Genomic DNA, 219,895 nt, shown 5'->3' on the forward strand with positions numbered 1-219,895 from the left:
TCATGATGAGCGCCGATTGGAGCCTAAGCATAGAAGATGGGTGACTCCCCCAGTGAGATCCAGCAATTCGCCGAAGCACATTTAAGCGGGGAACCATGGAGTTGACAAGAGAATCCACGGCCTGCCTCCAGAATAATTTATAGTCGATGGTGCCGCCGAGAAACTTCACACGAGTAGCTTGCCGGATTGGCAAGCCACCTAGAGTTAACTTGAGGCGCGTCGCTTTCCGTTTCTTTCCGGGAAACAAAATAAAGCAAGACTTTTCCGCGGAGACTGTTAGTCCCACCGACGAGAGATATGCTTGTACCGTACGAATCACTCCTTGAGCAATCACAGCCAACCGCTTGTGTTTATAACCTGAGATCCAGATGCATATGTCGTCGGCATATATTGATAAGTGCACTGACTTGCAGTCCTTTTTTACGGCTGGAGGGAGGCCCACCATAGCCACATTGAAAAGTGTAGGAGACAGAACACTTCCCTGTGGCACACCTCGCGATACACTTCTAGTGCTACTTAAAACGTCCCCTAATCGCACCTGCATAGAGCGACCTGTGATGAAAGCGTGCACGAAGCGGAGGAGATTTCCTGTCACGCCCATTTGTGACAGCTTTGTGATGATGCCGCTTTGTACGACATTGTCGTAGGCTTTGGACACGTCAGAAAATAGCGCCAGTGTTGATAGTCTATAGGATCGCTAATGTTCCACATGACTAACAAGATCGAGGACGCTGTCTTGTGCGCATAATCGTTGCCTGAAGCCAGTCATGCATGCCGGAAGCTTTCTCTTCTTTCAAGCCACCACATCAGCCTAGCATTCACCAGCTTTTCCATAAGTTTAGCGACACACGACGTGAGTGAAACGGGCCGATAAGAGGCGATGTCTGCCTGGTCTTTGCTGGGCTTTAGAAGCGGTGCTACCCATGCATGCTTCCACAAAGCGGGAATATTTCCTGTATCCCATACCTCTTTAAAGTGCAGCAGCAAGTCTTTTTTGCGCTCTAAAGGCAAATTGACAAGCATTTGATTGCTTATCCTATCAGGACCCGCTGCGCACCGTCGGCGCAAACTCTGCATGGCGGTCAGTAGCTCCCGGAAGGTGAAGGGAACATCCATGACAGACGAACGCAGAGGCGGCAATGGGCAGGCCGGGCTGTTTGAATCCCCAGAAAAGCTGTCCGCAAAATCATCAGCCAAGACTTCAAGGGTCATGTTATTTCGTAGGGCTACAGCGATGAACGGCTTGTGCGACCGCTGGTTTCGGGAAAGCCCATTGACAACGCTCCAAATGCGTGTTGCCGGGGTGAAGACGCTTAGAGATTCGCAAAATGCAGCCCATTGCGACATCCATAACTTCTTTGTGTACCACCTAATGGCCGAATTTAACCTATTGAAACATGTCTTAAGAGAAGCGTCATTTTTATGTCGTGTTAGCTGACGTTCAGCCCTCCGCCGTGCGGCACACAAGTTCCTGAGCTTGAGGTCTGGTGCTGGGAAGTGGGCCGGTAGCTTGAGCGTAGTAGTTGCTGCTGCCTTTCCAGCGAGCATGGAGTGGAAGATATCGCCGCCCGAAGTGCTCACTTTTTCTCTATAGCAGTCCAAGTTGACGACACTGCCGACCCTGCGCTCGTTTGGTTGAAACCCGGCCGCCCCAATAAAAATGGGGAACTGATCGCTGCCCATTCGGTCTGGAGCAGTGTTCCAGGTGATATGTATATCACTAGTACGTAGTGATAAATCTATAGCGCTGGCAGAAGAGGGAGGCCGGAAGAAGGTGGGTGACCCATCGTTTGCAATGCACAACTCCAGTCGGTCGACAGCTTCAACAATGTGCTTCCCACAAATATCTATTTTCTTGTCACCCCACAGCGGATGGTGCGCATTAAAGTCCCCACAGATGATTCGCGGAGCTGGGCAATGGGCACACAACTTTTCCAAGAAATACCTCAAATTCACATGTGATCGTGGGGACACGTACACAGAGGCGATGCTTACTTTCCGGTTTCCCAGCTGGAGTCCCACAGCTACAACTTCGATGGATTCAGTGCACAGGTCGCTCACAGACAAAGATACGTGGGGGTCGCTCACAGACAAAGATACGCGCCGAACGTATAAAGCAGCACTCCCGTCCGGAAAAGTTGGAATGCTAACGTTCTTATGACCAACGTATCCGGGTAGCGACCTTTTCATGGGTAATCCTGCTTCTGACAAAGCCAATACCGGTATATGGGATTCCTTCAAAAACAAGTTTAGCTCCGATACACGGCAATATAGACCGGCACAGTTCCACTGTAAAATCAAGGGCACTTTTGAGGAGCGAGTTTTGTTCTCAGAAGGCATTTGGCTGCATCGAGGGATGCTCTGAGCTACTTAATACCACAAATTCTAGGGCGAGTGTCGCTTCAAGCACAGTCTTGCTTACGCTTGGAGGCATAGTTGCAACGTGGGACCGCAGGGCAGCAAAAAGGACTCGAAGGATCTCCTTGCAGTCATCCACCTTGTCCTGCCGGACATCATTGGTTTCCTTGTTTCGTGTGCTTTGGGCCTTCACTGCACCGGCGTAGGGTTCTCGCTGACGTTGCACCGGTGCCGATGGAAGCTGTTCAGCAGAAGAACAATTGCCCTTGAAGACAGCTCGTTGGTCTGGTATCCGAGGACTCTTGGGAGTTTGGGCGTCGTCTGCCTGATTAACAGGCGCCTGATCATTTAATGGTGGAAAGTCCTTGTTACAAGGGGGCCGAACATCGGTAGATGGTGGTGTTTTAGGTCCCGTGATAAACTGCATACGTCGATGTAGGGCACTGATCCGGAAGGGACAGCGACTGAAGCTTGCAGGGTGGTCACCATGGCAATTAGCGCATACGATGTCTCCTTTGCACTCCTTAAAGTCATGGGGACCTGCACATCGCTTGCAACGCTGTTCACTTTTGCAAACCCTTGCGACGTGGCCGAAACGTTGGCACTTGAAGCAGCGAGAAGGCGATTCGGTATACTCAACAACTTCATGCCTCGTAAACCCAAGATTTATCTTGTCGGGTCGTTCACAGTTTGGCGCAAATGACAGAACCACGCGGTCTGTGGGCTTTGTTTTCCACTCCTTAGACTCCCGGTCGATACGATGGAAGACTCTTCTTACATGAAGAACCTCTTGCTGCTTCAGGTATGCAAGTAGCTCCTCCTCAGTATGCCAAGTCGGGACTCCTTTGATTATGCAAGTGTTCTGCAGGTACGAGTGAGGTAAATGGGCAACCACAGCAATACCTACGATTCGATTGCATTTTAAAAGAGTATTCACCTCTTCTTCGGTTCCCACGTCGAGAAGCAAAACTCCCTGTGCTGTGAAACGGCTGCGTAGTGGCGCCTTGCCCAGTAAAGTCTCGAGTGCCGAATAAAAAGCAATGGGGTTTGCTTTCCTCAAGTCCTGATCGCCGTCAACAGCAGAGATAATGACAGGAATGCCAACAGTTCGCTTTTTGCGGTGACTCACTACCTTGAAGCCCTGGTCTTCAAGATCAGTCATCTCTGCCACAACTTCGCCGTCTCCAACAAAGGTAGATTCTCCGTCCTCAGACGTAACGCCGTCCGATATACGCTTGGTGCCGTCCTTAACTGCTTGTCACCCTCTGTAGTCATCCACGGTGAGAGCCACCCGTTTCTCGCTCTGAGCGGCCATGTCGGGGTCTAAGGTGGTACCATCGCTTGATTTCCGATGCCCTCTCGTCAAATTGGCCGCTGATTGCGACCCATGGGGCGCATACGGAGGAAACATTCCTGAGTGCGTTGCCGTCTTTGTCGAAAAAGTCGTCGGTAGCACTAGAAAAACCAAAACTGAAGAGCCCAAAGTGATAGCAGCTATTCAGGGCTGATCTTCGTCTTCCTCTTCAGCAATTAAACCAGTATTTACAAATTCGAATACAAAAAACACCGCAGTCATGATACATTCCCATGTGTAACAAAAGCATTGGTCAAGTGCAAAAAGTACGCACACAAACAGCGCAGTTTCACTTTGAAGCACTAAAAGCGCTTAATTATTCATCAGTAACTTGAAGAGAGAACGTGATGACCAGTGCTGACTTCGATGCCCAGCAACTCCTGGTCACATGACCGTGCTGTGAGAGCATAGTCATTTGATTAGGGGGGTACCCACCCCCCCACTGATCCCCTGCTTGAGCACACTTATCCTCCTACTGGCTTTCTTTTCATCCATGTAGGAAACGCAGATCTAAAAGTGAAAAAAGCACAACGGACATTTACCTACATCTCTATGTAACTTGGAATACCGCCAAAGCCGTGGCGTGCATCCTAAAAGCTCAGAAAGTGAGGACTATAACAAACTGTTCCTGAACTCAACACTTCACAGCAGTTCTAATGAGAGAGAGAGAGATAGAAGGCTCTTTATTTTAAAAAGCAGAGAGTTGCCATCGTTTGCAAACGCCTACATGATTCTCGGCTAGGTGTCGAGGATGTAGGGAAAACAGGCCCTAGAGAGAGGTGGGCAGAAAAAAAATAAAAACAAACAAATGGTAGTGATGATGGGGAATAGCATTAGCATGTGGCTGCACGCGCCCGCACTAGCGTAAGGCGGTTTGTATAACGTTGCCTGTCGCATCAGCCGAAAATGGCAGAACAGCCACTTTCCCGTTCCTCTATCCTGGCCTTTCCCTCGTGCTAGCGTTCGCGTGTGCTCACTTCATGAGCAGCGTCCGGGTTGGCAGCGCCGTTTTTCGGAAGTAAGAAATAATTAACCAGGTGTGTCCAGCCTTTGCGGGTGCCGCGTCTCCGCTTCCATATTTTCTCGGTATCGGACTGCCAGTGTCTATCAAGCTCGAGTGGTGATGTAGAGCGGGAGGCCCGTTTTCAGCCCCACATCTCGAATGGGCGGCCGAACTAGGCATCCTTATTTTTCCAATTGGAAAGCGAACACCGCTACAGGCATTATTATACAGGCAGCGTGGCCCACGCCACCGCCCACACATGCTGATGTCATGCATGTCGGTGTTTCGTCGTGTTGGTGTTCTACGGTAAGCTATGTCTGTACGTGAAACCCCAACGTGACGATTTTCTTTGTTACTAAGATCTGGCTATACAGGGATTCTTGATCTACGAGTACGCAGAAAGTCGGGTACGGGTAATTATGGTAATTACGGTGACGGCGGAAGTGCCATGGCGCAGTATATTCGTACTTGTCAATACAAACCGATTAACTTTTCCTCGGAGCAATCATAATTTAGGAGGAAATAGTCACAGTAAATTTTTCGGAGCCTGCAGTCATTACTGCTTGGTCAATCGTCTGCAAAAAATGTCTGAATTGAAAACAAAGCTATCCGTGCTCTGCCTCAGACTGATTGTGGCCCCTGCGCTACACTTACTAAAATGGTCAGAAGCAACGTTGATCAGACCACGACTGGCCACTGTAGCTTCAAGCCAAACTTAAGCTCGCTGCGAGTCCTGCCTGTTCCAGCCCGTGGAAGGGGCAAAAGTTTTCAATGGCTGACTATGTGTCCGTATAGACACGTACAACTAACGTAACAATGTGGCCTAGAATCGTACCTTTATGGAGGCTCAAAGCACATTTACTTGCTTGAAGAAGATTGCTCACAGTGTACAAGCAAAAGACGATCCCAGTGGGCTCGTGCACATGTGTTCTGTAAAACGGATTGATTATGAGGTTTAGCACGCCGACGCTACACAGGCGATGAGGAGCGCCGTAGTGAAGGGCTCCGGATTAATTTTCACCCCTTGGGGTTCTTTGACGAGCGCCGAAAACTTGAACACAAAGGTGCGTGCGCTTTCCACCTCCATTAAAAAAGCGGCTGCCGCGGTAGTGAACTGCTGTGCTGTATTTTTATGCGGGCTTTATGCTTCTGAAAACTATAAAAAAAACAATGAAATTTATTAGCATCATATAGAGATTACACGGTGCCGGAAACCTGGAAAGAGTTGCCTCAAAGGACATCTTGAAAGAGCTGCGGGCCCCTAGATCTTTTGGCGCCAGCACAGCACGACTTACAACGTCCAATTTTGGAAAAGCATAAGCAAGAAGACACAAATTGGCGCAGCGTGCACTAGTGGTGCAAGGCTGGAGAAACAGCAGAACTGTGAGTCTTCCTAGCTTCTCCCCAAACTGACAGCGGATCCCAGGAGAGAGGGAGCAGCCGGACTCCAGCAGTTCCAAGCCGTTTTGGACGGCACTCTAAATCAAAGACCATTGAAGCATGTGCTATTAAGCAGCAATCATCGTCATCCCTTTCGTCATCGTCTTTCGATGGCAGAACCGCGTAGGGCAAATCCTCTTATAGCGCGTCCTCGTCACGGTAGACCTCCACTTCGTCAGCTGGTACGGTCGCCGCTTCCACGTGTGGATGGTGAAGGTCGGCCAGTCGGTTAGGCTTAACAACGTTCGGCCTAACGTTCTGCAGCTAACAGCTTTACAGCAGGTAGAGCAACGTCCCTCTCATCATACATAGAACAGTGCGTAACGGTTGCCGAAATTAACTTCAGAACATGACGTTAGGTCTATCTAGGCCGCGCCGTTTCACGCCTGCGTCACCTCCGCTCTCTGTTGCACCTCAAATTTTCGCGGAGGGGGCCTAAAAAAGCCGTCGCGAAGCTTCGCAAGGAAGCGTTTTAAAATTCACCCACGATCATCATTATCGTCTGAGAAAGTTGGCTATCCTGCAGGTGGTTTTTGCGTAGGGACAGTGAGAGGCTCGTCGCTTAAAACAAGACACACGCCTGACAAGAAAGCCGCACTAAAATACAGCGCAGGCGACGTCTATCATGCGACGAAGGCACAGGTCACCTCTATTAAAAATAATCCTTGTACGCAATGCAATAAATTAAAGGGACCCTGCAACACTTTTCTCAACTTTTTTTAAATCATAAATTCATGTACGACGTAGCCACCCAACACACCCAGTACTTAGATTGCGGGTCGCACTATACCTCAGCCAAAAACTACTGTTGCATGCCCATCAGACAACTTGGAAACTCGCTCAAAAGATTTTTCTGTTTCCCGGCCTTTGCGTTCTTCGACGGCCCGAATTACGTCACTCAGGCCATGTAGAGGAGGTTGGCCGGTTTCCCTTCAGTTGCAGTAATGAACGCGTTTCGATATTAACATTAAAAATAAAGCCACAAAAGCAAAACAGAAACGGAAGGCGTATCTGGTGCGACAAGCAAATCACGCAGTGCCGCTCCGTGCTGGCAATAACTGTAGCATTCGCAGTGTTTCCATTCGCGAAGGAAACATTGAAAGCGTTTGTCGAAAGTGTTGCAGGGTCCCTTTAACAGTGATCGCCCTCACGACTGCAGTTTTCGCCGATTGGCTGCGTTAAGGTAACTGGCATGAAGTATCGCATTTTTAACACAAAAGGCAAAACGCTTTCAACGATAGCAGACAATTCCCTATTCATTGCTCACTGTACAACGGAATACAAAAAGACGTATTGAACAAAACAAAGTGGATTATTCTTGCCATCCTAATTAGCGTGATAATGCAAAACTGCGAAGATTTGAGAGCTTCAAACTATTGAGCCGTATCAAGCAGGCATGCACACACAACGCAAAAAGCTCTGTCGGGCCCAGCATAAATTGCTAAACAGACATACTCCGATTCCGAATGCAAGCATTCTCCCAAGACGCGACGTATTTCGGTCACTGATTCCGGGACTCCGGTGAATAACGTTTTACCAGTGCGGCGAACGTAACCATTGCGGTGCGAATTCCGTCTTGACTATATACAGCCGTTGAAGGAAAAGCGGAGACACGTTAGTTAACTTTTACACACAATTGCGGAGTGGGTATTTAACCTTTTACTCACAGACGAGCTTTGTACTTTGTATTAAGAGCCTTGTTTATTGAGGCTTTCGATGAGTAATTTTTACATGAGCAATCAGGTTCTGCCAGTAAACCGCTTAAAAATGTACGAGCGAGCTCCCGCCTGCAGTCCTTGAAGCCTCAGGCGACAATAATAAACGCCGTTGCGCGCCCGCGCTTCCATCGTCGAAGCCAAACTATAGCGCTTCCGTTCCCATTTTTTCAAGTCCCATTGCCAAGTACCTTTCGTCGTAAACCAAAATGGTTTCGGTGAAGGTTTCCTTGTCGGCAACGTCAGCCATTGAGGCGGCGAGACGTGAACAGAATGGAGAAAATTTAGGGCAAGGAAACAAAACGAGGGAGAGGCGGGAGGGAGGTGGAGAGACGAAGGATTAAGCGGCGGTCCCAGAACGAGCTGCAGTCCGAATCAGAAGACGAATGGCAGCAGGCGGTACTCGACTATCTCGGTGTACCGAGTCCAGAGGTGGCCGTAACGCTCTTCGCACCTCCCCTCCACTTCTATCGTCCGTGCGACGAGGAACACCGTCGACGTTATCACGCTGTAGTACGGCAGCAGATGGTGGTGTCCTGGAGGGAAGATAACGCGCATATTTTTATCTTCCCAATTCATCGACGACGTGGCAATTTAACAAAGTAGCCAGTAAACCACGCAGTATGCTTTACATAGTCATATTACGAGCCGCATGCAATTCAAATAAATAGTGGAAGCTCAATGTTGCCACCGCGTTGCTGATACTTCGGGGGTATAAAAATTGCAGTGCGACCACCCAGAAAATGTGACGTGGAGGAATTATTCGAGCAGAAAAATGTTAATTTTGGAGCAGTGAGCATTTAAATACAGATTACCGAGCTCTTCATAGCAGCTTAATACCAACTTCTGAGTTCTGAGTTCATGATTTTTGAGTTCATGTACAACATGTACTGTATATGCATTGTATTTGCCTATTTTTACATTATTTTTTTAGGTGTACTTTTTATGTAAAGAACCGCAAAGCTGATTTGTTTAATATGTTCTGAATGTATGTATCGAATCGTGTAAGAGCACCTAGGCTCCGTCAGGCATTCTTTGCCTTTAGCCTCGATGCCCTCTTAGGCACTGTCTGAGAAAAATAAATGAAAAAAAAAAAAATCTGCTGGAGATGTCCAAGGCCGTCTTAATGCGTGAAATTGGCTAACGTAGTTTCAGAAAGCATTCGTTTTCTGTACAAGTACTCTCGTGTACCTCCAAACATACACGCGGCATATCGACCCACCATGCATTTAAATAGACAACAAATTTTAGAGCGCGAAGAGCTGTAAAGTTTATTCCAAAGTAAGTAGAGCGGCGTAGGCGATCCCCTCCTGTTATTCTACTTGTTATTCTTTTTCTCCCGTCTTCTTGTCTCTGTGGGTGGCTCCACTCGCACCTACTATGCAATGCTTAGAAACCTTTGCGTAAAGTCTTCAGGGGGATTCACCTGTTAACATTCCTATGGTCTTGACTACTTCATGGCCCACGGACTTAAAAATCATCGTGCACCAATTCTAAAAGCTTTACAAATACATATCAATGTTCACAACAGCCTAGTTTGCTTATGTTAGAGATATGTCACTTCTGTACTGAAATAAGAACATAAATCTCTTGCTTGCTAGAAAGCTAGCGCCATCCAGTAAAGAGTGAAGAAACCAAAATGCGTTTCTTGTTTTTTTATCTCATTAAACAAGTGATATATTTCTAAACGAAGCAAACTCGGCCGTTAGGAATATTAATATAAATTTTTGAAGCCTTTTGTATCGGTACACGATGCTCTTTAAGCCCGTGGGCCCTGAATTGCGATGTCCCATAGGAATGGGAGCAGGAGAGTCCCTCTTAACCATATCTCGCCTGCGAGCGCGGTAAGATGTGTTCGCGTAATAAATGTCCCCCCTTGCTCTGTCGTTGACGTTGGTCATCTTAATTTCGAAACTTTTACTCCTCTACTGCTCAACAAACGTGTCAACCTCTTTGAGCAAGAAAATGCAACTAGGACAAAAACAATGGTGGAACCTACAATAGAATGTTTCTTTTTGTGACGTTAGTACACTCAATAGCTGGCCGTGCGACTTAGTTGAATGACCAAGCCCCAATGCGTTAAAAATGCAAGGTGCATATCACAGAGCAAAAGATAAAAATGGGCATTGGGACGGGAATGCACCATCCACATGCCACATTTTTAGAATGTGAATTGCAATGGGGTAAGGGTGGCCAATTCCACAGGGCGCCAAAGTAAGTTAGTTGTGGTATTGACAGGTCCATACTGCTGAAGTAAAATATTCGTGGCATGGCCGTGGTGGTGCTAAATTGGTTAACACACGAGCGTATAGGGCCTACAATCTAAAACGAGACGATGGACGTGATGTAACGTTACGATTAATGTTTTAAAACGTAAAAACGGTTAGCGCATTTTCACAGAAAACAGAACCGCCTTAGCCACCACTACGCGGGAATGGTAAATACGTCGTAAATTTGCTAATACTGAAATTTTGATGAAAGAGCGTATCGAAGAACGTGTTATTTTCAATCGAACGTTGAAAGATAGAAAGGAGAATACCTGCATCTGCATACGGCCAACCTTTAACTCGTCAAAGGCCGCACGCGAGTATTTGAAAACAAATAACCCCAAGGCGCGTTAAGGGCCACGTTTGGCACATAACAAAATTCGTTTACTGTACTGAACTATATATTCACTGTGAAAGCTAAACAGATATTGGAGTTTTCAAATGAATAAGGGAATGTCGCAGACGCCGGCGGCTGGACAGTCCAGCATGAGAAGTGAGAAAACAGGATTCTGTTTTCGAACCCTTTTAAAATGCATGTTCTCGAAATTCACAATAAGGAAAACAGTTGCCTAAGTGTAACCAAAATAGTGTAACCAACTGAGAAGATGCAAGTAAAGAAAACAAGTGCATTTTCTGTGAAAGGAAAATTTTAGTTTGACTTTTATGCGCCGAAGTTACACCGGGGCTATGGGGCACGCCGTAGTGATGGACACCGAATTACTGTCGACCCACTGCGGATCTTTAACTTGTGCCAAGATGTCGACCCTTGAGAGTTTCTATTTCTCGTATCCGTAAAAAATGGCCGCCGTGGCCCGGATAGGCAGCGATGAGGGTTCATTTTTGTAATACTAGTGCTTGTGTTTTTAAGTATATTATATGACTATTTTACTGACTGCCATGGCAGTGACATACCCAGGGGTGGGGTGTTTCGGTGTGAAAACACCCAGAGAAATTTTATAAGTGGCGCATCCCGCTACCCCTATTTTCGCCCTTTTTTCCGCTCATAATTCTTAAGCACTTTTGTTAAAAATTTAAATGTAAAAACGAGAGTAAGATAACAGAACGAAAATAAGACATTGGTTGGGCGCATCCAATTCTTTTCTATATTTTTTTGTCGCCGGGTATAACACCTCCTGAAAAACATTTCTGGCTACGCCACTGGACAGTGGGGTTTAGTATCACCGAGATTTTTCTTTTACGCTATTTGGGGTGAACTTTTGTTGATAGTCGACTTCTGTGATTTGTGTGTGATGGTAAATGTTTACACATCTGTGCAGCAAAGCGAATGTACCTTCTTACTGCGGCTACTCCGATTCGACAAATACGCAGTGGTATGGTTTTTTCTCAAAAATTATAAAAAATACTTTAAATAATTCTGGGCACTCGAAAACTCCACCCGGTCATCCTCAAACTATGCAGGAAAAGTTGTTTTTTTTTTAAATGCTCCTCCTCAGGGCCTAACATCCTGTTCAAGGCACAACAAAATGGAAAAACCAGCTTGCGTCAAATGTTACGCACTACAACTGTTGTCGCGATGTGGCATTAATTTGCTCCATATTTAACAGCCCGTTTGGAGGGTAAATTCAATAAAGAAATAACAGGACGCACATTCGTGTGCATTCTCAAACAGTTCTATTAGCACACAGGTGCTCAAACTGTTCCTCTCTCAGAAGACGGGCAAAGGGGCCCCCGCAAGAGAGGGAGAACACTGACCACAGGGCAGGGCAAAGGCCAGGTGGCAGAGCAGGTCGGCCAGGTAGTTCGGGTGCCGCACTAGGCCCCAGAGGCCGGACATCATCAGCCGGTTGCCGTAGGCGTCGGCGAGGTAGTCCACACCTGGAAACCGGTAGTAGCACTTAGGGACCGTACTCACACCAGACCACCGGTAGGCACACTTTTCTATCATTTACGTTGCGGTTTGTCCCGTTCTCTACAACGTGCACAAAAACGGCCGAGACAAAAGTTGCCGATTTTAGATGGGATGCCCTACCATGAACTCGCAGCGACCAAAAAAGTTTTTATCACCAGTCTTTCTGCCACGTCTTAAGGGATTCCAGCAGTAATGGGCCAGTGACTACGCGAATTTCGAACTGTTTTGTGCTGCCACTGTAATGCGTGTTCGGTCTCCACGGGAACTTCAGTGTGAAGAAATATCTTCCGTTTTGTGTGACATTTATCCTGGCCTTCCGGCAGATAAAACAAGTAAAATCAATTATCAAGGGCACACAAGGGTGTTTACATGCTTTTAAAGCGAACGCCCAAGGATACTGATCAACGTCTTCTCAACTACCTAGTACTTGAGCCTCTTCGCTTTCGTTTCTTCGTTTTTTTTGGTATGAATTACTCCAACAGGCCCCCTGATTACGCACGCCTCCGCCTTCCCAGAAAACAAGTCATGCGAGGCTGAGGTGAGCCTGTTCTACTCACGCGCCGTCACGTTCCCCTCTTACGCGGCAAGAAGTTATTTAAACTTCCCTTCCTGTCGGGAAAGCGTGTGGAGGCAGCGCAGCGATAACGCACTCGTATTGTAACTTCGAGACCTGGGTTCAAATCTCATGTGAGCTCAATTCCGCCATTTATTTACTTTTTGCAGTCTTTGACCAGGGGACTGCAACAACAACGACACTTTTTCACGCAAAGCTTCCGCTGGAGGAAAAAAGAATTTTCGGTGGAAGGGAAAAGAGAAGGAAAGAAGGATACTCACCTACCCCCCTGCAATTGGGGTCAGGCCAGTCGCGCCGGAACCGGTACTTGCGCTTGTGGGCGAGGTGCATCCCAATCAGGCCAAGCACTGTTCCGAGTAGAGTGCGGCGCATGAGAAGACGCGATGGAATTCTGACAAAAATGTACTCACGGAAGATCCCTGCGATGAAAGCGAGGCAGTAGAGGGGAAGTGTTGGAGGCCGCTGTTCATGCAAGAATTTGGGCGGCAGCACTCCGAGGAACGGCACCAGGACCAGCTTGCTCACCACCGACACGTAGCCCATGCCCTCATCCGTCACAAAGGCCGAGCTCAGGAAGTACTCCTGCAAAAGCACACATGCCCACACACAAAATTACACAAGGAGGTCATCGGGGAGGAACAGAACGAGGTTTCAAAAAATGGCTGCGAAATGAGTCCTTCTCACAGAAGACGAATTTCCTATGCTCCATTCGCAAAAGAGCAGTGGGTTGGATTGCCTTTCAATTTCCGAAGGCACACTTGGGTAGCGTTGAAAAGAAAACTGAGAATCAGAAAAACGCAGCTAGGTCATGCACCATTGCAGGCCATCCCTTGCAGGTTCAGTTTAGTCAGCTCACTTTTCTTGTGTTCGTCAAGATGCCCTATGAAGGCTCTAATGCCGCGATGACGACCACCCTTCAGAGAGCTACGCGCAACGATCTGTCAAGTACTATATACACGAAAAGGTCTCTAGAAAGAAGCGAATAAGCTCAATACTTTCCGACCCCAACGATACACTGGCTGATGATTACAAACACAAAAAAGAAGCTTGATACTACACTTCTGCTAAGAAACGTATATTTTCTGTGCCATATTTTCCCTCCCGCTGATAGGGGAATCCGAAGTAACAGGGGCAACGGCACGAAGCGGTGTTAGCGTACGCTAGCCTTTGAGGATTACAAAACTACGTGCGTTTATGAAAAGCCGCTCGCCTGCACGCCTAATGGCGCAATTTCTTCTGTCGACTTATGGGCAGAGCATTACAGGGCAAACGATTGGCCGCGTATCTGCTCCTTTCTTTGCAAATGTCGAAGATAGTCTTTCCTCGGTGAAAGACAATAGTGTTTCGTCAACATTTGCCAATTAAATGCCTCCCTTCACTTTCCCCCTCATCTCTCATGCTGCTCCCCAACCGTCGCGCTCCTCCCAAGGTAAACACGCTAAAGGTTTGCTCAAGTCAATTTTAATTTACCGCGTTCCACCGCAACAGGCAGGGTGCCTCGTTGCCAGCGCGGCCGTACGGCGGAGACGCGCGTGAATCGAGGCGCCCTACTTCGTTTACAGATCCACGTTGCCCTTCTACACGTCCGTCCAAGCAAAACGTAGAACATATCTAGTGGAACCTTCCGTAGCTCTTGCCGTTTATATCTTAAAATGCCGCCAGAAGCTATTGTGGCCCGGGCGGCCGCAGGCGACGGAGTGATTTTTTTTTCTCCAGTGGGTGTAGAAGTTGCTATCGCATAAATTAAGCATCCATAATTTTTTTATAAAGGAACGCAGCAAATATCACTTATGTATTAATTTTGGCCTCATATTTGCATAATGTATTCTTCTTGTTCAACAATGTTGACTAGTATGAACATTGCCACCGGATTTAGAGGTTTATATATGGCTGTAGGTATATAAACCTATTGTGCAGCTTCTGTTTCACTTTGGCCGGCTGGCTGAATCGGGTTACAGGCAGTCCGAAATTTATGCGTTGAAGTACCCAAGAAAGACCATTGTCTTTAAAACAAGATCACGAAAAAGAGCTCTCCGCCGCCTCGAATAGAAAGTACGCAAAGTTACATTTACGTTCTGGAAACAGCCTTCGTGATGGAAGTATGAGCGTGCGGAAGCCCTCCTTTCTTGCTCGGCATGAACAAATTTCCTTTAGCACAATTTACGGCGAGTATTGACGGATGAAAAAAAAATCTTGAATTCGCCAAAAGAAATTCAGAAGGATTTATATCATTTTTTTTATAATTACAACGACCGACCAGCTCACTGCTCATATAGAAAACCTCCACGGAGAACCGATATCAGACCCATTTGGATTTATGTTATCTAAGCTGCAGTCAGAAAAGAGTGCGTAGATTGCACGGCATAAGAAAGATTCTGTGAGAAAACCGCCAAACTGTTACAGTAGCCTGCTCTTGAAACTTGCTATTTTGTCGCCATGTTGGGTCGTCGCTGTGCACTCTTATCGCACGCTGTTTTTACGTTTCGCTGTATTGAGGCCGTGTTCATTTGAAGAGTGCTCTTTTGTCCCTGTGTTCTTTTGCGTGTGCTGTTTTGACACCGTGCTACAGTATGTATTGTTGCTTGCTCTTTTGTCGCGTCTTTTGTCACGGTACCTCGTAAGTGGCACACAAAGAATGGGGGGGAAAGGGGGCTCATTCAGAAAATCGTTTCACTGACCTCGTCGAAGAAGAACATGCAGATGTAGAGGAGCTGACATCCGGCACTAAGGGCAAAGCCGGGGTCGAAGGAACCAGGCGCGCTGTACTCATCCCACGCCATAGAACCAAGCAGGACAACCTGCGCACAAGAGACAGGCAACAGGCCCCGCTGGTTTGAATCCATGAAGAAACCCCGCCAACTGCTTTATCTGTTTTCACAAACAACGTTGAAGCGCAGTTCCGCAATGAAGAGGCTAGAGAAGACCAACCCAGGTGAGAAGCCCACAGCGGAGGCACAATGTTGCCAGATCGTAGCCCTTGCCAATGCGCGGCGACAGCTCTCGTCCCTCCACAAAGTCGTTCAGGCGGTTGCCTGCACAAGATCGAGAATTGGAAGGTCAGGGAGAGGGAAGTCGCAAGTCAAGTGGAAATGTTTTACTCCACTGTTGAAGGCACCCAGAGTTGTAGACAAGCAAAAATACAGAAGAGGTTATGCAAAAAAAAATAATGAAGGAATAATGCATACCTACCTACCTTAAAGGCAAAAACATTGTGAAATATGGAATTGGGAATCGGCAATGCTGAGGTGATAAGAGCTGTAATATTGACGGCCAATCCATTTCAGTGGATTTGTGTCCATTGTGGGCCGGCATGTTGTCGTCGCAGGCGAATGGAAGCTGGTGAATAGGCATTATAACCTTGTGACGGCAGTTGTCATTGTCAATGACCAATTTCAACTGGTGGGTACGGGACTTACCCCATGACAATTGGGAACTCCGCAGGCAGAAACTAAAAATTGTTAAAGGGACACGAAAGTGATTTGTAAACATTGTGGGATTGTTAGCGCAAAATGTAGTCCGGAGTGCCTAGGCCATGTTTCGACCACGCTGGGTGCGTTTACGCGAATTCAGTGGAAAAATCAATTCGAAAATGCTGTCCTCCTCTCTGCATCCTCGCCCATTTTCTGCGGCGTTTTCAATGACTTGGCTTGACTACGCTACTGTACTGCTCGCCGACCTTCCGACAGAGTCAGCCGGCCCAGCGTTTAGTCCGCCGGCCCCCGACGGGTCAACGCAATTCATTCGCTGAGTTGAAACTAAGCTACGACACGTTTCTGAATGGAAGAATGTGTCTTTCTTTAGTTTATTAGTTTGTACACTGCATTAAGCTCGAAGTGCAGGTCGCTCACCACAAGTGCTGCACAAGCGCACATGCGACGCTTCGCTGACTGGTACGCTAGTAGGAAAATCTACGGCCAATTTATGGTGGGAGAATGATGGCAGCACGTCAACGAGGTTAATATAGGTACTAAGGAAATAAAATGAACTGAAACTTTTACCGTATAGCGTAAAATTATAGTGCAGGAAGCACTTTTTTGCGCTGGGTCAACAAGAACAGTGTCAGCAGCATGACCCCACATCTGAGAACGCTATTAGGTCTAAGAAATGCAATGGTTAGACGTGAGATATTGCGGAAGTTTGTGGACGCTTAGCGCACGAGCGCTATACAACAAATAGTCATCTAAGCTGCTTAAAATGCTGAAAATAAATCAAAATGTAATGTGGTTATACATTATATACCTATTTCAAGCGGCCCCAGCGCAGGCCTGTGGCCGACTGGTCTGGAGCGCACGGTATGTTCTATTGCAAGTCGCGCGTTCAAATCCCCGAGGGTGCATACTTTCTTTTGTAAGTTGATTTCTTCGTTTTCGGTCGATGTTTTCTAAACTGAAATCATTTTTGGGCCTTACCGTCCAGAGCTCAACGAGCGAATTCGCAGAACGCGCGCAGACTGAAATTGATGCGCTAGAGAGTTCTCGTTGGCGTACTGTTGCCATAAACACCGACTGCTTGCGGCCAGTGGGCACAGGAAGAATCAGCAGACCCTTGGCCTTGTGCGAACATGCTTTTTAAGATACAGGCATGAGTGAGGCAAGCTCCAAAGATGGGGGAAAAGCGCATGGAATTTGAGCGCCTGGGGTGACGCGGAGGGCGTTCATTCACTGCATTGACCTCGGCTAGTTATTGCTACGATTCCAAGCCGTTTTGGTAGGCTTACCTAAGGCATTGTACAGCCCACAACATAACAGAAGCGCGGTATGGCGATTATTGAGATATCGAGAATGCCAATCCAACGATAACATCGGATGTCAAGCATGTTTCATAGAACGGAAACCTAAACTTGGTTGAATGCTAATCTTGGACATCGTCCAATCACGTAGCACCTTTACCTGACGTCAGTGCGGTTAGTTGGTGCCGCAGCCGCAAACTGCGCATGATATTTTTTCTTCTTTCAGGCTTTATAAAATAAATACCGCCTTCTCGTCCGGAATAAACGATGAAAGTTTGCTCAGTTGAGCTAGTCTATGCAGTGCAAGCAAAAAAGGAAGCTTGACAAATTCGCTTCAGCGTCCCTTTAATGCGGTAACCCCATGAAACCATCATGAAACGCGTGCTATACCGCCCAAAAGCATTGCCAGGGGAAGTCAATGTTTTCGCATACAAATTATCCACGCTAGTAGACTTCTGCGCACTTCGAAAGCCGTGTTTCGTGTGGCCTATATGGCGGCGGCCAAGTTGCTTGCCCGCCACTGAGTATCCCTTGTTTCGATTCCCGTCCCTGCCACGGCTGTTAATGCGTAAGTATTCTTCCTGGTTCAAGGATGAAAACCTGGATCCTTCTGTAACGCTTCATGTGTCACCCTTTGACTACACGAGTAAATGTTGTGTGGTAAACCCCGTGAGTTAAGACGCTAGAACAATTGCTAGCCATTGGCAGATTTTCTCATACGCTGCTGCGTTCAGTATATTCCTGGGGGTGACGTGATAGCTCGTGTGAAAATGTGAAAGGCGTAGGATCTTCACGCACGCTAGTATATGCATGTCTTGTGCCCCGCGCATGCTGGTGAATGTCCACAATGAGCGCGTTATGAACATGGGAATGGGAAGTGCGCGTGGAGGAGTGAAACACAGCACCTGTGTAAAAGGACCCATTGGCGCGTAAAAGCAGCTCTCCTTAAAGCAGCCAGGAGGTTGTGCATGGCGGGACGCAGCAGCTGCAGCACAAAGATGTCTCAGTGGCAATGTCCACTACCAGGACGTCCGGACAGGGAGAAGTTATGAGCCTCCCCACGAGCGCTAACCACACAGCTTCGGCCCAAGGAACTGGGGCGGTATTCCCGTGTTTTGTCCCTTTTGTGTCCCTTTCAAAAATGTCCCTTTTGAGCGAGCCCTGATTGGCTAAAAGCGAACACCCGGATGTGACGCCATGCAAGCACGGTGGAGCTAGGAGCCGTGGCTACACGGAGCAGTCGATTTGGAGCAGACGATTTTTTGTCGCCTTATTGTTGGTTCGCTTGCGGAACAATAAACACATAAAAGGTACTCTGATACGGTTTCAGTTGTTTAAATTGCGTTTGCAAGAACAGTTACGGTATTTGAATCAAAGGCCCACTGCTTAACCGGAAGTACGTCACGATGAAAGGGACGCAAAAGGGACGTTTTCAAAAGGGACAGTTACGAGAATACCGCCCCTGGAGGCACCATTGAAAGTGGATACCGATATATGCTGGACAGGCAGTGCAGGTAACAGCAGAGCTGTTTAGGCCGACACAAACCCGCCCGACGTTGAAAAAACCCCAAGCGCACGTGTCCACGTGCCTCGCGGCGACCGCCCGGCGTCGCCCAGGCTAGCGTGTGGGTCTACGATCCATGAGATACCGCCTTCGTCGCCGTAGTCGTAAAGCGACCGGCGCGCCGCGGGTCCTGCGCGCCGAAGACGCCCAAGACGAATCTGTCAAGCCATCCCTTCGCAATTCAGATTGTTGAGACAGCCACCAGACCAGCCGACGCGCAACAAGGGAATTTGCCCTACGTGGCTGTGCTGTCGGAAGACGACGACAAATGGGATGACGACGATTGCTACTGAATATACTTTATTGTTTTTTTACAGTGTCGCCAAAAACTGCTTTGCACTGCTGGGGTGCGGCTGCTCCCTCTCCCCAGAAATTCGCTGTCATTGTGAGGAGGAGCTAAGTCGACCCCAGGCTCTGCTGTTTCTTCACCTTTGCACCACTAGTGCAACCTTCGCGAATTTCTTTTACCTCAGTGTTGGCGCTACAATCACCGTCGTCTTACAGTTTTTCACGAATAAACAGGTTATATCGGTTTACATAGGGTCGGCTGTATTTCGACGGGCGGGTTCGTCCTCGGGAACATTTCCCAGATACGGGAGTTCTTTCAGACGTGATATTATGTGCCTTTGTAAAACCCCATGTATCTCACTGGAGTTATACATGGGAATACACGAGGGTGCGCCGAACCAGTTTAAATCCGGATTCACAAAACAAATGTAATGCGGGGGTGACGTTTTCCACGACCATATAGGCCGTCGTTTGAGAATATCAAATCAAGAGGGCCTTTCACCGTTACGCTTTTGGTACGCTGCGAAAGTGTGGCACATAAAGCGTTACAGGCAATTAACTCATTCATTCAATATTGCACATGTTAGAGCATTACAAAAAATTAGAGCTCTTCCATTCTGTGAAGATGGATGGTTTGCGAAGTTGTACGCATTCGACGTTGTGCACGAACAAACCACGTCTGTTTGTACTTTGTGATTGAGCGTAATTCCTCACCATTAAAATGAATGAAACTTGGAATGACTCGAACCTTATTCTGGGGAACAAACATGCGGCTGTGTATTTCCCTCCCACGTGGTAGGCGTCGTACTGTCAGTTTAACAAATCAAGGCAATCCGCTCCACCACTGATGACACCGGACAGGTCTTATTCGGCAGTTTCATGTCCACGTGTAAGCCTCCCGCCAGCACAACGAACATGTCATCAATGAAAACATGAAACCTACAGCTCCGCGTGCACGCCCGCCTTCTTCCCTCCACTCCCCGCATGCGCACGGATAATCCGGCAACCGTTACGTGCGCTTGCTTAACCCTGGAAGGCACCGGCAAATAACAGTTGTGAAAGAAAGATCATCGGTGACGAAAAAGAACGCCGGAGTGGCGCCGAGAAAAGCGGCTCCTCCGGAATGAATACTGGGACGGGGGTAGAGGAGGTTAGACATATACCGCTTCGCAGTAAAAACCCCACCGATGTTGCCCGGTGGGTAGACGTGCTCCCACGGTGCCCAGCGGCCCTTGACGTAGAGCAGCAGGGACATAACGTTGGCGAATGCCAGGATCGTCAGCAGCAGCTGGAGGTTGTACCGGTACGGTATAGTCACGGGGAAGCCGTAGTACGTGAGCACCCCGAACGCTCCCACCGTCACCAGCAGGTTCGCCCAGCCTGCGCACAGGAACGAAAAGAAGCAGGAGGGAGGGGAGACCAAAGGTAAGACGTCACGGTTTCCGAGTGATACGTCACCACCATGTGAAGCAGCACGGTTCAGCAGAAACTTTCTCTTGTTGGTACTCCAGCACACAACCGCACCAGCAACAAAGCTACCTACCTTTGGTAATGTGGTACGGAAAACTCCTGCACTCAAAAAACAGCAGCGAAAACCGAGCACTACCCCCTAGACCGTTAGAGACAACAGTGTTGCTTCCGAAGCGCATGCATCTCGCTGCCTGTCATGACTCGGTCTCTTGCAAGCAGCCCGAATTGTTCTCGCGCCATGCCATACATCCCTAGATCATTTGTTTCACGCAATTCTGTTTGGAGTAAGACGGCTTGACACGTCTCGTTATTGGTCACCCTTACGAAGCAGGTAAGGCTGGTAGCGTATTGACGCACGCAACACATGATAAGTAATTTCAAGACGTCTTGAACTGCCAAAAAATTATGATATTTTGATTGATTAGGAGGTTTAACGAGCCGATGCTTCGCAGGCGATCAGGTGCGCCTTAGTGGAGGGCTCCGGATTAATTGGACCACCTGGGGATCTTTAACGTGCGCCGAAATAGCGAACACATGGCCGTTTTCGCTTTTCGCCTATCAGAAAAACGGACGTCGCGAACGGGAATCGAACCCGCGAGCTGGGTCTTAGCAGCACAACGCCCTAGCCACAGCGCCACGGAGGTGAGTCTAAAAAAGTATTTATAGATTTCCCCTGCAAAAATGCCTGATGAGCTCAAAGTTGCAGAAGCGCCCGGGCCTCAGAACCGGATTAAAGTGCCAGTATGAGGGTGGGGCAGAGTAAATCACGACGTATTACCCCAAATTAGCAGGTTTGCTTCCGGATCACGGCGACCGCTTTTCTGATGAAGGAGATGGAGGCGAAAAGCAAAAACGCCCGTGGGCACCAGATTTCCGCGCCCGTTGAAGATCCCCACGTGGTTAAAATTAATCCGGAGCCCTGCACTACGACGCGCATCCCTGCCTGCGTGGCCTGGGCTCGTTAAAACCTCAACTTAAATCAAATCAATCAAATTACGAGTTATTACGCTGTATGATGGAGGATGGGGAGTGCAGCTGTAGAAATGCCTTTAGCACATGGTTACGAAGTGTGCAAGTATTCCTTGTTATTTATGCAATTGTAGTGACTACGAAATGGTGACTATTTAATAAAACCTTGAAGGACAAGATATTTACACTAGTCGCCAAACAAGGGGCTGTCCGTTTCCTCTTGCAGAAGCCCACTTATTCGCAGCAGACGGGCATTCGGTTACTATTACAGCTTCACAGAAAAATACCCAGTAATGACCAACAAATAAAACTAAACGTTATGACGGAGCTACGTTAATGCGAAATTTTCATGCATTTTTTTTCGGAAACATTATGACACAACAAGAGTTACACTCGTTTCTTGAGATCATGCTTATGCTGCAAATGCCCGTTCATTAACAGCATACGGGGATTCTGCAATGGTAATACCTCATTCGAACTGATTATGTGAAGTAAAACAAAGTCATAGTAATGATACAGTCGTCTTAGCGGAGAATTTTCATACAATTCATTTATGCAAGTTTTCATGAAACAACAGGTACGGCCATTTTTGATAAGCATGTGCCACGAAGTTGGCTCTGCCGCAAGGCCTTTCCCCGCCGCAGGTTTCTTGACACATACGAAAACTTCCCGGAGCCCTAGTCATCAGCAGTATAGCTGTAAAAAAGCCCGTATATTTTAATAATATGTAAATAGAATACGATGATTTATTGATGAAATCCTAAGAAAGCAAGCACGCGAAGTGGGCTACACATGGCGCTGGGCATTCTTAAATCACCAGGGACTGTTTGCCCGTGCGCGTAAGTTCCCGCTTAAGTTGCCACCTACCAATCAGAGGCCAATATGTCGAAGTCGGCCTGGGCAATTAAGCCGATTGCCGGAAAACCCTACGGAAACTCCACCTTACCCGAGCGTTTGCTTCGGTTTCAGGCAAACGACTTATTACCTAGACACCACTTAAAGGGGCACTGACACAAAAATTTTGCATCTCGTTTTTTTTGTTGCGATAAGTAGGTAGTGACCTACTTATAACCTGTAGAAACCTCATTTGCTTCAGCGTGCGACGGTTGTTTAATTAGAGGCATTTTCAATGCGGCCAGTCGCAGCTTCGGTTTCAGCGAGTGCCGCGAAACGATGGATTTTGTGGATTTTGTGTGAACAAAGCTGACCACGTGACCGTCGGAGGGATATCACAGAGCACAGCCGCCGTAGCACTGTCGAATCCGCATCTACGGCAGTTTCTGCAAATGCCCCCACGTACTGATCTCGTGAGGCGCTTAATTAAAAAGCGACCGTGGATGTGACGCAGGCGCTGCGAGTGAAAATGCTACCGCGGCTAAAGAACGACGCGCGACGCTCGAGACGGTGGGTGGCAAGACGCGCGCTGGGAGCAGCCGGCCGGTCTGCCTAGCCTACAGGTCCGCCTACAGATGTGTTCGGCTTAGCACTGCGGCGGATATTCGAGTGCCGCTCTCGTAAGCGGTGCAGATGACAATTTTTAATGCAACCCGCTATCGCATCATTAACTCCTTTCTCATGTAAGCCACCATGGTCGGGACTTGGGGACAATTTCGTGCAGCGGTAACAAGCTATCACTCGAGCTACCTGCGCCGGCCTGGGCCACTTCGCGGCCGTGGCCGCCGCCTGCACAGCGACCGTGCGGCTAGCTCAGTGGGCTTTTCGTGCCTCCGGCGCGTTTTCGCATCCAATGGTAATAAACAGTAGTAGAAACAGAGTGCCTGGAATCGCTGTAGAACTTTGGTCGCGGCCAGCTGCCCGATGAGCTGACGAAATCACGGCGCCTCCGCCGCCAACAATCGGGTCGTTCGTTCTCGAGAGCAGAAGCTCCGCCCTCCGGCCCTCCGATTGGAGCGGCGAGCCGGGCGAGCCGGCGCAAAACGCCGGCAGTGCGGAAGCGGCAAGCACAAACTCGTGACGTGTTTAGATGTTGTTTATTTACACAATCTCCTCGGGATGTCGATTGCGCGTGGTCCTCTGCTGGCTGCTCGGTTGCGTTTCGCACACTTTAAAATTGATTTTAAATATGTTCTAGGCTGTATTCGCCGCTGATATTTTGCAGATGATGTATATGTGTTCCCACCAATCTATCTCCGAAGTTATCTCGCCTTCAAAATTTTGTGTCAGTGCCCCTTTAAGTCGTAGTTGGGAACTTATTCCCACACTTATCGTGTTCGGGAAGGCATGTTAGCTGCATTATCCAAATAGTGGCCATTCTAAGACTTCTCTTTCGGCGTTTTCGAACATTTTCAATCAACGATGTCCAAAGATGATAATGATGATTATGCTTAGCGGCTTCCCCTTTGTAACGGGGTGGCGTTGCACAGCGACCTTAGTCGTAACACCCCTGTGAGATCACCTCACCAACAAATAAAAAAGAAAAAGAACAAACATGTATGAAATTTTTGTGCTAGCCTGACTTCTTTGTTCGTATCTCTTCCCAGATTCTCCTCGATCGATCGATTGTGGGGTGTAACGCGCCGACGCAACGCAGGCGATGAGGCGCGCCGTAGTGGAGGGCTCCGGATTAATTTTGACCACCTGGGGATCTTTAACGTGCGCCGAAATCTCGTTTTTTCGCAAAAAGCAAAAACGGGCGTTTTTGCTTTTCGCCTTCATCAGAAATGCGGAGGCCGCGGCCGGGAATCGAACCCGCGACCTCGTGCTCAGCAGCGCAACGCCTTGGCCACTGAGCCACCGCAGCGGGTTCTAATCTTTTCCGACCAACATTCTAATCTTCTTTTACGAACCTCTACTGCTGTCATATTCACTTTTCCTTTAACCTTCAAGCCAAAGGCTTCCAGAAACCATAGGTCTTCCTCCCAGTGGACTTGTAGTCGCTTGGTTTCTGGCTCATTTCCGGCACCTGCGCCCAGTTGTTCCTGTACCGGCTCGCGGACAAGCGTTTTTGTCCGCAAGTTAGCAACCCGACCGGGCTTCAATAAGCAATGCATTCCCTTTCGTATTATCAAAGAACGTTTCCCTCGTGATCTCAAGCTTCCTAATTATGTATATACCTGGGGATTTATTTGCGTCTGTCCTCTTTTTCCAGGTCGTGCTCTGATTCTTTCACTTCATTTTTTACTGAATCGGTCGTTTCCCCTGCGCTTCCAGGATTCATATACTTTGGCCTGAGCCTTGTGGTTCTTTTCCTCCTCTGTCCCTCCGCTTTTTATGTAAAGTTACCGTAACACTCTAACCGCCCATCCCTGGTCATCAATAGTTCTAAGTCGTTCTTCAAACCATATTTTGCTGTGTGCTTCTTCAACTTCAAAGGAGGCCCATCCCGAATGTCTCCCTGCACTGCCTCATTTGTCATTTTAATGTGTGCTCCTATTGCCAATCGACCTACCGCCCTCCAATTTACCTCAAGCCCTGATTGGATCTCTGATTTGACACACACTACTGCGTTTGAAAATGGTGATTGCCGGTACCATTACACCCGTCCAGATTCCTCTCACTACTTCATGTTTGTTGTATCCCCATAGTGTTCTGCGCTTCATGATACAGGCGTTGCGTTTTCCTTTCATTGTTAAATACTCCTCATGAGTTTTTAGACAGGCGACCTTCGTTTATCCAATACCGCCGGGCGAAGCGGTTCCAATGAGCCTACCACCAAGCCTACCCGAAGCACAGGGGAAGCTGGAGACGAAATGGACGAGGAGGTACATCCAGCTCACCGTTGAGGGAATATTCGTAGGCGGTGTGGTGCATGAGCATCTTGGAGGGGAAGCCTTGCACCTTGCGTCCCAGGGGAAGCGCGTAAACCAGGGCCTGAAGGAGCAGGAACCCCGCGTAGCCCGGGAACAGCTTCCAGCGGAAGTATGAAGCCACGTCCTTCGGCACCGCGGGGGCCTCCATCACGGTGCACTGCTCCTGCGCGCACCAACATACAGGGGGAGAGAAGAACGTTTCATAAAAGGCGGATGGTGCTGCCGCTTTGATCCCGGCTTTCTTTTCCTCTATGCAAATAAATAACGCGCAGATCTAGGCAGACCGTTTGAGTTGGAAGGGTGTGAATACCGTCAAGAGGTTCTCTGTTTTAGGTCAGTTACAGTAGACGCTCAGTGACCGTTCCTCCCACCAAGAAAGGCTGTCAGTATGAAGGAGAAGTTATCTTTTCATCTAATCATGACGGAGCAGCAGTGGCCAATGAGTCACACCGTGTGAGCGGCGATTTGAACTGGTATTGTCTTGACCATAACCCTCTCTCTATAGTATACTTAATGCGCAACCCAGGCTCATGTTCACTGTGGTGCGTGGATACTATCAAACAATAGCAATTGTTTGATAGCGACACTGCGCCCACGCATAACACCGCGCGAACAGCAATTAACTGCGCGGGAGAGTTAGCTTCGCAGAAAGGCGAGGTTATGCGGCCCTAAGCAAGTTAGTAACGGGATGTCCCGCCAGAAGAGGGGCATGCCAAGTAAATAAAATCTGCAGTGCCTATCAATTTTTGAAATTTCTCGTGGTACTTCGACGATAAAACAACTGACGCTCAGTTTAGCTGCAATGGGTGCCTAATAGAATTATTTCGGGCAATCCTAGATTCAGTTAGATGTCTATATCGCTAGTAATAAACCGCCGCTTTCGCCCTATCAGCAATGCGTTAATCTCACGCCCTACCATCAAGCTCACGTTAGGCGCCATTCCAGTGGAGCTTGTTAAAGTCCGCCCACCCCTTTTTCTCCGAAGGGTAGACTTTATATCGTAGATGTAAACAGGGTTGAGTTATGTTCGCTTTAACATAGTGGCGAATCTACCTGATTTTGGAGTTTTGTGACTATTAGCTTTGCAGCATTTCTGTATGCGTACGTCGTGAACTTTCAGAAAGACAGGGGATGCGTCCAAGTTGGTGCCTTGACACCGGTCCAAAGCTTCGTCAATAGAAGGCGTCCGCTTGCTGGCGGGGGTGGCAAACAGTGTCCTTATTACAATTTGTTACCCGTGGGGTTGCGTTAGAAAAATTCTATCTCTGAAAATCATTGTAAATGTTTTGTTTTGCATTCCTGTAGCGTGGACACTGAATCGCACTTGTTAGGAATACACCCGTGGTTTAAGTGGGCTGGGATTATTGATCAACGCTGAATGCACCGCAAGGACCGTAGCAAAACGGAACAAAATAAGTATGTGGCCAAACACACTTGGCTGTTGATAGGAATAGGTAGGCAAGAAATTTCCAGGCTACTCGTGCACCGTGACAGACACCACCCAGACAGGATTAAGAAGGAGCGTAAGGCGGGCATGGGAAGTGAAGCCGATGAATCAGCCGACTTAGCTCCTGTGTCCACCACCATTGAAACTTAACCAAGTTGGGTTACAGACAACTGATTTTTAAAAAATGGGCAGATTGCAGGGCTAACCCTTAATAGCGGCAGCCCTTATGGTATGGAAGACCTATTATGCACTACCCCCCCCCCCCCCCCCAAGGTCACGACGGTGCCGGACGCGCACATCCGCACACTGGCCGCTCATGCACCCATAGATGATTTTTTCGCGTCCTTTTAGCCAAGCAGCAGCTTTCATTCTGATCCCCACTACTCCAGCGTTTCACTTTTGCCATACTTAAGATGAGGAGGAAAAAAATGGCAGCATCTCCACTCCGTGGATGATGGCGAGGGTGCGGAGTACGAGGACTCGAAATGACATCCAAGTTGCGCCCCGAGTGGCATCCGATTTGCGCCCCGACTGTCATTCGATTTGAGCCGTGAGTTGCACCTTGGTTATTCCCTAAATGAAACTGCAGCTCACGGCTCAAATGGGATTTCGCTTGATTTTCGCTTGATGGTGGTGTGCGCACGGATGTACGCGGACGGACCAATATTGGGAGGTCCTAAGCTATTCCGAACTGTTAGAGACGAGGGAGTAAGCCGTTTGACTCTCGAGTAACTCACGGTGGTAGCCCAATGGGTAAGACGACTGACACTAACTCTGTGTGGTCCACCAGACGAAGGTTCGAATCCTGCCGGTGCCTGTGTAATTTCTTGCGATTGTAAATGATATGCACATGGACGCGGACGGCTATTGTGCAGTCCTAAGGTGCTCCGCACCTAAGAAAATTCCTCTGCACCCCATACTTTCAAACGCAGCCAAATTAAGGTGATTGTTATGAGAACTACCCCAAATGCGCAGAAACTCAAATAAATATCTACATATGTGCAGCATCCTTACGCCGCATTTCTTTATTGGGATTTTTTTGTAACCAGTTATGGTTATGACAGTTATCTGAATGTTTTGTCGCCTTTTTGTTGTTTACGGTAATACTGAATATTTACGCTATTATAGCAACTGGGCCCCTTAATACTTGCAATTATAATTTTTTCTGCAGCAGATTGTTAGACTGTTGATTCCTTCACACGAGTTTTTCGTCCCGGTTGTTGTCATTTTTTCCGGTATTTTTTTTTTTATTTTCTGCTTCATTTTTTTTTTTCCTTGGGGAGGGGTGTGTGTAAGATCTATATTTTCGACTTCGTAAGTTCGCTTTTAACATTATTCTACTTTTTTATATTTTGGTTTTGAAACATTTAGTTCAACCAATTGTTTTCATTTGCGCTATTATAATTATTAGATGTGTTACTCCGCCAATTGTGCATTTGAGAAAATGCAGGTCGTTACACCGTTTGGGCTAAGAGGGGGGGGGGGTGTACTCGGCAAGAAATGCAGCATATCCAAATCCTTGGTGATGATGATGACAAATCGAAGCAGTACAATTTTCACTCAGTGCTAAAAAGGCCCGCGCCTCGCATACAATGGCAAAAAAGAGAAGAACCCGGGGGCGCGCACCATTCGGCAGAGCATGTACAACAGGACAACCGCGGACGGCAGGAAGGCGAGCCAGAAGAGGGCCCTGATGGTTGCCAGCACATTGGGAGGCACGCGCACCGACACCCGCACGCGGCCGAAGCCCAGCATGGACACTCCCGGAACGCCGCCATTGGTGCGCAGCTTCAGGTGCTGCTTCTTGGACTTCGATGGGTCTCCCATTCCGCGCTCCCCTTCCAGCTGCGAGGAGGGAGGGATAGGGGTGGCATCCTTGGCACAATCCTTGGGAGCACGCAAAGAATTTCGGACGCCGGGAATGAAGGAAAAATCCGTAGCGCACGTTACGAAATCTAGCCGGCGGAACAGCAGCGACAGCTTCGTGCCATACATTGCGTGCCGGAGCCACAAGGTTTTGCTTTGCATTGCGTTAAGCCTCTCGCGCACAGCAATGTCGCTCGAATTGGGCCTACTCTTGTTATTTGCGTTTTTACCTTACGGTTTTCACGTAACATTGCATAATTAGGTTTTATTTGTACTTAATATTGCCTATAATGTTGGTCATTGTCATTTTTGTTATTGTCTTACTCGCCCCGTAATGCTTAGAGCACTAAGGGAAAAATAAAGAAAGAAATAAAACAAATCTTCATAGCCTCAGTGAATCGACGTACGGAGAAATGCGTACGCACTTTGAGGCGATGCCCTGCATAAATCAGTAAGCTCGTACGTAATGCATGTCATATTACCCATCATCATCATCATCATCACCCTGTCTACGCCCACTGCAGCGTAAAAGCCTCTCCCATAGATCTCCAATCATCCCGGTCCTGTTCTAACTGCGACCAACTTATCCCCGCAAACTTCTTCGTCTCATCTACCCACCTAACCTTCTGACGCCCCCTGCCACGCTTTCCTTCACTAGGGATCCACTCTGTTTCCCTTAATAACCAACGGTTTTCTTGCCTTCGCATTACATGCTCTGCCCACGCCCATTTCTTCTTCTTAATTTCTGCTAATATGTCCTAAACACGCGTTTGTTCCCTGACCCACACTAACCTCTTTTTGTCCCTCAACGTTGCACCTGTCATATTCCGTTCCATTGTTCGCTGAGTCGTCCTCAACTCCAGTTGAACCCTTCTAGTGAACCTCCAAGTTTCTTCCCCGTACGTGAGTACCGATAACATGCAGCTGTTAAACACTTTCATCTTCAGGGAGAACGATAGGCTGTCTTTGATTATATGAGAATGCCTGCCTAATGCACTCCACCCCATTTTTATCCTTCTAATTGTCTCTGCATCATGGTTGAGATAGGGGTCACTACTTGGGCTAGCTAGATATAATAGCTTACCCCTTCCACGGTCTCGCCACCTATCCCAAACCACTGTGCTCTCCCTAGGCTATTGAGCATTACTTCAGTTTTCTGCATATTACTTTTCAGGACGACATTTCTACTCTGCTTGTCAAGTGCGGTAATCATGCTTGGAAATTAGTCCCCCTAGTTACTTAGCAACGCAACGTCATCAGCAAATCTGAGGCTACTCAGGTATTCTCCATTAACCCTTACGCCCACCTGTTCCCAATCCAATGTTCTAAATACCACTTGTAACCATGCTGTGAGTAACATTGGAGAGGTTGTGTCTCCTTGCTTGATGCCCTTCCTCGTAGGTTTTTAGAGCCCTCCTTATGGAGTACTATGGTAGCTGTGGACTGATTGTAGATATCCTTCAGTATTCTTACGTAATGCTCGTCTACACCCCGATTCCGCAATGCCTGAATGACTGCTTATGTGTCGACCGAGTCAAATGCTTTCTCATAATATATAAAGGCTATAAATATGTGTTGACTATACTCCGCGCATTTCTCTATCACCTGAATGATCGTACGAATATGATGGTCCATTGTTGAATAGCATTTACTAAACCCTGCTTGTTATTTAGGTAGACTGAAATCTAAGGCGGCAGAAATTCTGTTAGTGATCACCTATTACCTTTTAGGCGACTAACAGAACGCTGATCGGCCTGTAATTCTTCAATTCTTTCGTGTCACCTTTCTTATGGATTAGGATGACGATCGCAAGACTCCGGTACACTCGCGGTCATTAGGCATTGCGTGTACAGGTTTGCCAGTTTTTCTAGTAAGACCTTTACGAGATTTGAATATTGAATGCCCTTTATTTAGTAAAAGACCGTAGGCTCCCGGGCGTGACGCAAGCATGCATAGAGGGCATGTGCAGACATCAGCCCCTCATAAGTGTGTTTAAGCTCTGATAATTCCCGATAATCAGTTCCTACGACATTTCTTTAGTTTAACACAGGTATGGCTTTTTAACAAATGTTTATTGATTGGATATCCAGGTCGACAAAAGGCTAACAACAATTGCGTTTCCCCTAACCAAGCAATTTCATCCTGATGAGGTCAGAGGGCGCAGTCAACAGCAAATTTTGATGTCTCCAAGTCTGCAGCGATTGGAGAAAAAAAGGCAGACTAAAATTACTATAGAGTACTTACCATTTTTCAATCAGTTAGAGCCATGCATAGGGGCTTAACAAATGGTGTTCAAGATAACAAGGTTCTGTCTCTACTGACCCCACCAACCCCACCTAGTCTAACTGCGTGTTCGTGGCGGGGCCGCTATATAGCACTCATATATAGAGGAGTGCACTTGACGGTCTTCTCCCGAATGTTCGCAAAATGGTTGATGTCACGCCCTCTCCGGTTTGGCGTGCCCTCTGCTGGTTTAAGGAGCTCTAGGAAGCTTAGCTTTGCGATTAGGGAACGCCGGCAACTCCGCTGTTAACATCAAATGTCACGGTGTAAGGTCGCTGAATCTGGGCTCTTTTGTTGCCCACTAGTATCAGTTCTTCGTCGCCGCCGTACCTGTTTCTTCCTCTTTTGCAGCCCGCACCGGCAGTCTCGATTCTGCAACGCCTATAAGTGGTCGTCATGTTCACAAGACCAATAGAGGCCGCAGCAGCTAGCAGTCCTTGGTTACAATTGCCCTCTACATAGCAACGGGGCAAGATTGGTGAAGGCAGTTCTCTTCACTTCTGAATGCCCTTCGCTCTACGCGCTATCTCCACGGTGGCGTTATCTGCTCTTCTGTCATAGGCAGTATTGACAGAATGACGCCAAAGTGAACAGAGCACTGCCGAAATTTTGCTGGCAAGCCCATCTTGCTCATCAGTGGTTAATGCACAAAATATATACTGCTCCGAAAAATAGACGACTTACACTACGCAGGGCCAAATTAAAAAGCGCAAATGGACAAAAATGAGTTGGCCTAAAGAAGAAAAGCAGCGAGGTTTAAAATCTCCCAGGAGCCTTCTACTCGCGAAGCAACAAAAAAAGAATATGCGAGTTCAACTTACGCTGCTTTCGCTGTCCTGAAAAAGAAGGAGAAATGTGAGCATACAGGGTAACTATGAATTGAAAAGGAGTCGTAGAATAACATTCACAGAAGGCGTAATGCAGCACTGTACCTAAACTTACAAGTATTCAGACGGCGTCTGTGCATTACATGAGAAAGAACTGGGCTTGGGCGCTAACCGTACTACCGCGATGACATTTTGCTATTGGCTCGTTTCAGTGGGAAATATGCTTAGCTTGTGGCCTGCAATTATCCTAGACGTGCTAAACCTCAGCGTATGAAGATGTGACCAGATCTTTTAAAGCCAGCTAGATCTTTTCGGCTTGCATGACATATCAGACAGGAAGAAAGAAAGGAACTGTGGTGTGCACTTGTGTACTTACACTGAATTTTGCCGCAGTCAAGTGCTGGATAGAGGGAAGTGCCTGCGAAAAAATAGCACTGGCCTGTGAACTGGGCCAAGACAACTTACGGTCAATATTGTTCTCACTATTTTTCATTCTGAAAGACCTCAAACTACAAATATGCAAGTCTTAGTGCCTCCTGTCTGCTATTGAAAACAGCGGTCCTGGAGCGGACGGCAGCATTCGAAGGTTTGATCAAGTTGGCGTGCGTGTTGCACGCGAGCGCCTTGGCAATTCAGAAGCTCAATTATAGCAATGCACAAAAATTACCTCTATACTTCATTTCTGAGCTTCCCAGCCCGATAGGTGTCTACGATGATGAGGATGGAAAAACGCTGAGCCATGCACTCGCATCGGTCCTGTGAGAAGCATTATAAGCAATTTTATCCTTTTTTATATGCTGTACTGGGTCTACCAACAATTTACCCCTATTTCAGTTTCTAAGGTTGAAATAATAACCGAACATTAAAGGCGGCTCCTGTCGTAGAATAAACTAGAGAGCTTTTGCCTTGACATTTTTAAAATTCCTATTGGTATTAGCCTGAAGGCTGGCACGGTGCTCATTGGAGTGCTATGCGGTACTTACGTTGATGCTGCCTCCCAGGAAAGACTGTGGAAAGAGAGAAAGAGAGATAAATGAGAGATCGGGTTTACAGTAGTGTGTACGCTTCCGCTGTACAAACCCTTTGCTTGTGCCTAAGTAAGCGAAAACACATATCTCTGAGAAAATTTCACCAAGACAATGCAGTTGTTACGGTAGTTACGACCAAAATATTGAGGCATGCGCAACATTTGCTCTAAGGCCGCCTTCCCAGCTCTTCAGCATAACTTCTGGTGCCTTCTTGCACGCATAGCTTCTCACATTCACCAGGACATGTATTTCCATAGGGAATATCCCTGTTTGTGATCAGCGGCGTTTTTTATTTGGTCTTGTTCAACTGGACTTGCCTCAAATTCGACTCGGAATGCTCAAGTGTTCGACGAAGGTTTGTCGGCTACTAATTTGCACAGATATCGATTTATTTATGCGCGAGTTTATAGTCGAAGAACCTTCAGCAAATCACACTTCCAAGATTTTAAACAGAAAACTTTGTTTAACCTATACTTTTTGGTACAATACACAGTAATGTGTCCAGTTATCCATATAGTGCGCACGCAACAAAAAGTTTGGTGAAATAAAACTGGCACACTTACTGTAACATTCCTGCGGGCGACTACGAAACCAGCGGATACAACCAGAGACTACGAAACGAGCGGCTGCGCCCGCCACTGCAACGACTTTCGGGCCCAGCGCGAACGAGGGAGAGCGATCTTTTAGAAGTAATAAACCGTCCCCGATTTCTGGCGGGCAGCCAATTATCTCAACGCCGAGTGAGCTCCCCTGTCTCAGGGCTGCGCGCTGCCGCCATGCCCGGGAGACTAACCACCTTCGTTGCGGCGTCTCCCCGAATCAATCATTATACTTCCTTCAAAACTGGTTTGTTAGGGGTGGTGAAATATTGTCTGATCCGTTCATAAGGTTCAATAATGCTTGGATGACTGAGAACAACACTGAATATCATTATCTCCCCTCACACTCATGTATTTTTACGTCCTCACAGTTCAAGTTTGTGAAGTGCATGCACGGCTACTTTCCTTGAGTAGTTCCTTGCAACGATCTTGCCCGTATATAATTATTCTTGAAGTCTTTCTATTTCTGGCTGAGTGGTTGAATCGGCTGTCAGACAGACAGGCGGACTGACACAGGTGTACAGACCAACATCTTCGCGTTTGGATAGCAGAAAAGGGACTATCGCATTTAAAAATCAGTATTTTACTTACATTCGACTGCATAGTGGCGATGCCCTGGGACGAATGCTGGGGCAGTCCCAGGGAGCTGCTGCAGCAGGCCTGGGCGTTGAGTGATGTTGCTGTGCTCCTTCGGGTCAGCGTGTTGCCCAGGATCACGGCAGGCAAATGCTGGGGCAGTCCCAGGGAGCTGCTGCAGGCGGCCTGGGCGTTGAGTGATGTTGCTGTGCTCCTTCGGGTCAGCGTGTTGCCCAGGGTCACGGCAGGCAGGGACGCCGCCAGGGAGGTCGTCGAGAGAGGGTTGGAGCGACTCGACGCCGCCGACCTTTCGGAAGGGACCTTGGACGGGCTAGGAGTCTTCGCAGGATGGTCTGCGCAAGGCAGCGGATTTTGCGATGGTAACCATCGCACCTCATGGCGCTGTCATATCCCCGGCTCTATGTAACATCGTCATGTCACTACTCCCATCCAGGCTGGCGTAAACGGCCAGTCTTAATTATGACTCGTATGCAGACGACATAACGCTGTGAACCAATTCGGGTTCCCCCTGGGAGCAAGAACTTGTCCTGCAGACAGGCACCAATGTCGTTCATTAATACACGCACAAATATTGCATCAAAACCTCTCCGACAAGAAACCGAGTACGTAGCTGTCATCAATGGTTTGAAACTCCGAGCTGACTCCTAACGCAACCCTACCTCCCTTCGTTCAGGGTACTTGTCATTTGCCGGAAACGAGCAATTCCTATACTCCGCATGCTTATTGACAAAATGGGGGAGCTAAAAGCTGGCTTTATAGCATGCTGCACAATTGCCAGCAGGCCTTGCATTTTATGCGTCGCGTCTGCGCCCGGAGATGGGGGAATCAAAGAGTTTGGGCTTCGTCTGATAGCCCTAGTTCCTAATATCAGATGGTCCCTTATATCATCAAAAATTCTCCACGGATATTCATCTATCACTTAACGCGACTCAACGCCTTCAGCTTGAGGGAATGAATCGCAAAGCGGTGCGCTCGGTTACTGGTTTACCGCAGCACTGCTCAGTAGCGTACGTACACGCGTAGAGAAAAATCATTGCCCTGCTGGATGTGGCCGAGCAGCAATCGCAAGCTCAGCGTGTCCATCTCTCCACAACGCTGGCTGGCCCTCATTCTGCGGACTGTGGACTTCGACGTCAACAACCTACAGCCGCTCTCGTCTCTGGCCCTACCATGGCAATTTATCGACTTAGCAGATGGCATGCCATTACCAAAAGGCACAACTCCAGCTTATCCCCAAAGGCGCAAAGCTGCCACTAGACGTCACAGAAAGCTCTCATACTTGTAGACTGCATAGAAGGTGTAGTCTATTCAGTTCCGCTGTACTGTGGTAAACAATATATAGGGCAAACAGGAAGGTGCTTAAATGAAAGACTGAAAGAGCACCACTGCAATGTAACCAAGGCAATCAGTGGCCACCTGGGCCTCCACTGTAGGGACTGTAGTGTTAGCGGATGCAGCCCTATTTTTTCTGAAACAAAGGTCATAGCAAAAAATAAGCACAAAACCACCAGAGAAATAATTGAAGCTGCCGAAATCTCCCGCCTAAAAGATAAATGCGCAAGCATGCCCTCTCTGACCCTCTCCCAAGAAGAATTAGATTTTTTGACCCCAGGTTAGTGCAGCACGTGTTATTGTGGCGCAGAGCGAGTGGTGATGTGTGACGAGCAATGGTGATAAGAGACACTATCGTGTTAGTCTTGCTTTTCCTTGTATTTTTAACCGTGGTGGTATATATGTGCCCGAGCGGTAAGGAATAAACTGTTGCAAGTCAGCGCTGTGCGTGTCGTCTCCTTCCTCTCGTGTCTGTCAAATTTGCGCTGTTCCCCTCCTTCAACTCTCATACAAGCTATCCCAAGAAGGGATCATCCAGCTGTGCGCAAAGGACGCTCAGTTTCAACAAGGCGCCGCCTTAGCTTTCCATCACCCTAATTCAACGACTTTCCGAGGACCACGCAGTCGCTAACCTAGAGCTAATTGCCATACGCGTTGCCATCAGTCGGATAGCAGAAAGACGAGATCCGCCTTGCACCTACTAAGTTTAAACCGGCTCATAAGCGTCGCACACCGCTTGCCCTGCTTGGGGAGTGGTCTGCCCCATTCTTAGCAACGTTAGAAAAAAAGGCCGTCGTCTGCGAGAAGAGGGCTATAAAGCCGTGAAAAAATGTATTCCTGCACATGATGGAATTACTGGAAACAAAAAGGCACACCAGGCAGGGCGCCCAGCAGCTCTCTCCGCACGTTTCCCTGGACGCACGTCGTTTTTACTTTTTGGGACCCTGCCAACGTTTCACATGCGGCGTCGTTTCCTATGGATAGGGCCGAGACGAGGCATCGCGCACATAGATATCGCCGTAGTGTTCTTCGGCACTTGGCCAACCTTGAGGAACTATATCGCCGTCCACCTAGTACACTCCGGAGGGAGAAGTGGTACTTCGTCCCGAACAGACTGGTGAACCTCTCTCACAACCACTTTGCACCTCAGTAACCCGCGCTCATTCATTACCCCACAATGCTCATCATGCCCTGCAAGAGGTACAACAGAGCATCTCCTGTGGAGTTGCCCTTCTTTTACAGTGCTCCGGGAAAGAGCACTTCAGTGCCTCGGCGGACATCGACCTCTAACCTTGCAAGAGTGGATCGATCCGCCATCGCTCATTGGCTCATCGTACGCACATCGGCGCTGTCAGGCTTTTATTCAATACTGTACGGAAAAAAGAACCCGGTTCTTTTTAGATGGGACTGCATCTCATTCACTCGCCTTGTCCCTCCATACGGCGTTGTTGTTGTCCCTCCACACCCATCCCCCATTCTCCTCGCCGCGCGAGCTGCGCTCTCCGCCGCTCACCCCCTCTCCTCTCCGATAGCGAACACTCTCTCGCGAAGGGCATTGGATTGGCTTCGATTGGATTGATTTGGCTTGGCTTGGCTTGGATTGGATTTGGATTGGATTAAAGTGGATTGTGTTGGATTGTGTTGCGTCATAGCCGCGCCACGTTGCGTCATAGCCGCGGCAGGGGGTCATAGCCGCGGCAGGGGAACGACGAAATAAGAAAATTCAGGGGCAAAGGAATGGACTCGAGCGGCGCAGGGACCGGGGTGGTCGGATGTCGATGGGCGAGGCCTTCGTCCTGCAGTGGGGCTGAGTAGGCTGTTGATAATAATGATGTGATAAACATGTTTACGCTCGTAACGTAGAGGTAACCAGGAATTGACCAAGTCTCTTAGTCAAACGAGTGGGCAGGTATGCTGACTTCACAGCGAACGGCAATTGATGAATGTTCCCTGACCCTATGAAGGCACCTAAAATAGTAACGGGCGAGTCCCCCAGAAAGGGTATGTGAGAATTGTGGGTAGGTTTGTTGGCGGGGGAACCGAAAGTATATTCTTTTTTCGGTCGTGAGCTTCTGACGGTAGGTCTAATCGTGCTTGCCCGATTCTCTTGAGTACGTATTAGGCGAGGATGTCCTTAGGCGTATTGTCTGCCTTCACGTTAGGTAACTAATATTGAGACTATCATGCCAAGCAATGTCGAACTGATGGAACGCCCACCGGCAGAATTCAGTTGACGAGGTTACAGTTTACAGTGTAGCTCTAGGCTTAACACAGGGCCGTCGAGTGGCCAACGCAGACGTCAGGCCTCTGACTACACGCATTCAGGGCTTTACGACGCAACGTATGAAACGGGTCTATTTCGCAGCATGAATTTCCGATACCACATCGTTATTTCGCCACAAACGCATTCTCGCTGAACAGGCTATAAGAGCTTTTCCACTAAAATGAAATATTCATACGGGTGCCTCACCACCAAAAATAGAGTTCCGCACATTCATTTCATTGCCTATTCAAAGTGCGCTTCAGTGCTAAAATTTTTAATACTCCAAAAGCAAGCATTATAGGGAATGCACAAGGCCTGGGAATTTGCAGGATGTCTTGCTCAAGCGCAATATTTTCAACTCGTTCGACGTCATTTCAATCGATAACCTTTCTGATATTGCACGCAGCGGTGTCTCAGGCCTTCAAAACAAAGCTTACAACGACACGTAAGTCAGGCTGCCCAGCATCAAATACTTTTTTGCTCTTAATCCCGGAACACTCGCAGCCTCACATGCAAGTTGGTACGACCTTTTGTCGCATTGAGCACTGCTCAGTTCATCACGGAGAATATGCGAAGGTGGGAGCACGTTGCCAATAATTTGCGGAGATAAATTTACAATACTGCACGCGTTGCGATTAAGGTGAGTAAGAAAATAAAAGCCATTCCACTCAACGTGAAAGCTGCAGTCGGAAGTGCCGAGCACTGATTCGCCATAATGGGCCGTGGCGCCGTTATCCGATAGCTGCTACGCTGTTCGCTTCCTTGTCTCAGTCCTCTCTTGATGGAGGGGGCGCTGCAAGCGCGGAAGCGTTCGGCCACACCTCGTGTGAGCACCGCGCCTTTGCAAGTCTCATCGCCGAAAGAATGCCTGCATCACCGTGAAAAGGGCTGTAGCGGACATTTTAAAGTGCCAGGAATCGCTGGGTATAGTTTTTATCCTGGTGAGTGCCCAACTTTTTGCAATATAGGGCTCTGAACTTTTCGCGGTAGAGCTAGGCCTATATAGGCCTAGCACGACCACAGTGACGGCATCTCACAGCGTCGCCAGTTCGGCGGGTCATTCGGGCGTAGTGCCAGGCCTAACCCCACCACAGACGTTCGGATTGCCCCAGAACAAGATGGAACCTTCTGGAATTGCCTTGACAAGGGGATACGACCCGGCGGCGATGGAATATAGCTACAAGGACGCCACACAGCAGCGCCCGCCGACACACAACCATGGCGGCGCCGAGGAAGACCCGGAACGGAGCACAAAGCTCCGCCGACGACAAGCAGCACTCAAGTCTTACCAATCAAAGAAACAAACAGAACCCGTGCAAACACATGTGGGTGAAAAACCGAAGTCTCCTAGAATGCCCAGTCTATGCAACTTTGCGTACAAGATTGTCATCAAGCCCAAGACCACGATAAGCCTCAGAAGCTCTGAAAGGGAAATCGCGAGAAGCATTAGGGAAGCCCTAAGCGCACCACTACGTGAAGGGCCACTAATAAGAATACATGAACAACAGAATATAATCATCGCATGTGCCTGTAACGAAGAGGACGCAGTCCAACTCTCGAAAATACAACTCATCCGCCTAGCTGGAAAGGAGGTACAAGTCGCCGCATACCCCACGCTACCGACCGACGTGTGCAGGGGAATTATCCACTGCGTCAGTCCCGAGGCTAGCAACGGCGAGATTGAAAGAGAAATTCAAGCTCCGGGATTCCACATCTTACGCGCCAGGAGACTGGGAAAAACTAATTCCGCCATGATCGTCTTCGCCGGGAAAAAGGTCCCGTACACATTGACATACGAATGGCTAGAAAAGAGATGCTACATCTACAGGAAAACCCGCCCTGCGTGCCTCAATTGTGGGGAACCGGGGCACAGGGCAGATGTATGCCCAAAACCAAAAGGTTATGCCTGCGCCATTTGTGGGCGGCCCAATCCCACGGAGGAACACCCCTGTACTCCCGTATGTGTGCTATGCAAGGGGTCCCATCAAACCTACGCAAAGGAATGCCGACTCAAATTCTTCCGCCCAGACAAGCCATCGAAGATTGCGGACGGGGAACACAAGAAGGAAAACAATGGCGAAGGAAGAAGCCAATCGAGGGGAAGGCAACAGGTGCGGTTGAGGACTTCCACATCGACGTCAACGACGCGCGGACGCTCATCATCACGTGACCGCTCTACATCCCGCCGCCGGCAATCCACCCGAAAGCAAGGAACACAAGCTCCAACCGGGAAGGTCACGCCTGGAGCGACAAACCATGGAGCCACCCTACGGCCAGGCAAACCAGCGCAACGAAGCAGACGTCATCGGGCCGCCTGCTGCCAGGGGTGGAAAAGACTTCGAGTAAGGTGAGCTGTGCAGATTGGCCTCCCCTTCCCACACACGCACAACACACTCAACAAAATGACGAGTTGCAGGCACTCCGAAAAGAGAACAATACTCTTAAGGCGCGCTTAGCAGTCATGGAAGCACGCATTGAGGAACTCACAAAGAAGAACACTCAGCAGCACGGTATGATTGAGAACAACACGAACTCTTCTCCCCTGCAAGCGCAGCCGCAGCAACATGGGCAAGTGCAACCACACCCGCCACCTTCTCTGGGGGACATCTACCAGCAAATAATACAAGAGTTTCGAGCCTTCCGAGAACAAACACAAGCTCAGCTCCAGAAGGCACAGGAAAAATTCGCAGAAATGGAAGAACAAATTGCAGGAAACAGAAGATACATCCAAACGGCCAACAGCGCGACACGCAGAGAAATGCAGGAGAGGAAAAAAAGACGCAAGGAGCCAAGATCTATGCAAGGATACTGGTATTCTGATACAGACTCCACATGCCACACCCCTCTAAGTTAAGCGTATGGCAGTGGAACTGCCAGGGATACGGGCGTAAACAATCTGCCCTAAGCCTCTTTATCTCTCAACAAGACCGACCCCCGGCAGCCATTCTCCTACAAGAACTCTATGTGACGCCTATCAAGTTAAAGGATTACATAACGTACCAACAAGACCAGTACACGGCCACACTAGTACACAAACACTACACGGCCGTGTAGTGGAATACACATCCTTAACGTGTACAGCCCTCCTAAAGACCGTAACTGGCTCAACTCATCAGAGCCTTCTTGGGGCGAGCTAAGAGGGAACCGGTCATTATAGGGGGCGACTTCAACGCCCCGCATCCCTCATGGGGATACCCTAGTACTACCCCCAAAGGGAGGAAATTGGAAGAGGCGATCAACCAGGAGGGCCTGACTCTCCTGACAGACATTGAATTTCCCACCAGGATGGGCAATAGTGTAAGTAGAGATACATGCCCAGACCTAAGAATGGTAAGAAACGTCAGAAGCCCAAACTGGAAAAACCTCGACCAACATCTAGGCAGGGATCACTATATCTTGATGACCGAATTCGATTGTATTAGATGCAAAAGAAAAATTGGAGAAGCCAGAATTACTGAATGGGACAAATGGAGAGAAAGTAGTGTTAATAAGGCGATCTCTATACGAAGCATCGAGGAATGGACGAGAAATGTAGTTGAAGAGATCACGTCATACACTAAAATCGTAAATACTAGGGGGATACCCCGGCTGTAGATTCCCGTCTCCTGCACATATGGGATGCTATAAGAGCCCTCACAAGGCGGTGGAAACGACAGAAACATAATAAGAAGTTGAAGAGGAGAATAGAAGCGCTCAATCGAGAAGCGGAGAGCTACGCCGTCAGTCTAACAAAACAAAACTGGAATGCACTGTGCGATCGAATTCGAGGACAATTAAGCGTGTCAAAAACTTGGAAACTGTTAAGGGCCTTGATAGACCCGAACGGGACGAGGGCGGCCTCGCAAGAACGCCTAAACAAACTTATGGCGAATTCCATTGGGCGAACAGGAGCAAGTGCAGCGAGCAGCCAGAGCAGCACACGGGAGTAACGGGGACGTGTGCTTTCGTTCCGCGAATGAAACATTCGCGCTGCTCCAGGAGCAGTGAAAAGAGGGAGAGGGAGAGATGTCAAGAGTCATGTGACCAAACGTTTCCCGCGCTCGCTTCCCGGAGCATTTCGCGCGCTCGTGATGTCCGCACACAGTTATTCCTCGCCAGTTTTGCCAGATACGTGCCGGTGGTTTTGTCTGCCTTCCGCATGGCGACGAATGAAGAAGCCGAGCTGATGTTCATGTTCATGATAAAGGGGTCACCATCGTGTCTCCCAAAAATTAGCTGCGAACGATAACAGCGTCCACCGTCTTTTCCAGATACGACTCTACCTTCGGTCGCTGCTCCGGCGGGGTTAACAGGTGCTCGAACATAAACTCATGCAATGTCAAATCGTCGTCGTCGTCGTCGCTGCTGCTGCTGCCCGATGATGAGCTTGCGCTGTGGTGCTTTCATCATCTAAAAGTAGCAGCAATTCCTTGTCGAGACGGCCGCGCTTAGCTGCTGCCGTACGCACTGAGCGACTACCGCGGCTGCTGGATTCCGCCATTTTTCCTCCGCCACCCGGGGATAAAACCAGAAGTGACGCAAAAGAGGTCATGTGACTTCCTCGGCGTTCCCTGCTACTCCGCCGCTGGCGACGGAGCACCGAGAACTGCTCTCGGCTGCTCTCGGCGCCAAAAACGTGCTCCGCATCGACCAATGAAACACAACGCCCCTGCTCCTGCCCGACCACTGAAAGACGCCAGAACTCGCGAGAGCACTTTGGGTGCAGTTAGAAGTGCTCCTGTACGCCCAATGGAAAGCCCTATTATACATCTAACAGAAGGGTCAGATGAAGAGGTTATAAAGCGCTTAGCAGACAAATACCTCTGTCCCGATCCCCCAGAAGATCAGCCCGAATACGCAGGTCAACCGAACGAGAAACTAGACAGACCGATAACTACTGAAGAATTTAGAGCGGAACTAACACTCATGAAAAAAAGGCACCTCCTGGACCAGACTCTATTACAGCTCGACAACTATTCAACCTGGACGACGACACGATCGCCCAACTCGTGGAACACTTTAATCTGGAACATTGGGATCGTGGAATCACACCACCAGGCTGGCTGAAAGCTGAAATCAGATTTATCCCGAAAACCAACAAGGCGCTAAAACTAGAAAACCTGAGACCAATATCACTTACCTCGTGTCTACGGAAGGTATTCGAAAGGGTAATAAACACGAGGCTCACTAAATTTATTGAGAAGAACTCGCTATTGCCAAACACATGTAATTCGGATTTCGACCACACACGTCCACCCAAGACATACTGCTATGGTTGTGCAAGGATCTCCTGGAGAAGCCAACCAGGGCCCAGACTAGGTGCATACTAGCTCTCGATTTAATGGGAGCGTTTGATAATGTGCTTCACAGCAGTATACTCAAGGGATTAACGGACATTGGATGCGGGCAGAAGACTTACCGGTACATCAGAAGCTTTCTTACAACGCGACAAGCTACTATATCCCTGGAGAACATCAAATCGGAGCCGATAACTCTTGGTTCCAGGGGTACTCCGCAAGGAGCGGTTCTCTCGCCCCTTCTCTTCAACTTGGCGATGAGAGACCTCCCCACTGCACTGGACAGCATTCCCGGGATTCGTCACGCCATATATGCAGACGATATCCCGGTATGGTGCAGAACAGGGAGCGACGCAGAAGTGGAGGAGAGCTTGCAGAGGGCCGCCGATGTAGTTGATGCCTATGCTAAAAGCAGAGGTCTGCAATGCGCTCCGGAGAAGTCTGCTCTACTGATCTTGAACTCAAGAAGAGGACCAAGCGATAACATAGAAATTCACATCAATGGCGAGCTGGTCCTTCGACCCAACTGTATCAAAATACTGGGACAACACATTCCACAAGGCATGGGAAATGGGGCTACACTAAAAAAACTCGGGGCAGCAACAGAAAAAGTCCTCAGGATGATAAAAAGAATTAGGAATAAACGCCACGGACTTGGTGAACGGGAGGCTACACGGCTAGTACAAGCTTTTATTGTATCGCGTATCATCTACGGGACGGCGTACCTCCGACTCACCAAGGGCGAGGTAGAAAAACTAAACATTCAAATTAGGAAAGCATACAAGACAGCCCTGGGGATTCCAAACTGGACATCTACCATCAGACTTCTAGAGCTCGGGGTTCATAACACGGTGGAGGAACTGTGGGAAGCTCAGAAGATAGACCAAATTAAGCGGTTAAACCAAACATCCAATGGAAAGTGGCTATTGGAGCAGTTACGTATCACCACGCCCGGCGGGAATCCAGAGCCGCTAGAAGATCTTGCTCCAGACATGAGAGCCAAAATTACCATCAGTCGAATACCTAGGTATATGCATCCCATACATAACGCCGAGGGAAGGAGAGCCAGGGCCGAGTACCTGGGGCGACTATGGGACAGCAACCAGAACACTTTGTACGGTGACGCCACCGGACCTCAAAAGGGCAAGATGGTAGCAGCAGTTACGACGCCGGATGGAAGAGTTGTAAATTCGGTTACCCTAAAGACAAAAATCGAGCCACCTTCTTTCCTCCCTCTTTTTTCTTTTCTTTTGAATAAGGATATTTTCAATCCATCAATCAATCAATCTCTTGATGAATTGAATGGAGGCTGTCCAGTGCAATGCAAATTTCCCGCCTTCGCAGTTCTCGCGCGCACCCTGTTTGGAACAGCGCGGGCGGTACTTCTGTTCTTTTGGTGCTTGCTTTCGTCTCGCACGTGCCGGAGCCTCACTGCGCAGTTTGGAACGCCTCGTTTTTGGCGGCCACTTTTTTCGCTTACGATTGTAAAACCCAACCCGACAGGCAGGAGTTCCTAACTGAACGAATTCGGGGGCTGCCGGTTATTTGCACAGATTTTGCCCGAAATGTACAGTCGGGATCACTTTGAAGGTGATCGCGGCAGCATCGATAAGCGGGCCTTTTGAACCCACACAGCGGCCGTTTTCAGAACTGCGGAGATGCAGGTAGCAGTGCTTTCTGCCCCTCGTTGTCTCTTGCATGATAGAACCCTCATACAACCCGCAACATAGTGCTGCTGCTTGTTTGTTTGCCGCCCGAGTGATCGCCTTCAAATTAATCAAGACTGTACCTGCAGTTTTCTTTTCGCTAAACAACGGGGAGATGTGTGACAAGCACCAGCGGTTCAGTAGTTTCGAACGGTTATGACTACGTAAACCGCTTGTTTTTCGAAGCCTCTGTTTGAGTCCATCAGGCCGCTACGCCGTGGGGCTCTGTTTCGGTCCCCGCTACGACGCCTCCTTGCGCCGATGGCTAGACAGCGGGACACCGAACGAGCTACGAGGCGGGACGCTAAAGTGCTCTGCACTTAAGAATAGCAATGTTACAAATCTCCGTTCACCTTTCTTCCCTCGCGCTGGGGTGACGGACATCGTGCGCTGAGTGGTGCGTGCCGGCGACTTCGACGCGGCCCTCGCCGTCTTGGCCGGAGTCTTCTTGGCCGGACTCTTGGAGGCCACCGACTTGCGGCCGGGACTCTTGGACACCGGTGACTTGCGGCCAGTCGACTTCCGCGCTGGGCTCTTGGACGGCGCCGCTTTCGCCGGACTGCTGGTGCGAGTAGTGGCGCGTGCAGGGCTCTTCCTGGCCGGGCTCTTCCGAGCCGGAGCTTTCCTTGTGGAGCTCTCCTTGGCTGGACTCTTCCGAGCCGGGCTCTTCCGGGCTGGGCTCTTGGCGGTGGCCTTCTTGGCTTGGCTGCTGCTAGCCTGGCCCTGTGCTTGTTCCTTTTGGGGAGAACGAGGGGCCCGCCCGGGCGACTTGCCCGATGTGGTGGCCCGTGAGCCGTTCTGGCTTCGGCCGCGATCCGTGCTGCCTTTGGCCGTCTTGGCGGCGGGAGACTTGGCTGTCCTGCCGCTGCCTTTCGTCGGGGCAGCCTCTGTTCGGCTACTACGGCTGCTTATGGTCAGCGACGTCTCAGACTGCACGAGAAGGATGCGGCAGGTGTCGATTCGTTGCGGTTGCAAAACACACTGCCAGATGTTGTGGCAACACTTAAAGTTCAGTTGCTGCCAGCTAAAAAGTGGCGCGCGGCGTCGAGCACTTCCTCATAACTTTACGCAGTTTATAACTTCATAACATTGCTCCAAATCCAAACGGACCTGTTTATGGTAAACACGCATGTTCAGGCTGTTTTTCTACTGTTTTGTTTTCCCACCCTATGCCACAGAGAGGATAAAGACACCTAAGGCATGCTGGATGTGCAACTACGAAATGTTCAAAACGTCTCTGTAAAATTATAGGTGGCAGGGTGACAAATGGGGCCCTGCATAATTGAAAAGCTTCAGGCTACCATTGTTTGCTCAAGACGACCGCTAATGTTCTTCATCACATTCAAACTTTACGTATAAATCTAGATCATTTCTTGAGACTTGACTCTAACGATTGGGATGATAGTTAAAAAGTGATCGGGAATTCCTACTCACGGGGAATAGTAAATGTCAACAGGGAGGGAATAACCCGCCTTTTTCATGCAAACTCCTTTAGCTTCCTGACATCATGCGACAGAAAAGTTAAAACTCGTTTCACACACAAAGTTCAGGTCCTAATATACCTTCCCAATTCCTTTGGTATGCGGCTAAAATGCATTCCTCTTTCCCTTCTCACACTCCACTGCATCAACCACACGAATAAATCCCGGGCCACTCGTGCGAAATCCGCATTTTGCGCCACAATGCATCTCCCCAGGACCGCGCTAAAGAATAGCCACAAGGGCCTTGGAAGGATGAAAAAGGCGGACCAGCATATACCGCGCAGTGGAAAGCCTAGGAGACTTGTAAGGGAACCATATGGTGTTCTACAAAGCAGGTCCCTTTCAGTTTTCTGACAGTACGATGGAAAAGAAACGGACGCTGGGAAAGGAATAAATCGGTGATTTGGCGTTGTAAAATGGCATGCACTAGCTTTGGAGGTATACCTGCTCATTGCAGTGTGCAGCATGCAGTGTGTAAGTGTTTTTTTGGCGCCTTGGCATTTTTCCATTCGGGGGTAGAGGTATACAGCTTTGCTGCAAAAGTCTTATGTCTTTGAAGCACGAAGCTCTCTAGCGTAAGGCGTAAGCGAGTGTTTTTTTTTTTTTTTTTTTTTTCAGGGCGCGTTGCGTTCTAGCGTGCGGTGTCAACGAGTTTTCTGGTGTTTTAGTACCGCGACTACATGAGACGACTATTAGGACTACGCCAGGAGACGCTAACAGCTTTAGCCCCTAAGGAGGCTTCGCATCTAAAACTTGCTCCCATTTGTCCCACTGGGAATGCCAGCTGTCCCCTCGGTAACAGACAACAGTTTACTTCTGTTAGAACGAAATGTACGATTTACTCTTGCGAAGAGTGAAGTGGTCCCTGCGGCATGTCATTGTGATCACTTTCCTCTGAAGTTAGTCGAGAGCGAATGGGTGACCGGTAAAAAGCGCAAAGGCTCATGGGTACATTGTTTGCTCCCGCGGAGCCCAGCCACTTCCGGTTCGAGAGCTCTCCTGGCCTCCCGTAGGCCGGGCGCTTTCACGCGCGCGTGTGCTTGTTGTTTGTCTGTTTCCACCGGTAAAAAAAATGCTCATGCATCGCACATTCAATGAATAACAACGATGAATCCTACTAGGGACTCCTCTGAAGGTTAAGCACCCTGTAACAAATAAGCAACACGCACACACGCGCGTGAAAGCCGCCGGCGTACGGGAGGTCAGGCGAGATCTCGAACCGGAAGGAGCTGGAGCAGGCGACGTATCCATGAGCCTTTGCGCTTTTTACCGGTCACCCATACGAGGGGCGTGTTTTTGCCTGAATGGACACAAATGCCGCCGTGATATCCTTATATGGTTTTTACAAATTTCCCCGAATGAGGAATTACCCCTGAATATCTTTCTGGGCACCTCTTTTAGTCATGTGCCTCCGCCCTTCCCTGTGACGCGTGTGTAGGTGCCTCGAGCGAAGCGGGCGCATTACCTGCATGACGGACGAGAGGTGCACGACGGCGACCGTGCCGTCGACAAACTGAATTTCGCACGAGTGGCCCCGGATGTGGATCACCCTGGCAGGCAACGGACGCTGGCTCACAAACACCTCGGCACCTACCTCGACAGCGACGCTCTTTTTCGGGGGCGCCATCCTCGCAGGCGGCGCCTCCTGCAAACGGGAGGAAACAAAGTCGGCCGGGTAGCAGAAACACGGGTCACGCAATGCCAAAACAATTTAGGAGAACGGGATTAGGGAAACTGCTGCAAACTTTGGGCAATGTTGAACACACCGTGAAGCCTCCATTTATGCTTACACTTTCAAGACGGAGAAGAAAGAGCATATACTTTTCAGGATCATAGTTGCCTGCTACCAAGAACTCGTTGCGATCTAAGTGATCCTCAAGTAGACCACTGATGACAAGCGCATTTTATGGTCAGTTGACGCTTACAAAAGGTTTTGATTGATACATCCGACCCTTTACGTTTTAGTGAATGTAGAAACAAAAGTAGCAGACAACGTGATGAACGCAAATGGCGCGTAATATATATATATATATATATATATATATATATATATATATATATATATATATATATATATATATATATATATGGGGCCTCTTCCTAACACAAATGCACGCGCAGGCGAGCGCGCACACACAGCACAACACACGCACACGCACGCCCATGCACACACACACAAGCACACACGCACACACACACACGCCCATGCACACACACGCGCACACGCTCAAACACACACACACACGCACATGCACACTCACACCGCACGCGCACACACGCACGCACGCACACGATCACACACACGCACGTACACACACACACACACACACACACACACACACACACACACACAAGCCACGGCTTCCATTTCGCCTATTACTGCACTGATAGCCGTACAGTGAAGCAAAACCAGAACATTGGGCTAATTCGGTATGTATTCCAGGCCCGTACGTAGAATGTAGTTGTAAAAAATTATCGGTTTGGGGGGGGGGGGGGGGGTCCAATATTTTACGTGTACGTGTTTTTTTCCTCGCTGCATTATGACAAACATATCCATGCAGTTTTAACAGCGAAGCTGTTAAAGCTTGAGGTAGGTCTGGTGGCGAATGCAAAACAAAAAGACAATAAATAAAGACGCGCGAAGTACGAATTGGCGAGGAGTACGAACTGCCGATCATATTTGAAGTGATGAAACAACAAGTGGCTGTTGGTAGCTGCAAATGGTGGTGTTTTGCTCTGTCCAACGCACTATTAAGGAAAGGGCACTGGAATATGATGGAATTGCGAGTGAAACGCGCCGTTATACTATGTTAACGTCTCAGTTGTGCGAGTGGAAAGGTAGGTATAATGCCTATGGGCGACATAAAATCAAACCCGACCAAATGTTAAAGTTACAATTTCACCGCTGCGGTACGGCTACACCCAGCGCCAAAGCCGCTGGGACAGCTGCCGTCTGCACTAAAAAACTAGAAACTGCGATTAGTTGTAGTGATAGAATGCCGCCGCCGCCCCTTCATATGGTGCAATGCGAAGCCAAACGACACTATGGCGGTATGCATTTATCCGCCTTCACCCTTCACCACATGCCAATGCGGGAGGTTCAGGCAGCAGAGCACGTAACGCCATGAAGAACGCAGTGGATTGAAACCGGTGTCATGTAGCCGTTGATTTGATTGATTGTAGGGTTTAACGCGCCGACGCAACGCAGGCGATGAGGCGCGCCGTAGTGGAGGGCTCCGGATTAATTTTGACCACCTGGGGATCTTTATCGTGCGCCGAAATCTCGCACACACGGGCGTTTTTGCTTTTCGCCTCCATCAGAAAAGCGACCGCCGCGGCCGGGAATCGAACCCGCGACCTCGTGCTCAGCAGCGCAACGCTCTAGCCACTGAGCCACCGCGGCGGGTATCATGTAGCCGTTGATGGGCAAAGAAAACCAATCGGCATTCCGAGAAAATTAGACCGAAGTAACTCGAAACCCGCTGAACCAAATGCGAAATTTCGGTAGTATACAAATACATATGCTGGCATGTATAAATGCAGAGCTATGCGGTTCCGCATACGGAATTGCATTGCTCTGTATTTATTAAGCGGTGTAAAAGTTTACTGCGAGTGAATCTCTGCTATGTCAGCTATTGTTCAACGGTCGTATAACAAAGCATAATCGCTAAAACAGAAATTCCCACAATAAAACCCTCCATTCACATGTATTCCAAGAGCATATTCAACCGCATGTAATTACGTCGAATAGTTTTCTGTAATAATGGCAAATGCCGACGCAAGCGAAGCAATAGTGCGATCTTTCGCGCTTGAAATTTGGCTTCTTACCAAGCTAAATCAGCTGCAAAACACTCGTTAGCGATATGGGAAACTTTCTATTAATACATTAGTTACGTCTGTGGCGTTAATAGAAGCGCAGCAGCGGCTGCACAAACAATCACTCAAAGAAAAATTTATATTTAAATGCGTAGTAAAGGCAGCACCCGCGTTCATTTAGTTAGGAACGCTCGTTGGGTTGGTTCTTACGAAAGTAAGCGAAACATCAAACCACCACGCCGGAACGCACGCCGATCAACGAACGCCCGCACAGCTCCCCTGCCGTGGTTCAGAGCCTTCTATACAATAGTTGTATAGAAGGCTCTGCCGTGGTTTGAACCGTGGCGACACCGACCGGAGCGGACGGGAACTATAATGGCAAACTGTTCGCATGGCGACGCAGTGAAACATCCCCCTCGCGAGGGGCACGATCAAATTCAGAGCATTTCCGGGGGCGCACGACGTTAAGTAGTTTGCGTTACGTTAATGTTGTTGCACTTGTGGCAACTGCTGACGACAGAGAGCTCGTTAGCCGTAATTTGAATGAGTCAAGGATATAAGGCGCGTTCGTAGCCTCCCATTCTGTGTCGGCTTTGTGGCGCAGTGGGTAGAGCACCATGTACATTGCGTTCCGCCCGCAGGGTCGAGGAATCGAAACCAGGCGCCGGATAGTATTTTTTTTATATATAGTGTAGGGGGAGGGGTGCGGACTACGACTACGGACGTCAACGCGGGTGACATCGTGAGTTACTGAAATGCTCTGCATTTAAAATTCGCAGCGCAGGCCAAGGGAGTGGGAGCGCCGCCCTTCTTGCATGCGGCGAAAGTTGCCTGGATGCACAGATATTCGCGTGAGGAGAACGCGAACGCCGAACATACCGTTCAGGGCGCTGCAGCCGGCCTATTAGAGGCGAGGTAGGCAGCTACGCCAGGGACGTAGTGCAGGGAGACGGCGTTCGGTTCCAGCGGGCCGGTCCGATGCAATGCGACCGTGCATGCGACGGACGTGCGCGTTGGGCTGCACTAAGGCGCGCTGCTTCGACGAAAGGCCTGATTTTGCCGCAGTTCACACATCGAGCGCCCGTCTCCAGCTGAAGATCGCCCACCGCCGGCTCGTGCTCGGCGGGATCACGAGAATGCCCGCCGCGCGCAGCTCTCGCGCCTCTCGAAGTTGACTGCCCATCGCTCGCGACGTGAGGGGCTTAATACTGGAACGCAAACACTGAATAATGCTGCAGAAAACATTCGTGGTGACAAATACAAATGCATCTGTAATTGTAACCATAATTAGCGACTTTATATATATATATATATTGGAGAGTGGACATACCCGTTTCAAACAGATTGTATCAACTAACTCGATGTCCACGACAAAGTTACCGCCCCAAGCCGGCCATTGGACAGAGTTGTCTTATTTTCTCTACTCTTCAGTTGCCAAAACTATCTTGAAAATTTACGAAGACCTCTGAGCAGCACTCATAATTATTCCGAGTTGCGAAAGCACTAGCGTCCAATTACCGAATGTGTCCCCGCATTATTATCGTCATCATTATTCTTCTGCCTATTTTCTTTATTATAAAACTCAGCCCATACTTGCGTCTGCATCCCTAGGTGGACGGGAAATGTAAGGAAAATGTACTCTCAAATCCTCTCATTTAGTCTTCTGACATCAGCACACTAAAATTCCTCCTGTAGACTTCAGTACATCTATCTATCGCTAAGTCGAAAGCCCCAACGCTATTACTAGGTCGCCGTAAGCTTTAATGGATGCGGATATTTCTTCTTATTCTCGCGCTCCTCCGACTGGGTCCGCTTTCGCATCACCAAACAACGAGGACATTCCCAGGTAGCACAAAATGTCATTAAAATGGTGATTTGGGCGCTACAATTTGTTTTAGGAGTTTCATTCACGGAGCACACTGTAGCTGACGCGGCGAATTTACCCAGGGTTCCCCGCGCGGAGGTGCCTGCTCGTCGGCGGGTGCGTCGGTGGTACGGCTTTGTCGTCGGCTTTAGCGACGGTTGTTTTGGGTCTGTTTTCGTAATTTCAGCAATGACGTCAGAGAGGCGTGTATTCAAGCGAACTTCCACTGCGTCATTCCGGTTTGCGGCCTTGCTGTCCGTCAGCCCTCCCAGATGGCGCTGCTATAGTCATCCACAAACCGTTGTCCGCCGTTGTTGTTTTTGAGCGTATTTACACCTGGCTTGTTTTTGTTACTGTAAATAAAAAGTGATCGTCTCGTGAAACTTGGGGTATCCTCGACAAACAGCTAGGGTCACGTAAGCCAACGCCGCTTGCGCCAATCGGCCAGTGTCCTGTAAAACAACTTCAAAGCGGCGGAGTGCTGTGCAGCTAAAACAAGCATAGTGCGCCCAGTACCAACAGCAGTGTGCATCGGTACTTTTATGCTTACGTGCGTTTTCGTAACTTTCATTGTTTACCGCTCCAACAACAACAACAACAAAACAACAGCAAAACAACAACAACAACAAAACAACGACAAAACAACAATAACAACAACAACAAAACAACAACAACAAAACAAAACAACAACAGCAAAACATCAACAACAGCAAAACAACAACAAAACAACAACAACAACAACAAGAACAAGAAGAAGAAGAACAAGAAGAACAAGAACAAGAAAGGGGACGGGGCGCGTATTTACAAACGCTTCGCTGCACAGAGCACCCACGTGACATGTCTGCTCGCGCGAAGGAGAACGGTAATTCAACGTGGTCATTCCCTGAGTCCCAAGCCTAAAGCGACCTAAAGCATACCAAATCACCATTATTAACAAAAACGACGCGTAGATTTGAGTTTAGAAAAAATTAATTTAGGAAAAAGATAAGCAATTATAAAAAAAAACTAAGAGATAAACCTGCCGGGGCTCGAACCCAAGCCGCCGGCGCCAGTACTCAGCGCTCTACGTGAAGGCTACAGAGCGAGAACGGTGGGCTCGTTTTAGCAGGCGCTGAAAAGAAAAGCGCGCGCAGTGACATCACACATGTCACGTGCTTGCTCTGTGCAGCGAAGCGTTTGTAAACACGCGGACGGCGTATGCCATCCTTCGTGCCTCTTACTGAGGCGCAGCCATCTTACTGTGGGATGGTTGAAAGGGGGCGGGGCATGCCATCCTTCGTGCCTCTTACTGCGGCGCAGCCATCTTACTGTACGGGGCGGGGCATGCCATCCTTCTCATGCATGTATGTAGGCATCATGCATGTAGGCATCATGCATGTAGGCATCTCAAGCCGTTAAACGAAGCATAATCGGTTGGCGCTTCATGAGCTGCTCTTTTTTTTTAATTTTTCTCGACTATTGTGTTTCTGTTTGCTTTCGTGTTTGTGTTCGTATTCTTGCCACTGTTAAGCCAGGTTTCCCGTGGTAAATTTGATGTGCATAATAAACAAACTACACAGAGGGACCCGGTGAGTTGTTTCTCAATTGTTTTGCAAGTCCCGTAATTGCTTCGCAAAGTTGATGCAGTTTGTTTATTGTGCCTCGTGTTCCGATTTCTGTTTTATAGATGCCACTGTACAGGAAATTATTTAACGAGTGCGCATTAAATAAATAAGTAACGTTAAATAAATTCCTGTATAATGGCATGTATAAAGCAGAAATCGAGCAGCGAGGCATCCCATAACATAGGCATTGGTCATAAAGATTGGCCACAAAGCCAAAAATGTGCGTGAGAATTCACGGGGTGCACCTATAGGCATTATCATGGCAACATACTTTGCCAAGCGTTGTCCAATATTGGCCTTCCAGAGCTTGGCCAATATTGTTGGCTTGTCACCTTTCCCAAGCGCCAGCCAATATTGGCGGCCGAGGTATTGCCAAGCTCGGACACATTGGCCACTGATGGTTTGCCGTGCTTGGGCTTGGTAATTTTTGCTGCTTGGGAACGTCTTGTACACATTGAGGTTCGTGTGTCTCCTAGTCATCTTAGTAAAGATGACTTATCAACATTTCACGGAGCTCTAGATGTCGGAAATCTTGCACAGGTGTCCTGTAGATATCTCTTTTAAGACATCTTTGAGACATAAAAAATACACGTCTTATAGCTAACTCGCATAGCGCAAGATGTCTCAGACCTCTCAAGACCACGGTAGACATCTATAAGACGTTTTGTGTTCAGTGGGAGGGCTGTTGGCTTTGGCAGAAGGCATTACGTAGACTTCTTATTTTTCCAGGGGGGGCAGACCCGGAGTGCGCCTCGAAGCGGCGAAGAGAGGGGGGAGGAAACGGTGGGGGGTCCCTATGAGATGACGCGTCATCACCCCGCTACAAAGAGGCTACCACTAATCATCATCATCATCATCATAAGGGGCACCTGCAGCAGTGAGGGCCTTTTACATAGTGTCGGCTAACTACGAGGTGTCCCCAAATAAGACGTCCCGCAAATCTATGAACCGTGAACTTCAGCGGTTTTACGTGTTTTACTGGTCACATTTATTCAAAAATATTGCATGCCTGAACATCAGCACAAAAAAACGAGTCGATTTGTTTTTCTTTTACTGGGCAGTTCATGAGAAAAAGAAACGGACACGAGAAAGGGACACGACAGGGGCGCTACGCGCTTCTATGTTCCTTTCCGTTAAGAGCCCCCGAAACGGGGCTGACTTTGACCACTCATTTTTGTATCCGTGTGTGTGTTGTGCCAGAGCGCCCGACACAAATTCGCTGCACTTGGCGACGTGCCGATGGCGGGGTTGATTCGCGCTTAGGTCAAACCACCCGCGTCAGACGTGCTGTGACTTGGCGGGAAAGGCGCCGCAGAGTCTGCTCTCCCTTTCCCGTCGCGACGGCTGGACCAAATCATCCCTGGGACAAACTAATCCCCGCAGACACGCAGCAAGTAGCGCCTGGAGACGCCGCCGCAGAATCGCCTTCCCTTTCCCGGTCGTGGCGGCTCGGCTGACGCAATCGCTTCGCCTCCATTTTCCATATTCATAATGCGGCCAGTGATAGCTCCGACTGGAGGCATTGGAACTGCACGCGGCTGTAACGGAACCCTGGGGGTATAAAACCAGCCCGGAAGCAGCGGTGGTGCGGCGGCACCTCATCGAAGGCCCTAAGTTGAGGAGTGCTATCGCGCTTGTCTTAGCCATGTAACGCTCTTGCTACCTTTGTATATATTGTATATAAATGCTGCTTCAAATAACCGTCAGCTCGGGTTCTTCGTCGCTATGGTCTGCGCAGCATCGATAGCGGACTGGGCAGGGCAACGTCGCAACAGTAGTGACTGAGCTGTGATGGCCAAGTCCCAACAGTGTATGTGTATGTGTTTGGAGGCTTGGAGCGGGTATCGCTCGCAGTCGACGGCCGCAGTGCACCCAGTTGCTGCCGGTGGTTGGCAGCCGCTACAGCACTGTCCAACTGATCTGGCGTGCTTTGTGACCTCGAAAACAAAGTTTGCAGACAGGCTTTTCGGAGGCGTGATAGCTTGCACTGACGTCAATGTATTCCCGTGTTGGTGCGTTGGTTGCACAGTGGAAATCTGCAGCTCTTGGTTCGAGAAGCGCTGATGAAGCTGAGAGCTATCGATAAAAAAGTGCGGTGGCGTCGTTATGGGCAAGCAACTTATTTTACGAGACGTTCCAAGGCGCGAGCTTAAGGTAAAAACCCAACGTCTGGCGTTGGCGCTCATCATATAAAACGGCCCTTTCACGAGGCCATCCACACTGCGAGCTTAAACTGGGCACAAGTTGCTAGCGAGGAGTGGTCGCCCCGCCAGTAAACAGTAGATGGAGGTAGGAGAAGAACAACCACCCCGACATAGCATTTCCTCGAATAAACAATATAAGATTCTGTTTATTACCCCCTCTTTATTTTTATTAATTAATTCATCTTTATGTTCAGTATTGAACGTAAAATTGCATAGGCGAAGAGAAAATATCATTCTGGTTGAATATGAGGTGGTGTAATTATGGGATTTGCTATATTAAAGTTTGCTGTCACCGTCGTCGTCAGCTTCATCATTACACGGTGGCATAAACGAGAAGCCGCGCATCGGGTTGCCATTCGAAAGCAAAACGCTCCTCCAGCAACAAGATGCCAGCGCTGTTCGACAAAATATAGGAGGCGAAACAAGGCGTCACACGCGTTCGACTGGGCATTATGATGTCCGATTAACAACCCACGACCTGCACGGTGGGTCCATATGCTCACTTGTAAATGGACAGCACGAGCACATAGTCCTACCAAACCTGAGCAAAAAGTTTCAAAACGGGAGCCTAATAAAACCATGTGGTTGACACAAACCATGCAGTCAATTGGACGCGAATGACGTAAACTAACTGTGACTGTTTAAATGAGCGGTTCCGCTCACGAAACGACTCCAGAGCATGACATGCATCTATGGAAACTGCTGAAGACCGGAAAAGAGCGACTTCGGTGCGCGCAGTGCATGCATTGTGAGCAGCCCCCCCCCCCCCCCCCGCTTCCCCAAAACAATTTGAATGAAGCAAGCGTAACGAAGCAGCTACGCGTTCCCAGGCAGCGCATTTGTGAACAAAAATAACTGCTCCAATCAACAGGTTCCGTAGAAACAGAGCAACTGTGGCCGCGCTTCCCACCGGGACCTCACCCCCTCGTTTTTCCCTTTTCACCGCGGCCCCTTAGCGAGCGACCGCCGAAAAACGCTAACAGCGCCAAACAAGGACAGGCAAAGAAGGGAGGTGCAGTTTTCGTTGCCTGATTTTACCATCCTTGAGAGTTAAGCAGCACAGCGCCACCGCTAATTGTCTGAAACCCGTACACGTGCGTCCAGACTTGAGTTTGTGATAGAACTTGTTTGCACTGCTGTACTCACGAGTGCAAGCACTCGAAAATACAGTATTCATGAGTACTGTAATCATGAGTACTGTGTACTCATGAGTACCATACTCACCAGTACTCATACACGTGAGTACTCATGCTCATGAGTATTGTACTCATGAGAACTAATACTCATGAGTAGTGTACACATGAGTAGTGGACTTACCCCTGTACTCAATCGTCATCATACTCACTTTTTAATCTGGGTGTGTACTCACTCATCATCGTACTCACTCGCGAGTTAGAGTACAAATGAGTACAAATGAATGTACTCACAAGTGAATGCGCTGACCTATGCTCCCGACAAAATGTCGCTTTGCTGGCGTGCTGCTGAAACCAAGCTGGTGGCTAGAAGGGCCACCTTTCTAGCCACCATAGCCAAGCGCAGCGCTACATTGTTGTCAACAATCCGCACACTGAGCACGTCTAACTCAGCGTGAAGAAAAGCGACACAGCCCTGCGTTTCCCCCTGCCCATCGGGAGGACGGAACTGTCTTTCAAGATCCCAACCCCTATTGTAAACAATAGTTGGCTGACAGGACGGCCAACAGTCCGATGTCGACGGGCGCAGAGCCGAGCCAAGCCCTTAAAAAAAATCCTCAGCCGGGGCTAGAGGGGGCTCTGCCCCCCCATAAAGCCGTCCGGGGGGGGCACGAGCCCCATTGCCCCCCCGTAGTTGGCGCTTCTGTTCCCGGTAATCACATGTGAGGTAAAACAGTTTTTGCAACCTTGCCGAACGCTCGAACGTATTGTGCCACATCACTCTACGGTGTCAAGGCATGAAGGTTTGCCGACATGCACTATGGGCCGCAAGAACTGTAGGTTGAGTTCCAAATAACCCACTGAGTATATATAGGCGCGTTCTGATTTTATACCAGGCATTTAACCAGTTTATTGAGCAAAACGAGTCTCGTCTACGTTAAAGATACAGTAACACTGTTTGTTCAGACCTGGAGGGATATTTCGGTACGTTTTCCACAGCCATATCTTCCCGATATTCGGATATGCGTTATTGGAAAACTGCACTCTAGATGAGGAAGAGGAGTAGGGGGAGGGCGTGCGCAGAGTTTTCGATTAGGGGGGGCAAAGTCTTACCGCTGCGCCCCCCCCCCTTACAGCAACTCCCGACCTCTTCCCACTGAAGGCCTATAGGGACCGGGCAGCTGGACGGGTGGCGCCACCACTTGGCGCTCCCCTCGTCAGTGGAATGAACCGGTGCATTGGACTACACAGCCTCCCGTTGTTGTTGTCGTGTTTGCTTCGGTGCTTTGTATGTTTTGGTGGCGTTGTGAGCAGACATGTGAGATGAAACGAAGTCTAAACAGATGTGTTGGGTTATTAGATGCAGTGATGACTACGTAAACTTGTCGGACGCGTCTAAAGTTGGGTATCGGCTGCAACGGCATGAGCGCTTTTTGCAGCGATCTGCGCTTGGCTCCACCCGTTCTGAGTACGAATAAAACTACTATTATTAGTATTATTTTCTTCTTAAATGCACTAACGGCTACGCAAACTTATTAGATGCTTGTAAGGTTTGAGAAGGGCTACATTGACACGAGCGCTTTTTGCAGCCCTCTGCGCCTGGCTCCGCGCGATCTAAGTAGGAATAAAACTATTAGCAATATTAGAATTCATTTCTACCACTTAAATTATCTTCACTGGTTTCAATGACTACGGTTTCCACGCCAGCCTTAGCGCTGGGATACCTCGGTACGTGTGCTTTAAATAGAAAGGTACCTGCATACGAGATGGATTACCGTGTAGCCGTAGAAATGTTGCGGTAGTTTACACTTTCTGTAACCGTGAGCTTTGTACCTTCGGTTTTGGTGAGCGACACTGTGACAGCATGGGAGCCTGAAAGCCGAAGTGGAAATCCCACATTTGTGGTGGTCATTTTATCAAGAGCCAAAGTTATTCACCAACTCAACAGCCCAAGCTACAAACCATCCCTCCTCCCCTTCCCGTTTTACCACCTGCGTAGAATAAAGGCTGGCGCCGATAGTTAAAAAATGTGGCAGTGTTACCGCCAGCTGGTGTTCTTTAATGCTTAAGTATTCTTTACAGAGTACCTAAAAAATCGTGTAATGCCTGGTGAAGACACCAAAAACGCGTGATTACTAGTTGCCTCAAATATGGGTGCATGAGCCCGAGTCCTCCACCACAGACACATTTCCGACACGCTGGAAAAGTTTAGATTTGGAGAGGGGGCATGGAAGTTGAAAATTAAACAGCAAAATCATTTAGCCCTCCGTCTAATGATTATGATGGTTGAACACAAAGTTTTCTTCGTGCGAAATCGAATGGGAAATGGTCAAAGTCAAAGGCGCTGCGATCAAAAGACCAAACTGCGCGCTGGTCAAATTCGACGCTTAATTAGTCAAAGTTTAAATACAGAAGGCAACCAAGGAAACCCATACGATAGAGCTTTGCGATAAACCATCATCGTCGTGCATGATTTTTCAAGCGTCGGTGGCAGCTTGTAAACCGACCGCAGCGTTCAGTTGTAAAGCTGAGTACTGGTTTCGGGCACCCTCCTGTCTTGCGTCCTTCAGCCACGCAGGAATTGGTTTTTGAAAAACCATTTACCAACTAGCCAGCAACCATTGCAATTCTTGTAAAGCAATGCTTCTCCACGACAAGCAATAACATTCTACTATCATGCGGTATTTATTCTATCAAGGATTCCCGATGACTGTAGTAAGAGCATTTCTGTGAAATTAAACACGTTTCAGCCGTAGGTAATGAAGTTACGGAAGCGTCGTCCGCCACAATTTCTGTTTTGAGGTAAATCTTCGAAGACACCCTCCAACTTTGTCTTTCGCTTGTGCACGACGTCGATGCCGTTTCGTCATCAACTGCCAAAGGCCAGCGCCGCAGCATTCCTGGATCGGTTGCACACACCGGCTTTGTGGGAGCATTTAGCGGCAATATACTCCTCGATTCGCGAAACTGCATGCAGGCATGAAACAATTGCATGAAGCAACGAACTTTCACTTCCAGCTTTACTTCCAGCTTGGCGCATTGAGCGTCGTCTGCTATTTGTAAATACTGAGTATGGGTGTAAATAAGTAAATAACACACATGACATGCCTCGTAAGCGTCACATCCACACTCAAGATTTACCGATCTGAAAAATGCACGAGGGGTTACGTACGCTTTGCAAGCCGCACCGCAGAAAAAACGACAGAAAGACATGCACAACTACGCTGCGCTGACCGCCACCGGCATTCCACTGACGAGCGGTTCGCCACGGGCGGCGCTGTTCGCTGAAACGACGGTGGTGCCATACAACGGCCGCCCGGTCCCTATAGCGGTCCGAACGCAGTGCAAAGAGGGATAGTTATAAAATTTTTATTTCAATGCGATGGAATATATACACATACAAAATGTTTGGCTACAAAACAAAATAGATGGAACACATATATTTCTGAGCAGAAATTTTTACATACATGTATTACATCGGCAAGGTATGGGGCAAATTTGGTGCCCCCCTTCAGATGATTAGGGGGGGCGGCCGCCCCCCCTGCCTCCCCTGTGCGCACGCCTATGGGGGGAGGAGGAGAAAACTTTATTTAAAATTGAATCGAGCTGGTTAGTGGACCGGGCCCTCAGTCCAGGACAAGAGAGTAAAAGTAATTTTTAGCAATTCACAGAACGCCATCCCGAGTAGAATAGGATTTGTTCTTTGCGCCTGGAAGGGTTGGAAAACAATAAAGAGCGGCTTGGATATATTCATCGGTTTCGATTCTTGTAATATATGCGGGTATACTATTTATTGCGTTAGTTAGCGAGTATATCTTGCCTTCAATCCCGTAATCATGTCATAATTGTTCGGGTTGAGAGTCAGTTCGTTATGATAACGATGGTTACAATAGAAATTCGGAGCACAAAAGCCGCCTTCGAGTACTGTGGACAACGTTGTTTAGGGCGCGATCGTTTGTCGTAGCACAAACCTTCTCATTGTATTTGCATGTGAATAAACAAAGCACGCTGCCGATATGCACCAATTCTTGCACGTAGCCGTAATGAAAGCCAATTTGTGAAGAAGGGAATGTATGCCATACAACATGAAGGAAATATTCACACGATCTTTGTGAGCCTCCCAAACATCTCCAAACTTCCTAATAAGACGTTTGTGACGGTGCAGAAAAATTAATGCGTCGGGCAGAAAAAAAAGCAAGAAACATTCATCTGATACAAGACAATTAACAACAACGAAATAAATAGAAGACAGCCGATTTATTTCCTGCTGTGCGATGCGCGTGTGCTTTCTTTATAAGAGCATCTCAAAAATACTGCAGGGAAGCCTACGCATTTTGAATACTCATCGAGAAGCTCTGATCGCTGATCCTCGCAAATAAGCTAGAAAAGACGAGTTACACACGATCTTCTGACCGATGCCCTGAAGAAAGTTGTTCTCCATCTCCTCGTGTGTTGCAAACTTGGGGAAGATACAGCTTCAAATTATTCGGATGCGTCAGAAGCTGGCAAAATAACTGAATAACTAGAAATACGCTTTTTAACGCACTACAGCAACAAAGCGGGTGATTTCTGGCGCAGACTCTGCTGCTCTCACAAGCAGAGTGTAGCAGACGACAGCGGCGCGAGTCCCTAAGCCGACTTCAGAGCCAGGGGGCGCCACTCAAACATCTCACCGCCAATAGGCCATGTTGCGAGAATTTTAGGTGCGTTTACGTGAATCTATTTAATAGAAAATTCAATTCGGAAGTGCTGTTCTCCTTTCTGAATCCCCCTTGGTGACAGTCGGCGGTCGGTACAGGCAGCGTTTATAAACGTTGGGTACAGGTCCCTAGATGGTCTGTGGCCCACGTAACTCTAACTGCTCTAACTGCGGTAGAGTGAACTAGAATTCTAGTTCACTCTAACTGCGGCACGCCTGACTGGTGAGGTCTTTGGGATCGCATTCTAGCCAGACAGTTCCTTGATGAAATTGTGCGACGTAAAAGCTACGTGACGTGAGAATTAGCTCAGCGCTATTTTCAGGGAAGCACAAAAACGAATCCAATCCAGTAATCTGCTACGGGCCTACGGCTGCTACGGCCACGGCTTTTGTCCATCGCCCATTCGCGCACGTGAGGCGAACTTCGATTCATTTACATCACGCTGTTATGTCAACAGGTGAAAGTAATTGGAAATAGGAAGCGGTAGCACTGTTCTGTGGCGGTAGGTCACAGTGGCGTCTTCGTGCTTATCGGTCGCGAAAGCCACAACTCGCAAAAGTTGAAAGCACGGCAAACAAAGAGAGCGCATCATGCGCTTGCTTTGTTCAAGTACTGCAATGTTGCGATTCATGTGTGCGCGACGGCGCTGCATTTCAATACAGCCAGCTAGCAAACGACACATTCACTCCCACGCGAGCTCGTTGTACGTACACGTAAGTGCACAACCACCTTCTGTTTGTTGTCTCTGAGCACCGCACTTTTATCAATCTGGAGGCTTTTCCCGTCTTGCACGCAGTGGCCGTTCTGTGAAAAGCGATGCACGTACTGCAACTTCAACAAGTACATCAGGTCAGCCCAGTTCCGCAGATTTTGCGTGTGTTTCTGAAGTCCTCATGGGCGGTTCTTTGCAGCCGAGATGTCGATTACGACGCTATGACCAACTGTCTCGTCAGAGAGCTCGCGAGCGTCGTCCGCAGCAGCTGCATTTCGGAGATCACAACCGTGTTCTTCGGAGGAGGTAAGGCCGTTTCTCGAACGTCAAGCAGTCGTCGCGAGCTGGGTGCCTATTCTGCCTTTGTCGTCCAGGTACCCCGAGCCTGATGCGACCTCGAGACGTGGAGACAGTCTTGGAAGCCGTCGCCGCCCTGACAAAGACGCCGGTTCTCGAAGTCACGTTGGAATGCAACCCGACGCCCGCTGCCAAGGAACAACTCAAGTAGGCAATGCCGTCGGGACAAAAATGTCTTTAAGATGCTTTGTATTCGACGAAAATTGTGCTTAGGAAACAACTGCGTTATGATTAACTCTCCTCAAAGACAGCCGTTTTTCAAATTGCCTTATTCGCAGCACCTTATCTTTAATTACAGTACCATGAACTTGAAGCTGCTGAATAGCTGTTCCTAAGTAAACACATTGCCTCATGGCGTCCGGGCCTAATATGAGAACATGAAACGATAGGGAACGTTTCTGCTTGTTTCGAGCATTACCAGTATTGTACAGTCGTCCAAATCTTGAACTAGTGTGCTCGCGCAGCCCCTTTTCATGCGTCAGCGCCGTATGACGGAAGCCAAGTTTCAAACAGGTCGAGAAAAAGTGCATGCTCAGATACTGCACTCAGCTGGGCCCATCATCTGCGAGGCTGTTCCTTAAGAGCGCCATAAGATAAAAAAATCGCTGTTCGTGCACACCAGTTAAAAGATTGGTCTGACTGTACAGGTGCCGTCAGAAGTAATTGGAGCAAGGGACCTGTGGCCGAACTGTATTGGAGCGCCGTGTAGCTGCACTGGTGGTAAACGAAATGATAAAAACACGCATGCGCGCATGCCGACCGACACCGGTAGCCCATTTATACCTCACAAACTGCTTCTTTTAACCGAGGTTCGAACATCGTTTGCAACATACTGGTCTCGGCTTGGCGCTGCACAAACCTAAAAATACTTGGAAGAAAAACTGTCACTGCAGATTTCGTGATAGCGTGCCGTTTTTCCGGCAGCTCGCATGCGCTGGAAGTGCGCCAGAGACCGGAGATGCGACTCCGCTATCAGTGCCATCGCCAAGACCAGTATGCTGCGAACAATGTTTGAAGCTAGGTTAAAAGAAGTGGTCTGCGAGGTATAGATGGGCTATCGCCGTCGGCAGGCATGCATGCGTGTTCTGGACATTCGTTTACCGCTGATGCAGCTAAACGGCGCTCCGATACCGTTCGGCCACAGCTCCCGTGCTCCAGTTACTTCTGAAGGCACTTGTACATGCTGACCTGCTCACGCAGCCACTGCTAGTGGGAGTTAGCGGCCCCAGAAATTGCGGGGTTGGGATGCCAAAGCTGTCACATGGTGCTGAATCTGACGTCTCTAGATCGCATCGCTTTTAGTGTGATCTGTGTCCAGTGTCTCAATCTGTACCTCAAATGTACTCAGCAGTCTTGACCTGATTTATACCTATGCAGACACGAATGGGTGCAAATAAACCACAGTGGGGCCACATCTGTCGGTTGACAAGCACATTTTATTTTTGAGCATTTCCTTTCAATGAAACCTCGAAAACCTTTGTTGTCTTTAGCTTTGCAATGGGAAGCTTTCCTTTTGTGTGAAGCCCCATCAGTCTATTTGAAAAACCTGCCACGTAGGCCCTTGTCAACTTGTATACAAGTATCTTAAATACTATGTCCATTTTCAACAGGTCTAGAGCAAACTTTTGCCTTAGAACAACAGGAACTGGGAAGTACTGTGCGCATTGTAGGTTGATGTGTGTCTATGCGTGTATCATAAGACTTGGCAAGAAGTATTTACTAAACATGCTGATTGGCGGGTTTCATGCTTTCCGTCTTTTGCAGTGATTTCAAGAAGGCAGGCGTCTCGCGAGTCTCCATTGGGATACAGGTGTGTGGGGGTTGTGAGCATCTTCCGTCACCGGCAGCGTTTAGCAGTAAAGCCAACCTCTACAATATGTCCGTGTTTCTCATCACCAGTGAAAATAGGCAGCAACGTAACGTATAAAGTAGAGCATAGGTCGAGCTGCTGCATACGAGAACCTGTTGCTTTGAGGCGTCTGAAGCAAACGAGAAAAGAGTTTCCAGAAAGGTACAACTCAAGTGCATGGTTGTTTATAACACAGTCCCTTCCCCTCCTAGCGATCAGTTGATTAGCCGGGGCATGTGTTCAGTATAACTGCAGCAGTTGTGGGCACAGCGCCACCGACAGTTTGCAACCTTGTTTTCAACTTGTGAAATCCAGTGCAGTACGAAGGGCGAAACAAAACAAAAAAACGAAACACACACAAAAAAAAGCGAGTGCCGCCTAGAAAATCGTATCACAAAGAAACATGCAAGGGCGATGTTCACACAGACATGCAAGGGCGATAGTGGCAGTGGGATGCTCGAACTCTCCTTTTTGCCAATCTGCAATTTACATTGTGTGAACGCCTACTGTGTAAGAACAAAGGTCGGCTTTTGTAATTCATTTTTCGGGGGAAAAAATAGCCGTGGCATATTTACCAGGGTATATATGTGCCTATAATAGTGTGCTGACTGTGAGTGCGTGTTGAGGGTTTTTTTCTAACGTTGCAGCCTCAGACATGAATTCCATGACCATCTGTGGGGCGGGGGGGAGGTGGAGGGTTGCAGAAGGGGTCAACGAAGCACTCTTGCATAATCCTTCCTCGAAACAGCAGTTGTTGTTTTCCTTCGTCATTGCAAGGTCAGCGTGCTGTTTGAAATGGGCATTCGAAGTGGTTCCTTGTTGCCACTGGTGCCGCCAAAGTTTAATGAGCTGTAAAATTAGTTCCAAATGGTGCATCAAGAAGCCGATTCTCTTATTGCACTCACCAGAGTTCATAGTATTGGGAAATATAAACATTGTAGTTTTATGACTAGCACTGTTTTGTCAATTGTTCCTCCAAAAATGACTAATTATCTCTAATTACCTTGGTAACTAATTGACTTTCTCAAAAACTAATGCCATATTCAGGGGTGAGACAGCTGCGCATATTGCGCCTTTTTGATACAATTCCATTTTCCTGCGCCAAGCTGCTCCAAAAGCGTGAAAATTGCGAAAATAGCGCCAGACTGCTCCGGAAGAGCCTGAAAGGCACGGATTTTGATGTTCATGTCAGTTCCGGCGGGGACGAAAGCCTCCCGCATCCCGGTGACCGCTTTTATTGTCGGTCAACAGAAATGGCAAAAATAGAAATACTGAAATGAAGCAAACGATAGCTTCTAAAACACGATTGGCTTTCTGTCCGGGTTCGCTGAAACGACCTTCCCGATTAGGCATCGCTGTGGCTACAAACATGGCCGCCGCCTTATCTGCCTGCTACTGCCTACTTCACGCGCTCACTACGCATCGCCGATATTTTCCCTGGTTTATTTTACGCTATCAGCTGGGTTCCAGTCTATTCATTCTATCAATTGTGGCTCTGAACAGTGACGTTAACGCGGGGATATGGTTTGAGATTGGTGCGAGATTACGAGAAGTTGCGCGGCTCGTAAAAAAGTTTTGAAATGTGGGGCCTACAACCTCGGCGTGGTTTGTCCTTGAGTGCGAAACGCTGTGCGTGCGCCTATAATCGGGTTTGTGAATTGAACTTTTTGGGTCGTTGTGGTGTTCTAAAATGCTGAGGTGTTGCTGTGCTTCGAAGCGCGATCGCGAGCCTCGGCCCGGGAGGGAACGGTCGGCACGAAAGTTGCGGGCTGCGCTGCGGCGCCGCAACCTGTCCAGGCAGCGCCCAATAGCTGCAGGACTGCATGGTTGCCATAGCACGCGACTAATAACACTGGATGTATGCGAAGTGAAATTTAATGCCCAAATCTAGGTGGCTAAACAGTAACGCTACTCAAATGATCACCGGGTGGACGTGCGCCCCACGGACTGCAACGGGTAGGCTGATTGGGCTATGCGACCGTTATCTCGAAGTTGCTCAACTGTTGCCGTGACTACACTCGTTCGTACAACGCAACCTGGGATTACAAAAATTATAATTTTAGCATTAAAACGGCAAGAAAACACGCCACAATTGCAGAGCCCTTAAATTTGATAATGTTAACGGCAGTTTTGTTGTCAGTGTTGCGTACATCCGCAACACAATATCACTAGTTAGGAAAAAGGTAGTGCAGTTAGAACTTTGTGATACTCTTAAATTCTTTCGCGTCAGGCTGTTCCAGTGTTCTGGGTATTCAAAACTGATTGGAATGTGTACTTGACCCTTCAAATTGCTGAAATTATGATTTTTTAAGCTGACAAGACGGTGTATTAAATGTCCCTACCTGCTCCAAATCAAGATTCTTCTGCTCCAAAATCGAAATTTTGCTGCTCCGAAAACTGCTCCCAAATCTCTTTGGGCTGTCTCACCCCTGCATATTTGAAATCAGCAGGAAAAAAAGCAGCAAGGCTGACAAGTTTCACAGAGTTGACTTAACAATTAAAAAAAGCTGTTTTATGAGCAGTGTCCCTCCTTGAGCATGGAGCAAGAATTTATATAGGAGGCGAGATGGCTCATTGTGGTCGGCACGGGTGAGCAACCAGATACTGTCACAATGAAAACGAACACGGACTTGGAAGCTTTGTAGCTGCAAGAGTGATGGAGAAGGTTGCGGCACCTCATGGACTGAATGATTGCGGTCACAATTCATTCCAGAGCTGCGCAGGCGAAAACTGATCACGGCGGTTGGTCAATTTCATCTCCCATCACAGATATCGCTAGCTTAGCTTAGGCCAAGCACTTGTGACATCTGGTCGCCTTGGGAAGCGCCGTTTCCTCTCCTTCCTTGTTCTTATCATTGGCATAAATGGCATGACAGATATCCATACCTGCCAACCTGGGAACTATGAAAATCGGGAGGTTCACAGCGGGGGAGGTGAAAGGGAAGGGGGGGGGGGGGCGGGTATTTCTTTTTTTATGCAGCACGTGCGATGTCTAGTCTAGTCTAGAAGTGGGCCAACGTGATCACTCATGCTGAGCAGCAAATTGTGCTCGATAAGAGAATAGAACGATCCACAGCTATGAGAACACCCCCACCAAAACTTTTACCTTTTGTACAGTCCCGGTCACTGCGGTAAACATTGAAATTTTCGGTAAAATAGTCCCTGGAGGCAATATCTGGTTCAAGCCAGGTTTCCGTAAGAATAATAATATGAAAATCGGATGAAGATACAGAATAAAGAACAGTCAGCTGCTGATAACCGACTACAGCGAACAGAGCACCGTGAGGGGACGGGACACGTGGTCGACTGGAACAAGGCGAAATTACTGACAACCCGGACAAACATTACAAAGAAAGACATCCCCCTCGCGAGGGGCACGATCAAATGCACAGCATTTCCGAGGGGGTGCACTGGCAAGTCGTCTCTCTCGATCGCGGGACCCGTGTCGCCATCTTTCGGAGGCGCGGGACAACTTGTGGCGCTTTCGAAACAAACCAGAAATGAGTGAAGGATATAAGGCGCGTTCGGTGCATTGAAATCTGTGTCGGTTTCGTGGCTCAGTCGGTAGTGCGCCGGGCACCTTGCGTTCTGCCCGCGGCGTCATGGGTTCGAAACCGGGCGCCGGAAACTGTTATTTCTTTTATAGTGTAGTGGCCTGGCTACGGACTACGACAAGGCACGCCAACGCCGCGTGACATTGTGAGTTTACTAAAATGCTATGCATTTAAAAGGCACTCCACACGCACAACACTGTCTTCATTGCTGTTGCCAAATAAGCTGCTCACAGTCCTCTGCTTCTCAGCAGCACGAAGGAAGCTTTAGTGCTTAGTAGTCACCCAATGCAGTTTTAAGTCTCCTTTACCGCCGTGGGCCACGCTCACGTCGCATGCACAAGTCTAGCAAAATCCGAACTGTTCGCCTTTCGTGGACGGCACAAAACATGGGAATTGTGAAGTATATGGCTTCAAGAAACATTATAAATACTTCTTCTTGGGTTTCGACGAATGTCAAGAGAGCTGTGAAAAGCGGAATGTTACTACGTTCAGTCCTCAACGCATTGTTCCGACCATATGTGAACAAAGTTAGGCTCGTACACTCCGTGCACGCAAACGACTTGGATTCGCATCTGACTTCGGTTAGCGATCCAGCTTGTGACGGCAATCGCAATGCGGCTGTGCTGCATAACGCAGTCCTTTTTCTTTTTTTTTTTCTGAGATGGGGTTGGGGCCATTTATCGGGAGATTTATGGCCGTGTCCATACAATCGGGAAAATAGGTAAGGAATCGGGAGTCTCCCGGGTAAATCGGGAGAGTTGGCAGGTATGGATAGAGGGCAGGTTTTCCATAGTTGGATTAAACAGAATGGGTGGTAGGTTGAAGCCTTGAGGCATACCACGGCATATGGAGAAGGGGGCTGACAGTTGGTTGTCGGGTCCAGTGATGCAGACGGTGCGATTGGATAGAAAGTCTCTTAGTTCATGCATGTGAGCGAGCTTTGTAAGTAAGCCTTGTGGAATTCTTGCGTGTCGCCCTGAACAGCCTGACCTTCCCGATGACTGCAGAGCTTGAGCAGCGATGCGGAGCTATCTGCTCTGGGCCGGACCCATTTGGTGGAAGACAGCCTCCGCTGCCTCGACCGGGCCAAGCAGCTGTTCCCAGGACAAGTGTCCCTGGATGTGCTGTATGGCCGGCCAGGGCAGACTCTGGACGGATGGCTGTGGGAGCTGCAGCAGGTGGGGGCACAGCTCATTCCTTCTCACTAGACCTGCGTTTGAATTTCTGGACAGCCCAGGAAGCAGTCGACGGAAACCCTCTTTGCTGTCATAACAGACTCATTGGTAGGAGTGATAAAGTTATCTTATAAGTGGTGTTATAAGCAGCGGTGCCGTGAGGACAGTTAAAGCTGAGTTTTCCTTAATTTTTGCAGCGAAATTTTGAGTTTTTTCTAGAGGAGTGCGAATATCAAATTTTAGACGGAATAATTACAAATGGTAAAACACTGTGTAAAAATGAGTTTTTTCGAATTCAAGTTGTTAAAAATTCGCAGAAAATTGAATAATTTTGGATACAAATATTATTGCGTGCGTGTAGAGCTTCTAAAGCATAGCTACAAAGAGAAAACTAATTTTTTTGTGGCTTAAGGGGACGTGCTCCTCCAAACAACTTTTTTTTTAATAATGAAGTTAGGAGGCTGAAATTTTCACAGCTTGTAGAGATTGAGCTCCTCTGGTCATATATGTAATCAGAGTTTGAATAGCTGCTCCGGATAAAATGTTACACAGCATGACTTTCAGAAAAATGGCTTTTTTGTGCACACTTTTTTTTATAGTAAATTTTTTCTGAAACTTTTAAAATAGCCTAGGTGGTTCCTTATGAACTGCAGAGTGCACAAATCTACCTGAAAAAGCCTCATCATCATTTTCCTCACCACGAAAAAAAAATGACTGGTAGTGTGCCTTTTTTTGTTCTGTATATTTTTGTTTTATGACCGTCAGAAATATCTAAGGACACAAATTGCATAATGAACAAGATTTGTGCACTCTACGTGGTATAATGAACATCTGTGCAAAATTTCATCCTGATACGACAACTTTAAGTGGGAAAATAAGTGTGCACAAACTCAGAAAACGGACAAAAACAACAAGCTGAGAAAAACGCAATTGAAAGTTTATTTCTTCGGCAGATTCAGAAATTCTTGCTCGAACAACATGAAATTTGGTGGGGATACAGTCTGAAATGTCCACATTGAGGTACTAAAACTAGAATGCTCCTGCTGCATAAGTTGCACCCTCACGGTTTTTGCTGGGGTAGTCCTTGGTATGGGACCGTTTCACCAGGCTGCAGCAATGGGGCTAGCCTTAGCAGTCAGCTTGGCACACATCTGCCTGATCCTCCGCTGGTCACTTGCATTGCTTAGTCTGACCAGTTCTTCTGAAGGGAAGATTCCCAGTTCTTGGACAACTTGCTCAAAGCTAGTGTGGCCCCTGTTGAACCACAACCCTGCTAGGGCAGTGGCAGTCTCCACTACAGTGAACTGCAGGTTGTACGATAGCGTCCTGTGCCAGATGCGCAGTGCTGCTTCCGTCTCCATGGCATGGGATGAGCAGTCGACATTTTTTTCACACACAAGAGGCATGAAAGGCTTGCCACACTTCCTCTTGCTCATCAAGCTTTTGGTGGCGGCTGCAAGTACAAGTAGTTTGACAGCACCTCAAATCCAGGCAGAGACCAGTGTCAAGAGAAATGGCAGTGCCAACACTGTTGTGGCTCATGTCTTTGCTTCTGCCAAGTACCATCAAAAATCACACTGAGGTCAGTCTGACCAGCTTGCAACGCAGTTACTTGCCTTGCTTCAGCAAGTTTGTCAGAGACGCCTTTTGTGGCCGCAACATGAACTTTCTTGGCAGTGTTGTAGAACGTCTTTTGATGCTGTGGTTTTGGTAGACCAAGAATGCCACAAAACCTGCACAGCTGATCGTGTCCGATGCCAACCGCGCGTGCACCGAGCACCGCTTTCACATTGACGGCGAAATTATCACGGGGACTTCCCCTGCAGAGTTCCGGTTTGCGGCCTCCGCGACCGACGGCGGCAGCGCGCTGCGACGAGTAAACAGAAGAAATCACTCCCGCAGGGCACTTCTCGTTTTTGCACTTCAGTTCCAGTACCGATGTGAGGCCCTTCCGCTTGTTCGCAACCTCAACTACGACGAGTTCGCACTTCCCGCACGTTGCGCACACGGCGCCACTCAAGGTCAGTCAGAGCGCCGACTTCACAGATAACTGCACCGCTCCCGTGGCTGGCTGTCTCCTCACCTTGGAAGGCCGCCGACTTCTTCTCCGATGCGCTTATAAAGCCGATATCTTCGCTGATAAAATCAGCCCCGCCTAGTAGAGCCGCGCTTGCAACGCTTGAAGGCCCGGCGCCGTTAGGCCTCACGGTGCCGGTCGTGCCGGCATTGGCCGTGGTCGTCAAAATGCTGCGCCGCTTGCGCTTTTCTTTGTACCGGCATGAAGTACGCTGCTTCCGGCGACAAAAGTCACGCTTCTCCTCACCGTTCACAATTAAAAACACACGATAAGGAAATAGAAAAGATAGCGCGAAGTAGCGAACGGAACGATGCGGGCGATGGCGGCATGGCGGCTCACAAGCGGCAAGAGCCAATGGCGGTCCCGCTTTCGCGTCACGTGATTTAAATGCCCAGTGGGAGCTCGCAAAACAAGCGGGAAGAAACATTTTTTTTTATTTTTTTACGCGGAGATACGAAACTAGCGAGCGGCTCAATCGAGAGAAGGAGGCTTGATCTACCTCTCTCAAGTGACCGAAATGGCGGCGAGCCACGCTGCCGTGCGGAATAAATTCTCAAACCTGGCCGAAATTTGGCTTGATTGCGCGGTTTCTTGGGTCACCGCGAGTCATTCAGACACATTTTTCACCAAGTTCTCGTTCGTATTTCGTTTTCATGTTTTTACCCATGAAAGAAGGATAGTCAAAGATGCTAATGCAAGGGAAAACAAAAAATCGGTATATTTCGAAAAAATCGCGTTTTTTCGACCCGCGTGTCCCCTTAAATGTGAAAGCGTTCTGAATTCCTCTGGCGTTGTATGCCTCTTGCACTTTGGCCTTCCTTGCGTACTGCTGCGGTTGTCTGTGCACATTTGAAGCAGAACCTAGCGGCATAGTCACGTGGACGCACGTCGCTCTGACAGCTCCGATGAACACCAGGGAGACTGACCACTCTGTTGGCCCACTATGGCACCACGAGTTGCATGCGCTTATGACACCACAAGGGGCTCACGCTTGTTTCATTTCTGAATGTGAACATCTTCAATAGAACTCTGTCTAACAGCAGATTGTTTGTTACTGGCCATAAGTTCGGTGTTGCAAAAAACTACCCGAGAGGAATGCTATCGTGCAGCTGTTGCTATACCCGCTAGACAATGAAAGACATGATATAGGCTGCTGCAGCACTCGAGAGGAGCATTTCACTGCAATCGTCGCAACACCTGCTTGAACGATTAGTCACATCATAGCGTGCGCCTCTTGGTTTGTTGGTATAAAAGCCAGCCTTCGTGTCGTCGTGCGCATGCACTCAGTATCGTAGAAGAGCCCTTCACAGGGCAGCGTCTGTGCAGTGACTTTGCACCCACCACTCGCGAAGACGACGTCTTCTTTGATGCCAGCGATGGCGATGATTAGCATTGTAGAATGAACAATAAAACTTAATTTTATGTCCAAAGTTATCTATGCTCACCTATGGCTTCGCCATTCAAGTCTTGTGGGTGAGTGCACGGTTCGCCAAATTTTTTTGCTGCTACGAGGCTGTCTTTCTTCCTTGAGGTACTTTTTGTTCTGCCACAAAGTCGCAGTTCGCCGCTCTGAAGCAGATTTTTTGCTGCTGCAAGCTAACCAGGGCTAGTTACATCACTGCATCCCATAAATGGGTAGCTGTGGAAGTGATAGAAGGTACGGTATATTGCCGCGTATTAGTCGACTCCGGAAATAAGTCGACCCCCCTAGTTTTCATTTCCGCCAACGCAAAAAAAAAAATGACAAACAATTTCTGAAGGACCAAAAATACTGACTTTTATTCCCGCTGTGGATGCTGCGGGCGTAGCCCCGGCCGCCACTGCCGTCGCCGAGCGAACGAAACAAAGCAAAAATATCAACAAGCGATTGTTGACAACCAAACAGCGACCAGTTCCAGAGTGGCTCGAAGCCTAAGCCTACTCGTCGCGGTCGTCGTCGCTCTCGTCGTTGTCGAAGGTGGCCGGCTCAAGCGGGGCCGAAATCGAACACTTCACAAAGGCGTCCCGCACCATGTCGTCGGGTAGGCCGTACCAGGCGTCGTTCACCCACCGGGCTACCGTGCTCAGGGTCGGGCGCTTAACACGGCCGGTGGGTGTTGTGGGTTTGTCCGCCTGTTTCATCCAGTTGTTGTACAGAGCCCCGACGCGGTCCTTGAAGGGCTTGTTGAGGGATACGTTGATCGGCTGAAGCATCGACATCATCCCCCCCGGTATTGCGACAAGGTCGCACTCGGCGTTGGCCACAGCCTTCTTGACCCGGTCCGTCATGTGGCCGCGGAAAGAGTCTAGCAAAAGCATGCTCCGGGGCTTCAGCAGAGCTCCGGGACGCCTGCACCACACCATCCGAAACCATTCCAGCACGGTTTCTTCATTGAAGAAACCCTTCTCGTTCACCCGCACAATGACCTTGGGCGGGAACGTCTCCTTCGGCAGGGTTTTACGTTTAAAAACAATGAAGGGTGGCAACTTGTGGCTGTCAGCCGTGCAGCACAACATGACGGTGAAGCGGTTGTGCTCATTCCCTGTTGTTACGAGGCGGACCTGACGCTCTCCCTTTTCGGCGACGGTTCTCCTGCTCGGCATATCGAACCAGACCGGTGTTTGGTCGGTGTTGCCGATCTGGCCGAGCAGGAACCCTCGCCGCCTCCTCAGGTCCTCGACGTACCGCCGAAACTCGAGCCGCTTTTCATCGTACGACTCCGGCAGCTTTTGCGCAACCGTTGTGTGACGCCGGAGACTCAGCCCGTTACGCTTCATGAAGTTCGTTATCCATTTTTTGGATACTTTGAACTCCTCGCGGTGGATGTTTAGCTCAGTTGCGACGTCCCGCGACTTCATTTCAATGTCCTCGTAGGACACGCTGAGGCTTTCTTTCCTCTGCAGCTGTACCCACTCGAGTACCTTCTCTTCAACGACGGGGTAACGTCCCGGCTTCGGCCCGCGAAACGACCGACGCGTACCAGCGCACGCTAAGATGCGGTCTTTTTGCTGCCGCCATCCCCAAACACACTTTTCGGAGACGCCGAACTCTCGTTCTGCCGCGACGTTGTTGTCTTCGGCAAACAAAATCACTTTGCGCTTGAATGCCGCGCTGTACTGGCGCCGAGCTTGCGGAGGCATTGCTGCGGCCGGTCAGGAAAGGTAATGCCTCAGCCGTGCCACAGAACAGGGAGGATTTTTGGCCGTGCCGCCCGCAACACAACACAAAAAGCGCTTCCCAAAATGGCGAGCGACTCATGTGACTGGCTAGTCTTGGCTAGATAAGGCTTCGTAGTGGCTCTAGTCGGCTCCAGAAACAACTTTTGAGCGGCGGCAAATTTGAATTTTTAGTGGATGGCAGCCCATGTATAGGTCGACTCCGCGTATAAGTCGACCCCCCTAATTTTCGAAGGTCATTTTTAAAAAAAAAGGTCGACTTATACGCGGCAATATACGGTAGTAGTACAGTGTAGACCATTTATAACGTAACCGCTTATACCGCGGGACCTGATATAACACGGGCTTTCCTGGCCACCGGTAGGCCTCCCTCAGAACTCAATGCATAAACGTACCGCTTTTAATGCGGTTGCCAGAAGGACAATACCGTTTATAGTTTGCTTTTTTTGACGGGTCTGCTGATCGAATAATGCAGCTGGGGCATCGTTTTAGGGCTGCAGAAAAGAAAGAGAAAAGATTCAGCTATCCGACGCAGCTCTTGCTCCCTCTTCTCCTCTAACGTAGACAAAGAAAATTTTAAATATAGGCACCTTTAGTTTGCGTGTTTTTATTTGCACTCTCGTGACAGCCACAACTGCTCTTACACCCGGCACACCTCAGAAGATAGTGAGCCCCCCCTCCCTCCCGGAGTGGTAATTTGTTGCGATCAGAACCATGCGCAGATAAACGACAACCCTTTTCCTTTTGTGAACATCTGGAGATAGCAAGCCGAGCCACAAACCCGGAGGTTCCCGCTACCTGTATGTTGTGCTGATAAGCAATCGTTTTTGGCATTGCGACTGCATGATGCGGATGAAAAAAAAAAAAAAAAAATCCCGCTTGCGTTCTTATCACGCTGTCTTGCCCGCACAAGCCAGGCTGCTTCCCTCCCTGCGGCATCCATTCTTCTAGTGCTAAGAAACACATCCCTCAAAGCATGAACACAAAGTATAAGTTCAAGCTGCACTCGTGATTTGTATGTCCGTGCAGCAGCGTCGGATGGGGGAAAGAAATACAAAATAAAGACCTTGCTTCCTTTCAAGAAGTGATGATAAGCAAAGAGTGGTTGAAAGGTAGCTTGTGATATGGTTGGATTCACGCACGTTTTGTTCGTAGTGCCGATTTTCATGGCTTCCGCGACAGACGGTCTACACGGTATTTTGATGTTGGTTGTTGACCAAATAGATGAACAGGGCATGGGTGGTGTTATGAAGGCACTGTGTTATCAATGTATTCGATTAAACCTCATTTCGTCGCAGTAGCGTATGACCCGCGGACCACTCCTTAAAGGAGCCATGAAGAGAAAATACAACTTCGTTTAGTTTGTAAGAACTAGGATTCAGTATCTCACTCAGCTCCATTACAGCCACAAAAGATGTTTTTTAACGCGAAAAAAGCAAGTATTACAGTCGACGCTCGTTACAGCGGATCCGGCAACAACGGACTTTCGGTTACAACAGACCATTTCTGTTGGTTTGTCTGGTACCCATGCATTTTAAATGGAGTCCACTCCGCTCACAACGGACCCGGCTAGAGCAGACTATCGGCTACAACAGACTAAATTTTAGGCGAAAATTGTTTCGACTGAACGTTTATAGCGGACTTCCGCGGGGCCGGCGCCCGGTGTGCTTTTTCGTTTATTTTGGCAAGAAAACTATTATGTCTGGCAACATGCTGGCAGCCGGGTCGTTGGCGCAGCCAAGCCAAGCCAGTGGCTTTTTTTTTGTGCGACCAGCGGCATGAGCGGCAGGGTAGCTGATTTCACTGTCGGATAAATTAAGCGTAATTAACGCTGTTGAACACGAGGAAAAACAGGCTGACATCGCCAGAAGTACAGGCCTTTCTAAGCACAGTGTCCGCTGTACCATCAAGAACAAGGCCGCTGCCGATAAACGCGACTCCGGTGAGATTGAAAACAGGGCAATCGAATACTCGAAGTGGTGCACTCGGAGGCGAGTCTGCCCTCGTCAGTTTTTTTATGTAGTAAAAAACTCGGGTTCAGTGAAGTTCGGCTTTTATTATTCCCACGCATGCATCGTTCCCGTTCCGTTCGGTGAAAAAGGTTAGAAATGCCTCAAGTAGGGGTTGTTCCCCATCCATTGTGTGCAATCTGCCGGTAACCGTGCGCAGTCCAACTGGTCTAACTTTCGATTTTACAGCTGACCGTCATCAGATTATTTCATTACATCTGTTTCAATGACCAGAATAAATTCGCTAAAAATGTGGAATCTGCCTTGAGGGAACGTCAGGCAGCGATCCGATTTGTTTGACAAACGGTTTCGGGAAAACCTGCCTCGTCGTGAGGGGATTTAAAAGAGCCTAGCTAATGCTGATGGGCACGACTGATGTTTTATAGCTGGTTTATAATTGCGCCTAGTTACGGTATATTCTTGCGTTATTTGCTCAGCTTATCTTGCGTCTTTACACGCTTGACCACATGCGCTAGGCCTTTTCGAAGTGCCGGTGCTAAGTTTTGGAAACGGTGTTTACGCGATTCTTTGCCCTTGCGCGAACACTGTGCAGAGGTGCTGCAGGCGTGTAGAAAGAACAAAGTGTATATACTATGCATGCAATATCGGTCAAAGTACTCACTGTAGAGCTCATAGCCCCCCCCCCCCACCCCCCCGTCGGATACTGCATACTTCGGCTACAGCGGACGTTTTTTTCCGGATTCAGAGGGTCCGTTGTAACGGGCGTAGACTGTATTTAAAAACTTTCAAATTTGGCGTCACAGTGACGTGTTATGAGCAAGAATGACGTCGTACGGGCCAACAATAAAACATAATTTTCAGTGCGTTAACTTCACGTTAGCATTGAAGTAATGCGGTCAAATGGAACTAGAGGCCCCATTACAGGCGTCCAGTCATGTGCCGTCGCAACAGGTCAGTTAGGCGGCCGCCAATCGCACAAACAAGGTTCCGTGACGTCATAGAAAAGTTGCGGGAAATTGACTAGGGGGTCGCGACTGCTTCACACGTTTTCTTTAATATCTCCGTTATTTGTTCGAAGCTTGCGATGATATTGGTATCATTGTTATCGGGACTAAGCAGTCTTTCTAATAAACCCAACTTGTATTTTGTCTTCATGGCTCCTTTAAGTAAAAGAAGACGTTCTACTAGCACCCTTTCCCCAGCCTTCTTCAGTCTTGCTTCACCTTTTATCGAAGAATCCTCCAAGTCTCAACTGATATTTGGACAACTAAGAGGCGATAAAAATTAACTATCGTAGCCGCCCACCACACTTCTTGCAAGCCGGGCAAGTTTGCTTCGAAGTCATTAATCATAGGAGCTCTGCTTGAGTACAGTGGAACGATCACGGTGGAGATTACGCGTGGGCTTTCTTTGTGCAGATTGGAGGTTGCAAAACGGTGGACCACTTAACAAGCAATCGTATTTCAGTAACTTGGAACTCTCACATTTGCACATCCCTAGTAAATCGTAGCTACGACGACAGCGGAACCTCTTTCGCTTGATTCCAGAGTAATGAGTAAGGTCTCGATCTGTGTTGTCCACCCCCTACTCTTGTGCAGGTGTTGCAGCTGGGTACGTCACATGTGTCGCTGTACGAGCTCACCCTCGAAAGGGGCACCCAGCTCTTCAAGGATGTCCAGGCTGGCTCTCAGGTGGGCGGGTTTCTTGACTGGTGCTTCTTGCTCATGCAGTCCAAGGGAGGCGACAATCTTCTCCCGAAGTCTGGGAGCAACTCATCACTGTTGCCGCTTCTGATTGAGCATATTGAAGGCTGCTTGAGCCAAGCGGGACGTTCTTTTATTCATGTTTCTTAGAAACTATATTATTGTCAGGTTGTTGCAGTAGCCTGGAGTTATCGAGATTGATAAGACATCAAACCCCGGAAGGCAAAAGAGAAAAAAGAAAACAATTTGGTAATCATCCTTTTCTCTGGCCTCCTTGACCAGCTGGAAGGGAATAATTAAGGCCAGACAATATTCACTCATAATTTGGGGCATTGTACTACAGTGGAACCCCGATAATGCGACTGTATGTTATATGACCGTCGTAAAGCGTTGTATGTCCGTGGTGTCGTTTGATCGGGGTGCGGGTAAATGCTGCCCTAGTAGACAGTCTCATGTGACATGTGGGTTTAGAACTTATTTGAATCACTATATTTAATTTACTGCGTTTTTGCACCATTTGCGAACCGCTGAAGTTAAGCCCCAAGCTTCTATAAAAATAAAAAACGCCTATTTGGAGTCCCCCTCCCCACCGCGGTGTCTGTGCTAAGCCACCACCTGGGAAGGCCGACGTGGCCGAGCAAAGGGAAGGGGGGAAAGGTGAGAGTGAAACTGCCAAGGCCGCAACCTGTGAAAGGTGTTAACGGAAGGGAACGTGAAACGAGTGAAATGAGTACGAGGCGGCGATGGAAGAAAAGGCAAGACAGAAAGGAATGAAGCGACATTGCGGCTCTGAAAGACACTGACAAGCAGAGATCAGGTCGAAAGAGCGGTAAGGGCTGGGATACGGTGGGGAGATGCGGAGGTTGAAACACCAAAGAGGGAAAGAGGGAGCGTCTTTGAAGGAAGAAACTTGGATCGAGCGGGCGAGGAATGCGGGAGTTCGGTCATTGCCGTGGGGTATTGCGTATGTGTTTCCATGTTTGTTGGCTCGATGGGTGTTCCAAAGTGGCGGATCACCAACCACCTGGACTTCTCGTAGTTGGTGCGTTGCCGCGTGGGGTCATCAGAGGTTAAGTTCTCGCCCCCCAGTACCCGCCTGCTTCCTTGAGTCTCTTCAGCAAGTGGTCGGGCCCGCCGTGGGCTTTTACCTTTGCACATCAAGCAGTGTCAAACAGGGCTTCAGAAATAAAAGTCTGGGCGAGGCGGGAAAAACGCCACTCTGTTCCCTTTAGTGTCCGTCGTATGAAGCAGACCACATGCACCCGAGTGTTGTGTAATCAAGGTTTTTAATGCATCGTTTCTATAAGGAGTTTTCCAGGACCACGGGGATCTGTTGTAAGAAGCAGGTTGTCGTAAAACCGGGGGTCGTATAACTGCAAGTTCCAGAATACGGTGTTGTCCATCCACAGTTAATACAATTTCGGGGTACTGTTATCAGACTGTACCGGCGGGTGCTAATTAGGAGAGCATCAGACTCGGCAAACTCGCTAAACTAATGACCTTGTTGGGGCAAGGGATGGGAATTAGCGTAGGTCTAATATGTTCACTTTTTTCGCCGTGCTACCAAGGACTTAATTAGCTGATTTTTCATTTGGTGTGGTCTAACAGTCAACTTCAGTAATCCTTAAGACTAAACAGTTTTACCGTTCATTCGAACCCTCGCCATTTTATTTTGTCGCTAGTGTGTGTGCCCTTCCAAAGGTTAGATCCTGTCATGCTGTGCCGAAAAGTATGAAATTAAAGGCCTGCACAAGCCAGAGGGGGGCCCCTGTTAAGCTAGCGGCTATCTGCCAGTAATCAGCCCCCTTGATGTGCCTTGTCATACAGCAGTAGGCTTTTTTTTATTATTATTATTTTTTTTTTCATGCGTACCCCCCTCCCTCTGGTAAGCTCGCTGTTTAGATTCGGAAAAAAAAAGAATAAACACTGGTACGTGTGTTATCTGGATCAGCATGGGCAGGTTGCAGGGTATTTTTTTTTTTCTAGAAGCATGTATTACTTGGTCGGTAGTGCTGGTGATACACTAGGATATTTCTTTCTCGTGTTCTGTGAACATGAACATGTATTTTTAATTTCTGTGGAGTCCAGCCAGTTTTCATTAAAATTATCTCTTGCTTCCTTGTAGTCTTTTTCTTTTCCTCCTCTTTCAAATTCTGTTAGTTTTCTTTTAATTTATTTATTGTCTCATTACCTGTAGAATGAAGTTAAACCTCCCGTCTCAGGCACAAGAGAGACCATTTTGCCCATCTCTGGTTCTCCTCAGGTTGTTTTTTAGGTTGGTAATGGTGGTTATTTTTGAGTTGGTTGAAGGGGGCAGAAATTCAGGCATCGCTTACCTCACCTTTTTTTTCTTGGATATGGCTGTCAGCTATGATATTTAAATTATGGACTCTAGAAATCTGCTCCAAAACAGAGTTGTACTGCTCCAAAACTCCCCTTTTATTGCTCCGAAGCTTCTCCAAAACCACATTATTCCTGCTCGCTGAGCTGCTCCGAAAGGCTCCAGCCCACTTTCACTCGGTTGAGGGAACATACCATAGCAGTGTGCCTATTTATTGAAAGCTTTCACTGTCTGTGGGGATTTGTACTGTGTGGCTTGCTTTGGCACACACTCATTTGATTAGCGGCGTGCGAGAACAGCTCATGGTGTCCTTGCTGCAGCTAGGTTTAATGCGTTAAGTGCAGTGCAAGTGCGAGCTAGGCTCTCACTCGTGCAGTCTAATTAACTGTTTAACCACTTGTGCACTGATGAGCCGACCCTAAATTCGGCTTTCTTCTTCACAGGCATTACCAGACCGTGAGATCACCTCGCAGATGTACCTGGCAGCTGTGGAGGTGAGAGCAACTCACTGATTTTGTGTCACCTCGGGGTTCACCTATGGTTGATTGATTTGGGAGGTTTAATGCACTAAAGCTACACTTGGGTTTTAGACAAGCTACAGTTGAACCTCGATATAACGAACCTCGATTTAACGAAATTCGCGATATAACGAATTTTTTCCAGTTTTCTACCAAAATTTTGCTAAATCCATGTATTTTTATCTCGATTTTACGAAGTAATTTTGTGCGGCGCTTTCGATTTAACGAAGTCACGGCGAGAAAGGAAGAACGAAATTCCGGTCGAGGCACGTTTATTTTGCCTCTCAGAGCCTACATTGAAAACATTAAGTACTCACATTTACTGATAAAAGGCTAAAATGAAAGAAAAGCGGTGAATTATGCGGTTGACAACAATTAAAAGCGATAAAAGCTGCTGCTCAAAAACCGCTAGCGGTCATGGACGGTTTAATAGTGCCGCCACCATTTTGACGTCTCCATCGTTGCCTACGCCAGCGCCCTCTATGCTTAGGCTGCCGAAGCCTACTTCAAGTGTTTTTTTTTTTTTCTACGCGTCTTGCTCACGGTGCTGCTGCTCTAGGTTGTGCTCGCTGATAACCACATTAATATTTTGTTCGTCCATCATAGATGAGTCTTATAAGCAGCATGAGCACTCCAAGGGAAAGAAAAGTGTTCCGAACAAGAGCCTGTAGAAGTGTCAGTGAAACCGACGGTAGACCGACGGCCACCGAAGTGATGGATGCCATCGACATTCTGGGAGGCACGCAGGCGCACGCGAATGTTTAAAAGCAAGCCTTTTTAGCGCTGTCAGCATACGAGCGTCACGTAAAGCCCACCCTGGTCAAGAAACGCCAAGCACTGCTTACGGACTTCTTCACTACGGCTTGAACATCGAGTGCTGGTGGCAATAAATTGCTCTCCGAACGTGGTCAAAACGTGTTCATTAGACAGCTGCGATGCGGAGAAATCGTTTTCTTTAGGGCTCAGCGGGCATACAAGTAATTGCTTAATCAAATTTGGCCAGAAGATATTTAATGTAAGCTTTCCACTCTAGCGGGAGCACGTAAGCGCTGCTCCACAAAGTGAAGTGGTCCGTGTGTACTCCGCTCAATTCTCAATCATGGCTTTATCTCGAGTGTCGTGGTTGCATCACGCGCCCATACTGCAGAGCCTTTGTGCATGAAAAAAGTCTTTAGAAAGCTTTATAGCACCCTTCCGCTGTTGGCCCGCCGCACCCCTCAACGCCGCGGCTAAGCCTACTACTGAACGGACGAAAAGAGGCGTAACTTTGAACCAGCACCTCGCCGGGGTGAAGTTCACGGGGCACGGACGCGGGTTCAATGGACTAACAGCGGCGTTTAGTAGTGACCGAAATGAAAAAAAGAAAAAGTGAAAACCTAGTCTGCTATCATATTTAATGAGGCGTTGCGGAAAAAGCGCCGGTTTTACGACGACACGAACTACGGTCGGCTATCCGAATTCCATTGCCTAAGTGTTGAGGCTCTTAATTCACACAATTTTCGCGGCCAGTTTTAGTACAAATTTCGCTTTAAGTGGAGAGGTAACTACATAGCAGTTGTTTCTGAGCGATGGGCAAGGTTTTGAAACCTCAATAACTGGTTAAATTAACTGTAAAATCGAAACCTCGATTTTACGAAATTCTCGATTTAAGGAAATTTTCGCCCGCAAGTACGACTTCGTTATATCGAGGTTTAACTGTATAGTGAAGGGCTCTGGATTAATTTTGACAACCTGGGGATCTTTAACCTGCGCCGAAATATCGACTCACTGGCGTTTTTGCTTTTCGCCTCTGTCAGAAAAGTAGCCACTGGGACTGGGATTGAAACCGTGTCCCTGTGTTCAGCAGCACAATACCTAGGCCACTGAGCCATCATGGCGGGTCGCCTATGGTGACTCACTGAAGCACCGAAGGTTGCTGTTGCCCCATTGATAAAAATTTTTTTCATTATGAAATTATTCATACTACTAAAACGGGGAGTATAGCTTCTTTGTTGGTTTCGTGCTGTACGAAAAATTTTGCTAATACTTTTAGGTGAATTTTTTCGTCTGTGAGATAGTAAAGCGTGGTCATGAAATTTTAGATTTTTGTTTTTGCATTGAAAATTTCTAAATATTTGGTTTGACTGAAGGCTTCTTGAACCAAATAATTTTCATTTCATATGTCCTTTGGATGCAATTTCACTGTACACCAACACTAAAAGTAAGGCATGAAATGCCTAACTGCCCTTGGAAACACACTAAAATTTCTTGGAGTGAAGTGTTTGATGTGGAAGCTTGGGTTGGAAATATGAGGTTCAGATTACTGCTGTTAGCAAACCTTGTCATCATATTTTCACGCAGCATGGAAGTGATGGTGAAATTTACAACGTTCGCACTTTTATGCATTTTCAGTTGTAATTGTTACGGTGGCAAAGGTTGCAAAGGGAGAAGTTGTGCTACCGTGCCAATAGGCAGGATTTCAAGAAGGGACTGGGAAAATTTTGATGCCTTGCCCAATTTTGTGTGCCTTTGTATGTACCACACACAGTTAGCTTCCTAGAATTAAAGTAAAATGTCTTGATAGTGACACTTTTTGCCAGAATAGCAAGACTAATTTTGTTGCAAAATTAGAACTGAAATAGCGTAGAATAGTGGTGAAAATAGTAACAATGTAATCGTAATTCTAGTGAGATTTGTAATACACAGCAGCGTGTCTTTGTGAACTCTCACTGATTCCTGGTAGCTCAGAGATTGAATTTAGCTTTAAAGTCAGCTTAGCAGAGAGTCTAGTTATGCCAGTTGCTATGTTTATTTTATGCTATAAAAAAGCTCTGAGCTCGCTTAAAATTTTTTTTTTTTTCGTCTACGAGTTACTGATGTTTACCCGAGTAGTTTGAGATATCAGGTGTCATATTGGCATAGTGTACATAGTTGGGTGAGTTTGCAAGTGCAGCAAATATCAGGGATTGCTAAGTGTTTGCTACGATATGAAATTATTGAAACAAAAACCATTGTTCTGTTTGTAGTAACATGGAAAGCAGGAACAACTAATCACACGGGCCATATAAAAACCAAGTTTTGTCCTATGGGGCAGCACATATGATAGGCAGAAAAGGCAGGCTGACAAAAACGCCCGTCCAGTGGACGAGGTCCTCGACAGGCAGGCAAGTTTAAGCCTGGCGTTCCAGTACCTATGTACAAGGCAAGAAGGATGATCGTGTGTACATGTGGGCAGTGAATCTACCCACGCTGCATCAGGATGTCATCACATGCACTGTACAGAGTTTGGATTATATCTTTTCTGGTGGTGCAGGGTTCGCACAGGTCCTTGAAAACCTTGAGAACCCTTGAATTTAGAAGTGTCAATTTCAAGGCCTGGAAAGTCTTGGAATTTTTAAATGGTTCTTGAAAACCCTTGATTTTTCTGGGCCCTATCTTTTCACAAGAATTTTTTAAAGTGTTCGTCGTGAATTTTAGGCGTTACAAATGTAAAGAAATATTGTAACAATCAAGTTTCAGTGTATTGCGTGAAATTACGAGTTGTGGATTCTCATTATTACGAGACAACATTGGGAGCAGCACTCCTAAATAGAATCCATGTCACGATACAACCCAGTGAAAGGCGGGTTCTGTTCTTTATCTTGCATGTTCCATCTAGTCTGTGGACGGCCGCTCATTGCATGTTTGCTGTGCCTCATACGCTCCATCTGCGTTTGCTTTTACGTGCAAATGGTGGACGTGTACATAGTTCATCCTGCCTTGCAGCAACACTTGCTGAGTTAATTTCAGCTGATACTCTTGCTGACAAAGCACGAGATGCAGGCAACATTAATGAATGAAGTTTTGAAATCAAAAAGCCTCAGCAAAACACCAAGAAAAAACAAAAATCTCTAAATACCAACTGTGAAATAAAAAATAAAGCTGGGGGAGCATTGCCTAATACCTAAGCACTATACCCAATACCTAAGCACTAATGTGCTTAGGTATTGGGCAATAACGAAATTTTGCATTGTGTTGAAAAAGTTATAAATAATCCCAGATAAAACATAAGATAGGGACCTTGAAAATGTGTTTTCTGGTCCTTGAAAGTCCTTGAAAACCCTTGAATTTTTGCTTTTGAAGCCCGTATGAACCCTGTGGTGTTATGCAGTGGTTCTTACTGCTTCTCAATGCATTATGGTGGGTGCAGTCAAGTGCCCTCGCAGGTGTTTTAAGTTGGTGGGCTTGAATTGGTTCATTCAGGTGCCGCTGTTGCGCTCTGCCAGTTCCTTTGTGGGCAGTAGGGTTAAAGGACAAACTCTAGCTGTTGCACATGTATGATAAACCCTGTCTTTTGTGCAGGCCCTGGAAGGGAATGGCCTGTTGCGCTACGAAGTGTCCAACTTTGCTCGCCAGGTGAGTTCTGAGTGTTTCGAGTGTTTCAAAAGGGCGGTGTGTTGATTCTGCGAGTCCGGTATGGTAATCGTACTGTTTTTTTGTATTGAGAACTGTTACGAGCATAACCATGTCATGATTCTGTGCGTCCAGCATGTTAATCATATTGCTTTTCATATTGAGAACTGTTGCGAGCTTGGCATGCTCGCTGAGGGGTTCAGTAACGGGTAATTCATCCAGGACAGGTGAAGGCGAACACGTTTTTTGTTCATTATGTGTCTGCTCCTTTATCTACCAGGCCCATACAGCGTTATTAGCCTGCCAGTTGTAGATTCAGAGAGTGATATCAGAATGTCGACAGCCCTTATAGGCACATTGTGCCATCATGTTGTAGTAACCACATCTCCGGCCATCTCTTTGTAAACTCTTCATCATGGTGCCGATCGACATTTTTATCGCATTTCTTGGTGAACTCCTTTTTGACCTTCTGATTGTACGCCCAGTTGCCATCCCTTGTTATCACTTGTCATTTGATTTTCCTGTAACAGACATTGCTGAATTTCTAGCTGTACTTTTCGCTGAATGCTTTCCTGTTTATATTCTTGATCTAAAACAACGAACTCCTCTCAGGTGTCCTTGTTGCATGCCTTGATTATAGAAATGCAAGTCTCCTCTTTGTAAATCTTCGTGCACGCCTTCCCTACTCGGTTGATTTATTAATTCGAACACGGTCGCACTAACTGCGTTGACATCGCAAAGAATGTATGATTTTTTCCTTTTCAATCAAGAATAATGTCGGCATAGCAGTGAGAAGCCTCTTTCTGTACAGCCAGCCCACTCTGGGGGTCATCTCATCTAATAAATGTCATGAGTGTGTCGAAGTTTTCGCAATTTTAGTTTTGAAAAGAGCAACAATCACGTTCACTTACGTCAAGCCTTAGCATCGCTGTAGGCATGTCCGTACGAAGGTTTGTAGGCTGGGTTTTAGTCCTTTAATGCTCTTGTCCGGTCAGCAAGGTCCACTTGGGACTTGAAGACAGCAGTGATTCGTGGACATTGTCCGTCCCCAACTCCATCGGCATACATCTTTGTTGTACCCAGCGCTATGGCTCAATGGCTAAGGCATTGCGCTGCTGAGCACGAGGCCGCGGGTTCGATTTTCAGCCGTGGCGGCCGCTTTTCTGGTGGAGGCGAAAAGCAAAAACGCCCGTGTGTGCAAGATTTGGGCGCACGTTAAAGAACCCCGGGTGGTCAAAATTAATCCGGAGTCCTCCACTACGGCGCACCGAATCGCCAACGTTGCGTCGGCTCGTTAAATCCTACAATCAATCAATTATCGTTTAAAGGAGATCGCGGTATTTACCTCATATCACTACTTGTCGTCACCTATGCATCAGAAATATACTGCACGCAGTCAGTGGTTAAAAATTACTGACAAGTCATAAGGCAGGCTTTCTATCTGCTTGCTGAGATGAAATGCACACCTGTATTGTGTGCTCGAATGTGGGGAAGAAACTAGTGCCGGGCTGCCTGATTTTTTTTTTTTCCCTTGGGCAGCAGGGGGTTCTTGTTAAAGATGGTTGGTTGATTAGCTTGCATTAAGCACCCTGCCACAAAGTGCCACCACTTTGTCTCCGATATGGTCGGGCATGGTATTGTGCGGTATTTTCTCGGTGGTTTGCAGCTTTGGAAGCTACAGTCCCCCCCCTCCCCCCCCACCTCCGGGAAAGGTTCTTGCTCTGTGATACTGGGCTTGCTGCACCACAGCAGTAAATGCTTCTGCTTGACGGCGGAAACTACGTAATGTTGTAGAGAAGTATAAACCACTTGGAACAAAGGTTGGTGCATAGGTCATGGGTCAAGGAGACAGTAGCCTATTCTGCTCTGGCTGCCACTACCAGATATCTTGAAAATTAGCAAAGGAAAGGTTGTAGCATTGGAATATTGCAACTGGCATATTGGGGGGGGGGGAGGAGGAGCGGGGTGGTAAGGAAGGGTAATCTCCTTACACAATGTTGAAGGTAGCCTCAGTGAGCTCAACGCCTATTTTGTTTTCTTAAACAATGTGTGTTTAAATTATACGAAAATAATCTAAAAAGCTGATGCTTTCCTATGGTGACGCAATATCTACTGCTTGGTATTAGTGGGCAGTTGGGAGCCACGTGCTCACTTTTGTTTTCGCAGGTTTAGCCGCGGGGTGAAATAAATTGGGAGGGGTGCGTATTTTAGATCAGCAATGTGACCCAACTTTCCTTGGTGTGATCGTCTTTTGTTACTTGACCCACACAGGGGCACGAGTGCCAGCACAATCAGGCATGCTGGAGAGGGTTGCAGTACCTGGGCATAGGGCCAGGTCAGTGCTGTCTCCGTCACTTTTATTTACAGACTGCCACTTGTTGACCCAGAGCCTTTAGTGACTTTTGTAGTAGGCATTGGAGGAGATGTTGTAGAAACTTTCGGTGAAGACAAAGATGAAGCTCTCACCGAGCTCAGCAGACGCATAGATGAAGACGACGAAGACGACAAGGCGAGGCGACAAGATGGCTGTGCATTGAACGGTTCTCTGTAAATAGTGTGAATATATTGCCTTTTCCCAGACGACGGCCTCCTCCCTTGCCTCCCTGGACATTTTCCACATGGTGCCGAAACCCGGGACGTCAAGGGACACGACGAGGTGAGCCATGACGTCGATGAGACACAAGACGTCGATGAAATTATCTGCGAAGTTAGCGGGCCCAAGAAACTATGCAGGGAAATACGACTGCGGTTCATCGCCTGGCATCACAATCATGAAAAGACATAAGCCAGTAGTCCGAAGAAAGGCGAAGTCCAGAAGAAAGAGAAGGCCAAAGATAAGGAAAAAAAGAAAGTCAGACACCGGCTGGAGCTGAAGGGCAAACTGACTAAGACCACCGCTCGTACGAACCCTTGTGGGCCGGGAAGCTGTTGGAACTTTCGACGACGATGAGGAGGACGCAAGCAGAGCGCGCAACAGACCCATAGACGAAGATGAAGACGACCAGGCGAGGCATCAAGATGGCTGCTCACAGTACCGTTCTATGTAAATAGTGTAAATATATCTGCTTTTTATAGACGGCCTCCTCCCTTGCCTCCCTGGACATTTTCCACATGGTGCCGAAACCCGGGACGTCAAGGGACACGACGAGGTGAGCCATGGAGCGGAATTTATTTCTTCGACCGCATTGCTCACCCCGAAGCGAGGAGGAGGTGTCGAGGCAGACGAACCGCCTAAAGAATGCACAGAAAAGCCTTTTTGAATTTAACGAGCAGCTTATTTCCGAAATAACGCCCACTCTAAACGAAACTAGGGACGTCGACGCCGCTGTTTCATTGGCCAGGCTCCAGCATAGTGCAGACCGACTTGCTGGAATCAGCGAGAAGCTGGAAGCCCTTGTTTGCGGAACCGCGTTTGACGGCCAGCATTACGACGCTTTAGAGTCGGTTAAAAAAGCGTACCGAATCGCCCTCTCACTAGAACGAAGGCTTCACGAACGAAACGACAACGCACCACCGAAGCCAGTTGTCACGAGAGAAGAGAAACAGACACCCCAACCAGATGGTGGGTCGACCAGTTCAAGCCAGAGTAAACGACATGGGGAGCAGACAGAGGGCTACCGCGAACAAACTACTTCAACAACATTGATAGGCGTTTCGGCAATCGGTCATCCACCTCAACGATCTTCAACCGTGATTGTTCCGCCAGAGCCAACGACATCGTGTGCCTCTATATGTGACCACTCGACTGAGACGGCCCTGGAGGTACGCCGGGCAACTGGCCATCTATCGCTCAGAACGGAAAACGCCATGATGCTGGAAATGCCACATCAAGAACAGAACGCAGGCTATAAAGCATTCTTGCAATCTACATTGGCCACATCAGAAACAGAAGAATGCGCCCTGGACGAGGAGCTAGCTTCAGAAGGAGACACCGTCGGAGTCTATACGACTGAAGTGCCTGAACCCTCTTCTTCGTATGCAGCCATGCCATGTACAGATCGTTGTGTGCAGAACAGCTACCACAAGAGAGAATACGTAACTCAAGGTGATGAACAACCCCGCAGTAGAGTGAGGAACTCTGTGCAGAAATGTATAGAGTCTTCACTGCAGGAAGAGCGGACCGATGTTCGGGAGGTGCGTAGCTGCGACAGGAGTGCGTACGGAATAAGAACGACGACCAAGACAGCAGAAGTGAAACAGCCAGGCCACCACGATGGCAGGGCCACGAGATGCGGACTGCGTGAGCGCACTTTTCGTAAAAACTCGGACCACCCAATGGCGATCAAGCAACTTCGCATCGGTTTAAGGGCTACGGCGAAAAGCTGCACATCTCCAGGAAAGAGATCAAAGAAGGACGCTGAGGCGATCATGATGACGTCAACGATTAACCAGGCCACTAAAGGGACTCGGAAATTGAAAAAACCCGGAGGTCATCGTGTCAGGCGCAAACACAAGACGTCGATGAAATTATCTGCGAAGTTAGCGGGCCCAAGAAACTATGCAGGGAAATACGACTGCGGTTCATCGCCTGGCATCACCATCATGAAAAGACATAAGCCAGTAGTCCGAAGAAAGGCGAAGTCCAGAATAAAGAGAAGGCCAAAGATAAGAAAGAAAAGGATAGAACTCGGACACCTGATGGACACGAACGGCAAACTGCATGACTGGACACCATCACCGCTCGTACGAACTCTTCTGGGGCGGGAAGATGTAGAAACTTTCGGTGAAGACAAAGAGAAGCTCTCACCGAGCTCAGCAGACGCATAAATGAAGACGACGAAGACGACAAGGCGAGGCGACAAGATGGCTGTGCATTGAACGGTTCTCTGTAAATAGTGTGAATATATTGCCTTTTCCCAGACGACGGCCTCCTCCCTTGCCTCCCTGGACATTTTCCACAGATGTGAATTAAAAACTGTGCCTTATTTCGGGGAATTCAGAGGTAGCAGGGCAAAGGAAAGAGGGGGGCAAACTCAAAATGGGCCACGACTGCACTCTTCTTGTTGTCTTGCCTCCATCCCTGTCTTCTTTAGCGCTGCTGTCTGTGGACCGTGTACGAACATGCTCAATTCTCCTAGTTAACCCGTTAGGTGAAGTTAATGCCAGGCACTGCGTAGCTAGGTTGTAGGAATCGTTCGAGATTTTTTATACGTCTGCACGTGGAAATCGATGTGTAGCAAATCTGTCAGCATTGGCTGCGGCAGTGTTTCACGTCATGGGTGTTTTCAGAGATGTTTTGCTGGTGATGTTCTTTTTCTGCTGTGGATTTCCATCCTGTGCCACAGCGAATGTCCTCACCGTGTGTGACAATTTTCCGAAAACTACCTTTTGCCAGAGTCTGAATTTTTTCAGTACCCGCCGCGGTGGCTCATTGGCTAAGGCATTGTTGAGCCAAACCCAAGGATGCGGGTTCAGTCCTTGCTGTGGTGGATGCTTTTTTTGATGGATGCGCAAAGCAAAGACACCCACGTGTCAACATTTTTGCGCACGTTAGGTCCCCAGGTGGTTGAAATTAATCAGCTGGGTCCCTTTACTACGTTCTGCCTCATTGCCAAGGTGCAGCTTCAGCACACTGTTAAACACCACAATAAGTCAGTCTAAAGCTCTTCAAGTGACATTGGTTTGAGGTAGGTCTTATATTCCACTTGGCTGCTTGGGCCTCTCATCTTGTTTCGTTCATTTTTCGATGCCACCTCGCAGGGGCCCACAGCCGGGTCTGGGTGGATGGCGAGGAGGGCGAATGGGAGGCGAGGGTTCAGACTCTGGAGCCCAGTCCGTGGATGCGCGAGGTCGCAAGTCGAGGCCACGCCACGCGCCTCACCAGGAAGCTCGCAAGGCACGAACGGTGGGTGTCCGAATGTCAGTCTCTTGGTGCTGCTGTGTCAATCTAGGCCTGGAAAGCATGGTTGAAGGCGCTGTTAAGACCAAATACAACTTTGGACAGTTTGGAAGGACTAGCATTTCATGACTCACTCAGCTATGTTTCAGACACGGAAAATACTTTCGTAAACCGGAAAACGGCAAGAAATGTGGAAAATGTTTCAAGTTTTGTGCAACAGTGGTGTAATATGGGCAGGAGTGACGTATTTTAAGGGGGGGGACGCGGCTTTCAATTCGCTAAAAATGACCAAAAAATCGTTTTTTTTTTTTTTTTTTAAAGTAAGAAATTCGGCTTTTTCATTTCTTATTCTGTTTGTGTGTGAAGTTATTCTACCGAAAACCATCGTGAAGTGCCCCCCCAAAAATACTTTTATGAGATGAGGTGGCTAAATATCTGCGTGTGTTCACGAAAAAAAACGACATTTTTTGAAGCGCCGTAGCTCCCGAATGGCTGTACCGAGCGCCGCCATCTTGGTACCGGGGAAACGCTCCGCTCCTTGCGTTCAAAGTTACCGCGTCGGCCGAAGCCTCCGACGCAAAATAACTGCACAAAAAGCAAAAGCGCAAGGCCGCAGCAACAAGAATGAGCGCCTCCGATTGGTTTCCCGGGCCCCGTTATCCCAGCGCGCTTCGCTATTGGTCCGTTACATTGCTGCGCGCCCGGCGTGCCCGGTCTCCGTGGCCTCTTCGCCGTTCACCCGCTCGCTGTATTCATTGTTTTCGCTCTCGTGATATCGGCAACTTGTCGTTTGTGTTTTTTTTTTTTTTTTTTTTTCGGCAATCATGAATCGGCGGACATTCCAGAAAAAGCACAACACCGTCCACAGCTTCGGCAGCCGCAAGTGGAAGTTTCTGATGCACAAAAAAAGAAAGAAGACCCCACCGGCCGCACCAGAAAGTGAGCTCTTTGTTGGAAGTGAGCGCGGTACGGACGACATCGACGCTTGCCCAGCATTTCGGGGGCCGTTCGCAGTGCTCAAGAGATGCCATCTGAGAGCACAGGCCATACAGGTCAGGTGCATTTTGAACCGCAGTTTGTGCCGACGAACGAGTGCCGCGAGCGCAGTCCGAACGACATCGACGCGCTGCCCAGCACTTCGGGGGCCGTTCGGAGTGATGAAGAGATGCCGTCTTCAAGTATGGGCCATACAGTTCAGGTACATCTGGAACCACAATTCGTGTCGACGAATGAGTGCCATGAGTGTGCTGCGTCAGTGCAAGCGTCGCTAAGTTCGATGTCTGCGACGGGGCGCAAAATGAAACTGCTTGGTGATGAAGGTGAAAACTCGACCACCGCGGAAAACACTGACGAGTTTTTAGTGATTCAGGTTGCGGCAATAAATGCATTGCTGAGCAAAGCACTATGTCAGCAGTGCTTGCAGCCGGGACTTACAGTCGTGCCGGGAACAAGGCATGGGTTAGCGGTCAGGATGTTTCTGACTCGCGCGACTTGCGGGGCTGTCGCTAACGAGTGGACGTCGCTGCGGCAAGAAGGCAGCAAGATTTTTGATGTCAATTTGAGATCAATGCAAGCTCTGAAGAGCATCGGAAAAGGTGCAACCGCACTGAATGATTTCTGGTCGGTAATGAATGTATCTCACCGAGGTTTACACCAGAAAACTTTTCAAAAGCATCTGAAGAGAGTGTTTAGGCCCGCTGTTGACGCAGCCGCAGCAAACGTGTTTTCCGATGCTGTTACGGCAGTACGCGATGTGTACACAGAGATGGAGGTGCCATTCACCAAAGATGTGACGGTTGTGTACGATGGCACCTGGATGACTCGGGGCCATACATCCCACATTGGTGTGGGAACGGTGATAGAATTTTACACTGGTTTAGTTCTAGACGCCATTGTGCTGTCTAACCGTTGCCACGGGTGTGCCCTAGGTCCCAAGAAAGGCGACCCTGGCTACGACGACTGGGAAAAATCCCACGTGTGTCAAAAGAACACTGGTGCTCCCTCGGGTAGGATGGAAGTTGAAGCGGCTTTGGTGCTCTTCAGACGGTCACTCGCAAAAAATGACTTGCGCTACACCAACATCATGTGTGACGGTGACTGCTGCACATATCTGACTCTTTGCGAGGACAGGACACATGGTTTCATACTGTTACAAAAGAGGATTGCATAAACCATGTAACGAAAAGCATGGGGTCAGGGCTCCGTGGTTCCATAACGAAGGGCAAGAAGGGCCAACCCCTTGGCGGCAGAGGGGGTCTAACGCAGGGCTTACCAATTACTATGGTATGGCCTTGCGAGCCCACCCAGACGTTGTAGGCATGCAGAAGGCTGTGATGGCGATGTTCTATCATGTGACGTCAACGGACACAGAACCCCATCATAAGCTCTGTCCGCCAGGACCCACAAGCTGGTGCAAGCACAGAGGGATAGAAGCCAAAGGTGAGCCTCAGCCACCTCACAAATACAACCTGCAAAGGCATGTTGCGGAGGTGCTTCTGCCCTTGTACATATGACTGTTCGAGCCTCAGCTGCTTGAACGGTGCACGGAGAAGAAAACGCAAAATTCTGCCGAAAGTCTTCATTCTGTGATATGGTCAATTCTTCCCAAGGACGAAAATGCTTCGTTGATAGCAGCAGAGACGGCTGTCAGCGAGGCAGTCCTGAAGTACAATGCGGGCACCCTTCGTGCATACACAGAGTTGTGCACGTCCCTCGGTGTGAAGCCCGGACAGCACGTGCTTCAGAGGGCCGAGGAAAAGGATATAATCAAAAAAAAAAAAAAAGCGACAAAGGCTCTCCAAACACAAGGCCAGATGGCCAAGCGACGCCACATCCAAAAGGACGCCAAGAGCTACAGCCCAGGTGCCTTTTAGTGCATTCAAAACGATGTGAAACTTAGAACTCATTTTTCTCAGCACAGTTTTTCAAGCGTCCTGCCCATCTCGTGAAGCTGATTGCTCGGCAACGGCTATGTGTATTTTCGTCCTGTTTGTTTTGTAATAAACCTTGTACTGCAGCGCAGGTGATGACATTCTTGTTTTTTCAAGTTTCTCATTTCTGAATATGTGATTTGAGCGTTACTCATCTCTATACTGAACGTCTATTTGGCAGACATGTGAAAAAATGAAAAACTAAGATTTATGCTAAAAAAAAATAATTGAAGAATGTCTTCACCTGTGGTAGACATCTGAGAGTGCATAGAAAATTAAACCAACGTTCTATCATAATTTACAAATTCTGCATGCTCTCCACGAGTTTTACAAATGAAAAACATTATTAATAAAGTAGTTTTGAATGTAGCTGGCTGATATTTTCACGGCATAATGTGATGTATATGGGCAACATGTCCACAAAGTTTTATCAAAATCCTTCAAGAATTAAAAAAGTTTGCGTTGAAGGCCACGTCCCCCCCTTAAGTCGGTACTAAGAACATAGTTATCAGCGCTTTAATGCACATTCACATTAAAGTGACACGATTAAATGGAAATAGAGGCTCTACTACAAGCACTCAATCGTGTTTTTTGTGGTGGCTTAGGTCGGAGCCACCAATCGCATAAACGACGTCATTCTGCGACATCATGAGAAGTTGCCGCTGCATTGTCTGCTTTCTTTAAAATCATGAATATTTATTTGAAGCTTGCGATGAAATTTGTTGCATTGTTATCAGGAGAAAGTAGTCTTCTCAGCGAAGCAGACTTGTATTTATTGATATAGCTTGCGCACTGTTGCGACGCTTGCCTCACTGATCCGTACTAGGCGGTGTGTACATTGCTATGCATCGTTTTTGCGGGCATGCCACTCAGGCGTATGAATGGGTTGCTGGGCAGTGCTGCTGCACCACCACATGTGCCCCATTAGCACACTGGTAGACCCGCCGTGGTGGCTCAGTGGCTAAGGCGTTGCGCTGCTGAGCACGAGGTCGCGGGTTCGATTCCCGGCCGCGGCGGCCGCTTTTCTGACGGAGGCGAAAAGCAAAAACGCCCGTGTGTATGAGATTTCGGCGCACGTTAAAGATCCCCAGGTGGTCTAAATTAATCCGGAGCCCTCCACTACGGCGCGCCTCATCGCCTGCGTTGCGTCGGCGCGTAAAACCCTACAATCAGAATCAGAATCAGCACACTGGTAGTACAATGTTCCACTCATGGCTCCGATAGCAGTGTTATTAGGAGCTCATGTAGAGCGAGGTGTCACTGCAACAGCAACAATGTCCAATTTTTCAGTCTGGAAGAACTCCTGCTGATGGGTCTACGCACTGCTCGGGGAATTTCTCACCAGGTGAGCTGTTGCGCGAAGCTCCGCTTGCGAGGAAAGTCAGTTTGCTAAGCAGCTACCGTATATTGCCGCATAGGAGTCGACTCCGAATACCGGATTAATTGTGTAATGAACCTGTCTTTTTTTTTTCTTTCTTCTGTTTTTTCAGGAAATACGGCGTGAATTTGGGGAGAGGGTCAATTACGTGAGAAAAAGTTCCACCAGGTTTTTTTAAAAGTTAAATTTTATGCCATAAAGATGGCAAGAGAAGCGCTGTCAAAACCTTACCCTTTCAGTAAAAGCACGCACGAAATTATGCAACCAAATTTTTTTTTTATTTATAACAATATAGTATGTCCCCCTCCCCCCTCCTTTAGGCAAATAGGTTCATCCCTGTACTTGCTATCAGAGCTGTCATCACTGAGGTCGCTTGCAGCTCAGCATCGGCCCACAGCGCATTGTCCTCCTATACTATGCATTCTGAGCATGTGGGTAAAAAAAAAAAATCGGGTTTGTGGTCTTACCCATCCGCGGTGGCTGAGTGGGTAAGGCGTTGTGCTGCTGAGCACGAGGATGCGAGTTCGATTCCCAGCCGCGGCGGCCGCATTTCTGATGGAGGCGAAAAGCAAAAATGACCGTGTGTATGAAAATTCAGCACACGTTATAAAACGCCAGATGGTCAAAATTACTCCGGACCCCTCCACTACGCCGCGCCTCATCGCCTGCATTGCGTCGGCGCGTGGAACCCTACAATCAACCGAGTTTGTACACTTCGGGCGTTCGTTGCCCGAGTTCGTGCAATGTGCTTGCGTGGTACTCCATTGCATGACGATTTAACTGCCATTTTACAGAGCCATTTGTGCTAAAAGTCTGTGTGGAGTATTTTTTTCTTCGCTGTGGGCGCAGAATGATAGTGCAGGTTAAATGTCGAACCCCGCAATAACGAATCCTCCGACGAAAGCCAAAAAGTTTGCTTTTGCGGGAATTTCGTTGCCGCAAGAGTGAAACAAAGAGTAGGAAAACCGCCCGCTAACCGAAAATTTATTTCTGAAAGTCGGTGATGTTACTTGGCGAGCCATACCTTGCAGTAACTTCACAGCTCAGCCTGGCCACTGTGGTATAGCCGGGAACGAAGCAGCGGACCGAATGGCTGCTGCTGCTACACTTGAATACAGTAGACATAACCACATTACCCTACATTGACGTGAAACCACACATCAGACAACAACTTCGCAAAACATGGCAAACACACTGGAGTGAACAAACAGACAACAAGTTACACGTAATAAAACCTCACTTGGGACCATACACCACCGACACACGCAATAGATACTCTGAAGTCGCCTTGGCCAGATTACGGATAGGTCACACACATGCAACGCACTCGCACCTTCTCACTGCATCTCCAAGACCTCTGTGCAGCAGGTGCGGAGAGGCCCTATCCATAGTGCACATACTAATCACATGCAAGGCACTTCACACAACACGACACTAACACTTCAGAGAACTCTACAGACAACATATCCCACTACATCCATCGCTGTTTCTAGGTGACGATGCCAGTGTTTCTGTGAAACGTGTGTTTGAGTATTTGTCAGACGTCAAGTTTTTAAACCTCATTTCCTATCACGCATAATCAAATCTGGCCCTATACACCAGCCATCACCATTATCTTTAACTGATTTTACTATGTTCGGTTGACACTTTTTTTTTTTTTAACCTACCTTTTTGTGGTAACCACTTCACTTCATTAAATAAACTTTTCTCTGGCGCTCTTTGCCCTTAGTCGGCCTTGCGCCATAAAAACCCAACCATCATCATCAACTTCACAGCTCAGAGCTCTCGCACTACAAGAAGTGGTTCATTGCCAGTCGTGCGTGCCTTAGAACGACCGCATCGTGTCAAACGCCTCCAAAACATCCCGCGGGTTGGCCTTCTCTGCACATTTTTCTCCCTGGTCCTCGGCACCGAGTATGCCCGACGAGCGTGGACGCAAAGTCCAGCTCCTTTTGTTGACGAACGTTGCCACACAGTGGCACCTCGTTGTTCCAGTGCTGTCCGCAAAACTAAGTGAGCACCGCTTTGTTGACGCCCAGAAAGGCCACAGTCGTCACTGTTTTGTTTTGCACATGTGCGCCATTAAAGAGTGGCGTCTTTTCTTTTCAAAATGGTGGGGAGAGTTGCAGGTGGTTTCAAACTTGTCAGCGCCTTCCTGCCTTCTTCCACTTGGGCCACTGACTTGGGCAATGATGGCTGCCTTATGTTGTAGCGATAAAAACATCTGTTTTTGATTTAGAGGAACCATGCCGATTGCCGCACACACGACGAACGCCCGTGTGCTGTTCAGCGGTCGCCGGCTAGCGTAGCTGGTGTAGCCTAAGCCAAAGACGTGCTGTGACTCGTGAGTCACCATGTGTCGCCCCCTGGTGGTGTCACTGCGAGGCTGCCTCCACGGTGCCTGTTGATTGATTGTACGGTTTAACGCGCCGACGCAATGCAGGCGATGAGGCGCGCCGTAGTGGAGGGCTCCGGATTAATTTTGTCCACCTGGGGATCTTTAACGTGCGCCGAAATCTCGTACACACGGGCGTATTTGCTTTTCGCCTCCATCAGAAAAGCGGCCGCCGCGGCCGGGAATCGAACCCGCGACCTCGTGCTCAGCAGCGCAACGACTTAGCCACTGGGCCACCGCGGCGGGTCCACGGCGCCTGTTGCGCGGTCTTTAATGTACAGTGGAATCTCGGTCATACGAATCTCAAGGGGCGGCAAAAATATTCGTATCACCCGAAAATTCGTATCATCAGAAAACGAGAAAAAATGGAATAGTGCCGCGCATGTGACAGGCGGCGGCAACATGGCGTCGGCTGTTGCCGTGAAGAGGTGCAAGTAGCTTCAGCGGCCGCTTCTAAGCTTTCGTTAAAACGCAGCTCAAGGTGTAAACTAAATTGCTCATGCGGGAAAGGGCTCACAAAGTGGGAGAAAACTGCTCTATAAAATATCATCCGCGCCAAATATGCGCCGCGGAGGTGGCCCAGCTAGCTGCTGCGAGCGCTTCGAAATTGCCGCCATGAGGCACGCGTCTCCCCATTGGCGCAAGTCATGATGCTCCTCCCACTGCCGTTCGCGGCAACGTTGGCGGCAACCGAGGCTGAGCACGGGCGGGCTAGGGCGGCGGCGCGCGCTGTGTCGATACCGAAGTGCGCACGTGCGCCGCCGCTCTAGCCCGGCCGTGGGCTGGCGCCGGGGTGCCGGCCCGAATCGTCAACGCGGGAGTCAAAAGAACGCATGCTCACCTTCGACGCGACGTGCGCACGCGAACCGCATGCGATTCGTGCGCGTCGGCGTTGCGCGCGTATTATTTTCACGCCCGCGTTGACGATTTTGCCCCCGGGACAGATGCTACCTCGCTCGGAAAATGACGCCCGACGCGCGCGGCAGTGGGAGGAGCCTGCCGACTTGCGCCAATGGCGAGGTGCGCTCTTCATGGCGGCAGTTTGAAAACACTCCGGACAGCCCGGTGGCCCCGCCGGAGATGTTTAGGCCTAACACCCAGCAGATATTGAATGGGCGCTTTTCACTAGCGGCGCGGAGGATGTTTTATAGTACCGTTTTCACCTACATTATAAGCTCCTTTACCGCTCAAGCAACTTCGTGCGTGCCTTGAGCGATATTTTAGAGAGCGCTTGGAAGCGGTCGCTCGAGCTCCCGACACCACTTCGCGGCCGACATCGATGCCATGTTGCCGCCGCCGGGCGCGGCGCGTGCAGGTGGTTACGCGGCAGGGTCAGCGCGCCTGTGGCGTGCGCGGCGCGTTTTCGCGAACAGAAAACGCTCCATGCGGTTCACGCGCAATGCTTTTGTGCCCGCGTGCAACCAAGGCCGTATGGCCGCACCAACACTCCCGCCTCCCGTCCACGCCGCAGTCGTCTGCTCGCGGCTCGCGTGTTCGTATCACCCGCACCTGAGTGGTAAATGTGTACGGATCATCCAAATTTTTTTACATTGCATACAATGCATTTTCGCCGGGGAATTTTAAAAATTCGTATCACAACGAAATTCGTATCAACCGAATTCGTATCACCGAGATTCCACTGTAAACAAATATGGCGGTGGCCATTGAAGCGCGCTGTGGCAGAAGTTTATGCACTTGGATCCAGAAAAATGCATTTGAGCACTTTTCGGACACTGTTAGCCTCAAATGGGTAGATGAAATGTCGGAAGGACTTGCGGCGAATTTTGTTAATGTGGGATTGCTTTCCAAAAAAACACTTCGTTGCCGCGAGATATGAAATACATGGACTTCTACGGACGTTTGCCGGGGATCCGAAAATATTTCGTTGCCGCGGGAATTTCGTACTCGCGGGATTTTGTTATTGCGGGGTTTGACTGTACTTGCGAAGATATGGGAGATCAAGAATGGTCTTCTCTGCATCAGGACTGGTGCCTGGTGTCCGGAGGTGTGAGCCTGGCTGACACTTTTGGTGGGTGCAGTGATACGGGCCGCCTGCTTGACTCTGGACTTTTGGTGCTGGACAACAGGTGGGTGGTAATAGTTGCGGTACCTTGTAGCAGTTTTGAACAGAGGGCGTTGTTCGTAGGGCATATGTGCTCCTGTGTATGCACTGTGTTCTGTTGTGCCTGGCTCTTGGTCAAGGATGACCTGGTTCATCTTGTTCTCATGGCTATTTGACTTTTGCGAAAGCTTCGATTTAGTGATGCATTCGATACTTTTTGTGCCAAAGCAGCTCCCAACATCCATTGAAGGATTTAAGGTCTGCGTAATTCAACTTAATTAAAATCAGCGTGCTGCTGAGCACGAGGACGCGGGTTCGATTCCCGGCCCCGGTCGTCGCTTTTCTGATGGAGGTTAAAAGCAAAAACGCCTGTGTGTACGAGATTTCGGCGCACATTAAAGATCCCCAGGTGGTCAAAATTAATCCGGAGCCCTCCACTACGGCGCGCCTTATCGCCTGCGTTGCGTCGACGCGTTAAACACTACAATCAGTCAAATCAATCGTAATTCTATACCTTGATTTAATGTGTTTGTGAAACTGCTGCTTTTATGTAGGGTTCTCAGAAGCAGCAAATGCAGTCATCTTTGGACATTATATAAACCCTATATTAAGCAGAGATGTGTGCGAAAATTCAGTTTCAAAATACCTTGCTGGTAAGGTTCGCTGGGTATTTGATGCACTGCACACTTTTACTGTTGTGTCCGTTCTAGCTTTCCAAATGTCTATTGCAGAACTCTTGCCTTTGTTCTGTATCTGGAGCGATTGAAACCAATCTGAGGGCCTTTCTGTAATTAAAATAAATGTTCAGAAACTATCCCTTATTCTTTTGTTTTACAGTTGTCATAATTTTTCTTTTCTGTGCAATTCTTCTTGCATAGGTACATGCTGGTGGAAGCACAGGCACAGCCATTAATACCAAAATTTTGTGCCTAAATGCCTAAAATCAGCTTTGATTACTAGGTACAGTGCTATGAAGATAGCGCTTGAAGTTTGGACCACATTCAGAATAACCCTTATTCATCTGATTTCCATCTTTTTCTTTAAGATCACTATGTTGTTTTTATTGTTTCGGTGACTTGACTCTCTTCTTCAGCTGCCCTCAAGCTGCATCACTAAGTCAAAATGGCCAAGTCAGTGTAATATTAGGGTTTATAGTATTCCTGGGTGGTGATTGCTACAAAAACATGAAATAAATGAAATGACGGGATGCTCTGATGGAGATTTGTTTTAAGTGCAGGCATGCCTGATTTGGTTCATTTTTGTGCCACCGAGCAGGCCCAAACGGTTCTTGTTTGTCCTCTTTCATATGGACTGTTTTCTGTCTGTGACCCTTGCCCTTTGCTCCAAACGTGTGGCACCTATTCTTCTCATGCTCTGTTCTCTTTCCCTCTCTATTTCTCTGTCATGTACACACACTTACACACACACAGACAGACAGAGGGAGAGAGAGAGGTAGAAGTGCTTACATCCTGCACGTCCTCTCCTCAGCGCGCTGGCGTTCGTCGTCATATTCGTTCGCTTTTGTGGTGGCTGCAGAGTCTGCACACAGGTTTCTTGTGGCCAGCCCTCTTGGTGCTCGCGCAATAAGAGACCGTATGGTCTGTTGTGTGCTACACGAGCAGTTTGTGCATTTCAAAATTATCGATTTACGAGTCCAACATAACACTACAGGTTGCACTTGCTCGCTACGATGGGCCTCATGGTCTATAAAACTGTTGAAAGGGCTGGATTTCCGTTACGGAATAAAGATATCCAGTTGGGGTTTTAATCGTCCCAGCAGCGCCTTTATAGATGCTCTTTCCCTTCTGCAGTGGCCTGCGTGCCAGCAAGGCTGGGATGAACGTTGCCGACAGCTTGACCACCATGCTGCTCCCTCACCTCAAGGGGCTGCGCACGTGCGACAAGGCTGCTGCGTGACCGGCTTCCTGTTCTCCAAGTAATCGTCATCACAGGCTATGCATGGCCACCTCGAATATTTTTTTTAAACTAGCGGCTGGATTCAAGACGGCCCTGAGGCTGTTGCTCGTTTAAGTAGAGGTTCTGTTGAAAAAAGCATGGTTCATTTAACAACAGTCACTGCGCGTTGCATGCTTGGGAAAAAAGTGGCATTCTTGAGAGAATGATAGAAGACGCGAGGCTTTCTTCCGTGCGACCCATGTCAAAGTAAAGTCCTAAATTTAAACTGCTTCGACCGTGTCGTGATGGTGCAGTCGGGCAGACGTTGGCTTCAAATCGCGAGGGACCCAGGTTTGATTCCGATTATGGGAAGTGTTTTCCATTTTGAGGCGCTTGAAAAGCTTCTCCTCGAAGTCAGCAAGCAGCTGCTGACACACGGAGGTCCGTCGCCTCGGGCTGAAACTGAACCGTTTCATAAAGCGCGTTGCCCAGCCCCTGCTTGCTTTAGGAATGGCTAGTGCAACACACTTCACATTGGCAACTTCCCTGGCCTTCGCCTGGATAATCTCTGTCGGTCGTCACGTGTTCCATACCTGCCAACCTAGCAACATAAAAATTCGGGAGACCGCAGCGGGGGAAGGGAGAAAAGGAGGGAGGGAGGGGAGAGAGAAAGGGAGGGGGGAGGGAGGGAGAGAGAGGGAGGGAGGGAGAGTTGTTTTGTTTTTTTTGCAAATTACTGACTGGATACTGACATCAGAAAGGGGTAAGGATGTTTGTTTTGAGCTGCTTTGTTCTTTCGTCATGAGAAACTCTACTCCTCGTTCTTCTAGTGGAGGGAACCAAGTGTCTTTGCTTCTGAAAGGACCTGGCAGTTGCGGACTTCGCAAGCTTCAAAAAGTTGTCGGAATACAGCTGGTCAAAACAGTGTCCAGTTTGGTGACCCTTCACCATGAGGAGGTCACCTAGAGCCTTGTTGGAAAGCGAAGACCGAAACTCGGTTCTCGTCTTCCTAACCGTGCTACAGCTGCAGCATCACCTTTGCCACTCTACCAAACTTCACTTTCCTATCAATGCTAGCAATTTTTCCCACTTCTGACCACTGAACATCAATCCTCTCTACATTTAAAATGTCCCCAGAAATATCGTGTGCCTACAGTTCCGCAAATTCCACTTCAAGGGCGTCCAAGGCTTTTTCTCTAGACTCATTCTTCTCCTGGGGCAGAACCTGTGGGAAGGACTCAATGAAGAAGCGAAGGTTATTGAAAGATGCATCGCTCAAGAACTTCAAATTGGCTACTTCCACTTTTGTCAAGGTTTCATCCTCCAGTGGAAATTTGTGCCGTACGTAGTCGCATGTGACAGTAAAGTACTCCCGAAGAGTAGAAAAGAACTGCTGCTTCTCCCTGGCACACAGCCCCTCCACAACAGACAATGTGCAGCTCCCGAGGACAAGATCTTTATTTGCTTTTTGGTTCTTTAGGTCTTGGTAGGGAACCTCCAGTGGCGAAGAACAGGCCTTAAGGGGGCACACTGGTCTTAGAAACTTTTTTTTTGCTTTCCAACCAATTTTAATGAAACTCCATGGGCTTGTTCAGTTTTTTTAGCTGATTTCAAATATCCAATTAGTTTTGATGTAAGCTAATTAGTTCCCGAGATAATTAAAAATCTTTCGTGATTGTTCTTGAGAACAATAGAAAAAAAACTAGTCAACAAAAAATTACCAGCATGGCATGAATAGATACTAGAAGTTGTGGAGAATGAAATGACGGAAGCAGTTTTTTTGTCTGGCAATCACACATGCAAGTTTACATCAATTCTAATTTCTCGGTTTAAAGTATGCCTGCTAACCAGTTATAAACAATGCTAATTAAACAATTATTTAAACGTGAAATGCAAAATCTGTTTCCCTTACTTCAAGGTTTAAACATTCAGCTTGACAATGCAAAAGAAATTATCTTTCTAGCTGCACCGCATGCCGAGATGTACCTCTCAAGAATTTCCTAAACGTCAAAAATATGCATTTTGAGAAAATGGCAAAAAACACAACGGTGCCATGTTTAATGTAAACGGTAAAACATTCTGTACATTTTTGGAGCGAAATGACTAGTAGGCCCCAGAAGCATAGTCCCCTTGACTGCTGGCATCCAGGTGCCGCTTCTTGAGCGTCCGCTGCACATTTTCTGCAGACGCACGCCTGAGGGTAGAGTCCCTGGTTCGGCGGCGGTCTTTTTCAGCCATGCGTTTGCTACTCAGTAGGCCGGGGTTCAAGCACAGCTCTTTGAGGATCTTGGATGATGTTACTTGACTTCCGGCATTAAACCTCATCACTGCCTCGGCGACCGCAGCTTCTACACTGTGCAGTGATGCATGGCGCTCCTTCGGGGCCAGCGACCAAATCACAGAGTGGAGACTTTCATTACTGTTCTGAGTCTTGCCTCGCTGGCAGCGCTCCAGCAGCTTCTTGTCCGCCAAGCGTTCGTACACTGGAAGCAAGGCCTCACAGACATGCGGCGGCAGGTTGTAGCGGTGTTTGGGGGCCGGCTCACCCCTGGCCTTGGCAGCGTTCTGGCGGCACCACGAGTCAGGACCTGTAGGGCACAGGCTGTGGTTGGACACGGCATCGTTGGACGTCACATGGTGGTATGTGGCCATCACAGCATTGTGCATGGCTGGCACGTCCCCTTTGTGAGATTTGATGGCCCAGCCATAGTAAGAGGTCAATTTGTTAACCAGGTCACCAGTCAGCCGCCCCCTACCACTGAGGCTCTCAGAGCCAGCTGGCCTCTGCTTGGGGAGATTGCGCAGTTGCGTGCCCATCCTCTTCTGGACGTGGTTCACACATTCCTCTTTGGTTACCTTTATAAAACCATACACATCTGCTTCCTTCAAAGCAGGGTAGGTGCGGCAGTCGCCATCAGAAAGAACTGTAGTGTATCTCAGCTTATGACGCTCCCACGACCTCTGAAACAGAATGAGGGCAGCTTCCACTTCCATCTCTCCAGCTTTTTTTGTGCTGTTTTTCTGGCAGTGGTGGTTCGCTTTCCACTCGTCGTAGGACGGGTCACTTTCTTTAGGCGCCCGCTCGCAGCCGGCACAAAAATTGCAGAGCACGACATAATCGAGCACAAGCCCCGTAAACAACTCAATAACTGTGCCGACTCCGATGTGCGACGAGTGTCCCCTCGTCATCCAGGAACCGTCGTACGACACAGCGATGTTGCCCGGGTTGCCGAGGTCCAGTTCCGCGTACAGTTCCCGAACCGATCGCGCGCACTCCGCGGTCAGCTTTTCCGACGCACGAACAGCTGCGGGCGTCAGTTTCGTCTTCACGTAGCTCTGCCACGTTTTGTTGTGCAGGCCGCGCGAAGAAATGTTCATCGATGAAAAAACGTCGTTGAATGCCGTTTGCTGATTGCCAGTAGACTGCATAGCGCGCGCGCCCAAAACATTGATGGCAAACGGCTTTGCCTTGCTCTCGCCGTCAACGCGCGGCGAGCTCCATGCCACCGACACATCGCCGCAGGTCGCGCACGTAAGCACTAGCTTTACGGCAAGGCCGTACTCCCTGTCCTCTTTGCCGATGTTTACATCACCGGAGCACAATTTGCACTTCACTGCACGCATCAGTTCGTTCACCTGGTCCAAACTCACGATCAAAAACCGTGTTTCGTCCAGCGGCGTGGCTGCGGCATCGTCGATATTGGCTAACAGACCGCACTTGCGTTGTGTTGCTCCAGTTGAAGCGAGCTCTTGCAGCTTGTTTTCGGCGTTGCGACGCACCTCTGCCACTTCTAACGGGTGCAGCACTGCTGTGTCAAGACGAACGCGGCCGCTGCCGGATGCGTTATCTTGAGCGGGCGGCGGCGGAGGTGCTAGGCCTATGTTATCAGGGGCCTCGCCGCTGGCCACGGAAGGTGGGTCGCTTGCTCGTTCAGCGCTCCTCGCTGACGCGGAACGGCCTTTGAAGTTCTCGAGGAGCGACTTCTTTCTTTTTTTGCCGTACTGATTCCTTGTGTGGACTTTCCTTCCGGCTTTCCACATCGCGCGCGATCCTTGGCTAATCCGTCGTTCTCAGTCCGAGCAATATGGCGCCTGACTGCGCCGCCGACGGCGCGAAGCAGACGACACACGCCGCTTGCGGCCAATCGCGTTGCGCTGTTTAGTCACGTGCGCTCGCCGGCGAATAGGAACGCGTATTTTTGCTTTTTTTGGCGCGTGTTTTCTACTCTACCAATGAGCGGACAGGAGCCAGAGTGGCGGGAAATTGAAGACCGAAGACCGCGCTTTCAAATGAGACCTAGATCACTGCGATACTGCCCGTGGCGCAGCTGCGGGGAATTATTGAAAAATTGCCATTTTGGCGTCAGAATCTCGCCAAATCGGGCCCGTACGGCTTTTATAAGTAGCTGTTACTGTTCAAGTACCAACTTTTCGGAGGAAAAACTGAGCAAACTAATAGAAAAATACCTGTAGATTTCAAAAATGACATCTAAAAAAAAATGCGTTTTTGGGCAATTTTTCGGCCCCAAAGACCCGTGTGCCCCCTTAATGGCAGAGGGATTGACAAACCTAGCCAAAAGGTCCCTTAGGAGCTGCATCAAGAGGGACTGGAGCAGATGAATGTGAGGTGCCTGAGACTGAAGTTGGACGTTGACTTTCTCAAACACAGGGATGACACCCTTCAAGAAAAGGCCGTAAGGCAAGTTTACATCAGAGGTCAGGAAGTACAAAAGGCGTTCCTCACGGGTCACGCTAGCATGTCCGGTACTCTCGGATGAAGGCTTCACTTTCTTTGCCGGGGTCGCATCCACCTTGCCTCTTGGCTCCTTCCGTATTTGGCGATCACGTTGGACTTCGTCCCGCCGATCTCCCAAAGCTGCATCTGTCTTGGGGATCTGGTACGACCCCAGAAAGTCTGGGCGCTGCTGGTTTTTTGGCTGTGTCTTGTTCAAAAAGTAGCTGACCAAGGGGTGCCACTGCTCCAGCAATCTGGTCAGACAGTTTTCCAGTGATAGCCACCGCGTTGGTACGTGTTTCAAAGTCTTCCGCGTTTCTGTTTCTTTTCAAACACACGAGACGCCGCCGACCAGTCAAAATTTTTTTTGACTGGTCGGCGTCTCGTGTGTTTAAAATGTATTCTCCCGGCCAGACGAGATTCCGTCACTGTCTCGACTTCATTACCTCTGTGTTGTGCATCGCTTGAAACTCAACAAGCCTGTCTTTTCGCTTGGCGCTAGTAAAGATTCGTTTCCCCGGCTGTCCGGTGTCGATCAGGAACCCAATCGCCCGGGCTCCGGTTGATTTGGCAGGAGGCTGGCAGGGCGATGGTGTTGAAGTTCTTGGAGGCGGCGGTCCAATTGACGAACTCAAGGCATTGGGGTTGATTAAATGAGACGAATGGTTTATATGCTTCTATTTACAGTACGAAAACTGGGTACAGGAATAATAAAAGAAAAACTGCAAACTTCAGCTAGACGCTAGCTCCGAGTGCGCACAAATCACTCGAGCCCCTCAACTTCGTCTAACTCTTCCTATTCTCGGAGCGTACACAAACCGCTCGAGAAACGACGGCCGAGACTCTGTCTCGCCGCAAGATCCGTCTAGTTGCCCGGTGCGGCGCTGCACCCTGAACCTCCGACGCGATCTTAACCTCGACTAGGGGGCTCCTAAATCCCAACCTAGCGTTAACGGTCGAGACTCCTTGTCTCGCCGGGAACTGCCAGCTCAGCGCTCAGACGAGAACGATTTCCAACGGCCAAGTTCGGCCTTATATAACCTCGAGATCACACTCTCTCGGGAACGCCCCTGTAGCGTTCGTACACGCGTATGGGCGTGCCCAAATACACGTAGACAGCTGTCACTCAGCACGCCACGGAATATTCATTGAGGCGCCGTCACCTCCTGGTCAACGGCAAGCCCGCAGATGAGCAGGTTCGAGCGACCCCGTGGGGTCAAAACGAAAGACGGCGACAGTGCGTCATGCTGACCAGGGCGCGACAACAATGGAGACGCCGGTAATCCCTCCACCTCCTCGACGTTCGTGGAATTCGGCGGCGCCGTCGGCTTTCTCAATGGGGGATTATCCTTGAGGAATGTGGCGGGCCAGACAATCCGTCTCCCGTGCGCGCCGCGACGAATTAGCGGTGGTTGCAGCGCAGTGTCGGCAGTGCTACGTCGCCAGACAGAGCGGCGGGTTCTCACGCGCAGCCCGGGCGCCCGGCTGCTAAACTCATAAGTGGACCTTACAACTCCCCCCTTTAAAGGAGCCATGAAGAGAAAACACAAGTTTGATTCATTCGAAAGATTGCCTCGTTAGAACCATAACGACACCACTTATAACGCAAACTTCGCTCAAATAAGCTACATAATTAGGAAAAACGGGAATGGTCATGCGACCCACCAGCTCATTTCCCGCAACAGAACCTATGCCGTCACATGGGCTAAGCTCTGCGATTGGCGGAGGCCGGCAAAAGCAAACGCATGTTAGGCAGGGCTTACAGTTTGCATAGCGAGCTAAATGCCCGTGAAACATACTGCACATTCTTCTTATGACAAAGAACGGTGGAGTAAACGGTTGAACGTCCGAACGAACACGCAAGCGTGTGCGCCAATACGAAACTAGGCGCCGGCCGAGCTCGACATCTCGCCGTCGCGCAGACGAATTTTCGGGTTCGAGGCTCTTCGGGGCCAACGAACCGTTCCAGCACGCACAGCCGCGACCTTGCTTCGTATCGTAATCCCTTCACAGGAGGTTGGCCGTCATATCGCCAACCAGCAAAGGTAAAAATAGAAACGAGGGGAGTAAGGAACAGCAAGAAGCGACGAGATAGTGCCAGTCGTCGCGTAAGTTTCGAATGGTGTTGGCTTGCTGCTGTCGTTACGAGCTCGTTTCCAGTTTACAACCACTGAAAACTTCAGTTTGTTCGAGTACTTTACAATGAAATTTCGTTGCTGCGTTTTGAAATGCCCATGTAGTACGGGCAAATCGTCAAGGGAGTGCGACATCCCCGCCGGTGAGGAGATCTCCTTTCATGTGGTGCCCAACGACGAACCTAGGCGAAGCAAGTGGCTACGTTTTGTGAACTTTGCAAACGGAGGAGAAAGAGAGCTAAAGGAAGTACGAGTGTGCTCGCTTCATTTCCGAGGAAGTGATTACGGCAGGGACCCTTACGTTAGCTCACTCCTGGGACATTCTGGCGCTCGTCGCCGACTTCGTCAAATCGCTCTGACCTTGGGGAAACAAATGCCGTAAACACCGCGCATTGACGCTCGTATCTTTCTGGTCGAAGCAGAGAGCTCGCGCGAACGGCTTTCCATACACGACACCGGCTTACTGGCATAAGTGATACTGCTACTGAAATTGAACTATTATTAACCGTAATCAAAATACGGCTCATACGTACCAGTCTATATTCGTCCGTCGCGACGGGGCTGACGAGGCAGCGGTGCCGACGGCTGGGCGTTCGTCTGTTGTGGCTATCGCGGAATGGTCGCTTTCCCGTCCACCGCATATCCCACAACTCTTGCCGCTCGTGCACTTGGAAGCATTGAGCGTTTTAGTGGTGTGAGGTTGTTAAATGCAAGCCCGAGCTCCTCGGCGAGAGTTTTGTTCTCCGGATCAGGCGATACTATGACTAGGGCTGCGGGTGCACTAGGTTTTACTAGTATTTTTAAAATGGCCGCCGTCTCGATCGACTCCCGCGTGTGGGTGCTATATGGAGTCGACATACTAAGTATCTGTTTCATGGACCGGCGCTATGACGCCATTGTACACGTCACGGAATGTTCAATTATAGCGGGAGATTTAAAATTTTGCCTTAAATTGCCTTATTTCTCAGTGAATAAAGCATCATTTGCTTCCGGGAAAGCACTTGGGGTACTATGAAACACCTAATCTTTCGAATAAAACAAACTTTTGTTTTCTCTTCATGGCTCCTTTAAGAGGGTTACTGGACCTCTTGGTTCAGTCAATCCGAAAAGAATTTAAAAGGGCCACTCGTTTCGTCTCTCCTTCCGCAATAACAGCGGAACAAACAAACAAACAAACAAAAAAAAACACGTGGAAGGAGCTAGGTATAACCACAAATGAGCCCCCTTCTATTTCTGCAGTTCAGCTGATCCGAACTCTGTCTCACCTAAGCTACAAACACAACCTATTCACAAGCCGTCAACAGGGACGGAATACCACCATAGGTAGTTAACCACCATAGGTAGTTAACACCCTATCACCACCATAGGTAGTTAACACCCTAGCGAACAAATATAAACCAGCCAGAACATGTTTAGAGCACACATACCTACTCCAGAGCCAATTCAAACCGAAACCAACACTGTTGGGAAATGAGCATCCCCCGCTGGTACCACTGTTGGGAATGACTATCCCAGGGCGGTCGCCAAGGTTGTGACTCGCCTTCCTGCTCGTCACCGAAGTTGGGAATCAGCCATCCCACCGCTGTCACCGCTGTTGCGACTGGCCATCCGAGCGCAGTCACCGGTGTAGCGACGTTGCCTCGCTCCGTCCGCTATCGACGCGGCGCAGAGCAGAGCGAAGAAGTTCTCGAGCCGTCGAAAACTTAAAGTAACATTTATATGCAGTATGTACAGGGTAAGCAAAAGTTACATAACTCGCACAAAGGCGACAGCACCCTTTCACTCGGTGCTTCCGAAGAGACTGGTGCCGGAGAGAAGCCGCCGAGGAAAGCCGACGATGAGAGCCTCCGCGCTTCTTTTATAGCCCGGGAAGTTCGTTGTGGCCCCAAGAAGTTCGAAATGCTCCAATCAGGGCTCTCGCTGCCTGAAGTTTGAATTCCGACGAATTGTAGCGAAGCGGTGAGTCAGCTGCGCCGCCAATGGGGAAAGGGAGAGCGATGCCGCCGCCGTCTCCGTGACCTCGCCTCCGGGCGTAGCGACATGCCCTTGTTTGGGTCGTTCTCCCCTGAGGGATTCAGCCGCGCCGCAGCGTTTCGAGATGCAGGAGTCGGCCGCGCCGCAGCGACAAAGGGAGAGGCGTGACTCAGCCTCGCTGTCGGCGCGTCGCCTCGTGCAACGCCTTTGGGCCAGGCGCTCTGGCACAACAGCACCCCCGCCGCCAGACAATGCGCCGTGAAGACGAGCTGCCTCCACGTGGCTCGGATGCTGGGCGCGCTCGTTCGCCAGGCTCATCCAGGTACACCTCCAGTGCCCCAGGAAAAGGGCGACTCCACCAGGTCCCTCTCCATGAACGGGTACCGCCTGCCAGGTCCGGATCGCAGGTACCTCGCCGTGCTGCCCAGGTGTCTCGACCAGCTTCGTCCGGCTCTTCCGGTCTGTCCTCAGCACCGGTTGCTCATCGTTCTGGAGCTTGCAAAGAACCGACCGACAACAGGCAACACCCAGCGCAAGCAAGCACCCTCTGTCCTCTGTCAGAACACCAGACTCTAAAACGTGACAAACTGCCCTAGCTAAGTGTCTATCCCAATTTGGACCCTCTACACCAGGAGACCCATGCGGGACGTAGAACTCTTAAAAGAAGAACTCACACTAAGTGTCAAACGTAACACACGACATTAAATGATAACTAAGGTTGATTACTTGAAATCACGCGGTGCGGAAATAATCAACTGAGGCAGCAAATGAGGGCAATAATTTTGCTCCCATCTACCTGCTACGATAAAAGCTACTCACGAAGAGGCGAAACGAAAGACACGGGGAGGATGAACGCGGTCCTACTTAGAACGCCCGGCTTAGTGCGTCTGCGTTACCGGCTACAAAGCACGCAAACTTCTGCACTGCCCACACGACGCAGCCACATTCCTTTCCAGAATTACTGTAAGCCTCTTCCCGGCAAGTGAACTTGCGACTTAAGTACAAACTGGCGGTTCCCGGCCGTTCGCATCCTCTTGGCATAGTACAACTTCCATGCCACGATCGCTCGTATCGAACTGAATAACGAACCTTTCGAAAAGTCGGGGACCGTTAGAACTGGCTCCTCGCTCAGGCTCGTTACAGCGCTTAAAACGCGTCCTCCTACTTTGTGTCCTTTCCACCTTAACTGGCTGACTCGTTGTAAGAGCATCACTAACGGACTAGCCAGTGTGGAGTAATCTTTAACTTAAGTCTAGCCCTATCCAGTCAAACTCTAGAAGTCCTTACCTCTGACTTAGTCGTTGGTCAGCGATAGCTTACGACTGCGGCCACTTAACGACTGACGGTCTTCGTCGGCCGCGCTACCACAACCACCTGCCTTAGTTACGTCACTTCGGCGCAACCTATGTGACACTGACTGTTTGACTGATAGGCCTGCTTCTTTGAGCCTGCTCAGTACGACTCTTAAGTGCTCTACTTGCTCCTACCCAGCGCGTACTCTGACAGGCCACGAAACACCCGATGCGCTAGTTTCGAGAAGCAATACTGCTAGTGTTTGAGTCTTGCGCTGAACATGACGGGACGGACTGTCCGAACGGGGAAACGAAGAACGCAGCGTTACAACTAGCTCTTCCCCACAGGCTAGTTTCGTTATTCGAAACGCGTTCTCTTTCCGCGGTCATAAACAAGCCTCGCAAAGCAGACGCCCGTAATCGCGTGCGGAGCTGACTTCAAGGCCAACACTGCGGCCGGCACGCATGCCTCCCAATCGCGTTTCCGCTCAAAGCAGAAATCTCTGAACTCTCGCTTTCGCCCTGAGCGCCTTCGTTCCACTGGCTTGAAATGCGGGTGAAAGTGCCCCACCTTTCTTTCGAGCAAGCCATCGAGAACTGGGGACAACGGAGAGTTCGCCTCGCAACGCGCGGCCACCTGGGTTTCCCCGCCGATGGGGATGGCGCAACCCGCTTCGGCCGACGGCGGCTCGATTAAGCTACTGCCAGAGCTTTCGGTCCGCTCGCCGCTCGGCCTTCGTTGCTCGCGCGTCTCTCGTGTCCCGTTCGCAGGCTTAGCCACAACATCGCCCGCGTTAGAGCTCACACCCGAAGGAACACCTTCTGTTTCCGGGGGCTCTAGCGGCTTCGTCTGGCTAGCCTCGCCGTCCAAACTTTCCTGCGAAACCTCGCTATCTCGCGCACTGTGCGCGATCCTGTTGGAAGCAGTCTCAAAGGCCTCCCTTGACTCTGATTCTGAGCGTTCTGCCGAGATCGTTGAACCTGAGACCGACACTTGAACGCGATCAGCGGACCCGTACGGCCCTCTGTCGGTCGTCTCAGCAAGTGCTTTATCTCGCTTAGGCACCCCTTTGCTCTCCGTGACGGCGGTACGGTCTCTGTCAACGTCACTCGCGACGAGCTCACCGGATTTCTCTGTCGGCAGCGCTTCGACCTTGAGCTCGTCTTCGCGTAACGGCTGATCGGAAAACGGTGACAACGTACTCTCCGTGTCGCCCGGCTCCGTTTCTCCACCGAAGGGTTTCACGCAAACCGCCTCAGCCGCTGGCGGTTCGACTAACCTACCGCGACAGTTTTCCGTCGGCTCGCAGTTCGGGCTAAGCTGCTCGGCGTCCTTTCGCGTCTCGCTCGCTAGGGAAGAGTCAACATTCTCCGAGAGCTTCCCCGCTTGCGAACTCGTAAGTGCCTTGCACTGGCCACTGCTCGCGGACTCTGCGCGCGTTTCGAAATCTTTATTTCGAAGCGGCTTCTCTGCCTCCGCGCCGTTCTCGCTTTCCTGGCTCGCTTCTCTGTCCAAGAATACGAGTGCGGTCGCTTCGCGTTTGCCATGCGACGCTCCGTCTTTCGGCTCTGACCTCTCAACAACGAACGGCGGCCGTTGGTCCTGACTTCTCGGACCGCTCGCCTGAACTGTTGGACAAGTCACGCTAGGCGCCGGCGAACCCTGACGGAACTCCGACTCTAGCCTCATCAACTCGAGCTGCCTTTCGGCTTCCCGTTTCTGCCTTTCAGCTTCCTCCCTCCGTTCCTGCCTTTCCGCTTCCTCGCGCTCGCGGCGCTCTTTCTCTTCAGCCTCCTCGCGCTCCCGGCGCTCTTTGATATCAGCCCTGGCCTCATTGACTTCCTCAGCCGTTACGTTCTCCTTCCGCATGATCTCAAGGATCGCATGCTTCCGTTTCGCACGGCCTAAGTCAAGGCCCAGCTCCTCGCAAATTTCGATGAGTTCCTTCACTTTAAGGTCCTCCATCGTTTGCACTGGCCTCTTGCTGCTTACCCGCTTTAGAATTCCCTTGCCGTTCCTATACTATCGAGCTACTAGTAATTAAGACACGCGCAAGTAATTCTCTACGCTCCTTTGTTTACCTCTCGGCACTAGCTTTGGTTTCGAAACACTTTCTCTAGGCTTGAAACACTCAAAGCTATACACAGTGCTTCACCCAGCCCTTCTCTAAACTACCATAACCTGTGCTAGAGAAGTCTGGTGAACTGAGAGAAAACGTCGAGCGCTTACCACACCAGGTAGTAGCCGTTGCCGGTCGATCCCGCAGCTGCCATCCACTGTTGGGAAGTTGCTATCCCCCGCTGGTACCACTGTTGGGAATGACTATCCCAGGGCGGTCGCCAAGGTTGTGACTCGCCTTCCTGCTCGTCACCGAAGTTGGGAATCAGCCATCCCACCGCTGTCACCGCTGTTGCGACTGGCCATCCGAGCGCAGTCACCGGTGTAGCGACGTTGCCTCGCTCCGTCCGCTATCGACGCGGCGCAGAGCAGAGCGAAGAAGTTCTCGAGCCGTCGAAAACTTAAAGTAACATTTATATGCAGTATGTACAGGGTAAGCAAAAGTTACATAACTCGCACAAAGGCGACAGCACCCTTTCACTCGGTGCTTCCGAAGAGACTGGTGCCGGAGAGAAGCCGCCGAGGAAAGCCGACGATGAGAGCCTCCGCGCTTCTTTTATAGCCCGGGAAGTTCGTTGTGGCCCCAAGAAGTTCGAAATGCTCCAATCAGGGCTCTCGCTGCCTGAAGTTTGAATTCCGACGAATTGTAGCGAAGCGGTGAGTCAGCTGCGCCGCCAATGGGGAAAGGGAGAGCGATGCCGCCGCCGTCTCCGTGACCTCGCCTCCGGGCGTAGCGACATGCCCTTGTTTGGGTCGTTCTCCCCTGAGGGATTCAGCCGCGCCGCAGCGTTTCGAGATGCAGGAGTCGGCCGCGCCGCAGCGACAAAGGGAGAGGCGTGACTCAGCCTCGCTGTCGGCGCGTCGCCTCGTGCAACGCCTTTGGGCCAGGCGCTCTGGCACAACAACACCCACCTTTGAACGCGATTTGATGTTTCAGGCTGATCGACACCCAAATCCTCACTCGCGCTGAAAATCGATCTCTAAAGCCGCATTCCGACTCTTCACTGCCACTCTCACCGTTAAAATCCACAGTAGAAGGCGAAGATATGCGAGACGAGACGCGGCGGATTTCTTATCGCGCTCGCGCGAGTATGACGCCATGTTTGTTTACATTCGAAACCACTGCCCGTCAGAATAAAATATCTGATGTGTTGCCGCCTGGCGATAAAAAAAGAAACTTCACAAAAGAGAAAACTCCAGTTTTCAAACTATCTCCTAGATGTCGCTAGGTGTTCCACCGAGCGAAAATTTGTATTGTGCAGGCTCGCGAAACCATCGATCATATGTGATCGATGGCCTATGGAGTGGTCCCGAAAGAGTTAAGCGTGCCGTTTCCCTACCAACACTGCTGACTGCAACGATAGCTTACCTGAGCTTGCAAATTTCGCGTGCCGTGCACGAGACAATGATAAAGCTGAAAAAAAAAAAATGGAGTCTTTTTCTGCATGCAAAACACCGACCTCTTTGGTGCAGTCATCTAAACAAGTTACACGTTCAAGAAAGGGAGGGGATGGTGTCAGTTAGGGTTGCCACATTTCCCAGAAAAAAAAAAAAGAAATCTGGCCCTTTGGCGGGGGGGGGGGGGGGGCACGGTTTAGGGAATGTTAAATTCTGTTGAAAAAAGAAGATGCCATGTTCTTTGACATGCAGTGCCATTTATTGTAGCTTATTCCTAGAGACATTTTGGTTGTTGCTCTGGATGTGCTTCACTAAAACGTAACCGCACTTGCTGACCCTGGCAGAGGCATTTCGTTTTTTTTTCCCTCCCTTAGGTCCCCCTTCATCTCAGCCAGCATAGTTGCCCTCGTATTTTCTGTGCTAGCGTGCCTTCGTTCAACTTGTCGGCATATATTTATCCGCTTGGTTGTTGCATAAATGCTTTTAAAATGCCAAAAAAAGAAATAGTCACGGCACGAGGACCAAAAAACCAGCCAATGACGGCTGGTTTTAAGTATGGACCGGCAACCACCACTGTTTTTTAAAGAAACCAATCAGGCCGGTCCAAAACCAGGCAGGTGGCAACCTGCCTGGTTTTGGACCGGCTCCGAGGATCTTTCCTTTCCACAAGTTGATCAAGAGAGATCCTCGGATCCGATGCATTGGCAGTATCAGGTTCTCTTTCACATTTGCTTGACGTGACGGCCTTCCCGTTATCCAATGTGCATCCGCTTAGCGAAACAGCGTTTGTTGAGGTGATGGATGAGGGCTCACGCTGACTTTTTCGTATGCTGGCTTCACTTCGTGCGGTGACCGGAGGCTTTGTCATGCACGATGGGTAGCCGGGAAAAATACTTGGCACAACCCCTGGCTTCAGCTGTCGGTTCTTGCAGTTTTCTTTGAAGTCAGATGCTTGAAAGTGCAAACTGCACACAACGGAGTTGTTCGAAGTGCTGTTGGGCACCCGATCTTTCCTGGAAATGACCTTGAGCCATCCTCCGCGTGCGTCAAGATTGGCGGGTATCTCGTGAAACGAGACACCGGGCTCCTTTGCGTGCAATGCGGCACACAACAGTACCGCATTTGTGGACACCTTAGCACATACCAGTCACTAACACCACAAACTGAACACAACGTAAGGAAAATGAGCTCAAACAAGACAAAGGGAGAACTTCTTATTAAGCGGCAGACAACAACGTAGCCACTAAAACCGGGTGGGCCGGGCGTGGGCCGGCGTGGCTGGATAGTGTCAGACGCCAGCGCCTCTGGCGGCAGCTTCCACCCAAAGAGAGAAACAGGAGAGGGTTCGGCAGGACGGGGGCCGCTGATGTGACAGGCATCTTTTTAGAGGAGGCGATGTCCAAGCACAGCACCCGTACGCTTGTCGATGACGGCGGGAACTATGTAATAGCCGCCTTTCATTGACGGCAGGCAAATACTTCTCAGAAGAAGAAAGGGCGACTGAAGAGAAACTTCATTGCACATCACAGCGCGAACATAGCCCTCTTCGTGAAATCTTTCACCTCTCGTCGTTTGCCGATCGCTGGGCGCCCCCCGCTCGCCTGCATGTACTGCCGACGTTGCTCCTTTGTAGGGAGCTTAGTCAACCGGGCCAAATCCCTCCAGCCATTGGTAACGGCAAGAAAGTCTCCCAGAATGAATTTTTCCCCTGGCGATTGCATGCTGATGCAGTTGTGGTCGTCAGGGGAAGTATAAGATTAAAAAAAAAAGCGACTAGGTGAGACGGAAAGCTACCATCTCTTCAAGGATCGAAAAACAACGCGCTCACGCCAGGACGCACCACGCTAACCTTGACCTCTGATCTGCTTTCCGTCGTTACCTCAAGAGGGCGCCACACCGCAGTGAAAAAGGCAGATTCTTGTAAAACTCCATGGACTTCGCAAACTCCCAACTTTGTTTCTGTTTCAACACGAAAGGGCTGCCGCTCCTACTCGCCATTTCAAAAGCCTTTAGCTCTTGCGTGTATCTGTCTCCTATCTCCTTCCACAGCTTCTGGCAGTCGTCAGCTGAAAATCAAAAAAGAAGGACAAAGAAAAAAAAAAGCAAATTGCGCATCCAACTTGAGGCTTCATAATTAAATGGTCTCATACAGTACCATGAAGGTATAACAGTAGAAAAAATAATTGAGTTTTAATATTTTCATTTCAAATAGGAAGGCTGTGTAAAAACACAAAGTAATTACACAAGATACTCACTGCATAAACGAACACACAAGGAACTTGTCTGTGGCAAGGCTGCAATCCACACGGACCTGCTCCCAGGCGTTGTTCTTCCTGAGCTGGTCACGGTAGTCGATCCGTTTTGTATCATACACGCGGGGGTGCCGCCGTATGGCTTCGATAAGGGACTCCACCATGGTGTTGCAGACTTCGCTGTGGTTCGAAGCTGCCATTGGGCACTTGTCGAGTGGTCGAGCACAACCGAAAAGAGCGCGCCGAGTGTACAGGCGACCAAACGGACGCGCACGGGTGCAGTACGAGGGGTCTTGACGGGTTGGCGAGGTGCGTGACAGAATACTTGGCCGCCGGCCGTGCTGCCTGCTGGCCCCGACGTGGCCCGTTCGGAATAGAGACATGTCCATACTCCATGCTGCAGAACTGCGCCGAGCTTTGTCCGACACTCCAGCGTTTATATGACGCCGGAGTGTAGAGAGACTGTGCCGTGTGCGTACATGCCTACGCTACGTTGAAGTGTAAACGCCCCTTTAGCAGTGCAGTTGGTCAAGCTGAGGTTGTCTAGTATGGTTTGATGGCTAACGCAGGGGTGAGACAGCTGCGCATATTGCGCCTTTCTGATACAATTCCATTTTCCTGCGCCAAGCTGCTCCAAAAGCACGAAAATGACGAAAATTGCGCCAAACTGCTCCAGAAGAGCCTCAACGGCACGGATTTTGATGCTCATGTCAGTTTCGGCGGGGACAAAAGCCTCCCGCATATCCTGGTCACCGCTTTTATCGTCGGTCAATCGCAAACACAGAAATGGCAGAAATAGAAAGACTGAAATGAAGCAAAAAAAGCGATAGCTTCTAAAACTCGATTCGCTTTCCGTCCGGGTTCGCAGAAATGGCCTTCTCGATTAGGCATCGCTGTGTCAACAAACATGGCCGCCGCCTGATCTGGCTGCTACCAACGCGCTCAGTGCGTATCGCCGATATTTTCCCTGGTTTATTTTACGCTATCAGCTGAGTTCCAGTCTATTCATTCTATCTGTTGTGGATCTGAACGGTGACGTTAACGCAAGGATATGGTTTGAGATTGGTGCCAGGTTACGGGAAGTTGGGCGGCTCGAAAAAAAAGTTCATTTAAATGTGGGGCCTACGACTTCGGCGTGGTTTGTCCTTGAGTACGAAACGCGGTGCGCGCGTCTATAATCATGTTCGTGAAGTGAATTTTTTGGCTTGTTGTGCTGTTGTAAAATGTTGAGGTGTTGCTGTGCTTCGATGCGCGATTGCGAGCCTCGGGGATGGAACGGTCGATACGAAAGTTGCGGGCTGTGCTGCGGCGCCGTGACCTGTTCAGGCAGCGCCCAATAGCTGCAGGACTACACGGTTGCCATAGAACGCGACTATAACACTTGATGTATGCAAAGGGAAATTTAATGCCAAACTCTAGGTGGCTAAACATTAATGCTACTCAAATGACCATAGGGTGAACCTGCGCCCCGGGGACTGAAACGGGTAGGCTGGTTGGGCTATGCGACCGTTAGCTCGAAGCTGCTCAACTGTTGCCGTGACTACAGTTGTTCGTACAACACAGCCTGGGCTTACAAAAATAATAATTTTAGCATTAAAACAGAAAAAAAAAACGCCACAATTGCGGAGCCCTTAAATTTGACAAGAGTTTAGCAGTCCGTCTGTTTCCGTCGTGTACGTAGTTGCCGTGCTCACCGGGACTCGTCTGGGCACTTGGGCATTCGTAGCCGTAGGGGGATTAGTTGCCCGCGCCTCCTCGCCCTTCCGCGCGCGCAGGCGCAGACCGGTCCGGTCAACCGGGTAACAAAGTAACCAACAGAACAGACGGACTGCTAAAACTCTCTACTGTTAACGGCAGTTTTTTTGTCAGTGTTGCGTGCAGGCGCAACACAATATCACCAATTAGGAAAAAGGTAGTGCAGTTAGTACTTTGTGATACTCTTAAAAACTCTTTCAGGTAAGGCTGTTTGAGTGTTCTGTGTATTCAAAACTGATTGAAATGTGCACTTGACCCTGCAAATTGCTGAAATAATGATTTTTTAAGCTTACAAGACGATGTATTAAATGTCCCTAACTGCTCCAAATCAAGATTCTTCTGCTCCAAAATCGAAATTTTGCTGCTCCGAAAACTGCTCCCAAATCTGTTTGGGCTGTCTCACCCCTGCTAACGTTATCGAACGCACCTTCGAGATCGGGGGCAAGAATCGCTCTTGTTTGTTTGCGCGATGTGCTCAGAATCACCTCTTCCTTAAGTTGAAGCAGAATGTCCTGCGCGGATCCGTGTGGGCGGAACCCGTGCATTGATTCTGCAAAAATACATTGGTTCTCCGTGAACTCCGACAACCGATCCCGTACCATGGTCTCCATCAGTTTGCCCACACATGATGTGAGAGAAATGGGGCGAAGGCTCTCCGCGCTCACGGCTTTGCCAGCTTTAGGGATAAATGTGACCAGGGCGGTCTTCCATTCTATGGGGAGTGGCACTTCCCCTGACCAAACTGAGTTGATATAAGCTAATAGTGATATATGCCAGGTTAGGAAGGTTAGCTCGCATTTTGACAGTAATTTTGTCCCGACCCGGAGCGGTGCCGCGTTTCATTTTAGCCAGGGCCTTCCGCAGCTCGAAAAGCTCAAATGGTCGATCCAGCTCAACGTTCACCGAACCTGCATAAGAGTACGCCGTGCCGCCCGCGGCGAGTTGGCGTCACTGCGCCGTGGTGAGTCACCGCCACTGCCAGTGATGTGTGCCGGCTGACGTTTCGCCGGCTTCCCCGCCGGTGAAACTGGACGCCCGAAAGTCGGCTTTCGCCGGCTTTTGGCCGTCCAGTTTGGTGAGTGTGCGGTATTTCGCCGCACACTCTTGAGTTTGTGGCGTGGCTGCCACCACACACTGCACACTTTGCGTTGCACTCATGAGGGGCCCGCATCCCCTCCAGACCACAGCGATCTTGGTTGGGGTTGGGGCTGGGGCATGTGTCCGCCCTGTGTCCCACGGTGCTACACAAGCCGCGGGCCGGGATGGTCCGGAGGCAGGGTCGGACAGTGATGAATCTCTGAATTGTATAAGACAGTCTGTGGCTTCACCTTCTCGGTGAAGGTGAGTTGGGCCCTGTTGGACGTTCCGAATTTTCGAATATCAAGGATAGTACCCTGCCTCCATTGGATACTACCCTCCAGTGTTTCTGAAGTCTCACGATTAGCTATGGAGACGACGCCATAGCTAACCTCTTCGTCGCCTTGTTTGAGGTGGCCACGAAGGGGCACATCTTTCACAGAGTTGATCACGAAGTCCCCAAGAATGCGGTCGGCCACGTAGGCATTCTGGGTGCTTGCAAGAATAAGGTTTTGCTCTCGGGAGAGCACAAAGCTACAGTCTGCAGCTAACTGCGCGCCGAGGTAAGTGCGCAGAGAGAGACCAAGCTCACCAGGTTGGAAAATGGCTCCGAGTTCCAGGGCGGTCCATGGCTTTAAGACAACTACAAAGTCGCCCGGGTGAAATTTCGGAAGAGGCTTGGGTTTCCATGCTGGTTTGGCTGGCTCCTTTTCCCTGCGCGAGGCAGGAGCTTGCTGCTTTGATAGCTGCTTGCCGGGAGCATCTTGGGCAGTGGCCGCCGCCATTTTGTTTTTTCAACGTTTAGAGCGTCTCTCCATGAGCCGGACAAATTTTCGTTGCGGAGGGGCTCCGCCGCCGCCGAAACTTCTTCCCCGGCGTGCGAGATGGTCGGCCATGCCATTTTTTTGGTGTCGTAGCCTCGTTGAGAGGGAGAGACAGCCGTGTTTACAGGAGCGGTGGTTTCCCCGTGGCCAGGCGTCGGCCTAGCCGTGAGGCTATGCGTTGGCGCCATAGGGCAGGGCGGAACCGTCACTCGAATTTGATGTCAAATTGGCCCACCTGGCAAAAAGGAGATGTCTTCGTGGTCTGGGTAACTTGCTGGGTCCAGAGGACACAGTATTGAAGGAGTCCGGTCGAATAGTCCTTGGCTCCTGTCAAAAATTGATGGAGCGTCCGCCTGCTGCACGCGCTCGCAACGCCCCCTCGTGTCCACGGAAACGCTGCTGGCCACTTTGAAGTCTATTTCGGCTTTGAGCTCGATTGTCATGGGCACAAAAATGTGAAGGCAAATTTAAGCGAGAAGGGATGCGCATTAGAATCATGTACCGTATTTATTCGAAAATAGGTCGACCACGAATATAGGTCGACCCCCTAAAAATTGAAGTTGCCGAAAAAAAATTTTAAATATTTGATTATAGGTCGACCCATATTTTTAGGAGAAAACTGGAGGAAACATGTTAAAACTCACATTTATTTACAACGCGGTCGCTTAAACCTCACTGGTCAGAGCCACACGGTGCGTCGTCGTCGGAACTTCCAGAAAGGTCATCATCGTCGGATGCTTCGCTGGCGTCCTCCGCGTCCCAGACGGCGTCGTCCTCGGTGCCGTCGAGGGCGTTGGAGATGCAGCACTTTTTGAATGCGGCTCGGATGATGTCTGCAGGCAGGTCCTCCCACGCGTTCTTAACCCAAGCCGCCACTTCGCTCAGCGGAGCCTTCTTTCGGCGTCCCGTCGGGGTCTTGGCGGCGTCGTCCCTCGCCAGCCACTCCTTGTAGGACGCAGCGACGCGGGCCTTAAAGGGCTTGTTCACGCTCACATCCAAGGGCTGAAGTTGTGAAGTCATTCCGCCAGGTATGATGACCAGGTCCGTACCAGCCCTCCCGGACAGCCTCCTTTACTCCCGGGCAAATGTGGCCTCTGAAAGAGTCGAGGACCAGCATGTTTTGGAGCTTCAAGTTTGCTCCCGGTCGCCTCATCCACACCATCCGGAACCACTCCTTGACCATTTCCTCGTTCATGAATCCTTTTTCATTCGCGCGGATGATAACTTTCGCCGGGAACACTTCGTCCTTCGGAATGGTCTTCCGGCGAAACACAATGTACGGCGGCAACTTACAGCCATCAGCAGTGCAGCACAGCATCACTGTGAAGCGCGTGTGCTCATTGCCTGTCGTTAACAGGCGCACGTCCTTCGCTCCTTTCGCTGTGACGGTCGTGCGGCTCGGCATATCAAAATATACGGGAGTTTGGTCTGCATTCCCAATCTGGCCCAGAAGGTAGTTGTGCTCCTGCCTGAGCTTGATCATGTAGCGCTGGAATGCCACCAGCCGCTCTTCGTACTCCGCTGGAAGACGTTGACAGATGGTCATTCTGCGGCGAAGGGAGAGTCCGTTGCGGCGCATGAATTTCTGCACCCACCCCCGACTGGCTTTGAAGGCTGAACGGCCAATCCCGGCTCGCAGCGCCAACTGCCGAGCCTTTGTTTGAATGTCTTCACAGGACACATAGAGTCCTTTAGCACGCTCCTCTTCCACGTAAGCCTGGAGTTCTTTCTCGAGTGCATCGTGCCTCCCGGTTGTAGGGCCACGGAACGCACGACGCAGTCCACTGCACGCAAAAAGTTCGTCCCGCTGTTTCCGCCATCCCCTGATCAGCTTTTCATTAACGCCGAACTCTCGCTGAGCGGCGCAGTTGTTCGAGTTCTCGGCACACAGGATCACCCGCCGCTTAAAGTCTGCAATATTTATTTATTTATTTATTAGTAATACCCTCAGGGCCAATGGCATTATAGAGGGGAGTGGGTACATTCATAAGAATAACAAAAAAAAAGCAGCGAGAGAAATACATATCAAACAAACATCTTATACAAAATTAGGCAAAACAAAAAGAAACACAGCAAGCAAGCATAGCTGTACACAACAAGCAAGAATTACACAATGTTGACTATGGCATTTTTGAAAAGCATGTGATTTACAATGGTTGCTGTAGGAGAGGGAAGGCGATTCCATTCTAATGACGTACGAGGAATAAACGACTGAGAAAAAGCGGTCGTTCGGGTTGATGCAATACCGACTTTGTGAGCATGATCAAGGCGAGAAGAAACGTACAATGGAGGCAAAATGAGTTCTTCATGCAGATGTTGGTGATAAAATATTTTGTGGAACAACGAAAGTCGGGAAATTTTACATCGAACTGCTAGGGATTGAAGGTTAAGGGTAGATTTCATTGTTGTTACGCTGGCGGTTCGGTTATAGTTAGACAGGATGAAACGGGCAGAATTGTTTTGTACCATTTCAAGTGAGTTTATGAGATTGTTACAAGAAGGATCCCAAATACACGGAGCGTATTCTAATTTAGACCGAATAAGTATTTTGTACAACAGTAGTTTAAGGGAAGATGGTGCCTTAGCAAAATTACGCCTCAGGTAACCCAGCATGCGGTTTGCATTGTTAATAATATGTTCAATGTGAACGTTCCAGGTGAGGTTGCTTGTAATGTTAACACCGAGATATTTATAGGAAGAAACAGAGTCTAGGGCGATGCGATCAAGGTAGTAAACAGGTAATGGGTTATTTTTTCTAGATACACGCATAAATTTACACTTGCTAACATTGAGTTCCATGCGCCACTTTAAGCACCAAGCCGTTATAGAATTCAGGTGAGTTTGAAGGGTGGTAAGGTCATCGTCACAGATTATTTTTCGGAACACTACGCAATCGTCAGCAAATAAATTTATATTAGATGAGACGCACGACGTTAAATCATTAATATATATTAGGAAAAGCAGAGGGCTGAGAACAGAACCTTGTGGCACATTGGATTGAACGAAGGTATTATTAGAATTTTGGTTGTTAATCGAATATAACTCATGCGACGTGACATTGTGAAATGTGCACGTGCAAAACGTCGTGTGCGGAAATCAAAACGAAGCTGACACAAAGAAAGCGCATGAAACGGAGAACCGGGAGAACGGGGAGATATAGTAGAGACATGGAGCGATGCCGCCAACGCCGTTGCGTTCACGAGATGGCTACGCTAGGTGGCGAAAGTCACCACCACTTTGCACTAGCCGGCTCCGAAGACACCAAGCCTAGCCAATCTGGCCCTCTAGCCACTAGGTCAGCTCGCTCGGCCAGCTCGGCTCCGGCTGCAGATAACGTGCGATGGCCGGCAGTGACCGTGGCTGGTTTTCTTACGCTGATTATTTCGTTATTTTTCCTTCTTTTATTTGCTTGCCTGTCTTTTTTTATAGATGCTCCGCGCTGCCGCCACTAATTGAGGAGCCGCCGGGTGCGATGGAGAAACTGAGCGCTCGGTGCGCTCGCCAACTTTGGTCACAACTATAGGTCGAGGTTTTTCGGTCACAATTATAGGTCGACCCTCACTTTTTAAGCACATTTTCGGAAAAAAAAGGTCTACCTATATTCGAATAAATACGGTAAATATGGTAATCTCGACGAGGAATCGAGCGAGCGGCTCACGGAGTACTTCAATGCTATGGGACAATGGCATCATCCCGGCGGAGTTGAAGCTCGCCGATGTCAAGATACCTAAGCCAAATAAACCAATCGGCTTAGACACACTCAGACCAATCTCTCATCATGCATCGGAAAACTTTTCAAACATGTAGTGCTAAATTGCCTTAAACCACACATTAAGGACCACGAATTACTTCTGCATACCCTCTTCGGATATCGAGCGTATCTTTCCCCACAGGATGTTCTCCTTCAGCTTAATTAAAGGGGAGAAGCGGCTTCTACACCGACTTTACACAAACACCATGCTGTGCCCGGCAGCTCTCAAACACTTCGATCTCGCCTTTTCCGGCAGTTGCACGCACTGTGGGGAGAAGTCTGCAGACACCTACCACATGGCGTGGGCCTGCCTCTCCAATCCTGCCTTACCCCCTATCCCTAACCCAACCTGGGAGGACTGGGAGGTGGACCCTGCTTGGATGCTCTGACCTTGAGGCCCAATGCGCGCACGTGCTGGCTTCTTGCCGTCTCTCCAGCTAACGTCCTGCATTGTGTCTTTGAGTTCTTTCAAGGCGCTCTTGTCCGTCATTACTCGAACTCCCACTGCTGGATCCACCAACGCTCGGACGGGGTATACGTCCCATTTTTCGTCCGTCAGCTAACACGTGGGTCATCGTGAAGCATAATTAGCTCAATCGAGTACAGCAACTACTACCGCGCCATGTCCCCAACAAAATAAGAAACAGAAGATTGCCAGGGTGGCCTGTTGGTTTTTGCGGTTACTTCTGTGGGCAGCAGGAGCTGTGGAATGCAAACAGGAGCTATACACAAGCACATTTGCTCCACACATCTTGTTTATTGGCATTTTTTCTCGTATGCCACAACAAGGCGCTCTAGGAGGTCCATGTGCCTGTTGTGCCGTGCCTCTCTTTTTTGCTCCATTTCACTGATTTTTTCAATCAGTCTGTCTATAGGCGTTTCCCCCCCTTTTTTTTCTTGGGGGGCGGAGGTGTACCAGCAGGCTCTGCAACCTCAGCACCTGCCAGATCACCTGCATCTTCCGGGTCAGCAGCCTGCACTGGTTCCCTGCAGTGCGAGGAAAAAAAACTCATTAGGGCAGACAGAGTAGTGGAGGTGCTTGACACTTACTTTTAAGACAAATGTTCAGGGGCTCATTTCTTGACACTACTTGGCACAATTTCAAACCTCAGAATGACCTTCCCAGCCCTGCTCCCAGGTTGTGACTCGCATCCAGCTCGTCACCGATGTTGGGAATCAGCCATCCCGACGCTGTCACCGCTGTTGGGACTGGGCCCTCTCACCACAGCCTCCACTGTTGCGAATGGCCACCCGAGCGCAGTCACCGGTGTAGCGACGTTGCCTTGCTCCGTCCGCTATCGACGGGGCGCAGAGCAGAGCGATGAAGTCCTCGAGCCAACGAAAAGTTGAAGTAACATTTATATGCAGTATGTACAGGGTAAGCAAGCGTTACATGACTCGCACAAAGGCGACAGCACCCTTTCACTCGGTGCCTCCGAAGAGACTGGTGCCGGAGAGAAGCCGCCAAGGAATGCCGACGATGAGAGCCTCCGGGCTTCTTTTATACCCCGGGAAGTTCGTTGTGGCCCCGAGAAGTTCGAATAGCTCCAATCAGGGTTCTCGCTGCCTGAAGTTTGAATTCCGACGAATGGTAGCGAGGCGGTGAGTCAGCGGCGCCGCCAATGGGGAAAGGGAGGGCGATTTAGGACGTAAAACTCTTAAAAGAAGAACTCACACTAGGTGTCAAACGTAACACACGACATTAAATGATAAGTAAGGTTTATTACTTGCAATCACGCGGTGCGGGAATAATCAACTGAGGCAGCAATTGAGGGCAATTATTTTGCTCCCATCTACCTGCTACGCTAAAATCTGCTCACGAAGAAACAAAACGAAAGACACTGGGAGTACGAAGGCAGCCCTACTTAGAACGCCCGGCTTAGTGCGTCTGCGTTAGCGTTACCGGCTACAGAGCACGCAAACTTCTGCACTGCCCACACGACACAGCCACATTCCTTTTGTTGCAAATCGGCCAGCGCCGCCGTACTTTCCCGCATCACTCCTCGGCTGTGCGGTGAAGCCACTGCATGCGCCTTTCTGCCGTCAGGCACCACCATGTCGGTGACAAGTTTCGACAAGCCGAGTCAGGCGCTTCGCTTTCGGTGCATTTCAAAACTTCGGCGGCTGCCGGCGAGGCTCGTCTCAACGCTCTTCAAGGACACAGAGGCCCCGTCGATCGCAACGGAGTCCTCCTCTCTCCCCTCTCTTGGACTCAACGTGCGCCGAGGCTACCGACTGTCACGAACTCTGGAAAGAGCGTTGTGTGTGTCTGTGACGTTCGTGGCGTGTTGCCGCTTGTTGGCGTTTTGACCGTTACCGCTTTTGGGTATAAATAGACCCCCGCAAGCTATAAATAGACCCCCGCAAGCGCTGTAAACCATTCCTGTTAGAGCAGCGAATCCATGCTGTCACTCTGCTCGAGTCCTGTATTGTAACCTCGCCCGTCGGGGCATTGTTCTTTCGCTTCGGCTCACCTCTCGCAATGAAGTAAACAGTTACGTTAGCCTACGGCTTTTGGACTTCTTCACGGCTGCAACAGCGGCTGGCCGCTCGCATCATACACGCTACCACTCATATGTCGGAGGCCACGGAGCTCGGATCGGGTGCTTCCACTCGGTCGCAACACTTTCCGGAAGTACTGTAAGCCTCTTCCTGGCAAGTTAGCTTGCGGCTTAAGTACAAAACTGGTCGTTCCCGGTTATTCGCATCCTCTTGGCATAGTAAAGCTTCCATGCCACGATCGCTCGTATCGAACTGAATAACGAACCTTTGGACAAGTCGGGGGCCGTTAGAACTGGCTCCTCGCTCAGGCTCGTTTCAGCGCTTAAAACGCGTCCTCCTTCTTTGTGCCCTTTCCACCTTAACTGGCTCAGTCGTTTTAAGAGCATCACTAACGGACTAGCCAGTGTGGAGTAATCTTTCACTTAAGTCTAGCCTTATCCAGTCAAACCCGAAACACTCAAAGCTATACACAGTGCTTCCCACAGCCCTTCTCTAAACTACCATAACCTGTGCTAGAGAAGTCTGGTGAACTGAGAGAAAACGTTGAGCGCTTACCACACTATAGGTAGTAGCCGTCGCGTAGTCACCAGTGTAGCGACGTTGCCTTGCTCCGTCCGCTATCAACGCGGCGCAGAGCAGAGCGATGAAGTCCTTGAGCCGACGAAAAGTTGAAGTAACATTTATATACAGTATGTACGGGGTAAGCAAACGTTACATGACTCGCACAAAGGCGACAGCACCCTTTCACTTGGTGCCTCCGAAGAGACTGGTGCCAGAGAGAAGCCGCCGAGGAATGCCGATGATGAGAGCCTCCGGGCTTCTTTTATAGCCCGGGAAGTTCGTTGTGGCCCCGAGAAGTTCGAATAGTTCCAATCAGGGCTCTCGCTGCCTCGCGCAGGCCTCGCGCACTCTCTTACCGGGCATTCCCACTTGACTCCACTGAACAGGGAGACCTCGAATTCAATCCGGTATATTCTTTCTGAGAAATCATTCAGCATTATCAATCCGACCACAGCCTTTATCTACGCCCGTGTAAAGGCTTAAGTAAAGCGGAGGAGTGGCTTCTACTCCGACTTTACACAAACACCATGCTGTGCCCGGCAGCTCTCAAACACTTCGATCTCGCCTTTTCCGGCAGTTGCACACACTGTGGGGAGAGGTCTGCGGACACCGACCACATGGCGTGGGCCTGCCCCTCCAATCCTGCCTTACCCCCTATCCCTAACCCAACCTGGGAGGACTGGGAGGTGACCCTGCTTGGATGCTCTGACCTTGAGGCCCAATGCGCGCACGTGCTGGCTTCTCGCCGTCTCTCCAGCTAACGTCCTGGATTGTGTCTGAGTTCTTTTAAGGCGCTCTCATCCGTCATTACTCGAACTCCCACTGCTGGATCCACCAACGCTCGGACGGGGTATACGTCCCATTTTTCGTCTGTCAGCCACTTCACTAACACGTGGGTCATCGCTAAGCATTATCGAGTACAGCAACTACTACCGCGCTATGTCCCCAACAAAATAAGAAACAGAAGATTGCCAGGGTGGCCTGTTGGTTTTTGCTGTTACTTCTGTGGGCAGCAGGAGCTGTGGCATGCAAACAGGAGCAATGCACAAGCGCATTTGCTCCACATGTCTTGTTTATTGACATTTTTTCTCATATGCCACAACAAGGCGCTCAGGAGGTCCATGCGCCTGTGGTGCCGTGCCTTCCTTTTTTCTTCCATTTCATTGATTTTTTCAATCAGCTTGTCTATAGGTGTTTCCCCCTCATTAGGGCAGACAGAGTAGTGGAGGTGCTTTACACTTACTTTTAAGACAAATGTTAAGGTGCTCATTTCTTGACACTACTTGGCACAATTTCAAACCTCAGTATGTGTTTTTAACAAGATCGCACCTCAAAGGAGTACCTACACCAACAATTTCACCAGCTTTTGTTTCTTCTTTATGCTCGTTAGAACTAACTTGCTTTTGCTGCCGAGCATCCTGTGACAACTGCTCTAGGCTGCCTAGCACAAACATCCTGCGCAGTACCTCGATTTCATTTAGTAATTTCAGTTTTAGTTTTCCCACTGGAGCTTTTTCATATCCGTTGCTTGGTTGGCGAAGGATGTATTTTGTCTTTATTGTATTTCTCTCCCCAAACCCAAACAAGTGTACAACCTCGGCTGTCCTGGCTATTTATCCCAAAGTTTGATTCCATGTTTCCCTACCTGCTCTTTTCCATTTTTTGCATTTAAGAACACTACTGCGTGCTGAGTGTTTACCTAAATTATTACTGGTTTGACGTCGTCATGGACACCAACAGCCTCATCCTCACAGCTTGCATCCCTACTTGGTGGGATCATAGGATCCCCAACTCTCTCCTCCCTCGCTAATGCCAAAGAATAGCTCCACATTCCCTGCAAACTCTGCAGATCAATTCCCTACCCCAGGGCCCTTCCTTTTCCAATTCAGCCTATTGAAGCCCTCACCTGTTGTTTAACCTGTCTCAATCTTATATTTCTTTAATGCCCGAGAGCTCCCCTAATAGCACAGCTAAGCTGTGCTCGCACTACGCTCCTTCAAAGGTACCCAAGTTCAACATGTTCAACCTTCCAGCTTTCCTAGAACCATTCAAAATCAGTCTCTAGTCTCCTGAGAGCAGACTCTGTTGTACTTTTGGCTCTGCAGCTGAGCCTTCATTCATGGCTTTCTTCAGCGATTCGCCGGCCAGGCTCGTACAGCGCTATTGGGCGGACTGTATGCTCCTTGTCCAGCACATCTGCCAGTTCACTGCCAGAAGTTATATCTTATCTTATAAATTGCACCAAAATGTTCTCTAGGGTCAAGCAAGGTATTAGTAGTCGGCCTGCACAGTACTCATGTTGCACCCTATAAGCGAGTACGTGGCGAGCTAGTATTGGCGGTGAGATGTTTGAGTGGCGCCCCCTGGCTCTGACGTCGGCTTAGGGACTCGCTCCGCTGTCGTCTGCTACACTTCGCTTGTGAGGGGCAGCAGCGCCTGTGTTAGAAATCGCCCGCTTTGATGCTTTAGTGCATCAAAAAGCGTATTTCTTGTTATTCAGGTATTTTTACCAGCTTCTGACACATATGAATAATTTCAAGCTGTATAACCCACAAGTTTGCAACACAAGAGGAGAGAGAGAACAACTTTCTTCAGAGCATCGGTCAGAAGATCGTGTGTAACTTGTCCTTTCTAGCTTATACGCGAGGTTAAGCGCTCAGAGCTTCCTGATAAGTATTCAAAACGCGTAGGCTTCCATACAGTATTTTTGGGATGCTCTTATGAAGACTGAACAGTCTAATGCTACGTGCCAAGCAAAGGGCCCCTACACGCGCATTGCATAGCAGGAAACAAAGCGGCTGTCGTCTATTCCTTTCGTTGTTGACTTGTATCAGGTTGATTTTTTTTTTTTTACTGTGCCCAAGACATTAATTTTTCCGCTCGATCACAGGATTTGGGATGTTTGGGAGGATCACAAAGATCGTGGGGATATTTTCTTCAGGCTGTATAGCATACATTCCCTTCTTCACAAATTCGCTTTCGTTATGACTGCGTGCAAGAAGATGCATATTCGCAGCGTCCGTTGTTTGTTCACATGCAAATAGAATGAGAGGGTTTGTGCTACGCGATCGCGCTCCAGACAACGTACGTTGTCCATAGTACTCGAAGGCGGCTTTTATGCTGCGAATTTCTACCGTAACCATCGTTATCATAACGAGTTTGCTCTGAACCCAAATAATTTTAATATGATTACGGTGTTGAAGGTGTGATATACTAGCTAACGAACGCAATAGATAGTATACGTTTATATATTACAAGAATCGAAACCCATGAATATTTCCAAACAGCTCTTTATTGGTTGCCACCCCTTCCAGGCGTAAAGAACAAATCCTAGTCTACTCGGGATGGCGTTCTATGAATCGAAGAAAATTACTCTCTTGTCCTGTACTGAGGGCCCGGCCCACTAATCAGTTCGATTTTACTGTTAAAGTTTCTCCTCCTCCTCCTCCTCCTCCTCCTCTTGAGCGCAGTTTTCCTATGACGCATATCTGAATATTGGGGAGATAAGGCTGTGGGAAATGTACCGAATTTCCCTCCAGGTCTGAACAAACATAGTGTTACTGTATATTTACCGCAGACATTACTCGTTTTCCTCAATAAACCGGATACATACTGGTTGGAAGCCTGGTATAAAACCAACACGCGCCTATACACACAGTGGGTTATTTGGAACTCAACCTACAGTTTTTGCGGCCCATAGTGCATGTCGGCATAATTTCAAGCTATTACAACGTAAAGTGATGTGATATAACGCTTTCGATCTTTCGGCCAGGTTGCAAAAACTGTTTTTTCTAACTTATGATTACCGGATATCGTAATGCCTTCTGCCAAATCCGACAGCCCCGAAGGCATGGTATTTGTTTTGGTCTTGCATTTTCGCTGTTGTCAGTACAGCTGCCAGCTTCCTTTGCTCTAAAGATTGCTGAACACTGAAGATGACGCTTACTCCGACTCTTCGCGCTCCGCACAGGGCCGGCTTCGCAAAAACAGGGGCGGCACCCGTAATGTTTCTTCCGGAGCGGTATCAAAAACTGTACTTTAAATAATGCCTTCAGATGGTGTATGCGATTTAAAGTGTTTTGTTATGATAAAAAGTTATGCACACGCAAAATCTAGTGCGGACAAGCATCAGACGTCAACCTAGCGCAAAGAAACAGCAGGGAGAGCGAGCGCGAGTGAAGCAGACGACAAATGCGAGAGTCCCTAAGCTGACGTCACGGAGGCGCGCGTCGCAGCGCCGCCCGTGGTCGCGCTCACCGCCAATACACAAATGGGTTTGCTTTAGGTAGTCAAAAAATTCAAAATACAAATATGATTTTAATTATATAAAATGCACACTGCCAGTAGCATCGGCAGGTGCAACCTTGTCACAATGGTGCAGGTGCACTAATTGAACGGATCCACGTTTTGCATGTTTATCATTTTAAAGAATGGCCGCACATTCTTGCAGTGTAAAACATGAGACAGGAGTATATAAAGAGAGGGACTGCAAAAATCGAGAAACACGCACTCTTCAAACTCGCACTTGGCTGCCTCCTCCCCTGTCCGCCGGCACTTTGACACAACTCTCTTGTAAGCTCGTTCCAGCGACTTCCATTTGTTTTTCACTTGGAGTTCAGTGAACGTGGCGCCGAACTCCTCGTTCAGGAGCTCTGCGATATTGCGCCACAAGTCTTTTTTGTGCCTGTGCACGAGACAAACACGTGTTACAGCGGCCACCACCTGCACACGTAAAACATCCACTAAGAGAAAACGCAGTTGTAGTCGCGTATTTTTGCTTTGGCCTCTTTGTAGAGGCAAATCAGCCGCAGCGCTCTTCGCCGGCTCCACAGTGCTTCGTCAGGAGCCGGGGCACTCCCAGGAACTGCAGCGACATTTGCGTTCTCGCTGCTGGCGAAATCATCTCGCTCTCCAGCCTCGTAAAGAGGCGGAACGGCAGGCAGTTCAGGCGCCTCAGCATATTTAACCCGTATTTCTCGGCCATCTGAAATAAAATGCCGCCTCCATTAAGCGTGTACCACGCTACGCATGGACTGGCACGACATTCTGCAGATCCTTACCTGTTGTTTTGAAGAGCTCGTGGCTGTCAACAACTAAGGTCGCCCTGCAGTCATCCAAAACGGGGTGAAGTTCCGTTAGCACTCCTGCAATTGGCACTAGCATGTCTGTGACTTCACCAACCTCACTGCGCGCGCGCACGGAACCACGGCACCAAATGGCTGTACCACCTCCGTAGTGGGTGCAGGGATTCTCTGCACCGCAAAGACATCGCGGTTCCAACGTGAGCAATCGAGCAACGCGGTGCAGTGAACCACTCGTGCAGCGGTGAATCGAGCGCTTTGGTGCAGCGCATCATGCACCAGTGCAGGCGTTGCAGGGAATCGCGTCTGAATCGAATGGACTTTATGTTGTTGTGCTTTTCGAGTTTCAAGGCATTTGCATATAGTGGAGCAAAGTTGGTCACCTTGTCCTTTGGTGGGCTGTATATATTCAGTGTAAGCGTGTTTTCTTGACGTTTCCTAGGTGGCGATATTTCTACTATGATGTGATCTCCGGGAATATGGTCGAAGCTGTGCTGCATGACTGTTATGTGCTTTTGAAGTAATATTGCCATCCTGCTGGACACCTTGGAGTTGGTACGTGTTGCATAACCTCTTTGCCTTGGAGTACAGCCTGTTTCCTGAAGCACACTTACGTCTGGCGCATGCTCTACGTTTAGGATGTATTGCCTTAATGAGCCTTGGTTTTGGTGGTATCTCCTGCAATTCCACTACCTGTTGTTAAGTCGTTTTTAGATTCACTCGCTTTCGGTGTGCTGCTCATTCTTGCACGTTGGAGGACGGGTGGTTGCATCCTTTGTTCTTGGATTAATGCCCCCTTAATGACACAAGAGCCAGAGGTGCGGTTGGGGACAAGTTTGGCAGTGCCGCTGGATATGCCTGGCCAGAAAAGCGAACATTTAGCATGCCCCTCTGTCTTTCTTTGTGATAAGTGACCAGTACGTGGACTGCAATGTGCTAACTTCAGCACTTCCGCGTGCCGCGATTTTGGGACAAGCTGCAAGCAGGCTTCGTTCTCGTTATGTCCTTGTGATAAAGCAGCCTTTCTTGAATCATCATACCATGCACCTATTATATCATATCATATCATACTTAGCCCGAAGCCAAGCGTTGCCAAGAGACTCGTCTTTCTTCTGTTCAGCTACAAACCACCTTTCTTTCAGCTTCAGGGAAGAAGCGCTCGGTCTCACCAAAAGGTTCCCTTCGCTAAACCAATGCTGAACACCCCACAGCCTGAAGTAAAACTTAAATGAAAGTATTCAGTGTGCCCTGAGCAGCGACAATGCAGTGTTACACTCTTTGCGCATAGGCATAAGTTGCCGAGAGAAAATGTGGCCACAATCGTGCTCCCCACTTGCCTTCCCTTTAGGAGCAAGAATGTCGATGTGCCAGGAGCAGGATCCTTCTGAGCCGCGTCGTCTTCTTGATCGGTCTTTTTGTAAGCTCGTCGTTGCCTCACTTCAGTGTCTGCTTCCAGTAACTTTGACAGATTTAGGGGATCTGTTGCAGAGTCCCATTTGTTCGATCGGAGATGGTAAAAATGCTTGAGAATGTCATTTTTTTTCTCAAGTGCCTGGCTACAAAATTTGCTGAGGCACATCTGCTCCTTGTGCTTCTGAGGTGCGTGGTGACACAAAATATGAATGTATGGTGTCAGGCGTTCTTTCCCGTAGCCTTTTCTCCTACTTCCTAGGCGAACAAAGGTGTCTAGCATGAGATTTGCCTCGCGTTGCACTTCCTTGCCAGTTTTGTCTGTGCTGTACACTTCTAGCAAGAAGAGCAGAGTGGACCACAACTGAAGAACCTCTGTTTGGGTTTCCTCTTGAAGAAGGTCGCTCATCTTGCCAGGAAGCTGACGCAGTAATTTAATTTTATCGCTCCCCGTCAGGCTGCTAAATGTAATTTCCTGTCTCATGCACGAAGAACGGTACACCACACTCATGAACCAAATGAGTCAACTTTCGCACGTAGATGTCATTTGCGGGCACATTAGCCGCCGTTGTCTGCTTCAGTTTGGCGTCTTTGTCTTCCAATTCCTGAACAACGCTGTTGAGGAGCCGATCGAAAACCCGCACTGCCATGTGCATTGTGTCGGGAAATGTCCTCTTTGGCTCGATATCACGCAGGGTGTATACTGAACACCAAATGCGCATTGTCGAAATGGTGGCGGAGGTTACTTAGGGTTTGAGCCTTTGCCTCACTTTTAGTGGGAAGCAGAATGGTTCTTATCTGACCACTCAGCCTTGCTTGCAAAACAGAATGGACGAGAATGATTTGAAGATGCAGCTTGAATTCCAAAAATCAAAAGAAGCAACTTTAAATCTGCGCCGAGGCAGACTTTCAGCTTGAAAAAAAGGTCGTCCATCTGCAAGCCACCTTTTCTGGCAACGTCGCTGATCTCTTGAAAAACCGGTTGGAACGCCTCCCATATGGGAAACTAAGACTCCTTCGCCTTTGATACTAAAATAATTCTGTGAACATTTGGGTTATGCAGGCCTTTTTTCGCGGTACGCAGAATTACAAACAGAAGCGTTGACCACGAGATCGTTTGGCTCACGTTGCAGCCGTCGCCCTCAACTTTTACCAGAAGTCCCTTACGCATCAGCTTGTGGGGTGACTTGTTCTCAGACTTGCAAATATCGTGTATCGTGTTTCGCAGTTCATCAGCGAAGGAAACACACACTCCTGGTGCCGTCCCAGGCGTTCGGTGAATTTCTAGTCTAGAGTCAATTGACTCGCGGTGCTGATTGATCAGGCTCAAATTTGGCAGGGAAAAGCGCGCGGACAACTCAGTCCAGAACTGGTTACTGACGCAGTGAGAGTCTAGAAGTCCAGCTGTAAACACGACACAATGCCTATCTTCTTCTTCCAGCTGGCGCAGTTCATGTTTTTCGTCAGGAATGGCTTGCGAGTGTTGCAATGTATTTCTGCGGCGTCACTTGCTCTGTACATAATCCCATGAACCCGGTCCAGTTCGTCGCGCACATACAACGCTGCTACTTCCACGCCATGCACGGAAACATACGGCTCCAGAGCTTCCTCAACTTGGCTGGCCAGCGTCTGGAGATGACGACAGTCGGATTTCTTTGTGCCTACCCCCACGGCGATTCTCTTCCTTTTAGGTGGAACTTCTGAGCTGGAACCATGATCACGCGGTCGTTTGGTTGCGAGCTGGGGCCCTGTGTTCTGTCGCAAAAGTGCAAGCTCTTCAGAAAGCTCGTTAAGGTTCAATTTAAGCCTGGTATTTTCATTCTGCAACTCGGAGTTGCTTTGTTCAGCTGGTGTGGCAGTTTTCGGTTCCTGGTCCGGGTTGTCACTTTTCCAGGGGCGAGGCGGTGCATCCGTCGTCAGTGTGAGTCGGTGAACCTTCCCACTGAATTCGGCTCGTTTCCACCCACGCAAACATTCTGCGTCACTGACGATGTTTCTTAAAAGTGCATCTCAAAGCCCTTCTTTGCCGACTCGCTGCTGACAGTGTTGCATATTGAGGCTGATAACCGCCTCAGCCCCGCGTAGGCTGATTCATATCAGCGTTTACCATTCCAAGAGCACATTTTGTATCAACATTCACGCTTAATGTCGTCCCAACGAGTTCGAACGCTACCAGGCTATCCATAATCATCTGTGGAGAGCACAACACGAATGCCAGTGCACTGCGTTCCAGCTAAAAAGCGAAGTGCTTTCAGGGCTTTTCCTTGCAAGGCAGCTCACATCTCCCTATGTATTCCCAATGAACAAACTGCAAATAAAAAAAAACGCTTTAATGAGTAACACGGAATTTTCATTTGCGGGAAAAGTCACAAAAGGTACCGGGAAGCCAATATTTGTTATCGCATGCAGACACATTTGTCGTGTCCCTGAGTTCACGCGGGCATATATATCGATATTGATATCTATATGTATAGCTACATTTATGTGATTGGAAATGAGGCACTCGTTGAATGAAGACGGAAAGGAAAGCCTGCAGTCTAGAACGCCGAGGAAAGCAGGGGGAGGGAGGGAAGTAGTTCGAAGCTTTTTTTTTTTTTTTTTTTTTTTTTGAGCAGAGGTTTTTTTTTAAATGTTAGGAGGAAATGAGGAAACAAAATGGAGAAAAACACATGCCCAGAGTTGCGACCGAACCCACATTGGAAGGCGTGCGTTCGATCTCCACTCTGGACATGTGTTTTTCTCCACTCTCTTTCATATTTCCCCAAAAACCTCACTTAAAAAAAAAACCTTTTCGAACTACTCCCCCCCCTGCTTCCCTTGGCGTTCTAGACTGCAGGCTTTCCTTTCTGTAAATATGTCTATAACGCAGCGAGAACCAAGGAGTTAAGTTTACGCACTCCTATATCTATACACGTTTGCGGAGGAATGCAAAAAAAGACATCAAAGAGCAAGGTAGGAAAGTCAGGTGTCAATGGTACCCACTATAAAGGATTTTGTAGTGCCACAAGCAGCACTTCAGGTGCAATGCAAGTCAACGAGAGAAAATCAACAAGGAAGACGAGTAAACACACATTTCTAGGCCCATTTGCACGATAGGGCGTATGAATTATGAGGCGGTTAGCAAAGAACAGCAGGAAAAAAAAAAGATTGGAGAAGAAGAAAGCACGCAAACACGTGCACTCAAACATATGGCATGTACAGTATGAAAAGTTAGAAAATTAACTATGGAAATGTAACCTCGCATGCAAAACACAGCATGCCTGGACTATCTGCTCGAAATTTGTTCGTACACCGACAGTGCTATAGGTACGCGCTGGTAACATTCAAATTAGCCGCTCGGTAGCGCCAGGTGTGACATGATTTTCGGGGGGAATAGAATACATGGACCTATGGGCATACCACTATACTGATAGGAAGGAAATCAGGTGCACGATTGTAAAAATGCAGTGAAATAAATACAACAGTTAAGGACTAAAATTATAATCGAGTGATAAACAGGATAGTCCCGTTGCAGCTGCTGTGTCGGCGATTGTGGTGGCCGCTAGCTGGAGTGTGTGTTGGACATGCGTGTCGCTGCCCCGTGACATCCCTACTGTGACGTCATCCTCGTAGCCGTCCTCGTCTCGCTTCGGTGCCAGCGTTCGATGCGCGCGGTCACTCCTTGGATGGCGTGGGCTCCGCGCGTCCTGACTGGTTTCCTCGGTGGCTACCCCCTGGTAGCCGCTCACGCTTGAGATCCTTGATGCCGGCGTTCGACGCGCGTGGTCATCCCTTGGGCGGCATGCTTCCTCAGTGGCTACCCCCTGGTAGCCACTGCCGCTGGAGGTCCCAGGTAGGCTCGGCATGAACGTAACCTTTCGGGGCCGTCGAGAGGAACGTCGACGGAGCGTGGACGTTGGCCGCTGGTGCCCGACCGATGCTGCTGGGGCCACAAAGACAGAGGTTCATGGTGCACCTAGGATGACGGTGCCGATGCGAAGTCGGCCCGCTCCCGCCCAGGCTCGGATGACATAGTCGTTGGCCTGGTCATGTCCCCCTGGCTTGTTCCGTGAAGCTCACGTGCTCCTGCCGCCTCCTGGTTTCTTGCTGCCAGTGTCTTGCCTCCCAGTTTCTGGCCTCCCCTTTCTCTTTGTGCGCCCCGCTTTTATCCCCTCTGGGCTTTCCCATGGCGCACCCTCATTGGCTCTTTGCCTTTCCCATGTTCATATATGGCCATCATGCCACTGGTCGTCTGCTTGGCGATCTCTGATTGGATAACCAGTGCGCTGCCATATTTGCCCATGATGCCTCGGTGTTTCGGCGCTGGCGCTCGCTCATTGGGGCGCTCCTGGCGCGCAATTCAAATTCCTGTTCTTTGTTTATTTCTTTCCCTTTTTTTGGGAGGGGGTTTGGTGCATACCCCCTCCGGGGGTGTCCTGACACATGACATACGTAGTGCTGAAACTCTACTAGCTTTGCTTCATAATCTGTCGGTAACCTTGTTGGCGTTGTTCGCCACAGGGAAAATCCATTTTTTCGCATGAACCTTTGGGCCGATCCACGTGAAGCCTTGAACTTTTCCTGAGGTATCCCAATCTTTCAAGCTTTGTCTTGGGCTTTCCACTGAATCAGCTCTACCCTTATCTCCAAGAGGTGGTTTTGCTGCTCAATTACGAATGCCCACAAAGAGGTCCACGGAAGCCTCTTCGGCTGGACTTGCAGTTGAAGAGTGCCTCACACTGGAGCCTCCTTACACGGATAGTTGATTCTGTTGCATCTAGCCGTCTTGTACAGCTAGATATATTCACATTGTCGTCGTGCTCTAAATTTTCTTTTGGGGTACGCGAACTTGATGGCACTTCCACTTGCTATGTGTTGTTTAGCTGTATTGACGAGCCTTTGCTTGTCAGTTTCATCAGGGTTGGTGTCTACGCAAAGAGGTGAGCTGATGATATCATCCCCTGTGTTGCCGCTTGCAACTCTGCGCGCTACATTGTAGAAGCACAATCGGTGGACTGTCAGTATGAACTGCTGTGGTGTAGAGTGTCTGTTGCAGCCTGACAACAGCCATACTATCCCAAAAGTTCTCCACCTTATCTTGGCTGAGTGGCTTGTTTTTCGTTTGCTGCCGGCACTTCACTGTGTGCTTGCAACACTCGCATGAAAATTTCACTACACCATCAGGTGATGGCCCCAGTATGGGCAGCTCTCTGAAGATTGTGAGGCCACAATCTTCAATGTCAGCACTGTGGCCCTCCTTCTGCAATGTCGGGATATAAGCTTTCTTGGCCTCTGCCTCCTTTTGCGTACCTTCTTTCATGAAGCTTTCATGAAGTTGAAGCATGTAAGGCTAGGTTCACGACACCCCACAAATTGTGGGGTCATGGTTCCATGTCTAAATTTTTTGTTCGAGTCAGGCACGCACGGGCTATACTTGCAGTCACCATGCTTTGCCTGTATCTCATCCGCAATGGAGAGTTGAACGGCAGTCTCGTCAGCGTCTTAATTTCGGAAATGTCGCCTTCCGTGTAGGCTTGTTGCAACCACGCCAGGAACTCTTCTGTTAAGTGACCCTTGGACCTCACCAGATCCACCAAGGCAGGGACACTGAAGCTTTCTAGAACTAAAAATAAAAAGTTTGTACTATGTTCAACACAAGCTTAGGAAGGCTACTTGGACGGCGTCCATACTACAGGACACATTACATATATGAAAATAAATTTTAGATTGCTAAGAACATCTTTCCTAATCACAGGTTTTTTTTGTGTGTCACGAGTTTTCTCAGAACCAGTTTTCAGTGCCCATTGCAACAGCACTACTGCCATAATGAACAGCATGCATGCAGTATATACGAGCAAGACCTTTCGAAATTACTGGCACTGATTGCATGGCTAATGCTTGTTTGTCAACATTGTTTAGTGCAAAGCAAATTTTGAGCATACAGTTAGATACGTAAATCACTCAGTGAGTGGGACTGTGATAATTGTTCGTTATACACGTCCTTTTGTTATATGCGTCGCACTTCACTGGCCCCCTGTAAAGCAGATAAGCATATTGAGAAAAACAGTCATCAGATTTAAACTCCAATATTCGAAATAAAAGTCGCCAGTCTTCTGCACAGTAGTATGACGTACTGAATATGCAACCACCGCCAACCTGATGCTGTCGAGTTTCAAAGCGTGCTGAGGTGCCAGGTCAAGCAGTGACGTATTATATATCTGCCGCACATCGAATGCTGCTACCGCTTCGTGGGTAGAGATAACACTTGGCGCCTCTCCAAACCTTCATCACTGCTCACCTCATCATTTGTGGTGTCCCTTTTTTTTATGATGGCCCCCACAATGTCGTCGGTTGTCACATCACAGAGCACCTGGTCGTCCACCTGGACGTAATCGTCGGCCGTCACAAGTGATGCTGCCTCACAACACGCACTGTACAAAGTGTGATGTCGTGTCGGCAACGGCCCCGAAAGGCGAAGCAGGAGACGAGTGCTCGAGTTGAAGAGTCAAGTAAAAAAGAGTCCTTTATTCCGGCTCATGTTACATATATACACTGACTGACATCACAGGTTAGCCCCCTGGTGGTAGAACCACCGACATCAAAACCGAAACCCCCGCGAGCATAGTGCCTACAAGCTCCTTGCCTACAAGCTGTTGTTGGCTTTCCCTGGCGGTTTCGTTATTGCGGGGTTCGGCTGTATACGTTTTCCTTGCACAGTTCCAACATTAATTATTATTAGCATACCATGCTCTTCTCATTTGCAGGAAACAATCGTTGCAAAATAGACTACACAAAGTGCAATTAAAAATATCAGATTTTTAAACCCTGCAACCTTATGGCATTTTCTCTTATTAATTTAACACTGAAAATATAATTTTGTAATCCTAGATTTCGTTGTACGAACTAGTTTAGTGTCACGGCAAAAGTTGCTCAAAGCATGCTGGGTGAGAGTTCATTGCACCCCCCCCTTCCCCCTTACAATCCCCTACACGCACGTTCCCCACAATCGTAGTTTACGTGACCTTGCTATGTTTAACCGCTTTGCTTTTACCATTAAATATCACTTTGCGTACATCAATTGTTATTACTAGTGTGCAATAGCAAACGATCCCGCTATCGGCGGCTGCCCGAACACGTCTCGGCAATGCAGCGCGCACCAAAACTGGCAAGTCGGTCATTCCATTCACAAAGCTCGCGAGCTCGCTGTGCAATACGCCAATAACTCAGCGTTTAATAACATCGCAATGCGTTCAAAAGGTCACTTCACAAACCCATATTGTACACGCACGCACCGAGTTTCCCAATCAGGGACGGACCACGGCGATGTCGTGGGCATGTTTTCGATGTGTCTTTCAAGCCATGTGTGTTCCTATCTGGCGCACGATCTCAAGCATTATCGCCGTGATAACAATGATGTCACTGTTCAGTACTGCAACAGATGAAACAAGTAAACTGGAACCGAGTCAACCGGGAAACCTTGAATGCATTGGTGGAGTGCAGTGCGCGTGAATGCGCGGCAGGCCAGTGGCCACATTTTTGTTATGGTGGTGCCCAATCAGGAGAGCCATTTCAGTGAATGCGGCCGGATAGCCAATCGCGGGTTGAATCTAACGGTTGCTTCATTTCACTATCTTTCTTTTTCTGCCGTTTGTGCGTTGTGAGTGAGCGACAATGAAAGCAGCGACGGGAAAGCGGAAGTTGAAGACTCGGCTGATCTAATGCAACCAAGATGGCGGCGCCCGGTGGTGTCGTTCCGGAGATACAGCACAGCGAAAATTGCCGTGTTTTCGTAATGTTGTGAGAGAGTGAGTGAGAAGAACTTTATTGAGATCGCCTGCAGATCGGTTTAGACGTCCCTCAACTTGCAGGGCTTGTCTTCGCCGCGATGCCCCGGCCGACCCCCGAGGTTTGCTCCCGAGTTCTGACTCATGGGTGCGGAAGGGCCACCGCCCTCGTCACCTTCGGTTTCGCTCGGTCGCTGCCCCTCTAGGGCTGCCGAGACCTACTGGACAGCCTGGAGTTGAATGTCGTAGTCGTAGGTCCACGTCGCTGCTTCTAGCTGCAGCGGGATCGTCTTCAACCTGGCTGCCTTTCTCGTGTTAACGCTACATTCCCACAGGATGTGAGCCAGCGTGGCTCGCTCCTTCGCCCACAGTCTAAACACGTCACTTTCGTACACCATTGGGCATAAGTGTTCCGTGAGCAGAGGGGTGATCACGGAGTCTGTTTGCAACTGTCTGTAAGCACTGCCTCTTCCTGAGTAATCCTCGGATGAGGGGGCAGCATCGTCGTTCTATTGAGTCTGTACCACTTCACAACGTCGTCGTAATTGGTCATGGTGTCCTTGGTACCGTTGTCGTCGTTGCCCGCGACCACGTCGTCAGAGTCAGCCTCGCTAGTCGTCGTCGCGCGGCTGGCAAGTTCTCGCGTGACGGCGTTGGCCGTCTTGTTGTGGTTCGCATTCCCTCCCTGGCCCGCCACGGTTTTACCCATGTGGGCCAGGTACCACTTCATCACCACACCACCACTGCTGCCATTGGCTTCGGCCTTGCGCAAGATGCGCGCGGCCTCACTGCACACACTGTTCTTGGCAAAGTGCCGCACCGCCATCCTGGAGTCGCACAGCACCGTCGTGCAGCCGGGATTGGCGATGGCCAGGGCCACGGCCACCTCCTCCGCCTGGTGCAGCTTCCCGACGTGGATGCTCGCCGCCGTCTTCGTGTTGCCAGTCGTTGCCTCTATCACCACTGCCATGTAGGCTTCTTTCTGGTCTTGGTGCTTCGCCGCGTCCACGTACGGGGCACCGCTGTCGTTGGAGTGCAGGTCCACCGGGGCCTTGGCTCTTGCCAGTCGCCGTTCTCTGTTGTGTTCGGGGTTCATGTTCCGAAGTATCGGGCACATGGTGATCTGTCGTCCCGCCCCTTCAGGTAACAGTTCCCCGCTCATCATCTTGCTCTCCTTTGGCACCAGGCCGAGCTGCCGTAGTATGTGTCGTCCCGTTCTGGTTCCTGATAGTCTCTCGAGCTGCGCCACTCGCTGGGCTTCTGTTATTTCGCCCAGGGTGCTGTGCATGCCCAGGGCCGTGAACTTGTCCGTACTCGTGCTCCTCATGAGCCTGAGCGCCGTCTTGTACGCCTTGCGTATGACTGCGTCGATCTTTGCGCGTTCGCTTGGCCGCCAGTTGTGAAAGGCGGCCACGTACGCAATGTGGCTAATGACGAAGGACTGGACGAGCCTCGTGAGGTTCTCTTCCTTCATCCCTCGTTTTCTGTTGGAGACCCTTCTGACGAGGCGCATCGCCGCGTCTGCTTTCGTCGCTAGCTTGGTGGCCGTCACGGCGTTGACGCGATTCTTCTCGATGAGCATTCCGAGCACTCTGATCTTGTCGACCTCCAGAATGACTTGCCCGCCTTCTATGCGTACAGTGATCTTGGAGCTGGAAATATTTTGTCACCTTAGCTGACATAAATATTTTCTTTGGGGCTTTGCGATTGTTTTCAGGTGGGTCGCTGTTGTTGGGTCCCATCGGCGACTATCTCTTCCTTGGTTTCACGATATTGTTGAAGTAAATCCTGAACTTCTGATATGTTTTGTATAACTTAGATGGCTTTGTTGAACGTCAGAGCTGGGCCTTCTACCAGCAGGTGTTCCCTGGTGCTCTGACACAAGTCCCACGATGCGTTGATCCACAAATGAGGAGGCTTCGTCGGAGCCGAAGTTGCACTGTCGACCCACGTATTGCACACGGTGCGCAAAGTCTATCGCTGATTCCGTTTCTGCTTGACGTAGACTTTGAAACTGTATGCGGTTGGCTTGCTGTGAAGTAGAGCCGTCGAAATGAGCTGCGAGGCCCTGAACGAGATAATCATAGTCGTTGTCCGTGCTTGCGGCCACCGGTCTGCTGACCAGATCATGTGCACGATTCTACCTGCTTCCGTTCCCAAAAAAAGTCTTCAAGAGTGCTGCTTTGCATTTCGGAGTGAAATTTTTGCAGCCTGCTGCGATAAGGTATGTTGCAAACGAGCGGTGCCACTCGCGCCTTTGAATGGCTGGCCTCCCCGGGTCTGGCAGGAATGGAGGTGGTTTCGCTGCTATGTCAGCCATCTTGACAAAATACTGAACGGAGTGGTGCCGCTTTACTTTCCCTTCTGAAGTTTATATAATCCTGGTACAAGAAATACCTGGTGCTAGTTGGGGATATCTTGGAGTGTTGCCTGACGTTGACTGCGGTGAAGAACAGTTGGAAGAAATTGACGGCCTGCACGAAGCGCCGTGCGTTACTCCGGAGTGTGCTGCCGAGTTTGACCCCCGTGGTTCCTCTTGGAAAAAACTGCATGCGCTTTACAGATGCTGGCAAGGAATCATGTCCGTAGAACGTTAAGACCCTGAAAATAAGTAATTTGGGTGTGAGTACACGCCCTGCCGCTCATAACTGTTTATTAGTCATCAAAATGTGCGCTGCATATGCAGCTGACACTCACCCGCTGGATGTTGCGGCTTGACTCGACGCGTCCTCATCATCCCTGCTGAAATCTGATGTGTCCACATCTTCTTCAGGCTCACTGCTGCTGATTTCATCCGCTAAACCGATGGTTGATTGTTGAAATGCTCGATTCGTGAGAAACACATCGTCCACCACGATTGACGCGCTCGCGCAGCAATCGGAAACGTTTTGCGGCGAGGGAAAACTTCTGCAAAGCGAAATACCAACAACACATCGTGGATTACGTCGCGTGTTTCCCACTTTCTTACCTAGATAAAGTGAGGCGTCGTCAAATTGCGTCAATCAAATGCGTCGATCAAATTGATCGATTTGAATAGGCGCGGTAACCGGCTGTTCCTCCTAGCACCACATGGAGGAACAGCCGGTGTGATGACAATGCGCAGGAACAACTGATGTTGTTGTTCATATGCTGTATCTGAGTTTAGAGTACCTACTGTAGTTGCTCTAGGTGTTATAGGTACTCCTTCGTGGCAGCTGGGGGGACATAGGATTCGGCCCACTTACGGCAGGCCTGAAACCATTGCCGCTTTTCACAAGATCTAGACCACCTCCATAAGGTCGCACAAGCACGGAACTTTGGCCTTGAACACATTCTGGTTTCTCCTGTAGGAGGTACAAATGGTACAAAAGGTACAATTGTACCTTGTCAGATAGTGTGCATCTGTCGACAAAACCACTCCGAGGTATCTGTATGAGGATGCGTACGGAAGCGCCTTCCCCTGTAGAGTCACAGGCTCTTCCTCTCCTCCCCTGACTTCCCCCCATTGTAGTACCACACATTTGTGCGCACTGAAACGCAGCCTTGTGCGTTCATCCTGTTTTGTGCATCAGTCTAGCAGCTCTTGCAGCTCCTCCCTGGAGCCCGCTGTCACCATAATATCATTTGCATACATCAGGCCCTATAGATACTGTTCCAGCGTTCGCCTGTTTTCCACATGCAATAAATGGAAACCGCTGCCACTCCTCTCTATGTCCTTCTCCAAACCACCCAGCGAGAGCAGTGACCAGCAAGGAGCACGCATACCTGAATGCAGTGAATGTCTCAGGGTCCCTCATGGCACTTGTGCTACTCCAGCGCCTTGGCAACCGTATTTCAGTATCGGAGATATCCGCTGCTTTTGGGGCTTTGCCAAATATGATTTTGAACGCGTGTTCCACCTTCTGACACATTTTCCCTAATATTATGTTCACACCTTTCACGAAAAAAAAGGCCCATGGCAGATTGATTGAAAGTCTGCAGTGCCTCCGATAAGGGTAATATCAGCACTAGGGCTTTTGCCGCTGTGTGTGGGCTGATCAGAAAACTGCTGGATGATACCGATGGCAAAAGAATATGTTCCCAAGAGGCACTCTTTTGAAGTTGCAGTCTTGTTAAACTGCTGAAAGGGAAGAGGAATTGGCTGCAGCAGCTTGATAACAGTCATGACTCAATCTTTCCTCTCTGTCCATCCATTCTCACAAAGGACAGAGGAATTGGCTGCAGCAGCTTGATAACGGTCATGACTCAATCTTTCCTCTCTGTCCATCCATTCTCACAAAGGACACAAGTCGCTTCTTCCAGGAGTGGAAAAATGAACACATTTTTTTACCGGTATTGGGCGTCTGATTGGAGATCTGCAGAAGAATGAGTCTCTTTGATAGTGCCCGTGAAGTTCTTCATGTGTGGAACTGTGGATGTATTGTACACAGCAAAGTTCAGGCGCTGCCTTGCATGACGTAGAAATAAGGCCTATGGATTCTTCTCCAGTATTGCAGCGCGGACTCCGTTCAGTCATCCTGACATAGCTGCAGCCCCATCATGGCCCTAACCCCTTCGGTGCCTCAGATCAAATCTAACCCGATAAAAAAAGCTTTATTTCTTTAGCTGGCACCCTGCCGCTAAGCTCGCGCACTTGAGCGTATCCAAGAAAATCCTCAAAAACTTTGTCATTTGTACCGGACACAGAGGGACATTTGCTCAAGCCCTCCGATATCCTCAGCCAGTACGCTCAAAGCCTTGGCATTGTTGACTTTCCTGATGAACACAATAAATGATAGTTCTGATTGGCACTTTTCAATGCATGCGGTGGAAGGTTACAAGGAATTTCCTTCCCCTTCTGCCTAGACAATGTCAAGGATAAAGACAAAAGTGGGCTCCCGAAGCCTGCCGCGGCTCGTCTTGGTATGGCGTCGGAGCCGCCGGTCGCCTATTGCCGTTCCACCTTGGGCCACCCGCGCCTCGTCGTGCCCGTGTTGGCGTGCACGCCAGTGCTGGCGCTGGCCACTGGAGGAAGTTATCGGAGCAGGAGAAGACATCGTTCCTCTGTGTAGGGAGGATGCGAAAAGATCGTCGGAACGGGTTGCTGCTGGGTGACGGCCACCCGAACATGTGGAATAAGTGAGGTTCTTGGGAGGGGCGGCCCAGCCAGTTCTGCGGCGTAGGCCACAATGCTAGCTCCCGGCGTGTCAACCACATGCGCACGTGCACCTACGGCAAACGGCGTGATTCGTGAATGCAGTCCAGCTTTGTGCTCGCATGCTTTTGGAGTCCCCAAACAAATGGATGTGCTTCGGCACTACTGTCTACTGTGTTCTCATATCGGAAAACCTCGCTGGGCTGCTGTTGCTGCGGGAACCCACGTGGTTGACACGCCAGCAGCTAGCGTTGTGGCCTATGCCAGAGAGCTGCGCCACCGCCGCGATATGCCTGCGCTGCACCAGAGTAGAGACAAGGATCTCCCCCTTTTACCTTGGCGGCGGGCTGTGAGGAATGGGGAATGCGCCGGGACTCCGGGTTTCCCACAGCCTGCCATGTGTCCTGCGTGTCCTGCCAGAACTTCCTGGGTGCATTGCGACCACTTTTCTTGACATCGGCCAGGAACTGCCTTGCCTGTCTACCTCCTGAATCTTCGTCGAGTCACTCTGGCTCTGGCTCCGTTGTTGTCTCGACATGTCGAGCAAAAGGCCAGTGTACAGCTCTGACACAGGTCCCACACCAATGTGGGGCCTGTGTCTTCATCTCAGCCACGTGGTGTTGTACACAACTGTTATAGAAAGCTTACTGCCATCTTGTTGTATACAGTCCTCACACCCTCTATGGCATTGGTGAAGATATTGCTTTCAGCTGCTTCAGCAGCTCGTTTGACCTTTTTTTTTCTTCAGGCTAACCTGCTAAGTTTTTATGAGTTCTTTTGTTGGTTGCGTTCAGTCGGTACCCAGAAGTTATTTTGGGCAGGGGGCCCTTTCTTGACACACCTTGCTGCCTGCATACATATCACATTTACATTAAGTTCTCTGGCTCCTTCCTTCCTTTCTGAAGACGAGTGAACGTGGATGGCTATGGAACATTTCATCATCAGCTTTGCAGCTAGGCTCAGCCTCTGCTGCTTGGCTGCCTTGGTTGACTCGAAACAACTTGGACAGAGTGCATGAGCTACCAACGGGCTTCTAGCTGCCGTTCGGTCGATTTTAAATTCCTCTTCAGAGGCAGCGTTTCGGAACGTTGTGGCTACATCGATTTCAAGTAACATTCAGCTGTGGACATTCCACCGAATGATTCGCGAGCAGCAGGCAAACATACTTTCGCCATTTCCACAAACATGAAACTCCATTGAAAACGTGCTCGAATAGTCTAAAGCAGCACGAGCTACTTGACACCATGCTGACAATCAATGGTTTGGGACAGCTGATCGCCCAGAGATTCCGGTCTTGCTTCCACTGCCATTTTTCGACTGGGGATTAACCCAGCACTGCGCGTCGCATCTTGGAACCCTGGTTAGCATTGTTTTCAGGCAATGCGTATCTGTGGTGCAAACGTTTGGAGATGTGATTGCACAGCAAACGCAAGTATATGAAAATTATTTTATTAAAAACTAATGCAGTGGTGCCACTGATGAACGGTGATTTGGAGCAATTTTTGTATCAGCAAATTATTAATTTTGGAGCATTTTGGAGCACCTAAATGCCAGTTTTGGAGCACATTGGAGCAACTAAACATCAACTGCTAGATGTGTCCAAAGCATCTCTCAACACTAAAGATTGACCAGTATCGTCCAGTAATTGATGTGTAGGTCGTCATGGAATGCGCTTCAAGGTGCTTTTCCCACATGCGATCACAAATGGACGGCACAGCTCAAGAATAATGGTCTTCTTGTCCCTACTAGGGGAAGTCTTTTTCAAGGAGTCACTGAAAACGCTTCATAGTTGGCAGGCTCGAACATGCATTAAAAATAGCTTTCACAGTCAGCTCTCCCAATAGCCCAAGAATAGCGAAATAGCCAATAAAGAAAAGTTCTACAACCACAAGAAAAAGTAGCCATATTTGGCTCTTTATAGCCCGACCTGTCATTCCTGGGGCAATGGGATTTTTTTTCCCACTTATTTCGAAACAGTCGCTAGAAGTCGCCAGAAGTTTGATGCAATGAAATCCCCAAGTATCCACGCAATAGTAAAAATGCAACAAAACATAATTTGCAAGGCATTTAGTTCCTTTCTGGTGTGGATAAAAGACAACATGCAACACGATAATGAATATTGAAATGCTTCGACATACCTGCCTAGCAAAAAAACAACGCGCCTCTTTTCTAGTTTATTAATTGTTGAGACAAGCCCTCGTGTTTTACTTTTTCATTTTATTAGATGCAGGCGCTTGCTATCAGTCCCCGTGCGCATTTCCAAGCTAGCTGGGAATGTGCACGAGAAATGCGCATGGAGCACTTTTGCATGCGATTCGTGCGCGTCGGCGTTGCGCGTGCGATTTGTTCACGCCCGCACGCGGCAGTTTCTACCACGCTCAGAAAATGACGCGCGTTGCGCGCGGCAGTGGGAGGAGCCTGGCGACTTGCGCCAATGGGGAGGCGCGTGCCTCATGGCGGCGGTTTTGAAGCGCTCGAGACAGCCCGGTCACGGCCGGCTGGCTCCGTCGGCGGTTTTTAGGCTTACTACCCCCGCAGGTATTGCATGGACGTTTTCACTAGCGACGCGGATGATGTTTTATAGTACCGATTTCGCCCACATTATAAGCTCCTTTACCACACAAGCAACTTCGTGCGCGCCTTGAGCGGTGTTTTAGAGAGCGTTTAAAAGTGGTCGCTCGAGCTCCCCACACCACTTCGCGGCCGAAGCCGCCGCCATGTTGCCACGCCGCGCGCAGAGTGCGGGTGCTTACGCGGCGCGCTTTCGCAAGCAGAAAACGCTCCATGAGGTTCGTGCTATAGAGAGACTGACTGTTTTTCACGGCCCGCTTCACTTGCGGCGGTCCCTCCGCGAGCCCAACAAGCGAAGCGAGAGCTTGCAGCCGACCGCGTCACGCATGCCGGGAAACGGCGCTCCCGCTGGCTCTCGGTGCGGAGAGGGCCGGCAATAAACGCCACCTAAAACTACCTATTGCTTATAGCAGGAATTATTGGAAACTACAACAAGAAGGGAAGTTTTTAACCTCGGTACGCCAGCGCTGCAATGACTTGCTAGACGAAAACACTGTATCGGCGGTACAGTGACGGCTCCAACCAAACTCACCGCGGAAAACACGATTACGGGTGCGAGGGAGTTCAAGTTATCAACCCGATTTAGTTATAGTACATGTCTAGAGACCACTGCGAAGTAGTGCTTGTAACAGGCTGCACGCGATTGGCGCGACACAAATTTTGGTGCACTTTTGGCGCACTTGCTTGCAAAATCGTGGTTTTTTATCAGGATGGCGCAGGATACCTCATTTGGCGCAAATTGGCGCATTTGGCGCAGGAGTGGCAGCACTGCTAATGTGATACACATTTGACTGAAAAGCATGCTTGGACAATCACAGCTGTTTTAAATAACACAAAAAATTGCAAATGGCCATGGCCTAGGAATAATTCACATACACATAGCAGGTTTCATTTTTTTCTATGGCTTGTCACAGCAAAGGTTTGCCACAAGACTAGACAGGAATGAAAACAAATTAGCGACGTTTTGCAAAGACTTCCTTTGCCCACATGTTGTTTGAAATGAAAATGAAATGCTAAGATGTTTTGTACAGGCTAGCTCTGTATACTTGTGCAAGTATAAACTATATTGAGAATAAATCGCAACAAGTTTTTGAAGGCTGGTAATCCGGGCTTGATGTTTTTTCTAAGGCACTTTTTTTACATACGGCTATGTGTACGCAAAAAACAAAACACAAGAATCTTCGTACCATAGCTCAAATTTTAACTACAAATACACAAGAAAAACAAATATACACCCACTTTTGAAAGTTCTGCTCAAATATTGCGCGCAACTTTCATTGTCGCAAGTTTCCTGCTGAATCCAAAAAGCTGGGTTGTTTTGATCCCATTTAGGTTCCCAAGCACAGCAGGTGTGTGCTTCCAGATCTGGCCTCTCCGTGCCTTCTCCCACGGGAGGTGTTTGCACGCCTTGTCAGATAGCCTGCATACGTCGAAGAATCCCCTCCAAGGTATCATATGGATGAGGATGTGAACAGAAGGGCCTTTCCCTGCGGAGCCACAGTCTCCAGCTCTCCTCCTCTGACTTCCCCTCCATCGTAGTACCACACATTTATGGGCTGTCAAATGCAGCCCCACACATTTGCCCAGTCTTGTGCACCAGTCTAGCAACTTGTCCGTGTCCTTCCAAGAGCCCGCTGTTACCACGATATCTGTGTACATCAGGCCCTGGAGATACACTGTTTCACGGTTCACCTGGCCGCCATGTATGATAAATGGAAACTGTTGCCACCCCCCTCTACGGACTTCTTCCAGCCAGCCATTTGTTAAAAATGTCGGCTGTCATCCACACGGACGTGTTTGCAGAGTACTCTATCCCAAGGGAGCAGTTCTTCAGGCAGCGCGGGTTTTTTTACTTTTCCGATGACCAAAATGCGTTCTTTTTCTGTTCTGTCCATGTTGGTGCAGAACGTGGTTGTAAGGCGGTCTTTATACTTTTTGCCTCGGCTGCAGTCCTGTTTGGCAAATGCAAACCTCTTCCCAGGGAGCATTTTGAAAAACATCCCTGACTCGTCAAGGTTGAAAATGTCACGCGAGTCTCATCCTCTTAAGAGCATTGGCAACGTCTCGTTTTTCCATTGCCTTTCGGCGTTTCCATCTGCAGCATTGCTCTTGCCACAAACAGCTTTATAGCTGAGGCCATGGCTACGCTTAAACCTGTCAAACCAGCCTTGACTGGCATCAGATTGGATGTCAAGAGCAAATGCAAGCTGCCTAGCTCTCCCTTGAAATAAAGCCCCGCTGAGTGGGACGTTCTTGCTGCGTGCATCCTGAATCCACAAATGGAGCGCTTCTTCTAGGACAGGGTGGGAGGACTTGTGCAGTTTCAGTCTGCTTGCCCCTGTTGGTGCTTCCTTGGGGATCCGGTCTTGCCTCGCCCAAACTTCCTCTCAAAGTATGCCTGCTGCCGCAGTTGATATCCAATTTTTTTGCTATATGTAGTAAGGCTTGTACAGCGCTTAACAGAGCAGTCTGCCATACTGGCAAAGCCAGTGGTGATGCCAGTGATGTGTAAACAGTGTTCACAGCCAGGTGATGTGCATGGTCATGGAGGAAGAAAAACGTGCACATTGGAGAGAGAGAAGTGATTGAATGGAAGAAAGGAAAGGAAAGTGCACTGGGGATATTATTGAGCTCAGTAGGGAGCTCACCTGCATACAACCCAGTGCAGTGGGGAAGGGAAGAGGGGATAAAAGACTTGGGAGGAGGCTAGGGGTGGAATAGAAAAGGTGTGAGAGAGAAAGACAGGAAGAAAGGAGAGAGAGAGAGAAAGAAAAAAAAAAGAAAAGAGGGGGTGGGGGGGGGGGGGGCACTACATAAGCGACAGCGGCACAAGTGTTCGTTGAGTAGCCTCAGCTACAGGCGCTGGGTTAGTCCAGTGGCCTCAAGGAATGCCAGGAGGAACACATTGGATAACACCAGCGTCGTAACACCTAGCCTGATGTGGACCGAGTTAACTACTAAAAGCAACCATGGAAGCATGCATGAAGACATGGAAGCATGAAGTTAATTTAAAAAGAAAGTGGTGCTGATGATGGGTAAAATGCTTACTAAGTGGCATTCTCCACCCCTCTTCAAGTGCTGCTTGTTTTGGTCTTAGCTTGGCTTTTGGCTTGCTTGCTTACAAGTTGGCACAACGGCTGATCCCGGCTAATGCCTTTACTCGCATTTGCCAATTAGAGTCGTTGATGGAACACAGTGCGAGAAATGGTCGCACTGTGGACTCGACATCTGCGGTGTACTTGATCGGGAGCAGCGCGATCGAAAAAGCCCATCGTGAGGTCTCGGTACTCTTGGCTCGCGCAGTTGCCCGCATGTGCGGTCGCGCTAGTGCGCTTAGCGGTAAGCTTTAGCCACTTCTGTACGTTGCATGTCCATTTTATAGCTGACTGAACCACAGTGCATTTGCTGGAGTTATAATGCATGGCAACTGCGCGCGTCTGTCATCCCCCTTTGTCTCCACAACGGACGCAACTGCAGTTCGCGACTGGTGGCACCGCATTGTAAGGCGCTTGAACGCTGCTGCAAACTGCCTTGCAGTTGGGTTGTCATTACAGCGCCCAAACGAACGAATAGCCGCAAATAATAACTCAAGGTGGTCCTGACTTAATTTTGGTGTAGCTAAGTACACCAGCAGCTGGTTGTCCCGAATTAAATTGTCATATAGACAAATTACAGTTTTCATGCAAATTAAAAAAAACCCAATGAAGCCGGTATTTCTGTTCGTTTCAATCAACAATTTGTTGTTCAAAGGCTCTCGGAGTGAGCGAAAGTATTGCTCCGCCTTCTGCAAGTATTCCCTAATAGCTGCCACGTTTTGAGCGCACATAGGCTTTTTCCATCTCTGTTGTTTTAGGTTGCGAGAACTTAAAATTTCAAATACATTGTTGACATGCCTTACAAATTCTTCTGTGCTTTGGGAATGCAGCAGCTTTCTCATTCCGAGAGCTCTACATTCAGCAAGAGCATCTGCTACCAATGCGCTGAATAACTGCTGCCAGTGACACCTTCATTGGCTGGGACTTCCACTCAATATGCTGCTGCCTGATTTTGTTCGCCAAGTGCAAGCCTTCCCTATACTGGATTTCTAGTTTAAAGTTGGGCAATGTATCGTTCAGATTCTTGGGTGTGACATTTTGGTAAATTTACATCAGACGTAACTCCAACAGTGGTAAAGGCAGTATTAGATCCAGCTTTTATTCCTCAATACTCACGGGAGTCTTGGGGCCACTTTCCATCCGGGAGAAAGGTAGCTGGCGGTGGCAGGTCTTTCTATGTGCTTCTGGGTTTGCCGGCGGAGGTTCATTCTCGTGGGCAGCACTCTCTCCTGGCAACTGACTGTCAGCTGTCTCCGGTATGGCTGACGGGACAACCTCTATCAGGACGTCTTCTGGCACTGAAAGCCATGATGACAGTTGTTCAGCATCACCGCCAGGAAACACAACCGCAGCGACAGCAGGACCAGCAGTGCCACTTCCTTGCTCCAGTGGCTGAAATAATATGTGCATGTGTTAGCTCAATGAAAGGTACTATATATTACTCTATTTGTAATAATTAAGCTACTATATTATAACTTGCAGCTTCTCCCCCCCCCCTTCCCAAAGAAATACCTCCCAAAATCACACACGCGTGTTGAAATAGACAGCGTTAGCGGTTGCTGATCATTATCGCCATAGCATGGTAGCCACAGCCGCAGTGTTGCCTGGGCAAAGCGCCGAAGATGCAGCCCGCGGCAGCGCGCATATGGACTAAAGAAATGCAACAGAGGCGTATCTTTTCCAGAAGAGTGAACGCGCCTTTGCTCTGCACGCAAGGTTTACGCGCTGCAGTAACGAACGTACAAAAGAAAAATAATATGCGCGACAGGCAATAATATCAATATTTTCGGTGAGTGGGTGCGGGGCGTGTCACGTGCAAAGGGTGGACGTCACATGCGGCCGCCGTGAGGGGCACCGCCGGACCTTGCGAGGTGCTTGTGCACAGAAAAATTTAAAAGAAAGGAAGATAGCAATGTTTTTTTAGGCAGCCCATCCATTAACACATTAGGAAACCACGTGCAATGAAAAAGCTATACGTACCGAGCAAACTTCGGTGAGAACCAGCGATGGTACGGCATCTTTTGCAAGCCTGCGCAAACCTCAGACACCGCGTACATCAAAACGCAAACTGCACACCACGCTATATTTAGTCGGAGACCAGCCCTATGAACGACCTATGGCTTGTTTTCATTGCTGTTTGAGGCTGTGGCCTTTTGGAAATCTGCAGAAGGAGAAAAGCCATGTTGTTACTGCTCGTGAGGCACTTGACGAGGCGAACTTCGTTATGACAGGGCGAAGCGTTCGTGCGGTGTCGTTTGTAAGTGAAAGCGCACTCACCGATGAAAGCTCAGTCCTGAACCGATTGTGGCACTGCGGCTATTGCATCCTAGAACACAACACTTCATGCCTCAGCAAGGCCAAACACAACTCCGCTAACGCAGGCGGAACACAGAAAACGTGAAAATACTCAACTACGATTGGCTAAGCATGTCTGATCGGTCTACCAGCATCTGCCTTCGTTCACTCTCGTTCTGACGACTGACTCCGAGCACTAGCATCCAGTCCAAACACCAAACACATCAGTTTTATTATGCAAAAACCACGCCTCCAAGCGCGCGCCCCGACAGAGATTGAGAAAATACTCAGCCCCCGACCTGGGTTCCACTAAAAAAAAACAATCCTCTTCGTCTGTTTATTCCACGACAGGCTTCATTTCTCGGTACCCGCTGTGCTTTTGCTTAACGATCGGGCTCTGGAAAGACTGTGTACCGAAACGTACTGCACGTAAAACACCAAAGCCGTGGAAAAAAAAAACCGACATACAACGGGCTTTGCGACAACGGACGGCTGAGTAGTTTCGACCTCTATGTTTCGAGCAGCCAAATTGAAGAGCTCGCGGTGGCCCATAAATCCTACCGCGCCCTCTCACACACCGGCCCGCGGCGACGCGGTGGGGTCACGTGGCGCAGTGACGCCCTGGGCCGACTTCGATTTTACTTTTTATGTATAGGCTTCACGTTTCTTTGGTGGCGCTGTCTCCTAAGGTTTTTCTTCCTCCATGGCTGCCTCCACGGCCGCCGGCTGCGCAGTCTTTTGTAAACAAATATGGCGGCGGCCATTCAAGCGGGATGTGGCAGAAGGTTATGCACTTTGAGGACAAAAAAAAAATGCACTTGAGCACTTTTTGGACACAGTTAACCTCCAATGGGTAGGTAAAATGCCGACCAATCTTGCACCGGGTTTCGTTAACGCAGGATCAGTTTCCAAAACCGTTTCGTTGCCGCAAGATATAAAATACATGGGCGTCTATGAACGTTAGCCGGGGATGCGAAAATATTTTGCTGCCCGCGGGAATTTCGTGCCCGCGGGACTTTGTTATCGCGGGGTTTGACTGTAGTGTAAGCATGCACCGGAGCTGTTACAACCTAGGATAACATTTATCGCCTACTCCATCCACCTGACATACTAGTTGAGACAGGTAATGTTTTCGAAAAGAATATAACATAACAGTTCTCCCAGATGAATCGCGGAGAAATTTAATGGGAAGCTAAGGGAATCTTACATCACTAGCACCCAAAAAAAATATCCCTTAGGCTCAAATGGGCAACTGGTTACGCGGATGTGGAGGGCAACGCATGAGCAAACGCGCTTGCCAGAGAGTACATTTCCTGGCTGCCCCCACTCCCGGCCAACCCATTATCAGCCCTCACATGTTTTCTGTCCTGGAAGGAGTTAATAAGGTACAGAGGCAGTTAAAAATTACGCATCTCTAGTTGTAAAAGTTTGTGCGTGGACGTGGTTGGGGGGGTGAGGCTGTTGTTGATATTTTGTAGTTCTTTCTTGGCTCTTTGACTTGCGAGCTTACGGATAACCTGCTTAGGGGCATAATCCTTTTTATAAACAAGCTACAACTCTGCTGCATGTCTAGTTTAGAAGTGGCAAGGCCAGGCTCGCAGGAGCCTTAAAACTAAAAATGCTTCAACTGGGTTCTGTTTTCAGACTCGGCACGTTTATTAGCAGAATCTAGAGAGAAGCAGAAAGAAGTGCATTAAAAAGAATGGGGAGGTTTGCTGCAGGCGTCCATCAAAATGCAAGCATCCATTCAGAGCGGGCAGCGAGGGAGCGTCGTGTTCACATTTGAGTCTTTGAGGAAGCACTCTGCACACAACACACAATGACCCCGCAGGTCACAGCACATGTATAAACACTGGTGTGGTGGCATCTTCAGGGCAACGAGTGACCCCTCCAACGGGCCCCTTTGAATCCTGGAGGCTCCTCTGAAGGTGCCCACGGGGCGATCTCCATGATAGGTGTCAGGGGATGGGGTCCAGCGGCTTCTCGTAATTCATAAAGGAAGGAAGGCTGACTCGAACTCTGTCTACGTGTGGCGCCGGCACTTCCCTCTCCTTGTCTTTTGTGTTTGCTGCAGCTGCTTCAATGAAATACAACAGGGGCCAAGTACGGTCTGGCTAGCCTGGCGAATGGTTGCGTTCAGTCATGTTTTGAGAGTGAGATATGGGGTACCGTAATTCACTCGGTTGATTGGTAGTGCTTGACAATTGTGAAGGGTGTTTGAGTCTTGCATGCCATATCTATTGTCATGTTCCAACTCTCAATAACTCAGCCAAGCCAGAGAGATCCCAGCGACCGACTGCCTTTATTTCGCCCGCTGCTCCCCGGGATCCCCTCACATTTCACTCCTCTCTCTTCTCTCACTCCCGATGATGATGATCGCCTCGTCACGTAGCTCCCTCTCTCTGTGCTCATTGGCACCACCCTCACACTATGATTGCATACCTGCTGCACAAGATGAGTCAGTTATGAGAGAGTGCCCTGAAGCTGCCACACGCTATCCTTCGATATGTAGAGGCTGAGGATGCAGAGACTCGCAACGTCGGGGACTGGCTTGCTGTCAATCCATAGATCTGGGTCAGGGATTGGATCAGTCTTTTTGCGGTGTATATGTTTTCTCAACATGAGGAGGGCAGACTTTTCAGGAGTACATTGCCTACCTAGTACTTGTCGGTAGGTGTGGACAGTGTTAATAGCTGCTTGGAAGGCGTCCTGCTATGCCCCCTGTGGAAGCAGTTGTCCATGGGGTTAGACCATCAGCAATGTAGTCGGTCTATGCTTGCATTGGTGATGGTTTCGGAACATGTCCGCGACACAGTACTGTGTGTAGACATTAATGAAGCATTCGTGCTCGTTTATCCCTGCTTCTGTACGCAATCACCTCTTTTTCGTGGGCCATAAGTGATACACATATATTTGGTGGCATGGCACTTGTTCCATGTGTTCATCATGAAGTAATTCCATGCATTTAGTATGCCTGAAGAAAACTAGTCAAACATAGAGGAGTACAGAATGACCAGAGTTCCCTTCGGTGCGTCGAGTAGTCCCTTTCTTCTCGCAGCAACACTACAACACCATTTCCATCAGGTGGAAAATCAGTACCCGAAGATCGCTCCTCGTTTGAAGGATCACTTTTACGTTGGTGACCTCGTAATCGGAGCCAGCAATTACGAGGAGGCAAGGTCACTTGTGAACGATTGCTTCCGCATTTTACAAGACGCGGGAATGCGCTTGACGAAATGGACTACCAACAGCAGACGTTTGCGAGATAGTTACAGCGAGAGTGATCCCCTCAAGTTCGACGCAGGTGAAGAAAAGATCCTTGGTCTGGTCTGGAACACCAGGGCGGACACTCTAAAACCACCCCTACAGCACATGCTCAACCAACTGGAAGGACCTAAAAGAACCAAAAGAGAAATCCTAAGCTTCGCCTCCCAGATATATGACCCTTTTGGTCTTCTAGCCCCTTTCGTACTCCCAACTAAGCTACTAATACAGAACCCTGTCTGAAAACCCAGCGCGCCGGAACCGGCGCGATCCAGCTAATGCCTGATTATGGGACTAGCAAAAGCTGGAACGCGCGGAAGCACGGAAATGCGCTGGAACACGATGGACGCCGGAATGCGCCGCGCTGTGGATGCCGGAATACGCCGGACTCCCGCTGGAATGCGTCGGGTCCTGCACGCCGGAATGCGCCGGATTCCCGCTGGAATGCGCCGGACGCACGCTGGAATGAGCCGATTCCTGTACACCGGAATACGCCGGACGCCCGCAGGAATGCGCCGGACGCCAGCTGGAATGCGCCGGGCTCTGGAAGCTGGAATGCGCCGGTTACGGCCCTGAAATGTGCCCGACGCGACGCTGCCTTGCGCCGGAAAGGTTGCTGGGATACAGCGAACGCGCCCTGCAGGCATGCGCCAGCAAATGGGGGGCCCTAACTTTAAAGCAGCAACTGGGGTCGCTTTTAAATGCATTAATACAGTAAGGCCTCCAAAATGAGCAGCTCGAGTAACTTTTATTTCCGTTTATTTCATCACTGATATCTTGGGCGCCCCTGCTGGTCACTCTGGTGCCCTTGCTGCTGGTGCCTCTGCTGCAGGGGCCTTTGATGCTGGCGCCTCTGCTGCAGGGGGGGCCCCTGCTGCTGGTGCCTCTGTGGCCATCGTGCTGTCCTCCCCAGGAGGAGACTTCTTCCCAGGGAGCTTACGGGCGTGCCGCCCAGCTTCGGTGAACAGGTCACGCAAGGCCTTACGGCCGTTCGCCACCCTCTTTGCGGCCGGCACATCAGTTGGATGCTCGTGGACCATGTTCTGGATTACGTCTGCAAAGTAACACCAAATATACTTTGTTTTCCACATGATAAATGGTCAGAATAATAATAAACTACCACATTTATGCTCATACACACCACCCCTGCATATGAGCTTCACCACGATGCTGCCCCTGGAGGAAAAAAAAATATCCCCTGACCATTGACTGCATAATACTTTTCAAAATTTTGCCCGTGCTTTCGGACTATTCATATTTTTTTCAGTAACGAACACATTGAAACCTGTGGGACGTGTGCAGTGAAACTTGTTCCTCACATACGAATCTTGAAAAACCGGCCCATCACAACTGCATACTTTACGCTAGCCTAATTCTAGAAACGCATGAGTGGAATAAAAACCAGCGGTAAACACAGGACACAGAAGAAAACGACGGGACAAGCTGGCACTAACAACTGAACAAACAAGGCACTTCAACGCATAGAAATACCTTCCAGCAACAACATGCACATGTGTGACTAGTCATGGGTCACCAAATGTTAACTATCAACCACAGCGTTTAGAAAGTTCATCTCTCTGCTGGACAGGAGCAATGACATGTCACTGACACAATTGTTACCCCCTTTCGTTATATAGAAAGCTTCCAAAATTTCCCTTTGGGTTTTTGTGCTTCCCCGGCCTAATATGGCAACATTGCTAAAGACATGAGTGCACCCGCATTGTCTACAGTGCCTCGGCAGATGAGCACCGTCACTCGTGGAAAGAGAAGCTTGTGCTCTCTGAGGCAATCACTGATACAGCAGCCTGTTTGACCGATGTACGCTTTGCCACACAGTGACAAGGGGATGTGATAAATCACACGTGTAGCGCAAGGCACAAATTTCGAAACATGGTTAGTGCCACACATAGCCCTTCGTCGCGTATGCCATTAAAAAATGTAACAACTAGCCCAGTCCAATGCCTTGGTATCTAGAAACGCCTGCATAACATCCTTCTTGAAGTCAGCAAGAGTCGAACTTTCCGCAGCTGCAAGAAACAAGGTGACTCTTTCTATGGTGGCATCTTTGAGTTAGGAATATGCAGCTTTGCAACGCTGTTAGGGGCACCAGGTTCACAAAAGTAGCTGAGCAGCTAATTAGTATCAGCCCGCTGTATGGCAACCTTAAAACAGAAGATGTATTACCTCACCCCAGTAGCTAGGTGAGCAAAGGCTAGCTGTGGTAGACATGTGTGCATGACTTACTTTTCAGTGGGGCTGTGCTGCCCGTTTTGGGTTGCTATTTCAATTAGATGCTTTTCATCTGCTTAAGGTAGGTTTCTGCTGCCAAACGTGCCCCAATCAGGTGCAAGCCCCTATGGGATGTGGATTGTAAATACGCAGACGGGCCAGGCTGGCCCGTCTGTCCTCTTTGTCAGGAGGGGCCAGGTGTACTGCAATAAGCACCAAGCCCGGGCACAGATTTCCGGCCCGTGCACAGCTCTAGTACAACACTCACTCATTATGGCATCCAGTTTTGCTGGCGTAGCCCGCTCCCTCGTCACTATCGGGCCCCCCGGGTTCCGGGAGGGTAATCCCGAAACGCAGCGCAATTCCATCTGGGCCGGGGTCCAATAGTGACGAGCCAGATCCCGCGCCACCTTCAAGTACAGACTCGCCGTTATGTACTTCAGGCGGGTTTCCTTTATTTTAAGGCCGGAGCCAAGGTGCACCTGCAAAACACACAAAATACACAGAATATTGATACTGGGCACAGAATACACTATAAAGCTTAAAGGCCAACTGCACTCAAATTTTTCTTTGCCCAATTTTGATCCAAACAAGTAGTCTATGCTCTGAACATCCCCATGGCGAAATCCTATGCTTCATAAGCACACAGCACACTAGGTACCATCGTTTAAAGTACCTCTGAGCAGACGACGTTTGCACCTGCGGAGAGACACGAAACAAGTTCTGAGTGGCCAGTGTCGGGAAAGAGGAACCTGCCCTGTGGAGCACACACTTCTCCGGCGACTTGCATGACGCTCTGCACGACGCTTTGCTACACCTCCACGCCGTGCCACCATCACCATCACGTTTAAAACTAACCAAATAGGTAGCAATATCTGCCATTTCTTTAAATGCAATACGAGAGATTACAAGCCTACGAACTATACATGCGCTTGTGAACATTCCAAAGTTGTCAAAAGGTTTTTACTTCAAAATGACATTTTTACTTCAAAAAATAGTTCCAAATGTTCCCGTTGCATCTACTACAGAAAAAAATGGATCTCTTATAAATCCTGACCCCTTGCACTTCCACATCCAATATTTGCCATATTTGGGCTGGCCGAACCTTACCTTTGTCCCTTACACGTTTCCAAAAGTTTGACGACCTAACTAGAGCTGTTATATGCGCGGGTATAAACATTCGTGCGACTTTTGCCTCACTAGCTAAGTGAACCAAAATCAGCCTTGCTCATGGTTGCAAACATCCGCACAAATATCGGTCGTGATCTTCGGGAAGAGCGAAAGTTAATGAAACTGCTCCTCAGCCTCCTCTCCTAAGCGATGAACTATGTTTTGTTCGAAACGCAGCGCGAACACGCGCATTTCAAGGTGGCTCTGAGCGGCCACCATTTCTGGCGTGGCTGCTTCAGGTCCATTACATTTATCACCTCCGGCCACTGACAATGGCTGCATTTTTTATTCAGTTTTGTTTCCGAAATTGCCAATCGTGCGAGCCATTTGCGTTGTGTGTGCTTATGTTTGAAACGCAGTATTTTGCATTTTGCACTCTCCTTACGTGTACTGTTAGGTGACATCGTTTTCATGCTGTCGAAAATTTGAGTGTAGTAGAGGCTGGCCTGAATGTTGACACACAAGTTTGTAATAAGTTAGGCATACAGGGTTTAAAATTTAGTATTTAAATCACGAATGATCTAGCCATTACAACCTAGCCCTTTAACTGATGTGCTTATTGGCCTTTTTTTTCACATTGGTAATCTGTCACAACACAGTTACAGCATGACAATCTTTCCAGCACCACAGCAGCACCGCTAGGTAACAACATAACTAGGCAGGTCTTGCGCCACATCTATTGTTACAAACATGCTTCCTGCTAAAAAAAAAAACCTTGGTATAGCAATTTTTTTGCGGTGGTTCATTAACTGAGCACAGGTTCATAGCTTTAATGTTTGCAGAGTTACAGTGACATGTACCTTAGCCATCATTATGCCAACAGCCCCTGTATACATGGACTCAATGAGGGGCAGTTGAGAAAAAAAGGTTTTTTTCGACTCGATTCAAGGAAGCATGGTGAGTCAAAAAGTCGTTTGAGTGCGTCTGTTCAACCCGCAGGCCGACTTTCTCGTCTGGCTGAGTTGGCGGGCCATGAGGTGCTGAACAGTTCCTTTCTTAGAAACCCTTCAGTCATCTCACCTCAATTCTTTGGATGGAGTTCGTATAAATGCGGGAGGGGTCAAAGTAAGCTAAACCCATCAGTCGACTTTACCCTCCCTCGTCGAGCCGATGTATCCAGGGCTAATGATACCAATTTTCATCATGAAACATTATTAGCACACTACAGAATGGGATGGAAAAACACACAAGATAACCACTAGTTTGTGATTCTTCCGTCCCAATCCATAGCGTGCTAATAATGTTTTGCAATAATTAGAAATTAACCTACACTGACACACTGACAATTCTCATCGTGGCTGTGATGAGTGGCTCAGAGGGGGCACGGTGAAAGTAGTGAAAGAAGATTTCACATCGCAAGAGACACCAAGCAGCCGTTGCTCCCGGCGTGTTCCAGCATTTTTTTCAACGCCGGAAAATGCGGGGTTTTCCCGATAGGGCTCTGTGTTGGCAGGTAATGTGCGTCTTGTTGGGGCACACTTCAGGTACTGAGCGTGCATCAATCCCACTACCCCTGCAAAATCTGATGGGTGAACTTCTGCCTCCCACGCGTGCTAGGCAAAAACCCTTTGTGCTTCTCACCTTAAGCCATGATCTCTTGGGGATTGCAGTCCATCAGGCTGTATAGACACTTGATTTCGACCAGTGCGGGTTCATGGCAGTCGCATCTGAAAATCCCATCGAGACGGCAGCCAAGTAGGGGGTGCTTGGGATTTATCATGAGGCCACATGGCTCACAATCCAAGCATTGTCATGCTGTCCCTGCAGGAAGGCCAAAACTCTCCCCTTCGCCACTGCTTCATTATCAATACCATACTGAATTACTGGCACTTTGGGTTGGTGCTGGCTGAAAATTCTGTATTGCACATACCCTCTTTGGGTGGAACATACATGCACGTGACTACCTTCATCAACATGTATGTAGAACTGACACTGCTTTGCCTCAACAATGTCGAGGTGCAGTTGGGCCTGCACTTGGTAATAGTAGGCGTGACTGTTTTTCAGGCCTCCCACGCGTGCTAGGCAAAACCCTTTGTGCTTTTCGCCTTAAGCCATGATCTCTTGGGAATTGCAGTTGCAATGAAAAACCAATGGTCTGTGTCAGCATCACCTGTAGCGAAAAGCCCAATAACCACAGTTTCGCTGTCACCATTCCAGTTTTTTACAATTACGAGAAAGCATGCCATCTTGTTGCAAGCAATTTGTATTGTGTCAGCAAATAATAACTTAGGGCAGACACGACTTTTTCATTCCTTCATCTTGAAAATGGAGTGCCTGCAGATCCTCATTCTCGTCTGTCAGCAGATGCACTGTTGTTTTGTGCTTTTCCTGGCACATGCGCACAGCCTCTGTCACATTATCTCCGGTTTGAGTGCTTTCTCCTTTGCCACAATGTTTGACAGCTCCTTGAAAGGAACAGCATTCTTACTTCCTTTTTCTAATTCCCCCTCACCAATACCTTCTTATCTCGCAGCTCCAGCAAACCATGGGCCGTGGCCTTGGAGGTGTGGGTACAATAATAGGCAGCATAAAGCAACTCCATTGCAGCAAAAAACTTCACGCCTTCGAAGAACTTTGCACTGTCAAGAATTACTATGCATGGGCAATCAAAGATGCTTCTTGTCACACCCCTTACCCCCAGTTTGTTTGTCCAACACAAACAAGACGACGCCTGGTAACTATGCGAGTAATGGCCCAGTGGTCTTCACTGTCACATACTTCATTTGGGCCCAGGTGTCGATGCAGGTGTGGCAATGTCGGGGGCTGCCTGAGCCAGTCTTGCTTCATCCGGAGGGTCTGCAGTGGCTGGCTTTGAGAGAGGCACCGAACTTGACAGTGGCACTACGGACATCATGCAACTGGTGACGCTATCAGCCTCTGGTCTTCACTGGCAGTGACCGGTGTTGCTGTTATTCCCTTGCAGGTTGGACTTCTGAAGTGGTGGCTGAGGTTGCAAGCTCGGTTGCGAAGCGTGGCCTAATATGGTCAGCGTGCTGGTGACACGTTCGTTCAGACATGCGACGAGCAGCGATAAGGCACTGGTAGGAGATACCACCTTCCTAGGGACCAGGGTGGGCCTGGGTTCCTGGTGAAGACCGGTGGTCCAGGGGGAACCGCTTGCTTGTGCATGCAATTAGGCTCAATGCGGTATATTGTGTGAGTGAAAAATAACCACAGGAATCAATTTTTATTCAACTTTTTTCGTTCACTTAAGCTTTCTTCAGGCCAAAGGCAGCCCTTTCCTTGGCCCTCCTAAGCCACTTGCTGATGTGGATTTCAACTTCTGACTGCACACTGTCAGCCAAGAATTTTCTCCACCTTACTGAGTCTGGAAGTATAACGATGTCTGGAACAAACAGATTGCCTCTCAAAATTATGCGTACCGACAATCACTTGGCAGAGCTTGAGGCCCCGAAACCTCTCTTTGCCTTTGCAGTCGTCCATACTGAACTGCTGAGCAACCTCATCAGTTAGGAAATGTAGCATCATGGCCTTCATGGATGCAGGTATGGTCTTTCCTCCAAGGGAGGCAAGTTCAGCAATCTGTAACAAATTATCATAAAGCGATCACAAGCACTCATTTCAATACAGTGGAAGTGTTGCCAAGGCTTCTTTTACGCAGTGAACCAGCATGCTGTACTACAAATGCTTGCACTGGTTGCAAATTTATCAAACATAACTGCAATATGCACCCACGAAGGCCTCACGGGAGCCAGTCGTAAGGGTGCCATCAAAGGCCAGCATGGCTTTAGCAGAACCGAGTGGGCTTGCCATTACAGGCTCCGTTGGTTGGCCAACATGGCCGTAATTTTGGTTCGTGAGACCATGGAGAGTCCCCAACGTACACCAACTTTTGAGGGTTCCTGGCATACTCGTACACGACTGCGGAGTACGTTCTCCCCTGCGACTTGTGTACCGTTATGGCGCTGGCCTGCACTAGGGGGAACTGTCTGTGCCTGCAGGCAACGCCAGACTTGCACTCTACCGTGACCGTGAGTGAGCGAGGCTCGATGGGAATCCAAGTGCATTCCACATCGTACCCGTTTCGCCTGGCCTCGTTCACCGCGTGCTTGGACCGCAGACGAGCGAGCTTCCCCGTTGTGGGCAAGTCAAACTGCAGCCACAGCCGCCTCAGGAAGAACGCCGCGGTGGCGGCGGTTGGGTCGGTTCCTTCTTCTTCGAGTTCATCTTCGTCTTGTTGTTGTGCTGCCACCTCTCCTCGTCGTTCGCACAGCTTGACTTGCCGACCGCACCATTGACGAGCCCGTCCATGACGTCGATGTTCGCGGTGATCATGTAGGGCTTACCGGGCACGAGCAGAATCTCCCGCGGAAGGTTTGCAAACTCGGCGGTAGACATCTTGTCGACCTTGTTCTTGGCAGTGTGCAGTACGTGCTGCGTCCTCCGCAGTAACGAATCTGCTCTCCAGTAGCCAAAACGTCTTCGGCGAGTGCCCTTCCATCTCCGATCATGGTCAGGAGGCCGGATAAGGCCATGTCCGCTTGCCTGACCACCTGGACGAGCGGGAAGTAGTCGAGGTAGTGCCACTTGATGGTAGTGCCGAAGAGGCTGTCGGTGTTTCTACAGCGTTTGTAGATTTCACTCTTATGGGCGGCAGTTGCCTCAGGTCGCCGCACAGGATCATGTCAAGACCTCCGAACGGCTGGTCCAATCTCTGCGTGATTTGGCGCAAGCGGCAGTCGACCGCACTCAGTTGATCAGCAGACAGCATGCTGACCTCGTCTATGATTGCACACTTTACGTTGCAGAAGGCCACGCGAAAGGTGTTGAGTTCGCTGGGATTGAGGCATCCGTCCCTGTTAGCGTTGCTGTAGTGATGGCCGGGGATGATTACGGGACGGTCTCTGAGGACGTCGTAATTGCCGGCACCCTTCCGGTACTTGCTCGCAAAGTTGGCCAGTCAGACGTCATTCAATTCCTGCAGTCTGCCCTAGTGTACTTCTGCCCAATGTTGGGCTTCCACACGTCAGTCGAGGACGCACTGAGCTTGGACAGCTCCTTGGTCTTGCGCACCTGCACGCGTTCCTCCGGAAAGCAGGTTGGAATGTACACCACATCCCGGCTCTTCTGGGACATTTCCTGCCGCAGGAGGCACCAGGCTGCCTCTTGCGCAGACATCTAGACTCCCTTGAGCATGGTCACGCCAAGCATGTGGAGAACGGAGGCGTAGTCCATGTCTGGGTTCTCGCCCAGGATCTGCACGACCGACTTGTGGAGGTTGGACATGCCTCGGTCCGCCTTGTTTACGTAGTCCACAACGTACATTGCGCAGGCGTAATGGTCCAGGATCACTTGCAGGTCTATGTTGGATTCGAGCACCTTGCCGATCCAGGGGTGCTCGGCAAGGTGCTCAAACTTCTAGGCGGGCGTTTGCTTGTGCAGCACGCACGGCTGCGCAAACCCAGCTCTCAGGATGGCCATGTACTTGTCCTCTGAACCGTCTCCGAACTTGGCCAGGAACTCGGCCACAGAGGCAAACTCTCCAAACTCCAGCCCCTCATGCATCTCGTCATAATTCATCTTTAGCCGCTGCTGTTCCGCCTTCTCTGCGGGGTCGGCATCGTCTGCCAGCGGGTGGAACGGGACCAAAATCTTGGTGGAGTCACTAGGCACGAAGGGTGCGCCGAAGCGGCACTTGGTCCTCCCGCGCTTGTAGCACGTGTGCGTGTGCGCGTGCATCTGCGTGCGAGGGCGCCTGAGGCAGGAGGACGCGTCCAGGGTGAGCAGGGACTCGACCATCTCGAATGAGTGAAGTACATAAGGCGTGTTCGTAGCACATGCTCCCGTCTCGGTTTGTAGCGCAGTCTGAAGAGCACCATGTACCTCCCGTTGCGGCCAGAGAGTCGTGGAATCGAAACCGGGCGCCGCCTAACTATTTCTTTTACAGTGGACTGCGCTGACGTCAGCCCAAACGCTGACGGGGCTGAAGACACGCGCATGCACAGTAGAGTGCGGACGGCGGTCAACGACGATGAGGGAAGGAGGGACACAGCCCCGAGCATGAGATGCTTCGCATCTAAAAAATATTGCAACATAGCAGTTATACAAGTTGTCTGGCATACCTTCATGCCCCATTTGTTCAGGCCCAGCATTTTCTGTCTGACAATTCCATGTTCTCTGTCAAGCATGCTTTTAAATATTTAGTAGAATTAAAATTTTTAGACTTAATTTCATATCATGCATAATCACAACCTGGCCTTCTACACGGGCCATCCTCAATTGTCTTTTACTGATGTTACTTTTGTTGAGCGATTTTTGTGTTCACATCTTCACGCACCATACATAACCACTGTTTTAGCGTTCTTTGCCCCAGTTGGCCTTGCGCCACTTACATCCAACCGTCATAATCATTATCAACTGCCGAAAACCGTCCCCAGTCTCAGAACGTGTCTTGAAAACGCGCTAAGGGATGGTTGTATTATGATGTACAAAATGTTTCACCAGGACGCATAGTAGTGATAGTTATGTAGTTAGCAATCAAGGATCTCAGAATTTATGAACAGAATACTTAGAAAAATTACAAATGTCGTGTCAAGGTACCCCCGGAGGTGGGATGCATCAACCGCCCCCCGAGAGAGCAAAAAAAAAGGCAACAAAGAAACTGAAATTTAAAGTGAGCGCCGGGAACGCACAAATGCACGAACGCCACGTCTAAACATCGAGGCATCATGGCCAAATATGGTAGCGCAGTGGTCAGCCAATCAAAGAACGCCGCGCAGGAGAAAAGTGGCGTGATGACCAAATATGGACATGAAAAGGAAAGGAGCCAATCGGAGTGTGCCGCGGATCAAACCCAGAGGGGTTAAAAGTGGGGCGCAAAAAGAGAAGGGGGGGAGGCAAAAAACGAGGTGGAAGGAGCACGTTAGCTTAAAGGAACGAGCCGGGGGATGTGGACAGGCCACCGACTATGCCTACCACGAACCTGTGTCTTTGTGGCCCCAGCCGCGGCGGTCGAGGACCTGCAGCCAATGTCTATGCTCTGTCGACCTTCGCTTCGACGGCCCCAAAGGGCTGCGCTCAGGCTGCGACTACCTGGGACCTCCAGCAGCGGCTACGAGGGGTAGCCAACGAAGAAACACGCCATCCAAGAAACTACCGTGCGCATCGAGCGCCACCATCAAGGACCTCCAGCAGCAGTGGCTACCAGGGGCTAGCCACCGAGGAAACACGTTGGAACGCGTGGAGCCCACGCCCTCCAAGGAATGACCACACGCATCGAGCGCTGGCATCAACAAGGGACACGACGGCTACCACCAAGTTGCGGCAACACAACGGGTGCGACACATCAGCGCTGATGACCGGAGTAGTCCAGTCCAGTAGGGACATAGTCGTAGGACACAACTATTGAGTTGTGGGGGTAAAGCAATTACCTAGGACTTGATGTAATGAGTGTATTTGAACTGATTGTGTAGAACTTTATTGTAGAGACTTTGATTTTGATTTGAATTGTATTTTGGGACTTTTAGTAAGGGGTTTAAGTGTTTACCATTTGTGTGTAGTTGATTTTTTGAGTGCTTCGCTTTAGGGTTTTTCCAAATGTGCAATAAATGTATTGTTTGTTAAACATGTCAATGGCTTTCCTGTGTCCATCTCTGAGCTGGTCAAAACAGCCCTCAGCATCCATCACGTGACAACCAATTCAGTTAAGTTAATAAAACCTAGGGAAAAGCTTGGGGCAGCCAAGAACAATTTCCAAGGTGGCTTACGGATGTGAGATTTTTGCTTCGCTTAGCAAGAAAAGGGAGAGTAACTAAATTAGCAAGCAGTTACCCCTTACATAGCTTCAGCCTTCTCGAATGCTTCCCTGAATAGAAATTTTGTTATTGTATTTTTTTTCTAGGCAATGAAAATAAAGCAGAAAATTTCACGCTGTATTCCAGGCTGTAACGCGAGTTACAGGAACAGAAGCTGCCAGAGCAACCTTTCACTGTTTTCAGAAGCCCACAACTTAGACAGCAATGGTAAAAAAAATTGCCAATGGGACAAGAATTCCTTGTGGATTTGAGCGCAGTTAAGGGCTACACATTTCTATTGAATTGGGGAAGCGTAATTACGTGCACAGTATAAATGGCCGAGAGGTGAGAATGGCTGGGCTATGCACGAGGAATGCTGGGTTTAGGTTCCGTGCCCTCAGATCGACGCCAGCTGACTGCTGCACCTGAGCATCGAACAGGCCGAGACCAGCCTGTTTTGCTAACAGTGCACTCCAACCTAATCGACGAGCAAGCACCAAGCGGATGTGAGCAGGTAAAAGGGAAATGTGCAGATTACCAGCCAGAGCAAGGATTTACTCCGAAAGCACCAAGAATTGATCATCAAGGAGGTCTAAAAAGCAATAAACAGTTTGAAAAGATTGGTGAGGCACCCCTGCACACTGATGATGCGCCTGAAGCTGATGTGCTTCGCAAAATTGTCCTTCGCAAACTAACTGTGTATGCTGTCCAACAGCAAGCATTAGTGAAGACAAATTTAAGACAGTCATTTTGCTGGAATGTGCAAAAAGCGGAATATTGCGGAGAATGTACTGCCATGGCGGAGGCTGAAGCGGAGATGAAAACGGCCAACTTCCTTCACTTGTGTCGCAGAGCAGTGGTCGCATTCTCGCTGACTGGGCAACTAACAGCTTCTGTATGCACGTAAGAACAAATTTTCTACAGCGTCAACTGCGAAAGCAAAGTTCCCGAAAAAGGTATGCGAAGAGATAACATTGCAAAATCATGCCACGCACTGACCAAATTCTTTTAAGAGGCTATAATTATAATCACTGAATACAAAATAAGTACTTCCTCATCAAGAGTTTGTGGTCTGCATTTTGACCCAAAGCCGGTAGTATAGAAGTTCTTTCTCTCTGATGGAATTAAGGTGGTGGGAAGCAAAAAGGCCATCCGTTTTTTAGAAATGCCTGGAAGTTAAGTAGAACTGCATTTCATGCTTTGTGCAAAGAGTTTGTAAATAACTTTTGTCTTCAATCAAAGCCCGACTGGAGTTCATTAGTTGCCGCTCACCGATTCCAACGAACTGAGGGATCACCTCCAGCCTTCTGCATGTACACCCCTTCGTCCACAGCACTCGCACAGGAAATAAAAAGTGTCATGAACATTATATTGTTTACATTTAATGCCATAGCTTGATTTTTTTGTTAGTGGGGGTGCATGTGTGAACTAGCTGATGGGTTAGAATTATGTGGGGCCTTACAAATTTCAGTATAAGGGAAATATTTCTGCGCTGAAGCGAGGGAATTGTTCACCCTCCTGCATTAGCAAGAAGCAGAAATTTTCAAAATGTACTTGCAGCTGTACTTACAGGTTGTACTTACAGCTGCTCACAGTTTCTGTTCTGTTTGTGCAGGAGCCATGTGTACACTATGCGCCATGCCAAGGCTTGCACTGATGCGGAAGAAATACAAGGCAAAAGTGATAAGCGCAGTTACCCGAAAGAAGTCTTCACAAATGAAAGAAAAACTTCGTGGAATGAAAATTCAACTGGGAAACCTCAAAGAACGCTTGAACACAACGAGAAAAATTCAGCAACTGAAGGGATAACTTCGAAGTAAAGATCATGGATCTTCCAACAAGCTGCCCTTCATTTTTTTGCACCTCCAACACAAAGAGCACTCAACGATTGAATTTCACCAAAGGTTGGGTATTCGAGTGTAAAATAATGCACATCAAGATCTACAAGTTCTGCAGGCACATGCAGAGAAACAAAATTTTCATCCTTCCTTGTAAAGACTCAATAAGTACCTAGCGTCGCACAAAACTGGCTTCTGCTTCTGTACTAAAGTGCTCAGTGCACACAACAAGGTTACCAAAATCTTGGATTCTTTCAAATTGCGCGGACAGCTCCTTGTTTATAAAGTTAAACTTTCCAAAGCATGTTCCTGTCACGCCGTCAGTGCGAATAGACGTATTTGTGCGCCTCTGGAGATTTGACGCTCAACAGCTGGAAGCATGAGCGCTGCGACCATGCTAATCATGCTTGGTACGCTTGCTGGTAAGTGGCGGTGTTCGCCACTGACAGAACTGTTGAAGGGGAACTTGTAGCCAAAATTCTATCTGTTGCTTATTCTTGCGGGAGATGCCAACCGTTGACTTTGTAACGTGATAGCACCTCCTGGAATCGCAAAATGTGGAAAGTTGGGAACTGAGGCAACTTCAACAGCAAGTCCCGTATTAAGCATCCCAAAAATCCAAGTTGTTTCTTGCACTTGTTGATGAAATTAAACTTTCTGTGCACCTGCCTGTCACGCCGTCAGTGCGAATCGGCAGATTTGTCAGCTTCAGGAGATTTGACGCCCAACAGCCCAAAACGTGAGCCCTGCGACCACAGAATGCTAATCATGCTTGGTCCGCTTGCTGGCAAGGGGACTAAACTTTTTGCGGTGTTTGCAAAAATTTTTGCAGTGTTCGCAAAGAAGAACTAGCCAAAATTCAAGCAGACTTATTCTTGCGGGAGTGCCCACCTCGTTGACTTTGTAACACGTGACGGCACCTCACGGAATCACGGAATGTGGAAAGTCTTGAGAACCGAGGCGACTTCAACCATCAGCGAGTCTCGTATTAGGCATCCCAAAAGTCCAAGTCGTTTCTTGCACTTTGTGTGTCCGATTTTTCGTACCTAATAAAGTGTTTGCGCAACAACCTTGTGAAGCATGACTTCAATACCCCTGATGGCTTGCTAAGAGCGCATGCTTTCATAATTTTGGTGTATGACCTTTCCTTTGAAATACCCAGCTTATGTGAATTCTCGTAGGTGAAGTCAATTATGTAACGAATAAAAAAGTAACTTGTTAATGACAAATGCATTTTACGAGCGCCATGGCACATGCATCCCAGTATTGTTTTTAGCGGGTGGTCCCATGATTCCTCGACAACGCACCTTTAAGTTTCTGCGAAATCAAGTTTTTACACCTCATTTCCTATCACGCCTAGTTTTTTAAACCTGGTTTCATGCCATGCACCATCACAACCTGGCCTTTTACACCAGCCATTCTCATTGTCTTTTACTGATTTTACTTTTGTTTTTTAAACGATTTTAGAGTTATGTTTACATCCTTCATACCTAACCACCGTTTTGGCGCTCTTCGCCCTAGTTGGCCTTGTGCCAGGAACATCCAGCCATCATCATCAATCGCACATGCATCGCAAGCCTACTTTAATTGATATTACTTTTTCATCCCTCTTGTGTCATCGGATAGGCAATAGCATTCGAACATTGTGTCAAATTTCCACCATGCCCACTTATGAAAAATACAACACAAAATTTGCAGATGTCTGCCTGTCGTTAACATTCGAAGTCTGGTTTTAGTTTCTTCTCTGGCACACTTTGCCCATGTTGGCCTTGCGTCATTAAACACAAACCATCATCATCAACTTTTCAGGTCTTTCTGGATATTGTCAGATATGTGTTGAAGATGGATAGGCACTGTCATCAGGAAGGCCCTCTAAAGACTACATGATCAATCTTATTTTAAAGGTAACTATAACTATATCCTGCCTACGAGGGCACAGTGGAATAACTGGCAATGAGACCGCTGATCAAATGGCTGACAGACAACAGCTTCATAACACATTGCAATTACACTGGAGTCAACACTACACGTAATGAATTACGAAAATTGCGCTGAAAAGACAAACAGGAAGAAAGACAGACAATGCGCATTGTGTGTCTTTCGTCCTCTGTCTTTTCAGCGCAATTTTCGTAATTCATTATGCACCAACTAGCCCAACAGCATATTTTACTGAAACTACACGTAATAAAGTCACAACCCAAGTAGCACCAAAACATTAGAAGAACGTATTTTTTTTGTTTGGTGCTAACGTTAGAGCAATGTTCTTAATGTCATTTTTTTGAAATGTTTAACTAATCTTATCAAAAACGTTACAGTAATGTTTTGTCAAACATTATTTAAACGTCCACAAAACATTTTTACAACATATTATTAATGTTAGTGTTACATTTCCCTAATGTTGCAGCGATACAAGCTAATAACGTTAAAAAAACGTTTAAAAACAATGTAAAACGTTACATCACATTTCGCCAAACGTTATGCGAACAGTAAGAAAGCATTTCTACAACATATAAATACTTTTGGAGTTACGTTTACCTAACGTTGCAGAAGCACCCTACAAAAACCTTTTAAGAACAACTAAAAAACGTTACAGTAACGTTTCGTCAAACATCATTGGAACTGTGAGGAAGCATTTCGACAACATAGTAATTATGTTGGATTTACATTTACTTAACGTTGCAGAAAACACGCTTGAAACAATCTTTTAACGTTCCAAAACCTTTTCAGAATGTGGACCAGGAACGTTACAGTGACGTTTTGCCAAACGTGTGGAATGTGTATCGTGGAGCATTGTTTCTGTTATCCACGTTTGCCGGTTACGATATATTTTAAAGCATTTTCAAAATAACAAGGAGAAGTGAAATTTCAAATAAAATTTTATTTTATTTTTGCATGGTTACAACATTTTTTTAATTTACATTCCATTGCTGCTGCTGTGCAGGAGAGGAGGCTCCATCCAGGGGCTGGCTGCGTCTGTGTGGAAAAAGCAAACAATTCCTACTTCAGTACGCTGCGGCAGTAGGCGGTTTTTGCGCGAAAAAGTAGTCGCCGCCTAAGGATTTGTTTAGTTAACGAGCGCACACACGCACACACACGCACATGCACACACGCACGCACTAAAAGGAGAGTAACTGAACAAGCAGCTACGCAGCAACTCGTGGAAGAAAACAAGCGCATAAAATTTTGGGTCACCTGACTCCCAACGTGAATCTCCCGAGTCAGTAACCTATACAGGTTAGTGATTATTCGTCAAAGTCGCTCGCTAGCGGAGTGTTGTGTCTTCTGCATGGTTCATGTATTTTTATTAGGCAGAGATTAGGATGAAAATCATTTAAATATAAATGCACTATTAAATTTTGAGAATATTAGTTTATTGCTTACCTTGTGGGTTCCTGTAAGCACAATATTCGCAAAGTGGATCCAGTCACCAATGATGTGGCCCGCTATCGACTGTGACCTGCGTCACACCAGCAGCAGCTGGAAAGCATAGGGCGCGACTAGTTATGGGCTGCATAGCAGTTCATAAATTGAACTACTAAAACAAATCAAAATACGCTCTCAGAAATTTTCTACACTCACCAAATACTATTCTGGAACGGATACTAACCTCTCGGACCTTTTTCTTATTTTCTTCCTGTCCAACTGTATATAGATGACCGCTACCTGAATCGAAACAACCCATCTGAAAATTCGCTTGGTTGTAGAAGCGACGTTTGCTCCTCCAGTCCGGCAGATCTTTCACCTAAAAAAGAACACAAAGTGCTACAGAGGTATTACAGATGGTTCACACAAAAGAAACACCCATTAAACACGAATGTGTATAGTGGTCCAAGTTTACTTACGTAATAAAGGGAACCAAAGTGGGAACTGATAAACGAACAACTTCGATCCTAGTCTTTCTCAGTACTGAAAAGAGTTGTGTGACATGTTTAATACATGCTTGGAACAGGCTAGGGGAAGAAAGGAGGAAGAATTTGAGCATTTTACAACAACCCGGGCATTCTTTTTTTTTATTTGCACGAATGCAGGAAGGTTCCGTTTTTCAGTTAAAGCCATGCGTATCATTGCAGCCACTAAATTTGTTAGCGTTCACTTTAACCATGGTTTTTGTTTTTTCACGCTCGGCGTTGTTACCTCGTCATATGAAACGCACCCTGTTATTCATCACTGCTGAGCATTTACAGGATTTTTCAAAAGTTGGGAAGAGCGCCTGGAACCACGGCTGTAAAAGCCTTTGATTCAAGCGTTTCGAAACCGCACCACCGATGAACAGTACTAGAACTAGCCTTTTTGCTCGAAGCATGTCGGTTTTATTTCGGTGAACGACGGCTGTGCATGATCAATGCGACCCCAATGAAAGCGTGTTGGTTCCAAACTTCTGATAAAGTACGCGCAGTAGGCAAAATTCTGTATCCAGAGTGACCTCTTTTGGGCGGAACGGTTCCCTTTAGAGGGAGTGGGTGATCGCTAGCATGACCAAGTACCTCCCACACCTCTTAACCCCAATTCCGTCCTTCGGATCTTTATCGGCTTAGTTGAAAGTGGCACCTGCCCTGGTCATTCCAGCTCCTGTTGTGCTGTGCGTTATCGATTGAATTCGCTTTTCCATTTTGATTCGCTAAACCCGCTAGCCATTTACACAATATTTACTTACCAGTTTCTATGGTCTCGGGATTGGCACTCATCGTCGATGAACTCCGCGGCTTTCCTGGTTTGAGGGTATCTTGAAAACCATAGCCTGCAATGAAAGTGACTTCGACTCTTTACCAGCTGCTATTTACCAGCCTTTTGGGGTGCATTTCTCACAACTCAAGAACGCGCTATGCTGCTCTAATGCATTTCAAAAATTGAAGTCGCAAACGAACGCATGTACTCGAACAGCGCACTTTTTCCCACCCTCTGTGACACCTTCAGCCCTCAAAGTGCCCCTTTCTAACAAAGTTGGCTATATAGTCACGCAGGTTGTCTGGTTGCTTACTCGCCAGCGAAGAAAGCTACGACAAAAGGCTCAGGTTTGCAGCTTTTAACAATATATCCCAGAAGTCTGACGAACTTTTTGCGATAGGTACACCATCATACCGTCTAAGTTAACCAGCGGCAAAATAGGCTACCAAGGGGTGCATTCTGACCTGTTCGTTTGCATTTGTATCGACTACATTCCGAAGTAGCTGCACTGGCTGCACCCCCCCCCCCCCTTTTTTTTTCACGTTAAGGAACCCCGGCGTTCCCAACATAATTATCGCATCGCCAGGCAATTAGGGGCAAATGTAATGCTTTTTTTTTCAAAATTTCGCCCAGCGAACTAACGTGACACGCACATTATTTTGTTTCGCGTGCCCAAGCCGCTACCTCACTTGCCCGGCTGAAGTGAAGATCATTCGAGTGTGGGCGAGGTTAGTTATCCGAATTCACTTTGCTTTGCACAAAGCGCGCAAAAATCGTTTCCATGCAACGTACCCGTAACATCGATTCTTCCATCAATACTGCCTACTATATAGTTCGAAGGCCCGTTCACACTTGCGACGACGAGACGCGATTTCGGAAACTTTTGCCGCCCGGCGATCCGTTTTGTCGTTCGGTCTCGGCCAATTTGTCGCCGCGACAGAAATCGCGTTGTTCGTCGCAAGTGTGCACGGGCCTATAAGCAAGAAAATACTCACGAGTTGCTCCTGCACACCTTCCTTGTATGTCGCTTACATTGCCCAAACGCCGCCTCTGGCGCTTCGTTTTGAATATACAGCGATAAACGGGTCTCGGTTGGACAGACCACGGAGAAAGAACAGGCTACGACTGAACAAGCATGCGCTTGCGCATATACTTACGTCTACAACTGCAGTGTGCCAGGTAAACGATCCGGTGTAACGACTGGAGCTGGGTGCGCACGGGGTCGGCAGTGGCGAGAAAAGACCCCTTGAGCCCTTGCCCTTTTTTCTTTCCCTCTCATATGGGGCGAGAAGGCAGTCGATCTCCAAGCAACTTTCTGCAGCCGCCGTCTGCGGCTGAAACCGCAAGCGACTAAAACCTGACTGGAACACGGACGTTGTTGCCAGCATACTCTACAAACGCGTGCTGGCAACACTGCTTCGTCCTGACCGCAACCGACGCTGAACGCTGCCCCTCACGGCTACGCTGGCAACACTTGCAACGCGCACTGAACAACGTCCGTGTTGCGGTGAGGTTTTAGTCGCTTCGCTCAGCTGTGCTGCCCATCGCCAACAGGACGCGTCTAACGAGCTACAGTGAATCAGTAGCCCAGATTTATTTGGAAGCTCCTACAATGTGCCCTTCTTGCTGGTTGCTTTCTTCAAACTGCTGCTGAGTGTTCTCCACGCGATCCTTGTGTGAAGTGTTGCAACGCGCACTGAACGACGACCGTGTTGCGGTCAGGTTTTAGTCGCTTCGCTCAGCTATGCTGCCCATCGCCAACAGGACGCGTCTAACGAGCTACAGTGAATCAGTAGCCCAGCTTTATTTTGAAGCTCCTGCAATGTGCCCTTCTTGCTGGTTGCTTTCTTCAAACTGCTGCTGAGTGTTTTCCGTGCGATCCTTGTGTGAAGTTGGCTCACCGTGGTGCATTTGGTGCAGCACCACCACCCGTTTGTGCCAAGTAATCTGAGAGTGGAAGGCGAGCGTCACGCCTCCTGCAAGCTTTCGACATTGGTGCCTGTGCTGCTTCGTGTATTGCCCGGCGTGCTTCCGGCCGTCGCTTTTATCTCATAGTTGTGATGGAATATGCCTAGCAGTAGTGACTAATAACTCAGAACTTCTAGATAACCTAGTGTGCTTCAACATGGTTTTACAATCTACTAGAGCGTGCAAGCTCCGCTTCAGTATGTTAGTAGTGCATTCTAGCCTGTGGGATCTGTAGTCGCATATTTTGACGTGTGTCGGTATATGTATGTTCCGTTCAGAAGAATTTATTGAGCATGTAGTCTTAAGTTTGTGTGAAGGGCGAACAACGAAACGCACAATGCTTTTTAACTGTACATAGAAGCTCTAGTTACAGCTGTTACCTGTGCTACCCACTTATGATGCCTGCTTCGCTTATATTTATGTCAGCAAGGCAGGTACAGACTGCTTCCAAATAATTGCCACATATACAGCAGAAAAGTGCCGCACTGTTTTGTGTTTGCATTCTGCGTTAGGATAGGATGATGTGCTGTTTTATGCCCAATTTGGCCTTTGGGTGAAAATCTGTTTTATACCCAACCACCCTGGATTTTCTGTTTCTACTAGTGGAACAGCTGCACCATAGCCACTTTTACCTTCCAACCACTCTTCAAGAGGTCATTGGTACGTGCATCAGTTCTGGGTGCGAAGACCACAAGGACATTGAACAGACAGGACGGGCGCTACCTGCAACCGATTTATTTAGGGTATGTCGATCGGGTATAAGAAGCATAAAAAAAGGTCACAGGATCAGGTATAAGAAGCATAAAAAAGGTCACAGGTGTTTGGCAAGAGCACATTCCTTGGAGTAGATTGATAAAGAGGGGGCTCACTCACAAATTGTTCTTTCATTTGATACAAAACATTTGTTACATTATGTGCCATTACATCCGTGCTTTCTTCCACTATTTTTCTTTTTGTGAACTTGGGTGCACAATTACAATGTTGCACTCAAACGGCCAGTGTAATTTTCTACCGAAGGTGCACATTTTCAAGTGCTCCCTGATACATCACTGATTTGGCCAATGAAAGCTTTATGTCAAGTCAAAGGTGTCTCATCGCACAACTAACAAGGGGCTTAGCATGCTTCTTACCACAAATTTTGTGCATCTTTCCTTGTGTTGTTGTTGTACAAAGCATGGCACACTTTAAAGGTACCGAAAACACTGTCGGAAGATTTAATCTGGAGGCGACCTTTTTAAAGTTGTGCACATTTCGGTGTGACCTGGGTATGATCTTGGAAAAAGTTTTATTTCAAAAATGGTCTGCAGTAGCCGTTGGTGACACAGCTTTTGCCTTATAAGAGTCACAGCCAAGATGTTTAGAGGACTACACAACAGATAACGTTTCCACCTGCATTATTTTTATGCGGGAGCACTAGGTTCCCCACTTTGTAGTGTTGTGCCCGCTGTTGAGTGAAGGCTGTCATTCAAGCCTGTGTGTGCCCTGAACAGTAGCGCATGCTCTCACAGGGATTGGCAAGGACAGGGTACTGTTATACTTCGGAGGCACTAGGAGCAGGGTCCATCTGGACCCACTTAGTGAGTGCTGTAGCTGCACAGGATGCGCAGCGGACGATAGTGCGGAGAGACGGTTAGCATTATATATATATACATTAAGACAAACTCGAGGGGACGGCGAAAATTTCTCTTACCAGAAATTCGTCTTCAGCGGACGGTATTGCGTTGTGGATGTTACAAGTGAACGAAAGTGTTGTTCGTCTTAATCATGGCACATGGAGTTCATCTTAAGCGGACTCTGGTACTTGTAGAGGTTTGAAGCCTTGGGAAAAGGGAGCTGAGCATCGCCAGTGGTCAATTTACTACGACAGCAAAGAGGGCAGCCACCAACATGGAGGGGCGGAAAAAGCGGGGAGCCCCAGCTCGAGGAATCAACATGGCTTTGTGAGAGAGGCGCAGTTTTCTTACAATATATATATATCTGGATTCTGGCCTGTGTGGCTTCATTTCCTCATGCTTGTGCAATGTATTGGCCCCACAGGCTCCACTGGCGGTAGGACAGGCCAACTAATTCAACTGATATCGAAGCTCAGTGTCACACACAGTCGTCGTACTGAACAAAAAACAAATCAGAACGATGACCAAGCTGTGCTTCCTCCACTCAAGCGCTCCTACTTGCACTTCCTGTAGTCAAATGACTTCCAAACTCTTCTTTATAATGGAGGATATGTAGTTCACAGAAAACAATGAAAATGAAGCGCCGACTGTGCATGCTACATCAGATTGCGAAAACAAAAACATTGTCTTCCAAAGGAATTAGATGCACTACTGTCTTCCAAAGGAATTAGATGCACCTTTTTTGCTAGAAGTGTACAATGATAAAATTCGGTACTGCAAATCACGTGCAAGTAGAAAAAGTAACTGCAAATATAATAAATTGTGTTCGAATATGAATATCATTGGTTTAGTGTAACAACTTTGAAAGCTGAGGTCAAAGGTAACTTGGGCAATCACGACCTAACACGAGAGTGTGTGCACTGATTAGAAAATGGTACAAAAAAAAAGATGAAGAAAAGACAGCGGAGCAGTGAACAAAATTTGGCACACATGGATGCGGTTCTTCAACATGCTGTGAATAGCAGTATATATTTGACTGGATGCAGTCCTTCCAGTCATTCAAAAGAGGCCCTTGCTATGCATGCCTACTAGGACCAGGATGTTACTGCAGGCATTGCCAACAAGTAATAACTCAATGTCTTGCTCATGCCGTTCTCTTGAGTAGATGGTTCTTCCCAGCTCATAAACTCTGTACTGGTAACATTCCACTTCATCTAATGTACACCAGAGTGAACAAATTGGCTTTGGGCAAGGTTTTGCATGCATTAGGCTTTCTTGCATGGCGTAGGTGTCGTGCAATAAAGCCGACCTAAGCAGGCGTGTCTTGCGGTAACCCACTGTAACTGCCCAGCATCTAGGATGTTTTGCTGCCATCATCGAAGACGTTGGTTCAATCCCAGCTGTGGCAGCCATTTTTCTGGTAGAGGTGGAAAAGAAAACCTCTGTATAGAGACTTCGTTGCACATTTCAAGGCCCCCAAGTGGTCCAACTTGATCCATAGCTCCTAATGTGGTGTCCTTCAAGGAGCATGTGCAGCTTCGGCACGTAAAACAAAGCCCCCTCCCCACCTCCTGCAAAAAGGATGCGTATTTCAGCTGTTGAGATCACTTAACTACATTAGACTAATAGAGGACCTTTACTTTCAGATTTTGTATTGACTTAGAAATTTGGTGCTCCCTTGAAAACCCGGTGTTTTATCGCAGCCCTTCAGGATTTAGGGTATTTCTTTCAACAGTGAGGAAACCATGGTGTACACCAGATATTGCCATTTCAGGTAAGAGCAGACAGGTAGATAATGCTATCGGTCACAGTGAAAAGTTGTGCCACCTCTAAACATTTTCCCATCCATGTTACGACTGGGAACTTTTAAATTTGTAATAGTGCCGTGGAGGCCTTTCCTGCCAGCTAGTGTACACAGACGAACTGACAACTCTTCAGTAAAAATTTTGTCTGCACTTAGTGAAAAATAAAGTAGGATTTATGGCTTGCTTTGCTACCATATTTTCATTTCATTCTGTTCAGCAGGACCTGGCCGTCAAAGTTACTTGTTGAATTGACACTTGGTTGATTGATTGATTTTAGGGTTTAACACGGCGATGCAATGCAGGCGATGAGGTGCACTGTAGTGGAGGGCTCCAGATTAATTTTGACCACCTGGGGATCTTTAACGTGCGCCGAAATCTCGTACAGACGTGCGTTTTTGCTTTTCACCTCAATCAGAAAAGCGGCCGCCGCTGCCGGGAATCGAACCCGCGACTTCGTGCTCAGCAGCGCAACACCTTAGCCACTGAGCCACTGCGGCGGGTAGAACTGACACTTGGACAAGCAGATACAAACTATAATGACAAGATGCAACACAAGAAAAGGAATCGCACTAGTAAATAAATTTTATTCATAACAATCCACACAAATATATACACCGACATACACTTGTAATGCAGGTTTTATGCTATAAGGCGTACAACTGCAATTAACATAAAGGGTTGATAGCGCATAAACACGACGGCACAAGGAAGAGAAGACAGTCGTCGTGTTTACACGCTGTCAACCCTTTATGATGCTACACCAACTAGCCCACCAAGCCATCCTCGTGAACTGCAATTAACGAATATATTTGCGTCATTTGTGTGCTTACATTGAGGTGTACAAAACTGTAGGCACCAAAAACAATAGCAATGGCCATGAAAGGCACACGTACCCATTGAAAATTATATTCTAGCATACTGCAATTGCACTTCAACAACAATACATAAACAATCCATGTGGATTATGTGTATAGTCAGCTGAAGAGGATGAAAGACAGGATCTATCCATCTCCGCTGATTTTTTTTACTTTGCCGTGGCTAAAACCACGACTGGCTTCATAGATAGTGACCTATCAATGGCAGCCAGCGACAATGGGGGCCAGTGTGCCAAAAAATTGCTGTGTAGGAGCGGCACGCCCCGACAGGAGGGGCTAAATAATCTCCAACCTCACCAGCTTCGCTTTTCTCACAGTGTGACCCAAGATGTAGTGGCTGTACAGCCCAAGATGTAGTGGCTGTAATAATCAGTACCGACCGTTCCAGTCGGTATGTATATCACCAGTCAGCACCTCGAATTCAGCACTTAGTCACAAGTCAGTATCAGTCAGCCAGACCCGATTCTCACCTATGCAGAAGTCAAAGTGCACAACTAAACCATACAGGTATATATCTGCCTGCTTGACTACCATTATTAATTTTTGAGCATACCTGTTCATTCAAGCGTTCAGAACCTTTACCAACTTTGTCTTTACATGGAGAAGCTTTTTTTTGGCACGACGCTCGTTTGCGCACATGCGGAAACGCTTGAGTGTGTGCAAAACAGTTCCAACTTGGCCATATTTCAAGCGTGGCAACGCCGTCATTCTTGCGCGGAAGCATAATGTTTTGCAGTAGCAGGAGCACTACTCGACAAAAATTTCTTCAGGGGCTGTGGCGCTTTCGGATAAGCTGCGCCCCTCTTGTAGCACCTTCCGCAAGGTGGCTTGCCAGCCCTACAAGTGGCCAAGTTGGGTATACAACAGTTGACCCCGGTCAAGGCCAGCAATGAGAACCGTACATGAGAACCGTACATCTTCAGGATATCTTTTTGAGCCATGCCCTCGTACCAAAGCGATAGGAACCAAAATGAAAAATGCTTTGGCCATGTCGCTGCTGGCCATGTCGCACGCAAAGAAAAAAGTTTAGCAGTGTTAATAATTCTTTGCAAAACTATTCTTTTTGCACTTTGGCAGGGCATGAGCAACAAAATCACTGAATCGCTCCACAGCAATCACTTTCTTCTTGCTCCGCAAGTGTCCTGGCTCTAACACGCAGCTCAAACAGATGAGGCACCCTACTCCGCTGACCATGAACAGAAGTTGGGCTCCAGCAACATAACACCTGTGGTGCCAAGTTTATACCAAGTTTGTTGCGTCCTGGCTTGTGGCTCCCTGGGAGTAACAGGTCCTGGCAAAAAAATGGGCAGTAACAGTTAGACAAATGATTGCAAGGAGAAAAAAATCAATTTCTCCTTTTACAGGATTACATGGCACAACGAAATTTCACATATATGCATGAGCAAACACACACCACTCCTTAAAGGAGGCTCCATGTCAATGAGGCATGGGTGACGTAACACTGCCCCTTTCGAAGGGGCAATGTTATGCTCTTCATCTTGCTGGATGACGTGGCCAGCATGTCAAAGATGGCAAGACCGAGAGAAGGAATGATGATGCGGAAGGGAGACAGCGGCATTCTACTCGTTCGTAACTGTCACACATAAGAAGCTGCATCACGCTTCCACGACTTTCTTACACTAGTGAGGACCACATCTGCTTCTTGTAAGCACAGTCGTGATCCCACTCATCATTCCCCACCCTCTCATTAGTGGAGTGCGGCTCCTCCCCCGAGTTAGTGATGGCTGTGACAGTGTGCAGTGATGCAAGTAGTACAGATAAATTTTAGTATAGGTTTGCTAGGTGCCCTACCTTATTGAATTGCATGTCATTTTGTCAACCTGTGAAGTCTGCCGAAATATGCGTGCAAGAAAAAAAAGAAAGAGTAACAATGTTAGACCACACAGAAAACAGCACAGTAGAAGCAAAGGATGGGGTGAGGACGGGACAGGAGCTAACTTTCAATAAATGCTTTACTGTAGGACCAGCATGTATAAACACATCTGGCTTGTAATAGGCGTGAAAGAGAGAAAAACATCAAAACGAAAAACTGTTGGAAAGCAAAGCTTTAAACGACACCCACAACAACTGCCCATGGGATATCCCTTGAATTCTTCTTACACGTGGCTCTACAACGAGTGAAACCAGAGATTTTGCCAGCCGTTACTTGAAATCCGCGGGGTCGGCGTCCCGAACGCTGCAGCGTCGGCCACGGCCTGGCTAGAGTGGTGGAGCCCCATTCGTGGCAAGTAGTGCGCAAAAAGTAGCGTTTCTCTAGCGGCCAGATGTCTGTATGTGGTTTGTACATTTTGTTTTCTCGTCCTGCACTTGCGGTTTTCGTCTCTCATCTATTCCTGTTTGTTTTTCTTTCCTTTTCCTTTTCTCCTCTTACGAGCCAGATGTGTTTATATGCGCTGGTCCTGCAATAAAGAATTTGTTGAAACTTTGCACTTGTCCCGTCCTCGACTTGTGTTTTTACTGCACTATGTTTCTCGTGTGAGTATGAACCAACATGCCCAAACATTTTCTCTTCTACCCTCCAATAGTTTCAAAGAAACAGGCCATGCAATTCAGCTGATATTGTGTTCATCATCACGCTTTTAGAACTTGATTGATTGATTGTAGGGTTTAATGCGCCGACGCAACGCAGGTGATGAGGCACACCATAGTGGAGGGCTCCAGATTAATTTTGACCACCTGGGGATCTTTAACGTGCGCCGCAACCTCGTACACACGGGCGATTTTGCTTTCCGCCTCGATTAGAAAAGCGGCTGCCGTGGCCGGGAATCGAACCCGCGACCTTGTATTCAGCAGCACGCCTTAGCCACACGCTTTAGAACTTCACAGCATAAACAATGCCAAGGTAATCATGCACTGTCGAACCCAGAATAGTGGCTGTACTAGTCACACAGAACAACATAAGTAACAGTCACTAAGCAGTGCTTAGTGTCGGTTCAAGCACTACCACATCAATTGACATAAGGTAAACAAATTTTTTTCATCTAGCATGCATTGCATTCTGTAAGCATATATGCTGGTGTATGCATATATGCGTGCCCGCATATTTTGTATACATACGCACTAGTGGCATAGGCAAGATGCATAAACTTGTGTATAGCTTCTTAGCCAATGCCTTTTGGCCTTGGCCACTACAACACCAGCCAGATTAAATTGTGGTGGAGGAACTCCTGACGTTTGTACTGTGGATCCGGGCAAATTTTGATACAGTCAGGCACACATCACATTTCTGATAAAATGTGGCACTCCCCAGCATTCAGCTGAGCGACAGTGGGCCCACAGTACTGGATGCATTGCATGGACATTTAGAACGTAACGACACCCTGCAGTGTATGGGGATAGCATTCGAGCTTACTCCATTGTGGGGTAATATTTGACAGCTGAAGCAAAAACCACCATAATTGTTTGGCCATCGAAGTCAACCAACGTGTAAGCAAGGTGCTCACTACATTTTCCAAAACATGCAAACGTCTATTGCAATCCCGTCCTGTCTATTATGTTCGGTTATTATGCACGCTTTCAGTGTTTAATCAACTTCTAATTTTCGCTACGCATTCCCATTGAACGTCCGCAATACACGCAGCTGCGCCACCGATGTGTGCAACATTTGTGAGCGTCGCCCTCGCCTTACCGCGGACAAATTTACCCGTAAATTTCAACCTCATAAAAATCAGATTTCATCACATTTAAATGTTTTCAAAAGAATGTTCGATCACTGACTGATTCGCACTCTCTCACTCACAAGACATCCAATCGTCATCGCATCGTCACAAGTTCTCGAAGCGAAGATCGGCAAATCGTAACGGTCATTCTTCGCGGTTTTCAACAATATCGATGCAACCAGGCAGGTTTCATTCACTGCAAATCATGCCTGAACATCAAAGGAGTACTATAAAAACAACGGCACAGCCGCAAGCAATGAAGCAACCAAGTTACAGCCACGGGACGTGCAACAACGCCGGTAAGCAGGTCGGCCGATTCCACTGGTATTTGTACTATACACAGCTTAACAATAGAGAATCGCTAGGCTTCGAAGCTATTTGGGCTTCGGGTGCGTCACTTAAGCTCGAAAACCTCGTAATATAGACCGTAAATAATTATTAAGCAGTATTTGAGTTCGATAACTCACTTGCCGCAAACAGACATGGGCGCCGCCATCTTGGAAGTTTGTTTACATCAATGTTACCAGACGAGCATCGACATTTCGCTAAATTAAAAGGCCACTTACAATTATTGCGATTTTGGGTACTCATTAAGCTTAAAAACAAAGCCAAAGTAGCATGGTATTCATCCACAAAACACAAAATTCGCTGTTGCAAATTATGGTGCAATGAGAATGCTCTTGTAGCAATTGTGTCACCATAATGGATTGGCAGAAAATTTTAATGCATACAAGGTATTTTTATTTAGTTATGCTGTCTTTCAGTGGGTGAGCACGCTCACTGTCCTGTGTCGCGCTGCTTTTGCGGACCGTGTGGCTTGCTGCTAGAGTTGTCTTTCAAAAAAGTCCGGCATTTATTCGTTCTTTTCTGTGACCAGCCACCAGTAACAGACATGTTTTCACTGTTTTTTCCATATGCTGCAAGCTATGTTCAATCAGGTGTGTGTGGCACCTGAGGTAAGCTTCCACACATTTCTACATTCTCCAGATGTGTGAAATGGAACAAGCTGGCTTTTCCGCCAGATTCATGGCTCACACAAGAAAACTGGCGCTCAACTAAGAAAAGCTTGTTCTGTTTGGTTTATTTCAGAAACAATGATTTCTTCTATGGTTTGAGCATTGTTGGACAAATACACTGGCACATTGGAGTCCAGCATGATGATACCATTGCCCACTGTGCGTATAAAGATAAAGGAGCATTTAAAAAGTTGGAATGCAAAATAAATGTTCTGAGCTATGTCGGCAGTCCGTGCGTGTTTTGTCCTCCATTGCAGTTTGTACAGAGTGATTTTGATACGATTGGTAGCAGAATATCTGACACTGAATTTGCTCACCACTGGCTGCACTAGAAGAAATCGCAAACATGATAATACGTAACTAGTATACTGTGAATCTCTCTGAACACTGAGCTAGAAATAATTCTCAAAAGAAAAAAAAAAAAAGAGTAAAGAAAGAAAGGGAAAAAAAAAAGGTTGCTCAAGATTACGATACCCCCAATGCAAAATCGGAGCGCACTGCAAACTGCAGTCTTCTCAGTGACGGTGCGTAGCTGCTGTGTCTCAGAAGTGACCGCGTCATCAGTGAACACACGACAGCGGGCGCAACTCTGGTGTTTTATCACAGTGCATCACTGCCGCCGAGCATGTCTCACGCGGCCTCTGCTTACTGCCCTCCCCCTCACACTTTCACCATACTTTCCTCCTCCACCTTCCTGTTTGCTCTATCTCATTTATCTCTGGTGCCCTCTTTATTCGGTTACACCGAAGCCGACAGCGACGTGAAACCACAGAAGCGAAGTGGGCACTTAAGGGGTGCCCTCTAAATAAGAAATGGCAAGCAGATTGCCTTAGAAAGCTGTGTTGCAATGAAATTTCTTTTATACCTAACCTATCCTAACCTTGTAGCTGAACAGTTGGCATTGTTCAATTTACCCCAGTCATCAAAAGCATGATATACAGCTGTTTAACTCCAGCCCTTGTTCATTTTTGAAAAGTGTTTTTTTCCGTTCTTTCCTTACTTTTTTTGCTGCTCCAGCAGCGCTGGGAGCATGAGCATGCAAGAAAAAATGTTTATATGTGTTTCACATGAAAAGTTGTATGGCCATGACACCTTTAACTTGCATTACAAATTTCCTGCTTCACTTTAACCAAAGCAATTGAATAATTAAGTGAAGCATCAGTTTTACATTTAAAAAATGGGTAAAATAAGCAAGTCCACCAAGGCAATAAATATTTTAAAGACAAAATGAAATGTCTATTTATATGTTATGTTAAAGTTGGGAAAATTAAAATTCTTCATGATTAGTGTTTGCTATTAATTCAATTTGCAACATTGTTTACTGTTTGAAGCATTTATAATTTACAAAAATTCCTTGGGGCACTTAGTCTGCTTATGTGGTTTTGAAATAAGCATTGTGGCTTCAGCTGGCATTATATGCTTCCTGCACTTGGGTCTTGTCATTGTACTTGCCTGGTCAACCAAAGTTAGCTGGTGCAGAATCTAGCAGTACACCCGACGTCAAGCACATTCCATACCAAGACACGGTGCTAGTAACTCCAATACCTTTGAGAAACATCATGTAAACTGATAGGTTCGCCTGGCGTGCTATTGAGGCACAATTATGTAGTCTCCCAACAGCTCCGACAAATACCAGGCAATCTGATGGCTCCAGATGGGAGGTTATTGAGCCACGCAGTCTTGTAAGAGCCACCAAGGACTTGCTTTCGTTTTTTATGTTATTTCTCCTTTTAGCACACTTTTGTTCATAAGCCATGCTCCATGCGTACCTGATAAATATCAGGGCCATTCACTGCTTATAACACTAAATATTTCGCCTCATGGAGCAGATAAGGCTTGCACCTCATTAATAATGATGATGATAACTGATAGTGGTATCCCTTTTGTAGCGGGGTGATGACATGTCATCTTACCAAAAAAAAAAAACCAACTAATATACCTGTGTTTTACACACATTTAGTACTAGCTCTGCTCTTAGGGCAGGCACAAAAAAAACTTATTAGGCACAAAATACTTATTCTTTCTGTTACACGTGGTAGCTGTCCTAGGCAATATTCCCGTCTGCTTTTCATCCACCAGCATTCTATTAGAATATCTTCCCTTTGTCACCTCGACAGCCCTGAAGTTGACTTCCTCTGTGCTACCCTGAAACCCTGCGGCTTCTGGAAGCCAAACATTTCCCTCTAGGTTTGGATGGATACCCTCGCATTCAAACACTATGTGCCGCATAGTTTGTTTCTTTTCCGCAGACCGCGCATACCCCATCACTTTGTGTATACTTTCCCACAAAGCTCTTAGTTCACAAGCAATCTGTCCTAGCCCCGAGAAGCAAAATGCTTCCCTTAGAATTATCGTAGAAATTTTCCTTTCTATTGTCAAATTTCTCAGCCCTGTACATTTCTAACGACGTTTTAGCTTCCATTTCTTCTCTCCATTTATTCATTTCTATCTGCCTTGCCTCCTTTTGGTTGCTTTGGCTGTCTTAGCTTCTCCACTGTTGTTTCTGCATTTCATCTAGTCCTCCTTAACCACTGCGTGTCCACGCTTTTCATGTATATGTACCTGAAAACCTTAGCTGTCCACCTACGTCGATCCATTGCTCTCAGCCTCCTCTCAAAACATATTTTACTCTGAGCTTCTCGAACTGGAAATGCCGCTCAGGCCATTCCTCTGTGCACTGCTTCGTTACTTGTTTTTCCATGCGCTCCTAAGGGCAAATGGCCTACTGTTCTCTGGTTCACTTCAAGGTCTGATTTTAAGCTTTTCAATACAGAAATAAAAGTTGCCTCTGCCGCACAACATGCAAACTTACAAGCCTCACTGCATGGCTTGTTCCTTGGGGTAGGTTTTTTAGCACGACACCAAAGCCATGCAAGAAAGCGTACCACAAAAGCCTTGCCCAAAAGTGGAACTCTTGCAGCCAATGTTGGCTGCAAGAGTTGGCTGCAACCAATATATTGGTTAATTTGAAGTTACTTAGCATAAAAAAAAGAGAATGTGAAAGCAATTGAAAAAACAAATGTGCGCGGATAACGCAATCTCACTGGTAGTAACCCACAACGGAGAAACTTGTAATGCTTCATGTGAAGGAAGGGAACGTGAAAATTGCAGTTAAAGGCTGTGGGATAAAGAGAACAGAATTGGGGCTGCTGCGATTACGGCCATTTTGGACCTCTCGTCGCGGCAAACAAGACAGAAAAATCAGATGGCGAATAACTTCACCGTATGAAATTTCAGACGTCATTATACACTGGCACAGCCAGGTAGATGGCAGTGCCACTGATGCTTTCGAATTATTGGACATTCCAAAAAAATTGGCCAGTGACCGTGTACAGCGCTCGGCGATTGAAACGCGATACTCGGAGCGCGTGGCTGCCGGTGCTTGTTGCGTTACAGGTGAGCGCTTGTGAAAGCGAGCTGACGCATTATGGTATACGGTGAGGGTGAGAGCATTTGTGACGCATGCTTAGTGCATCTGGGAGACAGCCCTTCAGTGCGTGGTTCTTGATGGCGCCATAGGGGTGCTACATGCCATGGCTTCAAAACGCTGCGGCTGCATGCTGCGCCGGGACACGATAACACATCGCGATAAATGTGCATTCAAATTCTTCATAATGCGCGCGGTGCCCGCTCGCCCAGCTTCGCAGCACGCAGGCACAGCGTTTTGAAGCCATGGCATGTAGCACCCCTATGGCGCCGCCAAGAACCCCACACTGAAGGGCTGTCTCCCGGATGCACTAAGCATGCATCACGAACGCTCTCACCCTCATCGTATACCACAATGCATCAGCTCACTTTCACAAGCGCTCACCTGTGGCGCAACAAGCAACGGCAGCCACGCGCTCAGAGTATCGCGCTTCAATTGCTGAGCACTGTACGTAGAGATCGAAGTCAAACATTATGATTAATTTTTCATCAAGGAATTTGGCATCACTACTCGTTTAAAAGCACCTTTTGTTACATAAAAACTTCCACACACCTATAAGGTTGCAATCAAGAAATGCGAGGCCTGAATAAAACGGAACACTCGGTGGATGAGTGTGAGAGGAAAACCTATGGGCAACAGATGGATTTGGATAAAGCAGGATAGGAGAAATCGGAAATGGAGCAGACAGGCCTCTGTTCTGGAGTGTACACAAATAGACTCAGGATGATGACTACGGCATAAGCAATGTGAGAAAAATTCTCGTCTGGCGATGTGGGGCCAGTCAAGGAGTGCCCCGTGTCAGCAAAAAAGTAGCGATGGGTACCTATTCTTCGATTACCTGAGGCTCCTTTAATCTTAAAACCCCACTTGCATTGCTTGAGGAAATTTTTGTCGAAACGCTATTTCATTAGTAAATTGCAATAAATAACTGACTTCTAAAACGACCATGTACAGCAACCTCTGTAGTGCAGTCTTAGCGATAAAAAAAAAAAAAGAAACAGCAGCTTTGAATGCACTCAACACCAATGTTTGGGCACCAAATGTGAGTGCATTAGGTGGGTGCACCACATGGTACGCAGTATTTGTTCATTGTTAGCATCGAGTGTCTCCATTTCACTTTCCCCGGAACAGAATAAGTCGCGGCATGTATCCTGTGGAATCCATTCCATCTTCTAACTCCTGCATGCGAGCGCTAGGAATTCTCAATTATGTTTCCTAAAAAATTACAACAGAAATTGTGGTAACAGGTGCAAATTGTATTTTTACACACACACACACACACACGCACACACGCACGCACGCTTATATAATCCAGCTTCTCAACAGGAATATACTTTCACTGCACTGTCCCTACGAAAGACAGACTGCGAAGCGCAGATACTTACACTTACACCCGCAACGAGAACACAGTGACGCCCTTAGCCCAAGGCATCGACAAGCAGTCTCTTGAGGTAGGTCTGTCTCTCTCACCCGTCGGCCACTCGTACACGTGCACCGGCTGCAGTGGAAATTTTCGACCAGCCCCTGTAATGGAAGCAGTGAGCGACGTTTCGATGACATAAGATACCGAAATAAATACCTCCGAAACTGTGCCCGCTTTGCATTTGTGCATGCAACCCAGAACCCCTGTTATGCTTACTGAGGCTGTGAACGTTCACCTCGGTGTAATAACTGTCACCAGTAGTAAGCATAGTGACACCATAGCTAGCAGATTCGAGCTCAGTTACGCATATGAGCCCGTAAGAAAAAAAAAATCACGACGCTATGCTTGCGGGTGCGCGTTCGCAAGAAATATGGCACGTAGCTTACCCACTTTAAAATGAGCCTACACTTCTACCACGAGCCCTTAAGCCAGCAACACCTTGTGTGTTTTCTTCGGGGTATAAAAAGCGCAATATCAGATTACTAAACACTTACCTCCTGACGAGCTTGTCGCCACCACCGACGTAGACGGCCACGAAATCGAGCTCGCTAAGTCTCCGCCTTTGTGTCGTCGAAGCTGAATGTTTGAAGTTGAGGCGCAGACTGACGTGAGGCTCGGTAGCACCCTAGGAACGTCAGCTGGAATAACAGCTGCCATTTCAAACCACAACAGCGTGCAAGCCGTCCGTCCGTTCCGTTGAAACGGTACCGCAAAAGCACGGATAGACGAACAAGAAACAAGAAATGCACAAAACAACGTCGTCAGCGTTGTCAGCATGGCCAAAGCCCCTCGACTTTTCACACCAAAGTTGGAGAGATTTTGAGGCCAAAAAGACAGCGTTGCCAGCATAGTTGGGTGCGTTTAGGCCGATTTGGCGGCGGTTGTGGTCAGGTTTTAGTCGGATGCGCTGAAACCTGTCTGAATGAACAAAAAGCCGTGGGGGGGTGCTACACAAAGGAACGTCGCACAATGCGACGGGAAACTTCTCCACCCGCCCTTGGGGACAGTGCCGCGAAGTTCGCCTTTTACATCGCAAAGTGAAGACAGCCTTACCTGCTCGTCTCAACGAACAGAATGAAGAGGACTCGCGAACAAGATTGACTTTGAACGAGACTGGTCGTGATGCCCGGATCAAGGAACGCTTCATAACCAAACATGAAATACGAGTGGTGTAGGGAGAAAATTTGTAAAAAACACTGTGGCATTTTTTTTGTAAACTAGAACTTAAAGGAGCCATGAAGAGAAAACACAAGTTTGGTTCATTCAAAAGATTGTCTCGTTAGAATCATACTGACACCACTTTTAACGTAAACTTCGCTCAAATAAGCTACATAATTAGGAAAAACGGGAATATTCATGCGACCCACCAGCTCATTTCCCGCAACAGAACCTGTGATGTCACATGGGCTAAGCTCTGCGATTGGCGGAGGCTGGCAGAAGCAGACGCAAATTAGGTAGAGCTTACAAACTAGACGAACGAGCGATTTGCGCTTAAATTTAGGGCACATTCTTTACAAAGCAATAGGAATGATGGGACAAACAGTGGAAGTTACGAAAGCACATGTAAACATAGAAGTACTGATGCGTTCTGCTGCTCGTACTGCGCACAGCATGCTTTGGTTTAGCTGCACAGCACTATGGGGCTTGGGGTTGTCTCAGACGACACTGGCCGATTGACGCAAGCAACGGTGTCTTACGTGACCCCATTTGTCGAGCGAGTACTGTTTCAGGGAACGAATATTTTCTCCCAGAACAAAAACAAGCCAGGTTTAAATGCGGGCAAAAACAAACCAAACGCTTGCCACGGTATGGTGGCGCCATCTAGGTTACGGAACGTAAAGAAACGTGGGAACAAACCAACACCGCTACAGGGTGGAGACAACCTTTGAACGGTCCCGTGCCGCCGCAATTGGGCCAACGGGCTCAACGCGTTATTCTTTTCGTTTCCCACGAGACCTAGCAACGCGAAACAGACAATACGATTCAAACTTCTTCAGTAAACCGCGTTGCGGCGATAATTTTAGCGCGGTTTTGACACAATGACTTGCTTCGGCGGCGAGCGAGCAACCGAACATGGCGGCGCCAGCGTTACGTGTCTCTACCCTGTACGGCGGATGCGTGAATGAAGGTACTCTAGGCTGCAGAGCGGTCGGTTCCCGTGATGTCACTTGGGACCACGAAAACGCACGATTGAGCGGGAAAATCAAAATTTTAACCTAAATTGTTTAATTTCTCAGTGAATAAAGCACCGTTTGTATCCGGACAAGCGCTGGGGGCACTATAAAACACGAAATCTTTCGAATAAAACCAACCTGCATTTTCTCTTCATGGCTCTTTTAAACGTTTTGATTCACTAGTCAGAAATATCATGCTTCGATGAAAAAAGAATTGTGGGCAACTTAACCAGTCCGGCTGGTGCGTACGGAATAACTGTGTGGTCACATAACTACAAAAAAGGGTTTTTTTTTTCGTACATGTATGCTTTAAACAAGCGAGTTACCCCTGCAGCCTTGAGCACTATTAGCGAACACGATTACGTAATTTCTCGCCTGATCGCCGATAAAGCATGCCTTCGCCAGGAATGCCTTCGCACATGGAGTCCATCTCCCCCCCCCCCCCCCCTTCTTCCTCCCCCGTTAAACGGCTCCGAAAATTACATAGTCTCACGACTAGAAATAATAGGATATCATTTCACAGTAAATCACGGAATATTACGCACATTACAGGATATTACGGCTAGAAACTGCTCTTTCTAATGTTTTCTAAAATGTTTTCTGAGTGAATCTAGAGCAATCTCTCCCCTGCCCAAAGAACCACAACTTAATAGGAAATAAGCCGCAACGAGTAAAATAAATCTGCTTTATAATAGGAAATGCTTGAAGTGTGTTAAAGAAAAACCTAACAATGGACACAAATCGTAAGATAAACTTTTGAAACGCGGCATTAATATAATAAAAAAATTCAGTAAGTGCAGTAAATAGTCATTCACGACATATGATTTACCAAAATCAAAATACAACAATACGTTCAAAGCAAATAAGGCATACAAGAACCAGACCGAAGTAGGTGGCTAGTACCAACAAATATATTCTACATGACCTGCTCGAGACAGCTAGCGCACCGCTGGCGTTGTCGTATTACCGCTGTTTCCAGAAAACTGAACGTGCACTGCTTGCGTACTCAAACGCTTCGTCGTCGTTTTCTACCGTCGTTGTCTTCTTCCATCGTGGCACGTTAGGAGCACACTACGAGTAACCATATCTGTTCTTCAAAATGTTTTCGCATCGAAATGTAGTCCGTGCATCGGAAAGCCCGTGCGCCGAAACGTGCTTCACCGAAATGTCCCAGACCCCGTCATAACAGTAACAGGGAGACACTGAGATCGGATGATTCGTTTCAAATTAGCTCGATGGCATAGGCGCCAACAAAGTGGGCGCTGAAAGGCTCGATCCCCCCCCCCCCCCCTCTTCCCTCACCCTCCCCATTTTTCGAGGGCTTCGTGTCCTTACGCCGCACACGATGATGGGAAAAATATGGGTACGCAGCTTTTCAACAACAAACGCAACTCAAGGTTTTAAACGAAGTTCGCGTAATTGGAGGCTAAACATTGCGCTTCGGCTGATTATAAGGACTCGAATACTTCCTAATCGTCTTGCCCTTGCCTGTGAGAAGAATTCGGGCGTTGAGTTAGCACAATGTCTGCAAGGCACAAAATGGGAAAAAAGGAGTCATTTCAATTACATTTGAACCAGGATGTAACTAACTTCCATGTGACGAATTCCTGGATTTAACAAAGTTTTTCAAATCCCCATTGCCAGCCTCATTGAAAACGATGCGTTTTCGACCTGACCTCTATATAACGAAGGCATGGCAACAGTTACACCTTCATGTAACGAATTCGCTACGCTGATGAGCCATCGTTTTTTGCACTTTTTCTGAAAAATTGGCTGGAGATATGCACTAATTTAGCGAGCATTGCCCGCGCTGCAAACTACCGTGTGTTTCCAATGTGAGTGTGGTGTCGCTTAGGTATAGGCCCAACTGTCGGTGAGTATATTCGCGCGTCTCCACTGATTTCTGAGGTGTAGGTTCGTTAGAAAACAAAAAGATTTGTCTTTTCAAGACAAGCTCGCAATTTCAGGTGCCGTCTCCGCAGGCAAGTAGGATCAACGTTGTCGTTCGGTACAGCATCCCAGCTAGCACCTTCTCAAAAAGTTTGAGTGCACAATTAAATAGCATCAAGTTCGCGAAAAGGCGCCCTTTCAGAACACGTTTGCTCCTTGAAACTGGTTAAAGCAGCGAAGAGTGTCAAAAGGCAAAATTGATAGTTACGTTACGCTTGCGAATACAGGGGTATAAGTGACCTTGATTCTTTGGACTGCTGTGTACTGAAAAACTTCGTGGAAAATTTTTTTCACTCTGAAATAAATTCCTGAAGGGAGAGTTCACGATTCCTGATTTCAAGTATTTTGATTTATTTCTGCTTCATTTACGCGTGCCTTAAATCAAAACTTGCTCTAAGTTCTCACCTCTCATATTTAACCACTGTTTTGGCGCTCTTTGCCCTAGTTGGCCTTGCGCCATTAACATCCAACCATCATCATCATCATTAAATCAAAACTTGCATATAATGAAGACCTGCATGTAACGAAAAATTGAATTTTTATCATCTTCGTTACATCCAGGTTTAACTTTGCGGGTAACTCTGTATTTCAACGTGGTGCGCGCTTTTACATGGCGGATAAACCTAGGCTTGCATCAAAATTGACGAATTGATTACGTCTGCCGCAAAGGGAAGTTTTCAAAGTTTCAATTTCGTCGCCTAAATATTTTTATGAAGTTTCATCAAAGGTAATACAGTTGTCAAACATTATAGCTTTTGCAGTGAATTAACAACACCGCAGCAGCAGACATCAAAATATTTAGGCAGCAATCGTGCCGCCAGCGCAGCGCTATGGGGAGGAATTGGAGCGACAGCGGAGTGCAGTTTATATACGTAGATGTTAAAAGTTGAAATCCACTCTAGAGATACAGTTATGCGGCTACAAAGGAAGGCTGTACAGCTTGGTTAGGTACTTCGCAAGGGTCCCGGTGCTTGATTTCACCTAGGGTCCACCGCCCATCGACATCATGAAGTCGATTTCCCGACTAAACTTATAACCAGGAGGCTAGCCGTTTGTAGCGCGAGCGTGAGCGTAGGGTATCATCGATAGTGAGCACTTACGCGCTCGTATAGGCTCAAGGCAGGAGCATGGATATATGGTTAGCAACCGCCACCAAAATGTTACAGAGAGGAAGACGTGAAACGAAGATGTATTTGCAAGGCGTATTTACACCCGCCTTGGTGGCTCAGTGGCTAAGGCGTTGTGCTGCTGGGCACGAGGACGCTGGTTCGATTCCCGGCCGCTGCGGCCGCTTTTCCGATGGAGGCGAAAAGCAAAAACGCCCGTGCGTACGAGATTTAGGCGCACGTTAAAGATCCCCAGGTGGTCAAAATTAATCCGGAGCCCTTCACTACGGCGCGCCTCATCACCTGCGTTGCATCGGCGCGTTAAACCCTACAATCCATCAACCAACAAGGCGTATTTACAGAACAGAAGGCCCCGCGCAGACCAAGAACGCCAGAGCTTCGGCTTCTTCCTTTTCAATACATGTACACCTCAGAGTCGATCTGAGCGCGCCCAGCGTGTTGTTTTGGCTACAATTTAGCACACGTGCGAGCAGGCTAGGCACTGGCGTTCGTGTCTTCTTCCTCTGTGGCTGATGCACCATAACAATGCTGTTGTACTTTATATGGCTAATGCGAAACAAAATAACGCGAAACTGCGGTGTCGCAGTCTCGCGTTGCATGCGCAGGGCAACTCTGGCTTCTACTGTAGGTGTGAGTTCGTTACAGATCTACCAAATCATCCAATGGGTGTTAATTCGATCGCCGCATTGATAAGAAGCAGCTCTCGCATTTTTGTTTTCTGCTTCAATGGCGCAGAATTTGCGGTGCAAACGTGACAGGAATGTAAAAATTACACATAACACTGTCAATTCCTATTCATTTTTTTCTATTCCTATTCATTCCTAGTCATTCATTCATTATTTCATTCATTCATTCATTCATTCATTCATCCTAGTCATTCATTCCTAATCATTCCTAGTCAATTCCTAAAATTAACTTCACATGATGCTTACTGAAAATAGTTAAAAGCGTCCTTTCGTGTATATTTGAAGTAACCTGCATTTGACTTGCAAATCGTTGTTTCCCGGCAACAAGTGTATTTCTCGATGACGCAAAACACCTTCTGCTGCTCTGTGCTGTCGCTCTTTCTTGCGCTCGGTGCACATGACAGAAAAGAAAAATACCAGGCAGCCTCACGCCGGAATACAAGACACAAGAACAGGCTTTTGACGCACTTCCCCTGCAGGTCTTGAGAGGGGGTCAAGCCCCCACCCGCCGCGCGCACCCGCGTGATACACGCCTTGCAAAACGAGGGGAGCGGCGGTGGGCAACAATAGGACTGGTCATAAATGGGACCGGTTGTTGACGGAGCTATTCCTCTGAGGGAACAAAAGGCAACTGAGGGAAAAGCCCCGCACGGGGCACCTTGAGTATTCATTGTGACGGTGAGCAGCGACACCGCGGACCCCGAGCTCCCAACATAAGCCGTGTCCAACCGTGGCGATGTGTTTAAAGGTGAAGGGTAGAAGCCGTAAACGGTGGCCGTCGGAGCCTTGGTCAAGCTCCGGCCGATGGGCTCCCTGCCTGTCTACCAGGCAGGGAGCTCCGGGACCTCTTTGACTACCAGGGTAAGGTCAAAGGAGAAAGTACCCCCGTCTCCCTGCTTTTATACTATGCTTTATGGTATTGTCTAAAACCCCCCCCCCAACCGTGATCGGTCCCTGAAAAGGGGCCGCACCGAAGTATCCTTTCCTCCATTGCCGTCGTTAACCTTTCCTGAACCGGACCATTTTTCTCGATTTCTTGTGATGGAATCCCTCAATCCAACCCACCCTCTTGCATCTCAGTCAGTCTTCTTGATCGCCAAGTATCTTGAAGCCATAGTAGGAAAATCGTATAAGTGCAAAAAACAAAGGTCTGGTGAACTCCTCATCGAAATAAATGACAAGCAGCAGTCCATGAAGCTTCTAGCTCAGACTAGACTGGCTGATCTAGACATCAGGGTCACACCCCATCGGAGCCTCAACAGCTCCCAGGGTGTGATATCCGAGACAGATCTTTTGAACGAAACGGATGCGGATCTCCTTGCCGGCTTGAAGGATCAGGGCGTCACTGCCGTGAGACGCATCACTATCCGCAGAGACGACAAGGAGATTCCCACCAAGCACATTATCTTGACTTTCGACCGCGCAGTTCTTCCACAACACATCAATGCAGGTTTTATCCGTTGCTCCATCCGTCCGTACATCCCGAATCCGCGGCGCTGTTTTAAGTGCCAGCGGTTCGGGCACGGTACAACCTCTTGTCGTGGCCGAACGACGTGTGCGAAATGCGCGGCGCACGATCATCCGACTGACAACTGTCCATCCGAAACCCTCACTTGTGGGAACTGCGGCGGTCCGCATGCAGCGTACTCTCGCAAGTGCGAAAAATTTCAATTGGAAAAAAAGATAATTAACACCAAGGTCACGGAGAACATCACCTTCCCAGAGGCGCGAAAGAGGTTCGCCTCTTTCCCTCTGGGGAGGTACGCCGACGCGGCTCGCCGGGGGGCGGAGCGGCGTCTGGTTTCCACAGGGACCCAGTTCAGCGAGTCTGACCTGGTCCCTCCCCCGCCCCCCCCTGGGTTGCCTCAGGCAGCCCAACCCGCCACCACGCCGCTTGCTGAGGCAGCAGCGGTTGTGGTGCAAACGTCTTCCGTCGGGACCGGTGCCGCTCCCGCCTCTGTCTCCCCGTCCTCCAGTGCGTTGGAGGGTACCGAGGTGATGGACACCACGGGCCCTGCACCGGTTCCCACCGCCACCGCACCGCCCGTGCCACCTCTGGCGCTCCGGACACCCTCGGCGGTGGCGGCTCAAACGAAGGGCTCCCGAGGGGGGGCCAAGTCCGGGGGGCCCGGTCCGTCGGGCACCCCTCGGACATCCGACGACGATATGGATGTCGGGCCGTTCCTGCCTGCAACGCAGCGCAAGGAACGCGTCCCGACGCCAAAGCCTCCCGACAAGCCTAAAAAGGCGAGAGTCACAGCCCCGAAAGACGACACATAAACACACACACTCCAGTAGCTCTCACACTAAATAATGGGAAGAGAAAAGATAATTCAATGGAACTGTAGAGGCCTTCTTAAAAATCTTGACGATGTATACGAAATACTGCATGCTAATCAGCCAAGTGTTATGTGTGTTCAGGAAACACATTTGAATTCCAAGCACACAAATTTCTTGAATAGTTACATGGTCTTCAGAAAGGACAGGTATGGCTGCACACACTCCTCTGGCGGTGTGGCCATAATCGTCCGGAAATCCTTAGCATGCCACCCTGTCACTTTAAACACTATGCTTGAGGCTGTAGCAATACGCTTAATAATATTTAATAGGTTGATAACGGTATGCTCTATATACATTCCTCCTGATGTTACACTTTCGAGCTCTGACGTTGAGGCGCTGGTTGACCAGCTGCCCGAACCGTACATTCTAACAGGCGACCTTAATGCTCACAATTCTCTTTGGGGCTCTTCTCGTACGGATGCCCGGGGTCGCCTGATAGAGAGGTTTCTTACATCCTCTGGAGCATGCCTTTTCAACAATAAGCAGCCTACATATCATAACATAGGACACAACACATACTCATGTCTTGACTTGGCTATTGGCTCCGCAGTTCTCTTTCCTCTTCTCGAGTGGGGTGTGGGAACTGACCCATATGGCAGTGACCACTTCCCCACCTCACTTACATACATAGGTAAAGGCCCATGCAGTCCATCTTCCCATAATCGGTTCAATGAAACACGAGCTAACTGGAATACATTTACAGAGACATCCAAACTACACCACACATCCATAGGACACCTACACGTTGAAGAATCTACCCAACTCCTCACGGCGCACATCCTCGACGCCGCCGAAAAGTCCATTCCCCACGCCTCTGGTGCCCCGCGCAACCAGCGGAGGCCGTGGTGGAATGAGGACTGTAGGCGGGCGCGAGAGGCCCAGAACAAGGCGTGGGGTGTCCTTCGTCGGTACCCCACGTCGGGAAACCTCCTCTTGTTCAAACGGGCCAAGGCGTTAGGAAAACGTGTGCGCCGTGGGGCAAAACGAGAGAGTTGGCGTACATTCATAACATCAATAAACTCCTACACAGACACAAGGAAAGTATGGACACGAATACGTAAACTCAAGGGACAACAAACACACAGCCTGCCTCTGGTCAGCACTACAGGGGACACACTCGAAGACCAGGCTGACACACTCGCACAACACTTCCAACACGTGTCCAGTTCAGCACACTACACAAACACTTTCCGGAAACATAAAGCCTGTTGTGAAAAGAAGTCCCTACGCGACAGCAACAAATCACAGACTTCTTACAACTCCCTGTTTTCACTACATGAGCTGAGGGCTGCTCTAAGCACGTGTAAACCCTCAGCTCCAGGCCCAGACAACATCACATACACAATGATACAACACCTGCACGCAGACACTCTTCTAACACTCTTACACCTATATAACAAGATTTGGCTTTCGGGGCACATTCCAAACTCTTGGAAGGAGGCTATAGTTGTAGCTTTCCTGAAGGAGGGAAAGGACCCGTCGTCCCCCTCAAGCTACCGTCCTATAGCCCTGACGAGCTGCCTGTGCAAGCTCTTCGAGAAGATGGTAAATCGCAGGCTCGTGTACTTCCTCGAGTACAACGGTCTTCTCGAGAGCTGCCAGGCAGGCTTTAGGGTGGGGCGATCGACGAACGATCAGCTGGTAGCTCTTGACTCGTACATCAAGGATGCCTTCGCGCATAAGCAGTATTGTTTAACTGTCTTCTTCGACCTTGAAAAGGCATACGACACCGCTTGGCGTTATGGGATCCTTAGGGACCTCAAGTCATTCGGTGTATCGGGTAACATGTTAAACACTCTTGTTAGTTACTTGTCAGACAGAACGTTTCGAGTAAGAGTTGGTTGTGCACTCTCAAACGTTTACGTGCAAGAAAATGGCGTGCCACAGGGTGGCGTGTTGAGCTGCACTCTCTTCATAGTAAAAATGAACTCTCTTGGTAAGGCACTGCCACCTACAATCTCTTATTCCATGTATGTAGATGACGTGCAGATATCCTATAAATCATGCAATATGTCAATCTGCGAACGTCAAGTCCAGCTTGGTGTAAAGAAACTTGCCGGCTGGGCAGACAAGAATGGTTTTAAAATAAATCCTGTAAAAAGCTCCTGCGTTGTGTTCTCCAGGAAGCGCGGGGTCCATACGGACCCAGACATTACTCTTAATGGCGTGTCGCTTCCTGTGAACAAGGAGCACAAGTTCTTAGGTGTTGTGTTTGACCAGAAACTCACATTCATTCCACACATCAAGGAACTTAAACATAAATGTCTGAAAACAATGAATATACTTAAGGTTCTCTCCCATCAATCTTATGGTTCCGACAAAGAACTCCTACTACGGCTCTATACTGCTTTGGTTGGGTCTCGTTTAGACTATGGCAGTGTGGTATATGGGTCGGCGACTAAAACAGCGTTGCGAATGCTTGACCCAGTGCTACACTTGGGGCTTCGTCTTGCCTCGGGTGCTTTTCGCACTAGCCCTGTCGAGAGTCTGTATGTCGAGTGTGATAAGTGGAGCCTTGAGAACCAACGAACGTACATGGACTTGCTATATGCTTTTAAAATTTCATCACTGAATAATCACCCTTTTTATCCTGTCTTTAACGATACATCAACATCTCTGCTCTTTGCAAATCGCCCATCCGTTCCTCTGCCCTTTTCACTGAGAGTGAGAGAGCGAGCCTCGGATCTCAGTGCTTCGTTTTTAGATGTGTACAGGTCATCCTTTTCTAACAGTTTACCGCCTTGGCAAGTTCGCCCTGTGTCGTGTGACCTCTCTTTTATGAGACTTGACAAAAATCGTGTACCACGAGCTGCAATACTGCAGCACTTTCTGTCTTTGCAGTTTAAATACACATGTGCAGAATTTTATAGTGACGCTTCTAAAACCTCCAGTATGGTGTCGTGCGCTGCTCATGGTCCTAATTTCAATGCAGCCAGAACCATGAGCGTGCACACATCAATTTTTTCAGCGGAAGCGTATGGAATCTTACTGATTGTACGACACATCCTTGAAAATCACATTCCCAATTCCATCATATATACAGATTCTTTGAGTGTTGTTCGCGCACTGTCATCGCACAAGCCCCCCAGAAACCACATAGTTAATCTTGTATTCTGCACTATCATGTCCGTGTATGCACAAAAGCATGAGGTGGTCCTCTGCTGGGTCCCAGGACACGCAGGGATCTCTGGGAACGAGTTGGCAGACGAGAGGGCCGGTGCGGCTGCACTCAGGAACACTGTGGACATTACAACGGTACCCTACACAGACCTCAAGCCACACATAAGACAACACCTGCGCAGAACATGGCAAACACACTGGGACGAACAGACAGACAACAAACTACATGTAATAAAGCCACACTTGGGACGGTACACAACTGACTCACACAACAGACACACGGAAGTCGCCTTGGGTAGGCTGCGGATAGGGCACACCCATGCGACGCACTCGTATCTGCTGACGGGATCTTCTAGACCCCAGTGCGGCAGGTGCGGAGAGGCCCTATCCGTAGTGCACATACTAATCACATGCAAGGCACTTCACACAACACGACACAAACACTTCAGAGAACTCTACAGACAACATATTCCCCTACATCCATCGTTTTTCCTAGGTGATGATGCCATTGTTTCCGTGAAACGTGTGTTTGAGTATTTGTCCAACGTCATGTTTTTAAACCTCATCTCCTATCACGCATAATCATATCTGGCCCTATACACCAGCCATCACCATTGCCGTTAATTGATTTTATTGTTATTTTGGCTTTAGTAGCCTATATTTTATTTTAGATACTTTTGTTTGGCGCTCTTTGCCCCAGCTGGCCTTGCGCCAAAAAACTCTAACGATCATCATCAACTGAGGGAAAAGCCGCCTTGCCTGAGAAATGTTTCGCGCGGACTCGCAGCGGCCAAAACCACAACTGATGACACGATTGGCGCTGTAATTTATCCTCCTCAACACGTTGGCTTGCCCATGTCCTGGGCTGGGCTGGGCTCATAACACAAAATAAACACGCACACATACACACTTACAACATTTGTCTCAGCACATCTCCGGCGGCGTCAAAATGCAGTGAAGCACTGAAATAATGTGGCTGCGATTTTTAAAAGCATTGGCGTAGCCAGGATTTTATATCGGATGGGGGGGGGGGGGGGGTTGAGCCGCCAGAGCTGCTCAAACGAGCTGGAAGTTGGCCGCGGAAGACACGCCAAAGATAGCAGAATCGGTGGCGACACGCCGACGGCACGAGATGCAAAGTTCTATACATGTGAAATAAGGAAATAACCCGAAATATCCTCCCCCCCCCTTTAATATGTCAAAATGGTGAAGAGGGAGCCAGAAGAACCGACCGGTACGTGCTGGAGCCTGGAAGCGTTATTTGGCGCGTGCGATTCACGTTCGCGCGAATCACCCGTCCTGGATGACCCCCCCCCCCCCCTCCCCACTTCCCTCACGAGAAATTTCGGGGGGAGGACTTGTTTTGACCCCCTGTACCCCTGAAGACTTTGGTAAAAGCCAGTTGTATGGTGCAATTAGTTTGAACATTTCGCTAATGCTTCAAGCATAACATCACCCTGCCGTTGTAACATAAATGTTACGCTTATGTTCAGATTTATTATGTTACCTGACAGTATTACCTCGAGCATTTTAATAACGTTAAATTTCTAAAATTACTTCAACGTTATGCCTTGAACATTGTAATAATGTTGCAATAAAGATGTTACCTATAACGTTGCTTTGCGGGTACTTCTTAACATTATAATAATATTTACATTTTTACATCCCATTAATGTTCTGCCGTGAACATGCCCTGAACGTTATTATAATGTTTCAATTTGTACATTACTTTAATGTTGAGTCCTGAGCATTTTAATAACGTTACCATTTCTAACATTGGTGATAAGTTATTTCCTGAACATGTCCTGAACGTTATTATAATGTTTGTATATTTACATTACTTTAATGTTGAGTATGAGCATTGTAATAACATTAGTATTTCTAACATTAGTTTTAAGTTGTTTCCTAAACGTTAAATAAATGTTGGGAACAAAACGTTAACATACATGTTTGTTTTCAACGTAAAAATAACGTTTCTAACATAACATAAACATTGAATGTTTTTTTTAAACGTTACATAAACATTGCCTCCTAACATTTAACGTTATTTAAACTTTCGCAACTTCCAGATAACGTTATTCTAATGTTCTGTGCTACTTGGGAATTAGTACTCTACACAATTGGCTCCTACAACAGGAACACTGAAGTCGCCTGTCCTAGGCTGCGGACGCACTCCCACCTGCTCACTGGATCTTTGGGATCTATGTGTAGCAGGTGTGGAAAGGGCCTATTCGTAGTCCACATACTAATCACATCCAAGGCACTTGACGCAACGCACATTTCCCTGAATTATACAGACTACGCATTCCACTGCACCCATCATATTTAGCCGATGAACCAATGTTTTCTATCAATGTATTCCCAAGTTTTTAGGTGAGGTAAAATTTCTGCAGTTGTCATATCACGTGTAATCCTGGCTCTATATACACCAGGCATCTCCATTGTCTTTTGTTTTGCGTGACTTTTACTTCTACTCACGGGTTTTAGTATTTACAGTCTCGTCAACCATTAGATAACTGCTTTGGCGCTCTTTGCCCTTAGTCGGCCTTGTGCCATAAAAACCAACCATCATCATCATCACGCTGAGGTGTAAAGGTAGCCAAGCTGCCAGTAGTACTCAATGTGAGCTCTGTTGAGCTGGTTGGCAGCGCGCAGTCCCTCTTGCAGCTCGTGTAGATGGACGATGTATTTCCACTCGATGACCTGCACAGTGAAAAAATACATGCCATTTTTGCGCTTATAAGACAAGATCTGTCATTTAAGCAGCTTATCCAACTTCTTTATGAGGATTTTTAATCCTCATGTGACAAGTGTGTGGCGCCCACCATGCCTGATATTCGTTGGCCGCTAAGTTCAGTGGCCCCACCACGCTCGGTGGGCAACCTTGTGTGTAGCCGGGCAATAAACACCGCCGAGCACGGCTGCTCGGGGGTCAGTCACCGTCACCACCAGCACGCTGCATGTCGTCTCTCGGCTGGAGGGTACCCCTACCCTCCCAGGTTCAAGAACGCGGGACTAAATCGTGACACTGGCGACGAGGGAAGAAGCCCGCGGAGCGGCCCAAGCCACCGTGAACGCCGCCACCGAGAACGCCGAGACACCGCCCCCTCAAGCCAGCCGCCATTACGCCATGCCGCTGTACGGGAGGCTCGAGCCGTTCGAGGGTGAAGGGTCCGCCTGGCCGGTCTACGAGGAGCAAGTCGGCGTGTTTTTCCGGGCGAACGACACACCCGAGGCGAAACAGCGCGACATCTTCCTGGCCAGCTGCGGGACCCGCGTCTTCGCTCTCCTGCTCGACCTGCTCAAGCCGGCCACGCCGCACGACAAGTCGCTGGGTGAGCTGCTCGCGACGCTACGCTCGCACTACAGCCCGGCTCCGTCGACGTTAATGGAGCGTTTTCGCTTCAATAACCGGAGCCGCCGAGACGGGGAGACGCTTGGGCAGTTCGTCGCAGCGCTGCGAGGGTTGGCGAGCGGCTGCGCCTTCGGGGAGCAGCTCGACTCGCTGCTCCGGGACCGTTTCGTCTGCGGCATCAACGACCCCGCCATGCAGACGCGACTCCTGGAGCTTCCCGACCCCTCGCTGGACGACGCCGTGAAGGCAGCGCTGGCGATGGAGGCTGCGGCCAAGGACGCGGGCGAGCTAGCACGTGCGGCCTGCTCACCGTCGGCGGAGGCGGCGGTGAACAAGATGGCGGCACGGCATGGCAGGTGCAGTCGCTGCGGTGGTGACCACCCCCCCTCCCAGTGCCAGTTCGCGCAAGCGGAGTGCTTTGCGTGCGGAAGAACTGGGCACATTGCTCGGGCGTGCCGAGGGGGGACGACGGCGGACGGACGGCAGCAGCAGCCGGCGTCGAGCACAGGTTCCGCGCCAGCCCACGGCCGAGGGAGTCGGCGCAAGGGTAGGCGGCGGCGGCGGCGTGCGGCAGCAGCTTCGGGTGCAGCGGCTAGGCTTCACGTCGTGGCCGAAGACCCGCAGATGTTCGACATGTGGCACGCGGCCACAGTGCAGCCGACGGTGCCACCATACTGGCTGACCGTCGAAGTCTGCGGGCGCCCCATCTCCATGGAGCTGGACACAGGGGCCAGTGTGTCGGTCATGGCCGGGAAAGCCTTCAAGCGCACCTTCCCTGGCGTGGCCGTCGAGGCGTCGCGCGTCATGCTGCGCAGCTACTCTGGACAGCTCGCCCAAGTCGAGGGTCAAGCCCAGGTCAGCGTCCGCCTTGGCGACAGGGAGGCCACCCTGCCCCTGTACCTGACCAAGGGGCCGTCACCGACGCTGCTGGGCCGGAACTGGATCCAGGCGTTGGGCGTGAGGCTGCCGGAGTACCAGGAAGCAGTGCATGCAGTGGCAGACGTCCCCGGCCTCCTGACCAAGTTCGAGGCCCTGTTCCAGCCCGAGGTGGGGACATTCACCGGCACGGCGGCAAGCGTTGAGGTGCCAGAGGGAGCACTGCCCCGTCCAGCCCGACTGCATGGACGGCGTTATCGAGCAGCTGCTCCACCGGCAAGAGGCCGGCACCAACGGCGGCGGGGTGCTGGGCACCAACGGCCGCCTGCTGCACCTGGTGGTGCTGGGTGCCAGGGCCAGCGCCCAGCAGGTGGCGCAGGATATGCGGCAGGTGCTCCCGCAGGGTTTCCGGCTCGACGACAAGGCCCAGTACGCGCTGAACTTCAGGATCATCGCTGGCGACGTGGGCCTGCCGCACAACTCGTTCCGCACGGAGCCCCTGCCCCACGGCTGCCTGTGCGTGTACGCCAGTCAGCCGGGACTCGAGTACATCCGCGAGAGCCTCGAGAAGACCCTGCTGGCCAACCTGGAGCAGGAGGACCGGCTGCCCTTCCACGGCCTGCCCCTGGTCATGGTGTTTGCGGGCCAGGGGGACTTCCTGTGCGAGGAGGGCATCAACCGGGCCAAGAGCCTGCAGTGCCCCTTCGTGGACGACGGCGGCGGCCTGGACCCCGTTCGGCTGGAGCAGGCGCTGTGCGCGCTGGTGGAGAGCATCGAGCGGCGGGCGGGCCGGCTTCACATCTACCAGGCGCTGCCCGCGGTCGCGGGGCCCCGGCCGGACCTGCGGCTGATGCTGTGCATGGTGTGCGGGGACCCGTACGCGCCCGAGCAGGTGCTGGCGCCCCTGCTGGCGCAGCCGGGCTGCCTGGCCACGGGCCCGCTGCACTGCCTCAGCCAGGACTCCTTCAAGGGGAGCCAGCTTCACCGACCGCTGCCAGCACAGCACCAGGGGCTGGTGCTACTCGCGCCACTGCGGCACCACGCGCAAGTCCTTCGACACCGGGAAGGCTGACAGCTGGTGCGAGTGTGACACAGGCAGCACCTAATGCTGCCACAACGGCCTCGACACCTGTGCTCCGGCGGAGTGAGAGACTGCGGAGACCTCCGGACCGGTACTCGCCGGGGGGACAGGTGTTTTGTGTTTGTGTAGGACAAACAAACCTGGGGGTGAGGGGTGTGACAAGTGTGTGGCGCCCCCCATCCCTGATATTCGTTGGCCGCTAAGTTCAGTGGCCCCACCACGCTCGGTGGGCAACCTTGTGTGTGGCCGGGCAATAAACACCGCCGAGCACGGCTGCTCGAGGGTCAGTCACCGTCACCACCAGCACGCTGCATGTCGTCTCTCGGCTGGAGGGTACCCCTACCCTCCCAGGTTCAAGAACGCGGGACTAAATCGTGACACCTCAGTATTACCAGTCGCATTACTTTTCTGCCATGCCTAGCTAATGTATAGCATAGTGGACTTTATGTAAGTGTAGTCCGCCGCGCGTTTTTTTTGTCTACGTTTCATGGTTTGAACAACAGTGGCATATCGTGGGCTTCAGAGCATGTACTGATTGCCTATGATTGTATCGTTTGATATTATAGGTTTTCATTAGTTATTGCTTTTGTGAAAAAAAAAGTGGATAAGTGCACAAATTGTGCAGAAACTGAAAAAAGATAACTGGCGTCGGGCACAACAGAGATAAAAATGCCTGTTATACATTAAGAATGAATGAGCAGTGAAGTGCGCTGTTTTAATGGAACTGGAAAATAATGAACACGTATGCCAAAATCTCAGAGTTGTTTCAACAGCACGTGGACTTTTCCACTGAGTCTTACTCAAACTTATGTTGCCATGAGGTTCCACAGTCCTTAGGGACTTGGTTCTTCGAGCCTGGAGATTAGCGGAAGAGACAAGGGCCCTGGATTGAGGCACAAGGCTGTAGACAAATTTCGATCACTCGTTCCAAAATAAACATCTTTCTCTCTACCCAGTTAAATGGGCCTAGTAATCAGTTAGTAGTTGTGTACACACATGCTGGATAAACAAGAGTACTGGCAGCTACTGGATATTTTTCACAAAGATGTGCAGCCATACATAATCTGCAGGAAACTTCAGTTCACTTTCTGAATTCGCTACTGCTAGAGTGCCTAGAATACTACTGCTGCTTCAGCCTACGATAAGATGGAATATGCTGGTATGCAGAAACAGGAAAGGAAACAAGGTATACCCATACAGTCTAGGTTTAGTTGCTGTAAGCCATTTGAAAGCATACAAGATTGGGTCGGCACACTTAAGGCTGCCTAGATGTAGGAAAGTAGAAGTCTTATAATGCAGCTGCCAAAGTGTTTGCAAGCAATGTTTTTGCGTGTATTACTACACAAGGAGGAACCCGCGTCGTATTCGCCATGTTTTAGCACGAGCACATTGCAAGTGGCACACCTAACAATGTAGCGATGAAATTTTGTGTTTGCATCTTTTTGCTTGCTTCCATTTCTTTCTTTTTTTCGTATGGATTATTTAGGCAGGCATACTAGCGACACTTCATACCCCAGCTTCCCCAGAATCAGTTGCAAACCAGTGTGCCCGCAGTTCATGTGGTGGCTGTGAATGGAACACAGACACTGGCATCCGCTGACCTAAGTTTACTAGACCTCTGATGTATGAATTGGCCTGCTTGCTTATTAAGCAAATTTTGTGTTTACCCCATAGGTGCTTTTTTTGAGAAGAGCCCTCTTGTCGCCGAGAAGGTTCCTGAGCAGCTTGAGGCTATGGCAGTGGCAGAGGCTTACGGTGTACTTCTTGTTGTCAATCATATACTTCAAAGCCACATCCCACAATCCATTATCTGTACAGATTCCCTCAGTGTTGTGCGGGCACTGTCGTCAACAATGCCCTCGAAAAACCACGTTGTCAATCTGATCGTCAAGGGTATTATGTCTGTGCATGTACGCAAATTTGAACTGGTTCTTTGCTGGGTCCCTGGCCACTGTGGTATAGCCGGGAACGAAGCAGCGGACCGAATGGCTGCTGCTGCTACACTCACGAATACAGTAGACATAACCACATTACCCTACACCGACGTGAAACCACACATCAGACAACAACTTCCGCGTGTACGGCTAGCCGCTCAGCTATGGGGAAGCTATGCTCACAGAAGATACAGGCATATCCTTCCTCTTTGCCCACACCAGCCGAGTTTGTCAGCTGCTGGCTTTCTGAGGCCTCGCGTGCTAGCGGCAGCGGGAAGACTCTTTTGAAGACTGCGCCCATTTAAAATGACTTGGAATTCAAGATTTTGTTAATCTTCTCAATGCGATGGTCATTAGAGTTCCCCAACTGAGCACAGGGCTGGACTCACCTTTTTTTCTCGGAAGTTTGCTATACAGCTTAAGGAAAACTATATGTGCAGATACGCTCCGGATTTCCTCACGAATCGGGGCAGGGGGCCATGATGTGGTCCATGTATCTACGCAATGATATCACCTCACTTCACCCGTACCGGTATTTCGGCTGTTTGCGGGAAAAGCGAAGCAATGGATCACTTTTTCGTGCTTGCCGTGGGTTTTCTCTGACAAGACGACCTTTGAATTCCAGTCCTGCTTTTTCTTGCTGCCACATCTGTGATTCTCCTGCAGAGGTGTGACAGCAGCTATTGACGCGTACGTTCCTGAAGCCAGGCGCCTACCGTGTTCCCTGTTATTCTTTAGTATGTCTTTACGAGTTCAAAGCTTTCATTTTTCTCTTCCAACCTGTCCTCTCGATGTTGTTTACCAATTGTGTCTTGTGATTATTTTCTCTTTCTTGATTTAACTGCTTTCGTTCCTACTTGATAGTTTTGTGAAGCGGGCGCATTAGCTCTAAATACGCCCGGCTTCTGGCCAATTTCCCACGTGGGTATGTGTAATGACATAAGGAACGATAACAACAACAACGACCTTAAATGCTATTGCTGCTGGTGATAATAGCCGCGAAGAAGGTCGCACGTCGTGTGAATGAAAGGTTGGCTCATGCTATGCAGGAAGCGCTACCCTCAGACTGGAGACAAATGTCAAACTTAGTCGAAAGCTCTCAAACAACTGTCAGCAGGGCTTCAGAATAACTTGGTTTCAAAATATCCTCATTCTAGTCATTCGCGGCTGCAAAGTTCTAAAGGAACGAAGAAGTGGGGTACTAGCAGTGCATGTTGGGTCAACCCTAACCGCAGCAGCAAAGAATTCCTTCCGAAGCTCGTTAAACAGGAACGCCGTAGCCTGCTTAGCACCGACAAATTGGTTGGTTGGAGCCATAACAAGAAAGGCATGTACCCACTCTTGGGGATTGGCCAAGTCTGATTGTGGTTTCACTGTTGAAGAAGATTATGAATTAGTTTCAAATTAAACGAAGATAGGGTACAGTGATGCTGACAATTTCGGAACCGAAAAAAATTCAATACTGCTGTAACAACAGGTATTTCAACAAACGATTGTAGCTATGCGTTCGCGTCTTTTCATCGAGGACGCCATCATTGCTATCATCATCGTCACTGGGCGTATGCCAACCGCCATTTTTCCGTTCGATTCTAGGCCTGCAAGGCGCAATTAGCAGAGGGGAAACAGCGCAATGGATACTGGTAAGTCGGGTTTTGAGAGCCCATGGCAGTGCCCAAGTGTGCCGATTCATCGCGGACGATACAGCAGGCTTTTAAAGAGCTATGCTTAACTCTTAAGAGAATGAAGGTATTGATCGAACACAGCTCCTTGGTCAAGGCTAATTAGTCCACCGGCAAATTACCAGGCCTATACCTTCTGTGGTCGCCAAAACATCGAAGATAAATTCGTTTAGGTGTTCTTGTTTTGACCGTGGCCCATTCCGTCCCGAGCGCTAACTCGGGACGGAACAGCTATGTGGCACGCCCTGCCGTAACGGTGCCGTTTTGGTGACTATACGTTGTTCCGAGTTGATTTTGAGTCACAGTAGCGGTGCATTTCTGCGAAGGCAGTGTCTTGAGTGCCGTCCCTCCAACTCAGCGCTGCAGCCATGGCTAGAGCGCCGTCCGGCATCATTCGAATTTTTGAGACTAGGCTGACAGAAGCTGGCGCGTATTACCCAATGTTACGTTTGCACACATTTCTGTCGGAGTAATCAACGGTTACTTCCGTGAAGTGGTTCAAGCAACCCAGCTTTTGCGTGCACGCTTCAGTTTAGAGTACTTATTAAACGTTACGCAAAAAAATTTGTTCCGCTATTTGGTTGACATTGTACTACCTGTGCCGTTGTACAGGACAATGTACCGTGCAGGGCCTGGACAGGGCGTGCTAAAACGTGTAAAAAGAATGGTGGTACCGCAATAGGTTAAGTCACTCTTTTTTAAACTTCATGTTGGCGTGCTTCCAGTAAAAACGGGGAAGAAAAGGGTTTGTACCTTCCATTGGGGGTTGACTGCTACCCGTGTAAGAACCCCGAGACGATGGAACATATGTTCATCGAGTGCTGGGATGGGATTTTTTTGGGACGTGCTTCAGCGGACCTTGAAAAAAATTCCCTCGCACTTCCCCGAGGGGGAGAGTGTGTAAGTGCGAATGCACGGTTGTTGATTGCGCGATTACGGTGGATATCGTGATCTTGGAGTGGAGAGGAGGCGCCCAACACCCGCAGTCACTGAGCGGAGAGAGGAGGAGGAGAGTAGCGCCCGCCGTTACGGCGAGGGCTACACGAGCGCCCTCACGCGTCGGAATGCGGAGCGCTCGCTACGCGAGAGAGAGCTCTCCCGCCCGAAGTGGAGAGGAGGCGCCCAACACCCGCAGTCACTGAGCGGAGAGAGGAGGAGGAGAGTAGCGCGCGCCCATCTCCCCCTGTTGCTAGGGAAGACGAGGAGGAAGACGAGGAGCGCGCGCACCCGCAGCTGTTGCTATGCGGACAACGGCGGCGGACGATTCAGGCTCGCTTAAGAAGTGCATTCGCACTTAAAAGGACTTCCTCTGGACGCACATGTGACCAGGTGTCTACCCATTGAGAGTGACAACGGGGTACCATACGACCTCATCTTGACCATGGCCCTGCACGGCGTTTGAAATTTGCGCATGGCGATACGTCATCGAGACGTTGGTACTAAACGGTCGAAATACGGTTTTGCTGATTTTATGTGAAAGATGATTGAAGTGTTGAGGGCTCAACCTGACTCTCCTGAGTGGCTACCCGTGATGGAGACGTTAACAGACCTCAAGCAATTTTAGCCGCTTTCTCTAGCAAGGTTCTGGCTAGCAGTTTTTATCGCTATTGTATTTTGTTTTTTTGGTTCAAGGGCTGTGGTGAAGTATGGCAATAAAGGGGGGTAAAGCGGTGTGGTGGAGAGGATGTGCCGCAACTTCTTGCCCCCAATGCCGGTGGTTTTGAGTCCGGGCCCTGCGTCTTTTATTTTACATTTTCATCCTTAGTTATAATTTTCACGGCTTAGGTTGCTTTCTGTGTTATAAATGTTTTGTGTTACGTTAGTTTACGTTGCGTTACGTTAATAAAGGGCGAAGTAACGTCAGTAGCGAAGGGCGAAAGAGCGAATATGAGGAGGTTTTTCATCGAAACGCCAATTGACGTCGCTTTAGTGGTGTTCTTATAGTACCGTCGGCCAGCACTCTAAAAAACGAACGGCTTTATAGATAGCGATCTACCCATGCTCGCCGATTCCTAGTGCCGAATTTGTGCCGTAGGCATTGACTGGGAACGTCTGTCATACTCCACTTTGCCATTTGTTGGGATTGTAAGCCGCCCTGACGGAGCTCCTACAAGCATCCGCTCCAGTTACGGTGAAGAGTATACGCGGCCGCTGAAATGGTTTTCGTCGATTAGTGCTCACTTCGCTGAAAAAACATTGTTTCCCCACAAGAATGTCCGCGCTTTCACGCACGGGATGACCCTATTGGGGCGTTTATACAAATTGAGCCGTCCTTGCAAACCTTTGTACGTGCATAGACGAGCTTTTCGTCAAAGGAAAGCTCCTGGACGTAAAGCGAAAGTCGACAGTTTCCGCATCTTTAAATGAACGAAAATGCTAGAACATAAAGGCTGCCTTTCGAGCAGGCAATATGATTGCAGTGTAAATTACCTGTGTACGTTGCCGTTTGCATAGCTAGAAAATGGGTGTGTACTTAAACGTTAATTCGAGTGCTGGCCGGTATTGCAGGGAGTGATTGGTATAGTCGGTATGGATTGGTAAGAGTGCTACTTGTTTTGCCAGGCTCCATTGCAAGCAAAACGATGCTGGCGAGTCTTAGGTTTAAATTTAGCCCCACCTGACGTAGCGCGCCGTTCCTACACGGCACTTTTAACGCGTACGATCTCTTTGCGAGTACCCCCACAGCCAGGACCGTGTAACGCCCTGAATTTTCACAAAAATGCAGATATCGCAGAAGTTCTACCTGTAATGGTTATAGCAGCGTAAGTCGCACGACATTTTGAAAAGCTAAAAGATAAAAAAATATAACTAATATTACAGAAAAGGGCGAAACCTATAACGCCCTGCATGTCCACAGTGATGCAGATTTCGCGAAAGTTCCACCTGTAATCGTTATAATAGTAAATGGAGATAATTCGTCGAAGGAAATTTTGAAAAACAAAAAAAGTAAGAAAAATACTAACAAATATCAGAACATGGCTAACCGTATAATGCATGGCATTTCCATAGTAATGCAGATTTCGCGAAAGTTACAAATGTAATCGTTGTAATTGCGGAAATGGAGATAATAGGTCGACCGAAATTTTGAAAATTAAAAAAGAGGGAAAATATAAAAAAATTACGGAATATGGCGAACCGTGTACTGCCGTGCATTTCCACAATAACGAAGATTTCGCCAAAGTTCCCCCTGTTATCGTTATAGTAGTGTAAAAGGAGATAATTGGTCGGACAGAATCTAGAAAAACCAAAAAAATGTGGCTGTAAAGAACTAACACTCAAGACAAGCGGCATGAGAATGGTACGCATTAGGACAATTCTCTGAATTTCTGTAGACTTTTTTGTCACGCTGGCTCATATTGTCACTGGCTGCGATGGGCAGCTCCCTATCTATAAAGCCAGTCGGGCTCTGGACCCAGCCCTCTGCAAAAGACGTAAGGGCGGTGCTATCCGTAAGACACCAGCTCCGCTTAGTGAAATATTTTTTGCACTTTTTTCTGAGTAAATGTTTTACAGATTACACAGACGATACTTTTACGCATCATTTCTTGAACTTTAAGTGGAGTATTACGCTTCAGGAGACTTTTTCAAGGAGCACGTGAAATAGGGAGATTGTGTTGCATCAACCAGCACAACTGCTTGTTTAAATATGCTTCCAGAAGTTATTTTTAGAATGTGAGGTGGAGTGGCACATTTTCAGTGTGCGCAACGCCGGGTGTGTGAAAATAATGCTAAGATATCTTACGTTTACCCAGTCGTTCAAGTGGCAATCCAGCATTGAGTACACAGTGCCGGGCGTACAGCATCACTCGTGCGACAAAGCACGGTTTGAATAGTTCTCGGTTATCGCTAATGAACACTCAGAAGACTTGAATAATTCCATAGTCATCCTATATAAAACGTAATGGCGTTAAAAGGGCCCGTAAAGCTATAGCTCGTTTTTTAACCTAACTACTGCCGGGGACGGAAAGTAGTTTGATTTATGCAGACTTCTCATCATTCTAGCTACCCAGCTTCCCCGCTCAAAATTCTATCCTCGCAGGAACCTAAGAAACTTACTTCAGGAAAGTGATATTTGGCGCAAAGCATGACTTCAACGGGTAGATAGAAACACTAGAAGAACTTTTCAGGATTCTGAATAGTTTATGTGTAATTCGCGATCAAATCTTACTCCCCATGCATTTATATGGGATAGTTTCCATGGCTCAGAAAGCTAGCCGCAAAACGTGCAAGACTTGAAACTGTGCGCAAAGTAAGTTTTCACCCCCAATATTAGCAGCGCGAAAGAACTTTACATTATGCTAAATAACTACAGATTAATCGTTGTTGAACGGACTGCCATGAGCGGGAAATCTGCACATGGTTCATTTGGAACGGGCGGTGCAACGAAAGGCTCTGTAAAAGCGGCCACCGCGGCCAGAATCTGGTCTGGCGGCCTCTGGCTTAGTTTCCCCATGCTTTCGGCAGTGAGTCACCGCTTCTGGCTCGTGGTAAAAGTACCGGACAACTGTAAAAAAAAAAAAAAAAAAAAAAACTTCGGGAACACCAATGTGATTGGGAGCGTGGATGTCAACGGTATTGCAGAATTTTACAAAACAAAAGTTCGATAAACAGTGCAGTCACGCTAAAAACTATACCCGTATAAGCGGTAGTTTCTTTTTAGGCTGTGTCTAGCGTTCCGTCCAGACGGAACGATATACAAGTGCTAAAGTTCCGTCCAGACGGAACAGAGCTGTGCGGGTTATCCTTCCGTCCAGACGGAATACAACTGATAGCTTAGTGTTCCGTCCAGACAGAGCCGGCGTGAAATTTGTACAGTTCCGTCCAGATAAAAGCAAAACCGGCTGATTAGACGCCATGCTAACTCTTCAGATTTGGTGTAGAGGTTGCGCCTCGGATAATGGCGCTATTGTACCACGTTCGATTCCCCCCGGTCATGCTTTCTTTTTTTTGCGTGGCTGTGCCAGCGTTTAGTAGCAGCTAACTTCGTGCCCACTTTACAATTGACGCGGTGAGAGCAGTCGGTCTTGATTCTGCACTCAACCGGCCGCTCCGCTACCGCTCACTAGAGCCAAGGCCGACGTATCCCTCGCCAGAGTTCCGATCATCTGTAGTTCGTAATGGTGATCACTAATTAACGGTTATTCTGGCTAGTCAATGAGCGGAAGCGGTTCATTCGGCTGGGTAAATATCAAGAAAGACTGCTCTCGCTGCTAGTTGTGAAGCGAGCGTGGTCGAGCTTGGCGGTTCGTTTGACGGCCGATCATCTTATTGAGTGATTGTAAATCAAATGTGACTCTGGCTAGTCAATAAGCGGAAGCGGTTTGACCGGTTGGGTAAAAATTAACAAATCCAATCGGACTAATAATACCCTAGTTACACGGGCACAGTTAACCACGGTTAAGCGAACCGCGGTTAAACAAAACCACAGTTTGCTGCGTTACACGACAGACGAAACTGCGGTTACCCCGCTAACCGTGCTTAAAGGAGCCATGAAGAGAAAATACAACTTCCTTTAATTTGAAAGAACTAGTATTCAGTATCTCACTCAGCTCCATTAGAGCCACAAAAGATGTTTTTTAACGAAAAAAAAGCAAGAAGTATTTAAAAACTTTCAAATTTTGCGCCACAGTGACGTGTTATGAGCAAGAATGACGTCATACGGGCCAACAATAAAATATAATTTTCAGTGCGTTAACTGCACGTTAGCATTCAAGTGATGCGGCCAAATGGAACTAGAGGCCCCATTACAGACCTCCAGTCATGTGTCGTCGCGACAGGTCAGTTAGGCGGCCGCCAATCGCACAAACAAGGATCCGTGACGTCATTGAAAAGTTTCGGGAAATTGGCTAGGGGGTCGCCACGGCTTCACACGTTTTCTTTAATATCTCCGTTATTTGTTCGAAGATTGCGATGATATTGGTATCATTGTTATCGAGACTAAGCCGTCTTTCTAATAAACCCAACTTGTATTTTGTCTTCATGGCTCCTTTAATGCACACTGAGCTTGGCCACCCCAGTTCGGTTACGCTAACCGCAGTTCCCACAGCCGCAGTGCTCAAAATCGCTTGAGTCAGTTGGGATGCAAGTTGCGGCGTATCAGCGGTGGTAAAAAAAAAAAAAATTGGGCCCATCTCCCCACGAGGGGGGACTCGAGTAAATGCGTCGCGTTGGGGGTGGGTGTATTGCGTTAACGTTAGTGTTTGGGGGGTGGTGGTGGGGTGGTAGTGAATGTGTTAACTATTAGTGCTTATTACTATTAATTATTATTATTTATTTCATATATTAATTATTACTTTCGTGATTTTGCGACTCGAGTCCCCCCTCGTGGAGAGATGGGCCCAATTTTTCTTTTTTGTGATGCAAGAAGTGAAGGCATGGAGTACGTTGTTGTAAGTCGTTATTTATTTATTTGTTGCTGTTGTCGTTGTATTGGACGCTGAGAATGACGGCTTCGTGGTCGCTAAAGTGTACTGTTAAGGGGTCTTTAAGAAGTGGTCGTGCGTTGCAGCAACTGGTGAAGACGAGATCGATGCAACTGCTGCCGTGTATCAGCAGCTTCTTGACGTAGTTTGAATGAGTCAAGGATATAAGGCGCATTCGTACCCTTTGATTCTGTGTCGCTTTTGTGGCGCAGTGGGAAGAGCACCATGTACCTCGCGTTCCGCCCACAGGGTCGTGGGATCGAAACCAGGCGCCGATAACCATTATTTTTTTTATATATAGTGTAGGGGGAGGGGTGCGGACCTGTTGTTGAAAGCGAGGAGGGTAGCGTGATGCGGGAGAGGAGGAGTGGGTGAGAGGGAGCACCTGCGCTCTGAGCTGTTGCGGACGGACGGCGGACGCAACATGTGAGTTAAAGAAATGCTCTGCATTAAAAAAAAAATTGGCCCCGTATCTGCTCCTTTCGTTGCAAATGCCGTCAAAAGACGATAGTCTTTATCGGCTTTTGCGAAGTAAATGTGATTTACCGCTCACCTCTCATGTTGTTCCTCTTGCGTTGCGCTCCTCCCAAGGTAAAGACGCCAAAGAATTGCTTAAATCATTTTAAATTTCCCGCGTTCCACTGCTCCAAACCGGGTGTCTCGGTGCGAACGCTGCCGTACGGCGAAGACGCGCGTTAATCGAGGCACTCTACTTCAACGTTTATAGAACCGCGTTTCCCTACTCCACGTGCGTTGCAAGCAGAACGTGGAAACTATCTAGTGGAACCTTGCGTAACTGTTGCCGGTTGATTTCTTAAAATGGCACCAGAAGCTATAGTGGCGCGGGCGACAGCAGGCGACGGCGCAGTGAATTCTTTTTCAGCAGTTGATGAAGTATTCGAGATGAAGGTTCTCAAAGAGCGGGCGTCCCAAAGCTGTCCCCAAGAGGCGCTTGCGTTCTTTGCGTCGCTCTCGCAGTCAGCGCGACTGCCAGTCAGCATCGGCTCGTTTCCCGATCCACCCGATCAACTACGACAAAAG

At 48.7% G+C, this 219,895-nt stretch overlaps 4 protein-coding genes, 2 long non-coding RNA genes and 1 pseudogene across 7 annotated transcripts; 3 read left to right on the forward strand and 4 right to left on the reverse strand.

The window, feature by feature from the left end:
• Nucleotides 1-7,981: 7,981 nt before the first annotated feature.
• On the reverse strand, nucleotides 7,982-47,703 carry LOC144168306 (delta(14)-sterol reductase LBR-like). Its single transcript, XM_077697316.1, has 14 exons — nucleotides 47,542-47,703; nucleotides 44,949-45,525; nucleotides 34,013-34,350; nucleotides 32,778-32,801; nucleotides 32,171-32,212; nucleotides 28,445-28,663; nucleotides 25,339-25,534; nucleotides 20,348-20,542; nucleotides 15,510-15,613; nucleotides 15,260-15,379; nucleotides 12,992-13,163; nucleotides 12,842-12,928; nucleotides 11,851-11,973; nucleotides 7,982-8,406 (listed from the first exon to the last, which is right to left on the reverse strand). Exons 1-14 carry the CDS (start codon nucleotides 47,701-47,703, stop codon nucleotides 8,246-8,248), a joined length of 2,520 nt encoding a protein of 839 aa, XP_077553442.1. The 3' UTR covers nucleotides 7,982-8,245.
• Nucleotides 47,704-61,773: 14,070 nt separating this feature from the next.
• On the forward strand, nucleotides 61,774-172,007 carry LOC144169255 (radical S-adenosyl methionine domain-containing protein 1, mitochondrial-like). 2 transcript variants are annotated; one of them, XM_077698320.1, is made up of 15 exons: nucleotides 61,774-62,110; nucleotides 62,194-62,246; nucleotides 62,309-62,415; nucleotides 62,484-62,613; nucleotides 64,231-64,276; nucleotides 68,877-69,047; nucleotides 77,846-77,938; nucleotides 80,735-80,785; nucleotides 85,130-85,183; nucleotides 87,452-87,515; nucleotides 90,881-91,025; nucleotides 95,240-95,294; nucleotides 99,706-99,809; nucleotides 101,596-101,720; nucleotides 171,416-172,007. In XM_077698320.1, exons 1-14 carry the CDS (start codon nucleotides 61,988-61,990, stop codon nucleotides 101,699-101,701), a joined length of 1,302 nt encoding a protein of 433 aa, XP_077554446.1. In that variant the 5' UTR covers nucleotides 61,774-61,987; the 3' UTR covers nucleotides 101,702-101,720; nucleotides 171,416-172,007. The 2 variants fall into 2 exon arrangements, with proteins under 2 accessions (XP_077554446.1, XP_077554445.1); XM_077698319.1 differs by lacking the exon at nucleotides 171,416-172,007 and having other exon boundaries at nucleotides 101,596-102,311.
• Nucleotides 91,803-93,892, forward strand: LOC144167418 (uncharacterized; annotated as a pseudogene).
• Nucleotides 103,358-106,213, reverse strand: LOC144169254 (uncharacterized). Its single transcript, XM_077698318.1, has one exon. It carries the CDS (start codon nucleotides 105,719-105,721, stop codon nucleotides 103,784-103,786), a length of 1,938 nt encoding a protein of 645 aa, XP_077554444.1. The 5' UTR covers nucleotides 105,722-106,213; the 3' UTR covers nucleotides 103,358-103,783.
• Nucleotides 165,256-165,790, reverse strand: LOC144168307 (uncharacterized). Its single transcript, XM_077697317.1, has 3 exons — nucleotides 165,743-165,790; nucleotides 165,430-165,589; nucleotides 165,256-165,374 (listed from the first exon to the last, which is right to left on the reverse strand). The coding sequence occupies exons 1-3, from the start codon at nucleotides 165,788-165,790 to the stop codon at nucleotides 165,256-165,258; spliced, it is 327 nt and encodes a 108-aa protein (XP_077553443.1).
• An 11,494-nt stretch (nucleotides 172,008-183,501) lies between the features above and the next one.
• LOC144169256 (uncharacterized) lies at nucleotides 183,502-192,823 on the reverse strand. Its single transcript, XR_013322404.1, has 3 exons — nucleotides 192,605-192,823; nucleotides 192,073-192,211; nucleotides 183,502-183,855 (listed from the first exon to the last, which is right to left on the reverse strand). It is a non-coding gene; the product is annotated as an uncharacterized LOC144169256 (long non-coding RNA).
• Nucleotides 186,531-187,482, forward strand: LOC144169257 (uncharacterized). Its single transcript, XR_013322405.1, has 2 exons — nucleotides 186,531-187,200; nucleotides 187,334-187,482. It is a non-coding gene; the product is annotated as an uncharacterized LOC144169257 (long non-coding RNA).
• Nucleotides 192,824-219,895: the final 27,072 nt, after the last annotated feature.

Source organism: Haemaphysalis longicornis, unplaced genomic scaffold, assembly GCF_048455015.1.
Source record: "Haemaphysalis longicornis isolate Haplotype H1 unplaced genomic scaffold, Haemaphysalis longicornis Haplotype H1 scaffold_2, whole genome shotgun sequence".
NCBI lineage: Eukaryota > Metazoa > Arthropoda > Arachnida > Ixodida > Ixodidae > Haemaphysalis > Haemaphysalis longicornis.

Coding starts and splice junctions, on each gene's coding strand:
- LOC144169255 (XM_077698320.1), top strand. CDS start 61,988: ATGCGCTTGCTTTGTTCAAGTACTGCAATGTTGCGATTCATGTGTGCG. Junction 62,614..64,230: donor GCTGCCAAGGAACAACTCAA/GTAGGCAATGCC, acceptor CGTCTTTTGCAG/TGATTTCAAGAAGGCAGGCG. Junction 85,184..87,451: donor TGTCCAACTTTGCTCGCCAG/GTGAGTTCTGAG, acceptor TGACCCACACAG/GGGCACGAGTGCCAGCACAA.
- LOC144169254 (XM_077698318.1), bottom strand. CDS start 105,721: ATGTGGAAAGCCGGAAGGAAAGTCCACACAAGGAATCAGTACGGCAAA.
- LOC144168306 (XM_077697316.1), bottom strand. CDS start 47,703: ATGGCGCCCCCGAAAAAGAGCGTCGCTGTCGAGGTAGGTGCCGAGGTG. Junction 34,351..44,948: donor CCCAGCGCGAGGGAAGAAAG/GTGAACGGAGAT, acceptor TGCCTTGCGCAG/ACCATCCTGCGAAGACTCCT. Junction 15,614..20,347: donor CTACCCACCGGGCAACATCG/GTGGGGTTTTTA, acceptor GATCTTGTGCAG/GCAACCGCCTGAACGACTTT.
- LOC144168307 (XM_077697317.1), bottom strand. CDS start 165,790: ATGCTGGCCTTTGATGGCACCCTTACGACTGGCTCCCGTGAGGCCTTC. Junction 165,590..165,742: donor CTGGCTCCCGTGAGGCCTTC/GTGGGTGCATAT, acceptor AATTTGTTACAG/ATTGCTGAACTTGCCTCCCT. Junction 165,375..165,429: donor GCTCTGCCAAGTGATTGTCG/GTACGCATAATT, acceptor TTATACTTCCAG/ACTCAGTAAGGTGGAGAAAA.